The 288,358-nt window shown below is 42.8% G+C and overlaps 2 protein-coding genes and 1 pseudogene across 6 annotated transcripts; 1 reads left to right on the top strand and 2 right to left on the bottom strand.

The window, feature by feature from the left end:
• Nucleotides 1-16,395: 16,395 nt before the first annotated feature.
• On the bottom strand, nt 16,396-17,028 carry LOC147914519 (uncharacterized; annotated as a pseudogene).
• SOBP (sine oculis binding protein homolog) lies at nt 16,523-176,882 on the top strand. Of its 4 annotated transcripts, none has more exons than XM_087443958.1 (7): nt 16,523-17,150; nt 30,685-30,823; nt 32,646-32,831; nt 57,769-57,920; nt 109,307-109,402; nt 155,684-157,630; nt 175,233-176,882. In XM_087443958.1, exons 1-6 carry the CDS (start codon nt 17,055-17,057, stop codon nt 157,625-157,627), a joined length of 2,613 nt encoding a protein of 870 aa, XP_087300084.1. In that variant the 5' UTR covers nt 16,523-17,054; the 3' UTR covers nt 157,628-157,630; nt 175,233-176,882. The 4 variants fall into 4 exon arrangements, with proteins under 4 accessions (XP_087300084.1, XP_087300087.1, XP_087300086.1 ...); XM_087443962.1 differs by lacking the exon at nt 16,523-17,150 and adding an exon at nt 28,265-28,344; XM_087443961.1 differs by lacking the exon at nt 109,307-109,402.
• A 36,665-nt stretch (nt 176,883-213,547) lies between these two features.
• On the bottom strand, nt 213,548-277,586 carry SCML4 (Scm polycomb group protein like 4). Of its 2 annotated transcripts, XM_014781146.2 has the most exons (7): nt 277,378-277,586; nt 258,358-258,487; nt 256,053-256,253; nt 249,629-249,823; nt 229,635-229,925; nt 219,270-219,415; nt 213,548-216,707 (listed from the first exon to the last, which is right to left on the bottom strand). In XM_014781146.2, the coding sequence occupies exons 1-7, from the start codon at nt 277,531-277,533 to the stop codon at nt 216,582-216,584; spliced, it is 1,245 nt and encodes a 414-aa protein (XP_014636632.1). In that variant the 5' UTR covers nt 277,534-277,586; the 3' UTR covers nt 213,548-216,581. The 2 variants fall into 2 exon arrangements, with proteins under 2 accessions (XP_014636632.1, XP_014636631.2); XM_014781145.2 differs by lacking the exons at nt 249,629-249,823; nt 256,053-256,253; nt 258,358-258,487; nt 277,378-277,586 and adding an exon at nt 239,930-240,011.
• Nucleotides 277,587-288,358: the final 10,772 nt, after the last annotated feature.

Genomic DNA, 288,358 nt, shown 5'->3' on the forward strand with positions numbered 1-288,358 from the left:
ATTAGATTCTTTTGCTACTGTAAAAAGAGGAAAAATAATCCTTCTAAAATACTTGTGCTATAGGAAGCACTTGAAGTTCAAAAGCAGCCTGTCTGTGGGCATTCCAGGACAGTGAAGCTGCATGAACTGGTCAACATCTCAATCTTTGAAGTCCCTTGGGTATAGAACTCCCTCCTGCTACTCATCTATCCCAGACTCTCTCTTCTCTTCCTTAAAAATATTTAAGAGGACTTGTTTGTGACATTTGTACCTTGGTTCTCATATTTTACTATCATGCTTTGTTTTTTTTTTCTTTCTAGACAGGACTACTTGTATGCCTCTTTTTTTTTTGTATGCCTCTTAAGGCTTGAATCTAATGTTTTTATTGGACTTCACTGTTTTTAATATTGATTTAATATGACTGCCACTGAAGCCTCCAAGTGTTTCTACAAAGAGATACTTTATAATTACTTTATAGGTTACTCATAATTATCAGAATAAATGAGATTTCCCTTTCAAAGTAGATGGATAGGAAATAAGCAACAAAGGTAGTATTTAAACAGATAAAATGTTAACATATTTGTATGATGGGGGGAAATCTAAAAATAAGTGAACCCACATCCTTCTGTGGATTTCTACAATATAATCTCCTGCAGTTATGAAAGCTAATGAGAAAATCATCTTTATTGATTAGGATCTCAAAATAGTCAGTGTCTTCTATCTTGCTTACTTCTTTTCCCCTGGTCCCATTTATTATTGTAAAATTACCACAGCTCCTATATTTCCCTTTGTAATGCCTTCTGGAGTCTGGTTTGTTAAAACCATATAGAATGGTAGTTAAGACCCTAGGCTCTGGAATCAGACGGGCTGGATTCAAATATTGGCTTCATTATTTCCTAGCTGTATATCTTTGGGTAAGTCACTTAACCTTTCTGTGCTTTGGTTTATTAATCTGTAAAATGGGTATAAAATACCTACCTTATTATATAATATATTTGATTATAGTTCAGAAAATATTCACTCCCATCTCCCTTGGGATATTTTTCCTCCCTCTCAGTGTTGATCTTGGTCATGGAATGTGCGTAGAAGTGACAGTGTGCCAGTTCCAAGCCTGGTATCATGTGTTTTCACTTGCCCTCTTGCATTCCTACCATCACCATGAGAAAAACATGCCCCAGGTAGCTGTTCTTCCCACAGTGATGAGAAACACATGGAGCAGATCTGAACCCAGCACACACCCTGGAGCCAAGTCTCCTCTGTCCACAGCCTGAAGCAGAGCTATGCAGCAGAGCTCAGCCTAGATCACCTAAACCACAGCCGGTGTTCAGACTGATGAGAAAGGTAATAAATGCCTGTTGCTGTAAGTTACTGGCTTTTGGGGTAGCTTGTTACAAAGCATTATTGCAGCAATAGCTGACTAATACATAAGACTGTTATAAGGAGCAAATAATATCATTTATATAAATCATTTAACCTAATGCTAGGCATATAGTCAGTGCTCTGCTCAATTAATGTTTAATATTATTATTTTTATCATCATCACTATTACTATTTTTTTCTGGGTAAAAATATCCAAATTATATATTGTGATTAATTTATAACACAGTATTAGACCATATACAGTGAGCAATGCTCTGAGTTGGCTTCCACACTGCTCTTGGTATTGACAATAGGTAATCCCTCATCTGGCAGATGCTGACATCTCTCTAACTCAGCTTGTGGCTCTTGTGGTTCCAGCCCTTCCTTCCTTCAATCTATTCAGCCTCTTGTCTAGTTTGGAGGTGTTTGAAAAACTTGTTTCACAAGTGTGAATCCAACTATTTTGTCTTATGTTTGTGCCTGTGGCTACTGAACTCCATTTTTCTACCTTTGTTCTCTGGTTATCCCCAAAATAATAGACTAATATCTAGCTGGGCTAGATATTATATATTATATCTAGCTAGACTAATATCTAGCTGGATGATTATCTATCTAGTATGGGCTATAGAGGGAGACAGATAGAGAAGGAAGTCCTTTGGGATATGAATCAAGAAATTATATGAAGTAGTAGGAGAATGGGGACAGATGAGAGGTAATGAAAAGTCACAGCTTACCTTTTACTTAGGTTTGAACTTTGCTTGCTATATAAACTTTAGTTTCCATTACAGTTAATACTGATACATACAATATACTATAAAGAAAATGTGTTTATCAAGAAGACTTTCACTAAAAATATGAACTCCACATCCTCATGTATATAATACCAAGTCAACAAATATTTATTTGGCACCTGCTATATATCTTGTGCTGATATACGATTACATACATATTTTATTGATTTTAACACATGCATTTTAACATCTCTGAAATCAAGATGCAGCTTACAATTGGTGGCATATAGTAGTTTAATTATCATAGCTTTTGTTGTGATTATTGCTATCTCAGCAGCTTACAATAACACCTATTTCTTGTTCACATTATGGAGGGCTGTGGGTTGGCTATGGCTCCAATGGCCTTTGCTGTGGTTGGTTTGACTGGGCTTGGCTCAACTCTGCACAGCTACACACGTCGTTCTAGAATCCAGGTGGAAGGACTAGCCTCTATCTGGGACTATTCTACCACTATCTTGTGGTTGAGGGAAAGAGCAAAAGCTGAATCTAAGCTCACAAGCACATTTAGAGCTGTCTAGATTTGGCCTTTGTCACATCCACTCACATTCCATTGGCCAAAGCAGGTCACGCAGCCAATCTTGACAATGGAGTGAGGAAGCGTACTCCACCCACCATGAGGCTGGGAAGGGGCAGTGGGGACAGAAATTGGGAACAATAACACAATCTGCCACAGCAGCATTTTTCCTTTTTCATGGTACATAAAACAATGGTGTGTCTCGCAATAGTTGACATCTTAGAGTCAATAATCTAATTAGGACTTAAGAGGATCTGTTCTTTAGGCATAATGGTTTTATAAGCTTCTTTTAATTTTTTTCTAGTTGGGTTTTAAAGGCCAAAAGCAGAGATTCATTTACTATTTCCATGTTTCTTTTTCCTCATTAAATCAGAACACTTGATAATGGAGGTAAAAGAGACTCGACATTCTTTTGTTAAATCCTGAGTTGTCATTATCACTATCTAATTTATCCTAATTTCAGCAGGTAAAGGAGGCTGAATTATGAAAAGTGACCAAAGGCTGGGTTCTTGGTATCATTTATTATTAATTCATTTATTTATTCACACAACAGATACTTATAGAGCACCTACTGTGTGCAGGCACTTTCTTGGCACTGGAGATTCAGCAGGAAATAAGGCAGACAAGGTTCTTGATCTTATGGAGATTGTATTCCAGGGGAGAGTGACAGATGACAAACAAATAAATGAGAAAATTTCAGGTGCTGATGAGTGCCATGAAAAATAAAACTCATGATTATATAATAGAGAACAACTGAGGGGAGGGTATTTTGAATGGAACAGTGAAACCCAATAGCAAGGAGTCAGCCATGGGAGACTCCTAAGAGAAAAGCATTCCAAGCAGAGGGAATAGCAAGTGCAAAGACCTCAGGGTAACAGAAGAGAAGAAAGAAGATTAATGTGTCTACAACGTGGTGAACAAGGAGCTGAGTATCAATTAAGGTATAGGTTGGGCTGTTGTAACAAAGAGACCAAAAAATACAACAACTTAAATACAAGATACAGCCTTATGTCTTGCTCACATAAAAGACCAGACAGACAGTCCTGGCTTGATGGTATTGGGGATCTAGGCTTTTTCTATCTTGTTGCTTTGCCATGCTCACCATGCGACTTCCATCTTGTGGCTTGAGATGGCTAGTCCAGCTTCCACCCTTTTACCAGCATACTAGTATTCCAATCAGCAGGAATGAAGGGAAAGGAAACAGAAGGCATACCCCTACCATTTAAAGGCACAACTTGGAAGCTGCACACATTACTCTGCTCACATCCCATTGGCCAGAACTGGCCATATGACCATATCTACCTGTGAGGGAGGCTAAGAAATATGGTCATTAGCTTGAATTCATGTAACTGAATAAAATTTGGTGAAAAGACAAATAGTGTTAAGGGACAACCAATAGTCCTTTTCACAAAGTGATAGTAGATAAAGTTAGTAATATAGGCAGAATCCTGCTTATGTAGGGCATTGCTGGCCATGGCAAGGAGTTTGGATTATACTGGAAATATGTGTACTAGTTACCTATTGTTGCTTCACAGATTTTCTCCAAAATGTAGACACTTAAAATCAACATTTATTACCTCATAGTTTCTGTGGGTCAGGAATTTGGGAGCCCCATAGCTGGGTGATTCTCACTTAGGGTCTCTCAGGTAATTGGAGTCAAGACATTGATTAGGACTACAGTCATCTGAAGGTTTGACTGAGGCTGGAGGATCTGCTTCCAAGATGGCTCATTCACCTGACTACTGGCAGAAGGCCTCAGTTCCTTGCTGGCTTTTGGCAGGGGCTTCAGTTTCTTGCCATATGGATCTCTTCATAGGGCTGCTTGAATGTCGTCATGACATAGCAGCCGGCTTCCCCCAAGCAAGTGATCCAAGAAAAGAGAGCAAGAAGGAAACCACAATGCTTTTTATGTTCTAATCTTGGACATCATAGCCCATTACTTTTGCCACATTCTGTTTCTTAGAAGCAAGTCACTAAGTATAGCCCATAATCAAGGGAAGAGGAATCAGGCTTTATTTTTTCTAAAGGAGAAGCATCAAAGAATTTATGGACATATTTTAAAACCATCACAGTACGATAGGAAGTCATTGGAACATTTTAAGCAAGAGGGTGCAAGGTCTGTTTTACATTTTTAAAGAATTGGTTTGGTGGCTTTGTGGAGTATGGATTGCACAGGGGTAAGAGTGGAAGCGGGGAGCCCAGGTAGGTGGCGATTACTTAGTTTTGGCAATTGATAAACGGGCCTAAGATTAGGATGGGTGCAGTGGACTTAGAAAGAAGTGAGTTTCAGGACATGTTTCAGAGGTAGAGCAGACAGGGCATGATAAGATATTGCTGAATCTAATGTTATTGGGTATCACTTCCTTTTCATATCTTCAACTGCAGTGCTTTCCCAAACTGACTGATCGTCAGAATCCTTGGAGAGCTTTAAAAATATGGATTACTGGTCTTACTTCCAGACAATCTACTTCAATAGTCTAGGATGGAGAGACGACCAATCAAAATTAGAATCCACTGCTTCACGTATTCAATAAGCTAATTAGAAGTCTAATTATTACTGTTGTTGCTGTTTTTGCAAAAGAGATAGTTACTACGCAATGGGCTCTATTACCCAAATACTCATTTATTCACACAACCTCTCCTTCCCCCATTCAATCAGATAACAATTCCTATGGATTCTGTCTCTAAGGTAACTCGCACAGGGAAAGAATTCCTCCCAAACACTACTGCACTAGTCTAAGCAATCATTTATGACTTTTTGGACTATTGCAAACACCTCTTATGTAATTTCCTACCTCTGGTCTCTCCTTTTCCCTTTCACCTATTATCAGGGTGATCTTCCTATCCCACATTTATGATCTTATCACCTCTATATTAAAAAAGACTAGGTGGCTTCCTAGGACTCTTAGAAAGAAATTCACGCTCCCTTTGGTTGGTATTTGAAGCCACTGACAATTTGGTCCCATCCTACTTTGGAGTGTCCTCATAGCCCCCTTTAACACACTCATCCTAGGCATACTGAGTTATTCACCCTTCCCTTAACTCTCTGTACTTTCACATCTTGACACCTTGCTTCATGTTGTTCTTTCTGTCTAGGATGCTCTTCTTTCTCCCTCCCTCACCTGACAATATCCTACTCATCATCCTTCAAGGCCCATCTCAGATGGTCACCACTGCTATCTCCTTTACTCAGTATTAGTCATTCCCTTTTCTTAATTTCTGTCACATTTTAAAACACTTTTATCATTTATGTTTATCTTCACCGTGCCTAGTAGTGTGTTTGCCATTAGTGGGTTCCAAATAAAATTTTTGCATGGACAGAATTTATTTCCTTCTCTTTACCCAATTTTTATGCAACGGAGAAAACAAAAGGCAAACTCAGAAGTCTGGTTAATGAAATGTGCTTGGAACATATACCCTGCGATCTGTACACATTTAGCACAGTCTCCACCCAATGTACTTTACAAACTACACATGGTGGCATTAATAATTCTGAGATGTTGCAAAATCTTCACAATCCAAATATTTTATTAAGAATTCCAGTGACAAGATCTGAAATATAAACATTTGTGGGTCTTTTTAAAGGCTTAATCACATTCAGTTAGAAATTTAAGTTAACGAGAACATTCCATTCCCTAAACATTCTAATTAACTGATGTTCAGCATACGGGTTACCAAATTCGTCTTTTCAAAGTTTCCATTTAGAGATTGAAAATAAATCTATTAGGATGAATTTCTGGGTCAGTCAGGTTTTGATTTGCAATATTTAATGTTTGCACAATTCCACCTTTGCCTGACCTTTCAAAATTATTTTAACAGACCTACATTTACTTTCTTAATGGAATGATTTGCTACAGAGTGGCTACAGTGGGTAGTCTGGGAGGACATTGTACCCTTCCTTTGGCTGTCAAAATCCATTTGTCCTTAAGTGTGGGGGAATTCTTCGTTAAGTGTGATCTTGGGATATAGGACCTCGCCTTCCACTATGGAAGCAAAAGAGTTTGAATCTCACTCTTTCCACACCCTGGAATACGGAGCAGGAGCCCCAATACCTGGCAATGGACCATCCCAACCAGGCCTGTTCGCCTCGAGATGAAGGAAGAGCATCTGGGGCAGCTCATGGGAGCAGCATGATGTCCAGCTGTGGTTTCTAGAAGCAGAAGCAGCAGCAGAAGCAGAGATGGCGGCATCTTGAATAGAGTCTTCCTGTAGCCTGGCTTCCTGAAGCCCTGAGTTCCTGTCTATTGAACAAGCCTCTTTTTTCAGGCTCTTGGGCCCTATGAGCCCTCTTTCCTCCAATATTTTTTTCTTTAGACAGAGTTTGTTTTTGTTGCTTGCAAGCAAGAAGTCTCACCAATACCATTGGTACTACAGGGTGGCAGGGAGATTTCTAGACCCTGGAGTCAGACTGCTGGCTCATTTACTAGGCAAACGCTTAATCCCTTTAACCATCCATTTCCTCATCTGGAAAACAGGACCAAAACCAATAATTGTGTCAACTGTGTGAGGATTAAACAAAATAATTTCTGTAAAGTATTTAGCACGGTCCCTGGTGCATAAAGAGGCATTCAATAAATAGTAGCTTTTGTATTACTAAATTCTATGTAATTGTCCATGTGTTCAGGCCACAAAACTCTACTGCTCACCACATAAAAAGAGCACCCCAGTGCGTATTCTGTGTTCAATATTGTACTTCATTTTTTCCCATGCTGGGTTTTTGTTTTGTTTTGCTTTGTTTTCCAGCTTAAGACATCAGCGCCTTCCCATATTGTGTATCCTGAGACTTTCTCGGGAAGCTCAGCTTCCAGTCACTGTACCTGGATCTTCTCTCTTCTGTCTGTCCCTGCCAGCTCTCCCTCACCTCCAGGTCTTCAAAATAAGATCAGCTGCACTAAAGACCCACTGACTTCAGATGGAAAGGGCAAAACTGAGTTGAAGCAAGAGTCCTTCTTCAGCATCTGGTATACAGACTGAGTAGCTTTAATGGAATTTTTTTAAAAACAACAAATGCACAGTCTATATCCCAAGACTTATTATGGAATCCTTAATTTATCTACTTAGCTTTTGATGAATTTTTCTTTCTTCCACTGAAATGTATCATGTCCTTTCATAGTTAAACTGCAGAATCTTTTCCACTCAACTTCCTCCCTCTGGGATGTAATAAAGAGACAACTTATGGCCCAAAAGCACATTGGAGACAAATTTTCTGTGAAAGAAAAATGTTTTTTACTACATGTAATGTTTCTCAAAGGAGGTGGGTCAAAACACAGATATCAATCCTCCATAACCATTTACTGAATACCATATTTGGTTTGAGAATATTAAAATGGAGTATGTTATTTTTGAAAGATCATTTTGTTATGGCTGTTTTAATTTCCCTAACAGCCATGTGTAAATTAGAATACACAAGAAATTAAAATTATTTACCATATCTGCATGCTCTATTTTAACCAAAAAGGTGATAACAGAGCTGAGCAGAGAGTAGAGTGTAGTGTATGTGAAAGCATATCTCACTTGTTTGGGAGTCGGCAGACTGGGGACTTTTTTCCTGGATTGGCCACTTCCTCGTGTGACCCTGTGCTCATCCTCACTCTCCTAAGGTGTGAAATGAGAACAATTATACTCTCAGGCACGGTTGTGAGAAATAATGACATAATGTGTGCAAAATACTTGGCTCTCAGCAGGAATCCAATACATGATAGTTGATGATATTGCTCAACACAGGATTGTCAGAGGTCTAATGAATTTAATGGCATTTGATTATTTATTTAGAGGAAATATGATATATTATTATAAGTCTACATTAGTATCTATATAAATCAAATAAAGAAAAGAGTTCTGATTTTATCAATGGATATCATCAAAGAAGATGACAATTCAAGACAACTCAGACACTAAGTTTTATATTTACCAGAATTTTGACTAATTATTGAAAATATTCTATGTTTCAGTTGGTCTTATTATGATATTAAAGCCATAACCCCAAAGAAACTATTTTTGTTTGGGTAATACTATTTAGATATTTAATAATTAGGTAGATAATGCCCCAAATTTACTTTAGGAGTCAGAAAACTCCACTTTTTTAATTGCTTAAAAGCAAATTTGAGTTATAGGGTAAATATATGTGTGAGCTATAAGAATCAATGTAAAAACCTCAGGTATTTGCTACATGTAAACGTCTTTATTTCTTTAAAACTGAACTCAATCTTTGTTTCACAAGACTGCTATGCTAGGAGGTGGAAATGAAACCTCCAGATAATCTCAGTTGATTTGGTCTTCTCTTGAAGAAGACCCCCCTCACTTTTCTCACTGGGCTGGCATCTACATGGCAGGTGGGTGGGTGGGTGAGTGGGTGGCATTTACCCCTCAGCCACAATCTCCTTTCCAGCTGGCATCCTCTGAGATGGAAGTCTTCATGGAGTCTCTAATAAAATATTTTGGGTATAGAACTACTCCATTTCTGCAGCCTCTCAGAGCCACACCTGCTCCACCCTCAGCCACACATGAAACACACACGTTATGGTGAGTGGTGAGTATTTATGGCCACCCCAGGACCTTCTGCCCAGGCTCCACACCACTGCGCCTACCCCCACTGTGCCTACCTGCGCCATGTTGGGCTGGTTTGTTCTATAAGGCTTGCTGCTGTTACCAGGCTCCATCTTGTAAGGGGGGCACGAATCACCTCTGCCCTCTGCCCTCTCTGCTTTCAGATTCCCCCAAACCTAGCAAGAGTTCTAGTTGTTCCTCCCAGTTGCCAGGGAACTAGGACCTGGTTGAGAATCTACAGTAAGGCTCCAGCTAGAGAAAGCCATTGTCTAAGCTCCTTTGCTCCTTCTTTCTCCCAACCACATAGAATATGTGATCTCTTTCTGGATTGGGAAAACTTTTTTTTGGCTTACCATTTCTTTTTCTAAAGCTACTTTTTATGGCATAAACTTTTAATCTAAATCTTTCAAGTCATGGGGTCTTGATACTCAAAATCTAGACTTTTGAAACTCAAAGAAAAATATTTTCTCTTAAATATTTTTTCTGCCTTGAATTTCACAAGTCCATTTTAAATCTCAAAAGTCATGGATAACTCATATTTTTCTGTGAATTTCTTTTGTAACATCCTTACCCTCAAACAATGAATGCTAAAGTTTACTTTGAATGAATGAGTGCATGGGATAGAAAGGAATTAGCAAATATAAACAAAACAAGGCACTTCTTAATACATCAAAATATTATCTCCCCACAAATGGAAGCTGCCTTACACCTTGATCTAGTTTTTTCTTAGTTGTTTGGCTTAAATTATTTTCTAGTTAATGGCTTGAGAGACTGACTATACAAATGGACAATAGCCAGACCATATATGACAATAGAACTCTGACCCATAACCCCTGAAGCAACAAGCCTGAGAAGCCAAACCACCTTCTCTGCCACAGTCAGCCCAGAATGGTTAGAACTTGGTCAATGACTGCCAGCTTCCCAATTCCTCACTACCACCCCCTTCCAATTCAGGACCAGCTAGAGAAAGCCAAGTATGCTCCCCAAACTGCATAGGACGTCCTGCTTCTAGCTGGCCCACGTTCTGTTCTGGTTAGACCTCCTCCAGCTTCTCCATGCCAACAACCCCCAATCACAGCACACCTGGAGCTGTTTTTCTTTCCTACTCCAAAGCTTTTCCACTCCTATGCCTGCCTTTGAGTCTCTGCCAAATGCAAGTGATGGTGGCTGACTTCCTTGCTCTAAATAAATAGCCTTTGTTTGTTTTCATTTGGGTGGTCTTCATTTATTTCCAAAGGATTACTACACATAAAGCTGTTATATTCAGATATACACACATTGATAGTCGAGCTTAATATATTTTCTTTGAGCATAAAGATGCTTGGGGTACATAAATACTGGGCTTTGATTTCTACTCTGATGGATAAGAATTAAAAATTATAACTGAAGTTGACCTTTTCCTTGAATTTTATGTGTATTGGCATGCTTGCCTCAATGGGTACAGTTGAAATGTTCTCGAAAGCGTATGTGAAAATCTCATTTTTATAAATTAAAATTATTACATTCTAGCAAATCACTATTAAAAGGGAACCTAGTATACATTATTTCGAAAATGAAGAACATTTTTATTATGTAGGCGATTATTCCTCATGTGTCAGGTTTCGTTAAATTGGCGTATCTGTATTAGTCTGTACATCCAAACCTAAGGCTATTGTAAAACAATAGTGATGCTGAGAAGAGCAGATAATACAATTTGTATACAGAACTTTGTAGTTTTATTTTTATATCACTTTGGTAGACATTATGTGGTCATAACAACAACAGTCCAAAATATAACTTACTATACTCATTTCACAAACGAAGAAACAAAGACTGAGGTGAAATGACTTGCTCAAGGCCTCACTAAAGGATGAAGCCCCTTATTCCACTGCAAAGAACCCTGAGTCTGTTTGAAGCTACCAGCTGGGGAGCTTCTTATATCCTTGTGACTGAAGGGAGGCTCTCATTCTTCTGGGAAGGTCATGGTCTTCACCTTGACACCATGGTAAAGGCAGTGAGGCTATTCTTGGAACAGCAAGGAGGGAAGGGGATCCCCACTCAGGGATGTGCCCAGCTAGGTTCACCTGGCCACCAATGATGGCCAGATGACCCACAAATACATATAGTGGAGCCAGAATGAAACTTAGACCTTCTCATGCAAAAGAGAGTTTCTTTACACTGTACATTTGTCCACATTGGGCTTCAGTTAAAACCCTGATCCCTTATTATGGCCTACAGGCCCCATATAATCTGACCTCTGCATTCCTCTTTCACTACATGTCCTGCCATTCTCTTCCTCCTTCTCTACACTCCAGATACCTTTCAATTTCTCAAACACGCTGAGCTCATCCATTCTTCAGCTCCTTTAAAATTCTGACCAGAACATTTTTCTCTAGGATTCCAAGATCTCTGCACGGGCAGCTCCTTCTCATTTTTCTTGTTTCAGGTCAAATTTCTCCTCATAAAGGTCTTTCATGACCATTTTAGCTAAAGCAGACACTCGATCCCTACACCCACCCTACTCAAGTTTCTCTCTATCACACTATTCTTTTGTCAACTCTCTGTATCTAAAATTATCTTCTTTATTCCTTGTTTGCTTATTTATTGTCCCCTCTCCAGACTATAAGCTTTATGAGTCTGTCATGTCTGCTACTGGATCCCAAGCACCCAGAGCAGTGCCTGGAATAGAGTGGGCCCTCCATACATATTTGTTGAATAAATGAATGAATCATTCACAAATCCCAAGTGAGAATCTAATGACAGATATGTGCCCATTCCTCAGAAAAAATGCACTTAATGGTTTGTATACGATTTTAGGAGGTTTTGAAGCCCTGGAAGCTCATCTGTAGACCCTGGTTAAAACCCCTGCATTATAGTTATGCTGTTCCATAATGTTCTTTTTGAAACTGATTCTGAATTTTGTTCTTTGAAATTAAACATCAGCTTGGACTTTGAAAGTATGTTTTAAGATGGAATACAACAAATCACAGGCCAATCGCTGCTCATTGATTTTGAATAAAATAGATCCCTGATATGTACATTAACTGATCCTAATGACCATATTTCATTGAATGAAGATAGCTTTGTGGTATAAATGTAAAATGCTTACCTACACCCAGTTCTCCTCTCCTTTGAGGAACATGGGAGCTTCGCAGCTTTCCAGCAGTTGGGCAGAGCCATATGACTAATTCTAGCCAATGGATTGGAGGCAGAAGTGACATATGTCACTGCCAGGCTGGAGAATTTAATTGCTGGTGTGAGAGCCTCCATGGCTCCATCTTCTCCCACAGTAGTGACTGTGGAAGCACATGCTGTTATGGAGGTGTGACGCCAAACCATCACATGGAGCACAGTTGCTCTGGAGAGTCACACAGATCTTCAGCAGACTTTGTGTGAGCAAGAAGTATAAACCTTTGTTGTTTTAAGTCTCTGAGATTTTCTGATGATTTGCTATTACAGCATAACCTAACATAACCAAATACACTACTGATTGGAAAATATCCTATTATTTTATATACCACTGAGGGAGAAAGAAAGCTGTGATTTACCATTGTAAAAATTCATTGCAAAATACATCACAATCTCAGATATGTTAAAAGGTGGAAAATGTGGGCCTTAGATTAGATAAAATACAGATTGTTAAAAGGAATTCATTAAAGCAGATTAGCATAGTGTCAAGAACTCCAAACCTAGAGTTGGACAGAAAGTTATGGATTCAAATCCCAATATTCACTAGTTTGTGAGTTAATAACTTAGCTTGTGTAAGCCTTAGTTTCTTTATCTGTGAAATGGGGATAACAAAAGAAGCTGCATTACAGGATTTTGTGAATATTAAACGAGATAATTCTTATAATGTGTTCAGCATAGTCATTATTCCATGTATTTTACTCTCCATATTTGACTAAATCACAGAGCTTGTTCAAGGTGAGCACTAATTTCCAATAATACACAGGAAAATCTCTTTATAAGTTTGTTATTATGTCACACTAATCAATCAGCAAATATTTATTAATTCCTTACCAGGCATGAGGACTGGGCCTCTCAGTTAGGTGTTCATGGAGATAACAAAGAAGCCGATCTAGAGGTTAAGGGCCCAAGGCAGATTACCCTAGCTTCTTGCCATCCACTTTCTGATGTATTTTCTAGGTGAATCAGGCTAGAATGAATACTAAGAGCAGCCCTGAAGAGTAAAAGAAGTCACAAAAATATACCTGAGGAATGTATGAAAGGTCGTCTTGTACCCATTATGGTGACTGGCAGGGGTAGTAAAGGGAAAATTAAATACTTTTTCTATGTCCAGAGCCTTGGATATGTGTATGTGTGTGTGTGAGCTGGTGACTGGAGAGCATAAGGGTAAGTCATAGTAGCAAAAGAGTGACTCTTCTGAAATATGTATGAGATTGTTCCTATCCACATAGGATTATACTCTTACAGGTTGTATGAAGTCATCCAGAGAACATTACTAAACTCATGGTATGTCCAAATTCATAAAGCAGCAACTCTTGTATGTCTTCTTCTATCATAAATTTCAAGAAACTTACAGCTTGCCATTAATAAGGTATAACAATCATTAGTTCTGAAGTTCATTCTAGACTAAAAGTTCACTCACACACACTTTATGAACTTTCATTCTGTCACTGAAGATATGCATTGTGTATTCTAATACAATGTTCTCACCTCAGTTTTCTGGACGACCATATGCCAGTGAAGGAACAGGTGGCTGATTAATATTATTATTTTTATTAAACTCCTAAACCATTGCAGAGTAAGCAATTTTCTTTAAAGGAAGTATAGCTGCCTCTAAATATAACGCTGGGCTGCAGTTCACCTTTTCTGTTTATTTTATTCTTAACTTGTGAAACTGTATCTTAGGACTTGGGGTATATAACTTGTTATTTGATATCAGCTGAACAACAGTGAACCAATTGTAATGGTTCTAGCACCAAAGGAAACAGAGGGGACTTAAATATGTTTCCAGAAGACAAAAAGCTTCTCTTTGTGTACACTTTACAACATATGTTTCCACAGTTTTAGAATATTCAAAAATCCAAAAAAAGTTTTCTCACTCCTTCTCATTAAAGACCAAGAGGACAAAACAGAGAAAACAAACTAATTCCAACCCACATATTATTTATCAGATGTTTTGGATGAAATTCAGATTTAAAAACCAAAAAGACTCACTCTTCTTTTCTCCCTCCCGGCAACAGCATTAGAATACTATTCCTCACTGCGAAATACACCCACTCTCACACACTGGGGCATGCTGTGTCGCCGTTCCAAGAAGGGGGGAGGGTAGTGTTCGTGCAAACAGGTTTGGGCTCCTCTCGGCATCCTTGCTGCATGGGTCGCCATAGGTCCCCGCTGTGGGTTACTACTGGCTGTGAGACCTGGGCAGAGGACTTGGGCTCACAACCTGCGTATACCTGGGTACGCTCCCAGAGACTACTGGAAAAATCTTGATTAGGGGACGCCTGTATTCAGAGCGCTCCCTAAAACCTCATCAATCCTCCTCTCTTGACTTTTCTGCGTTCCGGATAACCGCTCCAGGATTTTTAACTTTTCCCCGGGGCGTTTCGCGCGGACCCTTGCAGGAGCGGAGCCTGGTTCGGCTCCGCTCACTCTGGCCTCGCTGGATCCCAGGCGAGCCACGAGGAGTGGGGTGCGGCTTCCCCTCGCTTCCTCCAGACCGGGAAGAGAAGAGGGGAGAGGAGGTGCTCAATTCTTTGGGTACACTCCCAAGTATTTGTAATTGGCGTTTACGAAACAAAATAATGCTAAAATGCATAACAGCCGACGTGGAGGTGCTCAGCCCTCCTGAGTACGCTCCCAAATATCTCTAATTTCACGTTTAAGAAACAAAACAATGCTAAAATGCAAATTAGGCAATGTAATACCCAGAATGAGCCTCGTTTGACAGGCCAAACTGAGATTTTAACGGAAAGCTTACTCATACCCCCACATCGAATTCATTCTATCTTTAAGATCTTAACAACAAATTGTGTAATTTTAAGTTCCACCACTGTCATAATGAACACTCCACAATAACAAGCAGTGGAACAATGGACACCCCCATATCGCATTGTGTCAGGTAATCACGAAGTATCGCGGCGCGGGAAAGCGAAGCCGGGAACGTCAGTGTGTCCCCCGCAGCGTGTACAAGCGTTCGGGGCTGCGTGTCTCACTGAAGCCTTATTAAACGGTTCACGCCAATGCCTCAACCCATCGAAGGACAAACGCAGTCCGAGCTCGGCCCCAGGCGTGGACCGAGAGGGCCAAAGAGGAGGCACGTGGGCGCAGAGGAGTGAGCAGCGCCCGGGGAGAGCAGATGCGCGCGGGGAAGTCGAGGGGAAGGAGGGCGGCCGGCCGGGCAGGGGTGGGGAGGGTCCCACCCGGGTGTGGCGAATGGAACCCTACGCGGGACCCTGCCCTCCCAGCAGTACCCAATCTTTTTGGGGTTAATTCTAGGGCACCGGGACAAGGGTGCGCGCGGGGTCACAGGGTAAAGCTGTTATTTTGTAGTGAGACACGTGTGTGTGTGTGTGTGTGTGAGTCTGAGAGAGAGAGAGAAAGAAGGAGAGCAAGAACTGGAGGGAAAAGAAACAACAGGGGGCTGAAGGCCGAGATGTCCTACTTCTAAGTGGTTCACTGAGAGGGCAAAAGCTTTCTTGCAAGCCCAATCGTAGACCGCGCAGCGTTGGGGACCGGCGGAGCAGGGCGCGGGACCCTCTTCAAGGGGCCTCCAGCCTCCATGCGCCCTGAGGTGGCCCCCGGAGGTGGACACTCTACCCTGGCAGCTGTGGGGAGGTCAGGACTGCGGTTTCCTTCCCCCCCGAGACCTCGGCGCTGCAATCCGAAGGCAGCGAGCTCAGTCTGCCTTCCCCGGGGGGAGCAAAGCGGCGCTCTCGCACCGCGACCTCGGGTCCCGGTTCCCTCCCACCGCCCAACCTCCTCGCCTCACCCCCATTCATTTTTCCTCAGCGGCTTCTAGCACCGGCTCAAAAACCAACTCCAAACCCACCCGAGCCCACATCACGGAGCTAAGGAGAACCGCTGGGGTCGGAGCGGCCCCGGGGGGCGTCGCGCAGAGGTGGCGGCCGCGAGGGGCGCCGCGTCCCGCCGGTGCCCGCTGCCGATGAGCAAGCGGCCGCGAGCAGCCCCCGGCGCCGCGCAGCATCCGCGTATACAGTGACGGTGGAAGCCACGCCCGCTCGGGAGCTGGGGGCTGTCCTAGCCCCCCCACCTTTCCCCCTCCCTCCCGCCCCCTCCCTGCCCCGGCTCCCTCCCGCCCCCTCCTCCCCGCGCCGGCCCCCAGCCCGCCCCCGGCTCGGCTCGCGGGAGGCGCTGGGCGCCGGGGCTGGCGCGCTCTCCCGGGCGCACACACACATCCACGCACGCACGCCCAGAGCAGCTCTCTCCGCGCCTGGCCCTCGTTCCCCTCGCCCATGCAGACGGACAGAGCGACGGAAGATGGCTGACGACTCCACGGGGCACCGAGGATGCAGCCCGGCGGCGGCGGCGGCGGCGGCGGCGGGAGCGGCAGAAGCAGCGGCGGCGGCAGGGGCAGCGGCGGCAGCGGCGGCGTTGGTGGCGGCGGCGGCGGCGGCAGCGGGAGCAGGAGCGGCGGCGGCGGCATCCCCGAGACTCCTTGAGCAACCTTTCCCTCTGACAGCCACTGACGTTCTCCGCCGCTAGAAGAGACCCCGCTTCTCCGGCGCCTGCCTTCCCTCCCCCCTCCCAGCCCCAGCCCCAGCCCCGGCCCCAGCCCCGCCAGCACCGCTACCTCCGCCAGCATTGCCACCATCAGCACCACCTCCACCACCACCACCACCACCGCCGCCGGCGGCGGCAGCAGCCATTTCATCTCCACAGAAACCAGACACAAAAACATGGCAGAAATGGAGAAAGAAGGGAGACCTCCGGAAAATAAAAGGAGCAGGAAACCGGCTCACCCAGTGAAAAGGGAGATCAATGAGGAAATGAAGGTATTTTTGGACTTCGGGGCTGGAGAGACGGAGCTCTTTCTTCCGCCCGCTCCCTTTGGGCCGCGGTATGGATTTGGGGGGTACAAGGGAGCGCTTGTCAGTTTCTGTAGGATGCCCAGAACGCCTCAGCTGCTCCTCCAGGTGCAAAACAGAGGCCAACTCGCGGGCTGCATCCCCGAGATTTGCCAACCTCCGATTTGATGGGGGTGAGGGGCGGCTGGGAAACCACATACTATTTAACCTTATAAACCCCAGGTTGGCACAGGCGCGTTTCAGGGGGAGGGGACCCGGGGCCCAAGTGGCGAGTGGGCATGGTGAACAGGCTTTCTTACTCGGTGGTATAGTTTTTCCCCCTTCTTCGGGAACCATCCCTCGGATCTTTCCAAAGTTAGGAGCTGCCCGGCCGAGGCACCCCGGGAGCGCTGGATTCCACCCCACTCCCCAGTTCATCTCCTCGTTCCTCGACCCCGCTTCCCCCCGAGTAGCCAACTGCGACGGTGTAAAGAGGCTGTCAGTGCCGGGGCGAGTTGCGGCCCGGGTCTGGGTACCGTTTTGACGGCCGGCTCGCTTTGCCCGCCCCTGCCCACTCCTCTCCCTTGGCTGCCTCCGCCTCCCGCTCGCCTTTGCATGCTTCACTTCCCAGTTAAGCAGACCGGGGCAAGCCCCGCTGAAAGATAGCTGTCTGAGGGGCGGCCTTCTCAGGGCGCCTGCCCATTGTTCGGAAAGGCCAGCCCGGAGTCCTCTCGGCGAGGCCGGGCTCCCCGCCAGGCCAGCGGTACTCCAGAGGTGGCGAGCGCAGCAGCCTGGCGCTCCAGCTGTTCGCGTTGGAGCGATTGCACAAGAGCACCGCTAAGCTCCTGGTCCCCCTTGTACCCCCGTATTTTCCATAAAGTTGCAGCTTTTGCCAGGCGAGCGGTTTATTCTGTGTTGATTTCACGAGGCCCTCTTGATTTTAAAAAAAATTTTATTTATATTTTTTCTTTCCGTCAGTTACAAACAAGTAGCAGATTTCGGGGGACTTTAGTTTTCCATTCGGCAGCCTTGGTGTTCCCCATCTTCTGCATAGAATCCTTAACACTGCCAGCTGACTTGGTCAGGTTGGTGAAGTTTGTATTTAAAAGACAAACTGGATGAAAATGGCATGCAACTAAGTGAAATTTGTTGCGTTTTGACGTTTTCTTGATTAGAACAAGCGCATTCTGTGAGAGTGCCTTGTATGAAGCCCATGTTTAGAAAGGGGCACACGGATAATACATCCTATATGTGTACCTAAGTGCATATGCTTAGCTTTCCTTTCCCCCAGGAAATGTCTGTAGCAATCTAAATTTTAGAGTTAGGGTTTTTATTTCTGGGTGAGGAACTTAGTGTCTGGAAGCTGGAGGTGCAGCATCAGTCCAAGGAGAGTTAAGGAAGATTTGCCTTGGAAATCAATGCCATTCCTTGTGATGGAAACCACTATTGATTCCAAAGGTAGTTTTTTAAAAAAGACACCGGTAGGAGTTGTTGCCTTCCGATGGGGGTGGAATCAAACAGTCTACAATAACCATTCTTCCTTATTTACCTTTCCCTCCTGTCCTGCATTTCCAGATCATTTTTCCTTTTCGTTTTAAATTGGGGGTGGAGGAGGAGGACAGAGGTGAAGCTACTAGGAAATCACGGTGTGCACTGGCCCTTTAAAACACTGCTTAATGTGATCTATATGGATGGCAGCTTTTAAGTTTCATAGGTTCTAGAATTACAAATTAGCTAATTTTAATCAAAACATGTGAAATGTTATCCCGGCTGGATATAAAGGCTGACTGTGCTCGATGCTTGGGGCTCGCGTTGTTGACTTTGGCTGCGGGCGCACTCCGTGGTTTGGGAGATAGTTGTCCTTCCACAGTATAACAGATGTTTGTCTGAACTGGTGAGGAAGAAACAAAAACAACATTGTGTGAAGGGGAAAAATTACACAATTTTTAGCCGATGCTACAGGACTAAGTATGGAATTAACCTTCGTGCACAGAATTTCCTCTTTTTAAAATGTTATTTTCCTTCCAAATCACCACCTACTATTTGAAGTTTTAATCCTTATCGTTTCAGTACAGTGTAGCATTAAATAAGAAGTTTTACGCAGCAACTAATTCAATTGCCTGTAGGATCGGTATTTTCTCTCTGGTTTGGAACAATGTACAGGAGACCTCTGGCCGAAATCTTCAGTCATGTCAACGCACACCATGCCAGTGAGTCATGAAATCCCAGTTCTAGTGGAATTGTTTAGTAGGCATTCCTCTAATATAATAACACCAAAAGTCCTCATTTAAAAAGTCATTTCTCAAAGTCAAAAGATGGAAGGGTTATTTTGAGCTCATTAATATTTTTCTGCTTTTAATATTCATAACCACATCAATAAAACCCCTCCCCAAACCTTATGGTATTATTACCCCTCCATTTCCCCAAACCTAAAGTGTAGAGTAATATAATAAGTTGGTTGCTCTATATAAAAATATGTGCAACAAAATGTCACCGAGAACACAATGTGGCCTTGTGCAGCTTCATATCGGTGCCGCTGGAGTTGCCTGGCTGTGTTTGCCTTCATCTGAACGGCTTTCATCTGGACCAGTGTAAACTAAGCCCTGGTAAGTAATCACTGCCCGGCAGAAAGAAAGGAATGTATACAGCTAGCACGGCCTAAGCTGTAAAAACGGAAACCTGAGCCCCCACTGCGGATCACATATCAAGGCTTGAAGGTAGGGGAAATGAAAGGGGGAAAGAGGAGAGAGCGAATGGAAAAGTCAGCCTGGGAAGTGGAGGATCAGGAGGAGGCCCCCCTTAGGGAGATTTGGCTCAGGGATTAGGGAATTTTATCGTGGTGTACAGTGACCTACTCAGGTTTCAACACTGGTTGGATCAAGTTGCTTCTCTGTGAGCTCAAAGAAAAAGGACTGGTGTGTATGTGATTTTTTTTCCCCTTCGGGTAATAGAAAGGACATTGGCACAAGTGTCTATTTTAAGTACAGCAAATGCAGGGCGCTGAGAATGAGCAACAAAATTGCCTCATCATAGAGACTTCCTTCAAGATTTCCTAATTGAGATAGTCACATATTTATTTAAAAATGGCTGGAGAAGACAAACTGGCTGAGGTTTAGCTGACTCCAGCAGTGGCATTGGAGATTGTCTTCACGTGGCTGGGAGCTAATGTTGGTTGCTGTTTCACTAGATCAGATATCGAGTTACATTTTCGTTATCACTGGTTTAATGTACATGACACTTGTAACAAATTTAAATTTGATACAATATAATTTTGTGTGTGAAAAGTACATGACTTGGCATAGCTTGCTTATAGTGTACTTTAGTGAAAATATCTGCAAATAGAAATGTTTGTCTCACTATGACCTTTACAATGTTTCTTTATCTTTCCTTTTCTCCTTCTTCCCTTCATCCTGTTTTTTCTTGATTAAAAAGACTTGTTACTTTGCTGTACTTACAATCAATATGCCTTATTTAATTGATGACGAACAGAGAGGATTTTAAAAAATCAGATGGCGATGCAATTTATATTTTGACATCTTTTGGTTTCTAAAGTGAATATTGTGATGGTATCTAATGTAATATGTCTTCAATATACTGTTAGCTCACAAGTATCATAATAAATGGATCTTAGGAGGGAATTCCAACATATGGAAAGGTTAATTCATTTCAGGAGTTCACCCAGAACATGGTAGATATAATATAAAAACGAGTTTGTACTGTTGGATGTGTAAATATAGTTGCACTTCAGAGTATGTATTTTGTGCACATAGATCTTAGCGAACATGACTAGTGACTCCCAAAGCGTAATACAACTCACAAAATCTAAACTATGAGTCGAGATAATGAGTCAGACTTTTATCTTTTAAAACTCTTTGACAAAACCAAGGTGATTAGGTGGAGCACTCTGCCCTGAAACTTTCCTAAACAAACTATAATTAATGCATTTACAATGTTTGGCTTCATTATCAATTGCTAAACTATAGGATAATCTGTGTTAAATGTCTTAGGGTCTCCTTTGCTGAAGAGTTTTCTGTCTATAAATATTTTCAGTAAGTAATTTGTACCTAAAATAGAGTTGGGCACATCTGTTAGAGTTTAAGCAGTAAACTGACCACAAGATTTTCTAGTTTGGTTTCTGATGGTCTCCATTTGGCATTAAAAATGACCTTTGTCTATTGCATAGACAATAAAGCAAGTGCAGAGCCGAGCTGGTGAGTGCAGTGAGATAAATAGCTTGGCTTTAAAAAATATGTATAGGGCCGGCCCCGTGGCTTGGTGGTTAAGTGAGCGCGCTCCACTGCTGGCGACCCGGGTTCGGATCCCGGGCTCACACCGACGCGCTGCTTCTCCGGCCATGCTGAGGCCGCGTCCCACATAGAGCAACTAGAAGGATGTGCAGCTATGACACACAACTATCTACTGGGGCTTTGGGGAGAAAAAATAAATAAATAAAATCTTTAAAAAATATGTATAGAGAGAAATCAGCACGTGGATTGGAAAAGTGAGTGTGTTTATGGTTGAAAGCTCATTACTAAAACAGGTATATTTTCAGTTTTGCTGCTGAAACACCATCCAGGTATCAGACATGGTAAGTCTCAGGGACCTAGAAAGTAGGCTCAGGAGTTCACAAATTATGTTAGACCTCCCCAGCTGAGCAGTGGCCTCAGGTGTGCCACATGGCAGGGCTGGGGACTAATGTTAGTTGGGACATGACCGTTGCTGCTTGGGAGCTAGTATAGGATGTTTCTGAGCCCACCAGCCTTATCCTCCACATTGTTCTCAGTTGTCCTGCTCAACGCTCCAGTCTAAACCCATAAAAGATAGTCCTGGGAGGGCACCGAGAGCTATGAATTCCACTCTGTTGAAACCAGGGGTTTTCTAAAAAGAGTCTCTTTCTCCATCTGTGAACCTGTGAGGATGATGTGCGGTAGAGCGAGATTCTCTAAGCCTGATACAACTCGCAGGTTCTAGAGACGAGGAAATGGAAAGGAACCACTCCACTTCCTCCCAAATCTGAAATAAACATTTGAACTAGAAGAAAATGAGTCTGACAGACTCATTCCCTTCTGCGTTTCCTGCCTCTGTGCTTGCCAAGCACTGCTCTGAGAAGCCAAGCCCTACTCTCCTTGTGTGAAAGACAGACTCACAGAGACCAAGAGGTAACCGAGTTTTTAAAGGAAAGTCAGAAACAGAGCCTCAAAAAAGGCAAATATCAGTAAGTACAAGTGACTGTCTGAAATAGGAGAGTTCCAGGGAAAAGTAGTGTCTTGTTAGGGTGACCAGACTTTTCATATCTTCTAAGGAAGTGTCCTTTTTATGGAATCTTTATACTTCTTTTTTTAAAAAAATGGTAGAAGTAATAGAAGGTGGATCATTTAAAAATCTCTGAAGTCTAAAACTTCCTCTGTGGAATGGGAAGTCAGCCACACTTGCACTCTCAAGCTAATAAGATTATTGAATATTTCCTAAAGGGTAGAATGAGAAAAAATAGAGTACTTTGTTTTTGATGGTGCCAATTGAAACATGTAAACAGACATGAAAGCATGTGGTGAGTGAGATTTGCTGAATGTATATTTAAGGATCTGTAGACTGATGGGTGTTAATATCTCTTCTGTAACCAAAGGGCTATAGAACTCTGTCCTGCCTTAAGGCCAGTGGCTTTGGCAAGGACAGGCAAACCATGTAACAAGTCTTGGTGATTTTTAGGGCAGTTCTGCAGCTGTGATAGGACACAGCTGCACACAGCTGCACACCTGCCATGCTTGCCACAATGTTAGCCTGAGGGCTGGTATCCACAATTTCACAGCATTTGTTTGACCTTTTTTAGGATACTTGATGTCCCGGCCACAGATTAAAATGTGGGGGACATAATTGTCTGTTCTGTGTCACAAGAAGACAATAAAACAACATCGATTTTAAATGTGGAAACACACAATTTTGGTTTCATATGCCAATTATATAGCTATCCAATTCAGAATACATCAATAAGACAAGACTTTCTTCTCAGGGCTGCTCCAGGCTGGAGCTGGATTTTAGTGTTATGATGTGTCCTCTGCCCTCAAAACTGCATTATAATCGTTGTGTTGGGGCTGAGAACAATGCTGCAAAATGAGCCAGATAGAGCTCAGTGATGAGCTTCTTAGGATTTCAAGCTAAAAAGCTGTAGTTCAGGTAAAAACAGCAGGGCTCGATGGTTAAAGTCTGCACCAAGAGTGTGAATCTGGCCACTCTTATTATTTCATGCATGTGGATGACCCTGTAATGGGTCATCTGTGGGGAGTGGCTCGTCTTTAGGATACCATCTGATCCAGCAGGATCGTGAATGTGGAAGGACTTTGTAATCTGTAAAGGACTCTTCCAATATTTCCTTTGCACTGTTTAAATTTTACCTCCCGACCTTCTTCTTGGCAGGTCCGTAAAATAAAACCAATCCACTGGGTCTGTGTTAAGAGAAATGACTTAGACTCAGCCCTAGGCCAGACCTGGGAATAGAGCTAGAAACTGGCTTCTAACCAAGTTCAATTCCTACTTCACTCTGGAACTTGGAACAGGACTCTGCCTCGCTTTTGCAGACCCCACCCCCATTTTTAAAATCTCAATTATCCAGTCCAATGATGCTGAATAGAACTCTACCTCAGAAGTCAGTCAGAACACATGGAGGTGAAAAGGGAGATAAAATATTTTCCAAAAATAACCGTTATTCTATTATTCATCACCTTAACTAGCAGAGATACTAGAATTTTTTTCCCGCCTTATAAATTGCTCAGAATTGGTGGTTTCCTTTTCTTTTGAAAGTATTTCTCATATGCTCTACTTTCTTGGATAATGAGTGTCAGAATGTTTTGAAGTTAAGTAATATAATGACAGATCCTTTTGATTGTTGTTACGACTGTGAATATGGCTTGCATGATTGTCTATGAGATGACTGTGTTAATTAATTTTTAGTTAAAACTATTTTTTATTTTTGCAAAAATAATACATGGACATGACAGAAATAGTAGAATAAGTAATACAAATAAGCAAAAAGGAAAACAAAGCCTATAATTTTCCCACCTAGACACAATTACTGTCAACATTTTGATGTATGTCTTTTCATGTTCTTTTCTATGTATGATATATAGTTTTTTTAAAAAACAAAAATGGTCTTATAGTGTACTAACCTTCCTTTTAAAATTTAATATATATTTTTTTTTAAAGATTTTATTTATTTATTTTTTTCCTCCGAAAGCCCCAGTAGAGAGTTGTATGTCATAGCTGCATATCCTTCTAGTTGCTGTATGTGGGGCGTGGCCTCAGCATGGTCGGAGAAGCGGTGCACTGATGCGCGCCCGGGATCCGAACCGGGGCTGCCAGCAGCGGAGCGCGTGCACTTAACCGCTAAGCCACGGGGCCGGCCCTAATATATTGTTAATGGCTTTTCATGGCAGTGAAAATTTATCTATGGCATATATTTTAGTGGGAAATAGTATTCCATTTTAGTCATTCCATGACTAAGCTATACTTTATTTAATCGGATTCCCATTGTTTGGCATATAGTTTGTTTCTAAGAAAACAGTAGTGAGATAAACTTTCCTGAACATGCATATTTTTGTACCTATTTCCTTAGAATAGTCTCTGCAATGCCTAGAAATAAAATTGCTGAATCAAACAGTATGTAAATTTTTAAGGCTTTTAATGCATAGAATCAAATTACTTTTTCTAAAAGTTGAATCAATTTAAATTCCTAATAGTATGGGAGTGCTCATTAACACTAGATATTATAATTTTTTTAAACTTTCTCATGTTTATTTTTAGAATCAGTTTTCCTGGATTTTGTTTGATGATTTTTCAGTATTTATACATTTAAAAAAATTATTTGTGAAGATATCCAAATGTATTAGCACATTTTTTGAGTACATTCTAAGTGCTAGGCATTGTGCTAGGTGAGGCATAAAATGAAACAAAAGGTTTCTGTCCTCAGGTAACTTACAGTGTGTTTGAGATGGATGATATATTTTACTAGAACTGTGGAGTGAACTAGGACTTAGAGTGAAAATGGGAATTATATTTGTGGGAGAGGAAGGACATGGCTTTTCTCACATTCAAATGAATGATTGGGAGCTCTTTGAAAACTTGCTGCTTTCTTGGGTAGGATACAAAATTGAAAGCACGTCAGTATTTAGTTATGCAAGGCCTGGAATGAAAGAAACCAGTGGTGCCTACCTATATTTGAAAATCTGTTTGGTACTTTCAAAATAAGATCATTAGTCCTTTTTGAAGACCTTGAAGTACTTGCATTTCAGAGGTATTTTGGGAATCTGTAATTACTGAGAGTTTCAAAGTGAAAGTCAATTTTTTATTATTTATCTGGTAAAATGTTCAATTAAAAATCATTTAGGGGCTGGCCCCATGGCCTAGTGGTTAAGTCCAGTGTGCTCCACTTTGGTGGCCTGGGTTTGGTTCCCGGGTGCAGACCTACACCACTCATTGGCTGCCATGCTGTGGTGGTGACCCACATACAAAATAGAGGAAGATTGGCACAGATGTTAGGTCACGGAGAATCTTCCTCAAGCAAGAAGAGGAAGATTGGCAACAGATGTTAGCTTAGGGCAAATCTTCCTCAGCAAAAAAAAAAAAAAAAAAAAAAAATCACTTAGGTTGAACTTTGACATTTGTATAGTACTTCCAGTTGAATAAAGAGAGTGTCTAATGAATGTCCTGGGAACTAAGTTCCAACAAAAATAAAATTTTCCAGTATAGAAAAAACTCAGGGGAGTGGGGAAATAGTAAAATTACCTGCCTTTCCACCATCTTTCTTTTTTTAAAAAAATTCTAGGAAGAGATCATGCTTTCAGACTAAATGTTAGGATTTTCTTCTTTCCTTAGGAGTACTGGAGGTGATAGATGGGAGTTGGAAAAGGGTGAGGAAGAAGTATGGGGGTAAAGTTTTAGAAGTGCAAAGCAATTAGAGTCTGATGTGATGTCAAAAAATTGTCAAAATAAGATTAAATTTTAATTGTGAATTTTGAGAATCTCCATTCCAACACTACAAATAGTTAAGGAGAGTAGAGGCCAGTGATCAAATCTGAAAGCAAGCAAAGTCTTGACATAGGTAGATATGACATAGGTAGGTAGATATGCCTTGGTTGGAAACCTCTTTATATGTGATATTGACATCCTATGGTATGTCAATATGTGATATTGACATCCTATGGTATTTTTTCGACTTTTTGATTGGTCCAAGGAGGTAGCTTCTTTGGAATTGCTGACACATTGGACTGTGCAGAATTTATAATAGAAAGAAGCCTGGTATATGAATCAGAAGATCTGTATTTTCGTTCTGACTGTGCTGGGTGATCTCTCATGCCTGTCATTCACCTTCTGGATGCTCTAATTTTCTGTTGTAAAATAAGAATGTCACATGGGTTCACCAAAAGTTTATTGTGGAAATCAAATACCTAACTCATAGGGTTATTGAAAGGAACAGGGAAGTTAAAGGATGTGGAAACAGTATAAAGTGCTATAAGAGTGTTAGACATTATCATTATAATTATAGTGACCTATTTTCCAAACCCAAATTGGACCACATGGTATGAGAGAGGATTTTTGTGCCACTTCCAAGGGCGAGAGGCAGTCTGCAAAATGTAATTCAGATGCCAGAATATTGAAATTTCTGGCACATTTTGATGGTTTATGGGAACAATGATAAAATATTTGAAATAGTGGCTGTTCAGTAAAATTTATGATGTATGATCACTATAATTATGATATTTCTTTGCAAAAGGTATGTTATTTCTTATATAAGTGGAAGTTCTTTGATTTCACAGGATCTTAGAGCTGGGAGGGGCTTGAAGAGACTCGACTTTGGTTTCCCGCCCCAAGTGTCCAGGACAGATGCTGGGTGAAGATTTGGGGGGAAGCAAATTTTACGACATCCCTGCTACAGTAGCTTGTCCTATTATTGGACATCCGTGCCTCAAAATCTCTACATTTTAGCTCTTACCACCTTAAGTTTTTCACCATTTTAATAAACATAACTTACTAAGAAACTTATGTAGGAAAGGAATAATTCTTCTAATAGAACACTTTTTTTTTTAAGGATAGTGATACAAAAAATGTTGAAAACATAGCTGTTGGAATTCTTTACCAGAAGGACTTGAAAATCCTTATAGGCCATAAACATTAATTCATTTCTCCTAGAATATGTTATATCTCTTAGATGGTAACTTCAAAAATCTATTTCATTTCCTTCGGTTTAGCACCATAACCAGCCTATATGATATCGACCATCAAATTCTACCCAGGAATTAAAAGTTTTAAATTATTTATTCCTTGGGGTTTTTTGATTTCTTAATACAATAGTGTATAAGACAGAGGTAGTAGTCTATTTCTTGTAGTTACATTATAAGAAACTCTGGTGTTTGTTTTCTCTTTCTTTCATCTTTTTCCTCTCATGAAAGTTTGAGATTTATGGCTTGAGGCTTTATAAACCTTTCGTTTTCTACTTTTGTGATCATATATCAAAACATTAAGGTGTTTATTTTTATTTTCAATGACAAGAAAGGGAATGCTTTCAGGTTTATTTTCGCTGACATTTATAGTAACTCGAAAATCATGGAATAGATCAAGTTCTTATTGATTGTCCCGTGAAGCCTCTGAATTTTCAGCACAAACCATAAACTAAGTGATGCAGTTAGGATGCCCAAATAATATGAATTTGGTGTTAGTAATCCAGTTGAGGTTTCAGTTTTTACCCAAATGTCTGAAACTTCTGGATCCCATCCCTGGGACTGGTTATGAAAGGCTGAATGGATTTGCAGCTGGACTAAAACAAACAAATCTATATCCTTGGCTGGGAGGTTTCTCCATGAACTATGCATCTGTAGCCTTTGTGTCACTTCAGAGGTTAGAAAGAACCGGAGAGAGAGGCGCCCAGACACAAACGGTCTAGAAAATTGGATATGGTGTCCAGGAGTTACTATGCAAAAGATTTTCCGTCTTCTTGGCACAGTTCTCTTAGAGATTGGGACAAACAGCACACAGACCAATAGGGTGGCTTGAACTTGGCTATTAACACTGTTGGGAATTGGTTTTTTGATGCAAGGTGTAATCCTTATCCTTGGAGATTTCTGCTGCCAGCCCACTGATGGAGGACCTCGATTTGTGTGCTCAGGGACTGTAATTCTCCAGTCCAGGCACTCAGGTCAGTGAAAGAAATTGGGTGTTAGGGGAGACTGACTCCTCATTAAAGGGATCTCTTTTGATTGAGTAGAGCAGCATTTAGCTGCGTCCTCCTCAGTGGTATTCCAGAAGTTGCTGAGCTTATTATGTATATCGATCATATCATCCTTGTGCATTCATGAAAAGAATGTCTATTTAATGTGGACATGACCAGCCATCAGAGAGAATAAATGCCTCACTAAAGCTTGATATGGCTGACTGTTGGCCTTGTGAATGGTAACACTGAATCAATCTGGTTGGATTTTTTTTTTTTAATTGCTTGTGCGCTATACCATCACAGATCGACCCAGTTGGAACTTTGAGCTTAAGTGGGTACTGAAACAAAAAAATTCTAGCATCCTGTGGGTGGTTTGAAATGCCAGGTTTGTTTTTGTGGAGTCACTAGAGTAATATCTTTTCTTTTTTATGCAACCCCTGCTGAAATCTAAAGTTGTGAAATTCAAGAGAACATGGAACTCACACGTCGAGGCTGTGCATACTCTGGTTTAGCCTCGGTGCTTTGTTTCATCTATATAAATTATACATCCCAGTGTAATTCAGAAATGACACCTTCTAGGGAGAATGAGAAAAGATTCTTTGAGTCACAGAGAAGGTTAGAAAATATAGTTGGCTTTTTTTTGGTGAGAAGGATTAGCCCTGAGGTAACATCCATTGCCAGTCCTCCTCTTTTTTTTGCTGAGGAAGATCAGCCCTGGGCTAACATCTGTGCCCGTCTTCCTCGACCTTATATGTGGGTCGCCTGCCACAGCGTGGCTTGATAAGCAGTGCTAGGTCCGAGCCTGGGATGCGGGCCTGTGAACCCCCTGGCCGCTGAAGCGGAGCACGTGAACTTAACCATTAAGCCACTGGGCCGGCCCCTAGAAAATATAGTTTTTCTAGCCCAGTCTAGGAGGTTCAGGCTGCCTTGCCAGATAGAGATGCTTTTTAAAAAACTCATTAAACAAACATTTATTAAGCCCTTACTCTGTAATATAGAGTCCTTTTTTTAATTAAAATTTTTTTCCAGCTTTATTGAGATATAGTTGACACATAACATTGTGTAAGTTTAAGGTGTACAATGTGTTGATTTGATACATTTACGTATTGCAAAATAGTTATCACCATAGTGTTAGCTACCACCTCCATCCCATCACACAGTTACCATTTCTTTTTTGTGGTAAGAACATTTAAGATCTACACTCTCAGCAACATTCAAGTATATGACACAGTATTATTAGCTATAATCACCATGTTGTACATTAGATCGCGAAAGTTGTTAATCTTATAACTGGAAGTATGTACCCTTTGACTAATATCTCCCAATTTCCCCCACCCTCCAACCCCTGGTAACCACCACTCTACTCTCTATTTCTCAGATAGAGGTTCTTTAAGGTGCATTAAGATCATTAACATACACAGTCACATCTTGTTTCAATATCTAGCAGTTGTTAAGTTCATAAAAAATAGTCACCTGATAGTAAAGCTTTAAATCTGTCCAACTACACCCATTATTTCCACAGTTTGATATCGATAATAACAACAATAATAATACTTTACGTTTATATATTGATTTATAGTTCATAATGTGTTTTCATGTTATCCACAATCGGGGCTGGCTGGTAACCTTAAAGATATTTGGTACTTCTGTGTTATTTGTCAGAAGATAATCATAGTGACCTCTGATTTCATGGAGAAAGAATCTGTTGCTAATGAAATTTGTAAGGCAAATTATGCTTTGATTTTTAAAGAATACTCTTGCAAAAGGGGAAATTAAAAAGGGAGACCCTTGAAGCCTATTCAGCTTTGTGTATGGTAGTGGTTGACAATTGAGAAATTATTTCCTTGCTGAATTTTTGCTTTATCTGTGATAAGAGTCATGTTAAGAAACAACACCTGAATCAGAAAGCAATTCTAATTTAAAAAATTAAGCTGAGCCACAAAAAAGTTAATTGTTTTCATTTTCAAAATATTTTCTTAGCTGTTTTTGTGCTTTCTCTTTCAATATTTTTCTGTTAGTGTGGTATAGAGACTTTGCAGAAGAATATGCTAATATATGACTTCCTATTCGTAAGCAAAACTGACAAATACCTTTTTTCTTATTATCTTTAAAATGCAAATGTCTGAAGGCCTGTCATAATTGAATGCGTCATCCTGAGATTTAAATGCATTACAATTTTTGAACATGATTTGAAAAATGAACACAACTCTAAGGGAGGTGGGGCAGGGCTGGCAGCAAATGGGTAGTGCAAACAGAATTTGTTTTATGCATTCTTTTCAAATAGTTATTGATTATATAAATAAGTAGCCTATGCTTCTTTTTCAGAACTTTGCAGAAAACACAATGAATGAACTCCTTGGCTGGTATGGCTATGATAAGGTTGAATTGAAAGATGGTGAAGATATTGAATTCAGGAGCTACCCTACAGATGGAGAGAGCCGGCAGCACATTTCTGTTCTCAAAGGTAATGACATTTAATGTCCCTTTGTTCATGCAAAGAAGGATTAACTATCTCAACCTGCCAGAATTAAGTTGCTTTGGGACTCATTTTGTTGATTATGCCAATGGTTGATTTAAATGTACATCCCCAGTAGTGCTTTCCCATAAGCAGAATGCCACAGAATGTAAAAGAGCAACATAAAACAAAAATAGATGCCGCTTAATCTCCTTCCAGCAGTGGGAGAGCTAGCTAGACAAGGACTAGGGATCTTAAGTGCTGTGGTCCTGCCCACAAATTTATAGACAGGGACAATGTTTGCTAACTTCTCCTAGTTTCCTGAGCCCTTTGATATATCAGTTGTTGGGGACTGGTGCTTTCTCTTAAGTGAAATGTAAGGTTTAGATTTTCAAACTGTAAGAGAGAATCATGGTTAGTTTGGTAATTGCTCCTCCCCTCCATTTTTGGTGAGAATTCTAAAGGAAAGCTCTATTTCTGGGTTGTGTTTAAAGTTTTCACCCTTCCTCCATCCCCACAGTGTTGGATAGGGTAAGAAGAGGAAGAGAGTAGTAGATGATTGGATCCTATATTATTCTATAAGAATTTTCATCAAATCCCAGCTAAAGAGTAGAGAATAGAGGCTTGGCAGAATTGAATTAACACTGATTTTACCAGTAGGTAGCTATGCCAGATATTTCATGAGGGAAGCCTAGAACTGTTGGTGGTTGTTGATACTGATACTGAATTTAACAACCTAAATTTGGAATGAGAGTTTGATTGTCAAAGAAAGAAAGAAGAGAATGTGAAGAAGCAACCGATTTGGGGAACTTTAATAAAATGTGGGTAAAACTAATTATGTATCATCATTGGTAATTTGATCAGCATTTGCATTGCATTAAAAATCTATTGGCATAAACTACCTGTTCATGCATTTTATTTCCAGTCTCTAAGATAGAGCTTTTCCTTCTCATATGCCAAGCAACGAAATGTAAATGAGCTGTCCTGCAGGCATGTGGAATTGAACGTACGTGACAAATTTTATGTTAAGCTTGCTATGAAATTGTGCACATCATGTTACGGCGATAGTATCATCAATTTCACTGTAAATGAAAAATGCAAGTCATGAGTTTCTATTCTATAAACTAATAGCTCGTATAATACTTGGTCTAGGTAATATTCTTTGCCTCTGGGGAACATGGAGAGAGTGCCAAGATATGCTACTAGAGGGAAGAAGTTGTTTTCCATGGTTGAGTTTTTTTTTTTTTTAATGATTCATATGCAAGGATAAAATTCATAAAGTTCATATCATGGCAAGTTTTCTTTATTTTCATTTTTGTTAATTTTTAATGGGTATTAATGGGTTAATTTGAAGAGTGTACCCTGTGAAACAACAGTTTTCTTCCTAATCATCTGCTTCTTTCTCATTGGTTCTTTTGATTATAGTCTGACCCAAGGTTATAATACAGTGGGACCTAGTTTCAGTGCTGGGGAGCACTTTTTAAGCTTTCCCACTGGTAGCCAGAGAGCGATGCCTGCTATATATCACCTTGTACATGGAAAAGGTTAATTGCCTCTCAATTTTCTATGGGCTTTTACAGTGCTAAAATTCATCACCACGATACAATTGGGATGTTAGCTATCATAGTGGAGCAAATTATAAAGGAGCCCATTGGAAATTTATGGTAACAAGACTGAAAAGGTCCAGGATGGTCTGTGGAGTTCTGGTAAAGTGTTTAAAGATTTGCAAGGAAAAACGTGTTTTATTACATAGCCATTTTACTTGAGAAAATGTGGTTTTAAGGAAAATAAGTGCTTTTGTCATATTGAATGTGATTTTTTTCTTTTACAGAAAATTCTTTGCCAAAACCAAAATTACCTGAGGACAGTGTTATTTCACCATACAATATAAGCACAGGCTATTCAGGGCTTGCCACAGGAAATGGACTCAGTGACTCACCTGCAGGGTCAAAGGATCATGGCAATGTGCCCATTATTGTACCTTTAATTCCGCCACCTTTCATAAAGCCACCAGCAGGTAAGTCGCTACTGGGGTTTCCAATGATAAGGATTCATAGAAAGTTGTTTTAACTATCTTATGAATAATTATTAAGTGCTCTGGTTAATTTTGGAAAAGACTATTTTAGGAATTTTGTAGATAAGAAATGTTAGTGCATGTATTATTTAAATAGTATTGCTATATTAAGTGAATTCCGCAACCTGCTGCTTAGTCTGTAAACTTTCAACTGACAATAAACTTTTCCTACCACAAGCTACAAAAAAGTTATTTTCCTTCTCTGAAATCATCTGTTTAAAATAAAAAAGGATGAACTAATTTAAAAAATTAGATACTGACTGGTTAGCAAGAAAAAAGTAACCATGGTTGAACTGGATGGTGGTGTTGTGACGGCCAGGTCTCCTCTGTGAGTTTTCTGGAGGAAAGGAAAGTTTTATAAAGGGTATGTGGCAGGCAGACTTGTTCCTCAATGTGACTTCTTCGAAATCCACTTAAGAAACAACCTAGATTACCCATCTGCACCACAGAGTTCTTTCTAATTCCTGGAAAGCTGTGTTTGAGAGCTTAAAAAAAATGGAAATCTGAATTTCACTTGCATGAAAATGCAATCAGTTCTTTTATATTTCCAGAAAATTAGATAGCAGTGTATTAAGCTACATGGCAGTGAGCTGAGCATGATGTGATATTGCAAACTATGTTACAGATATGTTCCACACAGAGAAAGAAGTTCAATAGTATTATATCTGGCTGCTTTAAAGTGTTAGAAGTATGCTAGAATGCTTCATTGCTACACGGGTTATTTTTCTGTATATTGAATTGAGTAATGATAAAGAGTGAGTTTTGATAGCAGTACTTACTGTAACTTAATAAAGGTAATGCTTGTATTTTTTTTAGAGAAGATAGATGTTTGATTATGTTTCCATAAACAGTGAAGATATTTATAGATATAAATTCCTAGTCTTATGTTATAGATATATTTACACTGTATTCTAAGTGTTACTAACATTTTGCTTCATGGTATGGGCATATTCTCTTGCTTGGCCTACTACATTTTAGCAATAAAAGTGTCATTTCATACTAAGGTTCTCAGCTATATCATTCAAATCCATTTCCCTGTCAAAATCACTTGGAATTGCGTTGTCTACTAATTACTAACGTAATTTGTGTATTATATAAAGTTTGCCTTTCAAATGCCACTATTCTCCTTGGTTGATTGTTTTGTGATGCAGAGGGGCCTAAATTTATCTCCCAAGGGCCAAAGACATATTTTGCATAGAGCGACTGGAGAGAAGAGGGATGACTAATTTTGTAAATGTGGGGTTCCCGTTTGAATGTATGTCCCATGGCTTAGGTGAGTGGTAAGGATGAGGGTGTCAATAAAGCAGTGTGACTAAGTGAAAAGAACATGGGCTTCAGATTCAGCCAGATTGGGTTTAAATCTAGGCTTTGTCACTTACCAGCTCTGTGCCTGTGGACTCGTTACATAAGCTCTCTTCTCCTCAGTTTCCCCATCTGTAAAATGGGGATCACAGTTCTACCTCATGGGATTGTTGCGGCCATGAGATGAGAAAATATATGTAAAGCACCTAGCATAGTACCTGCCACAGGGAAGCCATTCAGTAAACACTGGGCCTCTTTTTCTTTTTTTCAGTCCTTATCCTGCCCTAGAGTTATCATGCACATAATTTGTGCATAAAAAGGTGTGCATCCAAATGCAAATTTCCCTCTAAGATTTATTTGAGCAAAGCAAACAGCTTTAGAAATTAGCATAGCTGAGGCTAACATGAATTTTGCATGCCAAAAAACCTGCCCTGGAGTTTCCTGCCCAGCCAGCCACGTGGAATTCAAGCACACAGCTCCTATTTAACTCTAATTCCACATCAGATCAGGAAATAAATATGCAAAGGGAGACAGGCCAAAAATTGAGCCTTGGAAGTCTTAGACATAGGAACTCTGAGGAATCAGAAGCCAGAGTAACCAAATGCCAGTGGTTTTCTGCTGTCTTCCATGCAACTCCACAGCGCTCATCTGTTGAAAACAAAATGTAGGGAAGGACGTGTTCAGTTTTCTGCTCTAAACTTTGACTCACTCCTACTCTAGGGTTCTGAATGACAAGACAAAGATATGGAAAGGTTCTCTGCTTTCAAGGAGCTTACTCTATTAGTGCCTAAGCAGAAACTTGCAGGAGAGATGAACTTTGATTTAGTTATAGTATCTAATGCAGGGGTCAGTAAAGTTTTTCTAGAAAGGGCCAGATAATAGTTTAGGCTTTGGGGCTGTACTGTCTCTATCACAACTACTGAAATTTGCTGTGGTAGCAGGAAAGCAGCCATAGATAATACGTAGACAAATGGCTGTGGCTGTGTTCCAATAAAGCTGTACTGATAAAAAGGCAGTACCCAGGGTTTGGCCCAGGGACCGTAGCTTGCTGACCCTTGTACTAGGGTAAGATTGGCAAAAGTCTCATGATAGCAGGAAGGTGAATAGAGTGTCTAAGAGTCAGGCTGTGAGCTTTGCCAAGGTGCTCCGTGTAATACCATAAGGAAGGGACAGCGACAAGGGCAGGAAAATCATGGGGTATTCAGGATATGTGGTGAGCTCTGGCACATAATAGGTACTCCACCAATATTTGTTGAATAAATGAATGGATGACTGATATTCAAATTCCTACTGCACATACATAAGACAGGACAGGCTACTTTGTTGTTCACTGAGAAAATGCTGGTATCTTGTCTGGATTAGTCCCGATGTGTCTGACCTTGACCATAGTGATGTCAGTAATTATCCATGGATAAATAAAGTCCATGAATTATCCAAAAACTTCTGTCTAGTTAATCATTTCAATTCTTCCTTTTGTAAGAGTTGGAAGAGTTCTTCCTTTTTACCAGAGTTGTTATTCAAGGTAATCGAGTTGAAGGACACTCACTGTCAATTTTCAAGTCTTATGTAGGTGAACATAGCATTCCTGAGGGAAACTAATAAATGGTACAATGGCTAGAAACAAAAGGTCCCTCGATAATCAGCCCCTGAATAATTTAGAGTTGACTGTATCATGCAAGTGTCCACCTCTTGGGATAGGGAAGACAAGGATCATATGTATGCTTTGGATTCCTGGGAAGAAAATATTAGTGTTCAAATTATTCCTGTTGTACTGTAAACTGGCTTTGTGAAAATACTACTAATAATAATGCTTTATGTTTATATTAAATTCTTTACAGTTTATGAAACCCATTCACATTCATTATTTTATTTGATTTGATCTTTACAATGACCTTGAGAAATAGCGTGTTAGATACCATTAAATAAAGAACTGAAGCTCAAATGGGTTAAATGGCTTTCTCAAGGTCCTGTGGCTTCTAAGTACTTGAGCCAAGACTAGTACTAAAGTCTTCTGACTTCTCATCCCATATTCTTTTTAATATAGAGTTGCCTTTTCAGCATATTTGTACAAAATTTCCCTAGACTGTATCAGAATAAGAATCCTTATTAATCTGCTGCTTCAGATTCCCCAGTGACAGGGGGTACAACTTGTTCCCACAAAAGATTATTTTTTAAGGTCCACATCTTTTGGGAGACCTGATGAGTTCTCTGACCCTGGGCATCTGTGAACTAGGATGACCTAGGAGGAGTAAAACCCCAGCTTAGTTTTCAAGTGCTTGCCATCATGAGACAAGTTGTTTCTCCTCTGAGGTACTAGAGGGCTCCCATCTGCTCAGGCACTAGTTCCAGAGTGTTTCATGTGCTCGGGCGGGCTCACCCCTGGATCTCATCCATGTTTGGCAGCCAGTGGGCCCAGTGGAATACTTGTGATTGGGAACACGGTGATACCACACTTGCTTGGATTTCCACTTTCCTTTTGTGCAGCTGCATGCAGAAGTGTGGGTGTAGCTTACTTCTGGGCCCGGGGAACTGCTTTTCTGTTCCTGCCCCCCTTTTCTTCAGAGAAGGGGAGCTCCCTGTGCTTTGGTGATTACCATAAGCATTGACCTTGCTTTGGCTGCACATGTTTGTGTTCAATTTTGTCCGATTTCCGGGGCTAAGCTGCCCTTCCCCCCTCAGAGACAGAATCTGGCCCTTGGTGTAGGGTTTGTGACATCACAGTCGTTACTATGGTAATAGACTTGTTATAAACACAGGATAATAGCCCTGATTTTGCTTTTTTTTTTCCCTCCAAGCAGCGAAGGGAATCACCATGATCCTTAAATAAGAATCACAGACTTTTCTGCAGACTCTAGGAAGTGGACAGAATAAGGCTTTGCCATACAGAGCAGCCATTAAAAAAAACACAAATAACTGTTATAAGAATAATGTTAGAAAATAGTAGAAAGAATTGACCAACTCTTTATTTTTATGCAAATATTCCTTTATCTTTTTAGTTTGAATGAATATGAAAACCTCCTTCTTTGCTGATTTTAAAAATCACCGCAGGAGCATAGTCTGAAGAATATATATCAGCAAGAGTTTTGAAAGATAATTCGGGTTAATTATATTGTAACCTTGCTGTAATTCTTCTCATATTAGAGATTTTAATATGGATTCAGTCCTTTGGGACTTCATTCAAAGAGGATTGTGCCAGTGAAGGACTTTTCAGCATAGATTGTAAGAACTGTGCTATAGTGAGTCTCTATCAAGATATTACGCCTGCCCTGCTCCCTTGCGAGTTTCACTGTTGGAGTAAAGCCATTCGAAATGGATTTTAAACACAAATTTTTTACAAAGGCTTTACAAGTGTGATAGCACTCGGCTCCATTGACGGGAGGTCAGTCCTCTGTGGTGATTGGACAGATTTGGGTCTCCCCACCTTGTCTACTCCTGGTCAAAGTAACCAGTTGGGACTCGCCAGGGTTTTTATCTCCTAGTCTCAGACTTGCTTCATGACCACATTGTGCTCACAAGAATTAAAAAGAAAAATCAATAAAACCGTTCATGTAATTGTTTTTGTTCATGAGGAAAAGATGAAATGCAGCAACTTTTTCTAGTGAAAGTGTCACTGAGCCCTGCTGCAGAAAACACTATGTTTCTAGGAAACGACATTTTAGATCTGAATCTTGACAGGTTTTCCCAGAGGCTTACAACTTGCCTATTACAAGTTCAGAATCCCTCTAAGTCCCTGAATACTTTAAAATGAAATGAGGGCCGGCCCCGTGGCTTAGCGGTTAAGTGCGCGCGCTCCGCTGCTGGTGGCCCGGGGTTCGGATCCCGGGCGCGCACCGACGCACCGCTTCTCCAGCAATGCTGAGGCCGCGTCCCACATACAGCAACTAGAAGGATGTGCACTATGACATACAACTATCTATTGGGGCTTTGGGAGAAAAAATAAATAAATAAAAATTATAAAAAAAAAATGAAATGTGAAAAAAGGAGAAATATGCTTCTCTGGATGCATTTATGTAGCAGTTTTGAATAAAATATCTTTTACCTCAAATGGTAAGTGACCTTATTCGTATTCCCCACCATGTGTGAGGTGAAAGGTAGGATCTGTCCACATGGCACACGCAGGTTTGTGTGGAGAGGGGTGAGATCCAGTTCCTAAGACCAGCTTCATTTCCTGTGTGCATCGCCTTTCTTTGAAACAATGACCATTTCCTGTCTTCCAGGATGGTTTGCTTTCAATGAGCTTTCTAAATTTGTGTTCAGTCATAGTCATGGAAATGTGATATATTTTTTCAGGCAAATCTTGAAATTCTTAAGGGGTTATAAGAACTGGGCTCTAAGGAACCATTAGCTTAACTGAGAATATGGAAACATTCACGTGATCTGCTAAGCTCTATGTATATAGTTGAGTAACCCACAGTTAATAAGCATGTTACTTTTTGGCACTTATAATTCTTGCATGGAGTTGTACTTGTAGGGAAGTGGGAATCAGAATGTGGTTTGCATTATGATCATTATTTATTTTATCTGTTATTCAATCTTCTTGGGGCTTGCATATGAATGATGTATTCCAAATAGCCATTGAAAAAACGGGTTTTAATCAAAATTGCCTTGCCATTTATTTATTTGTCCAACTTTTAAAATATGATTATTAAATAAAATTACCTAGAGTTAATGGGATTTGGATGACTTACTATTTATGTAGCAGATACATTTCTCAAAAAATAAAAGAAGAGGTTCACTGGATCCTCAGATTTGGAGAGGTTTCCAAATCACTTAGGACAAGGACAGGAGAAATTATGGTGAAGGGCGGGAATAGGAGTAGTAGTTAGTAACGATATAATCTCATCATAGCTAATATTTTTTGAGCACTTTTTTTGGGCCAGGCATTGTACTGATAGATAATCTCATTTAATTTCTACAACATCTCGGTGTGGATGCTATTATTAACCTTGTTTACAGGTGAGGAAACTGAGACTCAGAAAAGCTAAGCAACTTGCCTAAGGTCACACAGGGGATAAGTGGCAGAGCTGATATTTGAACCCAGGCATGATGTCTCCTTAACTCAAATTCATAACCACTGGATTATCCAAAACATGGTGCCAGTCTTTCAGTCAATTATGTATTTACTGAATGTTTTTCACATTGTACTAGATAATACAAATATATGTATCATCATCCCTAACCTCCAAGAAATTACAGTGTAGTTGGCATATAATCAAAACATCATTCTAGTTTGACTTTGGAAAGTATGATATAATTTTAGCAGCATTTGGAGGGTATATGGCAAGAGTAGAAGGGCAGTTAAAGTGGGGTAGCAGAAAGTCTATAGGCAGATAATCAAGAACTGTTATACTTGTAAAGTTGAGGAGAAATGGCGCCTGAAACAAAATGTAGGCTAGAAGATAGTCATTTGAAATTCAAAGTGATTAATAAAAGACACAAAATGAAGCCTAAAAATGTTATCTACTATGATATGGATGCTGTTTTATCATTTTTTATGCAATTGAGGGGTCTTGAAAAGGTCTAAGTCAAATTTCAGTATGTTCAATCATTGTTAATGCCAAATGGAATGTGTAGTTTGAATGGTAACATGATGTGGTGGAAAGACTGCCAGAGGAAAACCCAGGAGACCTGGGTTGTCAATAGCCAGCTGTGTCATTTACTTACCATATAATCTTGGATAAGTCACTTAGCCTCTCTGACCCTCAGTTTCCTTATCTGCAAAATGATGTAGTCAGCTTAGGTGATCTGTAATTTCCCTACATTTATAAAATCCTGATTTTGTGACTTTTGATAGTGAATTGCCCACCTGATTTTATGACTTGAAAGGGTATATTTTAATATGCCTTAATATGCATTTGTTGACTGATTAAACATATTTAAATCAAACTCACCTAGATATGTAATTATGGCAGCTGAAAACTGGATGGAAGATTTTTGCTACTTGGGACAACTTTCAGTGGTTGTTAATTTTTACTCTGGAAAAGTGAGTGACTTGAAATAATAGATTTAATTTTTTTAAGATAAAAAGTACTAGAAAACTAGAATGATGTTTTGAGTAAGTAAAAAGACTCTATGTATCATCCATATGTTATTAGACCTAATCATTTTGATGTTATACATAAGTAGTGATCATTGCAAGTAATTCCCAGAATTTCTTTTTTTTTTTTTTGTGAGAAAAAGGTATATTTATGTAAAGCCAACAGTAAAAAATATACATAATTAAGTTCAAAATGGTTTGTTATAGTTATTAGATCTTTAGGAACTTATAGACAGGACTGATCCGTGAAGGCAGGAGCAACCTAAGGAAGCTTCGTGGGGAAGCTGAGATTAGAATTGGCCAGATATTGCTGTTGCTGTAGGACTGGAGGGGGTGGTGTTATAGGCTGAGAGAATAAAACGAACAAAAATGTGAAAGTTGGAATGAGCCTAAAAGATGGGTAAAATTAGCCAGATGGAGAAGGCTGGGTCATGGAGAAGGAGTGTCATGCAGAGGTCATAGCAAGAATGAAGCACAGTGAGAGAACTAGCCTGACTAGAAAGAACAGTAGGTCGTGTACTGTGGAGAGAAGTCATTTAGACTGGACGTGACAGGAAATAAGGAATCATTATAGGTTCCTAAGTGGGAGATGACTGTGGTAGATGGCTACCATTCCTCACTCCCACCAACCCACTCCTCCCAGCATCCATGCTTGTATACAGGGACTTGTATATACCTGTAGATAAGGAGTTTCTCCTCTCTCCCCCAACCTGGACCCTGAGCTTGGACACGTGACTTGCCTTGGCCAATAATTCCCAGAATTTCTGCAAAAGAAAAGTCACACTATGTCTAATTTAACTCACCAAAACAGGCACAAGAAGAAATAGAAAACCTGAGTAGTCTTACATCTTTAAAAAAAATTAAACAATTAAATCCTTTCTACAAAGAATATTCTAGCTTCAGTGGTAAATTTTATCAAACGTTTAAGGACAAATGAAACCAAACTTAGAGAAACTCTCTTAGAGAATAGAAAAAGAAGAAACACTCACTTGTTTTATGATCCCCACATGATCTTGCTCCCATTACATGACAAGGGCATTAGAAATAAGGAAAATGATAATTTAATGTAATCGGAGTACATTAAAATGGAAAACTTATGTTCCTCATGAGCACTGATTCAGAAATCCTAAACAAAATCATAGCAAACCAAAACCACTGACATATATAAAAGGATAATATATACATCATGACTAATTTGGATATTTTTCTAGGAGTGCAAGGTTGATTTAAATTTTAAAAATCAGGCCATATAATTAACCACATTAACAGCATAAAATGCAACCTCATACAATATTCTCAATAGATGCAGAAAAATAATTTGATAAAATTTAACACAATGAATCATAAAAACTCTTGGCAAAGTAAGAATAGAATAGAACTTCCTTAATATGACAAAAAATATGCGTAAAACCCTACGGCAAACATCATACTTAATGGTGAAATATTTAAAACTTTCCTCTTGAGATCAAGAATGAGAAAAAGATGACCACTATCACCACTTCTGTTTAATTTTGTGCTGAAATTCATAAACAATGTAATAAGGCAAGAAAAAATATAAGATCTGAAAGGTAGAAATGACATTTTGTTTAGAACCTGCCCCTCAATCTACAGGAAAACTATTATAATTAATGAGTGCATTTGTCAAGGTCTCTAAACACAGTCAATACCCCAAAATCCATTACATCTCTATATACCAGCCACAAAAAAAGTTAAAAAACAAAACTTAAAAATACCATTTAAAGTAGCGTCAAACCATCAAATACCCAGGAAAAAATCTAACAAAATGTGTGAAAGATTGTTACACAGAGAACTATAAACATTACTGAGAGAAATAAAAGGAGACCTAAATCAATCAAGGGCCACACTTGTTTATGGATTGGAGACTAAATATTCTAAAAAGGCAGATTCTTCCCAGATTAATCTATATGTTTAATTCAATTATGATAAAAATCCCAGCATAAAATTTTGTGGAAATTAGAAGGCTGATCCTAATATTTACATGGAGATGCAAAGGGGCAAGAATAGCCAAAACAATCTTTAAAAAAAAAAAATTCGAAAACTTATACTACCACATCTCAACATTTATTATAAGACTAGAATAATTAATACAATGAGATAATGATACAAGGATTTACGTATAAACCATTGCACTGGAGTCCAGAAACAAATCTAAACAGATATTGATTTATGACAAATATATTAGTCAGCTTGGGCTACCATAACAAAATACCACAGGCTGGATGGCTTAAACAACCAAAATTTATTTTCTCACAATTCTGGAGCCTGGAAGTCTAAGATCATGGTGCCATCAGAGTTGATGTCTAGTGAAGACTCTCTCTTTGGGTTGCAGACAGCAGCCTTTTCCCTGTATCCTCATGTGGCAGACAAAGCTGGGGGGAGAGAGAGAGCGATTTCTGGTGTCTCTTTTTATAAGGGCACTAATCCCATCAGACTAGGGCCTTACCCTCATGACCTCATCTAACCCTAATTAACTCTCAAAGACTCCATCTCCAAATACCATCACATTGGGAGTTAGGGCTTCAACATATGAATTTGGGAGGGACACAAACATTCAGTTTATAACAACAAAGATGTATATGGAGCAAAATGCAATATAGAGCATTAGCAGTGAGGAAAGTATAGACTTTCCCATAAATGTGCTTATGGAAAAAATGTACATTGATTCTTTACTTTGCACCATTCACAAAAATCAGTTCTAGATGGATTATGGATCTAAATATGACAGATAAAACAATAGAGCTTGTAGAAGAAAGCCCAGGAGAATATATTTATGATTTTGATTAGGCCAATATTTCTTAAACTATACGCTAAAAGCACTAACCATAAAGAAAAAGGTTGATTAAATAGACTTAAAATTAAGAATTTCTGTTGATTAAAAGACATCTTTCAAAAGAATGACAAGGCAAGTCACTGAGTGGGAGATTATATTTGTAATGCATATCCCACAAGACTCATATTCATAATGTATTAAGAGTTCCTATAAATAAAAAAGAAAAGAGCCCAAAAGAAGAATGGGCAAAAAATGTGAATAGGCATGTCACTAAAGAAAATATCCAAGTGGCCCATAAACATATTAAAAGTTATTCAACCTCATTAGTCATTAGGGAAATAAAATTAAAAATAATATAATGAGATACCAGTACACAAACATTAGAATGGCTAAAATGAAAAAGACCGACAAAACCAACTGTTGAGGATATGGCACAACTAGAACTCTCATGCCTTGCTGGTGAGAGTGTAATCAGTATAACCACTCTTGAAAGCTGATTGCCAATATCTATTAGTGTTGAACATACATATATCCTATTATCCAATAATTCTATCCTAGATATGTAATCAACATAAATGTGTGTATATGTGTGCCAAAGACATATAGAAGAACCTTCATAGTAGCATTTATTCCTAAGAGCTAAAGACTGGAAATAATCCAAATGTTCATCAACAGTAGTTAGCATAGTCTCCTAGGGGTTCCTTGGATGGGCTTAGGTGAGTGAGCGTGGGCTTGGAAGTTGAATGTGAAATTGTGAGTGTATGCATAATTCAGAGACAAAGATCCTTGTCTCAAAAATATTGAGTCCTTGACTTAGAGACTTAGATTTCAAAAAAGGTTTTTAACTCCTTCTCCTGATTTAAGCAACTAAGCCCTAGAATGTAATTTTAACATTTTAAATCTGTATCTAGTCTGTTCATAGCTTTCTCAAATCAAGTATTTAAAATGTCATCCTTCCTTATTCTTAAGGAATTATCATCTATTTAAATGAAATATACCATGGTGAAGCTTATAAATTAAGTGGTAAGCATAAGGCATAAATGTCCCTTACAGTGGTCCACTAGAGAGCTGCTTTTGATGTGGTGTAAAGTGGAGAGAAATGAAGGGCGCTGGGTGAGTGACAAAAGTAGGATATATAATACTCCATAACAGTGGTTCTTATCAGGGGTAACTTTGCCCTCCAGGGGACATTTGGCAATATCTGGAGATATGTTTGGTTGTCACAATTGGGAGAGGGGCTGCTACTGGCATATAGTGAGTAGAGGCCAGGGATGCTACTAAACATCTTACAATGCACAGGACAGCCCCACAACAAGATATTATCTGGCTGAAAATGTCAATAGTGCCATGGTTGGGAAACCAGGCTCTACAGTGATGACAGCTCTGTGTATGGGACACCTCTTGCACCACTTCAGATCCTCTTGGCCCCACTTCTTACTCCAGTGATTGCTGTAGTACTTTGAAAGGGCCTTGCCTCACGCCTGTGGCATATGTCTCTAGCTTCTTGCTCTGGGGCTTCTCTGATGTGGCAGCTTGAGCATCCTGTAAGTCCTTTCAGCACTCACTTACACATGCACAAACCAGAAGTGTGGGGAAATTAACACACTAGATTGATGGGGCATGAGAGTTGATGAATAAATTCTTCCTCCTTTTGTCCCCTGGGTGAATAGTTATAAAATGCATTTCATAAACTCCAAAAAATGTTCTTTATGATTGAACACCAGTCTCCCTTAGCAGTGGCCAACTCAGTAACACGTCGTTATGTTGGCTCTTCCTCCTCATCAAGTTTATCCCCTTGTCTATTACTCCTACTTCCTGGAATCACATGCCCAATAATCTAGCTGCATGCAAGTTGTCGCCTCAGATTCTGTTTTCTGGGAAACTCAGAATAAAATACCACGTGTGGAAGTCTGCAATGAAAGATCAGAAATTAATGGAAAAGAATGTAAAGTTAGAATTTTGTGAACATTAAAGTTTTTCCTGTTAAAGTCAAGCATAAATATATAACAAAGGAGTAAAAGAGGGTACCAGATTCTTGGTGGTGCAAATGTTGGAGAGCTCAGAAAGGACCACTTATATAATTGTCCTGTCAGCCAAAGATTTTCTAAACTTCTTGTGGTAAGGGTAAGGGACAACAGTGGTGGCTACACAGGAGAAAAAAGGGAAAAATTAAGTCAGGAGTTCAAGAAAAAGAGGAAAGGAAAAAGAATATCCTCTGCCAGCACTCCTTTAAGTGGATCTTGTTATTTTGAGAGATTTAGAATCCTAGAATTTTAGTTAGGAGGGACCAAGGAGATCATCTAGCTAAATGCCTTCTTTTACAGATGACGAAAATAAGGCCTGGAGAGGCTAAATGACCTTTTTCAAGGTCACTCAGTTGCATTAATGGCAGAATCAGGGCCAAAACTCACTTCTGAAGTGGGGACACCATCTAAACATGGATTCTTAAATCACGCACTCCTGTGATTCCTGAGGCAGCTGAGAACTTCTCTTGGCATTATGGAAACTCTTCTTGGGGGTATGACCTAGCTAGAATAATACTTTCAGAACACCCAGCCCCAGGTCATCAAGGAACTAAGATGCTAACAGGAAATAAGAGGAAATGTCAGCTTTCCCTTGCTTGTGGAGGATGGCTGTGTTTCTGGAATTAACCTAGACTTGACTGAACTGTTTGCTATTAATTATTTGAAGGTATAAATAAAGTTTGGTTAAGAGAGAGAAGTGGTGGTGGAGTTGGTAACTCTTGTTATTCTAGGGACATTCCCAATGCTGACTTCTCAAAGTTCCTGTTAAGTTGAGAAGACTTAGTTCGTGAACTTGGCCAAAGAGAGTGGAAATGATGATTGCATTCTGTTCTGGGGCTTTTCACTGGTGTTTCCCTCTAAGGCAACTTTGTTCTGAGCGATTACCAAAGATGGTGTCCTTGGCTCCCCCTGCTTTCCTGCCCTGCAGGGCGTCCAACCACCCAAGGTGCACCTAGTAAGGATTCTGCTTTTTCTTCTCCTTATGTTGAGCCCCAAAGTCAGACATTTCATTCTAGTAAACAAGACAGACATGGTCACTGTCTTAATTGGCTCACTGACTGGTGGAGGGGACAGACATTAAAAAGAAATTTCAGTCAGGTCTGATGATGATCAAGTCAGGAGTGCTGTGGGATCTGACCAGGTTTAGGGTCGGGAAAGGCCTCTCTAGGATGAGGTTTAAGATAAGATGTGAAGGAGCAGCAGGACTGAACCAGTCAAGGATTTTGAGGTTGTGGGTGAGGAAACAACACTTGGAAAGGCTCACAGTGGAGACAGAGCCTCAAGGAAAGTAAAAGAAGCCGGAGCCCCAAGAGTAGACATGCTGAGAGGCTAGCCTGGTCCTGGGAGCCAGGGAGGCCACGCTGAGGAGTTCCAACTTCTTCTTGAGGGCAGTGGATAACACTGAAGGGCTTTGAGCAGGTGAATGCAGTGATGAGATTTGTGTTGCAAAGAATTCCTCACATCCAGAGTGGAGGGAATGAACTGGATGAGAGTGAGATAGGGGCACCGTGTGGTATGGGCAAGAAGTGTTGGTGGTTTCACTGGAATGGACAGCAGTAAACTCCATGGGGACAGGGCACCTAGAACTGTGTCTGGTACATAAGTAGACTCAATAAATATTGAATGAATGAATGAATGAGGAGGTATGTTATGAAAATATTTCAGAAGACCTTGTGATTAATCAGAATGTGGGAGGGAAGGTGGTGGGAAGCAGCAGGAAAGATGCCAGATTTCTGCTAGCAGGTAACTGCATGGATGGTAGGGCCAGGAACTGAGATGCGAAACACAATAAAGGGGCAGATTACGGGGAGGGGTGTGTGGGCAGTGTTGGACACGATGAGTTTAGATGTCTGGGAGGCAATTGGAAATAATATGTCATGGGAGATAACTGTGTTGATTTGGAAATCTTCATCTTAAGGATGGTAACTGGAGTCACAGGAGTACGTGGATGATATGGCCCAAGGGGAATATGTACAAAGAGAGGACTCTGAAAGATTTCCAGTTGGTGTGCCCTCCACCTTTCCCATAGCTGGGCTGTGTTGGCATGTTATGTCTCATCACATTCCTGAGTAGGGATTGGCATGGGGCCCCTTCAGAGAGTCCTTCGACCATTAATTACTCTCATTCAAGAGATCTAAATAAATATTTCAAGATGGGAGGGATGAAGAAGGAAGTAAATTATGTTCCAGCAGGTTCACCTTGGTTCTTTTAATGAATTTATGAGTGAAGTTCTTCTTATTCTTCAATCTATTGAACTTGCAGTTCGGGGCGTGGAGGGAAGAAGAGGGCCCGAGGAGAAGAAAAGCAGCACTTCACGTGAATGCTTAACCCCTCCCATGTGTCCTTTTGACCCGAGTCTCTACCCTGTCAGCTCACCTCCCCCAGGATGGTAGCCCCAGCATGGTATGCTGCTTGGCAGGACTGCCCAGAATGCTGAGAGGTGTGTTGGGGCTGGTGGGCCTGCTGGTCAGTTGTGTTGGGGCTGTTTATGCCCTTCTCTGTGGTCACCGAGAACACCTGGCTCCTATGACCGCTGGTGGTGACAGAGCCCTGGGAACAGGCCTGGCTTTTCCATGATCCTTTTCTACTGCATGTTGGCATTTTACACTGAGGGCAGCCATAGAAAGCTCCTTGAGGACAGGAATCATGTCTGTCTTGTTTGCCAGTGTATTTCCAGCTCCTAGTATAGTGTTTGGCACAAAGTTGAATAAATAAATGAATCTTTTGTCTATAATCAAGGTTTCCCTTCTGGGGACATTTGTCAACCACTGAGGGGCCCATTAAGTGTAATTAATGGGACAACCAGATTTCAGAAGGGGAAATGAACCTTTCAGATAAATAGTAGGTGATAGGAATACTTTTCTTGCTCTGAGGTCCCATGAAAAGCAGCTTGACCCTTTAGTCATAATATGCTGCCATTTGTATTTCTTTGGACGTGATGCCCCTCTACACAGGACGGGCTTGGAATTGCTTTTCCAGCAGTGATGGGTTTGTTGGTGCATACTTTTTGACCTTGCTCTCTTGTCCTAATCACATGTACTCATTGGCTAGATGCTGGGGCTTAGTGAGGGAACTTCAGCCATGTAGGAGAGAGAGGTCCAGGGGAGAGCAAACCCATGATTGCAGCATCATTGTCCCAGGGCATCTTAGATTGGTCAGAGGGTCAGATCCAGGGTTCAGGGTGGGGCACAAGATTTTACTTGAACTCCTTGTCTATGGCAACTACCCAATGAACATGAATTATTCAGTCTGCTCAGAGCAGTATTATTACTGTCCCATTGCCTTATTGTTGATTTCTGCCATTTTCTCTGTAGGACTTGACAGGAAAAGTGTTGCCTTCTCTGTAGTTGATGCATGTAGCAGACACCACAGGATTTTGTGAACCATAGGTGTCTTTGTTCAGTCTGGTGGTGTTTATTGAGGACTAGTAGGTGTTGGTCAGCATGCCCAGCACTGGCCACAGGGCTGCAGGCCTTGTCTTTCTGCCTAGTGTGACAAAGGAGGCTCCTGGCAATGGAGGATCCAATTCTGGGCAAAAGAGGAGAAACCTTCCTGAGAATTAATGACCCACATGGAAGTGCTCATGCTTCACTGCTAATGTAGGGCAGTGGAGCAGCACATCCCAGGGAGACTTCCTCAGAAGCCCAGTCTTGTGGATTCTCTGTGAAAAGGTACGTCCATGGCCAAATTTGTGAAATACAGCGCATTCTATCTGCCTCTTGAAGATTCCTAATTATACATTGGTGGGACCAAAAAGTCTTACAGTAAAGAGCTTAACTTTGTTTAGCCCAGTGTTGTCCATACATATTTGACCAAAGAAGTCTTTTTGAAAATAATACCCATTTTAGTAACCCACGGAATTAGTGTTCTGTGGAACGTGTTTTGGGAAATGTCGCATAGAGGACTCTGGGTTTTCCTTACTCTTGAGTTCTGCCCTCTTCCTTCTTATTCCATTTCTCAGGGTGAGTATATAGGAAAGATAGACTCTCTATAGTGAGTACTGGGAAGTGGAGGTGAGGTTGTCGAGGAGACTTACAAGAAGAAGCCCGTTCACTGGCAAGTCAGTGAAATTATGGGGAGATATTCAAGTTAATGTCAAGTTAGCAGTGTCTTGTTAAAGAATCCAAGTTCAGTACGGTATTCAAGAGAGAATTACTGTTTTGTGACTTTATGGGATCTCTCCTTTTATTTTTCTTCTTTGTTTGAATGCTGGGAAAATAAGTGAGGAAGGGACACTGGAAGTAAAGCAAATTCACTTTGTCCGAACTTGGCTACAGAGTCAGTTTCCACAAAGGACTATTTGGACTTTTCCCTGGTCTGCTTTGACTAGACTCACAGGGAGATGAAGTCTCTGAAATTTGAATTATTTCTTGGTGAGTTACATGCCTGCATTTTGGTAATTGTTTTAGTCTCACTCTTAAAACTGTACTCTCCTTTTCATTTCCACTGTCACTCTCTAGGTTCAGAACCTCGTCTCCTTTCCTCTGCATCCATCCATCCATCCATCCATCCATCCATCCATCCATCCGTTTATTCATTCATTCAACGTGGGTTAAGCACTGCTGTGTGCTTAAGCACTGAACACACAAAGGTGATGAGACATGGACCTGCTCTCATGTTGCTTACTGAGGCTTCTAGATGTGGAACAAGATTCCAGTCTTTCCGAATTCTGATCCACCCTGCTGGAGTAACATTTCTCAGCACATCTCTGAGCCTATCATGTCCTACTGAGAAACATTCAGGAACTCCTTCTTACCTGTGGAATACAAATGAGCCCCTCCTGCCCCACAGCAAAAGGACAGTCAAGGGACTCCTTGTTCAGGCCCATCAGCCCCAGTTTAATCTCCTACTTTTCTCTTCATACAGTCTTGGTCAGCTGGGTGACTTCAGGACTCCTCCATCCGTGAGCCTGTCTGCCACATCCAGGCTACTGCTGTTCCTCTGTCATTTCTCTCCTCCTCTTGAACTTTCTTGCCCTCTAAATCCTTTAAGACCCAACTCAAATGCTGTGACTTCTGGGCTCTAACAGGTCTCTGAACCTCTCTCTTACCACATTCTGTCTGTCATATAATGAGTCACGCACATTTCTATCTGTTCTCTTTGGAGCAGAACCATGTCCTATTCAACTCAGCATTCTTGACCAGTTACCTAGTGCAGGGACCTACGTGTAAATGTTTAATTAGTTCTGGAGTCACATCTTATATATATATATATATCTCATACATATATAAATAATCAAAAATTGGCTAGAAATGTTCCACTAGAAAACTGAAAATTAATTTTAAATTCTACAATTTTTCTGTCATTTTGTGTTAATATGTGCTTACTCTTTTTACTTACTGGAACCAAATTTTAGTTTATGTATAGAGGTTTAGATTTTATTTTGGGGTTAAGTACTACCCTATTTAGAGAGATGTGAACTATTTAAATTCTTGAAACTACTTCAAATATTTGTATTTCCAAAACATAAATAGGGATAATTTTAGGTACTACAAAGAATCATAGTTGTATGGAAACTCTTATTTAACTACATCTGTCTTTTTAATGAGAAATAAATGCACTGAAATTTTATTAATTCAGACTCTATTACTTGGCAATTTTTGATAGTTCAGTTACCAAGATGGCAGACATTTTCAGTAGTTACTATGATACTTTTTAAAAGAGCAAACTTTTCAGGCACGTAGAAAGATCCACCCATGTGTGAATAGTTGATGTAATAATTACAAAGAATTCCCATTATTAATTACAGAATATCTGGCAGTACAGTGATATATTTGGCAACACTTTGTCAACTGTGAATTCAAGTTAAGTAATTTTTTTAAAGGAATAACTAAGTGAAGGTTTTATTAAATCTAATGGCTTTCCTCTTTTTTTTTTTTAAAACGTCATATTCTTTTTTTTAAAATTTTTATTTATTTATTTTTTCCCCCAAAGCCCCAGTAGATAGTTGTGTGTCATAGCTGCACATCCTTCTAGTCGCTGTATGTGGGACGCAGCCTCAGCATGGCCGGAGAATCAGTGCGTCGGTGCGCGCCCGGGATCCGAACCCGGGCCGCCAGCAGCGGAGCGTGTGCACTTAACTGCTAAGCCACAGGGCCGGCCCTGGTTTTCCTCTTAAATAGTCTGAGTTAGTGAAATTTAACCAGTTACTGGGTTGTTCTTTTTTTTTTTAATTTTTTGTTTATTGCAGTAACATTGGTTTATAACATTGTAAAAATTTCAGGTGTACATCGTTGTACTTCTATTTCTGCATAGATTACATCATGTTCACCACCAAAATACTAATTACAACCCATCACCACACACATGTACCGAATTATCCCTTTCACCCTCCTCCCTCCCCCCTTCCCCTCTGGTAACCACCAATCCAATCTCTGTCCCTATGTGTTTGTTTATTGTTGTTATTATCTACTACTTAATGAAGGAAATCATACGGTATTTGACCTTCTCCCTCTGACTTATTTCACTTTGCATTATACCCTCAATGTCCATCCACGTTGTCACAAATGGCTGGATTTCATCGTTTCTTATGGCTGAGTAGTATTCCATTGTGTATATATACCACAGCTTCTTTATCCATTCGTCCCTTGATGGGCACTTAGGTTGCTTCCAAGTCTTGGCTATTGTGAATAACGCTGCAGTGAACACAGGGGTGCATGTACCTTTGCAAATTGGTGTTTTCAAGTTCTTTGGATAAATGGAACACAGATCAATGGGTTGTTCTCTGTATTCAAAAATAGTGGTTCTACAGATATCATTCATGAGAAGGGATATGGTGGAAGAGACTGGTGCCTGGTCATCCGTCTCTCCAGATTGCATACAGCTAACACTTACCCTCTCCTTATGGCTCTAATTGCCAGTAGTAATTCTAAGGGAGGCTCATTTACATGTAGAATACGCCTACTTTCTCTCATTTGGTCCTCACCATGGCTATAGTTAGGGTCGGCATTACTGTCTCTTGAGTGACTTGGCCACGTTGCACAACTAGAAGAGGCAGTATTAGTATTTTCACCAACATCCTCTGGCTCCATCTCTCGGCACGCCACCACACTGTCTTTCAAATAGTAGTGACTTAGGTTTGCAAAGCAGTGTAATCTGTGACTTCATTTGCTTAAAAAGAAAGTCACCCACTTCAGATGGGAATAAGTGGATCTGCCTGTTGCTTTTCTTTTCTAGCAATCTCTAGCTATATGCCATTGCTCCCACCTCCTTCAGCGTCTTTATGTTCACATCTGAAGGGCACTCTGAAAATATTTGACACTGTGCTACAGTATGATCAGACAGTATCTTTTCTGTCCACTCTGCCTTTGCTTGTCTGCCCTCAGCTTGCTTTAGCTATATGCCCAAGGCTAAATGTTAGCAAAGCAGTGACCAGAGGCTTCTTGTGCCCTAGCCTCTCCCCTCTTTGCCTTCCACCTTTCTCATTGGAACCCTGTCCTCAGTCCTTCTTTCCACTCTCTGTGGAACTTGCTCTTCAGAAAGAATCACTCATTTTAAGGCATAGATCGTTATAGACAAATAATGTCTAGCCTTCTTGCTTTCAGGCAATTTGTGTTTTAATGGGATATAAGAAAATTTAGCCAAAGAAATGACTCTCTAATGGTAGAATTTAATCTTAGCAGTTGAGGGATAATTTTTGAAGCTAGGATATCTTATTGGTGCCTTTGAAATTACAGATTAAGTGGCCCCCCATTTCACCTCCATGGAAAGTCAATTTTATCCATGTCCTGCTGTGATCCCCCCTCTTACAAAAGAGAAAGCTGACAGGAGCATTGCTTGCCTGTGGGTAGATTGACTGCTTCTTGAGATCCAGGTACTATTGGTTCTGTCTCATCATTTAATGTTTAAGTAGCACTTGCTGGTGCAAGCTCAGACAGGATTTTTGCAGCAAATCTATGTCTTATAGTCATAAAAAAGTAAAGGCTTGCACTGCGGGCCTTGAACTTGTTTTTTGAAAAAATCAATCAAGAAATATCGATTGGGTAACACTTCAGCTGTCTCCTCAAAGACGTTTGGACCTTTTTGATTCTATTTTCTTTGTCTATTAGTGTGTCATGGAGCAGTGTGCTGTGTGAATAGCAGAATCTGTGACAGCTTTTAGTCCTTTTTGTGGCGGGAAGTCTGTGTGGATGGTGTGTGATTGCACATGCTTAGAAAGGCTGTGGTCTCTCAGGTGTAGCGGTTGAGAGCTTGGGCCCTGGAGTCAGCTGGCCTGGTCTTCATCCAGGCTTTGGTATCTACTGGCTGTGTGATTTGGAACAAATTACTTACCCTCTAAACCTCACTTTCTCCATCTGTACAATGGGGATAATGTTAATATCTACCTGGAGGCTGGTGGTTGTGATTAAGATTAAATGATGGATTTGGAGAACTTTGCCCTGTGCCTGGCACCTACTAAGTACTGAATAATGGCTAGTTATGATTATTTTCCATTTAGCTCGGTGGTCCAAATTTTCTGTGGGTTTCCTTGTGTGTTCACTTCTAGAACACAGGGAATTGTATAGAAGCTTCTGTAGCACTTTTACATTGGACTGCTTGAAAGTTTTTAGAATTAAGTATTCCAAGAAGGACTGCAAAGGAAGCAAACTTTAACCCTAGTTTCTTGCCTGGCTTCCAGGCCGCATCTTTATTCTGTTCTTAATATAGCTGCTCCAAGAGGTATAGATTGACACAGTTCTTTTTGTGCCATACTTTTGTCTCATGGCGTGGGGAATACAGAGGAGGCACTTCAGACTGCCTTGCAATTTATCTCAAATATAATTCAGGTCTCAAAATGATTATCTGGACGTGTGCATTCTAGGAATGGTTGGAGGAGAGAAATACCACCAGCAATACTTTCAGATTGTTTCCTCAGTCTTCAAGTCCCACGAAAGTTACAAAGGGGTGGTAAATATACAGTTTAATAGCTTGGGGTCCGTTAAGACCCTCCTGATTTTCTTTGGGCTCTGGTCAGATAAGTTAGTATGCATATTCATAGCCAGTTTAAATGTCCCTAGAAGATCACTGACCAATGGCCATCCTTATTTTTGACAGTCACCAGATAAGGCAATTTCTCAAACAGCTTCAGCAAGGCATTCCAGAAATGCTTGATCTCATACTTCTCTGCACTATGATAAATAAATACAATTTTGATTTCATCTCAGAGTAATTAACCTGAACTTCTCCTTCTGGGATATAAAGTAGAATAATATTCTATAGCTCTCTGAACATTGGATTGGAAAGAAAATGCCCTAAACATTTTGCTTAATTAAATCCTAAAGAGGTGGTACAAACTTTTCATGATTAATTGAAACATGCATATTTTTACTGATGCATATTTATACGATATTATCATATGAAAATTTTATCATGTTATACAAACTATTCGCTTTGGGAATGTGATTTAATGCTGTAAATATTTTGTGTTTCTTGTTGCATTGTTCATTATGAAAAATACACAGGCTAATGGCTGTAGGGAAAAATCTATTATGTGAATCTTTTTTGAGGTAATCTCAAGTCTCTAATGGCATAGACCGTTAGCATAAATATGATAGGAAATCAGATTTTCTGTAGCTTGAAGAAATATTTTTTTAAATAAAAAAATTTTTTAAAGCAGATCAGGTTAGAAAAACTAAAGTGCTGGGGCCTTCTATTTTGCCAATGTAAGGCACGCACATCATTCCTGGGTTTCAGGTAAAAAAAGATGTGGTTGTTGAAATGAACCAATCCCTTTGGTTTTAAGCACTTAAGAAAAGTTCACTTTTCTAGGGGTATGGTCAGACTGTTTAACACGGGGTATGATCTCATGTCTGGCGGCAGAATTTTGAGCTATGTTTTAGCTGACAAAGTTAATTTAGATAATTACATTTGTTTCTTAGTTTCTTAAATATAATATTAATATAAATAGCTTTATTAAGATGAGAATACCTGAGATATCGGAAAATATTTGCTTGAATTTTTGGAATAACCCACTTAGTCAGACTCTTCTTTGGATCATTAGCCATTGATAACAATTTGATGACAGAAAGGGAGAAATCTGGTGGAAGTTTTCCAAAGTGTTTGCCTTTATGAAATGGAATTCTATGAAAAACGATGGGAATACTGAATTATTTAACAAGACAGATGCTAACCACCATTCTAAGAGTTTTCCAACTGCCAGATACAAAACGAAAGTGCACAATGTCTTTTGTTTCATTTTCCCACCTTGTTACTTTGTAGTAAAAATGATTTATAAAAATAATCTGCTTTAAAATTCTACTTTTTGTTTATTTGTTAGGTCTGTTGTAAGAAAATATCCTTGCCTCCCCTTAAAAAAATGACACGTGGGTCTGTCTGGTGATGATGGAGTGAAGCACGAGAAAGACCTGTGAGCTGCCTTTTAGCCCCAACCGTCATTCCTCCAGGCCAGGCTGCAGCACCGGCTATGTGCCCGGCCTTGTTATAGCTTTGCTCTCTGCCCTTTGTCTTCTCAGTTTTAATCCATTATAGTTAAAGATCTAGGACTTAAAAATCTTATGTTTTGTTTCCCAAACTAGACTATTTAAAGGAAGAAACAATGAGGGGAACCTAATGCATGTTCTAAAATGGCTCCTTGGGAAGTGGGGTCTCCTCTTTGAACTGTGAGGCCAAGTAATTTCCCCCACAAAATGTTTTTCCTTACAGATTTCACCAGAATCAAGCTTATTGCCAACGGATCATTTGTGAGAATTCTGCTAATATCAACTTCTTTTTCAGGAATTTAAGATTTTAAAGCAACTAATCGATTGGGAAAAATAGAAACTATTAGTGCTAGTTTAGTAATGATTATTTTTAAAATATACTATTTCTAATCTAATTTTAAAAACTGCTTCATACTCTAAGGTAAATTATAGAGTTTTGTTAGTTTTTTCCTATCATGTAAAATGTCTATATATAGACAGATGCCATATTGGAAATCATATAAAATATAAGTAAAGCTTTCTTTGAATAGAACAAATTATTAAATGCAGTAATTGTGTGACATTTGAATTCATGTTATGACTCCATTTAAAGAAAGTTATGTTATCAAAAATGTTTGATTAACATGAAAGGTCATTTTTACACCATCTCATTTGATAATTAACCAATAAATCACAATATGTATTTTTGAAATCAAAATAGTCATGAAAATGACAATATTTATTCCATTAAGGTAAATAAAATGCTGCACATAGTTCTGAGTGATGACACTCAAGGGGGAAAAAAGCCATATCACTGGACTACAAATTAGTTTGCTTCTAATTTTGCAGGGTGATGACCGCACTGCCTCAAACCAAATCTTTTCCTTGGAAATGGAATGATTGCATGACAGACTCTATGAACCATGAATATGTCAACAACTCATGGACCAGGCCTTGCTTAGCAATTAGTCTTTGGGGGATTTTATTCAGAAATCAGACAACACTTTACCAGAGCTTGTTGGGGATTTTGTGATTACCATTCATGTCTGGAGCATGAGTCTGGGTTAGTACAAGAAAAAAATCCATAAAGGAAGAAGAGATGTGGCTAATAGTGGCAATCAGTCATACACACGCACATTTTCAATTGGGAGGACCGAGAAAGCTCAAGATACAGCAAAAGCCCTTAGGAGGCAGCAAGGAAATATTTCTTAGACTTCTACTGAAAGTCTCCTATTATTCCCCCGCAAAGAGGCCCATGTTTCCCAGACTTCAGTCATTTGAATATCACCATCACATTTTTGTCCTAAGTTCTTACCACCTGCACTATGATTTACTCAATATATTTTATTAACCACCTCACTTTAAAAGCCTTTGTTTTAAGGAGTAATATTTGTGATCTCGTGGCCTTGTTGTGCTAGTTAAACTTTTTTTCTCCTACAAAGGAAAAGAAAGACAGTATTTTAAATATTGAAAATATTTGCATACCACCTAACATCATTCTGAGCATGCCCATGACATGGGTGACAGGTCCTCCAGGAGCCGTGAGGACCACAAATCTGGCTGAGAATGATCTGGGCAGCCTTGTGACCTCAGGTCTCATGGCTGCACCCCCATTACCATCCCCCCATCCAGGGACCACAAACCATATCCCACGGAGGAGAATTTAAATCAGGCCTGTGCTTCCCTGAGGACACCCCGTCGTAGGAGACTGCTGAGTGCGTTAGGCTAGTGCCTTTCTGTCAGCAGAATCCGGCCACTCATGTCTTTCCTTTTTTGACTAACCATATCACTTGGGAATCATTATATTGCAAGAGTAGACAACACCCCATATCATGTAACAGTAATAGGGAACATGCTAAGATTGAGCCTGGCTCCTGACTGTCAAGTTCACGTTAGGGCATCACATTTGTAGGTTAGCACTGGATGTCCCACCCCTGCAGATCTTGTAGGCTTTCAGCAGTACCTCTGAAGACATGGGTCATTTTACAAGCTTCATTAGTACCGAGCCTGGTTTAACCAGGCAGAATAAGCATTTTTACCAGGCTAAGAAGCCCTGGGAACACTCGTGGCTCTGCAGTTGTGTTCTGGTTTTTAAGTAAATGATGTCTTTCAGAAACTTAGGAGCTAACCAAAAAAAAAAAAAAAGAAAGACAACGAAAAAAGGCACTGAGTCTTCTTACCAAGAGTTGGCCATCCTATGTGGTCAGAAAGTGGTGAGGTACAGAAATGAAAATCAGACCTCCAGTAGCTCTGTCAGGTTCAGGGTGTGTCTAAGTTTGAAGGGATGTTTGCCTCTGATATGAACATTTTTCTTATACTTTTGTTATAGAAGATGATGTGTCAAATGTACAAATAATGTGTGCCTGGTGCCAGAAAGTGGGAATCAAGCGCTATTCCCTGAGTATGGGAAGTGAGGTGAAAAGCTTCTGCAGCGAGAAGTGCTTTGCGGCCTGCCGACGAGCCTACTTCAAGAGAAATAAGGTAAGAGCCCGTAGAGAGAGGCGGCCCACACAGGCCTCACCAGGCCGCGTGCGCACGTGTGCCTCTTAGCTTCTTGCTGAAAACACTGCGCACCTTTTACTTTTATTCTTTCTGATTTGTCTCTTCTCTTTCTCTGTCATACTTAACCTTTTGGAATAAGGAATCCCCTTCTAATGTGTAACCTGTTCTTCAGTTTCTCTGGTCTTGGTGTTTGAATTCTGAGAGGGTGAATGAATCTGATGAGGACACAGTGATGGCAGCTGGTATCCTATGAGACAGTGTCTCTCCAGTAGTAGAGTGCATAGACTAGAGTCTATGAAAGATAAGTCATAGGGATTTCTTATAAAGGCTGAGAAACTAGCCACAGAAGCATGGCCAGAAAGCTTTAGTCCACTCAGTGTAATATTGGTTCCCAATGGGAATATTGCTCTGGCTCTTTCCAAAATCTGATCCACAAATTCTAATCAAGAAACAGGTCAAGTCTCTCTTGACACCTTATATTAAAGTTGATTGACATTGAGAAAAGGTGAAATAATGAATACCTGAATCAACATTGCTCATACAGCCAAGAGTATGTGAGAAGCATGGTGGGTAAACACAGGAACAGCCATAGTTATAGTTTTTTTTTTTGGTTTGTTTTTTTGTTTTAAGACATCTTAGGTCTAAAAATCTTCTTTTGGAATAGTATTAGCCACCACTGTTGGGAAATGGAATGCATGATGTTTTTACCATCACACACACACGTGTACATACACACACAGCTAATTTCTTAATCTTTAAAGGACCGCTATAGCATTTTGCCACCAATTACTGAAGTAAATTGCTAGTTCTTGATTATTTTCCATCGATCTGTAAAGCTTTCTTAGTTCATAAAATCGTCCACATTTTGCTAAATATTTCCATTTCCATAATACAAGATCAAAATCTGTCCTTTCTTGAAGCAAACAATTATTATTTTTTTTAAGTCTGATATTTGCAATCCTGAAATGCTAATCTTGGGCTCACTGCATTGCAAGAAGCACTGTTGCAGCAAATCATCTCCTGCAAATTTGGGTCACATCATTCTGCCAAAAAACATAATGCTGAAAGAATTAGGCTGCAGAATTCAGTGGGGTGGAATTTTAGTGGCAGTCTGTAAGAATTAGGCTCATAATCTTCACTGGAACGGAGAGGCAAGTAAGGAAATTGTTTGGAATTCTTTTGGGACAGTCACAAGTTGAGTTCAGTTTCCCTTGGGAGAGGCCAGTGAGGCTTCAGAGGGGGGAGTGGTTAGAGTAACACATGGGAGACACATTTTGTTTTAATATAGGAGGATTAAAATGATCTCTGAGACCCTGGGGCTCCCAGTTTGAATGCTGACCACTGGGGTAACAAATCACAGGAGTGGACCCAGCGCTTTTGTCTTCAAAGCCCTACTTACCACAACAAAATACTTTGCATTCCATCCCATAAGATGGCTGTAGAACAGGGATTTTCGTCTTTCTATGATTCAGAAGGATTATGGGTCTGAAGCTTGATGGACTGCCTGTAGTAAATAAAATCAAGCAAGATGGTTGTGTCACAATCCTGGTGATCCATGTTACACTTTGCAAAGCGATCTTACTTCAGTAAGCCTTTGAAGAAAGGCACCTGATTCAATGTGGAACAACAGCCCAGAATACTTTATAAAAGATAAAATGTAATATAAATAAAATATATATAATATTACATCATTATAAAGTTTAAGGTCAAACTTAATTTAAACTTCCGTAGTGTATAGTGTTGAAAAATGGAGAACTGGGAGCTAAGATAAGAATTAGCATTTGGAATAGTTATAGTAGGTAAAATCAGCAGGGGGAGGAGGTCCATTACCTTTCACATCCTGCAAGGAGTTATTGGGGTGGGTCTTTGAACAACCCCGCAAAACCTGGGAGTCGCAGTGGCTTGAAGTTTAGCCAGTGACTTTGACGGCTGATCCTAGCAGCCCATTAGTATACATACAATACCTGTCTTCTCTGCAATCTTCATGCTTATTTATGTATTTAAAGCTCTGCCACACTGTATGGTCTCATTTTTCAAATAGAGGAATAAATTGGTCACATGGCTTGCTGGATTCTTTTTTTTTTTTTTTCAATTTTAAGAGTGTTATCTCTGCAACAATATCCTATTGTATTACAATAAACATGTACAGCTGCTGCATTTCTGTTAACTGATAGGATTTTGTGGTCATTTCATTTAGGGCTTGGGTTTCCTAATGGATTGTATTAGATACCAGTCTTCATCCTGCCATTTCTAAGAACTGCTGTAATAAGCCCCAGGGTGTTCCCCATTGAAGACAACAGCGAATAGCTACTTCTCTTCGCATATCATTTCAGTCTTTAGTCCTCATTATTAAAATGGTGGACTTTCGTAATCTAAGAAAAAGGACAAAATTCTTCCCATTCCTACATAAAAGATTTTCAGGCTAAATTCTACACTTTTAAATATTGAGAAGTGGATGGAAAACAGGGTGAATAATGTGTGTGCAGAGCAGAATTTTGCCTTAGGTATAATGTAGATTTTAAAAAACATGTAAAATTAACTATGCTGTAAATTATGCTTTATAATGACAGCCCGCTTCTTGGTGGATAGCATGCTGGGATCTAAAAATGGTCTCTATGTTGAACCCAAATTGCATGCATAACTTTACGAAGAAAAATCCTAGTAGAAAAGGTAGCTAATTAGGAGCAGTATTCAGTTGACCTCTGTTTTGTGTCTGAGCAACACCTGCATTTGTGAATGTAAATTGGACAGCTGTGCCTGTGGTTCCTCTGCTATCCTTTTCACAAATGCTTGGGTATAGAGGCAGGAACTGATTTTCTGCTAAAAACAGGGACAAAAATAGCCCAACTCTGAAAATGAAGGCCCACTGAAAATTGGCTCTTTAAATTTCATTTGCTTCTTGAAGCTTCCTTTCTCTTTGGATCTCGTGTCTGTCTGATGGATTAGGTTAAGAATGTCACCTGCATATCTCAGAAACCCTGGCACTATGAAGTAAGGTGGGATGGACTGAAGCCAAGTTAACCTTTTATGGCCTGTAGGTTATATTTTTTAAACCGAATTTAAAATTTTATTTCAAGAGTTTGGATTGCTATAAGTATGTAGGCTTTCTTCAAAATGCTTCTGCTAGGAGAGGACTGTGAGTCACAGCTGTATTCATTTAAGTAACCTAACTACTAGCTTACACATTTTAGGATGTTGGCTCTAAGAAGTGTATAGTGTTAATTCATACTTATATTTTGTAGAATCCTTATCCACAACAGACTCAATCGCTGGCTCAAAAGGTTTTGAAACAGTGGATAAGACAAATACTTTTGTAGTCTATAGGCGTTAGCCAAACAATGGGATGTCAGTCTCATTACTTGATGCACTAGGGACTTTTCAGGGAACTAATAGCTCCCTCTTTTCCCAGCCCCTTTTTGAGCCACAAGTAGAGAAGGACTTGAGCACATTTCTAGCCAAGCGATTCACCTAGGACTTGGAAAGTTGCAGAGACTCCTTAGTGGTTTTGCAAGAAATGCTGAAGCGTTTAGTCTAACTAATCCCGGTTTTACTTTGCACAATAACAGACACTTAACAATATTCTTTCCTAAGGGAGTAATGCCTTGTAACCATTATCCCTTTAAAAATGAGTGTAACAAACAAGACCACAAATAGTAGTCATTTCCAAATATCCTGTATTTGATCTTTTTCCTTCTGCATAGGAAGTATCCTGTTTTCTAAACTAATGTCCACAAATCAAGCAGGAAATCAAAACTCAAGACAAATGGCCAATGCAGGCAATGTAAAGGATGATTGTTTTCTTTCATTGTTCAGATCTCAAATTTATAGTGTTCTTTGTGGATTAGTGGCATTGATACTTTAGTAATAGACACAAATTCCTGAGGGCACGAAAGTTTTGCTTCCTTATTCTACTTTTTCCATAATTTGAGACAAGAATAGATAGAAATACTTCTTCAATATCATAATGGTGCTGTTCCCCAACAGACCATAATGGGAAGAAACCTATGTGAATAAGAGATAAGAATAAGAATGAATTAAATATAAAAAGTTTCTATAGATAGAAACAACATTTGCAGATGATGTCCTTAAGATCTCCTAACAATCATGATAATAATAATAAATATTCAATGAGGGGAATATTGTAAAATAAGAATTTCTTTTACTTTCAAACTACACCCTGTATATACAGGGATATTAGATCTTAGAAGAGATCTCTTTTGGAAAAACCCATTGCTAATTAGCATGTCTATCATATTATTTGGAGTTACATTTTATTTAGACTGTTGGTCTTTTTATTAAACTTGAACATATCCTGGGAAAGATTCTCAGTTTCAGACTTAATTATAGAACCTAGTAGTGCAGAAGAAATGTGTAACAATTGCCCTGTTAATCCAGTGATTAACCTGTCTACTTTTTTTCCCTTTAAACACCTGCGAGATTTAATTTGCAAAATGGCTATCATTCATGAAGGTTTGGGGAAGGACATTAAGGAATTACTTGTAATTAACGTCCCCTGACTGCCTGAAGCTCAGGCCACAGACTCGCTTTTGCCAGGCGCTTGCAAATATTCTTGATTGACAAGTAAATGCGCCCAGGGAGCGCCCAAGTTCTTTCTGCGGCTTCACCTTGTTTTTATGGGGCACCAATGAGCCTTTTGGGTCTGTCTACCTGCACCCTGGCCTGCGGGATGATTGCTTCGGTTCTGCAGTGTCCACTGGAACTGTGCTGCAGGCCTGCCCGCTGCCTGCATGTAGAGTGACCTCCGCCTCCCAGGGCTGCAGTCTGCAGACCAGTGGCTGAAATCCCTGTCACAGCAAACAGGGGCGTCCTCAGGAAGCTCTGAGGAAAGAACAACAAACCCAACTGTTTTCTTGTTCTCTGGTATTTTGAAATATGGAATGGACTATTGATGAGCTGCTGCAAGTGAGAACTTAGGAAAAAGGCAATAGCAGAGGAAGCGGAGGTGCCACCCCTTTGAAACACATTGGGGGTGGGTTAGAGCAGGAAGGTTCTGGCCAGTGAAGTAAGATGCAGGTCAGGTTAAAGTGATGCCTAGGCTTTTGAAGAATGCCAGAAAAGTTTGCAGGGCAGAGGTACTGCAGGGTGGGACACAATGCCCTCGGAAGCCATCAGAAGCTTGGGGGAGAGGCGTGTGATCTTTATGTTTACCAGAACACTTGAACACCACTTGAGAAACACTGCTCTAAGGGATACCTGGAACACAGGGAGAATGGGGCCAGAGAGTTTGTACTGAAAGAAAGGAATAGCAACCATGTCTAGTTTTTAATGGGCTACGTCTGGGGAGGTTGTGGGGGAAACAGAGAAATAATTCTAACCTATTACTGAGAAGGGATGTCAACTTCTGAATAATATTAGGTATTTTAGATTAAATATGAAGAGATGATTAAAACTCCAAATAGCTTCAAGGCTCAATCTTTGTTCAACGTATCTTTTCAATGAGCAGAAGGAAGAGGGGGGATTTTTTCATAGATATGAATCTGGTTACCCAGAGGTCAATATACAGGGCTATTGACATATATGCTTGAATGTTAATTTTCGGACACAGTCAATCTCTGGCCATCCTTCTGGTGATAGCTAATGCTGTACACTTAAATCAGGTTTTTCTCCTGTGAACTGCCCGTAATTATCCAATCCATCTCAAAGGCACACTCTCTTTTAACATTAACCACAGTGTCAGATTGCATCAGCTACATTGTGTTCTGGTGACTGTGGCTGCAGAGTGATGAATGTGCATGCTTTGAGTTCAGAGTCTGGCTGTCTGTTTGGGCAGGGGCAGTTCAGTGAAACAAATGATCAGGAAGGGATCTGGTTATTTGGGATGTGCATTCTCCTTATCGAGCCAGTCACTTGCATTGCCACCTTTCTCACCCTGCTGCTAAGAGTGTTCAGGTTTATCTGAAGAATGAGCATTTAAAGAATTATCTAATGGGTTGTTTTGCTGTGCTTCTCTCATCATAAGCTGCATCCAGCACAGAGTTACTCATTGTGCCTGACTTTAAAAGGCAGGTGTGATGAGATCTTATTAATAAAGACCAGAGGAGGGAGAAGTTTCTAAGAGTACTTAGTGCACTGTCCAGAGAAACCAAGAGAGAATGATTGTGCATTTTCCTAGGATTGTAGTTATGCTCTGTTAGTTCAAATGCTTATTAAAAATGTTTAACTGTCTAAATAAGTGCATGCCTAAAACAGGCCAGGTGGCTTGCCTTGAGATATTTAAGGTAGTAGTTTGAGTCCAGAATTTCTTTCATACACTTTTGCAGTGTCTGGTCACAAAACTAGTATACTCAAAAGGGCCATACGCAGGAGATGCAAACTATAGGCATGCTTATGGTTATTTTTATTTCTCCCCCAACTCAATACCTCTGGATAGCTTTTGTACACACAAGCAAAAGGGTGAACTGGGCAAACCATGTGTAATTCTTTGTTCCTTGGGCTCTTTGCTCTTGGTTCATATTATCACAGATTAGGATGGAATAAAGAAAATCTTGTTGCAGATAGCTACTTACTTTCTGCCCGAGCAGTTCAGACTGAGAATGGGAAATTCCCTATGTTACAGTCCACTTTGAGTGTGGCTGTGCACACAGTGGAATCTAATGTCTACTGACAGACTGGCTTTGGAGGTTACAAACGTCAGTCTGCTGCATTCTCTGTAAACACAGGCTGTGGGCCAGAGCTGGGCACTACTACAAGCACTAGAAGGCAGATCAATGGTTTAATGACTCCATAAAAGATGCTTGAACTCTGCTGCAATTTACTGCACACTCTAGTTAAATGAAACTCCTGTAGTCTTTAACAAAGATAGAGATAAGCAATGGCTGGGGATGGAGGCCAATGTCCAGTAATCACAACCTCCCAGAATTGGTGGTGTTGTCTCATTGTGAGCAGAGCATTAGTCAGATCCAGGCTCTGAGCCTCACTACATCTATATTGATATTTTCTCAGTGTTTGAGCTGAATTTGGCCCAGAGATGACATAATCGTAGTGGTGTTGCTTCTGTGAGGACTATTTTTAAGAGCTATGGAATATTATTTAAATAATATTTCTTTAAAGCAACAAGAGTAAGCTCAAGAGTTATATTTATTCTAACATGTGGTGTCTTTGTATGGCATCCCCATGGTGAAACGTAAATAGGGCAATAAAATCCATTCATGATTAAGTCCTCAAAATGTCAAATTGCATAGTGTTGGAGAGCCCTGATTAATCCTTCCATGGTAAAATATTCCTCATTAGTTTGCTATGGCTAAGGGTTAACCACTCCTGTTATAAATTCAGACATTAATGCATTTTCCTCTTAATTCATCTTCTAATAGAGGAAAATATAGTTAGTAGATATGAATTTTTTACTTCCAAATGTGCTTTGGAAACATTATTCTGATTTATGAGAGAGCTTTGGCGGCATATAGGAGAATTCCTTCATAAATATGTTGAAATGTGTTTAAAAGTACTTCACTTTTGATTGTGAGAAAACTACTGCCTTGACTTGGAAATGATTATTTTTTTCTACAGAGATAGTAGAATTTATGACATAAATCAAAAATTTTGCATCCAATTTTGTCACACAAACTTAAACTTTCTTAGTGTTTCACTTTCTTGATTAGCTAATTAGCATTAAGATTCTTGGATCCTACTCTGATAAGTGTATTTTGGGGGTTCACTGGGTAATAGGAATTTTGAGATATGATGATTGCTAGTCTGCTTCACAGGCCTTTTGCCAAACATTCCATGATAAAGTGGTGATTTCTATATGGATCTGATAAATGATGTTATTCTGTAATCTGTTTCAATAGAATGATTTCATATCATTTAAAATATGGCGAGCAGTTCTAGGACTGCACATCCAAGTCTTTGTTATATGAAGAATCTTTGAAGGCCCTGACACTTTCTGGGATCATCTGTAGTATTGTATGTTTCATAAGTTGGAGTTATTTAAGTTGTTGGTGTCAAAGGATTTAGGAATACAGAGACCCAGAGTTAGGTGATAGGAGGCTGGGCGCATAGTTAAAGACGAGGAAGATTTGCCCAACAGGAGACAAGTGCCTATATTCTGCTTTCTTGTTTATTTTTAGCCAAGCTTAAAAAAACCCTGTTATTTATTCATTCATTTATTCTTAAAAAAAAATAAAATAAAAAGACATATTGAGCCTCCATAATGTGCTAGGCACTGTGTTAAGTTTGGTGGATCCCGAAAAGTCCCTGCCTTAACGGGACTCACATTCTCTAAGGGATATAGAGAATATACAAGTTAAAAATATGTACAGTCATGCGCTGCATAATGATGGACTGCATATACGATGGTGGTCTCATAAGATTAGTACCATAGTCTTGGTGTGTAGTAGGCTATCCCATCGAGGTTTTGTAAGTACGCTCCTTGATGTTCATACAACAACAAAATTACCTTTCTCAGGACATATCCCTGCCATTAAGTGATGCATGACTGGATATAGGTATCACAATATCAAGTAGTGATAAATACTATGAAGAAAAAGCAAGATGAGGGGATGGATAGTGATGGGGTACTGTTTTATATCTGACGGTCACAGAAGTTGTCTTTGAGGAGGCGACATGTGGGTAGGTACAAAATGAAGTGATGGAGCTTGTTGTTTGAAGAGCTTGTAGCAGAGAATTCCAGAGAGGAGGAGGAGCAAGTGAAAAGCAGAGGTCCTCGGGGGGGACAGGCTTGGCATTTTTGAACAAAGCAAGAAGGTCAGAGTGTCTGGAGTTGAATGATCAAGGTGGGTAGAGGCCAGATCGTATCAGCCGGAGAAGTAATAGTTTGGATTTTATTCTCAGTGTGTTGGCAGCTATTGGAAGGTGTTGAGTAGGGTGTATGACATGATCTGATTTTCATTGTTGATTGGATCTCTGTTAAAGAAGTAGTACGTTTAAGATCCTGGATGCAAAGGAGATTTGGAGAGTAAGAAAGGCAAGAGCATTCCCATCAAAGTTGGGTGTGTCAGGCAATAGAAAACTAAAAATATCATATTCACTGAATTATTCACTAGTAGTTATGAAACATTTTCCAGTAGCAAAAGTGTGTTGAACTAATTTAGGGTTTTGTTTTTTTTTGGGAAAGTGTGGGAGGAAATGAACCAAGGATGGACATTGTTGGTTAAATGTTCTGACACAGTGATTTTCATTCTAAAGGGGGGGTGGGGCTTGCCCCCAAACTAGTGGTGAGGTTAAGGCGTCCAGTTCAACACAGAACTCAGGTCTTGGGCTGAGAGACCTATAGCATCCACAGGCCTTCTGAAGCTCTAGCCCTAGAAGAAGTGTGATGAAAAGGAAACTGTAACTTTGAAGGGGCCGTCTATGGATGAAAGAATTATTCTGAAGTTTATTTTATTCTAAGAGTGGACTTAATTTGGTGGTTACGTATAGGATGTGTCAGGATTTTTAATGCAAGTAACAGAAGACCCAGCTCAAACTGGTTTAAACAATAAAAGGTATCTTTTATCTGATGGAACTGTCAAGTCCTGAGTTAGGGGATGCTTCAGGTAGGTTGATCTCGCCATGCGGTGGTCTTATCATGTTCTCATTTCTTCTCATCTCTATATTCTTCTGTATAGAGTGTTGGCTGTATTCCAAGGCAGGCTCCCCAGAGGTTATGGGATGGCTGCCAGCAGCAATCAGGGCTATATGCTTCCTTGTTCACATCCAATAGAAGACAGAGTGCCTGTGTCCTAGCCTTCCAAGCAAGAGTCTTGAAACTCACACTCATTGTCTATGCTTAGGTCACATGCACATGCCTGAGCTGGGGACTATGACCAGGGCAATGGATGTCCTGATTAGCCTGAGCCAATCAGGGCTTCTCACTGATTTTGGAGTTGGGCTCATTTCCCTCTAAAGCCCATGGGAGGCTGCATGGGTAAGGGTAGCTCCTAGGAGGAAAATCTGGAAACTATTAAAAGAGGGAAGAGGTCAGAGTGATGGCTGATGATAGGAGCCAACAGATGTCCACTAGAGAGAAGGAGAGGTGATTTCATGAGGTTATCTCCTGAGGTTGAATTCCTTACACAATGAATGTGTCATGCCTATCAACTCTTTTCATGTGGAAGAAGGAATCTGGAATCCAAGTGTGGATTGAAAGATAAAAATGTGGTTAAGTCATTATGGGGTGCTTAGATGAACTACTTCTTCTATCCACGACCAACTGCTTTGAAAACCTGATTATTAGAATGTTGGCTTTAGTACTTGGACCAAAGTGCTGACTTTTTTCTATTCTTTTTGGACTCTATGGAACATGAACTTGCACAGATGTAAGACTAAGGGATTGTGGTTACTGTTAGATATGCTCACTTGTGAAGAGGAACAATGGTGCAGTTAGAGTAGCAGATAGCCCAGGATATAGTTTCATCAGTTTAAGTGGCCTAGGAGATGTCCGCTAAGGACCATATTGGTATGGGGAGGCAGATGCCTGGGACTGGATGGGTGATAGGATGAGGTTGCTGTTACCCATTAAGAGTTAGCCCACCCGTCCACACATTTAAGTTACTTTTTCTGTGGCTGAAAACTGTGTCTGCTAAACAGAAGGGAAAGGGGAGTGTTCAAACAAATCGTGATTTAGTCTGAGGCTGAATGCACCAAGTTCAGGTGGCCGAAGGAGCAGAGACCTTGAAGACTGCAACTTGCACAGTTATTAATTAATCTATTTATTTATTCATTTAACAAGTATTTGTTGAGCAGCTACTATGTGCCAGGCACTGTGCTAGTCATTGGAGTTACAGTGGACAACAAAAACCTGGTTCCTGCCCTCATGAAGCTTATGGTCCAGTGGGAGACAGACATTTATTGAAATAATAATGCACATGTGTAATTGCCACTGTGGCAAGTGCTATGATGGTGGGGCACAGTGAGAGCCTCTAACAGAGAGATTTGACTAGTCAGGGGATCTGGAAGCTTCCCTGAGGAAGTAGTGCCTGAACTGAAATCTGAAAGGTGAAGAGTTAAGTAGGGGAAGAGGAGAAGGAAGAGTTTATTGGGCTGAGGTCACAGCAGCATGATTTCTGATCCTGGCCCTGATTTGCTCCTTCTTTGCTAATTTCAAGTTCTTTGTGAAGAAATGGAACTTTACCTACAAACAAGAAAACAATTAAACAAATAAATATTCCCTAGAACAATAATCTAATTTATCCATTTGTGTATTCATTCATTCATTCTTATCAACCCTTGGGGATTTGTTGCTTGCCTGCTGGCTTCTGCCTTCCCTGACTTTTCACTCAGCTTCATGGACTGTAGAGTTAGAACATTATTATTAACTCAATTCAGGGAGTATATTGACAGCTTGTAAGTCCTGAAGGTAGAAACATCTTATAAATAAATAATAATAATAAAAATAATGATAACTATAAGAGCCTAAGTGTTTTTAATTATCAAATGTATCAGAAAAGCAACAATAACAATAGAGAAAAGATTGGGTGAAAATACACTGAATTGAGAGAGGAAAATAGTGTAATTACTGTCTGACAAATATGGTTGGATGATGGAAAATAAATAGGCTAAGTCACTTTTTGATGGAAAGAGCCACAGAAAGGGCAGATTTCTCCCCATCTCCTCCACTCCTGCTGGGTGTGGGAAGAGATGTGGTTTTGTTATAGAGAAGGAAATATAGAGCTATGTTAACATTAATGCAAGGGCAGACAGAAATTTGGGCGATGATAAATTCCAGGATAGAGGAACGCTTATTGACACTTGGGTCCCCAGACTAGAATACTGTGATAAAATGAAAACAAAACAGCGTGTCTGCTGGCATGATAACAGAGGGCGATTCTCATGGCACAGTGGTGTGGCGGGAAGGAAAGAATTCTCCTCTCTTTCTTTGTATTCTTTGTTTCAGCCTGGTATCTCATTTAGTGCCTAGGATCATGATGACAACTCTGTAGAAATGTAGTGATAAATAAATAGGCAGGTAGGTAATTCAGATTTTATCTTCCTGGGTCTTAACTGGGTGATGTGTGGACATGGATATTCTAAATGAAGGTGTCTGCATCGCTCTTCAGGATGCCAAATAGAGGAGATGACCCTTATCAAGGCCAGCCATACCTGCATCTGCTTCAGGTGACTGTGAACAGCTGGAGTCAGTGGCCCCCTCTCCAGTTCCTGTAACTTCTGAAAACCACGTATAGTGACAGTCGTTTCCAAAAGAGGCTGATTTTAAAACTGTGATGAAAATGGCTAACAGCAGGCTGAAGGTTAAAGTAAAAAACTTAAAAACCATAAAATCTGCCTGGAGGCTATTTAAGCAAACTGTTTTAGAGGCACAGATGGTTCATATACCTCTGAGCCAAAAACAAAGAAGTAAAAAGGGGACAGTAAAGCTGGCGTGATTAAGCAGACAAGTATGAAAGTTTTATTAGTACTAAAAAAGCATCCTTTAGAAAAGTGAAAAATCTGTCTCAGGAAACTCAGAAGACATGTTAGATCAGAAATGGAGAGGGCAAACAGATGATGTTTCAGAAAGCAACCAAAGATAGTGGAAATACACAAGGTGCCTATGTACGTTGGGTATCAGAAGCTGTGCTCTAAAGAGACGAGAAAGCAGTGTAAGAGAAAGATGCAGCATGTAGAGAGTTGGGTGTGGCTTCTCTGTCCTGTATTTTTGATGTAGAGCAGTTTTTAATAGGGATTTGGTGCAACTAAAATGGTGATTTGAATCTCCAAAATCAGCTGGAGCAAATTTGAGAAGCTTAAGTGCCATAAATCAGAACGTCCAAAGCATAGGAAGGAAATAAGGTATGATGTTGCTGGTGGTGTTATTAAAAATTGCAAGCATACCTGAGAACTGGGAAATCCTTGGGGTCTCTTCCGAGGGTACCCCTCAGTGCTTATGGCTGCAGTCCTCCAAGTGTGTTCCTGTGCACGTGCAGGGGCACACACGTACACGTACACAGAAAGTCTCCAGATTTTAGATTGGTGAGTTTCCATTATCATAATTTGGAGAAAAGTCAGACTCTGAAGAATAACAGAGCAGTACAGAGTTTGCAGAGTTGCCATTTGAGAAGCCTCTGAGGAAAAAAAAAAGAAAAAGCAGTACTTGTGTCTTGAGTTAGCATTCAATATAAACCTAAATACAATGACCAAATATAGCCTTGCAAAAAGTAAGGTAAGTTGTTTGGATTTTCAAAAATCCAAGTAATTCACTTAGAGTTTGGCCGACTCCCTCCAAAGGGACCCTTGAGGAAAATAAATAACCGAAGGCAAGGAATAAAGCTTTGCCTTGGATTAAGAACCTGGGAAGGAGTGGATGATATTCCTCAGAGTACAGATAAATTAATAGCATACCATCCCAGGGGTTTATATTAGGAGGAGTGTCACTTAATGCACTTACGGCTTATTTGGAAGTAGATGACAGGCAGGAGGGAAAGCTTGCTACTTTCTCTAAGTTGCTTTCATTTGAAAAACCACAGAGGATTCCTCCTCCTCCTCTACCCCCCAGACCCCCCAAAAGCAAACCCTGCTCTACAAATATATAAATATAATGACGTAACCTGACATCAGATGCAGTTCCATTCACTGAGCTGTCAGCCAGCACAGGGAACAAAAAGTTTCAATCCTCATACTCCCTGATGTGGGCTGTCTCTCAGCATCCTCAGAGAGAGGAACTTCATCTGGTGTGAAGGGGGCTCAGTTGTGTTCCTTGCCTAGAGTAAAAGAAATAGCTTTTAAATGTTTGACTGCATTAAAGACAATTTTTTAAAGTGGGCAAAAGTGCATCAAATGATGGGCTGATCATCAAGCTATGTCCCATCTTCACAGGAAACGTGTAGTTCATTCTTCTTTAACCTGATTTTTATAAAAGGCTAATGGTGAACCTTAAAAGAGTTGACATAGAGGATTAAATATATTTTCATTAGACTCTAGGCTATACAAATATGGGACACAAGAGCCTGAAAAGGTATTCTGTGGAGGACAAAAGAACCAATAATAAAACTAAATAATTGGGGAAGATAAATGTAATGAAAGTGTGCCCTGCCTCTTAATACTCAGGGGTAAGCTTTGCAGTTGGCCACTGTGGAGAAAGACTGGGTCAGACTCTGTGGCAGATGGTTTAATACGTAGTGCATACATTAATCCACCAAGGCAGTGCTGGAAATGCAAGCAGGTTGTTAATGATTGTGTACAGCAGTTGTGAGCTGCTCCTGCTCCTGCAGTAAGGTATTCAGATGTCATGCTTCAGGGTCCAAGTTGATGAGTTTCTGGGTTGGGAAAACATTTCCCCCTTTGTATTGTGCTGCACAGCTGATGAGGCATGCTCCAGGGAAGGGGTGATTTAAACTACTTCAGGTGAGGGGAAGAGAGAAGGTGAACTTACATCCCAGGTCCATGATTTGGCTTGACAAGTTCTTCTGCTGAAAGTGGTACCATCGAGAGTACATCAAGTATGAGAAATTTGCGAACACCACTGCTGTAAATCTAATGGAACTTCAAACCTGATTATCAAGTCAATACTGATTGAAAAAAAAAGAATCCTCAATCATATGGTCTGTTGGCACCAGAGAAAGCCTTGTACCAATGATATAATTTTCATTTTTGTGTACTCTGAATTGTTTAATAAGTAGAAAAGAATATTGGCCTCCCAAATTCCAGAGCATTAAACTTGACTTAAAGAGTGAATTGAAAACAGATAAACCCCAGAGAATTAATGGTGAAGAGGCATAATTCCAATCCCTATACCAGGATTGGAGCTCATAGAACTTATTTGTATTTATTGAAGCTTAAGTCAAGACAACCAGAATTAAATAGAAATTCAGGAAGAGTTGGATGATAAGTTTAGATGCCTTATAGTGTTTCATTTAAGGCATTGTTTCATATTAAATGTGAAGAGAGGAGAAAATGAAAGTGCACTAGAGTAAACAGGTGAGCTTAAGTTAACATTTCCATTCGTCCACAAGCAGAACTCCCTTGTCATTCAAGCTCTTTTGCTCACTTCCTTTCTAGTTCTATTGCAGCTGTTGAGCGCTTAATAAATGTCCATTAAATTTAATTCTTTATGACCATGTAATTCAACTCTGGACAAGGAGATGTTTGACATCCCCAGGATCTAGATATTTGGGAACAGGAAGGAATTTGGTTGTTTCCATCTTGCTCTTGGGTCCTGAGGCTGAAATAACCCCTTCTGTCACCCAGCCCCTTCTCAGAGGCTGCAGCTAGCAGGGCCAGGACAGTTTGACCCACCACTCTTGGCTTGGGCCGGGATACTGGGATAGGTTGGGAAGGTGAAAGGCTAGAGAGAAGTGCAGGAATGAATATTTGGGTACAGGTTGGTGTCTGTGCAACCAGTGAATGAACCAGCAACTCAGTTGGGTCCTCAGAGACTGGGACCTGTCTCAGGGCTGGGTGCCATGGAACGCAGAAATCTGAGACGTGGTTTCTGCTCAGAAGAATGTCTGCCTGTGTGTGTGAGTTTTCCTGTGCTTGTGTGGAAATTGACCTCATGCTGCACGTTTATTCACTTACTCATTTATTCAGTGTCCACAGTGTGTTGGGCATTGTTCTGTGGCTGGGGATACAAAGATAAATAAGGAGAGGTCTCTGCCTCTAAGGCTCTCACAGTTGAATAAGGGAGACTAACAAGTAAACAAATGATATTGTGGGAGGCGTGCTGGAACAGATGTGGATAAGAAGAACAGGGGACCACAGAGTGACTTCCCCAGCCCAGGGGCCAGGCTCTATGCCTGAGTGAGCACATGCTAGGATGGAGACCAAAATGTAAATTTAGGAAATGGGATGGATAGGAAAAAAGCTAAGGACAGTGAGGCAGAAAAAAAGGATCTGAGTCAGGAATGAGAGCTCCACATGTCACACATTAAAAAACAAATGTATAACCCTTATTGTAATTCCCTCATTATGTTTTAACACTTTAAAATGTTACAAACTTTATGGGAATACTTAAAATCCTATTATATGACTTAAAAAATTGATTTTTGACATCCTTTTGTCTTTGGGTTGTGTTATGAAGAAGTCTACAAGAGATAAAAGAGGCAGAGAAGAAGAGAATATACAGACAGGGCTCATCACAGATGTGTGAGAGTTGAATGCCTATTTACACACTTGGACTGTTCAAACTGAAAGTGATGTTAGAAAGCTTCTCCAACATCCTCTTTTTATGGATGAGAAAACTATGGCCCCAAGAAGAGAAATGACTTGTGGGGGTCACACAGTTAGTGAGGGGCAGAAACCACAGATGCTGCGACTATGATGAGGTCTCTGAAGTCAACAAGAGGAGAATTGTAATGGCCATTGCATGAAGGGCAATAGAAACCACTCTTCTTTATGATTAGAATATCAATATTTAGTAAGTGTACATATAAACTTTATAAAAGGGCTTAGTATGCTATTTTTCAAACTTTTGTTTACCATGAACCTGTAGTAAGAAATACATTTTGCTTTGTAATTTAGTATACACACAACACACACACACACTCATACCCTATTTCATAGTATCTGTCACTTTGATGCTGTTATTTTCTTGATTTCAGCAGAAAGTGTCAGCAGAAGATTTTCACACAATTGTGTCACAACTGCAACCTAGCTGACAACAACTGTAAAATACATCATGATTTCAGAAGTATTAAAATGTGAAAACTGTTTAGGCTTTAGAATATGCAAAACAGGACTTATCTATTTAAAACTAAAAAGTTTCATGAAACAATACTATTTTTCTATGGGATGCATTCTGATGTTTTGTTTTGTTATATTCTATTCTATTTCATTAAAAAGTTGCTGATTGGGACTCATTCATGGGTTGAGAACCCAGCTTGAAAATATTAGATGAATAGATAGATTTGTATTAAGTATAATTATTGTGGCAGGATAGCGGGCCTTCAAGTTCTCACCATTGGATTCTCCTTGATCTTAACGCTGCAGTTTCACCAAGTTAAACTGAGATATCTCTATCAGTTATTGGAAACTTTCATTGTGGACTCTCTTAACGGAGTCATATTTATCTCTTAAAATGGCCAATGGCTGCCCCATTTTTTTTTGTTTTTAAATATAAGATAATTTGTTTTTGTCTTGATGGAGAACTGGGGGCAGTGGGTGTATTGATCAGATAGTAAAAAAGAATGCTCAAATATTAAAATGTGCTGTGCTAAGTTCTTGTATCAGGTGAAAATGAAGTAAAGGAAGGCAGAGGTGACTTGGTGGAGAAGGAGCAAGGGGGTAGAGGAAGACAGTGAGGAGGGGCCGGAGAAGTGAAGTGAAGCAGGAGCAGCCTCTCAAGCAGTTTCTCATTGTAATTCTGAGTCTTGGGCCAAAGGTGATGAGGAGTTAAATGGAGGGATAGACGGCCGCCATGTTTGGCCCGGTCTTCATGCCACAGTCAGTGAGATGCTGCCCAGGCCTGTTCCACAAAGCTGTGCGTGAGGCTCATGGCATAAGGCTCATCCTTCACAAGGAGTGGCCCACATAAGGGGAGTTGTTTGGGAGGACAACTTGGCTACCAAGGAGAAAGACTGATTGAATCTATTTTAAAGTAGGGTGATAAAGAAATGATAGTTAAGGCTTCCCCGTTTAAATAATTTGACACCCACAGCCAGATTAGAGGCAAGGCGAGTGTGGACTATAAACCTGCATGGAAAACTGTCTGGGGCAGCGGTTCTTAGCCTCTTGTTTACATCATGGTCTTTTTGGACAATCTGAAGAAAACTTCAGAGTGGACCTTTTTTCTGGGAAATAAACACACGCACAAGATTTGACAGATAATTTCATGGGTTCATAGACTTTCTGAAATTCTTTCATGGACCTCTTGAATCCGGGTTTAGAATCCTAACTAAGGGTTGTTGGATGTGGGAGCATTCAGCTCCCCGTCTGCTCTTCTAAAAACTAGAGTTCTTCCCTTAAGCCAGAAATAGAATATGGAAGGTTTTCGACCTATGCAGCCTGGAGTGGAGGTTTGGAACAGGTGGAGGTGAGCTGTAAAACTATCAGCATGAGGGACAGTACAGGCAGACTGGGGGTTGACTGGTATGGCTTGGTGTCCCCAGGCAGATTTTTAGAATTAGCGTCCAATAATAAACTAACAGTATTAGGAGGGCAGTTCTGCCTCAGTGCCAGAGATGATGCTCCTTTCAGGATGTAGGCCTTGAGAATCAAATGACACAGTTTTTCAACGATTTATCCAATACTTAGAACAGACAGATACTTCTCAAAATGGATGCCATTAAAGTCACAAAACTGGTGATATTCTGGACAGATTCTTCCATTTACATTACAGAGACATAACGATGTAGGGAAGCTCCCAGTCTTAGCAAGATGTTGGATTAAGTAACTCTTTCTGCCCGGATGTCCTGTCAGACACATTCTAACACTTAACAGAACTCCTTGCCACTTCTTAAAGGAATTTAAACCGTCAGCCCACTTAATGTGCATCTTTAACGTGAAATTTTTAGATGAAGCCAATTTAACTTAATTTACCAAGATGTTGCTTCATGTCTGGAGTTGGGGGGAGCAGGGCTGGAGTCCGTTGGAGCTTTCCTCCTGCAGAAGTCTGGAACACACAGGACACAGAACGGCTTCTGTGGGTCACTGTGGCATTTGTTAAGGAAAAGCAACCCTCCCTCCAACTGCCTCCCACTCCTGCTCTGAAAAAAAGTATTATTCATGTTGCCATTCCGATAGATATGGGAATGATCTCAGAAAGCAGCTTCTCTTGAGTTTCTAGAATGGTCCAAACATTGACTCTTCTTTCGTCTGGGTGGGAGTGGGGTGGGGAGAATCTATTGTTCTGAGGAGCTTGCCTGGGACTGCAGATGGAAGGGCTTGATCAAGTACAGCAACATCTTTGAGCTGCATTTAGTGGTTTTACTTTTTTTTAAAATCCCCTTCCGAGGGAAATCTGTGATTACACTTTTTTTCTCTGCACAGGTGCTAGAATGCATTGCGCAAATACAAACATATCCCTCTTCATGAGAAAATTTGGAAGTCATTTTCCTTCCATCTGTCTGAAGTAGACTGTGCTCTAAAACTGGCCATCCACCCACCCATTCTCCCACGCACCTTCTCGGTAACAAGGAGGAGATGGCATTGTAAGAGAATGAAAAAAAAAAAGATAAACCCTACAAGGCATTTAAAAGGATGGCTTATTAGTATCATTCGGACAGCTATGAATAACACATGATAGCTTGTGGGGCTGCATGTTATCCACAGAGGAGTAGCCTTAATTTTCTCTCTCTCCTCTTTCCTACTCCGATGTCCCTTTGTTACAGATACCTTTCTCCATCTAATTCCCAGATCCTTGCCGAATCTGAGTGTTCTTTGATCACAGATCATTTTCTGACGTCCACAGTGAGTTCTTGCCCACGTAGGTAGGTAAGCAATGTTCTTTTAGAAAAGGCAGCGCCTGCTTCCAGAGGACGCTGCAGCTGTAAGCGCTCTGCAGTCAGACAATCAGAGCCCCAGCAGGGCACCTTCCGAGCACAGCTGCACAGCTCTCCTCGCGAGCTCTCCAACGCACTGCGCCCTACGTGCAGATTCCAAGCTACATTTAACACAATTGCCCATCAGCACTTAGGAAGCAGTTACCACAGAAACCCAGCAGAGACCAATTAGTCACATGATTAAATTAATTAAAATAACCCAGGGCATCTGCCATCTTGCCTCTTTCTGCTACAGATAGTGCATGACCCAGACAGAACCGTAATTGGTTAGCAATACTGTTGTGTCTCCTAACCCTAGAATTGTCTTCTTACCATGGTAGGGAGTTCTCCTGATTTGCTTTTCTTTCCATAAGAACTCTCTTGGGTTCTTTTGGAAGATATTCCTCCTCTATAAGCCAGGCAGTATCAAATTTACAAAACATCAGATTTAATAAACAATGGGATTTGTTAGGTTGGGGATACGAGGATTTGGAAACATTTCCAATGGCACAGTTGAAAACATTGGAGGTTTTTTAATGAGGGCTTTAACAATACATGCCAGAGGGTGCTCTGTAATATGCATTTACACTTGACCTGAGAATTCTGTGGCAAGTTGGAAACCAGACCGCGGCTCTGCTTGTTAAAGTAATAGAGGTGTTATAACAGGGCACAGGTGTTGTAAGATGGTCCTGAGTCGAGGGTGGTATCTAACAATCCCACTCAGTGGCTTGTCTTTTGTAAAAGGCAGAAATGCACACTCTGAAGCTGACGCAGTGAATCAGTGCTTTGTCCTTGATATGCTGAATGACCTGATAATGGCCTCTCCAAAATCTCCATGTAGTCAAAGGTTTTCTATTATACCAGTGCCACACTTCTACACACACACACAAATCAGCTTACCTGAAATTTCATAGTGCTCACAGCAGCATGGTTTCCATCACTTCAGACACTGGAGACCCTTCTGATCCATCGCACCAGAGAGCAAATGACTGAACACAATTTGGAGATATCAAAGGAGGTAACGGTATGGTTTCCCAGTGCTCTTTCTTTGTGAATTGGCTTGACAAAATGGCCTGAATTAATTATATAGTTTGACTGCATTAATTTGTGCCTAACAAAGCAAGTGGCACAATCTCGTCTACAAACCTTGACTCTGAGCAGGAGAATCAAGGTTAGACATGAATAAGAGGTAGCATGTAAATCATTGGCTGGGACAGATCTTTCAGCAGCTGTAGGCACTGGGCTAGTTTGAACCTTGTTTCTTCCTTGGCTAATCAGAGTCTAGTCAGACTTTGGAACAGATGTGTCCATCTGGCAATTCCAAAAATCAGGTGACTATAAAAGAGAGCCACGTGGTAATTCAAAAAACTATGGCCTCATATATTATATAATGAGCTTCAAAGGAAATTAATTGATAGGATGTCATCAGTAGCAATAATAATATACATTTATATCACATTTTATAATTTATAAAGCATTCACATACCTCCAAACTTTGACTTAATCTCTCCTCTCTGATCTTTTCCAATTCTTTTATTTAATGTACATATATTGTCTGTGCACTTGGCACACTCATTTTGTTATTGGTGCAAGGAATATTTTGTGAATAAGATAAACACGGTATGAATGAAAAGCAGAGCTAAAACTAAAAAAATATAGTTCACATTTTAGAGGATTTTTTCCTTTGAAATCAACAGAAAAATGAAAATGTATCAAACTTTCTCTGCATAAGTAATTAATAAATACCTCTGGTAAAGGTGATTGGGAAAGTACAAAAATATATTTTTAACTTTTGTATTAGTAAATAAAATATTAATAAATATTTACTAAATAAAATAGTGCTTCTGTGAACTATAGGCTTGCTTTTACAAGCAGAAATGTTTCTGCTATCTCCATATAAAATTTTTCTCAAACTGTTAAAAATTATGGAAGATATAGTCACTTGAAAACTGTTCAAGGCTACTCTTTTGAGAATTGAACCTTTTTAGTGAAATGAACCACACATCAAAGTGTGTCTCACATCCTTTAGTTGAATATCAGGGTTGGTTAAAGTAAGTCCGACTTTTGGAAAGTTATTATAAAATATTTCGACAGATGGACACTGAGTGCCAAGTAGTGGATTTGAAACAGAGGTTTCACTTCATTTGCTCACATTGTGTGTAGACTACACTTGATTATCCATGAATTGAGTTTTCATAACAATGCAAGGGGTTGCCTGTCATCATCATTCTAAATTCTGACTGCTGACAGGACCTTTGAGGGGCCAAGATTAGTTATGGAGGGTGGTATTGGTTATGTGTGTTCCACTGCAATTGTTAGATGATCCTTTGTCTTGTGTCATTCAGACTGCCCCCATTCTACCAAGGAAGATCAGCAAAAGATGACTCTGTATAATTTATGAATAAATTGTCCCTTCATTCTGCCTCCACCCTCCTATGTCATATTCATATTCATTTATATCACTAGAATGCAACATTTGAACATTTTAGAGTTAGGATGCTGACTACAGGATCAATCCTGATATGCTTCTGAGACCGACACATTGTGGAAAAAAAATTACAAAGTTAAATTTCTATGAAAATTGTGATTATAAGAAGCCGTGGCTGCCTGTATTGATTTTTAGCCTTTTCATTTGATCTTCCTGGAAAATCTTGGTTCTGAGTGCTTACTGACATGCTTAAATTGTCAAGGAAATCAACTTCAGATGAGAGAAAATGAAGTACTTGGGAAATGAGTTTGTGTCTCTCCTACTTTCATAAAGATCTAGTTCTTTAATAACAAAGGGACGGGGGAATTTGTGCAACTGCGTAGTAACGCTACCATAAATCCTGTCAGGGATGAGGCAGAGTACAAGAAAATTGTAATTAGTAAGTAAAATTAATAAATAAAATTGAATTAGTAAGTAAAACTGCAGAATATCATAGTTACGTGTCTGTTCTAACATGCTAATTCATAGCACACTCGGGAGACGATAAGAAAAATTTACAAGTTGCCCTAGTGATATTAAAAATTGAGCACTTGTTATTTTATTCAACAAATATCTATTTAGCTCAGCAGCCCCCATTACTCTTTAACTTCTTACAACTGCTTTTGTTTCTGTAGCGTATAATACCACTGGATATCATATATTTTTTATAGGTGTTTGTCTATTGTCTGTACTTCCCATTATAATAAAACCCCACAAAGATAGTCATTTTCTCTGTCTTGTTTACTAGTGTATCTCCAGTGTTTAAAACCGTGTCAGCCATACGAAAGATTCTTGGTAAATATTCATTGAATGAATGAATAAATAGATCTGAACTAAATGATGAACTAAATAATCTAGGCCTGACTTTTTGAAATAAGGAGCATTGAAAGGAATGTTAACTTGCTTACCAAATTAAATTAATTAAATGTTAAAAAGAGCTAGTTTGTAGGCTAATAAATATCCTCATTTCTACCATCAAGTGTTGGGTGCATTTTTTTTGAACCTGTGAATCCATACGGAGGATGTGGAGGCTGTAGAAATAAAGGGTACACTAGTTGATTGTGCTATTTTTTTTCTTCTTTCAATATACAAATCCTTTAGCACAAAGAATCTAAATGGATTGGAGATGAAAAAATTCAGATGAAACTTATTTTAACTAAGACAACAATAGAAACAGGCATGAAATAAGAAAAAGAAGATATTGGAGAAAAACTGAGAACTACAATGTCTATGCATAATCCTGTCTGGGGTAAATGGACCCAGAGTCAGGGAGTCCTTAATCTCCTGATCACCCATCCACATAGCTTTGTCCCTGAGTCATTGGTTTGTATAAAACCTTTGCAGATTAACTAATCCATCTTCCCGGGTTTGTAGTAGTAGGAATAATTATCTTATTCTCAGCCATTCAGTGGTATCACCATATGAAATGTCTTATTTTGTATTGTGTGAGAGAATATGGATTTGTAGGAGGTTTGGGTGACACATAGATCTGATTATTTTCCCTTAATACCATCCACATATAGTTCGTACCTGGCAGCAAACACAGGCTCTTATAATCTAAAGTGGAAATCTCAGTCATCAGTCACTCACTGGGTTGTAATATACGTGTCAATTTCTTTCTCCTTTGAAAAGGAATTGTGTTCAATGCATTGCATAGAACCAACTTTTAACCTTATGGGGCGGCAGTGACTGGGGGGGGGGGCGTTCTGATGCCCCAGGAGAATGTAGAAAATAACTGATTCAAAATGACCATTTCAACAGTTGAAATAAGACTGTGTGCCCAACAAGAACCTTTCTTTTTTCCCTTCTTGTCTGTCTGGTGGTTTCTACTTTCTTAGCAGCTTCCTGCCTTCACTTTACCTACCAATCAGCTTGTAAAAAACAGGATTTCAGGAGCCTTGCCTAACTTTCCCCAACCCAAGAAATGTTCAGATAAGCTTCATGCAGCTCTCTCCAGGGTCTCCTGAGTAGATCCCCCTGGTAAGACTAGGACTAGCCCAGTAAGGATTTGAGGGTTTTCCTGGGGACCTGCCTGTAGGGCATGCAACACCCGGAGGGAGGTTAGCCGAGTGCAGGAACTCTGCCTGGTCTCCCTCCAGGTCTCATTTCTGCCCACCCCCCTAGGGGTCCCTTCCTCTCTGGTTCCTCTCCTTCAAGCACTTGGCTCCCCAGATCCCTTCTCTGTTTCCCCAAATCTTGGCCCCAAGAGCCTTCCTGACTGCCAAGAGTTAGTGTGTTAGCACCCTCTCCGTACACTTATGGATCCTCACAGTTCCTCCTATTTTTAAATTTCTCACAACATCAGACACTGGGCTTAGCACTTTATGTTGTTTAATCTTTACAACAACCTGATGAAAAAGGTATTATTGTCCCCATCGTATTGTCCTCTCTCCTGGGAGGCAACTGAGACTCAGAGAAGTTCAATAACTTACCCAGGTCGGATGGTCCGTAAGTGACCAGGTCTCTTTCCCTGACACACTGAGCTTTTGACTCTCCCCGCATCAGGCTGAAGGATGGTGCGCATGGCCAGTGGGTGCAGCAGTGCCACGTGCACAGTCCCTGCTCTGTTCTGCTCTTTATCTTGTCTCCTACTGACACAACCTAAATCCCTGGAAAAGCTCCACCACCTTTTCAGGCTTTTCTCTGAGGGACTCAGAAATGTGTGTCTGCTGCAGCGAGGCCACTGTCAATCAAATACTTGCTTTCAGTTTCGTAAACACTTCTGATGCCCTGTCTCTGTCTCTGGGGTTATCTGACCTATCAGGATGAGATGCCAATTAAATCCACGTGCAATCTAAGCATATCCAAATCAGGGCTGTGCCAAACCTATCAGCATAACGACTGTGGGCATCATCAGAGTCTTCCTTGGGAGTGTTCTAGCTAGGAGATGGAAGTTGGGGTGAATGCCGCCTCCTGCCTTTGAAACATTCCAGCTTAATTTGGCTGGAAGACATTATGAAAAGGAAAGCAAGGAGCATATACTTCATGAGGGTTTCTTTAAGTTAAAAGAAAAAAGAAAGAAATCCAAGCTAAAATTTCATTATTGTCTGGAGAGAAGTTGAACTTAGTGTTTTCAGCCAGATGTGTGGACAGTTTCTCCAATTGTAGCCTTTTAATGGGAATTACATTTTCCATAGCCTTTCATTTCCTTGAATATTCTGTGCTTGCATAGCATGGCTCCAAAAACCCTGCCCTGGCTGAGGAGGCCTCCTCCATGAAGTTGAGACAAATTACTGGGCTGGGCCATTCCTCTGGGAGGAGGCAATTTTTCTAACCTCGTCCTACGCATGTGCAGAGCTGCTGGTAGGGAGCTCTGAATATAATAAAGGAGCTTGGCTGGTCAGATTCCTTGTCAGGTTAAGAAGCCCTTTCTTTCTGTTTAGTTTTCTGAAACAAGACAAATTATGATATTTTCTGTTAATTTCTTTCCTTAATGAGTTTCATTAAAATCAAAGCTTCCGGAAGACTGAGCCTTGACAGCTGTCTAAGGGCTGTTTCATTTACAGGGGGCTGCTTAGACTGAATAATTATTACAGCTTGATAGTTTAAAAAGAAGTAAGAACAACAGAGAGAAATAGATCCCTTGGATGGTGTGTTGTACGTTTCTTTCTTTCCAGTGTCTGGGATTCTGTGGTGTTCAAAAGAGATCATTAAAATTATGTATACTTTGAACTAAAATATTACTAAATCATCACACGCCTGCTTCTTAATGCCTCCCTGGTTCTTAAATACTGAATTTCACTTAATGATGGTATATTAAAAGGAAGCCTTTTAGAGGTTAATAAAATAAAAAATTTAAAAAAGATTGTCTTTAGACTCTGGCAGGTCATTTGGTACACGGTACCATGATGTCTTGATGACAATATGAGCAGAAACTTATTTTATCTTATGGTTACTAAGTAGTATAGTTATGCACCTATACTTGTCTTCCTCAAACAATTTTTATATGACAATTTGACATAATAAGAGAGACTTTAAATTCATGGCCAGAATTTCATATTTCATGATGGAGTGTTCTTATTTGGGAAGCAAACCTTTTTTTCCCCTTCACCCACTACAAAGTAGAGACCAGTGAATGTGACGTGTTGAGATGCTTAGATCCTCTGAGTAGGGGACTGAAACTTTCTGAGGTCGTTTACCTGAGGGCCAAACCTGAAAAATCACAAAAAAGGAAAATAAAGTAATCTCAAAATTATGTAAAAACTGATAGAATGAAATGTATACTGCTGTATGTAGAGATGAAATGATTCAAGATTACTTTAAATACTTCTGCAAGGAAAAAATGAAAAGAAGGGGTGGATGACGTAAGTGGCGTACAAATTTGATAATTATTGAAGCCGAGAGATGGGAATTTAGGAATTCAATACTCTTTATTTTTGCGTATATTTAAGAATGCATAATAAAAATTTTAAAAGTGGTAATATGGTAATACAAGCAAGATATGTAAGAGATAGAAGAATAAGAATCATGGAAGGTAGGACTTTGGTCCAAAAGAATTTCACAAGAAAAGTTTTACATCATTTGAGGAAAAAATCTATATTATTGGGAAATTTGCATCACTGAGAAAAAAATTAATGAGACACAACTCTGCAGTCATTCAAGTTCTGATTTTTTCAGCAGATAAATTATCAACTTAGGAGAAATTAAACTGGGGAAATTCTCTGTATGTGGGGGAAGGATTTCTAGGAGCAGGTCTAAAATTTCACAAAGGAAGCACCATTAGTAAAGATGAGTTTAGTGGCTCGTGTGGACGAAAAGATAGTAGGATATAAATAGTGAGGAACAAACTACAGAAAAGAATAAGCATTTTCATTGTTCCTATTTTGTCCCTGGCTATTTAAAAAACTTGTAAGAGACAAAAGGGCATTACTCAAGAATTCATCAGTATGCCCGGAAAAGCAGAGGATCTTCTTCCCACAATGGTCTTTGGCTTATAGGCGATGGAGCCTCATAGCCACACTCCCCATGAATGTGGAGGTTCAGGAAAGCACAAGGAAGCCCCCACAACTTGAGATGGAGAGCAGGACTAGCACCAGCTCTTGGGAGTAATCAGTTCCATTGACCGTGGTAGCCTTTGATAACATCCCATAGGGTTTCATAGTCTCTCTGGAAAACTTCTGAAGGCAGGGAACTGGTTTCCATTTTTGTGCCATTCTCCTTAGTGCTGGAGTTGGGTGGGTAGTTGGACCAGAGAGTCTCTAAGTTTCCTTCAAATTCTGAGATTCTATGATTATATAAGACAGAAAGAAATGAAAACATACTCAGCAGTAACAGTTGGATACAAGAGAGGTATGTCTGTGTGAATGTGACTCTGCACAGTTCCCGGTAAAGGAATACGTATCCATATTGTGAGCTGTAGGCTGGCTGCCCACCAAGTAGCAGACTGAGTGTAATCTGGCCCTTCTATTTCTTAAAGCTTTTAAGACTAAGGAGCCTGGTCTCTCTCAAGAACTCCTCATTAAAGTATAAAACACTCTCCCGGAGTTTCGATGCTAGGAAGGCGCTGTCCTTCCATAAAGTCTATTGCTATCTTATGGAAATCTCTCCCCCAGGAGGTCACTGAGCCCAGAGCTGCAGCTGTGTTTTAATAAGGGCTGGATAATTTTATGACCAATAACATTTGTCGTTACACATGCTACAAGAAGGTTAATCAAATCTCAGCCTTCAGGGCATAATCTGGTTCCCACAGGAATTTTCCTGCAGAATTCTGTGTTTGGCTAGGGAAGCTTGCTTCCCTCCTCACGCGTTAGTTGTTGACCGTGGCTTCGTGATCCTGGACTTGTGCCGCGATCATTTCTCTTACTGTCACTAGGAAATTTCAGTATTAAAATTGTTTAGGGGCACAAACTTGAGTGACACGGCTCTAGAAGGCCGGCTTTTAGAGCTCTCTGCTTTCAGGTCAATGCTTTATTTTTCAACTTGAAACTTGAGGGAGACTGGAGTTTTCAATCTATCTGTTTCATTTGCCTCGGGAAGCCAGAGTTAAGGCAACTTTCAGACCTGAGATACCAAATATTTTTCCAGCATTTCTCTGTTGCTTAGGAAACTCATAAACTGGTTCAAACATCTCACTTGGGGAAATATTGAAGTGACATTTAACTCAGAAACAAACTGCCTTTGGTCTGCTAAAGAAAACAGCATCACTGCCTGAAAGGGCAGCAGATCAAAATAAAGAGGGCAACAGAGAAAGAAGAGATGGCTATGGAAAGCTGAAGTCTGGATGACTGCAACACGGATTTTGAGATCGTCCTTGTTTTCTCTGGTTTGGATTCTATGACTAGATCAACCTGTGGTATTTCAACTCTTGCTGTAACGAAGGAATGAAGTCCCCTTGTCATTTGAAGGGTCAAGAGACTCCAAGAAGTCGTCTTTTCGGGACACAGTGATATTTAATGAAGCAAAGGATGATCAGAAACAGATGATCAGAAAAAGGACCTAGCTGTCTATGGGTTCTGGAGTCTCTGTTAGGTTCCATTGAGCTCCTCTCTATCTTGATCTGCTGTAGAGTCTGTCTGCACAAGGCTGCCCTCGCCGGTTCAGTCTGATTGAGGCTAGGTTGCCTCAGAGTCTCCACCATAGTAGAGAGTACCGTCTTTCCCCACCCCTTCTCATGCTGGGTTCTCCGAATCCAGTATATGGCAGGTGCAAAGGGTCTTTCTCAGATTGAGTGATTACTGGAAGGTATGTGTGTGTGTGTGTGTGTGTGTGTGTGTGTGTGTCTGTGTGTCTGTGTGTGAGAGAGAGAGAGAGAGAAAGAGAGACAGAAAGAGAGAGAGGTCTAGAACTGACTCACTTTCCATATGGTCATCTGGGTAGGAGATGACTTGGGCCTCTTCCAGTTTCCCAGGGCTCCTAGGCTGAGAATGGAACCAGGCAGGTGTGGGGTTGCATGGATGAAGCCCAAGGAGAGGAGGCAAATTTCAGGGAGTGATTCTCCACTCCTTACTGGAGTGTATCTGGAATGAGTAAGTAATATTAACTGAGAAAACAAAAATAAAAAACAAAAATGAAGTTCTATTAAATTGTAGAATATACATCTCTAGGCATTAGTGCAGAGCCAGAGACTGCAACATCGAAGGTAACATAAAAGTGGACCTAATCTGAGTATTCAGGTTAATTGACCAGTCTCTGCTCCTTCCGAAACTGTAACCTGGAATATGTGAAATGGAAATAAAGCAGATTGGGGTGCAAAGGCATCCCAGCTCATCCCAGCCCTAGCGTACAGGGAAGGAAGTTGAAGCCATGTTCTCCGGTTGCTTCAAGCATAATCTTGTACTTTCCCCCAGTGCATTTCAGTTCAGTTTGTGTCAGTTTATGTGTACAAATAGATTTTTAAAAAATGTCCCCTGCTCAGGGAGCTGACATCTGCCACTCTCAGAAATTAGAAATGACAGATGCCCTGAAGGGTGAAAGGCCGTGGCTGATTTTCCATAAAAAATAGAATCCACTCAGACTCCACTACTCATCAAACGGACAGCATTGTCTAATCCACGCATTTAGTGGTGATTTTAGGTGATGAAGGAAAACGGGCAACCTGGTTCTGCTTGTTAACACTGCTATCTTCTCCCGCAAAACAAAACGAAGACCATTCTCACTTGTGCCTTCCTTTTCTAAGATTTAATGCAGTGCCCAGTCCTTCAGACACAGCAGGTGATGGAGGTTCGTGATGAGATACTTGGTGGTTTCAAAGTCCTCATGTTTGTTCACTCTTTGAGGCTCCTTTCATCGACAGTAGCCACTTCCCCTCTCCACCGTGGGAGAGAAAGAAAACAAGCATCAAGACTTTTGAAAGGGAAGAGAGTGGAGTTAAATTGAAGACGGAAGATGTTACAGTCTATTTTAGCCAGGCTCTTTAGGCAAGGGGGGCTGGAATTGGAACCAGAAAGAGTGAGAACTCAGGCAGCTTTAGGGCTTGGCTTCTCTCCACCTCTTCTCTCATGGTATCTCTGATTTTCTCTGGCTGTCTGCTCCATGTTTGTCTATCAACCAGATTTCTTTGCTTCCCCATAGTTCCTGGTCCTCATCACTTCAGCATGCATGACTCCATCTTGGCCTCTCCAGCTCCTCTCAGTGTCGTGACCTTTAGGTTCAACTGCCATCATTATCTGCTGCAGCCTCTTGGTTTATTCTAGTTCTTGTTCCTGAGAGAAGAAATCTGGTTGAATCAGTTCATCTTTTTGTAACAAGCCACATCATGGGTTACTGGACACCTTATCTAGTGGCTGCCCTTGGGTCATGTGCATATACTTGGTCCAGTCAGCGAAGGCTGGGTCATGTGGTACAAAACGTGGTACACAGTCCCTTAGAAGGGGATGTGCTGGGCAGACACTTTGATTGATATCTCAAGTCCATGCCCAACATTTATTGAGCATCACTTATGTCAAGCACTGTGTTAGGCATCAAGGGTGATCAAAAGTCTTTCATTCATTTCCTATTTATGTAGTAAAGAAGGAAGGAAACAATGACCACAACTAGAAGCAGATAAGAAATAGCAGGTAGCACATGGGAAGATGGTAGTAGTTTAGGGTTTAATAATCCATAACCAGATTTATAGTTCTAATCCAAAATCCAGAGCACACTTTCTTCTTCTTTAGTCTTGCTCCATGAAATTGGAAGATGGACAGGTCCTTAAAAATGACTACAACTCCTATTGAAAGCCTCCCTCCAGTGCTTGGCTAAAATCCCATCTCCTCCTGACCACTCCAACCCAAGAGGATGCCTCCCTCCCACCACCTTGCCTAGGGTACATGTTAAAACCAAACTCTGCCATTTTTTTCTCTCCCTTTAATGTATATATGTCTAATCTTCTTAACTAGACAGAAAACTCCTTGTGAGAAGGGATTAGATCTTACTTGTCTCTTTCTCATAATTCCCATAGTTGACATTCTGTGTGTTGAGGTAAAATGAATTCAGAATACTGGAAGAAGTTCCTCTGGGAGGAGCCTTGGTTAATGTTGAATATACTGTGTATTAAAATGCAATCCAATCCCAGAATTTGGTTAGTAAAATATGCAGGTATTTTGATGATACAAGACAAAATAGCAATACTTGAAATGCCCAAGAATATAGACTTTGTGGAGTTATTTCATGATCAAGTAAGGACAGGGTGTAGAAAGTGGTCACTCATGCAAGGGTGAGCTGTGATGTTGAAGGTGTATCTTTGCCCTGGGAGGCCTGGCACGCATGAGAGGTTTGAAAGGGAGAACTAGAAAAGAGACTTTGAAAGTAGCCCAGAGACTCTCCCCTGGTTCTGCCTTTTCTGGCTCTAGAGTGGGTGTGAGGAAGGAGGGGCAATTTTTAAACTCAACTGGCTGGTTATCTAATGAGAACCTTTTGTTAAAAGGTCCATCTTAAGAACATGGGGCTTTATTTATGTAATATTTCTTTCCCTTAAGTTTATATATACTGCTCAGAAATCTCCAGTTAAGAATTTCAGATGTATCAATAATAATTATCACACACTATGTTAATAGAGTTAAATGGCGAGAGGCATTCCCAATTATTGATTTTACTATATTTTCTGTATATTTCAACTCATTAAAAAAAAAAGGCAGCCATAAAAACAAAACAAAGAAGAATAGAGCTGGGCAAAGTGCTAAACAGTGGAAAGTGCGGCAAAGTTGCCTGTGGAGTTCTTATAAAACACAGTCTTTTAAATATGTATTTTATTGTTTCTAGCAACTCGACAAACTAAAACCATATTGAAAATGAACAACTGACTGAAATGAGGCAAAGCATGCCTCAGGCAACTCAAAGCTTCCACCAGTTTGGGGTTAACTTCCGTCACTCCTAACATTTGTGAGAGGATGATTCTAAATAACATGGAAACTAAATCACGGATTCTATGCACAGAATAAATTAGGGAAGGAGCAGCACACACTTCAGTGTAATATATTAGGCCTGCTGGTCCTTTACAACCTCTGATGTTGCACAGATGAAAGGGTTAGGAGGGGAGACGTGTGTCCTTGAATAAGAAGGAGCTGCCAGCAGACCGTGTGGACAATACTGGGCATCACCCTGAGTACCCTCTGCTCTTTTCCTTTTACACTTGAGGCAGTCAGTATCTTACCAAGAACCTCATATTATTCACAGTTCTTCTGTGCCTTCAGTTGGATCACCTGGTTACATCTCGGTTTCTTTGTTTTGAAGCAAGGAGACATTACCATTCTCAGCAGGTTGAAAAAGAGCCATAGAAACCTTAATGCACTGAACTCCTAAAAATTGTCTTCATTCATTAAAGAAATATGTACACTCTCACACTTTTATAATAGAAAAGAGAGGAAGATCTGTGATTTGAAGTGAGAAAGGACTTTTATATCAATCTCCTTAATTAGGGCCCAGTTGTTTTATTTTTTTTATTTTTTTTATTATTTTTTTTATATTAGCTGTGGGCTTTTCAAATATGGCCTTTGTTATGTTGAGGTAATTTCCTCCTATGCCTAGCTTGTTAAGAGTTTTTTTTTTTTTTTTAAATTTTTTGTTTATTGCAGTAACATTGGTTTGTAACATTGGTTTATAACATTGTAAAAATTTCAGGTGTACATCATTGTACTTCTATTTCTGCATAGATTACATCATGTTCACCACCAAAATACTAATTACAACCCATCACAACACACATGTACCCAATTATCCCTTTCACCCTCCTCCCTCCCCCCTTCCCCTCTGGTAACCACCAATCCAATCTCTGTCCCTATGTGTTTGTTTATTGTTGTTATTATCTACTACTTAATGAAGGAAATCATACGGTATTTGACCTTCTCGGGCCCAGTTGTTTTAAAAGAGTTATTTTAAAAAAAATTATTTGCGGGCCAGGTAAAGGAAGAGTAGGCAAGAAGGAAGGTCAGAACAATCCACCACCTTCCTCCTTTTGTATCTCAAATATACAGAGAGTTCTGAATCCTGAGCGGTATCAGATTTTGCTTTTAGAAACACTTAGGAAGTGAAAGCGACGCCAGCGTCTCGCTAAGGGCAGCGGCATCCCATTGCAGGATGGCAGGCTCAAGACCTCAGGATAAAACAGAGGACAAAAATAGCAATTTCATCACTATCCCCTACCAAGGTAAATCTGAGAAGTTTCACTGAAATTTTTTCCATATAAATTTCAAACGTTCCATAAAATAAAGCAGCAATGGATACGGTTCCCAGAGGGCATCATGTGTGTGGAAGGGAAGCCCATTCACTGGGCCTGAAACCCCAGGATGAAGGAGAATGAAATAAATGCTGGCTGTGAGTCCCCATCTTGCAGAGCTGCCTTTGTTGCAATGAGTGTGAAACACACGCCTTAACTTTTAGTTACTTTGGCTTTTTTGGCTAGTGTCGCATCTTAGAAGTCACAGTCTAGCTTCTCTTGTCCGTATTTTTACTGCACAGAAGGTTTCCCAATTTGCAAGCGTTTGCAGCACGGCTGGGCCCGGAGATAAAACAGAATGTGTATGTAGTACAGTATGCATTCAACTGATGCACAAGATTCTTTCCACCATATGTGCAAAGTAGTGTGCTTTTCACTCGAGGTGCCACTGCCAAAATTGCCAGGAGCACATGAATAAGTGGAGGAGAAAACCTCGTACGCATTGCAGCACCAGGCCTCGCCCCCTTGTTGGAAGGAGACCCTGATTTCAGCAGCCACCTGCATTTGTGTCCCCTCTTTAGCTCATTGGGCACACCGTTTTCCACTTACCTATTTTTACACAGCCCTAGCCTCATCCTTCTTCCTCAGCCTTGACCTACGATGCCAGCCATTGCTGAGGTCAGTGTGGAGTTCTGGGTGCCCTTCCAGTAGGAGAGGAGAGGGGTAATTAGCACTTAATGCTAATGAGGATAACAAGACTGCGGTTGAAAACTCATCAGTTACAGAGGAGTGACACAAGGGGAAAAACCAGCTCCTGCTTTTTTCTTCCCCTCAAATGTTTATTGTCTTCATCTCATGCAAAACGTAGCTTCCCAAGCCTTTTACAGGAAAGTAACGTGGGTCTGGTTTTTGTAGGTAAATCTTACCAGTGGAACATCTTTCATGATAGAAAAAAAAAAAAAGAAGACTGAGGGATATAAAAGAATTGTACTTTTCCCTGACCTTTTGAATCTGTCTTCAATCTCCTTGTATCCTTTAGCCTATATAAACCAATCCAGAGATTTTTCAGGGTTAACTGTTTTTTACTTTGATATTTGCTGCCTAAAATTTGAATCATTACCTCCTTTGGCTTTACTGAAAACTTTATATTCGTTTGAAAGCATACAATATTTCTGACCAGAAGATGTCAGTGGACACACAACTCAAACTCTTTTCTTGAGCTAAATGATCGGTGTAACATGGTGGTTACAGCCACTCTCGCATTTAACCGAATGTGGGTAACAAGTACTAACCTTGCTTCACGGGTGGGAAACCAAGACACAAGGCATTAACTTCCTTTCACCTGTCCTTCTGCTTCTTCAGCCACCAGTCTAGGAGGCAGGGCTCCTCCACCCACAGGCCCTGCAACAGGGCATGTCTGATAGACAGAAAGTGTTGGTCTACATTTGACGAAGGTCACCTAAGTGTAATAACAGTGTGACTATAATCAGTCTGTTGTAAATAAGTCATTATCTCAACTTTCTGCATTGACTTCTTTTGAGTTATTTGCAGGCTTTCTCTCTTGACATGTTATCAAATAACCTTTGGGCTAATAGAAAGTGTGATTTTTGTGCTTATGTTTTTCATGAGTGCTAAAGGATTCACTGCTCTTGATTATATCCACAACATAGAACAGTATAGGCTCCCTGCGTGCTACCCTACCTTTCCTGAGCAGTAGATCTGGGCAGTTCCTTGCCTGGTGAGGATATGCTTGGAATGGCAGGGCTCTTCTGTTTCAGCATTGTCCTTTGTCACTGTGGAGTCTGGTGGAAGGTGATGTACACCACAGGGGAAAGAATGGGCTGATGGCAGATACTCTTCACATGGAAATCTGAGTGGGCAGGGTGACATCTGTGCTAGTAGGTGCCCATTGAGAGGCAAGGGTGATGTTCTGGAAAGATCAAGGGCAGGAAATGGGGGACATTGAGTTACCAAGGAAATCTGACTATTCTTGGTGGCCCTGTTGGAATCTTCATTCCTAAGGGTAGGGGCCAGAGGAGAAATGTCGTGCATTTTGGTGAATTCATTGTAGAATAGGAAAGCCTTCTCAGCCTTGGAGAACATCCTGGGCTGGGGAGGAGCCCATCAGAGCCTCCCCTTCAAGCCCATGTTTAGGATGCACATTGTCACTTTGCAATGGTGGCGACAGTCACACTGGAGCTTGATTCTCATTCATTTGGTAATTGGTTATTTTTACACAAACTGTGACTAAGGAACATGATTACACACCTGTCAGCCATATGATGGGAAAGAGAGCTGTCTGTGAGCAGAAGAACAGGCTGTGTTTCTACCCGAGTCTCTGTGGAGTCTTCTCCATCAAAGATGTCATTTTTCATTTTTACCTGGAAACAAGACAGACATTATATCTACTGCCTTGTCGGTATCATTTATAGAAATTGCTGCCACAGATGCTAATCTAAACTAATACAATTTCGTTTTGATTATATCTTTATACACATCAGATCCTAGAGCACAGGAGGGCAGGTTGTAATATAAAGAAACAAATGAGCATAAACGTTATATGGAGAGCAGCTTCTTGTGACAGGACAAGGGGTAGGGAGGAATAGAAATGAAAATGTTTCATACAAGGAGGGCATTTTACTTTAAGATGAAATAAATCAGTAAAATAAAATAAAACTGTTTCTAATTGCATGGGTGACTAAGGGAGGGGGCTTCTTACTTATAGAGAAGAGATTGCCAGGTGATTCAGAGTCCTGTCTAAGGGTGGTGAAGGAGAGATGATGTGTCAGAAAAACGGAGTGAGCATCTCAAAAAAAATAAATCAACTGAAAGGCAACAATTTTGAACTGAATTCTGAAACAAATAAGGACTTAATAAATGCTACAGCATTTAGTTAAAAAAAGAAAAAAACCCCTAGGGCCAGCCCTGGTGGCCTCATGGTTAAGTTTGGCACGCTCTGCTTCAGTGGCCCCAGTTCAGTTCCTACATGCGGACCTACACCACTTGTCAATGGCCATGCTCTGGCGGCGGCCCACATACAAAGTAAAGGAAGATTGGCAACAGATGTTAGCTCAGGGTGACTCTTCCTCAGGAAAAAAAAATTCCTAGCCATTTGAATAAGAAAATAATATCCTTATTTGCACATTTTCTGAAAATGGTGAACCAAATATTAGATTGTTCAGAAATTCTCCCTCACCTTTATTTTGTCTGCTCCTCTCTGTCTGTGGTAAGGCCATTCAGCTTGGAAAGAGTGTGTGGGTTACAATGTATGTGTGCCCCACCCCTGCTGAACACTTAAATCAGGAAATGATACAGATGTACTCTATTACTGTTAGAAACAGAGTTGATATAGGGTGAAGTTAGTAGCTGGAAAATAAGGAATAAAGGGAGATGACGTGAATGGTAATGAAGGGGACCAACAATAACGCCTCAGTCAACTTCTTTGGCAGAAGTGTGGTGAGGGCATAGAATTCAACATATTGCAGTCTCCTTTTTATTTTTTTGTGGGGAAGATCAGTCCTGAGCTAACATCCATGCCAATCCTCCTCTTTTTTGCTGAGGAAGACTGGCCTTGAGCTAACATCCGTGCCCATCTTCCTCCACTTTATGTGGGATGCCACCACAGCATGGCCTGACAAGCGGTGCATTGGTGCACGCCCGGGATCCGAACCTAGGCCACCAGCAGCGGAGCGCGCACCCTTAACCGCTACGCCACGGGGCGGCCCCTATTGCAGTCTCCTCGAATCCAAGGATGTTTACGTGGATGGGAGCTGCTCAGCCAGTGTGGAAAGTTTCTTTTTCTTTTTCTTTTTTTTTTTTTTGTGAGGAAGATCGGCCCTGAGCTAACATCCATGCTAATCCTCCTCTTTTTGCTGAGGAAGACCGGCTCTGAGCTAACATCTATTGCCAATCCTCCTCCTTTTTTTCCCCAAAGCCCCGGTAGATAGTTGTATGTCCTAGTTGCACATCCTTCTAGTTGCTGTATTTTGGGATGCCACCTCAGCATGGCCGGAGAAGCGGTGTGTCGGTGCACACCCGGGATCCGAACCTGGGCCGCCAGTAACGGAGCGCACGCACTTAACCGCTAAGCCACGGGGTCGGCCCTGCAAAGTTTCTTGATGGAGATGAAACATAAGAGGAGATGAAGAGAGAAAAAGTAAACAAGACAATGCCTTATTTGCAGGGAGCAAGTTGGGTAGTCAGATGGCAGACGAGAGACAGAAGTGGTCATTAAGTATCGATGTGTCCAGATTTGTAGAGGGTTAGGATCCTGATTAGTGGGTGTGTTTATGCATTTCTGAAAGTCCTCACACTTTTGCCAGTGTCTTCTGATTGGCATTTGCCTTTGGCTGTTGAGCATGCTCCATAGTGACATGTAACTCAATTTTAATCAAGACTTTAACGATAAGAAAAGATAGTGAGTACCCATTGCCTTCCTGCCAGCTGAGTTTTTCTCTTCGGAAAAGAAAGCCTGTTTGTGGAATTTAAATATCTGTCATCTATTGAGCACTGACTCTGTGCTAGGCATTGTGTGGGACATGTGATGGATTATTTCATTTAATCCTTGAAATGGATTTCTGAGCTGGATGTTATGTCCCCCATTTTACTGGTGGCACCAGAAATCAAACTCAGCTCAGTATTGGCACCAAATGGCCCTCCTGGCCCCTTTGTGTACTAACATCCTCAACCAAACGGCACATGGGGCCCTTGGCCCTTAAGAATTTGCTCTCACTTCTTCTTGGTTTTTACTTCCCCAAAATTCTAGTCTGCTTACAAGAATATTTTCTACTTCTTGACTTTTGTGGTTTACATTTATTTATCTTTTAAAAATTATAATTACTTAAAAATTTAAATTTTAAATAGGATGTAAACGTATAATGTTTGACACTCTAAACTGTGCATGGTTAGACCTTGGCAAAGGATCATTTGCTTTATTGTTATCAATGAACTTGAAAAATTAAAATGTGTTGAACACGTGGGCTTAATGCCATTCAATTTTAGACGCTTAGTTGTTTGATTGCCTACAACTGCCGGGCACATGGTAGATGCTCAATAAATGATGAACGAATAAATGAAACCTAAGGAAAAAGTTATGTAAGTGAGCTTGTCATTGCTGTGTGCTTTCTATGGGGTCACAGTGCCACATACAGTGATCTGGTATAAATATAGAGTAGTGCAAACTACAGTTTATGGAATTGGACAAAACAATTTTATGATTCAAAAGCAAAAGTCTGTCATTTCTTAAGGCAAAGAAGTGAATGAAATGTCTTTATCACACCAGGACACGTGATTGCATGTAAACACTGCTTGTTTTTACTAATAAGGGAAAGCTAATATTAGTAATAATTATATCAAGTGTTAGTTCTTATTCCCCTTTTATTAGTTTCTACCTCAAACCATAACAGTTTTCTGTTCTGTGATTAGGCAAGAACCATCAGAAGAGTTTTATGAATTTAGAATCTTTTGCTCTTGAAAACGTGTCTCAGTATCTCTTGATACCCAGGGAAAGATTTGGGCTCTCACTTTCAAGTTGGAATCCCATAATTTGTAGGATTTCTAGGAAATGTAAATGAAACTGAAATATATGAGGGATTTCAAAGTAAGCAGGCCCCTAATGAGAAGTCTGTCATCTTCAAGAATGTGTCCTTCCCCATCTCCATCCAGCGTTTTTCCCGCTGACTTACAGGACTCCCTTGGCACACTCCCATTTCCACATGTACTCCCATCCTTCCCCTCCTCCCGTCCTTCCCTCTTCTCTGTCGTAGACCTCAAGTGAAGAATACTTGGCAAGGCCATTGCCTTCCATCCTGGTGGGCTTAGAGTTTGGATCTGCTCTGCATTTGGCCATGTTCTTGTTGCCTGTGTTGCCTTTGGCCTAGTAGACTGATCCTCAGGACCTTATGCAGTGCCACTCCCTTGACTACCTCCGTTTGAGCTGCGTTGGGTATCAACGCTTCACATGAAGGGAAGAGACCAGAAGGGAAGATTTCCCTCTCTCCTACAAGGACCCACAGGGGCGTTTGAGCCATGACTTCCCTGCCCTCTGGTAATATCTACAGCTTCAGTTGCTCGTAGTCAGCCCACCTTCCTCTGCTGACTGTGCTGCCTTGGAAGAGCCAGTATGGTGTGGGGGTTAAGGCCTATGCCTGGTGTTGCCACACCTGTGTTCAGAACCCAGCTTTGCCTTTATCAGCTCTATAGCCTTGGACAAATTACTTGACTTCTTTATACTTCAGATTCCTTGCTGGCAAAATGGAAGTGGTAATGGTAATATAGACCTCATAAGGGTTTGGGGAGCTTTAATGAGCTGGAGTCTGCAAAATTCTTAGCACGATATCTTGCACAGAACAAATGTTAAATCTTAATGTTACTGCCAAGTGACTTCTATATTGAGTTTTCTTCTGTTATGGTGACGGCTCCACGAAGCAGTCACTGAGTTGGAAGTTTCTGGAAGTGGTGGTGTTCTCTCCAGTGGGGTCCAGTCTGCGGTCTGGGAACCTCCTTCCAGTGGGGCTCCCAGTTATCTCATATCTAGAACCAGACTGGGCAGTTGAGATACCAGGGTACAGAGGAACTGGGATAATTTGGGAATTTTGGTAACCAGAAGTGTTGGGTGAGGGAGACCATGGAGAAAAAAGAGGGGGAGAGCGACTCACTGTGCAGGGGAAAACCACATCTTGTTCTCAGTTATACTGAAAAGAGAGAAGATGTGGAAACTCAGGTCTCTTTTTGTCTTTTGTCACCTGAGCTTTGATTCCAAAATATAACTCCTGAAGAAGTGATATAGTCGTGCACCCCATAGTGACATTTTGGTCAACAATGGACTGAATATATGACAGTGGTCTCATAAGAGACTATATGGCCTAGGTGTGTAGTAGGCTATACCGTCTAGGTTTGTGTAAGTACACTCTATGATGTTCGTACAATGAGGAAATCACCTAACGAGACATTTCTCAGAACATATCCCTGTCGTTAAGTGATGACACATGACAATAATAATAATAATAATAATGATAATCTTGGTGACAGAGCAGCAAGTGTTAACTGAAGTTGTCCTCCAAAAATAAACCTTAACCTGATTCTGAGCTGTTGACTTCAACAGGCCCTTCACTCAACGCCAGTCAAATTCTGCTCAAATGATTATCCACTATTTAAACATGCCACAATCCCACCTTTTATTACCTCCATTCATCATCTGCAAAATGGCTGGGACTTAAAATTAAGACTCCAGAGAGTGTCATTTGAGCAGAAGTCGTTATTTATGAAGCCCCTGTGCCGCCATCTCTGCATTTGGCTCCTCAGAGAGGCTGATTCGTCCTGGGTTTGGAAACAAGGTAATTTAGACATTGTTTCTTTAAGCCTGATGGTGCCTCTGTTAACAGGTCAAGTGGCACATGGGTTGTAATTGAAGCTGTCAGAAGGACCATCCTATTCAAAGTCCCATCCTAGCTTCACACTCTGAAAGACCCAGAGTGGGCAGAGCAAATAGATGTCTTTCTCCTTTGCCTGCCTCTGCTGGCGTAAACCACAGCGTCACTCTGTGCTGGGCAGAAAATTTGTGTGGACTGTGCCCAGTGACAGTCAGGATTTACTCCCAGTCCTGCTCTCTCTTCTTTGTGTTCAGGCTGGTGTTAGATCTTTACAACATTGCATCATTCTCGCTTGTGTTTCTTCCTAAAGATATCTTATCATTAAGATAAATTGTATTTGGGGCACCATTATAGGATGCTGTCTGTAAAACTGTCCCAGGCCAGAGCAGTGACCAGAGTGACCCTCCTGTGGCTGTCCAGAGTGGAGGACCAGAGTGGCTACATCCATAAGCGACTGTAAGCTCCAGCCAGGTCAAGTGCACAGATCAAAGGGGCCAAGGCAGGGCCAGAGTCAAGGGTGAGGGTCAAAAGCTGGGAGTGGTATGCAAGGGGGCTCCAAGCCAGAGATGGTAGGGAACTAGTGACAAGAGCGCAGGGTGATTACTGAGAACAGCTTTGGGGCATCTACAAGTCTGCTTTGCAGGTTGATGGGCACACAGGGCGTGGGGTGCACTGAGGCTTAGCATATGAACCTTCCAGAGAAGATGTAGGCAACCCCATTATATCTGGATCCTGATTATGGCATTTCTGTAGTTGCTGGTGGGAGAAAAGGAAGTCAAGTTGGTCTGCGAGCTGAACCTTTCTGACAGATAACAATTGTGACATCATAGTCTTTGACAAATATTGCTGTTAATTCAGAATTTATAGTCCTTGACCTCAGAGTTAGAAATGAATTCAAGGACACCATTTGTTTCAGTTTGTGACTCATAGCTATTCATGACCACCATCACCAGGGTATGCCCTTTGAGTTATTTCTCCCAGAAGTAGTGACAGATGTGCACTGATTTATCACATCCTCTGACATGTTTTCTGGTATCCGCCTCCCCTTTGGCAAGACCTATATGTGTGTGATGTGGCAGGTCACTATGAAGCGTGTGTTCTGTGACCAGGCACAGAGCAAGCTAACTCTCCCAGGACCATGACCCGAGCCTCTTGAATTGTCCTCCCACCAACTGAGCTAATTAGTCATGGACCTGATCAGGGCTGCGTTACTGTTGCTCTGCCTCAGTCATCCCTAGGAGTGGAGGGTGTTGTGGTATTGAGCAGAGGCCAGGGAACTGGCCTTTGGCTCTCCACCTTTGCAGAATCACCACGGTCCAGGCCGGTTTCTCAGCTAGGCAGGTCCAGGGACTCAATTTCCCCAGTTTGTCCAAGGGTCTCCATTGCTTTGATGAACTGACTCATGTTAACCAAAATTACAATCTGCATTTATATACCAGAGCACCAGGACTACATAAGATAAGACACACAAACATCCTTTATACTCTGTACAGCATCATCTACGGGATAAATAAAAAATAATATGATCCTGTTGATAATGCTTTTAGGAATTCACAAAGGAAATTGCTAAAGGATCTGAACAGGTCAGTGAACTCTCTAGGACATTCTTCTGGAATTGAGGGGCTTAGGTGTTGTAATCAACAATCCGAAGCTTGTTTAATAAGAATCAGGTTTAAAAAGTTGGTTTGTTTTAAGGTTTAATTTTATAAATTTAGAAGCACCGTCTCCCTCAGGCTGTTCCAGGGACCTACCGACTCGTGCTTGCTCTTGCCTCTCTTTTCCTAGGTTCTGTGCACACCACTCCACCCCCCTCAGTTATATTTGTCATTAAATACCCTCCATTCCTAATTTCCTTGGTGTGTTCAATCTTGAAATGCTAAAACTGAAGAATTGTGAAAACCTCCCATAATTAATAAATAATCTATATTTTTAATTTTAATTTTTTTTGTGTGTGAGGAAGATTGGCCCTGAGCTAACATCTGCAAATCCTCCTCTTTTTTGCTGAGGAAGACTGGCCCTGGGGTAACATCCATGCCCATCTTTCTCCATTTTATCTGGGACGCTGCCACAGCATGGCTTGACAAGCGGCACGTCGGTGCGTGCCCGGGATCCGAACCCGCAAACCCCGGGCCGCCGCGGGAGAGGACGTGCACTTAATTGCTTGTGCCACCGGGCGGGCCCCAATAATCTATGTTTTTAAATGAATGACATCAGTATTTTCAAGTTATTCCACACTGATTTTTTTTTTTTTTTTTTTTTTTTTACCACTAGCAGAGAGGTAGCAGATTGTCAGGGTGTGGAGTGGGGACTCTGGAGGCAGACTGCCTGGGTCTGAATCCTGGTTCTCCCACTTGTTAGCTGTGCGACTTTGTGCAAACTACGTAATCTCTCTGTGCTCCAATTTCCTCATATAAGAAATGGAGATAATGGTAGTACCTACCTCCTACGTTTTTGTTTTTGTTTTAGTTTATATATGTGTGTGTGTTAAAGGCGTTAATACATATAAAGCACTTAGAGCGGTGTCTGGTGCGTACACAGGAGCTGTAGGAAGGTTAGCTGTTACTGTTAATCCCTGATCTTATCCAGAGCAGTGTCTTCATCTGGTTCTAGTGTGTTTCCTAGTCCCATTTGAGGCTGGGTTATTTCGCAGAGACTTCCTGTGGGTAGTAAATCTTCGCCATCAAGCCTGAATCCTTTCCTCGCCTCACAGATGGGGTCCTGGAGCCCCCTTCCTGCCCTTGCCTGTTTCCCATTTTCTCTGATTTCTCAGGTCTCTCATCAGGTCTGTAGATAAAGCCCTGAGTCCAGCCCATTCTGCCTAGTGATTTCAGAGAGCAGGCATAAAAGGACCGCCTGAAATGCCTAGATTAGGCCAATTATTTAAGCATTTTATAGGCGCCAACCAGTAGGAAAGTGGAATTATCTGTGTTTCCCTGCCTTTTGTTTCTCCTCCTGGGTCCCTGGGTAATAGAGTGAAGAAGCCAAAAGGCAAGCGGTGGGCGGAGGCGGGAGGTGGGGGAAGGGGAGCAGTCAAGGAGCCTGGATAATCCACCATGGATTAGGCATCCTGGGATCATCCGTAGCTGCCTGGGATGTGATGGCCGTGTGGCTTTAACAGAGAATAGAAAAGAAAGGGGTCGCACGCCCCAGCTGCTGGGCTTTACCTGGGGACACTTTGAAAAGACAATTCATAACCCAAAGACACTCAGGTGACTGACAAAGAACAGTGTGAGATAAATCCAGAAGGGTCATTGTCCAATAAAGGAAAAATAGATTTAAAAAATAAAAAGCCAAAACAGACATTTTCAGAACCACTTAGCAACTGCTCTGGTTATTCCAGACACAGCTGTAATGTGCTGGGACGAGCACGATATATTTTAGCCCAAGTGGTAGCTGTATTTCAGGCTGATGTGGAATCTGTTGCCGTAACTGTCATGCAATCCATTAGGGCCCCTGAGTAAGGGCAGCCATTAATCAGGCACGAGGTCAGCCCCGTAGCCTCACACGCTTGCAGCTCCAAGTGGCTCTGACCTGACGTCGTTTAAGGAGATGCTCATGGAGGCCATAAACGTGATTCGATTCCCATTATCTTCGTGTTGCATATTTGTTACCGTTATTCTTTGAAGACTCCAAATTGGATATTAAAAATTTATGATATGTATAAAAGTTTGCATGGAGTGAAAAAATAGCTGTAGCAAATAAGTCTGTCTCATCCGTGAGAAACGTGTGAGCTGTCAGAGGAGCCTGAAGAGGTATGGAGAGAGCCGCTCTGCTTGCCAGTTGAGGAAGATGGAGAATTAGGAGGAACTTTGCTGGGGACACAGCTTCTTCTCCCTTGGCTTACATGCTAAATGGGAATTTAAATACATGTTTTTTGTTTTTTTGTTTTCTTTGGTGAGGAAGATTAGCCCTGAGCTAACATCTATTGCCAATCCTCCTCTTTTTGCTGAGGAAGAGTGGCCCTGGGCTAACATCTGTGCCCATCTTCCTCTACTTTATATGTGGGATGCCTGCCACAGCATGGCTTGATAAGCAGTGTGGTGGTCTGCACCCAGGATCCAAACCCACGAACTCCAGGCTGCCAAAGCGGAGCACTTGAACTTAACCACTACGCCACCAGGCCAGCACCTTAAATACATTTTTTAAAGGAACAGAGTAAAACAGCACTACTGCAGGAATCCCATAGTCAATCTTCGATGACGAGCTAATGAAAAGGAGGGCAAGGGATCCTGATGCAAAGATTAGTCGTAACGTGAATTGAGCAGATGCGTTAAGTCCAGACCTGATGTTTCTGGGGGCCTGGGGTATCTCCAGAGTGGGGAGCCCGATGCCAGGTGGGAGTTCTCTGTCCAGGAGAAAACTCTCTACCCAAGCTGCATGCACACACAATCCTGTCCACTAGCCATGCAATTCTCTGTGACTCATTCAGTGACTTGAATATTTGCATAGAAACAACTCATACTTAACGGGTCTCCATGTGTAGAGGTAGGCAGTTGAGAGTGGAGAAAAACAGAACACTGGTGGGCCTTGGCTTAAGGAGGAGCAAGGGTTAATGAATCTATTCAACATATATTTACAGGGTTATTTGTTGTACAAGATACTCTGCCGAGCTTGGGGGCTTCATACATAATGCATGATCTCTGCCCTCAAGGAGTTTTCAATCTGGTAGAGAAGCTAAGACATGAGTCATAACCAAGATGAGTTACACCAAGGAGTGCCAGCCTGACTTGGGGCACTCTGACCAGGTGAGATATCAGAAACAGGGAGCAAGGCGCCGGGTTGGTTAATCCAGGAGTGGACGTTTGGGGATGAGAATTTGTGAGGCAGAGACCAGAAGGCCATTCCAGGTGGGAGGTGGAGGAGAGAAACATGTGGGACAAAGGGATTATTGGCTGAAGTCCAAACTGAGTACAGATGGTCTCCAACTTACAATGGTTGGACTTAATGATTTTTCGACTTTATGATGGTATGAAAGCAGTACGCTTTCAGGAGAAACCATACTTTGAATTTTGACCTTTTCCTGGGCTAGTAGTATGCAGTACCATTCTCTGTCGTGATGCTGGGCAGCGGCTTCGAGCCGCAGCTCCCAGTCAGTCACTCGATCTCGAGGGTAAATAACCGAGACACTTACAACCGTTGCACCCATCCAACCATTCTGTTTTTCACTTTCAGTATAGTGTTCAATGAACTACATGAAATATTCAACACTTTATTATCAAATAGGCTTTGTGTTAGATGATTTTGCCCAGCTGTAGGCTAATATAAGTGTTCTGAGCGCGTTTAAGGTAGGCTAGGCTAAGCTGTGATGTTCGGTAGGTTAGGTATATTAAATACATTTTCAACTTACGATATTTTCAACTTATGATGGGATTATTAGGATGTAACCCAATCGTAAGTCGAGGAGGATCTGTACAAGAGCTGCAGTGAGGCTAAGACCCTAGCGTCCAACCAAGTGGGAGGGACAGGTGTTGGGCAGAAGTGCATGGAAGAGAGTGAGCTCCGGCAGAGGCCTGCTGAGACTCAGGTATGGAGAGAACTCCTGAGATTCAGGGGCAAAACACTCCCCTCAGGACTGGAGTGCAAGGCAGAATGTCTAATTGCTAGGGTTAAAGGATAGGAGCCCATTCATTCATTCACTCACTCACACCACTTATGGAGCCCTTATGATATGCCAGGCACCAGACGAGGCTCTAGAGATTTGCAGGTATATGGAACACAGTTTAGGCACTCAAGAACCTCAAAGATGAGTGGGGAAGGCAAACACATAAATGGTCATAATTCAATGCAGTAGACATATATACAGGAAGAGAGGGGCACAGGTCTCGAATGAGACCTCGAATGGCTTCCTAAAGGAGCTGCAGTCGGAACAAAGCCTTAAAGGATGCACAAGAATTTTCCAGAAAAAGTGGGGAGGAGAGACAAAATCTAGTTTTACCCTGAGAACATGGGGTAAAAGGCAGGAAGCCAGTAGAAGAGAACTGGACATTCAGTCATGAGGAGTTGGGCCCCGGAGATGGTCATAACTGGGCAATGACTCCAGTCCAGAGCCAGCACTGGCTGAACTCCACCGAGGGGCAAAGAAACTGGGCTGACCTTTATGTCCAGTTCACAAAGATGTTCACAGGACCCTGAAAGACAGCCTCTGACAGCTGTGTGAGCTTCCTCAAAGAATGTGTGTAGGCATTTGAGAAAGGAAGGATAGGCCAGAAATGGGATATCAGAAAGTGAAATTCCAGGAGCTTTCAGAAGTAGTGTTCCTGTCCTTTTAGCTTGAATTTCGAAAAAAAATTCTACTAGTTCTTGTTCAAAACATTAGTTATAAAATATAAAATTTTTTCTCTACAACTATTCATCACGAAACTTTTTCCCACAACTTTGAGATGCACTATTTTTGGTGTTCCCAAGTCTGGTAATGACACCACATGTGTGAGCTGACATGGCTACATCTGTTGCAGCTTCGGAAAGCTAAGTCTGGAAGCTCTTCAGCACTCTCCCCAGCTCTGATTCCAGGCACAACCTTTCCTTGTTTTCAAAAGAAATTCTGAAATCCCAATGACACGGAGGTGTAAACTCTCATTCATCACAGAAGGTATTAACTCCGAAGCCTCATTATCTTTCCACTTAAATGGCAACAGTGTTAACCTTTTGGATGAGTTGGAAACATCTCACTTTTCCAGGGTAGGCCGGTGGAGCTGTTTTTAGAATGTTCCACATTTTCTAAAGGAGCCCTCTAGAGGAGAAAGAATGCTAGTCTTGTTTGAATATGCACATGGCACCAAGGCTTTGCCCAAAGGAAGAAGTGAATTCTTTGAAAGAGAACTAAAGTTTGCTGGATGTAAGAATCCAAATAAAAAAGTGAATTAGTGGTCATTCACAGGGAAAAAGAGGTGAATATAAAGTTTAAGCCAGAGGTTTTGAAGCAGGGAGGCAATTAGTCTAAGTTTCTCACATAATCCAATATTTATTCAGATGCTAGGCATGACACCAAAACGGATGCATGACTGTCAGCAACATGGGGACATCCCCTTGCAGTTTAACTGAAGGATTTTTATTTTTATTTCTATTTTATGGCAAGAAGTGAAGTCTTCTTAGAATAGTAGATCAAAAATGTACCTTTGGTCTGATAATCACATTTGTAGTAAAATGCAAAAAATAGTTTCTTATTTGCTTTTCCCCGTCATTGGCAGAAATATCTAGTGTATTAGTCAGAATAAAGCTGTTGAAAATAAGACACATGGAGACAGTTAGTTCATCATAACGTCTTGACATTCCTTCTGTCAGAACTGGTCACTCCAGAACAAAGTCAGTCATCAACACAGGTCTTCTGGCCCCAGTGGAAACCAAGAGCCAGCGGTGGGGTCGTCTGCCCCAAGACGGGCAATTAGAGAAGCCATTGTCTGTAGAGAATTTAAAAGCAATAACAAAACCAGCTGAAAGTCAGTCTGCTTTATGTTATTACCATGAGCGGTGATTCTGAACATCTTCAGGGTTCACACACCCCTACTTCAGGGGTCGTTGGCTCCCTCTGTCCAACCCCCTTGATACGCCATTGTCTGCCACCCAAAATGGGGCAGATGCAGAATAAGGCATTGGCTTCAATATATAAGAGGGTATAAAATGTTCTAAAAGGATTCTACACATAGGGTAAGGAAGTTCCTCTGGATTTTGTCTAACATTGCCACCCAGTAGCTGTGGAATGATAATAGAGCTCATTCCTACGGAGCACTCCCCGTGCACCAGGCAGTGGCTAGGGCTGAAGACCCAATGGTGAGGAACCAGACACCATTGCTGCCCTTAGGATGCTTGCAGTCTAGTGGAGGAGACAAAAATCACACCAACCAGTGTAAGGTTGCACCTGTGTCAGGTCTAAGAGATGGCAGAGTGGAGATATTTGACTTGGTTAGAGAGGATCAGGGAGGCCTTTTTTAAGAAGTGGTATAGTAGTTCCTTCGAGATTATTTGTCACACAAGAAACTAAAAATAAATAAACAAAGAGAATTTTTTGCCTACAAGCAGCTGGTCATGTAATCTCTTGAATCTTTGGAATAAGACCCATCTCAGGGGCCACATCCTATATCATCCTAGTGTTACATAGTGATTCACTCCACTGGGCTTGGGACGTGGTTAGAGAACATTCTGCCAACTCTGCCTAGGGCCTCCTCTTGATTCTATAGGCACTCTCCTTAGATCAGTGGTTCTCAGCTCTTGCCTGTACATTACAGTGACCCATGTCCAGGCCCCACCCTCGACCAATGAAATCAGAATCTTGGAAAGTTGAGGGAGAGGGAGAGGTCAGGCACCAACAAGTTAAAAACCAACCCCTGGTGATTCTAATATGCAGCCAGAGTAGAGAACTACTGCCTTAGATGAATGCACTTAATTTCACTTAGTCTGGTAGTGATAATTTAAAATTTTATGTGAAAAAACCTCAGAATGCAAAGGGAATTACTTTGGTGAGCGTATGAGTGCTTGTGTGCACACACGTGAGGGTGATGGTGCTGGGTCTCCTGGCACGTCGTGTGCTTTCCATCTCTGCGGCATGTGGTGGAAACGCAGCAAATGGCTGGAGGGTGGAATTTCTTGGACTCTCGAATCTGATTGCTTGTCAGAGGCAGCCCATTCCCAGAGCCATGGAGTTTGATGCAGAGGCAAATAGCTCGATAAAGAAGCACATTCCTGGCTTTCTCTCTCCACTTCCAATCCTCTCACTTCCCCTCTCCTTTCTCTTCCATTGCTGCTTTATTTAACCTCATAAATTATGAGGCTTTATGTGAAATCTATAGTCCCTTTGAGGAAGCACATTCAAATCATAGATAATGGGATTTTTTTTTTTGCCCTTTAAAAACATAAAAAGCATTGTGAGCACCTTACATGTAAATGGAATGAATGTATTTTTTCCACTAATGTTGAAAATATCCCCAGGCATCTGGTGTGTATGAATGTGTATACATAGAACATGCATAATAAACATATTCCACCTTATGAATATTTATACACAAGATACATATATATTGAATATAGACATACATATGTAAATAGTAGCCCTTGTAAACTATGTGCAAAGTGTGTTTCCAAGCATATGTATCATAGTGCATCAGGAATATAATAAACCTCCCACCAAGTTTAGCATATTTTGAGGTGGCTTTTTCTACAGAGTTGTTTATGGTAGAGTCTAGTTACTATCCATGTATGGGTTTTTTTCATTACTTAAAAGTTTGTTAAGTACCAACTAGAAGTAAGGCACTGGGCATGGCAGAGGAAGAAAGATGAAATAGATGTGGTCCTGCCTTCAAGAGACCTATACCTCACAGAGTGGCTTACAATTCAGTTATGAACAATCTAACAGCATCGCTGCCCATTGGCATCTTACTGCTTTCTTACAGCTGCCTTTTATTTATACATTCCACTTTAAAATGGGTCCCATTAGGCTATATTAACTTAAATCCTGATGTAGCTGCAGAGTAGAACTGATGCAGAGAGAAGAAACATCACTGGTTTCAGTGCCTTGATAGCCATTGGACATGAACAATACTTACACTTTTTTCTGTCACATATAGTCCAAACCCATAACTGCATTTTTACTTTACTCTGATTTGGCAGGAAAAAGAGGTACAATAAAAAGGCACCAAATCCCAGAGATGTTCATAAATGTCAAAAGTGAAACTGAAACAGATAAATCTCTTCCCCCACGAACGTCTTGTAACCCAGATATCATTGCCCATGACATTCCACTTCCAAATTCCATCCAGTTCCCTCCCTGCATTAAGTAGCAGAAGCCTTTATTAAAAGACAAGCTATACATCCTAAACCGTACAAAATATGGATTCCATTCTAAAATGACAATCCCTAGTCTAGCCGAGGAGTTCTGAGTGACACTTGTCAGCAGGCAGATTTCACTCCATTGAAAGAGAAACAATACATAAGCGCTGTCATCGCTATGCCACAGACGTATGCTCATTGTTTTCTCCCCCTCAATCCATACATCACAACAGGTAGTTCTCAGCTGTTCCCTTGGTGCCAGACATACATTTTATCTAAAGAGACAGCAGACAGAACTACCTGCTGCTTCCTGTGCGGCTCTCCCTGTGTTTCTCTCCTTTTTCCTACTTCACTTGGGCTTTTTAAAATCAGCTGGCAGGGAGCCAGGAGCTCATCATTTTAATGCAGTGCAAAATGGAATATGCATAATTATATGCAAGCCATATGTGAGGGAGACAGCTCAGCTGTGAATTTCAGGAGGCCAGGAAAGAGAGAGCAGTTAGGGCTAAGAAGAGATGAGAGCAGAGCAGAGTGCAAGTGTCACCCAAATGAATGGTTTAATGAGTGTGCTAGAGACACGCTTCCTTTCACCTACCTCTCCCTTCTCTCCGACTCCAAACCAGAAACCGATGGAGATTAGAAAGAGAAAACTGTATGCAAGCGGTATTGCTAATGGGTTCTGTTAATGTCTCCATTTAAACTTCAGCTTTCTTAATTAACAGTGTAGATCAAAATAACCAGTAACTTGTAATGCAGCTTCTTAATTAAATCTATTTTTTTTTTACTGCATTTGATTGAAGAATCGTTGTTCTTACTAGATCATTGCTCCTTTCAGATCTTTATTTAAAAATTGAGGGGAATCAGTTTCTCTCTAATAGTATTACAGTGCAAAATATAACTATGCAAATTGCTTTTCTATGGCCTTGCTATTAGAATTTTTTAAAAGTGCATTATCTAGAGATTGCTTAAGCATGCCAAGAAGTTTAAACACGTATGTATGTCATATAATCTGAAATGTGCAACAAAAGCCACTGGAAGACTAAAGTGGTGGTCATTTCCAACAAAATTATTAGATTTTGGTTTGCTTCATATCATTTTAAATATTACACCACAATGAATTTGCATGTTCAAACTAAACTCTGCAAAGAAAAATAAATCCCAAATTTTGATATCTAAAAGGCGTACTGCGTATTTAAACAAACTTCTTAATGATGTTGTTATTTCTGGATTCCCGTTTGTTTAATGATCTGAGCTGTTATGCTTTTAGCTTTTTTTTTCTTCCATTATTTGTAAGTCCCTAAATAGGCCATTATATTTCCCTTCAGGCTAGAGATGAAGATGGACATGCTGAAAATTTCCCCCAGCAGCACTATGCTAAGGAAACTCCAAGGCTTGCCTTCAAGAATAACTGCGAACTACTTGTAAGAATAACATACTTACAACAAGTCTAGAATGTTACTTTAGCACAGTGAAAACAGTTTTTGAAAGGGTTTGTTCATTATTACATAATTTATGAAGTATTATAGTTTTTCTGTATAGAGTTCTAAATGCTAATTCTGATATCACTGAATATTAATTATACAATCTCAAATTGTTTGCATCTCTTTTATATCTGATTATAGAGCTTGGATGGCCCTGTCTTTATTAGCTTGGTTTGTATCGTAGTTTATAAGCATCCATTTGCAGAATGGCTAGTAAAGTTAAAAATATAGAGAAAGACAGTTGATATATGTAGCTTGGAAAGAAAACAATCTCACCCCCAGCCCTCCTCCTACTTCCTAATTGTACACTATTTTAGGAGGCAACATGGTAATATGTTGTTCTGCTAGGAAAGATAGCAGAGTTGACACGCAGTACTCCCTTTAGAATTCAAGTATTCCTACACTGTCTTGCCAAACTCAATCAGGCATTTTCATCTCTCCTCTGTAGAAGTCAAAGCAGCGACAAGATTCGAGGATGTTTACAAGTCGTGAGAGAGAGCATATCAGCTGTGACAGGGACTCTGTTCCAACGCAGGGTTAATTTGCTGTTCATTTTAGCATTTACAGCGAGACAAGCTGAAAAGCAAGCAGGAATGCCTATTATATTTCTATTAAATGAATCTGTTGGGACCTAATGTTCTTGATTAGCTTTTGAAAATGAGTGCTCTGCAATGCATTTTCTGTTTACCTAAAGTAAACAGAGAATGAATTGTCATTTATTTAGAGATTCAAACACTGCTTTTGAAAATGAAGCTTTATGAGGGATCTAGCGATGTTGTCCCTAAGTGTTCTTTTCTTTTCAATTGCATTAAAGCAAAACATTTGCTCCAACTCAGTGAAAACACTGAAAGAGAATGAGGATGCTCAGTTGTTACATTTTGAGGTAGTCTCATTTCTGTTTAGTTTTGGGCCAAATACAGTACAGCTCTGCCAGGTCTCTGTGTTAGGAAATCCCACATGTAACCGTCTTTGGACTTAGCTCTGATACCAACTGTTCATTAAAAACAAAGTGTCCAAAGAGCAGGAGAAGTGAGAAAAATACAGTTCTTACCCATTTTAGCCGCAGTAGCTAGATGTTGACAGCAAGAAACTCCTTTTCCCGCTCCACATTCTGCATGGTTACAATAGCTCTACTCATTCTGGGTGTAGTTCCTTGACCAGCCAATCCACAGGCACAATTCGCTACTTACAAATGCCATTTTTTTCTAAAAATTTAACTCACCTTATATTTTATCTTTGGGCTTTTAAACTTCCAGGCCTGCTAGCATTACCCATTTTAGGGAAACCCTTTCCATTCATTTCTGTTTTAATGCTTCACTCCATAACTATGGTTATCCAGAGGCCATTTAGGCTGTGTTTTGGTATCAAAATGCTTTTGGGAATAGCTCACTTCTTTTTAGAGAAATTGTTAAAAGTAATATGCCATATTTGATTTTTTTTTTTTATTTATTAGAAAAGTGAACACGGTTGAGTCCTCTTTGTGGTCAACTTATACTGGAGGAAGTAAAACAGATATTTGAACATCTTTTCCAGCTATCTTTAGAGAAAATATATGGTTAGTCATTGCTGTGCTTAAACACAATATTGTGTTGGCAGTAGTTTTGAGAGATTGGTACAATCTTCGTCCTTCTAGTCACTGTTAGAAATGCTTTATTTTGGTCAGCATACTTTCTTGTGATAAAAGAAAAAGGAGAATGAAGAGAAAAAATGAGGCAGCTTATTTCTCCAAAGAGAAATTTAATTTTTTTCAGCTGCAGGAGAAGCAATGCTGTTTGGCTGGTTATGAAGCCCTGAGAAGTTATGCTTCTATATCAAAGAGACTTGTTCATTGTTAAGTGAGAAATAGGAAGTCCTTGGAGTTTTCTTAGCGCAGCTTAGAGAAAATTTTAAAAGACTCCATGAAAGAATATTGCAAGCTCTGCTCCAAAGTGCTTTCTTAGCTTAAGGGTGGTTCTGCCATCTTGCGTGGTTTGCTGCAGCAGGAGCAGTGGTGCATTTAGAAAGTGTGGGAGCCTTGTGAAGGATGCCGATGGCTCTAGGCAGAAAGCATTGAGGGCACAGGTTACTTCTAGGCTCTCAGGTGATCAGGACACATGACTGGAAGGCTAACCCTCTGGGCCATAGGTGCTGACAGAATGTGCCCTGTCCAGGTAGACGAGACATTGCTTCTGACTTTATTATTGACTGTTGATTGTCTCTGCCCTCTCCCCGCACCCCCAGCCTCTGATTTTTGGAAGAGGGAGGAATATTAAGTAACCTAAACAAAAGCAAAGTAAAATTGATGCCTAGAATATACAAGTATGTGTAATCAGAAGGCACTGATGAAGAAAGCATTGGCTGATAGAAAAATTTGCTGTGCAACTGTAGATTTCCTGTAGGGTATTGATTTTTCCATTTAAATCCCAAACTGTGATCTGTGCCTTCACACTTATTGTACAACACAGATGACTAGATATTTAGCTTGGTGGCCAAGATTCTTTGGTTGGTGATTTTGCAGTGGTTTCCTTATGCTTTTTATTAATTTTGAAAATGCAAGGCTGTCAAGATGAGTGACATTAGATAAAACTTGAGTATTATTTGATATATCACAATTCAGGGTGGCCTTATCTACCTCTTCATAGATAGGTGTGTACACACACACACTCACACCCCCCCCCCAGGTATTTTGCTGGCATATCTAAATTTATGACCAAAGCAAATAACTTTCAATAGAAGAAAATGTAGGAAATACCCATCACATTAACACTCCAGCAGCATGGCTTATGAGAGCCCAGAAGAAGGAACATTTAGAGCTAGCCATGGGTAACTAGCCCTTGCCCCAAATTCCAACTCCATTGCCGGTCGCTTTACTGCTATTGCCTCATTCTTTTAGGACTAAAAGGCCTTCTCATTTCCTCTGTGAAAATATTCAATATCGATAGAGGGAGTTGGAGTAAGGGCTAGTGTGAGAGGAGGACCTTAGTCATATTGTGAGCTCACACCTGCTCATCAGCCAGTACTTTCTCAGTTCTTGAAAGCCAGCTGGGAGTAAGACATTGCAGAAATATAGCATAAGCTGGGTCCTTGGAGGGGGAAGACCTAAAGCTAGAAGAAGAGGAATGTTGAGAGGGTTTTGGGGAAAGAACTGAAGTCAATTGAGCCTACTCCCCAAGTGGTCTTACAGCCCATCCAGAGAACATCACTGTATTCAGGAAGAAAGTCACAATAGAGTCAAAGAATAGCAGCAACCGATGTAGCGTAATGTGGTTGGAAAGAAACCAGGTTTAGGAAGTTTGAAGGGGGAAATAAAAGAAAGGAAACTTGGGGGAGAATCAGCCTGTCTTCCTCAGTTCCAGAGTCCCGAATCATCATGTAGACAAAGTCTGACTCCCTTTGGCTTTTCTTCAGGCTGCTTGGGCTGGGGGTTTGCAGAGGGAGGGGGAGGGGGCCCACAGCTGGGAGGCTGAATAAAAATAGCGTTGGGGAAAAATTCTTTCTGGTCACTTACAATGCCAGTGTAGGGAGAAGATGAAAACTATTTTAGTGTTGTGGCCTCATGAACAGAGATGGTGTGGGGAGAGGTGCTTAAGCAGTTCTTCTGTGGGCTGATATGTCCATTTCATTTCCTTGTGGAGGCAGACAGGTAGATTATGCGAGTTGGACATAGGCCTTAGGCAGAATGGCTCTGTATTAGTGCAGTGTTCAATTAACAAGACATTATTGAGTATCTTCTACAAGGTATTGTACTGGACAGTGCTTGTCGGGGACACAAAATAGAAAAAGACATAGTCCTTTCCCTGAAGGGGCTCCTGTAGGAAGAACAGGCATATACAGTATTGTCGTCATCAGGGATGTGGGCTCTGAGGTCATCCTGAAGGTTAAAATGTTGCCCCAGCTGGACTTTAATTTATAGCATAACACTCTGGTGGTTTAGGTAAGGATCATAGGCACAAAGGCTTAAAATTTATGGTGACATATGTGGTATCACATCACATTGGATCCCTGTTTTACATCTAGGACCTCTCTGAGCTTCAGATCTTCATTTGTAAAATGTGATAATAAAAGGTAATAACCTCAGAAGATACTGTAAGGATTGAAAGTGCTGATATATTTAAAGTACCTGGTACATAGTAACATTCTGTACATATTAGCTGCTATTATTATTCTCATGATTGTTATCATTACACAGTGAGCTGTGCCCCAAGAGAGCACCAGCAAAGTTCTGGAGGACAAAGGAAGAAGAGATAATTTCCATATACTGTCATTAGAGACTTAACAAAGGAGTATATCTTTGATCTAGGCCTTACATGGGTTGGATTTTGATCGTCGGAGCTGGGGTGTAAGGGAAGGGGGCATTCCAAGCAGAGGGAAATAGCATGGGCAAAGGCAAGGAGGTGGGAAGGTACAGGCCAGGTGACCCACACCTCAGTTGGCATCTAAGTTGGCTGGAGCATAGAGTACCTGAAGGATACGGGGTGAGCTGGCAGGTGGCCCATTTGCAGAGGTCTTAATAACTGACACCATCCTATCAAGTCTGGCCTCTAGTAGTTCTACTTCATGGAAATTCCTAGTACTTCTATAGATTAAAAAAAATTATTATGGAAAATTTCTAACATATACAAAAGTAGTGAGAGTCATATAATGAGCCCCTATGTACTTATCACCCAGCTTCAACAATGATCAACTATTAATATTACTTCATCTACCCCTTTACCCTCTGCCCACCTCACCCTTTTATTCTGCTGGAGTATTGTGAAGCAAATGTGCTTTTGTTTGTTTGTTTGTGAAGACTTTAGCACCCCACTTCTCTGGCTAGCGAGCGTCCATTGACACTGATTAGATTGGGAATTGGAGCCTTGGAACTATGTATACATAAAACAAATGACTCTTGGTTACACAATGCACTCTTCCCTCCCTGCTCAGCATAGCCTTGTAAGGCTTGGACAGTCAGATACAGTTTAAAAAACCCTTAAGGTGAAAGACACACCACAATGCCAGTGATGACTTGAGTCTTCTCTGCTCTCCCCTGGTTCTCAATGTATTTACTTAAAAATAAGATTAGATCTCTTTGCAACCCAGCCCAGCTCACCAGTACATGTTGGCCTCATCATGGCAATGAGGGGAAATTCTGGATTGCTGTCAGATACTAACTCTTGCTACGATTTTCTTGCTGGATCATGGAGACCCCCCAAAAAGGTGATAGAAACTGCCACATTTCACTTGAAACTTGATAGGCTTTTCAAAATAGGTGTAATTGACCACAACTCCTCCTGTTAACTATTGGTTTAACAGAAATCTGGATTCATGCCCCAGCTCAACTTGAATTTACACAGTTTCTGTGATGTTACAGCCGAGCAGCAAGTCTCTGGGAATTAAAATTCATGGTGACACACTTGGACTGCCATCACATCAAATAAAATATCATATGACGTAGGTGTATATAGTACGCTGTGTACCAGTTTCCTGAAATACCAATTGTAAAAGCCCCAAAGGTATAAAATGTCCCAGAAAACCCCAGGGGCTGGTTGCTGTCTAGAGAGAGCTGGCCTATCCCACCATTTTTTCCACTCACTCTCCAGATCCCTTTAGTCTGGGGATATTCCTCTGCTCCTAAAGTTTTTTGAACTATGTTTTAGAAAAATAGAACTTGTTAGAAAGAAAAGGACCAATATTAGACTAAGCAAGGGGCAGTTTCAATAGAGGTGGCACAATTATGCTCTCCAGCAAAACCATCTAGACTTGAACACAGGCAGTAGGAATGGATTCTGCTTGAGCTGTCCTGTTTCACCTGCACATTCCTCTGTTTGCATCTGTGCCATTGTTTCACCTTGCTCTCCAGCTGGGTCTACTGCTTGGTCTGTGCTCTCTTTCTTGTCAGCTTCTTGGCTTCCATTGCTGCCATGGTCTTGTGGTTCAGAGCCTTCTTCTTCTCCTGTACAAAGACCCTCTGTACCACAGAAGACCATCTCCCTTCACCTCCTATCCAAGCAAACCCTATTTTAACTCTGTCTTTTTAGTTTCTTTATTTGGGGGAGAAGGCATCTGGGGGAGGGCTAGAGTTCCCAGCTTCTGCCCTGGTATAAGGACTTTTCCTGGGGTTAGAGACCATTGATTTGATTGGAGACTCTTGGTCCCCAGCAAGCTCCCTTTTCCAAGGCATGGAAGTCTTTGCCTTTCTAGTTTCAGGGCCTTGCACAAAAAGTTCAGAGGCATAATGGTTTGGTTTTCATGGTGGCTTCTCACACAGTACATCACAGTGGTTCTTGGAGCCAGAGAGAGGTATCGAGGACCATGTGTTCTCCAAGGGAGACACTGGTATGGTGGATAAGAGTGGATATTCCAATCCCTGCTTTGCAGACATGCCAGCTATGCAACCTGGGCAAGTTTCTCACTTGCCCTGAGCCTCAATAAAATGAGGATAAATACAGTATCTAATTCATAGGGTTGTTTTGCGGAGTAAAAAGGATCATGTACATAAAGCACTTAGTATGCTTGGCACACAGCAGAAGTTCAATAAGTGATAGCCTTATTACTATTAAAATGGAGCTAGTAGGTGGTGTTAGTTTAAACAAAATCTTAAGGCAGATACTGGGAGTACCTGCTTTTACTCTCTAACTAGAGTCCCTTCCAAATTGGTTTGGATAGAAGCCCATAAGTAATATTTTAAGTTAAGACAAAGAACTTCAGAGAAACCCTTGAGCATCCACCCACTTGACTATGCTGAGGGCACTAGAGATGCCTGTTGACTGCATAGCAGATGTTGCTGATTTGTGAGGTACTGCAATGTTGGAATACTTTTTCGAAGAATACAAAACTTCCGAAAAATAGTCTGGTGTGGTAGTGAAGAGCTTGGAATCCTGAGCCAGACTGTTTGATTCAGATTCAGGAATCTCTACCACTCCACCTACTGGCTGTGTGACCTTGGGCACCTCACTGAATCTCTCTGTGTCCATGTCCATGTCTGTAAAATGAGGACCATAGTATCTATTTAGTAGGATTGGTGTGAGGTCTAAAGGGATGAATACCTGTAAGGTGCTTAGAACAATATTTGGCAAACAGTTGGCACTTAATCAATGTTGTTGTGATTATGATTATGATTATTTCTTCCAATGTTGCTTACTTTCAAGCACATCATAGAATACCACTTGGCCAAATTTTCTAGCAATAGATTATTTGAAAGTCTTGAGCATGCACATTTGCATGCAAAAGCCACAAAATTTCCTTGGGAACAATGATGGTGACAAGACACATTATGCAGATAATTCTTAGAGCTAAGCTTTTTTTTTTTCTTTTTTTACATACAACTCTCAAGGAAGACTCTACATGATCCAAGACCCCTTCATCCTGCCCTACCATTTAATATAGTAAAATTGTTAATCTTAGAAATATGCAACTGAGAAAATAAATGCAAAGCAAAGGAAAAAATGTAATTTACACATGGAAATATCTGCAGTAGCAATTGGATGTGCCCCTGATAAGCCTGCTAAGGGAAGGAGACAAGAAACCATCCTTTGTGGAGTGCCTCCAGTGTGCCATCACTGTGCTTGGTCTTTACAGACCCTTTTTTAGACCCTTTATTCTCCATAACTTTGCTAACTAGAAATTCTTGTTTCCATTTTACAAATGGGGAAATTAAAATTCAGAGATGTTATGTTTTTTGCCCTGGGGGAGGGGAGGGGATCCAGTGAGCAGGTGCAGAGCCAAGGTTTGGCCACATCTCTCTGACTTGTGCTTAGGCCAAGACACGCTACGTGCGCCTTCTCAGGGTAGGGATCAGGTCCGATACATCCTTCCTTCTCAGGGCTAGAGAATGGATTCAATCTATGTTTGTGGGATGAAGGAATTAAGAAACTAATTCAGAATCACTCTTTCTAGCTAATTTATAGTATCAATTCTTTGGTAGAATTCTGAAGCCAGAAAAAACATTTATGGGAATATTAGGAAGTGGAATTTATTCAGAAAATCATGCCAATGTTTGAGAATTCCCAATGCATAATAAATTGTGGAGAAAGGAACCAAAGAATATGTTTTTTTAATTTGGTAGACTATAGAAAATATATTTTTCAATGTGATAGAAATATATTATTTTTTTAATCTGACAGCAATAGATTATGTATGATAAGTCTTAAGTCTTCTTTTGAAGATTTTGGTTCTTTTTATGATCAGTAAGGCCATTTTCAAAAGGCCGGACCTCTTTTGATTTGGTACGGTTGTATTCCTCGGAGTGAACTGATCTATTTCCTTCAAGACTTCTGGCCCTCAAGTAGCATGCTGGAGTCAGGTGTCAGTCATATTCTCCCTCGTTGTTTTAATTGCTAGAACTGAACAATTTACCTAAAATACCAAAAAGAATTCGCCTCTGATGGCTTCATGGAAACTCTAGGTCATATATCAAGCAAAACCAGAAAATCAGATAGGATATAAATTATCAATATAAAATTGCAGAAGTAACCAGCCAGAACTAATATTAATCATATTCAGTCATGTGCTTGCTTTATGGCTAGAAGAACAAGCTAACGAAAGTCTCTTGGGAGAAAAAGGGAAAGGGTATAAAAATATTTGGAGTTGAGAAGAAAGACATATGTGAGTAATAAAAAAGGCAAGAAATTGGAGATGGGGATGTGGGGGTGATGGGGGACTGGTGAGAAGGAATTGTAAAAGCGAAGAAGGAAGATAGAAGCCCAAAAGATTAAGCTGCAAATAGCAGGTTCAGGCAAACAAGTCTTTAAAAGAATGTATTTTCTCATTGCATTTGGCTTGAAGCATCTTTTGTTATCATGATTTTGTACACTTGCTACTCTTCTGGTTTGAGGTGTCAGCCTTTCCTGCAGGGCTCTCTTCCCAGCTGCTCCTCCCTACTGCATAGCCACGTACAACCAGGAGTTGAGACATCCTCGTCTAATTCCAGAGGAGGCTCCCTTCCGCTGAGCAGCAGGAGCTTTGTCTTGTTCCTTACTGGACCCCTGAGAACTATGGTTGGCCCACATCATATTTCATGGATCCTAAGATGCACTTTTCCCCCCTAACATTTTAACATCTCAGAAATGAGATTTTTTTATTTGGTGGTGTTTTTCTCTAGTGGTTTAAAATAATGGCATCTTAACAATCAATGGTGATGTGGATTCAATGAACTGTAGAGGTCGGTGCTCAGTAATTATTTGTCAAATGAATGCATGCAATACCATATCCCCCTAGTTCTAGCACAGGGAAAAATGAAATGCTCATGGTTGGTTCTGGATTGTGCATTGGCTGCTGATGGGGTAGAGTGAAGGGGCTGGCCTGTGGTTGTCTTGGCTGAGCATCTTACTGCTGTATACTTTCCCTCCACTGGAGCCGGTAGGTGGCTTTATTCATTCTTTCAAAGTGAAACGTTGAACCAGTTAAGACATACCCCAGATAAGTCAGGCTTAAAAGAATAAGCAGTACTTTTTCCTTAATTGTCCAGAAAATTGCTTAACGTTCTACTTTGGATTGCATATCCATCAATATTTCTCTTGAAAATTCAGGAAGATACGTTGGTAGTGGAGCAATGATTTCTTTCTCTCTCTTGATAGAATAGGCTATAGATTTTATTAGGATAAAGTATGTTTTTTATAAATTAGGATGCCCTAATCCATCATCATCACCATCGTCTCTTAGAGAGGTTCCCAACGTACGGAAAAGTATGCATCGATGCGTTTCTTACACTTCAGAATTTTATAATCCACATGCAGGATATCAACTTGTATAGGTAAAGCTACACCCTAAACTTAACTATGTGAGATACTCTGCGGTTCTATATTGTTCAGATTTCAATATAATTTGGTTTCCTTTGAATGGAAAATTTGAATCTGATTCTGATATTGCAGTAGGATCTGTTCTACACTTCTTTGTGTGAACAGGGAGGGGAAAACCACATAAACATTTTTAAGTCTCAAAGCCTGAGATGGGAGGGGAGGCAATATTTAAATGTGCTACGATAAGGCTTTCACGTGAAAAGTGTCCGGATTATTAAGATATGTGAAATACTTTGGGGGCCTCCATTATATAGCCATTTCCATCAGTGGTGCTTTTAACTTCCAAATTGTCTGATAAATGTGTAAGGACATTCCCAGGGAACTAAACACCATTTTTGGCTTAGAGAAATATTTATATATTTGTCAGATAGCTTGAATTTTGAAAATATGCAACATCATTGCACATATACACATATAAAATATAATATATGAAGGCAAATTTATATATCCTATGTGGAAATGTGGATACGTATATAAAGGAAAATGAAAATAAACTAGAGCATTACAAAAGTGCTTATGAGCCTATGGCATTTAACATATCTCAATGATTTATGCAGTATTTTTTTATAGCAATTTGATGTTTACCTATGAATACATAAGAATAAATAACATGGAAAAATAAAGTTGTAGTGAAATTTTTATTTTCATTTCTCCTTAGCATTTTGATTTTTAAACAATGTTCTGACTGTCATCAAATCAGCCAAGTTGAAAATTGAGCTGCATCAGTGAGGCAATTGGTCTTGATAATTCAAACCCAAAAGACCTTTTCTTGAGGGATATATTCTCTCTGGTTTATTTGGCCTGAAAAGTGTCTGATATCTCTAATTTATTCTTTGGTATACACTACATGAAGACAATGTCTATAATGCAGTGCAATGTCTATAAAGATTTAAAGCCTTTTAAAAAATCTGGGTATTTAGTGTCATGAACACATCTCAAAAAGTGGAATTAAGGTGCGAGTAGGTAGTTATGGGGTGTGTACGTGACCTGGAATTTAAAGATATTTGTCTTTTAACTGACGTGCATTGATTGAGTGCCTAGTGTCTTCCCAGTGCTGTGCTTAAAAGTCATGCGTTGCAGTATAAACAGTATAAAATGTGTATCCTTCTCATAAGGAATTTACAAAAAAACTGTGCTTCTATGAACAATGAACTTCCAGTGTATAGTAAGGTGCCAGATGGGGTGGTATGGTGATTAGAGAATAGAAATGTTAAAGTATTATGTATGCAAGAAGGAAGTAAAGGGTCATTTAATGGAGAAGAGATGATGGGCTGGAGTCATCAGGATTAGATCTTCAGAGGAAAGGGGGTCTGGGCTGGGCCTTGGAGCGTGGATGGGGAATGGAAGGGATCCCAGAGAAAGAGAAGACTGTGGGTGGAATGATGGTGAGGGAGGTGAGCAGCGAGCACATGGGAGACCAGTGGAGAGACTGCCTGGCCTGGCGTCATTTTGGGAGTGGTGGGAATAGAGGTAACTCTGTAGGTTGTGGTCAGATAATAAAAACAGTGAGAGCCAAGCAGCTAATTTTACATTTGGTGCTTTAGGCTCTGGAGATCTATATTAGGCACCTGACCAGAAAGTACTATTATGAAAGCAGTGCTTTCCCAGGTTGGAGGACGGGAGCAGGAGATGTCTAGAAGGCAGTTAGAACGGTCCAGGCACACCGTGATGAGGACAAAGGCTTCTCACAGCTGGGAAGGCAAGAAAGAGACTGCAAATGACTGTTCAAAAATATTGGTCATCAAGTTCTTATGACCATGTTAATATAAGTAACTGGCAAAGATTTCATCTCACGCCAGTTTTCTTGTAAATTTAGATGTTGGATAACAGTCTTAATTAAGTAGCTAGTTGTGTGCAATGGGAAAAGCAAGATCAAAGTAGGTGCAAGACACTGAAGTTTAAGATCTTTGTGATCCAGAATGATTCAGGGGTCAGTGTGATTTAAACTGTAAAAATACAAACTAGGAAAAAAGCTTCATAAATTGGGATTATTTAACAAGGGACAGAATCTCCATGAACAAGAATGCAATAACCCCTTCCCTCAGAAGACAGCACAGAGGCCGTGTAGGGTATGCGCCCTGGATTCACTGACTTGGTCCACTTCCCAGCTGTGTGGGTTACTCATTCTGTAGCCTTGGGAAGGTCAGTTTCTGCATCTGTAAAACAAGAATAATAGCTGGATACACCATTTAGGGTTGTTGTGAAAGCTAAACCAGATAATACATATAAAGTGCTTGGCCTATAATAAGCACTCAATAAAAGGTAACTAATAAAGGGAATAAAATCCCTCTTTTGTACTCAACTTTTAAGAGAAAGAAGGAAATGCCAATAAATAAAACACACACAAGTATTCAGAATCCTTGTTTTTTTGAAAATGAAGAGAAAAGTCTTACGATACATAGCTTTTGATCGCATGGATTTAGCTTATTCTTTACGCCTTATATGTGTAAGGACTCTAAAAGGAGAACTGGTATGAATCCAGTAATGACCCTAAAGATTTTCAAGATCTTCATCAAAGAAAAAACATCTTATTGAATTTACTGTGTTTACTAAGATAGAACATTAGACAAACATAAAATGATTTGGGGGGAAAAAAGTCTCACACAAAAACAGTTTGCTAGTTTATCTCTCAAATTAAATTTCTTATAATCCCACAGTCCCTGATTATTCTAATTACCTGACCATTTAAAATTCCACTTTTCTTTTGAAAGTAAACACCATCACCCACTTCTTTGGCCATCTTCTTTGTTCATATGCTGATCAGTTTCAGCATATATCAAATAGGCATTTCATTGTTGATCTGATAAATCAGTTTTCCTTTGGTCTGACTTAGCTGTCTGGAATACACTTGGGACTTGTTACAGTTGTAAAAATGTAAAACAAAGAAACAAACATCGAAAATAATGTGAGCAAAATGTCATTTAGTGATCATGAGAAAGCTGGAGAGCATCTCTCTTGGTTAGAACTCCTCTTTGAAATAGTTGGGCTGCCCCTACTCAGATTATCAAGGTCATGTTCAAGATTAAAATGAGCTGTGGGACGATAAACTGCCCATTACAGCAGAAAAATATACAAACAGAAAATGAGACCTAATGTCTTTCTGTATGCCCTGATTCTTTTTTCTTTCTGAGTCTAATGTACCTATTTAGTCTAATTTAGTTTTAGCTTTTGTGATGCTTTCTAAAATTACAGTGTGTGTGAGGATTGGAATTTTTTTCTTCCAACAAGAATTAGAGTATATGTAAACTGCCTTCCTCTCCTCCTTCAGGGAAGGGTAAGAATCTCGTATTTCCCTACTCGCTCTGTCTAGTCAGTCTTCATTGGGGCCGCCTCTCACGGGTGCATGGTGGGAATGGTACCTCCCGGAACCAGCAGCCCCAAAGCCTGGCATCTGGTAGACTGGCTCTCACGTCATCAAAATGTTGGCTCCAGCAAACAAGGAAAGTTTCTTTCATTTCTTTTTAGATTGTGAAACGAACCATACAAAGTTATATTTAGATTTAGAAGCACAAGTTAAAAAAAAAATGTGGTTGAATCTACTATTTAAAAAAAAATGACCACAATACATGGGTTTCCATTTTAAGTTTTCTATTGCAAGAAAGAAATGACAGAACTGTTAAGGATGCTGATGGTTGGAGCAGAAACCTGGGAAGAGATAAAGGTTCTGGAATCAGTTTTCCTTCACTCTCAGCTGCTACCATCACCATCTCTTTGGCTTATCCTGGTCAAGCCTTAACATTTCTTAACTGTTGCCATAAATTAAATAGAGAACTTTATGTGAGTGCCAAACACTGTCACACTTTCCTCAAAGCCCCTGTCATCAATTCCTTCCATCATTCAGTCAGCAAGCTTTTATTGAGTGCCTACTATGTGCAGGGCACAGGATCATCTTGGATGGGTACAAAATGGACTACATTTTTACAGAATTCTACCCCTAGTTTTTATACATTCTTTGTGCATTTACTTTATATTATATAGATACTATATATACTATGTAGATATAGACATAGATAAATATATATAAAATTATCTTAATAAAGGCTTGAATAGGTGCTGAAGAAATACTTCTGTATGAATGAATGAACAACTCACACTGGTGTGGCTCTCTATTGGCACTTTTCCACCGTGGCTCAGACTCCAAAGTCCCTCCTGTGTCTAGGAGTTGTCAGGAATGTCTGGAATGCGGCAGCATTGGCTGAGTTGAGTTCCTCTCTGACACGTTTCTGAGTTGTCCAGTTTCTCGGGCAGAATGAATAGTGGCAGAAGGTGTTGAAGCCACCCACGGGCTCTGAGAACTACATGTGGCCCCCTCCCTAGACTGTGGCAAACCTCATCCTCTCCCCCCACCCCACTAGCCCAGAGTTGTTTCCCAAGTGAGAGAATAGGGCCTGGAAAGAATTTTCTCCAAATTGCATTCAACTCCCCATTTCATGTTTATATTTGAGTTTAGTTACTAGAGCAGGTATCAAATGTAGTACTCAAGGCATTAGATTTAAAAATATGTATTTTTTTTCATTCTTTTTTAACTATTTAGATTAAGATTTTAAGTGAAAGAATTACTCTGGAAACACTGCTACATTCCTAGGTTTCAGACAGTCATTCTGGCTGGTCTAGGATGGCAAGTAGTGCTTCCAGAACATTCCCCGCCACCCCCCTCCCCGCCCTCCCATCTGCCTCTCTCTTTCAGGTGATTTTCATACAAAATGTCAGTGGGTCCAAGATGTAGTCTTCTCAGGAACTCTCATTCTGCTGAATTGGCCCCATAGAATTATCATACTTCTTTTTGAAATAGAACTATGCAAAGTCTTAAATTTTATTACAGAGTTTAATACCAATAATTACTTAAAATTTAATGAATTTCACTACTGACTTAATTGCTTTTGAGTAGTTCCACTTAACTTATTAAAGAGAAGCAAGGACATATTCATTTAATGAGCAGCCAAAGTCTTGCCCTCACATCTGCCTACATTCTCTTTTCAATTAATCAATTATAGTCCGATGGTGTGTAATTACACATTAAGAAAGTTATTGGCTCTCTCAGCATGCCTGTCTCGGGGGGCTCATGAATACACTAATATAACACACCTGTAGTGACCTGCGCTCAGATCTGCAAATTATACTCATTTCTCTCGCTCTTTGCTAAATTAAGATGAGAGCAATTACCATTAACTTGAGTCACATCTAGTCAATATGATATGGAGAGAGAAAGTGAAAGAAAAGTAAAAATGGAAGAAAAAGACCTTCTCTGCAAGTATAAGTAATCTGCCTTTTGAAATTAGCTTCCTGAGACCGGGTCCTGACTCGAGAGCTATTGCAGGGTTTCAGAGGAGCAGTGGCCATCCATGTGAACTGTGTCTATTGAATCATGCTAAATACTTGAGAAAATCAGGCGAGCTTTATTTGAACCCAAATAGTGACTTGCCTTTCAGCTTCCTTCAATCTCCTGATGAGAGAAATAGGAAAACAGGAAAACCTTTTGAAATCACATTCAGGCAAATTGCTTGACTTGTTTCAGATCAAACCAAAGTCTGGAACTGATCCCCACGCAGGAGCGCTAAGCCTCTGCATAGCAACTAAGCCACGTTAAAAAAAAAAAAAAAGGAAAGAAAGGAACAAGAACCCGCTAAAAATGCAACACAAAGAGCAAAGTTTACTACATTAATGGCCTCAAGGCTCTGGTTATGTGAAGGGGTCTATTCCACTATGGCCTTCTGATTTATGCTAAATCAGTAAAACTCAACGAGAACCTCTTAATCTAAATTATGTAGTCAGAGACATTATAAATCTCTAAACCAACCAAGTGATTTTAAGCAAAATGCCCTGTTAAAATAAGCTTTTGATGTCTGCACAACTCCAACTCAGGAAGCAATCTGTTGACATTTTCGGCAAATGCTATCTTAGTCTGAGACAGAGGCAGCGGTGACTTCTTCAGTGTATTCTTCAGAGTAAAGTGATTCTTCTCGCCTTTCCCCCCTCTGCCCTCACAAAAAAACCTGCTTCTATTGTCTGCTCATTGAGGTACTGACAAGGTCAAATCTGCTGTGATTAATGGCTGTCCATCAGAATAGAAAGAAGGATACATTGATACTGAGCTAGCAGATGCTCATGAACATGCAAATGAATGTGGTGAGCCTTCTTGGGAGGGAAGGATTTGCTTTGTTGATGTTTTTAACTCTACGGCCAATTTTGGGCATTTTGTGTGCTGTTTTCCCTCCTCGTAGCCACTGGCCATGCATACTCCACCATCACTTGGGCAAAGCCTGCCTCTCTGTGTGCCTCCTGGGGATGCCCAGGCCCCGCTGGCCCTGAACAGAGGATGTGTGTCAGCGGCAGAGGCACCCCGTGTACTTTCAGGGTGTGTCTTTTCCTGGCTCTCCTGTCCCGTGGGGACAAATGTCTCTGCCCAAGGGGCTGTCTTCCTGTGTGGGCTCCATTTGTGGCATCTCATGGGCCTCCATGGGGTTGAGTTGTAAATAGTGGCCGCCACATAAAACATGCCATCTGTACCCCTGTGGGTAGTAGGATGGAACACAAAAAAGATTTATTCCAGGAATATGAACTGATGTTTACAGACATGCCAGGGCTGGCTTTTAAAACACAGTGGAAAACTGTTTCAAAAGCAGTTTAAGTACCATGTAATAGAATCCTGAAAAAAGTGCTATAGGGGCATGAAGGAAACCTCTATGCCCAGAGAGATGCATCAAGCTATGTCCACACCAGTCCCCTTCGCCCACAGATGTGAGATACTGGGAGGGAAAGCAGGGCCGGAAGGCAGAGGGTGCCCGTGGCTCTCATGCTTTGGGGGCCTACTGTCCCCCCAACCCCTGTAATAATTCCTTAAAAACTGGAGGGTAAGGAGATAAGTTTGGATTGAGCAAATGGATTGTCATGGGAAAGTTTCCTTATTTGCTGGGCTGGGATTCAGGGCTGTATTGGGGGGCATTCTTTGTTGGGGGCATCATACCCACAGGCAGACACAGGCACCTTGGTTATCAGAGTGATGACCACATGGCCCAGGATTTGCACGACCTTCCCAATTTCACATATATTCTCTGTTTTCATAAATCCGTGGTCCTCAAATGAGCTCAGGTGCCCAGCATTTGGAAATAGTGTCAATATTTTGAGAACACCATGAATTATTGACCTATTTAATCCCCACTGGGTGAACTCAGAGTAATTTTTGCCATCTATAATACACATATGAAATATAAAGTCATAAACGGTTTCACAAATACGATCAGTGAGACTGACCGTTTCTGGTTTTTCATTAGCATTCCTTTGCTGCTTGCCTGTTGATTTTGTCATCTTTGAATGCTTGTTAGCAGATACAGCAGCCTCAGTCTGTGAGATAAGTCTTTTCCTACTGAATTTGGGTAATTCTTGTTATGCTGTAGTTACTGTCTTGTGATGTGAGTTCATTTCCCTGCTCATCCTGATCTGGAGACCTGGCCACTCCATTTATGAAAAGACTGGTGTCTCACCTGAAGGGAGTGGTGTCTCATATTTCTAAACTCAACCCTGCACCCCCACCTCACTCGTATTGCCACATCTCTCCCCTTCCCACCTTCTTCCCTTGAAAACCAAGAAGGGTGAGGGCAGGGGATAGGCAGGCTCTTTACTACAGTATGCCTGTGAGGGCACCCCCTAGTGATTTGTAGCGTAATAACACCCTCCAAGCTGGCCCTGAAGTTGGGTCCTGTGTCTGGACCCAGGCCTGCAAATTGTGCTAGCATTTGGGACCTGTAATTTCCATATTTTAGATCTCTGAGCCAGACTCTGGTATGTGTGCATGCAGCAACTTTTACTCAAGGTTCGAGTCAGCGAGGGCTTTTATATCAGTACTGTGAAAAGCTTAAATATGCCATTTCCGTTCATGAAAGTTCTTCGGCCACCTGCCCCCGGGAATTTCTCCTTGGCCACATTTCCCTGCAGGTTCCAGTCACCTGTCAGCCTGCTGTCTTCCCCTCTTCTACTTCCTTTTCCCACCTCTCTGCCTACTTATCCCCGTGCTCAAATTTCTCTTGACGTTGTTATGCTGAACAGACCAACCGTCACCCAGGCAGCCTTCGTGCTTCGTATATTCTCTGGGTACGTTTCCCTTTTGTTCTCACATATTACATACTACAATCTTTTGTGAAGTCGCAGTGGGAATAAAGCAAGTCAAAGAGGGCTGACGCTTGACCAGAGTATTGAAGACCAGGCAGCTGCCATCTACAGACCCATGTGGGGCCAGCAGGGCTGAAGTGGGGGACCCCAGAGGTGGTGAAGCTCAGGGGTCACTACCTCTTGCTCAGTTAGCTGCCCTCTCTTACCAGAGATTATCCTGCCATAGCTCAACCTTGAAGGCTTCTCATTAAAGCTGAGGAAAATACATAGGAGAAAAACATAAAATTGCAAAATCAGTGCCTTAACATTTCTCCCCAGTGGTCTGGGAGAAAATAAAAGTGGCTTGATTGCAGTAGCAGCTCCAGCTGGTCCAGCTTACAGGCACACACTGTGTCCCCAGGAGCTGAGTTTGAGAACCACTGCCCCCAGTCTCTGAAAATGTCCCAGAAAGTGCGAAGCTTCAGCATCCTGGTGTGGCTCCCAGACTGCCTCTGGCTCCAGGGAGCAAACTGAAATGTTTCCCCAGAGCGTAGGCCCTGGTTTGGGGTTCAGAAAATATGGTCTTCTTGACTGTGGGCTGATCCTCCAACCCCAGGTTGCCTGTCGCGCCTCACTACTCAAAATGTGGTCCACCTCCCAGCAGTGTGGACTCCACCCGGACCCCGGTAGGAATGCAGATTCTCAGGCCCCCACCCAGTGGTCCTGAATCAGAACCTACGTTTTCACAAGATCCTCTGGGGATTTGTGTGCACATTGACATTTGAGAAGCTCTGGGTGAGGGTATGATGATAGATTTTTATCCTGCAAATTTGAGTCTGCTTCCGTGGGCCCCTTATCTTTATAGGACACATGCCCACAACACATTCACACCCCATGCTTCTCCCCCCAACTGCCGGAATTTCTTTCACAGCCATTGAGAAACTTATCGTGTACAACAGATAGAATTCTTACCCACGGCTGAGAGAGTATCTTGCTGGGAGTCTCTACAAGGAGCAAGGTGGGGCGGGGGAAGGCGGGTGCGCAGTGGCGATGGGGAAACAGCCTTGAGAGAACGCAGCTCCTCGAGAGGTTCAGCCCTCTGCTTTACTGCCTCTGCGGATTTTGATAGCTGAGTCTTAGGGCTCCAATTTAGGAAGAAAAGATGAGGCAGCTAATAGGAAACTAAATCCCAACTGCTCCAGTGCCTGGAATTTGGGCTTCATTATTTAATCCCTGGAATGGAGAGAATGGTTCCTGCCTCGCAGCTCGCCTCAGGGGAGGTGGCCCAGCCAGGTGGGACGGGGGTGGGACCACAAGCTGGTCAAGGTGGAGGATGAGGGCTGCACGGCCTACGCCAGATCCACCCCCCTGCTGTCTGCCTACAGGACCAGGAGAGGCTGGCCTTGGCTGGTCTGCCTCTGCTCAGGCAGATGACCGTGAGCAGTGGGAAGGGTAGCCAGGGCAATTCCAGCCCCTGCCCCACAACTTCAGAGTAGCTGCCTACAGTGGTGCCCAACTTGGGGCTTATCACCACCCATCCCTCCCCTCTCCCTCCCACGTACTTTGAACAGGTGAGGGGGCTTAGCACGTGGCGGACTGGGAGGCCTTGGGTTTCTCATCCTCTGGGGACAGAGTCTGTTGTCCACACCAAGAAAGGGGACTGGGGAGAAGGTATGTGTGACAAGGGATTGGGGCTGGTAAGCATTTGACCTTACATCCAGTCCTGTGGACATGCTCTGGGTGATGTTATTGATATGGCTCTTGTCCCTTTTCCAGGACACCTGGTTTCAAATGTTCTGCCCGATGTCACTATAAATCTTCGAGATGACTTGGGGCCAGCTATACTTCCCACTCTGCCTTACGCACCCCACCCATGGCAGAACAAATATTGGTCAGATCATGTGTCCTGACTTTTTTTCCAGCAATTGGTGACAATTTATTGCACAACAGGATGTGGACAGTTAACTTAAAGGATCATGTCTGTGGCCACAGGGAATTTCTGTAAAAATATTCCGGCCTGTTATCATTAAGCTCCCGAGGAACACTGGTGCGCTTCCAGCTGGACCTTTGTTTTCTGCTGCTGATGTCAAATACTGGCATTGTTGCAGAAAAAATTAAGTTGATGAATGTAATTTTTTTCATTTAAGAGTTTCTCTTCTGGTTTTTCTTAAGCATGTGCTGTTACCTAGTGTAGCAAGCACATGCTAGCACTTGACAAACTGAATAAGCAATGGAAAAAAATCAGTACTCAAGAACTCGGAAAGAGCTGATCATGTGTAGTTCAACAGCCTTTGTGTGCATGTGGGCAGTACGTGGCTTGCTGTTGTGTTTTCTTAATCGTGTACATGCAGTATAGTTAACATAATCATATTTTCTGGGTTTAACATTGTTTTTAGTTTGAATGATAGAATTAACCATATCGGCATTTCCTGGGGTTCTATAGAGAGCTTTGCCCTCTGAGAAGGCATGAGGGACCATGTGTCAATCTAGAGTCCTAATGGCTGCTGGAGCTTTAGACCTCTTAAAAGGGCCACCTCTCTAGAGAGGTGGATTGGTTTGTAGCTGTGAATATACTGTGATTTGAAGAGCTACTTAAGTGGAAGGAATAGGCCACCCAGTTGCCTGAAGTTCTACCACTAGAGATTATTTTCTTTGGGTTTTGAATGCTATATAAAGTAAAAGCCTTATAAGGATTGACATTTTGAGTTTCACTTGCCTAGGATCAGGGCCTTGAAGGAAGGATAAGTAATGAAGAGGCAGAAAGGCTGATGAAGAATAAGGTGGGACAAATATCTGCCATTTTATATATCATAGTTTTGTTCAGAGCTGGGCTTGTCTCTACCTTGATCACCCAGAGGAACAAAACGCTGTCAGCGATTTGGTTGGAACGTTTGTGTTGTTGCTTCCCTTCACCTCAGAGGTTCCTGAATGGTGACCTGTGGATTGGGGCATGATGAATGAGAAAAATGAGGATGCTAATGTTTAGATACTTCATATGGAGGCATGAGGTCCCAGTCCTTTCCGGGAAGGACGATGTTTTCTTTCTGAGATTATGTCTTTCCAAGTTGTGTGGTATTAAAATGCCCCTTTTCTTTTCTTTTTTTAAAAAATTAAATGGCAGTGATAATAAATAGTAATTTTAAAAAGCCTTTAGGTAAGAATAATTCAGGGGACTGACATAGCATAAAAGCTGGTTTTGAGCTTTTGTTGACTATGGAATCCAAAGCTAGGGAAACACTGTCTGGCGCCCAGTGACCTCACTATAGACATGGTCATCTCTTTTAAAAGGAAAGCTTTGATTAGTTTCCAAGTGTTCTCCATCAGGTACGATATGCAAGATCTTCAGGAGATGAGTTAAGAAACAGACCCTGCCCTCAAGAAGCTGAGAGTCTAGGACAGTCACAGTAAGAACTCAAGTGACATGACAAATTACAGTGACCTGTGCTTTGAGCCAGGAGGGGTGCCAAGAAGGAACAGACCACGTCCGATCAGGGAGAGGGAATCAGGTGGTCTGTTAGATTTGGCATCAGAAAGCTCCTTAGGCTGACACAGACACATGGGGCATCCATCACTTTTGATTTGTTCTTCATCCCCCTCCCCAAAGAAAAACCTAAGGAGTATCATCAACCATGTGCCCCCCGCAGCTATTCACACCCTAATCGGCTACTTTCAGTGTTTCATGAAAAGTGAGGCCAGACATGCCACTTAGCCCTGTGATCTCGGCGGGTTTTTGATTACATACCCCACCAGTAAAAAACATTAGATATTCTCATATTTTCTTCCATGACTTCAGTGGATCATTTTTGCACCCTCTGGGGTACCCCACCTCATCTTAAAGATCACCTCTCTAGAGAGGTGTACAGAGGCTGTTGAAGGAAACTGGTTTTTGTAGTAATTTCTCTTATAGACAAGAAAAGCCCCAAGATGTATACTGTTAGGCTCCACATCCTATTCCTGAGAAAATCCCAGGAGTATGTTGGTGTCTATGGATGGTAGAGAGAAATTACAGAACAACCGTGGAGCACAATGCTGAGATTCTTTGTCGTAAGTCCACCTGTGTGTGCAGAGTTTGTGTTTAACACATACGTGGTTGATACATTTCCCAGGACCTCTCTGCTTGATCCTAAGGAGTTTTCAGGCTGGAGTAGTAGTGGTGTTAGCAGCCCTAGGGAGCCGGCTGATCCTGCCTCCCGTCTTCATTAGGATTTCCAGGTGGAAGGAGGAGAACAGAGGCTCTGGGAAGGCCTGGGGCGGGGGGGAAGCCCTGCACAACCCAGATCATCACTACCTCTGGGGACGACTAAACTGGGAGGGAAGCACTAAGTTAGGACTGGGCAGTGGGGTCGTGATCTTGGGGCCACAGAGGGCTCACTTCATAGGAATTCACTTACAGACACCTCTTCTTAGTCACATCTCCTCTCCCAGTTGGAGGCCACCTGTCCTGCCACCAGGTTCTGAGCTCTGGGGAGAACTCTGAGAAAGCACTCAACACTCAGCAGCCTCTTTCAGGCACCTAGCAAGTCCAGGCCCTTGGGAAGAGCTGGGAGTAGAAGGGGAATGAGGCGGATTCTTCCTTCCCACAGGGCTCATTTGGTCTGGAGCTGTATGAGGTCCCACAGAGCAAGACAGCTGGGCCAGGACTGCAGAGCTGGTCCATCTTCCTTTCTGGGGGAGAAGCCATAGTACCTCTCTGGACTGTCTCCTGTAAAATGTTTCACAGCCAGAATCCTTGCTAGCTCCTGAAGAGGAGGGCGTATCAGAGGTGACTGGCCCACAGAGGCGGCAGAGTGAGGAAGGGTGGTCTGGGGAAGAAAGACACAGCACATCTGAGCAGCCAAGGGACATGAGCCAATGCGTGGCCTTTCCTCAGGAGGCCCTGGCAGGTGCCATGTGGCTGCCATGCAAGCCCGCAGGGAGGCCCCACCCACTGCAGACCAGCTGAATCAGAATCCCAGAGAAAAAGCTCCTCAAGTGATTCTAAAGTGTTGTGAAGCACCTGGAGCGTCTAAAGGTGCTCAGGTCCTGTTCCAAAGAAGATCTGGCTGGTTCTGAAAACACCTAAAGCAACTTTGCCATCTGCTCCATCCCCCCTCCTCCTCATAGCATATCTCTCTTTCTTTCTCTCTCTCTCTCTCTCACACACACACACCACGGGCAGAAGAGAGGGAGAGAGAGGATAATAAAGGCAATTGAACACTCGCCTTGAGAGGAGCTGAACATTTGCTCAAAATGCAACATTACTGTAGTTACCATTTGCTAGGTGTGAATTTAATACCTGGAAAACAAAATTATGCCAGCACGCGGGAGGGCACAGGCTGTTGGCTTGGCCGGTGCAGGTGTGGCTGCGGAGTGGGTCTCAAACGTAGAAGCCTCACCCTCAGGTTTTGCCTCCCAACCTGCCCAGCCAATCCCATCTGGCTCCATCTTTTACTTCTGAAGGTCAAATGATTCTGCCCCTTGTAGCTGCCCCAGTTCCTTCTTCCCTAAAGAATTCAGAGGCGGAGGCCTAAGATAATAACTGAGGACCGATGTGAGCCCTTTGTGGGACTGTCTGAGCCTGGGGTGTTTATTATCGTTCTGAATGGCGTTCTCCCGGGGAGGGGAAAGAGGAGGGGGCCCTGGTGGAGCTAAAGAACAGTAATCTTCGGGAAAGAAAGAAAAGGGACAGCAACAGCAACAAAAACTTCCTGCAGATGTGGAATTTGAAGGAATCCAGAGAAAGCAAGCCTATTTTTAGCAGGAGTTAGAGTGCAAACCGTGATAGGCGCCACAGGCTGCTGTCACTAACATTTGGCTATAAGCAACATTTTCGTATTTGAACATGACAGCCTTGCAAATTGAAAAGAACCAATGCTCTATCTACTTGCTGGGGTAAAGCTGTCACCTTCCCTCAGCCCCGTGGGAGGACCTGCTCCATGTGACATCTGGCCTGGCCAGGCATTGGGTTCACCTGTGTTGCCATGGATATTTACATGGCAGCTGTTGATGGCAGGCTACTCAATGGTGGTGACCAGGATGCTGTTCTTTCCGGGTGGAGAAGCTGTGCAGTATTACTTCTGTAGGGAAAATATCCAGAGCACTTTGTTCAATTAAGCATGCATGTGTGGAAATACAACACTCAAATGAGCAGGAATAAAAATATATTAAATTTGAAGAAGTTAAATAATACCGTTGGGAAAACCAGTGAACTTGAGGTGAACCCAAGAATGTCAAAAAAGAGAATCGCAGAAACATGAGCTCTTCAGCAGTTTACCAGACCCCAAATGAGACATACGCATTACATCCTCTATGCCCCGAATGAATATCTTGCCCAGATCCATATCGGGAAGCCTGGCACGCAAGTTCTTTTGAAACTTTAAGCAGCAAGCACTTTTTAAAGTCCTGTTAGAAAATAATTCACTGTTAATGTGGTGAGTTTGGATTTGGGGGCAAGATTTCTGAGGACAAGGCCTGGAAGGTGACTTCAGTCACTCGCTGCCCATTCTGACTTGCACCTGTTTCTACCCTGCTGCAGTGGGAGTAATTATTGGCATTCCTACTGGTCAATGGCAGCTCAAAACTGAATGAGAAGAAAGAGAGGAAGAAAACCACAGGGCAGGACTGATATCTCAGGTTGGCCGGGATGCAGCTGTTTTTATTACGTATTTCCAGCGTATGTTGACATTGCTACAATACACAGAAGTTTGAGCTCTTCTAGATAATCAGCAAAGCAAAGCAAGATGAGAAGAGAGTCTGAAGGGTTTGCTTAGCCTCTCTGTGGGCTTAGAGCAGTGGTTTCAAAATATGGTCCCCAGATCAGCAGCATCAGCACCACCTGAGAACTTATTAGAAATGCACATTCTGGGGCCGGCCTGCTGGTGCAGCGGTTGAGTGAGTGCGCTCCGCTTCGGCGGCCCAGGGTTCACAGGTTCGGATCCCGAGCGTGCACCGACGCACCACTTGTCAAGCCATGCTGTGGTGGCATCTCATATAAAGCAGAGGAAGATGGGCACGGATGTTAGCCCAGGGCTGATCTTCCTCAGCAAATAGAGGATAATTGGCATCGGATGTTTAGCTCAGGGCTGGTCTTCCTCATAAAAAAAAAAGAGAGAGAAATGCAGATTCTCAGACTCCATCCCAGACCTACTGAATCAGAAACTCTGAGAGTGGAGCCCAGGAATCTGTGGGTTTAAAAGTATTTTTTTTATATTGTGGTAAAATATATATAAGAAAATGTTTGCCATTTTAACCATTTTAAGTGTGTAATTTAGTGGCATTCACAAAATTGTGCAACCATCACCACTATCTGTTTCCAAAACTTTTTCATCACCCCAAACAGAAACTTTAGAATCATTAAGCAATAACTCCTCACTCTCCTCTCCCCACTCCCCCGAGCCCCTGATAACCTCTAATCTACTTTCCCTCACTATGAATTTGCCTGTTCTAGACATTTCGTACAAGTGGAATCGTACAATATGTGACCTTTTGTGTCTGGCTTCTTTCGCTTAGCATAATGTTTTCAAGGTTGTAGCATGTATCAGAACTTCATTCCTTTCTATGGCTGCATAATATTCCATTGTATGTATACACAATATTTTTTTTGTGTGAGGGGATCAGCCCTGTGCTAACATCTGCCAATCCTCCTCTTTTTTTGCTGAGGAAGACTGGCCCAGGGCTAACATCCACGCCGATCTTCCTCCACTTTATATGGGATGCCACCACAGCATGGCTTGACAAGCAGTGCGTTGGCGCGCGCCCGGGATCCAAACAGGTGAATCCCAGGCCGCCGCAGCGGAGCTCGAGCACCCAACGGCTTGCGCCACCAGGCCAGCCCCTGTATACACAATATTTTGTTTGTCCATTCATCTGTTGAGGGGCATGGCCTATTTCCACCCTTTGGCTATTGTGAATAATGCCACTATGAACATTGGTGTACAAATATCAGGAATCTATGTTTTAACAAGCCCTCCAGATGACTGATGTACACTCAAGTTGGCAAAGCCCTGGCCCAGAGGCCCAGAGTTGTTTTCATGCAGGAACTCAGAACACTCAATGGAGGATGTGCGCTTTACTGCAGCTTCCTCCATCTCAGCCAGGGATTAGGGCTGTGGCCACTTACGTTTCATTTCTGCTGCAGAGAATCAATATTTAGAGTTTCTCAATGGTCCTTTGAAGCCTGGGCCCAAGAAAAAAGTACCTGTCCAGATTAGGGGTTCTCTGTGACCTTGTTTCAAGGATGGTGCCTCAAAATATTTTAAAGGGATGGCAGGAAAATATTTATTAGCAATGCATAACCATTTGACTGGTGTTGCTTGCACTTTCACTGAGAGGCTTTACGTCACTCCATGACTACCTCGATATGAGCTATAACAAGTACTGTTTCTCTCATCTATAGAAAGCAGGTCATTTTTCTGAGAATCATAAAGGTAGTAAGTGAGAAGAAAAGAAAGAGAGAAGGAAAAACGTGTTTGCTCTAAGTTCACACATACTTGGTGAATGTTTGATGATTATTGTCTTAAGAATTTACAGGCCCCGATACCTTCTTCTTAACTAACTCCTTCCTATTCAGAGAGGTGAGATACTTTGCTTGCACAGCATTTGGTTGCACAGCTAGGAAATAACACAGCCAGGATTAGAATCCAGATCTCAGTCCAAAGGTGCTGAATAAATCAATTCATATTGGCTGCTGGTGGCTTAAAATATTACCTCCTTTGGGGATATTTGAATTTTTGACAGAGGACTCCTGGATATGTAATATTTTAGCCTGAAGAAATAAATCTTCAAAGATAGAATGTCATACCTGAGGAAGAGGAGAGGGAGGCCTTTGCAACAACCATAAATCACACCACGTAGTCTCTTGCAAGCTCAACCCTAGCGGCCCCTGGAGGGCAGGTTCAGAAGGGTGTTGTGTTTCATCTTGGGTGTCGCATACTGAGAATGAAATGGAGGTGAGACGGAAGCAGCCTGGACTGTGATGGTCTGAAAGTCCTGATGCCTTAAGGACAGTGGAAGTGACTGAGGACGAAAAGGCCAAGGGAACACATGCCCGTGTGGCCAGGTGTTTGAAGGGCGGCCATGTAGAAGAGGATGCTGCCATGCCGAGTGGCTCTCAGAGAGAGGGCCTATGGGTATGGTTTGCAGGAAGGCAGAGCTCTTCTCAGTATCAGAAAGAGTTTGCTAACAGGAGTAGGAGTGGCACCCATGTTAGGTAATGAGTTCTCCATTGGCAGAGGCATCACAGTTGAGTTGGATGACCAGCCCAGCGTATTGTAGCAGAGCTCCCAGCCCCAACTGGAAGGTAGGATGGAATGACTTCCTGGTGCTAGTTCAACTCCAAGGCCTTATGACCCTGAGCTTCCACAAGTTGCTGAATTGTTATGTGCTGAATGCAAGACCAGTATTGAAAGGGACTTTGATATTGATCGATCATTTTCACTGTTTAAAGTATGTCCTTCCTTTAAAAAAAAATCACTCAGTATCATTGATGGAAATTTCTGAAATAATTAGAGTTAATTACTCTTTGGGGATTTTGTCTCCTTCTGTTTACAAATTCAGTGGGAGCATCAATTTGAATGTCTTCTGGTAACTGTGCACTGCTCTGACCCATTGGCATTTCCTTTTTTATGCTAATAATTAGAAAACTCAAAATGGAGCTGTTCCGTGCATAAGGATCTTGGGAGCTAACAAAACAGGAAAGATCCAGCACACACAGAGACTGTTTGTGTATCATTCTTTCTGTTGCTCTCAGATCACATTAGTGAGATCTGAGGATTTGGGTGGTTGGCATGATCAGACATCTGAAGGATGTAAACACTGAGGAAGGAAGGAATTTATTTAGCTCGAGACAAGGGGCATAATTAGGGGAGGAGTAATGGGATGAAATTAAGCAAAGAAAGATTCAGACTGAATATTAGTGGGGCACTTCCAAGCAATAGATTTATTAAGCTTTTAAATATTTTCTAGAGAATGCTGTTCTGTGTTTTCCAAGTTATTTGAAAATCAGGGAGACCAAGGCTGAGATAATCTTGAGGAAACCACAGCCTCTGGGGATCAGGCAAACAGAATGCTTAGCTCCGTTTTCTTCTGGTTTGTCTTATAAACATGAAAAGCTCAGTGGGCGATCCCCTTCTGAATCACTTCTACAGCAAGTGCCTGCTTTTCTTAAAACCAGGGATTATTCAAAGGATGGTGCGTTCTGAAAAGAAAAATCTGAATGTGAGAATTGGGAGAGTTCTGGAAAGAATCTGGGGTCGGGCAGGCGCCTGACTCCTCTGCCTGCTTGTTAGTCCTGCCTCTGGAGAGCAGGGAGAAGAGGCGAAATTCATCGGTTCCTGTGATTGGTGGGAAAGGGTCTTGAAACTCTGGGTTGAAAGGAGATGCCTGCTACAGGGAGAATTGAACACTGCTGGTTGAGGAAGATCAAGGCTCAGCCATTGCAGAGCCCTCGATAAGCCTGGAGCTTTTCTTTTCTTCTGGAGCATTTCCCCTACGTGCTAGGAATCTACTTGTCCTTTCCAACGTCTACTATGGACAACTCTTCCTAGGTGGTCCCAGCTTCCGGGGACCACCAGTTACTGTTGTAGGACTTGTGGCCTTCCTGGACCAGCCATGCTGGGCACCATGCATTGCCTGGAGGGTTCGTGGGACCCAGGCTCCCTTCTGAGATTAATTAGAGACATTCGCATTGAGGTGTTTAGCATAAGCCATTCAGTGGTGCTGACAGGTGAAACAATAGAAAGATATACTGACCTTTGGTAAAAATTTTTATGTTTAATCTCTTGGGAGTGTCACTACTTCTCGCTTCCTGGTCACAGAGGTGGGCAGCTGGGGGGCCTCTTTTTCTATTACAAGGGTAGCTCCCGTGTAACTTTCCACTTTGAATCCTACATCTTTCTTTTTTTTTTTTTTTTTAAAGATTTTATTTATTTTATTTTTTCCCCCCAAAGCCCCAGTGGATAGTTGTGTGTCGTAGCTGCACATCCTTCTAGTTGCTGCATGTGGGACTCGGCCCCAGGATGAACGGAGAAGTGGTGCCTCGATGCGCACCCGGGATCCGAACCCGGGCCGCCAGCATCGCAGCGCGCGCACTTAACCACCAAGCCACAGGGCCGGCCCCCTACATCTTTCTTTATTAAATAAAATGGTGTTTTACTCTTTAAAATAGACCATGACTGGTCTGCACTGCTACCTTTGTCTTAAAAGGGAATAAAACTCTTAAATTGAACTCAAATCAGATTGTTCTATGGCGCACTCTGCGAGGGGGCGAGCGCAGATGCAGGTCTGATGATTCCCTTGACTGCAGAAACAGTGGCGTCCACGATCTCTGCAGCAGTGGATGCTTGCTGCCTCGGTTCTCCCTGTCTTTGGATTTAGATGGCCCTTGATTGTCTAAATCAATCATTGATTGATGGCTTAGAATCCTGGATTACATTGAAGTCTGACCTCAGGCTGTCCTCTTGGGCGGCACCAGTTCACTCAGGCGTTTGGGAAGGCCCCGTCTCTGTCCTCAGGATGTTCTGTGTTTGAGCTGGGAGAGTTTGTTTGGCAGCAAAACCTGAGTCTGAGACCCCCAGCAGCAGAGAGGGGGCACCCGGGGCTGCTGACAGAGATGATGAAATGGGAGGAGGGACGGACATGAGCAAAAGCGGCAATGTTCACCCCGAAGGAGAGTGGCTTTCTGGCACCCGGGAGAAGTCCTGTGGGCACAAGGCCACAGTGTAAAGCAGGATTAGCCCTTTGTGAATTTTTTATGTGAGCTCCAGGTTTTGAATTTTTATGCTGCAGTCTCATCACAGTGTGGGGTAGTGTCTGAGGAAACCCTCACATGCCTTCCACATCCATTTTCTAACCCTGGTTCTGAAAAGGGCAGGGTGCCCCCGCCCCCAGAGACCTCGAGGGGCATTATAAACTCTCAAAAGAAGATTAATCTGGATTCTTCAGTAATTTTAAAAGTCAGTGTCATGACTCATCACGTGTCAACATGTGAGTGTGTTGAAAAACAGAACAAGCCACCATCTAAAAGGTGGGGTAATTACAGTACAGGATCGGGTTGAACAGAGTGTTTGTGTCGCATTTACTGTTATTGAACAACAAAGATGTTGTAAGCTAGGAACACAGTTGTCTATCTCAGTGCGACTCCTATTTACTGCGTGTCAAGCTGCAGGAAGTCCAGCTGATGTAAATGGATTAATATTTAAAAAGTAATACAGAAGAATGAGGTTCCAAACATGTAATGTTTAATTATTAAAAACCCATAATGGAATTCCAATCCAAACTCATGTCTCACGTCTTGCTGATGCTCAGCAAAAAGCTCAATTAGCCAGTGAGCCTTCTCACTCCACAGCTCATTTTGACTATCACAGGGCCATGCCTATGTTGTCATTTTTTTTTTTTTGGTGACGAAGGTTTTCCCTGAGCTGACACCTGTGCCAATCTTCCTCTACTTTGTATAGGGACGCTGCCACAGCATGGTTTGATGAGTGGTGTGTAGGTCCACGCCTGGGATCCAAACCCATGAACCCGGGGCCGCTGGAGCAGAGCGCATGAACTTAACCACTACGCCACTGGGCCAGCACCCCCCATGTTGTCTTAAAGTCTCTAGTAACATAGATATGGGCAGCTTAGGTAGTGTTATGCTTTCTTATTAGATAATTGTTGCAACCCTTTTTAATTAAATGGATGGGTAAAATGACTGTGCATTGTTAACAGGACTTAGAAAAGAATTTGAGTTACCTCCAACTGGTAGGACCTGGGAGAGTTAGGTTACCTGTTAGGAATCAGGGCATCCATGCTACCTTTGGGTGTATCAGGCCATGAAGGATGTGTTGCAGGATGCAGTGTCTGACTGGAAGAATTTACTTAGTCCAGGGATAGTTAATCACCCGTTTGCCTTTTGAGACCATAGTTGTTCTGGCCCTTTAGGACACATATGTCACTCACTGTTGATAAGAGGGAACTTGCTTGGAGTCCTGTGGCAGAGAATGGCCGAAGGAAGAGATAACTATGAGGGTTTATTTCAAATTTATTTCAAAATCAGCGTGCCAACAAGGCTGGTTGAGGTAGTTTTCTTGATTTTACATTTTTATTCAGCAGACAGATAAGGATGGTCCTTTGTGGATGAATATGAAAATACAGATAGGCCATCTGTTGTTCTGGTTGTGCTGTAAGAGTTTGCCCCCTCACTTGTGGTGACTCTTCTCTCAGGAGATGCTCATGAATTCATCTGTAATGCAGAAAATGCAGTGGTGTGACCTAAAATGCTCTCAGGTGGAGCTACAGGGTTTGGAAGGTCACACGCCAGGTAGTGATATTCATGACATCCTGTTGGGCTGGCGGGCTGTGTGGGGTAACTAGAACTGAGAGGACAGAAATTGAGTTTGTAGGGCCGGCCCCGTGGCTTAGCGGTTAAGTGCTCGCACTCGGCTACTGGCGGCCCAGGTTCGGATCCTGGGCGTGCACCGACGCACCGCTTCTCCTGCCATGCTGAGGCTGCGTCCCACATACAACAACTAGAAGGATGTGCAACTATGACATACAGCTATCTACTGGGGCTTTGGGGGAAAAATAAATAAATAAAATTATAAAAAAAAAAAAAAGAAATTAAGTTTGTAGTGACTGCAGAAGCTGAAACCACAAAGTGAAATGTAATCAGGCCTAGGCCTCGGTGAGCACAGGAAGCTGATGCGAGGTGAGAGGGGAGCTGTAGAGCCAGGAAAAGTGCTTCAAGGGGATGAGTAACCTTGATTCCGGCAGGACGGAGCCTGCTAATGTGCAGAGGGCACAGGCTGGGAATCACCTTCGCCTTCTCCCTACAATTCAGTTTATAACCAACAGTTGCATGTGGAACCCTTACCATGTGCGAGACAGCGCGCCGGGTGTAAAAGTTCTGTGAGACCAAGGAGGAAAGGTTTAGTCAAAGGAAAAATGGTAAGACCTAGGTTTCCTGGCTCTGCCTTATATGCATCCAAATCATTAAAGTAGCATTTTCCAAAGTGTTTTTCTACAGGATCCTACTAGAAAAAAAGAGTTCTATTTTTGGAAAGTTGAGGAAACTCGGGAATAATCAAGTTAAACATGTTTCTTTTCAGCAGAACTTCTCAGAGGCTTAAATTTGGCAATGCGCATTGAGAATCTCAAGAGGAGCAGAGGGTATGCAACATTTCCCAAACTCATTTGGCCATGGAATCCTTGTTCAGGGGCAGAACGTTGATGGGACGAGTATTTCTCAGAATACCCTGTAGGCAATAGAGAGTTGGGGTGGGAGTAGTCCATGAGAAGGGGGCAACTGCAGTGCGTTTAGGACTTGGCCTGATGTGGCAATCACGTTTCCTGTCTGCAGTGACCCTTGGAAATAGTGCTGGTGTAAAGAGGCATGTCCTGGTGTCAGCTTCCTTCTGCTCTGGGCTGAAGCTGCCCTGGGCACCCTACACCCATCACAGGGTACATGGTAGTAATGTGCCACACAAAGAAGGTCTTAACCACAGGAGGAGGTATTGTGGGATCAGGCAAGGATTTTGAAGTCACTGCCCCTTCCTAGATTTTCCTCATCTTTTAATAGAGAGTAATACCTAATAGAGAGTAAGGATTAAATCAGAGAGCGTATATAAAGCTGGGTTAGATTCTTGGTCTTCCTAAAGTTATGGAGGCTTGCTATAAAGAAGCCCAAGGAAATAAGCAAGATGGTAATAGCCACTACCCATCCTCATGGAGCCTGGGTGATTGTTCTGGCATTGAAGATGGTCCCACAGTGCTAGTAACTGGGCACTGGACCGTCTTCCTGCCCCCTAGGAGCAGGCATGGTTGCTTCCTGCTTTAGCCTGTGGCCTTTAAGCACTTGGCAACTCCCTGCCACTTGACTTCCACTCCTGCCACTTCCAGCCCCTTCTCCCCACTCTGCTTCATGACCTGTGCTGCCCCATGGCTTCTGCTTACCGCCTGTCCTCTGTGGTCCTCTGGCTTTATTCCCTTGACCACTATCCCCACCACTACTTAGTCTCTTGGGGTTATCTTGATTCCCATCTTCCCAAAGAAGAAAATCTGATTGGTTTGTTGAGTTACTCACTCCCTGTTCGGCTGAGTCATACCAAGGTCTTGAGGTGTCTTTGGGTCCAGTCAGCTGTGGCCAGGAGAGCAGCGGGGCTATGGCCATAGCAGGCACTCAGTGTCTAATGGGTTCTGTTCTGATACAAAGGCAGTTAGTACACAGTTCTTTCCCTCCTCCTCTTTCTTCCTTTTCCTCTTCCCCTCCACTTCTCTACATATCAGTCTGTACCAAGGGCATGCTATGATACAGCAGAATATACTAAGTAATGCCTTTTATTTCACTCTTAGATACTAAGCACTAGGAGAGAGGCCCAGCCTCACATATTTAGATTATCCCCCAAACATTGTGCAGGCTATTTGGATTAGGCTGCTCTGTCATACTCATTTCTCTTTTCACCCCGGAGCCAAGAGTCCAGTTGTACAACAGGTCAAATGGAAGTATTCTTCCTCATTTTGTTTCTTTCTTCAGAGACCAAAGAATGATCTACAGTCATGTGTTGCATTTTGACATTTTGGTCAATGACAGACCGCATATATGATGGTAGTCCCATAAGATTAGTACCATAGCCTAGGTGTGTTGTAGGCTACACCATCTAGATATGTGTAAGTACACTCTATGATGTTCAACGATGAAATTGCCTAACGTCGCATTTCTCGGAACGTATCCCCCTTGTTAAGCAATGCATGACTGTAGTTGGTTATACAAGGATCATGAGATGGGGGCTTTTACCCAAATAGTGACCACTAATATATAATTGCTGCTAGTCTTAATTTACTTATCTCTAAAATAAGGTATGTTATCTGGCTGATTGTCTCTTTACAGACTTCTGGTGAGTGATATTGTGATAGTGTCTATTGAGCCACTTGAATTCACTGGAAGAAAGGAGTTATATAAGTGACAGGTGTGTTTAAATATATACGAATACATATCTTTGTCCCATGTTGTCTTGCTTCACACCATTTGGTACTTTAGACATTCAACCTGGATGGGGAGATTGGGTTGGGCTAACCCAGGATTTGCTTACGAGGGTAGAGTTGTAAGAGGGATGCTCTGTGCAGAATCTAGCATTAGTAGAGTGTTGGCTTTCAACCAGGTAGTTATCACAGCAGGATGGCTACGTTCATGGAACAATGATGGAAAAGAACTAGGCAAACCAACAGTCCACAAACATCCAGGAAGCTTTTCAGGGACAAAGGAGCAAATGTGTAGATCCGAAATCAGAAGCAGTCTAGCACATCCCTCCCAGATACCTAAGAAACGGTCACTAAGCTGGTGCTCTCACACAAGTCTTAACTAAAAAGAAAGATAATAAGCACCTAAATTATTTCTTTTCCCCAAGTTTGTGAGCCCAGCACTTTGGGCCTTTTGAATTTGCAGCATTGTGCAGCAGATGCCATAAATGTCACATTTATGTGTGACTGAGCATAAGGGATTCCACCGGTATCTCTGGACCGGGCGGCTGGTGCTGGCCTGAAGCTGAGCCTAGGGCTAAAACATCCATAGTGAGCTTAAGACCACAACCTGGCCCTCAATCCTTCTCGTTATTGCGATTCCGTTACTGTCAAACACTCAGCAAGCCATTGGAAACAGTGGAGAATTTGGGGGTCAAGTGTTTCGTTGATTTGGGTTTCTGGGTTTTATTTTTGTGGTGTGCTTTTTACTTTGAAATACACATCATAGGAAAATTCATACTAGAGGATTTTCTCTTTGTTTTTTATAACTGAGATTTAGTAGAAGATAAATAATAGTGAATAGAGTGTAGGTAAACCAGTTGGCTCTATTTTAAACCTGTAAAGCTGGACACAATGAAGGCAGCAGGTATGACACAGGAAGAGACGGGATAGTGAAGAAGGGGCCAGTCCTTCTCAGGAGCAAAGTTATGCACAGGAATAAATAAATGGCTTCTGACAACACTCTACCAATGCAGAGAGTGGGAAGGACCAAGTTACCCGGGATTGTGGACACAGAAAAATAAAAACAATCTCAGAGATACCACTGAGACTTGGAGGGGAGTTTATGCCTAGACTAGAGCTGACATATAGAACTAAAATATAAAACAACATACCCCACCAACATATCTAATAGGTGGGTGAAATTCAGGAAAATATATCCTTATATGGCAATCCGTGCACTTGAAGGGAAATGCAAGATGGGAATTTTAGGAAAGTAAAAGGAAACATCAAAAGAAGTATTTGGGAGTATTGAGTACAAAATCTGAAGCAGATATTAAAAATAGATTAATTAGCAAAGAAGCAAGATATGGAACAGTTTACCTAGATATCTGCTAAGAATGTCATTCTCTTAAAACTGAGCAACTGGTCATTCTTCCCATGCCTTGTAGACAGCTCTGAGAAGGTAGAGGAGCAGTGAGAAGAATCTTCCTTGGACCACCATGCTGATTAATATAGGGGAAAGCTGCTTGGTATGTGGCTGGAGAGGGGAAGAGACCCAGCCATCTTGGAATGTGCAATGGCAGAGGGAGAGACTGCTGGATATGACCAGCTACATTCCCTAGAATTTAGAAAAGCAGATTTTTTGAAAGTTCCAAGGAGGGATGGGTTTAGTCCCACAGTCAGAGGCTCAGTGTAGTTTGTGGGGGTGGGGGAGCAACATGGTGGGTGGGAAATTCTGAAAAGGAATACTGCGTCAGGAAGGCTAGGGTACATGAGGGGCTGAACCCCTGGGGAACTGCCCAAGTTAATAAAAGGAGCTGTTAAAGCTGTGCTCATGGAAAGAGCAAGAAGTAGACCTGGATAGGTCAGTGTTTAGAGCAAATGGTGTAATATTTAACAAAAGAGAGTGAGAAGGCAGGGCTGGGCAACTTTTATTGGGTTTCTTTCCATTGTCTCCATAAAGAGGGTGTTCTCTTACCAGAAAGTGTGCGACAGATACCGTAAAGAAGGCTATGAATCCCAAGTTGGGGGCAAAGAAATAGGCAGAGAGCACCCACTACACTAACCAAATTTAGATCTCCCAGCTGCAATGAGGAAATTTGTAGATAATTTCATATCTAATTTTGGGTAATCTCTGTTCTATCACGATGAATGGGAGAGGTTTCAAAATGACAGAAATGGACAAGTGTTGACCAGGTTTTCAAAAGTGGGAAAGAGTTTCTGATTTCTGAAACTCTAGACCAGTAGGCTTGATGGCTTACCCTCAAAAGTCCTTGAATATATCATTAAATGAATGGTTGATAAGCACTTAGGAGAAAAAGGTTTTGGTTGACCAGAAACTCAGAGTGAAGTGAGCAGTGTGGTAGAATGAAAAGAGGATGAGTTGGAAGTTCCGGATCTGGATCCTGGCTCCACTGTTTGTAGGCTGTGAGAGCTTAGGGAAACCATATCATCTCTTTGAACCTGTGTTTTCTCATTTTTAAGTAAAGTGGGAAAAACAGTAACTCCTTTACAAGTTTGTTGTCAGAATTAAAGGAGATAACTTTAGTGAAAGCTTCAAGCTTGGTACAGAAGAGAGACTCAATAAATGTTTGTTTTTAAAAAGTAAAGGCTTAACAGCAGGATATAACTGCTTAAAAAGCACATGCATTTATGGGTCACATTAGTGGAGGTATAGTTCTACATGAGGGAGGGGAGAGTTCCCTGGCTTCTGTGCTGGGCAGTCTGCTGCATTCCATTCTGGGCTCCACCCGTTAAGAGAGGCATTACCAAGGTGAAGTATATGCCTGGGTAAGAGGCACAGGAGGACAGACAGGCTAGGAGGGCTCTGAGGAGTCGTCCCTGGGGAATGGGCACAGGAGCTGGGGATGTTTAAAAACAACAATCTGTGGGAAATGATGGCTCTTTTTAAGTATTTGAAAGGCTGATTTTTGGAAGAGGAGTTGACCTGTGCTGGGAGATCCTGGTGAACAGAACTACTTTCAGTGGGTGAAAGTGACAGGGACGTGGAGTGGTTAAACTTCCTAATAATCAAAGCTTTCTGGAAACAAAACAGGCTGCACAGGCTCTGCAATTATATCACAACCCTCTTTATAAAGAAAAGTCCATGCAAAGGAGAAAGTTCACGATGGTGGAATCACTCTTTGGCTGTGTGGATGGATCTGGATGGTCCTCCCTGTCACAGGAAGTATGTGCCACCTGGAAGACCACCTGTGTGTAGAAGGAAACCCAAGCTTCCTGGGGGAGATAGACTGGGTCTGACCTGTGAAGTTCCTTCGAGGTCTCTAGGTCTGTGATTCTAGAATTTCAGAACAAAGTTAGTATCAAATATTAGTCAACCATCTTAATCCTATAGCTTTAAAGGAAAAAGCAGAAAATCCTTGAGATATTGGGGCAATATGGGCTTTGAAGCCAGACAGATCTAAGTTAGAGTCTGGATCTGCTGTTATCTGCACAGGTAATCTTGGGCAAGGTCTTGAACCTACCTAAACCCCACTTACCTATATGATAAGGTACTTGTGGAGATTAAGTGAGGTAATCCATGTAGGATGCTTAGCATGGTTACTAGTGCTTAAATAATGCTAGCTATTGTTACTAGTATAATCTATTATTATTACATCAGATTGGGGCTTCCAGTAGGCACTATAATAAAAACCATGATTTTGATGGAGTGTCCTGGGGAGATTTGAAGACTGGGCAGAAACGGACAGCAGGGGCCGAACTGGGACAATACTGAGCATCCAAGTAGGAGCTGGTTCAGTGTGTGACTCAGGGAGCAGAGAAATGTGCAAGAGACTGTTAAAAGAGGATTGAATGAGGCATTGCAAGTCAAGCCCTTAGCCAGGCGCCTGGAAGATTCCAAGTAATAAGTCCATAGTTGGTAAGTGAATGAGAGGTCACCAGGAGCAGCTGTGAGCCTTCGAGAAGCAGCCAGAGAGCGAGCTGAGGTGCAGGATTGCCAGAGGGCCTGTTAATTCTGCCCAGCAGTGCCCTTGACCTGGACCACCTGTATACACACAGCCTTGGTCCTATGGCATTTCAGTGGTGCTGCTCATCACAGATGCCAAGACATAGCCCAGGCGGCTGAGGAGGAAGCTGGGAGGCAGATTCAAATAAAATCCCTAGGAAAAAAAGGCTGCTTCAGATATTGCAGATAATAACAGCAATCCTTCCCAAAAGTCCTGTCATGGCTGCATGATTAGCTGTGTTGTGGAACTAAAGCTACGTGTTTTGTGATACGATTTTTGCCATTTTCTAAAAAGTCTGCATGAAGGAAGAAATGAGGTGAATGACCTCAGATAGAAGCCAGGTAACTAGCAGACTTCACTTTTTCATATATCAGTTTGATGGGTCTCCCTTTTTACTCAAGAGCAACCCAGGGTCCCTCCCTGGAACTTTTTCAGGCAGAGAGGGGGGGCTCTTACAGTCACAAATAATAAAACTTCAAATACTCAAGTCTACGTTTAGAAAACAGAAAGAGTCATGATCGATGAGAATAAAGATACATTTGAAAAGAGATTCAAATATGTATCTTGAAAACAAGGAGTTACAAAAACCAAGGTAAATATACATCTGAAAAAAGATTCAGATATACGTTTGAAAAAAAGGGGAGTCCAGTGTTGGGTTAGAGGGACAAAGGGGAATTTGATATTGAGAGAGTAAAATATTAACTATTTTTTACTTAAAAACTGTTAGTTGGGCCGCCGGCCCGGTGGTGTAGTGGTTGGGTTCGTGCGCTCCGCTTTGATGGCCTGTGGTTCGCAGGTTCGGATCCCCAGTGTGGACCTACACACTGCTCATCAGGCCATGCTGTGGCAGCATCCCGTATACAAAGTAGAGGAATATGGGCACAGATATTTGCTGAGGGCCAACCTTCCTCAGCAAAAAAAAAAGAACGAGGAAGATTGGCAACGGATTTCAGCTCATGGCCAATCTCCCTCACCAAAAAAACTGTTAGTTGAATTTTAACCTTTAGAACAAAGGTTTATGGAGGGAGCAGAATATTTCTAGGGGGCAAAGGTGTGTGCAAATTTCTCCCATGACTGCTAATAGACAGAGTTTGAGCTCCTTGAAGACAAGTACTGGATCTTTCCCGTGCTGTTGCACTGTCTAGTGCCTTTTTGAGCACAGCTCAGTACTTATTTTTGAATAAATAAAAGCATTACTGATAGAATCTCAGTTTTTTCTTAAGCTTCAGTTTGTAGCAAGGATGGTTAAATAAAAACAGAACAGAGCCAGCCTTGATGGCCTAGCAATTAAAGTTCGGTGTGCTCGCTTTGGTGGCCGGGGTTCAGTTCCTGGGCGGGGAGCCACACCACTCGTCTGTCAGTAGCCGTGCTGTGGTGGCAGCTCACATAGAAGAACTAGAAGAACTTACAACTATACACAACTATGTACTGGGGCTTTGGGGGGGAACAAAAGGAAGATTGGCAATAGATGTTAGTGTAGGGTGACTCTTCCCCTGCAAAAAAATAAAATAAAAAAGATCCCACCAGGTTGGGGCTGCAGAGGGCCTCAAAAACCAACCTGTCGAACACCTTCCTTAAAAAACAAAGCAAAACAGAACAAAAATATGCAGGCCCCCTGTTTCCTGCAGTAGACTTTAAGCTGTATGAGGGCAAGGGAAGCATCTTACTTAACTCATATCCCGGTTCCTAGCACAGTGCCTGACACATGGTGGGCCCTCAATACATGCTCGCTTATGAATGGATTAGATTATGTGATGGCAAATTTTTCAGGGCAGGTCATAGTTACAATATCTGGAGTTGATAAAAAGAAGAGAAAACTGAGTCACAGAGCATGACAGTAGGATACGGTAGGACACCGCTCTCTGCTTTTACGTGGCACATTTTCCCTGTCTGCAATCACTCCATGGTTCTTCCTCCCTTGTTTTTGGGGGAGTGCCGTCTCCACTGATGATCTCATTTTACAGCTGAGCACCTGGGGCTCGGCGTGATTAAGCGCCTGGCCTCACCAGGAGCTGGAGGCTGGAAGAGAGGACTAGATGATCTTTGAGGTCCTTTCAGGACTAAATTTCATTGCTCTGAGATCTCTTGGGCTATTTCTGTGTCCTCTCAGGGCCAAATAACTGGGAAACAGAGAGACATACATTTGGCATCGGGTAGACCAGATTTTCTGATGTTTGAATTTTTCGGTTTCCATCTGGATGACCCTATGTTGGGAAGATGTAAGTTGCATTTATCCAGCTAATTTGAAGCAGAGTTTTGTGATGATATGCTAACGCTTGTAGGCAGCCTAAAACATAAGAACAAAGGGAAAAATCACCTTCTTCTGAATCATGTGTTTGGTTATGACGATAGACTCGCTGTCACTGAATCCTGGTCACTGCCAGGATTCCAGCTCTTGCTTTGGCTGTAGAAACAGAGACTTGGGTCAGTAATGGGCTGTTTGTCAACGCTCATTGAGATCCTGAAAACCAAGCCCATCTCTGCTCTCCCTTACAGAGCTCATGGCACATGTGAAAGAGAAGGATCTGCCTTGATGACCTGAGCCAAGATTTCTGAAATCTAGCTTAAAATTTATAAGATAAGTAGAATTTGAGTCATGGTATAAAGTTCCTACAGGGCAGTTTTCTAATGAGATTTTTAAGTCTAACAAAGATGCTTGTTAGCCTCTCCTTGAGTTCCAAATCCTATTTGAGGAGAGAGGCGAGAGGAAGAGAAATTGAGAGAGAGAGATTGAGAGAGACCAAACTATAAAGCAAAACAAAAAGCCAAATAAGACCCTTAAATAAAGAGAACTATGTAGCAAATATCATCATGTTGGAATCTAAACCTGCAGAAAGTTTATTTTGAAAATAAACTTCACCATGAATTTGCTTTCTTTTTTTATAATAGCCCTTGCTGGTTCTGAATCCGCCTCCTGATTTCTGTATGGCTTTGCATATCTATGGCTAGGCCATCTTTTTCCTTCCTTCACTCTCCAATCCAGCTTTGCAAGGAAACTTGGAATGGTGAGCTTGGTCCCTCCATGGGGGCTTTTCCTCACACGTATCCTGCCACCCACAGCTCCGTCATCCTGTCTTAGAGGCATCTGATACTGTGGCTTCTGGCCCTTCCTTTGGAAGATACTTCTGCCATGTAATGAGTCAAGCAGATCGTTCATCAGCTCTGTTTTTTAATAAAACATGAATAGCACAGTTTATGGCTTCCACTATTCAAACAGCAGTTGAGCCTAAGAGGAATTATTCATTTTAATGGTTCTAACACTCATTCCTAAGCAGCCTTGCTGCTTTATCAAGCTTTTGCCCGAAATGGAGAATGACTGGCCTTGGAAAACAAAGACTGCTCGGCAGGAGTTGAGTAGAGCCTTCTCAGGATGGAGGGCAGCTGGGACACGCATAGAACTGTCGCTCGGTTCCTTGTCACTGTGGACAGCCCCTGTGTTACCCCTGGGACAGTCTCCTATGAAGCAGGGTGGAGGGCTGGTGTCTGTGAGGTGCAGCAGGCATTTGCTCAGAGAGAAACATGCCCCATTCTATCTCAAAGACACACAGGCTCAAAGGAAAACTGTGGACGAAAATTTCCCTTTCTCTCCTCACACTGTCGTAGAAACATCCTTCCATTAAGTTAAAATGAACTGAAACATATGGGATGTTCCTGGGACATCAGCAACCATGAGGGAGGCAGGCTAGGGACTGAAAAACTACACTATGTCACAAGCTTAGTGATATGCCTGGCACACAAGTGTTGTTACTACTATTAGCTCCATTTCACAGATGAAGAAATTGAAACTGAGATTTCCATCAGGTTGCACTGCTAGTAAGTAATGGAGCCCAGATTCAAACCCACATCTTCTGATTCCAAATCCCACGTGATTTCTGCAGCATCTTTGCCACCCATGTGCACTGAACTAGGGCCCTGGTGGAGGCAGTGTCTAAACCCCAAGGAACAGCTGATGATGGGACCATGGGATTCCAGGGTTGGGCTGGAAGCAAGTGTTCAGATGGGGTCAGCCTGAGGCCCTCAACTCATGCTATGAGGTGACTGTCTACAGGTAGAGCAGACCCCAGACCCTTCAAAACACTGAACACCTCCACCCCTGTCTCTTCCTCGTCCTTTGCTTCACTCTTGGGTGAGCTCATGATTTTTTTGAGCTGGACTGGACTCACGATCAGTGGCTGGCAGGATCAATGCCACATTTAACAAGCCAAGGCCTAGAGAACCAGCCTCTTACGGCAAGCTACAATTTTGCCTAAGGAGCTATAACTTCTGAGCTGTTACCTTGGTGCTATATTCATGGAAAGTCAGGAGCACGTGAAGATTTTGTTTTGTTTTTCAAATTGTTGATGGCATTCAAGCGATTGAAAATATCCTTTTACTGTTCCATTGCTGCAAATGTCTTTGCCCAGATAAGAAAGATTTCAGCAAAAAGGTTTCTTAATTAAATATTGCCTGATGCCAGATTACCACTCAGAAGGCAGCGGTGGGTTCCATTAAAGGATGAACTTCACTCCCACAGCCGATAGCTGATTAATGTGTTAATTAGGAACCCCATCACCCCTACCCCCAGTGACCTGAATCTTCTCTTAAGCCCAGCAGAATGTATGTCTTGTGCCCATGTGGGTAACCTCATGGCATGCTTTGGCTTTGACTTTGGACATTTATATAAAAATAAAGGCTTAGTTATCAACATGAATAGCTTCCTTTCTTTCCAGGGGAAATACAAGATGGAAAGAGTTATAGGAACCAGAAGTCTTGCCTTTTGGTTTTCTTATATCAAGAGCAAGTGATATTTCTGCTGAGGCAGTATCTTTTGAGCAGTTCAGCGGTGTAGGTTGCCACACATTTATTTCACAGGAAAGGAGTGAATCCATCAGGCCACGGAGCTTATAAGTACTACTCTGGCAGTCAGCCACCAAAATATAAATACTCTAAATGGACTAAAGGAAATGTTCATTCTGTTGTTTAGAATTGGACACATCCCAGGAAGGTAAATTTAATCTTTTTGAGGACTGCTGTGAGAGGGTTGAATGGAACATGCATTTGTTTATCTCCTTTGTGATCTCTTTGTCTTCCTGGTGATACATTATGTATTTGTGATGCGAAGCATTTCAGCTGTCTCGCTCAATGGCATTGCATTAGCTGATTGTTCGGTCCCCAGATTGCCATCGTTAAACAGCTTCAGCCTCAGCCCTGTCCAATCTGGGACCTGTTAGGGAGGGAACTGGAACCAAAGAGGCCAGATTCCAACAGAAACAAAGCTGGGGTGGAATTAGGGGGAAATCGTTCCAGAGCCCAGTGAGTTGGGCTCTGCACTTCTTAATCTTTATCTTTTAAAATATCTGGAGGAATTTTGGTACTTCTTGGCATAATGAGGAAAAAATAAAGCCTCAAAAAGTAAAAAAAAAAAAAAAAAAAAAATTAAAGCCGTCTGTGGAAAGAGAAGATTACCCCATAACACCACAATTCAGAAAACCATAGTTTATGAGACACATGCTGTGTATTTCTTGGATATGCAAATGTTATTTTATTAAAGAGAGAGATCTACAGTATATATTTTCACCTAACTACCACATCTTAAGTAATCAGCTCAGGCTCTTATGATGAAATCTTTAATTACTAGAAGTGTGTTGTTAGTTAGCTGTAGAATGAATGATGGCACTGCGTTTTATTGTCTCACATGATATAGCCATTTGTGCCATAAATTCATTGACCTCATCTTCAATGATGTGTCCTGTAAGACAGACTTGATTCATTATTTCTTAAGTGACCATTTTTTTCTCTAATAATTTTTTGCTTCATCAGAGAGATTGCTTTTCTGTATTTTTACATCAGCGTTCTGAATTGAAATGTTAACAAGGCAAGGATACACACACATTCACACTCACGTTACCCAAAATGAGATAGTCATAAACAGTCACACTATTACCTAAACACTAGGATGTTGCAGAAAATCAAGTAGCTAACCATTAGGCCTTTGCTTTAACTGGAAAGTTTGATGAAATAGAATTTGCTTCAAACTTTGATGTCTGTAATTCTTTTTATGTGGAAATAGATAAAATATGGTGGGGAATTCTCATTTGATAATTGGGATAGATCTATGCGCATTCCTTATTCATCAATGAGTTATTGAAAGTGGAGGAAGTGAAGGGAGCACATTTAAGTTATATTTAGATTATTTTTTGTGATTTCACTTGAAAATATTTATTTAGCTTGAGGAAACAGAGGAATCCTCTGGAGGCAAATAATTCAATCTGGCAATTTAAAAACCAATTAAGGATTTCAGAAAACTCTTTCCCCTTATGGTTAAAAAATAAGATCCAAAAGAAATATGCCAGAAAGTTTGGTATATTATTTTAATTAGTTTAATTCATTGATAATGTGTTTTAGTTCATGATTAAAAAAAGCTCTATTTGATCCTTCACTTCAATCTTATAAATTTACATTTTAGTCTTTCTATGGATGTCTAATATTGAAACAGAATTAGGTGGCTTTATTTCATATTGGAATTTAAATGTCACATCATTATAAATTAACTTTATAAAAATGATCAGGTTTTAAAAATAATAACTTACATGCATCAAGCTTTCACTACCAGTTGATTTAATCTTTTTTAGATGAGAATTTTGAGGATCTGATGGATTCTGTGTCTCTTCTCATCAGAGGCAGTTCTGTACTTATCTGTAAACTGGACATCGCAACTATGATAAAAAACTGTGGTGAAACACAGGAAGATATTAGCATTGAAATTTTTTTTTTTTTTTGCAACAAGTATTTTGAAAGGGCAATTTGATATGAGACCAAACGAAAAACTAATGTGTGCCAGTTATTCAACTTCACACCATCAAGTATATTACCTGTGAATATCAGCAGGAAAAAAAAAGCAAGAAGGAAAAGAGTGGATTTACCCATACAGACCCATATCTGCCACGAGTGTGTGCACCCACAATCACATACCGGCATGCCACCACTGTTTACAGTCAAGGAAAGCTGAGAGTTAAATGAGATGAGTAATCAAATGCCCAGCATATGTTGTTTTTGCATTGTTTATGTGACCAATCGTTATTAAAATTTATCATCTTTTAATACTATCAGTGGTGTACCAAAGTTAAAACAACAACAACACACACCAACAACAGAACAACAGATACCCTCCTCAACAAAAACAGGATTCCATTTAGAGCAATACTGGAACCAGTGCTTTACTGAGGAGAGACTCGAATTCAATAAACTCACCATTGCATTGCATTTCAGAATTCCTCCTCTGCTGCTGTATGGGTTGAATGCTGAGGAAATGACCAAAAAAAAGAAAAAAAGAAAAAGAAAAAAAGATTGTGTGTGTAATGTTCAGTCAAAAAAGTAAGGCACTGAAAAAACTATTGAAAATTTTGACATCTGTTTATCTGTTTATAGCTATGGCAAGATTACTCATATTAATTCTTGTTTAAAATGCCATATGAAGGAAAGACATTTGTGCAAACAAGAGTCATATTTGAATTGTAGATCATGTCTTCACCATCTGTGAGAGCTGATGGTGTTGCAAAATTAATGTGTTAATGAAATCACAATAATTTCTCCAAAGTAATGGGTTCTGAAGCTGAGAATGACTATTTTTTGAACTTTGATGTCTAATGATTTCCAATTGGGAAAAGCTCTCAGCCTTTAATTAGTTCTGCAGCCCAACTTTAAAATAAATTTGGTGATGTCTTTCCTTTGCCAGGAGTAGATTTGAAGGGGGGAAAAAGCCATAACAACTTTTGGAAAACGTTCTCTAGTGTTTGAAAAGTTGTTAAATAAGACCGCCTGCCAAGAAATGTCACCAAAAATTCTGACTACTGAGAGAGAGTGGGCAAACAGCTCAAAAAATAATTCTAGCTTGCTGCAACATCACAGGTTGGGAATAGCTAAACCTCACACAGACTTCATGACTAATTCCAAGTTTCCCTTTGGAAGGCAGACATAATGATGTTCAGTGCTTCATGCTATTGGTTAACACAGCACACCCCTTTCCAACTGCATTATTGAACACAGTCAATAGTGTAAAGTGACTTTGCATGAGGAGAATTTTAAGGGGTTATATTTCAAAACCCATTGAACTTCCTGGAGAATCCTTCTCTCCAAAACTATTTAGATTTGCATTTACAATGAGCCTCTTTGACAAGTGAAAATGTGTGGGCAGGTATATATGTATTCCTTTTTGTCAGATCCACCTTAAAGTCATGCATAAAGGGGACAACAGAGTTCTTTCTTTTTTTTTTTTTTTTAATAGGCGATGGTGATAATTGCTATTCTGAAGAGTTAATATTTGTAAAGCAATTCTGGCTTCCCAGGAGAAATTATTTTACAAACACTTCAGAATTTTACCTTTGAGAAGGAAGCACTTCAGCCTGTTCGAAAAATTGTGATAAAGTTTGAAAGAACCTTTATGTGAAACCTGAAATGCCATCTACCAAAGGAAATTGCTTATCTTACTTTTTATTTATCTTTTTATTACTGTGTTGTAGGTATGTGACTGGTGTAAGCACATAAGACACACAAAAGAATACCTGGATTTTGGGGATGGGGAAAGAAGGCTTCAGTTCTGCAGTGCAAAATGTCTCAATCAATACAAAATGGACATTTTCTACAAAGAGACCCAGGCCAATCTTCCAGCTGGGCTGTGCAGCACATTACACCCTCCCATGGAAAATAAAGCAGAAGGCACCGGGGTGCAGCTGCTCACTCCAGACTCTTGGAATATCTCTCTAACAGACGCTCGGAGGAAGGCCCCCTCCCCAGTGGCTGCAGCTGGCCAAAGCCAGGGTCCTGGCCCATCGGCGTCCACCACCGTCTCTCCATCTGACACTGCCAACTGCTCTGTCACTAAAATCCCCACGCCAGTGCCCAAGTCCATGCCGATCAGCGAGACTCCAAACATCCCTCCTGTCTCCGTCCAGCCACCTGCTAGCATTGGGCCTCCCCTCGGAGTCCCGCCTCGCAGCCCCCCCATGGTGATGACCAACCGCGGCCCGGTCCCGCTGCCCATCTTCATGGAACAACAGATCATGCAACAGATCCGCCCGCCCTTCATTCGCGGGCCGCCACACCACGCCTCCAACCCCAACAGCCCTCTGTCCAACCCCATGCTCCCCGGCATCGGGCCCCCTCCGGGCGGCCCCAGGAACCTGGGCCCCGCTTCCAGTCCCATGCACCGGCCCATGCTCTCGCCCCACCTCCATCCCCCGAGCACCCCGACCATGCCTGGGAACCCCCCGGGCCTGCTGCCCCCGCCGCCTCCGGGCGCGCCTTTGCCGAGTCTCCCCTTCCCGCCCGTGAGCATGATGCCAAATGGCCCGATGCCCGTGCCCCAGATGATGAATTTCGGGCTGCCGTCGCTCGCCCCGCTGGTGCCGCCCCCTACCTTGCTCGTGCCATACCCGGTGATCGTGCCCCTGCCCGTGCCCATCCCCATCCCTATTCCCATCCCTCACGTCAATGATTCCAAGCCCCCCAACGGATTTTCCAGCAACGGGGAGAACTTCATTCCGAGCGCCCCCGGCGACTCCTCGGCGGCAGGAGGCAAGCCAGGCGGACACTCCCTGTCCCCCCGGGACTCCAAGCAGGGCTCGTCCAAGTCCGCGGACTCGCCACCCGGCTGCTCGGGCCAGGCCCTGAGCCTGGCGCCCGCGGAGCACGGCCGGAGCGAGGTAGTGGACCTGACGCGGCGCGCCGGCAGCCCCCCGGGCGCGGGCGGCCAGCTCGGCTTCCCGGGCGTGCTGCAGGGCCCGCAGGACGGCGTCATCGACCTGACCGTGGGCCACCGGGCCCGGCTACACAACGTGATCCACCGCGCTCTGCACGCGCACGTCAAGGCGGAGCGCGAGCCGGGCGCCGCGGAGCGCAGGACCTGCGGCGGCTGCAGGGACGGCCACTGCAGCCCGCCCGCCGCTGGCGACCCGGGCCCGGGCGCCCCCGCGGGCCCCGAGGCCGCCGCCGCCTGCAACGTCATCGTGAACGGCACACGCGGCGCCGCCGCCGAGGGCGCCAAGAGCGCGGAGCCGCCGCCCGAGCAGCCCCCGCCGCCGCCGCCGCCGCCGCCCGCGCCCCCCAAGAAGCTGCTGTCGCCCGAGGAGCCCGCGGTGAGCGAGCTGGAGTCCGTCAAGGAGAACAACTGTGCTTCCAACTGCCACCTGGACGGGGAGGCGGCCAAGAAGCTGATGGGGGAGGAGGCCCTGGCGGGGGGCGACAAGTCAGACCCGAACCTTAATAACCCCGCGGACGAGGACCACGCGTATGCTCTGCGCATGCTGCCCAAGACGGGCTGCGTGATCCAGCCTGTGCCAAAACCGGCGGAGAAGACTGCCATGGCGCCGTGCATCATCTCCTCGCCCATGCTCAGCGCCGGGCCGGAGGACCTGGAGCCTCCGCTCAAAAGGAGGTGCCTCCGAATTAGAAATCAGAATAAGTAAAAGGTTTGTATGTCCGCTGGGGCTCTCCTCCGCCCGAGCCAGTGCACCTCTCCGTACTTCTTACGAGGCAGAGGCGAGAGAGTCGTATTGATAATCATGGTTTTACCTTACGTGTTTTCCAGTACACCTTGTGTGGTCACACACTATCATCATTTTGATCCAACGTCATTCCCATTTTACAGCTGAGGAAACTGAGTCACAGCGTGTTCAGTGCCATGCCCGAGGTCACTTAATGGTAGAGCCCAGTCTTGAAACTGACTTGAAACACTACTTAATTACACTTTCATTAATATGCTTTTCTCTGTAATTCACCCTGTTGAAGAAGAGGAGGATGTGGGGAGGAGGGAGAGATTACTTGGGACCTTTAAATGTTCGGTCATGAGGTTACAAGGCTGTGGTAAAAGGTGAGCTGGGCCACTTCCTGGAGATGGTATTGGCAGAATGTCCCAACTCACTGAATTTCCGAGTAACCACGGGATTCCATTTGCAAGATGAGAATAAAATCTAACCTTCTTACATGCTTGTGCTGACTGAACCCAGGCCACTAAGCCCCATTTGCCTGGCAGGGTGTTGGAGCGGTGGCTCATAGCTCCGGTTCATGGGGTCTCCTCCTTCATTTTGTCACCAGCCAGCATTGCCTAGGGCAGGCCTGGACGTCGCTGTCCAGCTTTTCTTTCTTCCCATTTTCTGGCTCAGCAGCTCAGCTGGTGGGTAGACAGTGGGAGGCTTTCACAGGGAAGAGGGGCACGTTGCCAAAGTGGGTGAGGGTGCACATCTCTGACCTAATAGTAGGAATCCTGCTTAATGCCAAGTGAACCCTTGATAGTGAGTCCAGAATTTCAGTAAGGGAAAGGGGAAGTAGCACATGTGGCATGCCTGCGATAGCCAGGTGTGGCCTCATTTCATCCCCCGACAATCCTGGTGGAATAGGCATCGTCTGCATCTTACCAAGGAGGAAGATGAGGCTTGGAGACGTTTGCCCAAATCAGAGCTGGTAAGTGGGGGAACCAGTAGTCAACTCAGGCCTGCCGGACCCAGAGCCCGACCTCTCCCCTCTAATCAAGAGGACAGCAAACTGGCTAACATTCAGTTGAGGTTTATCAACTGTTTATGGAGAGGAAAGGAAGAGAAATGAACATCTGTTGAGCATCTGACTCGTGCACAGCTCCTTCTGGGTGCTGGGAGGTAGAAAGGTGACTATAATGCAGTGCTTGCCCTCAAGGCACTAACAGTCTGGGGGAGATGGAAAGAGGAGTGGGGGAGAGGCCTGGGCAGGAGGAGTGAACCTTATGGGAAGACCAGTTGCTCACATTTGTATGTGCAGGCCTCTTCTAAGTGTTTTTCAGTAGTAGTTATTCGGATCTGGATCCATACGACAATTACCATTGTCTTCATTTTACTGATGAGGAAGCTAAGACAAGTAACTTGCCCAAGGTTGCCAAGTTAGTAAGCAGAGTCAAGATTCAAATCCAGACTGTCTGACTCCAGAGCTGCATTTTCTTTAAACCTCCGTAGGAGAATAGGCTAATTGGTCCCTTTGTTACACTACTTGATAAAATTCTTTTATCTATCTCAGTAGTCTTGGGGGAAAGTTCCTAGAGAGAAAGCAAGCCTACCTCCCAACTTCTCTAAGTGTTCATTTCTTGTTTTTTCCAGCAACAAAAGTAGCAAACCTAGAATACCAACTGATTACTCCACAGTGGGAGATGTAGGTGTGGACCAGAACACTGGATGTGGCATGTCCAGACCATTGTCTCTAAGTCACCATATTTACATCGGCATCTGCCTAACCCATAGCCAGAAGTTTGCTTGGGAAGCACCAAGCGAGAGCAAGGGGGCTTGTTGGGAGGTGTGAGAGTGGTTTCTCAGCCACCATAGTTTGAGGTTTCCTTTACCACTAATGTCTTTGCTAGTAGGAGCAGAACATAAAAAATCAGTTCACCATTCCTTCTTGATTTTACATCTGCAAGTTCTGCTGTCCGAAGACACATGGCCTCAGTCTTCTCATAGTCACCTCAATTGAAAATGGCTCTGATTTCTGCACCAGGGTAATTTAATCTGGTTGACAAAGCAGTGAGTAATGGGAAGATGTGGGACAAAAAAATGATGGCCTTTAGAAAGCCAGAAAGCATTGGGAATTGTAACTTAAAACACATTCTAATATCACTCATTCAAACGACATTAAAGGAAGAATGGGGGGGAGGGTGAAAGATTTTACTGCCATTACTGGAGTGAGAAGTGACCAGGTCAAGAATAGCACCACGAATCCATAAGTAGCATGGGGCCAAAAGAACATAAAAGCATGAAATATATGATGGCTATTTGGATGATATATGTTTCTGCATAAAGAATCAGGCTAGGGTCTTGTATGTGGACCAGAGTCGTTACTAAAAATATTAACCTGGCTTCAGCCAATTTCAGAAGATGCAATGATGAAATTGCCCACATCCCCTTGAGATTGGAGAGTTCTTTTTACCATGGGTTCCCCAAGAAATTACAGCTTTTCTCTGAAGTCAGAGACGCTCAGGCTTTGCCAGCTACAGTGGGGTGACGAGGCAAGTGATTTAAGATGGGGAAGAACCGCCTCTCCTCCACTAAATCACATTTCCTCTTGGCCTCTGTGGTTCCATGTCACCTCACAGCGCAGTCTCCACCTGCCGTAATTCACTCACATTTTCTGACCCTTCCTGATTTTCTGTGCACACGTGGTGGCTGTTTTTCTTCTAGGCTTTCAGAAAACCAGCCCATTCGTATGGTTGCAGAAATTGGAAATGCATCCGTTAAATAAAGGCCTGCGTGGCTTTTATGGCCTGACAGTGACTGCTGTTTGGTGATGAGTTAAAGCCAAAGTGGGAAGCATTCGAAACCCCAAACAAACACAGGCGGAGTTGTAGTGGGTGAGGTGCAGGTGAGCAATTTCTCCACGGGCTTGCTGGTGACTCCTTATATTATTTCTCATAGGAAAGTCTGTCAGTAGCTTCAGTCAGCGTTCTTCATTCTTTTCACTATGCCCACCATTCTCGTACTTTATTACTATTTATTTTTTTTATCATTTTAAATAGATTCAAAGCAGACTGTGTCTTGAAATCAACAATCCAGGCAGCTACAGTTGTCTTCAAAGAAGTCATCATATTTGCTGGTTCTTGGCAAATTATAGTATTTTTTTTTTTCCATTTTGAAGTTATTCTGTTTCTGGTTACCTGACTTTATGCGTTTTTGTTTGTTGATATGATTACAAATGACTTCAATGGGCAGATATTTTCCTAGATGCAGAACTAATTAAGTTTAGTCGAAGATTTTGAAAAGGTTGTAAACTTCCTTTAATCTTCAACCTTTAAGATTCCAAATACCAGTTCTGCAGCTTCTGTAAGCTGGAAAAAAAATATCCCCCCCAATAATAAGGAAAACAATGTATAAACATTTCCCAAACTATTCTCTCCACAAAGAATTCCATTTATAAATGAAATACTCCCTTCTTTGTCTTTGCCTTGGAGCTTGGGGGATAGCTGTTTGTATTTGTACATTTTCTGAATTTCTGCAGTTTACACTTGTTTATGGTAGATTGGGGAGTTCAGAGTAACCATTTGCAAATGTTTGAATATATTCAAAAGAAAATATCCCCCCTCCTCGATTTTCCAGGGAAATGACATATTCTCTTTAAGTAAAATAATCAATGGAAAAAATGTGTACCGTGAGTAACCCATTCGCCCTCACTTTTTCCGTTCCCGAGGAGCAACAAGTCCATGCAACTTCCCACCTTTGTGGCTCCCAAATTTCTTACGTGTTTCTAAAACCAGAAAGAAAATATGAGACTCTTTTCCCTGGCCCCAGTTCCCTGGTGCTCTCCCAGCCTCTGCAGCAGGGGTTCCTTCCACTTTTTGTTTTCTCTAGGAGAGCTCGAGGAGACGGCTGTAGTTTTGGGTTTTTGGAGTTTAGAGTTTAATTATTAGTCTGGTCATGGAGCCACAATCTCAGAAAGGACTATTTCAAAGGGGGCAGGTGACTCGCCTCACTAGGAAAGCCAAAAGGGTGCAGGTGACCGGTAACTTTCTGCCAGTTTAGTTTCTCCTGCTGAGAAGTGTGAGAGAGTGGTCTTCCTGAGTTGTCTGCAATCCATCCATTGGAGATATTACAATGGGTGCCTACTTTTAAAGCAAGGAAAAGAAGAAAAATTGGGAATGAGAAGAGAAAATCAATACAAATGGGATGTGCTTGGATCCTAAGCCAGACTTAAGATTTTGAATGTTCTAGTACTTGACTATTGGAAATGTTAATTGGCGACATCATCCCTGCTGTTAAAGTTTTGCCTGTCTGTCAGGATGCAGATGGCCGTCCAGTTCTAGGTATAGATCATTCAAAGAGCCAGCAAGAAACACCAGGTCTGCATCATGCACACAATGAGTGGTGAGACCTGAAAGAGCGCTTGCTGTGGTCATTTCAGACTGTAGAGGAGAGTTTGCTGGGATGAACAGTGTCAAGATTGGCCTTAGACGCATTGCATTCAATGCTGCTGGGTCTATTTTAACCTAATGACAAGGGGATTGAAGGAGGGTTTTCATGTACAGGCCTCTGGCTTTTAGATATTATTTCAATCAGATTATGATGGAATAGGAAATGACATATGTGACTAGGTATGTATTTCTTTCAGATGTAGCCGTAACCCCCCATCTTCAGCAGGGCTGGGACTAGGGTGAGGCAAGAGAGGTGCTTAGTGTGCAAACTTTAAAGAGGAGCTCACTCTCAGAGTTATGCAAGTGCAGCACTAGTCCTGGCCCTGATCTCCAGACCTTCTGATCCGTGTGGCAGCTCCCTAAAGCTGGTCGGCTCCATGGACTAGTCCACGGATGGCCTTCAGCAAATCCCCCTGGAATGTCGTGGAAAGTTTTATGTGCCTATGCACAGAGGCATTTTCCTGGGAGGAGAGGTCCATAGATTTTGGCTTCACTGAAAGTATGCCTTATATCTTTGAAGGATTATCTTATATTATCACCATCTGAGTTGGAATTTTTCTTGTTACTCTGAGGAAGCTGAATTAATTGCAAGTTTCCCTTAAAACTTAGAATTTATTTTTAGCAACTTTTGCTGTGGACCTAATGTTGCAGAATCACTGTTGCAGCTACATAAGGTAGCACTTGCCTCAGTAAGATTGCCTTAGCGACAAAATGCAAAAGGTTGTAGACCTTTCTTCAAGTTACCATGTCCTAGGAGTGCCTATGGTGAAAGAAGAAAAGGCAAGCAAGAAAAGAAACAAGCTAGATACTTGCCCGGGACTTGGATGTTCAAAGTTTCTATGTTTCTACTGTGTAGGGAGATGCTGTCCTTCAGTGGAAAACTTTCTACCCTGCTGTTGAGGCCAAGGGAGTGGAATGGTGAGAGTCCGAGAAGTGGATGGCTCAGTAAACACCAGTGCATTGATGTGGCTCTGTCTGGGAGAGCTACCCATCCTCCCTAGCTCCCTAGCATGCTTCTTCACCTGGAGAGAGTGTGCTTGGAAAGGAGAAGGCATTCGACCAGCTATTAGCAAGCCATTGCCCAGAAGGGCACTGGAAATAAGCTCCCTGTCTGGTTTCCAATGAATCACTTCCTCACCGGCCTGAGTGGCTGCCTGGGCATCATAGTTCAATCATTTACACCTACCTTCATGCAGACAAGCATTGCGGAGGGGCAGAGGTGTTTGAGAACCAAAATACACTACAGCATGGAACACTTACGTCATGTACTGGAACACTTACCTCCACCCCCAACACTCTGCCTTTTCCAGACTCTCTTGTCAGTGAGATTGTGCCAAAGGGACAGAAGATGGCCATTCTATTTTCCTTCACCCTGTCCTGCGCCAAATTATTTTGTATTCTTCAGTTGCTGGTTTAAATGCATAACACTTTATATGTGGATGCAGGTTAAGGCAATGCATTCTGCATGTGTAAACTTTTTTTTAATGCCTCAAAAGCATAAAAGGAATCCATTTCAGAGAAACAAATAAATTAGCTTTAAAAGATAAACAATTTAGTGCTGGCATCGTTTCACAGGGTCCCATTCTCAAGGAAAAGGAGTAAATGTCATCTCAGATGCCGGCTCTAAATACTCCTCTTGTCGAGCTCTTCTTCAGATTTGTGGATTTCCATGGCATTCTGCTTGAGAAAAAAGTAGAGTGGGGTCAGGATTGAGAATGTGAGGCCCTCAACGAGGAGGGGAAACACGCACACACACACACACACACACACACACACACATTATTTCAAGGATTATTTAAAAGATTCTAGTGAAAACAACTGGAGCAAAAGCAAAGTATAGTAACTACAAAGACTTGGAATTAGTCTCTCATGCTTATATTAGCTCCTGAGTGTATGAAACATTCTTAAATTAGAAACCAGTCAAGTTGCCCCTGAGATCTCTTAATTCTATACTCCCAGGGCTGGGCTATGGTCATGAGCAATAACATGCTTGTGCATGTTGCCCAAACGCACAACTGAATAGGGAGAAGGGAACACGAGAGCAGAACTACCTTTCCACGCAGCAGTGGGGTCAGGACGGTGACAAACCAAAGCTGTCCAGGCTCCCCAGCCTCGTCTCATCTAGATATTTGTGCTGCCGGTTGTCTCATCATTTCCGCCTTTGAACCTCTGGTTTGTTGCCTTTCCTTGATAGCAAGCTGTGTTTTGTTTTGGGTAAAAGGGGAAGTAAGAATGTGACTGATGGCATTTAAAGAATAGGAGGGAGAAACACAGTTTATGGACTCATTTGATATGAAACACTGACCTAACATCCAAAAAATGCAATTAAAAAGTCTCTCTCTCCCTCATTTGCATGGCTTATTTCCCCAGACATGTTTTTGGTATAGAAAATGAACGGTATTCCCATACAACATGTGTCTCAATTTGTAATGATATCCTCCTTGCAGCTGGCTTAGTTCTCCAAGTGTTTCTAAAATGTTACTGTCTTAAATTTGAGCCAACCTACAATAACAAATTATCTAGAAGCAAAGTGGCTAGGCTGCATTTGGTGAGAGAAGGGGAAACCCTATATTTCATCCTTCGACTCTTGTTTTGGAAATTCAGGCTGTAATGTGATCTTTTTCTAAGGAAATCTACACACGCACACTTTAAAAATTGTGCAGATCGGGTGTTGTGGGAGCAGGAATGATCAGGTTCAAGTTTCTCTGCAAAGTTCTGCATCGCATCAACAAACGCTTTTGATATTTTAAACCCATATTTAGAGTAATTTCAAGATATTTGGAGCACATGTGTTTAAATGTAAAACTTTGTCATTATGATTTGTTAGATGCTTATACTTTAAATATTTATAAGCCATTTTTAGGGACTTTATCCAAAAGTTTTCTCCCACTAGAATACTATACTGGAGTGATATCTGAGCATCATTATATATAGAAGGTCTAGGGGGAAGTCATTGCAGTGTGCGTGCATGTTCTTCCTGCTTTTCTGGTTTTAATTCAAATGCTGTTTTTAGCAGATTTCAGCTTATTTTAAAAATGTATAAAAAGTCATAAACAGGGTCAATTGACTGTGATTAAAAAAAAGTTCCCCAGTCCCCCAAAAGTGAAATGTCTGACTTGAATGGTGATGAGTCCCACCTCTTTTTCGTATCCTAAGAGTAATTAGTAAAACTTTCCATCAGGGTGTTGGATTTGAATCTGTGTCCACGTAAACTTAAAGTGTCACATTGTTCCTCCGAAATGTCTTAGGGACAATTTATTGGTGGTTAGATTGAATTCTTTACTATTCCCCTTCAGCCATCTTGGAAACTAAGACATAGGAGCCCGGCTTTATCATAGGTAGTCTGTTTGTGCACTTAATATGAAAAAGAGGAGAGGAAAAAAAACCTTTTTCCAAATCCAGAATCCATTTAAGCTTCGGAGGTTATAAATTTCAAACTGACCACAGGCCTCTGGGGCTCACACTCTTTTATGGCTGGCAAAATACAACTTTCTGGTAAGAACAGGGGAAAAGAAGGCTTAAAAAGACTCATAAACTTGCCTGGACATCTAATCGCTTGTACCAAACAGCATTTTCATGAGTTAAGTGTAAATGAGTCAGAAACATATAGATTGAATTTCTCTTAAAATACACATGGGTTTAAAAATTAAGGCCACAGTGCTTGGCAAAATAAGTTTTCATTTTAGCCAAACCCCAAATGTTTGAAAAAATAGTTCTACAATTTGCCAAACCAAAAATACATCCAGGTCCCTCCATCCTCTCATTTAACAGAATGGCATCATAAACATGGGACTTAATGTCTATTTTCAAATCAAGATTTGAACAACGTGAATCCCAAATGCTAACTGAAAACCTATGAGAAAGTTTTTGTGGAAAAACATGAACGTGCAAATGAAGTTTCTGATTTTGGTTCAGGGTTCTGATTTTGACAGCACCCCTCACCGTCTGATCACGTGATCAACTTGTTCTCTGTCTCAGCTGTGTGTGTGTGGCCTAGGCACAGGAATAATAACTTTTAAAAAGTCCTGTATTTGGAGTTCTTAATTTATACTTAATTCATGTATCACAATCTGCAAAACTTAATAAACTCCTAATCATATCCAAACGGAGGGAGGCAGTCCCCTTTCACTTATTTATGGTTCAGAGATAGTCATTTATTTCTCTAGAGGGTAAAACATATCCATTTTTAACTAACAATATCTAACATTGACTTCATGCAGGGACACTGTTATTAGGAGATGTCAGAAAGGAAGGAAGGAAGGAAAGAAGGGAGGAAGGAAGGAAAGAAGGGAGGAAGGAAGGAAAGAAGGAAGGAGGAAGGAAGAAAAGAAGGAAGGACGGAGGAAAGAAGGGAGAGAGGAAGGAGGGGGGGAGGAAGGAAGGAGAGAAAAGAAAAAAAAGTGGGAGAGGGTGTGGCAGGGATCCTTGACTTGTTTTGAGGAGCTAATAACCTTCTGAGAGGGATACAAAATAACCGAGGTCACTTTTACAGGCAACATGTGGAACCTGCAAACTGATGTGATACAATAGATAGCAGGCTTCAGCCAGGGCAGGGAGTGGGGGCAATTCACCTGTTGTAACCGAGCCCCTAGCTCAGGGGCTGCCAGAATGAGCACACAAGTGTTTGTTGAGCGAATGAATGAGAAGAGTCTCAGGAAAGGACTAGCTAGCTAACGGAGTTACCCTGATACCGTTCCATAAAGCAGGTGAGTTTGGAGTTAGGTTCTACAGCGGGGGAGGGACATGGACTGGCATCCAGGAGAGGAGGAATAAGGGATACAATCGGATGTCAAAAGCCACAGATGCAGAGAAGAGCAAGCCACGTTAGGGATGACCTTGCCCTTCACTTGGCTGGAGCCGAGGGCTTGACTGCAGAGGGAGAGGAGCAGGAGGCTGAGGAGGGCAGGGAGCAGTGGAGCAGGAGATTGTGGAATTTGTACTCTGTACATTAGGCAGCGTCACCACGACCTCGAGCAGAGCAGTGACAGGATGAAATCTGTGTTTGCGGAAAATTACTTTAGCAGCTGTTCGTAGACTGAAAGGAAGCAAGACTGGCATCGCTAAAGCTGATCGCATCCTGATGACAGGCTAATTACCAGCGGTTGATTCTAAACATTGCAGAATGTTATCGCTACAGTGTGAGGGGCGGACACTGCCGTATCTATGTCTTAAGTATGTAAGCAGTGGGAGGAAGAACTCCTTTCTTTGTGCCTAGAGTAGGCCTAAGGAGGCCTCATAGCACACGGTAGAAGGAAACCTCACAAAGGCCAGTCAAGGAGGATGCTGGCCAGGCCCCAGACTGCCACAGAAACGGGCACCGCCCCTCTGACCAGCTGCTCTGAGCCTTAGGCCAGCGGGGCAGGGAGTGGTGTGGGCTGTCGGCTGTCGCCTAGTGGATGCACGGAGGCAGGCGGCGGCCCTCCTGGCAGAGGACTTCCCTGATGATGGACACGGAGACTGGACAGTGGCCACAGTGATGCCCAAATGCTCTGTCCTTGGCCTGAAGAGCAGCCATAAGGCTTGGGTGTCGTGCTCTACCTCAGACACCGAGACTTTCACAGAATCTGAATCAGATCCTTCCAGGGCCTGCAGGTCCTTTTAAGGGAGTTTGGCAACTTTTGGAGATGTTATTTATCTTTTTTAACTTCCCAGGCCATAGACCTTCTGAAGCTTCCATATGTGGCATCAGTGGGCTCCCAGGAGTGAAGGAAGGTGGCAGTGTGGTTTTGTGGATAAGAATATCTGCTCTGGAGTTGGGCTGGCCTGGGTTCAAATCCTGACAGAGCCATTTATTAGGTGAGGGAGGAAGTGACTCATCCTCTCTGAGTTATTATTTTCATGAGTAATAATAACAGTGCTGTGAGGGGTAGGTAAGAAAACATATGGAGAGTATGGCACATCATAGGTGCCGTAGAAATGGCAGTTACTGTCCTGTTAAAAGGCCATAATGCCTGGGAGAAGAGCACAGGACTGGAGTGAGGCCTGCTGTGATTTGAAAACCAGCTGTGTTGCTTACCAGCTGTGAGTTTGGACAAGTTTTATAACCTCTTGTGCCTGCATTTTCTCATTAAATAGTTGTAACAGCTAATATTTATTGAGCACTTCCTACGTGGAGGCAGTGTTCCAAATGCTACATGCCCACGAGAACCCTATGGGATACCCATTAAACCCATTTTACAGATGAAAAAAGTGAGGCACAGAGAGGTTAAGTCTCCCACCCAGAGTCTTTGGCCAGTAAATGGCAGCTCTAGGATTTGAGTGGCAGCCTGGCTCCAGAGTCTCCATGTAAAACTACTGAGCATGTCTTATATACAAAAAAAATGAATTATAGAGTTATCAGGCTCCAGTGTAAATAACGTAAGTTAAAATGTCCAGGAGGTACCTGGCACATAGTAGGTACTTACTGTAAGAATTGTTATGGTGGCCCCTGCAGCCCAGAGCTTCGTCACTCAGATGTGTCATGGAAGGTAATGAAACACTTCCATGCTGTCATTCCAGAAATTCTCGTAAGATGTCTGGTTCCACTTTTACAAGTCGAGACTGGGACAAACAGAGTGAATGCTCAGGGTCACAGAGTGGCACAGCTAGGATTAGAACCTGAGTCCTCATCTGCCTTTCCTCGCAGTGGGACATGGGATACGACAAAGCTGCTTGAGTTACACGCCCTGTGCCAAGCAGAGTCATATTTTTGCCACCCACAGCATCGCTTCCCCACGTTGGGCAGCTGATTTCAGAGAGGAAAGAGATTGTACCTGAACATCTGGGGTAGAAGGGTTGAAGGGTTGCAGAAAAGCAATTATTAACCACAATCCCCATATCCTGGGCTGTTTGTTGTGGTGGTGGGGGGATCGGTATGCTTGCTCTTACTTTTTACAGTGAAATTTCCATGAATATGAAGCCTCTCTCCTCCTTTTTCTCTCTGCTAATGGGCTGGTTGTAAAAAAATAAATAAAGTGTCAGAAAGACCTCTTTTCTGGATCTCACCTAAAAATCTTAAAATCTGTTGATCCATAGACTTACTTGCCACATAAAGCTGCTTTTTTTCTAGGTTCTTTTGTTTTTTTTTTTTTAATACCTAGAAGGCCTATGTTCAGATAATATAGAGAACTAACAAACTCAATCTTAATATAATAAATATCTACTTTTTTTTGTCCAAGGCAGAATTTTTGGAAGGCACGAACCAGCATCGGCTAGTTTGTATCCTAGATAGGATGTGAATGAAAATGCAATTATTATTTCTTATCAAATAACTTCTCAGAGTTCTTGTTTGCAAAGCAAAGGAGCTGGACTGTGTATGTCTCTAAGGCCCCTCACAGCTCTGACACTGTGACCCCCGCTTGTCAGAGTAAGGAAGGGAAGAGATGAAACCTGAACTGGGGTCAGCACTCCATGGATGGGCTGTGAACTTTGGGGTCATAGGAGCTGGACTTCAATTCAGCTTTGCCCCTTTCTAGCAGTGACCTTGAGCAAATAAGTTCCTTAACCTTCCTGGGAACGTTTCCTCATCTGTAAAATGGGGACAATAAGGAACACTTTAGTAGCATTGTTGTTTCAATGAAATAAGTGTATAAGTGAAATAAGTATATAAAATATACTTGTTTTCAAGTGAAATAACTATATAAAAAGTGCCTAAGGCAGTATTTGACATAAGGAAGGTGCTCAATAAAATTTGACTCCTTTCTTTGAAAACACTACAGCTTCCTCAAACCATAATGGGAAGTGCTTGGTCCTGAAAGCTGGGGGCATAGGACTCTAGGCTCTTCTTCAAAATTTCCTGCAGAATATTAGCTATATCATGTAATTCTTCTTTGTTCTCTTTTTCTCTTTTGTGAAAATGGGTGTAGCCACCTGCTCCAGCGCATTTGTACAAATGTGCACTGTGTGTCATGAATCCCTGTCTGCTTTTAGCAAAAGGCCAGAGACAGAGTCATTTGCTTTGCTTAAATTCCCAGCTTCCAGAAAGGACCAGAAGTAGTTAAAGAGGATCGGTTGTCCAGGGTGAAGCGCACAAGAGGAGGTTCCCTGGTTCAAGGTTCTTTGTCCCCCAGGAACTTTCAGAGGTCAGCAGGAGACAGCAGTGACTCCTTGTAAGACTACACAGGCCTCTTTATCCGTTTCACTCAGAGAACCAGCTAAGCAAAGAAAACCAAAATTTTAATTTGTAAAACAAAGAATTAAAGATGGAGTTATCTCAGTAGGGGGTCTTGTATGGTTGTGATTTTTATTGATTAAAGAGTAGAATAAGAGATATTGCTAAAGAAGAAAATTATATATATATATTTTAAAAAGCAAGATCTTATGTTTGGTTTAATTTTTTTCTTTTAAATATACATGAGCCTTAGCTTGTCAAACCCAAGGGGTGAGCAGCTCAGTGGTGATGAAGTTGCGATTCAGACCAGAGCCAGCCCTGAGCTAAGCTGATGCTCACCCTTGGCCCCCTACACCCCCCTCCTCACCACGAGTTATTTCCCATGACAATCACACTAAAAAGGAGAAGTGATGTTTTTTAATTACGTTCATCAATTAGTGAGCTATAAGAAAAGAGATGCCATCCACTTCATAAATGAAAACTGTTTCCATCTCAGTAAATGCCATTTCAAAGCTCTTCATGAAGCAATAGTTGACTGAGGAGAGAGGGAACCATTTTTTGGGCAAAACCTTGCCAAGCGTAGTCCTTTCTGGGATGGGCTTGGTGCGGAGACCACTATCTGGCATCACACCCGGCTTTATCAGCTGGCGCAGGTGGCTCTGTTCATTGACTGCAGGGCTGTACCCTTGTGAGTGTCCCAGAATAGCTGTGGCTACCTGAGAGCTGTCCAGTCCTCTGGGACATGTTATTGTCCCAGATAAACAGCGTGGCCGAAGCCAGCACGTAATGGCTGTATTTAAACGTGATAAGTGATGGGCCCACGTGCCCAAGTGAGTGGCATCATTAGTAGGACCTGGGTTATAGGACAAAGGCAAGTCAGTTTGGCAAAAGGCATTTCTTGCACATCATAGAGTTGACACCACAGGATTTTAGATTCCTGGGAATAACAACGACAGACACAGAGAGGTTGCCTTCTAACCAGGTAAGACAGGACAGACCCACAGGATTTTGATTATGCTAATGACAAAAGTAATTAAGGAAAGAAAGAGGAATGAAAGTTTGGAAAATGGATTAGATTAATCGAAGCAGGCTTTCTGGTAGAGGTGGACTCTTGCACCATGGAGGGACTAGCTTGGAAATGTTGGGATGTAGAATAAGACAGACATTTTCTCTGGACACACATTTTCTTTGAGGAATGATGCCTGGGAATTATAAAATTTCCTTTTAAATGCAATCAGCGTAAGTCTTAGTGTGTAAAGGCCAAGAAGAAAAGGTGAGACTGGCCATATTTTGACAGTATCAGCACTGAAAGAATTTATTAGTGCTCAGGCACATTTTTGTTCTCTATAATTCTCTGAAAATTCTTGCGTAATAAAGGAGAATGAGTAACTCAGTCACACTCTTAGCAATGCTTTTGTGATGAAAAGGAAAAGTGCCAGGTGGACGGAGGCTCTCTCAGTGCACTTGGTGTGCAGTTATGATTCCATGAGGAAGACACTTCATTCCTCTGGCCAAAGGGGGCAGGTGGGCTTGGAATTCTGAAGGTACCTGGCTGTCCATGCCTGCTGGAGACCGTGCGCTGTGGAGCTGGTCTTCATACACTGTACATACAGGTTATACAGGATGGGCTGTGTGCGTGTAATGTGCCATGTAACAGGGCTCTGGGTTGTCCTGCTTTCAGACAAACCGCAATTCAGAAGAAAACCCAAATGTGAGGCACAAGTAGAGCCACTTCCCCAGAACCCCCTGCATTAAGGGACACTCCAAAAATCTCTGCCAGTGGTGAGTTCGTGCGCGTGTGTGTGCACGTGTGTGTGATTAATAGAGAGAAGGAGACTCTTTCTGCAACTTTGGACTTCGGGGCCCAGAAATTAATAGTCTTCCTTATACTCTGAGAACAGATTAATATTCAGCTGCTCAAGTTTATAATCTACATACTTGATACTGGCTTTGGTCCAAAGATCCTACAATCACAGATTGTGAGAGATGGAAGATATAATAGACAATCTCACCCAGGCCCCCATTTCACAGGAAGGATCAAGGCTTGGGGAGGTTAAGGAATAGGTCCAAGGTCACACAGCTAGTTAGGGGTCACACTGGACTGTAACTTACATCTCTGTCTTACTTACCGTAGTAATTTCCCCTTTGCTCAGATTAAGAAATTTAGACAGACAGGGCGGATTTTCCATAAGATCCCTCTGCTTGTGAAGGGCAGAGTAGGAATGGGCTTCCGCTCTGGAACTTCCTGTCCTGATCACTTTCTAAAACTCAAGCTTGCTTCCTCCCCACTCTTGAGTTTCGTACCTCGCATACCAATAACTATCAGGAAAGTGAAGCCCAAGCTTGGGTCTGCGTTTTCATCGATTCCAGAGTCTATTCCTGTGTCACCAACAAGGGGGCTGCCAACAAGGGGGCTGCCCTGAGCTAGTCAGAGCCAGAAGAACAAATGAGGATGACTTCAGGACCACCCCCTCCTCAAATGTTATGGGGAGAAAGGGATTTGTACTGCCACCATCTGGCCTTTGTGGGTGTCCCAGACACGGCAAGTGTGTGGTGAGAGGGAAGGAAACAGCACAAATTGTCTACTTTGCCATTCTCTTAAAATAAGCTCGGTGTGAGGACGCTTTCAGAGCAGCAGGAGTGGGGCTGCAAAAAAGAGAGTGTGGTACAGCTGCATCCTTTAGAACTTTGGGGGAAAACACATATTATTTAGCAGACAATAATAGATACCAGTGAATAATAATGATTATTATAGTGTTTGGGATGGCAAACGCTGTAGTTAAGGTTCCAGAATGGCTCTCATTATAATCTCGTTTTCCTAGTCCCTTATGAAAAGCCTTGAAATTTTCTCCAAGTAGGTCGATGCTGTCCATTTTGGCCTTTGTCCAAAGGTGACTTGAACATAAAGAAATTTATTTGAGAAATATTCCACTTTTTGGGGTCATGATTACATGAAAGAAAAAAGCTACATCATGGAAAAAGCAGTTATAGCATTCTTAAGGAAGTAATTCAAAATGGTGGTGGTTCCCAGTCACTGGAGGAAAGTGTTAAGCACTTTTTTTTCCTTTTCCTTTTGAAAGAAAGAATTTACAGGCCCCCTCTGACTACAAGATTTGGTCACTCTTGATCCCAAGCCCAGAGGTGGGGACGGTTTCCCTTCCTCCACAGCAAGTTTCAGGCTGTGCTCGCTAAACGGAAAAGAATCGTCCCCGGAAGAAGCTACGCTGGTGTGTTTGGATCCATTTGTCATTTCCAAGGCTCCTTCTCAGTCCTTTGTGACCTCGCATTTTATGGTGGCTTTTTGTTTCTGCATCCCTCTCGCCATTGTCTCTCATTCTCAAAAAAAAATAAAACCAGAAAGAAAGGAAGGAAAGAAGGAAGGGAGGGAGGGAGGAAAGAAAAAAGAAAGAAAGAGAAAGAGAAAGAAAGAGAGAAAGAGAAAGAAAGAAGTTAAAGTGAGCTCTTTATTCAGAGACAAATATCCACATTTCCAAATCTGACCATGCCAAATGAAAAGGTTTCCATGGCCTTGTAATTCCACCCCCATTGCATATTTGTGGTGTTTTGCATTTTCACTTTGGTTATTTAATATACATATTAAATGCACACAGATCTGGTGATTTAATGTGATTTGGGGAACTCAGGCATTTCCTGTCATGCACATTCAGATTTTCAAACCTTGTTTTTGGCTGATCATGTTGGTTCCATTAACACGAGGATTTGGATAGCCGGGTTCAAAGCACAAGCTTGGACTTTGTCCTCCCCGTGGGCATTTTGACCTCCTCACCCTTGTACTAAATTCATGCTACAGACACTCTGAGCAAGTTTTCAGGTCTCTTTGTGGCCTCCATTTCTTCATCTATAAAATGAGGAAATTTGTAGTATATTATCCTGGGGTCCTTTCAAGTTCTGAATTCTATCACCTCTCTGAAATTATTTGTTCATTGTTCTAGGAATAATCGCAACCATTGTAAAGATGTTTATGAGTCCTTTGTCACCACCTCACATTAGCCAAATTTTACCCATTCACATTTCTGACATCCCCATTTATTGGCAGGAGAAAAAGGTACTATTTTGGGGCATGGGGAGCGAGAGCTGCAGGACCCTCATTCATTTGACAAATATGTGTCGAGCTGAACTAGGAGCTGGGTGTAGAGAGCAAAACAGACACAGCCCCAGACCTCAGGGACTTTACAGTTTGTTGGCAGACTTCTAAGTGGCTGCTTACTGGGAGTGACTGAGTGTCCTCAAGAGGTTATATTTCAAACCAAGGGACTAGCAGCAAATGAAATAAGCCAGTAGGGATGGAGAGGCAGAGCCTAATGTCAGTGGTGAAAGTTGGGGTGGGTATTCCCCAGAAACGAACTTTCCTGGTGAATAAGACCCTCTGCCCCAGGATCTCAAGGCCTGGTTGGTTTATTGTCTTCCAGTCCTGTGCTACTGTTTGATTAGGATATGAAGAGATGTGAATGGCTCACTTTTGTCAGGCAAGACCCTTAGAAAGGGGCATTTCTGCCAGCTTAGTTGCCTCCGTAGGAAACCATAGGAAGAGAGATCTATGTGTCCATGGTAATTTTTCCTGTGCTAAAAAGTGAATCTCTTGGCTTTCTTCCTTTGCAGCAAACACCAGAGCGTGGAATACAGGGGTGAGGTCTAGAACTCCAGGCTTGTCTGGCTTTGGGGTGACCTTGGGCAACTCAAAAGATCTCCTGCCAGTTAAGCATGCATAAATGTGGAGGGTGAAAATTGCCAGGTCGCAAAGGATGCTGTTGTGGTCTTTGGGTGAGGGCGTGGTGCGCCATGCTCATTATGGTATTCCAAAAAGCGACTCGAGTTTCATTTCCTTGCGCAGAGCTGGCAGGGCGTACCCTGAGCAGAACCGTGAATGAAAGTCATGTTGAAATCATGCTGTGCTGCCTTAGTTCTAGGGACTCATCTTAGGTCTGACCTGATGGCTGGAGAGTGTCTTGCTCTGACTCATGCCTGGGTTCTCCCCAGCTTGGGGGAGGGGGGGAGGTGGTTTGGTCCAGTAGATGCTCACAGGCCCCTTCTCATCTTTTTCCAGGAACGCTCACTCACAGGGTACCTTGCATGGAGAGAGGGCGCAGAGCAAACCATGTCCCGCCATCCAATGACACCAGCTGGTCAGCTCACCACCCCCTCTGGCTAAAACTCAAGAAAATAAAGCCGCTTCCTGTCATTAAGCATCTCAGAGGAAGCAGCTCTCCCTCGGTGGCCTCTAGCCCAGAGAAGCCAGCACATCTTGGACCCACCAAGCAGGCCCAGCCTTCCTGCTGCCACCATCTCTGCTTCTCCCCAGAGGAACTTAGGGATTTTGCCCTTGGTTTTAAAAGAACATAACACCAACAAGCCGCAAGGACCAATGTAGGTATTCTCCCCGCTCCATCTTCAAGGCTCAGAGGGTGAGGCTGGAAGATGATACGGATTTGGAAACAAAAATCTTTTTTTAATCTTTTTAAAAACTGCTGTGGTTTTGCTGCTACACTAAGAATTGTGATTTGCATTGTACGGTTTTGGACCTAGACTGTCCACGTTTTGACGGCGGAGAGGGATCGCACTGGAGTCCCAACACTTCAGGTTCATCTCTGTCCTGCCCAGGATGCACTTTTAAATGAAGAGTTAGAATATTTTATTGGCTAATATACTTTTCTTGTTATTTTTACAAAGGCCACCTTTATCCTTTTTAATGCCATATTTTCAGTGTTACACTTTTATGGCTTTTAATTTTCGATTTGACAGATGTAAGAAGCAGCATGAATAGTTTATACTGTGGTTTTTCAGAGACTGAACGCCAAGAGAACTCGGTAAATGTTTATTCTTCTCAGCTTTCTCTTTAAATTCCCCTAAATAGCGCCCCATTTGGGAACAGAGCAAGAGTGTTGAACTGAAGACCAAAATGCCCTCAAGGTGTAAAATAATCTGAGAGGGGATATTTGCTGGGCGTCACGAAAGACTTGGATGAAATTTCAACCCTGATGGTTTTCGGTGATCCAGGAAGTCAGTGAAGCAATCTCTCTATAGCAGAGCCCTTTCATGATAATTAGAATGGTATGGACAAACCAATGAAAACAAAAGGGAAAGTGAGAAAGATCACCCATGATTCTGTTTCACTGTTTGCTTTCTCCTGTCATGGTTAAGAGAAATGTGCAATTCGATCCTCAGTCAGTGGGTGGAGGATAACAGGGTAGATTTTCTTGTGTGCACTTGTACAGTTGTAGCTGCGAGTCCAGAAGTCCTCTAGAGCATGTGTACTGGCACTGAGTCGGTGAGACAGTCGTGGAGTATCCCATTCTGATGAGTACAGAAAAAAAAAGAGAAAAAATAAGAAAAAAATCAAAAAAAAGAAGAAAACTAAAAAAAAAATCAAATCACCTTGTGATTCAGTGTATCTGTTTACTAACTCAAATAAAGCAATTGTTCCCTCTGGAGGGGTCCAGGTGCCCCTGCCCACAGGGCTGCTGAGCCGGCAGCAGGGGTGGCGGGTGGTGGGCGGGCGAGGCTGGGACGGTGTCGCGCCGGCCTTGGAGCCCCATGGGGCCGTGGATGCGGTGTACATACTGTATTTCTATATTCTCCTTTGTACAGAGTCACTTAACAAGTCAAGCTACTGTTTTACAGGTGCTCCTTATTTATTAGAGCTGTGAGAGCTTGGGGGACACACCTGGCGAGCGAGCTCGCTTTTTAAAAATGAAATTGGGGGGCAGGGGAAGGGAGGTGGGAGGGAGGGGAAGCTCGCGAGCCCGGGGAGAGATTTATAAAAGTAAACAAAAGGAAAACTTCCAGCAACAAATTGAACCAACCAACCAACCAACCCACCCGAACGCCAAATCCCCCGCGCAGGAAGCAGCAGCCCCTCCTCTGGGGGCTCATTTCCTTGCGGGGCTCCTGACATCCTCCTCTCTCCCTGACCGGTGTCAGATTCATCAAACAAAAATAAATCTCTAAGAAAAAAAAATGCACTTACATGTGCTTATTTTGCTTTTCTCATTATTATGACTATTGTTATTTTTCCTTGTTACAGATGTTCCTTTCTTTCCTCCAGGGAAAAATTTTTAGAAATAAAGCTAGTACGTTTTAAAGGATGTTGAGATATAGGGGTGACGCGGGCCCTTCCCAACCTGCTGTGGATCGTGCTTCTCTGCAAACAAGAGCACATGCATGTGTTCCAGGGTCTGCTTCCCCACCACGTCCATTGTTGACAACACACACTGCGTGTAGAGTGAGTTATTGGGCATGTAGAGTGTGGTGTCCCTTCCCGAATGCTCTCCAGGTCCTGCTCTTTTTTGGCTCCGAGGGTTCGGATGTAAGGCTTAAGAAGCACCACGCAGTGGAGGCAAACCTCCGCCGTGGGTTCCCCTCCGATCAGTCCACCATCTCGTCCTGTAGGTGGGAGGTGCTTTGTGTGAATGGGAAGGGTCAATCTGGATTTTTTTGGTACCTGAATTAAACATCAGAAAGTTTCTAAGGTGGAAAGTACCTTAATACCTAGTTCTAGTCAATGTAAATCTAGTCTAGTCCTCTGGTTCTACGTATGAAAAAACTGAAGCCTAGAAAGGTGAATTGACTTGTCCACAATCCCACAATGAGTTGGTTTAGCTTGTCAAAAAAACAAATATTCATTAAAAGCTTAGGCACCATCAGCAGTTTTCTCTAAATAACCATCCTAGGAGTGGATTCTGGAGACCTGGTTTCTTTCTCTCATGGAGCCTGAGGGAATCTCGGAGGTTCCTGGTGTGGGGTTATGTTTATGACTCTGTGGGAACTCCTTGGGTCCAGCTGAGGACGTGCCAGGGCCTGAGCACCGAGTTGTGGCTGTCTGGTGCAAAGTCCCTGATAGCATTATTCATCTGGACTTGGCCATAGAGTCAATCATCCAGGATATTGATTTTGCTTTTGTCTGTAGTCCAAGATTGTCGAACAAACATTTTGACCCTTCTAGAAACAAAAGGTGCCTTTGTTCCAACATGAAGAGATTCCGTGGCATCTTATTAAACATCAGCACACCCTTTCCTTCTTCGCTTCCTTCTCTTAGTGTTCCCTGAATGCAAAATCCTCTTAGGCTATCAAAACTATACATAAAGAGAAATAAAAATAATAATGCACTTATTAGCAAGTGTTGAGCTTATGGACATTCACCTCATTTCATCTTCACAGTAACCCTATAAGGAAGGTCCTGTTATTTTCCCTTTATTACATATGAAGAACTAGAAGCTCAGCGAGTTTAGCAGGTGCCGAAGATCACATAGCAAGTGAGTTGCAGACTGGGATTCAAACCCGGGAGGTTTGGCACCAGAGCCCAGGCCCCACATCCAATCTGGAGAAAAACTGTTGACATCTTCATGAATTGTCATTTTGACTTCCTGTCAGTTTCTGGCAGTGATTCAATTTTGTTCTAAAGTGGCCCTCATTTTAAACCAAGCTAGAAAGCTGAGTGTTGATGGTTGCTGCTCACCATACCTTCCCGAGAGTGGGGAAGTGCTGAGGCCACTCTGCTTTCTGAGAAATGAGGCAGGCAGTGTCTTCCTTGTTGGTTATCAAAGCCCTACTGAACACAAGGTCCCATGTCTGATGCTGAGGGGAGGAGACTAGAAAAGAATAAAGCTCCCAGCCCTGCCCCAGGGCTTACATGGAGTGGGAGGATGGGGCTGTGGAAAAGATGGACCACTTCTTGGTCTCATGAGGGATCTCTCTGGATATTCTCCAGGGTTTCTATAATTGCCCATCTGGAGCCTCGATTCACAGCTTTGCAAAGCCGCTCTCTTACTGCAGGTGTTCCCTTGACACTGGAAGGGCAGCTTGAGCTGCAAGGAGGCCTACAGGTGTCAACTCACGCTGTCCACCTGGCACAGCAAAAGGCCAGGGCTGAGGCCCGGGTGCAAAGGCACTCAAGACTCACCCTGATTCCTTCTCCTCCTCTGCTCCTCCTCCACCCCAGGGGCCAGAGTCTTAGCTTCTTTGATCAGCTTCAACTGGACCCCACCCTGGGACATGTCACACCCTACTCACAGCTCTTTAGTGGTTCCCTGTGCCCTACAGCGGCAAAGCCAAGACCCCAGTGTGGCATGCAAAGACCTCCCGCTTTGGCCCCTGCTGCTGGCCTCTCCCTGCCCTCCAGCCCCACTTGCTCTCCACTGGGCTGAGTTAGGAGCTATTTCCTGACACTCCTGCTCTCTTTCCTCCTTCTATATCTTTGCACACGGAGCTGCCTCTGCCTTGCATGTCTTTCCCTGTCTTCCCTGGGCAATTTCTGCAGCCCATCGAGACTCAGCCAACCACTCAGGTGATGCTCTCCTGGGGAGCCTGCAGGCACCACTTCCTCCCCTCCCCTGCTGGGCAGGCACCCCTCCATGCTCTCCCCCATCCCAGAACACATCACACGCTGCTTGTCCAGCTGCTCACCTGTCCGTGCCCTTCGCTAGTCTACAAAGTCCTTGAGGTGGGGATCCTGTCTTATTTGCCTTGTAGCTCCTAGGCCCAGCACATGGAAAGCCCTCTTTATTATTATTATTATTATTAATACAGTTAATAAGCCATCCACTTCAAAGCTCAATTTACATGCCACCCCTCCGTGAAGCGAAGTCTGATTTTCCTGAGGTGCAGTTAATCGCTCCTCCCTCGGGCTCCCATGGCTCTTGTTTAAATGGACCGAGGCCACTTCTCACACTGCTCTTCCCACACCATCTGGGCTCCTCGAAGGTAGGCACTGTGGCCTTCCTAGCTGTGCATCCTTGAAGAGCCATTCTCCGCCCTTGGAATGGACAATGCTGGCTGAGTTGAACCTCTTTTATCTTACTATCCTAATGATAGAAGAGGACAGTAAAACCTGAACCCAGTTGTGCAGCAAGCACAGCAAGGTCGCAGAGTTTCATTTCGTTTCTGGTGCTCAAGGGAGGGAGGTGCCAGTGCCACCTCCAATTCAGCAGTCGGTCAGTGCATCTTTGGGCTTCTTTTGGATGCAAGGAGTGACACAGGGGATAAGACTCAGTCACTGCTCTTGGTTTCTGTGCTGTGCGGTGATTCCAGATCGCGAAACTATTACACTTTTTACCCAGAAGAGCCTTAGAGATTAGATAATTCCTTGACCCTTGGACACAGTTACAGATGGAAAGTTGGTCTTCAGTACTCAGAAAGGGCCTCTTATTCTATATTCTTGACTATGGATGGAATGAACAGTTATCACCAGTGTATGTGATTCTTCTAGTGAAAGGAGGGGCCTCAGCTCAGAAACGGAAAATAGCTCACATCTTTAGGTGCTTACTCTGTGCAGGGCCCCATCTTTGAGCTGTGCCCGCATTCGCTTATTTAATCCTCACAAAAGCCCTGTGGGGCAGGCGCTAGTATTATCTTCATCCCCATTTTATAGCCAAAGAAACGGAGACGTGAAGATGAAGGGGTTTTCTGTCCAAGCAGCCACAAAGAGGAAGAGGCAGAACCCAGCGGTGGGCTCCGGCACCCATGCTCCCCATCGCCATGCTGAGCCGCCTCACCAGGGCCCAGGACTCCTGGTGGTTCAGGTCGTAGGGCAGAGTTCAGGTCGTTTACTTGGTGCCTAAACCATGAGATTGAGACATCTTTGACCTTTGTATTGTGTTTGGAGAGAAAAAAAATCTACCATGGCTTCTCCTGACACCTGGTGTTGAACACCACCAAAACTACAACTGACAGTGTATCTGTCAGTTAAGTATGAGGGAGATGGGATGGAAGCCTGTGCCAGCAGCTCAGAGAAAGGAAGAGAAGAGAGAGAGGTGCTTGGCTCCCTTGTTAGATTTCCTGGGGCAGGGACAAAGGGGACATGTGGGCCAGGGGTTGTTTTCCCTTTCCCAGTGTTCTGACTTTTTGAGCTGCGGGCTGGGCTTTCTCCCATGGCCCTTGATTAGATGGGTAAAGGGATATCCAACAAGAGCAGTAGTGGACCTGCCAGGGCCACACGGGGCTGTGCCATTTTTCCCAGAGTGCGGGGGCCCAAATCCAAGTCACACGGTCACTTTTGCACGGGGTCACTGGATCCCTGGGCAACTAGCTGACTGAACAAATGGGTAGAAATGTTGAATGCGTCCACACGCTGGACACCACAGCAGGGGCGGTCACTCAGACTATCTCAGGCAAGTCTCACAAAACCACACGCTACAGCCTGTGTGATCATCATTTCTGCATGAAGATACAGTCTGGGAAGATTAAGTGATCTGCTCAGGTCACTTGGCCAGTAGGTAAGAGAGCCAAGATCTGAACCCTTGGCCCTGATGTGCAGTGCTCTTTTGATGGCACCACAGCTGCAGAAATACCAGTGTCAACTCAGGTCATAACTCCGTTCAAACCTGAATCAGTCAATGGGACACATGCCTGATGATGTCATTCCAGACCTGTGGGAACGGATAATGCTCTTTCCTCACCCATTCCTCACCTGCGGAGTTGGGCCAAACCAGCAGACAGGGAACCCCCCAAGAAGGACTGAACACCACTGCTAATTTTAATGGACGTTTATCCGATGCATACTAAATGCCATTTGGTTGCGTTATTTTCTTTATGCCTCATGACAACCGTGTGAGGTGGATACTGTTATTATTCCCATTTTACAGATAAGGAAACTGAGCACGTAGAAGCTACATAAGGGCAAAGCCTAGAATTGCATTTGGGCAGTCTGTTACCAGAGCCCATGCTTAACCAGCACACTCACATTTTCACCTCCCTCTTGTGGATGGATGGATGCCTGCATGCACGAGTAAAAGAGCATTTAATTGAGTATCTCTTATGTGGCCAAATTTTATACCAGTCACTGTCACATGTGTCATCTCATTGAGAATGACTACAGCATCAACCCTGGAAGTCATGTAGAGGAGCACAAAAGTGGTTCCTGTCCCTTGAGTTATAAAAAAAGTCAATTGCCAATGTTTTCTTTACCTAACCTCCAGTAAATTCCTGTCCTGAATGAGAACTCTTCTTTGCAGACACTGCCAGCCTCATAATCTGACAAATAGGAATGCTCAAGGGGATTCCCTCCACAGCTCTTCCCTGTACTTGTTTCCACTCATCTACTGTCCTCTGACAGCCTGGGGGCAAGGACCAGGGCTAATTCATCTTTGCATTCCCTATGTGCACCTAGCACGCAGCACTCACTCAGTGTTGGACTGAGTTGTCTGGTGCATAGATCCTGACCGATCTGCCTCCCGTGCACTGTGGGCCCAGGATTAGTCGAGTCCCTCAAATCTTCTCCACAACCTCTGTGTCTTCAAAACCCCCCTTCCCATTTCCTGCTCTGAGCTTCCCTCCAGAGCTTGTGCAGGTGAGGCTGTTGGGAAGCCCTGGTGTCTGAGCAGCAGGTGAGGGGCCACCACCCCCCGCAAGCTGTGTTGACAAGGCCAGCTCGGGAAGGGCACTGGAGGAGCAGCATATAGTCTCAGTCGGAAGCATGGGGTCTCGGGGTGACAAGGAACACCCCTAATCATTTCTCCTCTCCGACTCCTCATGCAGACACCTCACATTCCATTTAAATGTTCCATTCGAGATCATTTCTGTTATTAGAAATACTCGAGGGGCCGGCCCAGTGGCACAAGCGGTTAAGTGCACGCGCTCCGCTGCGGCGGCCCGGGGTCCACGGGTTCGGATCCTGGGCGCGCACCAACGCACTGCTTGGCAAGCCATTCTCTGGTGGCGTCCCATATAAAGTGGAGGAAGATAGGCACGGATGTTAGCCCAGGGCCAGTCTTCCTCAGCAAAAAAAGAGGAGGATTGGCAGATGTTAGCACAGGGCTGATCTCCTCACAAAAAAAAAAAAAGAAATACTCGAGAAAAGATTTGTTAAAGAAAGGCTGGCATGTGAGTGAGTGAGTTCTGGAAGGCGTGCCCTTTGACCTTGGTGAAGAAAGGAAAGGTGGATGCTGAAGGATATGTAGCCAGAACCTTTAGACTATGTGGTAATTTTTTTTCTTCTTTCTAGGTTGATTTAAACAAAAGGGAAAGATTATTACAAAATAAAAACAATGCAGACAATTATAGGTAGACAGAGAGAAGAGTTTTATGAAACAACAGCACCTAACAGAGGCCTTTTTTAATTTACACTCCCCAGCACCCCTGAACCCCTACCCTGCACAAGACCTCCCTCCCCAGTCTCTGCCATTTGGCTCAAAGTGTCTGCTTCACATACAGTAGCTGGATTAGGGCTCAGGACCAAAGGCCAGGAATGCAATAAGGTACTTTTATACTTATTGATCCTGTAAAAAAGAGTTTGTTTTCATGAGACTTTAATTCTTTTTTTTTTTTTTTTTTTAGCTTTTTAGCCTAACTGCTACACATTTTATCCCTGTTCTTTGTGAAATGCTAATCCAGCCTGGGGTTTTCGTTTTCCGGGTGTAACTTTTCAGAAATTGTATATCTGCCTAGCAACCCAGCGAGGGCTCCCTATGTCACGGTATCACATGTCAGAAAGATGAAAAGGACTCCAAATCTAAGCTCTCCACAAACTTGGCCCTCCAATCCTGGGGCAGAGAGCTCCTTGGCCTTCATATAAATGGCAGGAGAGCCATTTCAGGGCCAGAGAGGTGCAAACTTTTATCTTGTTGATGACAGAAAATGACACAGGACCTCAGCTGGGCTCAGTGGGGACGATCAAACCAGAAACAAAGGCTGTATTTTTCTCTGCTCTCGTCCCTGCTGTCAGCTTCCAAGTGCAACCTGAGCCTGGATTCCGAACCCAGTGTCCAGATTAGAGATTGTTGACTCAGATTTAGTGGTGAAATGTGAGCCCGGGTCTGTTGATGGCAGGCCTTTAAGGAGCAAGTTTACTTAAGCCAAGAGAGAGATTATATGTCAGACGAGAGCCTGGCTTCTCTTTATCACAAACTTCCTGATCTGCCTCTGTTTTAATAGTTTCCACCACCGCCACCACCAAAAGAGAGACAGTCAGAGAGAGACAGAGAGAGAGTGAGTGAGAGACAGAGACAGAGATGGAGACAGAGACAGGAAACACTGCTCTCGGTTCCATCTCCTCGGTGTCATAAATCATGAAATTAACAAGTGTGTAACTGGCCTTTGCCACAGTCAAAGACAATGAGCTTTTTGTGTTTCTTACCGGTGGCCAGCGCTTAACGTAATCAATGGAGAGCTCCACACAGAAAGGATAAAAAATGGGGGCTTGATCTAGCCATTTAAAGTATATTTCCTAATACTCAGGCACATGGCTTTTATGAGGCTCACATATGGCTTAGAAACTTGCCTTTTGGGTCTGAAGGCAGGTCATTAAGAGAAATCATTACATCGCTTTCCCTGTCTCTGTCTCTCTCTCTCCATTTTTACTTTGGCACCCTCCCGGCTTTTCCTTGGCTTCTGATTTCATCCCTCTTTTAGATTCTCTGTGCCTTCAGTAATTTATGTGCAAGATATTTTCCCAACCTCCAAATGTTTTTCCATTTGGCAAACCATGTCCCGAAGCTTCCACACAATGTAACTGTAGAGTTCATTTATACTAGAAAACATAAGCTTGGTTAATGGAAAAGCCTAACAAGCCAATGTCGGTGACCCCGTGTGCCTGGGCGTCGTCACAGATGGATCCTCCAGGCTTCCCCTGGGGATGCAGTGGGGGTGGGTGTTGGGGAGGAGTCTTTTCCAGGTTGCCACAGATGCTTGGCTTCAACCTTCCTTGTCTCTGAAAAGGAAAGAATTTCTTCCAAGCCCCTTTCTCATATAGTTTTTGGAAGCTTCAGGGCACCATATGGAGAATCATTTCATGATTCTCCTGAGGGCTTTTACGTGAGCAGCTATAAATGGGATGGTTTCCTTCAGGTCTGATATCCCTGTGGTACCTGCTATGGATTGTTGAGAATAGTCACTGAATATGTTAGTCCTGTGCTGGTCTTGATAGGAGCAAAAACCCAGACCCCCTCATGGTAGGGGACAGTGACTTTGGGAAATGCAAATTGGGGAGGGGGTGGGACCTGTCACAAAAGCCTTTCCAATGAGTCGCTAGGGTACTTTGTCCCATGACTTTTTCCTTCCAAAATCATGGATTTAGGACTGAGGCAGAAGTTGAGGCTAATGCCTCTTCCCCCAGTACAATGCTTGTTAGCTTCTCCCCAGGGCTCTTAGGAAGCCAGGCTGGGCTGGGCCTCTTGGTGAGATACACTCGAGGCTAATGGGCTGGATTTATATCCAGTTACTCACAGGGCATCTCTATGCAACATTTTGGCTTCTGAAATATGAGCTCTATTCATTGAATAACTGGCACTTTTCTTTCTAAACAGTTGCAATGCTACAAACTCCCTACATTTTACTTTTTTTTTTTTTTTGTAGGGAAGATCAGCCCTGAGCTAACATCTGCCAATCCTCCTTTTTTTTTTTGCCGAGGAAGACTGGCCCTGGGCTAACATCCATGCCCATCTTCCTCTACTTTATATGGGACGCCGCCACAGCATGGCTTGACAAGCAGTGCGTCAGTGCATCGGTGTGCGCCCGGGATCCGAACCGGCGAACCCCGGGCTGCCGCAGTGGAGCGCACGCACTTAACCGCTTGCACCACCGGGCCGGCCCCCATTTTACTTTTTTAAAAGGTGGCTTGTGAAGTGCTCTCTCAACTCTTGACCCAACACTGTGTTGATTTAATAAGCAAATCAAAGGCAGAATCATTCTAATAGGGATAAGACTTGTAGGCAAGTCTTCTTAGGGTGTTTGTTTTGCTTGGAGAGCATTTCCTTAATTCATTGAATTTCTTTGGCCCTACGGTTGAGTGCCAGGAGGGCAGAAGTTGGTTAATATATTCTAGTGAACCACCAGTGAATGAGGAATCAAGCCCTTACATCATTTCCCAAGCACGTCTGTTAAAAAATCATAAAAATGATAGTACTGAAGATTGATTGGCTCTGGGAACTCAATTACTCAGATGTATTTTTAGGCTTTTGTTTATCTTTCTTGATTGATAAAGTAATTATCAAACTTCGTTAGAAAATAATAGCCAACTGGTGAGAAAAGGAACAGTTGGAGGAAGCAAAGCAATGGAGGAAAAGCATCCACAGACTCTACTTCAGGCTTTCCAAACAAAATTCCATGAAAATGCGCCCTCTCTTCTGCTTTCCCTTCTTTGGGGGGCTGATCAGGGCTCTGGCTTGATAAAGCTTCCTCCATGACACACTATCTGATTAACCCCCCAGAAAGGCTGCTCTGGCTCTCCCTTCCCCCCAGTTCCCCTCTCCCCTTCTTCTCCTTTTCTCCATCCCTCTGCACTCTGAAGTCTTCCACAGGCCAACCAGAACCCCAGCAGATGTTTGTGTTTTATGAGCCAAATGGGAGCCTGAAGGATCAACCAAATACCAGCCCCATTGAGAGGTGGAACCAGGCCATCTGACATCAGAAACTCAGAGCGCTGGCCCGTCCACAGGGCCGGGCTTCCAGGGAGCAGAAGGAGGGCTAGATAATTAGCTGGCACAGCCTACATGTTGGCCCATTGCTCTGCTTTCTGAAGAGCGCACAGAGGCCTTTCATGGAGGCTCAGGGAGGTTGGGCGAGACCCTCCATGAGTCCACCTCCCTGGCTGGCAGTCCTGGCCCACGATGGCCTCCCCTCGTGCCAGAGCACCATGTGGTGCCCTGCCTGTGGCTCCTGGCACAGGAACGAGCAGGAGGTTAAGGATCACTACTGTCGGTAGCTTGGAAGTGCCATGTGGCTCAGTAGTCATCCCTGCCCCCCACACCACTGGAGGACCAAATAAGGAACATGGACAGAGTGTGGTGTACAGATGGGAGATGGACATTTCTGTCACAGCTCCACCATTTGCTACCATGTGCTGTTGGCTGTGTTGGTTTTAATGTCTCCGAGGCTTGGTTTCTCCATCAGTGATATGGAGATTATAATACCTACTCTTGGGGTTACTTCCAGGATTAAATGCTAGTATGTATGCTAGCTCTGGGCCCATTTTCCCTCAGACTAATTCCTTCCCTTTTCCTGCTCTGCCCTGTATGGCACGGGACCTGACCCTGGCTGAGTTCAGCCAACGGGAACTTGGGAGAAGGTATTTCTTTCTCTCTCTCTCTGCCTCAGGCAGCTTCTCTAGCAACATTTTCCTCTCCACCATGTCTCCAGTCCCCTCTGGAAAGCCCTTAGTATTGCAGCTCCCACAGTGGCCTCCTCCCTTTGTCGCTTCAGCCTCAGGGTTACCTCACTGTCCCCGTCCAGTTTCTCGGCTCACCATCACCTGCGTAGCCAGACCCTTCATTGGATTCCCTTGTATATAAATGTCTGAGGTGCTTTCTGTTTTCCTGCTGATAGAGTATGTGAGCATGTAAATGTGTGGCACACCTAGATGGAAACAGACCTCCTGAAGATCACATTCCACAAAGTGCAAGGGAGCAGGCTGCTCACTTGGTTCTTCTCACCCTAAGCATCAGATCCTGGACATGAACCACAACGTCAGGATCTTCCTGAGCCAGTTGTCAATCTGAAACAATTTCCAGAGAGGTTCTTCAACTTGGGATTTTATAAAGACAGAAGAATGAGACAGGAACTATATATGATTTTATCATGTATTAGTTTAAAAATATGCTATAATGAAATATACCCAGGGGATATATATACTCCTTGTGCTCCATTTCAGTGAGGGAGCAGTAAGCCTTGTCTCATCACTGCACTACTAAGGAAGGTTTCTCCATCAACCTCCTGCTCTGTCCCTTCCCAGGTTTTGCTCTGCCCTCTGTGCTGTTTCTCTCTGCCTGCTTTCTGTCTTCTGGTTCTGCTGTGCTGTGGGGAAGGCTGTACTCCACTCCTTTTGGCAGGAAGAGTAACTTCCTCATTGAGGTCAGAATTGAAAATGGATTTCCCCATTGGGCAGAAAGAGGGAGGCCCACACTTCCTGTGCAGTGTTATTAATCGGAGCCCCTCCCCTGCCTGTGGCTGCCCAGGCTCAGGACCGACCCTGCTTAACCATTTCCTGCCCAACATTGTGAAGGCCACAAAGGAACTGTGTGAGCTGTAAGGTGCTTTCTATTTAATCATTATATTTTATGGGCCATCACTCATTGGATGTGGAGCTACCTACTTTGTGGGGACAGCCCAGTGCCCAGGATGTCCCATAGGAGCAGGAAAGCTGAGTCCAGAGGGAGAAGGGCAGGGGCTGAGGAAGTTAGGACAACAGAGCCCTTGCCCAAGGAGCACATTTAGCACATCTTTCTCACTCCCATCCCCACCGGCAGAATTATATTTCATCTCAAACTGACAGGGCTTGAAAGATATTCTTTATAGGCAAGTCTTCTCTCCTCTCCTTTGCCTGGATTTCATTCATTCCTACTGAAAGCATAGTAACCAAACAACATGGGAGCATTTTAAACACATCCGTGACCTCACAGATGACATTGTGCACTGAAGTGTGGCGTTAGGAGTCCTTAGGTTGGTGTGTTTGCACTACCAAAACCTGCTGGACTCCATTCCTGAAACTTTGGAATCATCCCTTTCTCATATATTCAAAACTCATAAAGTGTAGAGCTGGAATGGACTTTACTGTTCATACTGTTCCATGCACCCATTTCTCTGCATGGAGGAGTGAGACACAGAGAAAGGCTGAGGGACTTGGCCAATGGCAGATAGCTAGCAGGTGTCAATATCAAGACGATAACCTGGGTCTTCACGGGCTCTCAGTCTAGTGCTCCTTCCAGTGGCCACCATGTCAATTAAAACCAACTGAAGCTTTTGCTACAGGGCTATGAGTTGCGGTCCACAGATGTACAGTTCAGAGAAAATTAATGGTGCACCGGCACATGCCTAACTATGGGCTCTCTGGGGAAAAAAAATGTGTGCATATCCAAGTTTGTTGTAAATTTTGCTGATATTAAGGATGTGTAGCACACAATTTACAAATAATAATAAAATATACAACACGCTTTGTTATAAATTCCATAAAGCAAATAGATTCTCACAGAATACTTTTGTTGATTTTTGCTGGATTCTTGTACCTGCACCTGACTGCAATTGCTGAATGAGAGTTCAATGATGTTTTCTTGTATGTTAACATATGAGACAAAATGAAACCACGAAGACAGAAGGCAGAACTTTGTTCATCCATTAATGACATGAGCAGCTTCTTTTCTAAATCAGATATCAGTTTTAAAATACTGGGAGGATATTTCTGCAAATTTTTATGCTATTCACAATGTAACAGCCATAGATACTGCACATTTTTAAGTTTAATCCTCATTGTTGACATTTTCCATCACTTTCTTAAGTCTAGACAATCAATGAAACAATAAATCAAGCCCTGATTTCTAGCATACACTGATTTCCATGGTAAATATCTTCACCGTGATCAATTTCAAGCTAACAACACGATGTCATTAAACCTGGAGTAGGCAAGACTCATGGTAGCAGCACCTCATTATACAGTATTTCCACTGTTCAAATATAATGGACGTAAATAACCTCAAGAGCATAGATAATAGTATAATTTGATCAAATAATTGGGGAATGATGAGTTTTGAGTGTCTATTACCTTTGTTTTTAACATAACTTATTTAATCATAATCTATATAATTTAATTTTCAATAATGTCTGTATTTAACGACTAGCTCGCAAAATTCCTGAAAATTTAGAATGGGCTCTTGTGAGCTGAGGGGAGCAGCCTCCAGCACACCACTAGCAGGAGAGGGAAGGGATGGTGCTCTGCTTCCTTTCAGAGTCTGCCCAAGGCCACTGGGCCGAGGAGACCAGGACGGTGGTCATCTGAGTAAGAAGGTAAGAAGGCCTGGGCAGGACTCATGCTGAGGGTTAGAGAGTAGATGTAAGAACATGGATAAGATTCCATGTAGTAAGTAACTAAAGGCATTTTTTTGGTATATCTTTCCAAAAGTGACAGAAAGTAAACATATTCAAAATATTAGATAGTTAAAGAAATTGAAAGGATAAAAGGGGAAAAGGGGAAAGAGAAATAAGAAGGAGAAAAAGAACTATTACTTAAAATGTCCTTTATTAAGAAAGCAATTTGCTGACATGAAAGCCTAGGCCTGCTTTTGTGGACGCTCCCACAGGCCTCCCACATGCGAGCTGCGATGGACACAGCACGGAGCCCCGCCCTGGGCACTCCCTCCGTGAGGACCTGACCTCTCGCTGCTTTGGAAGGAAAGGATGGGATTACCAGAGCTTCGGATCCATTTTTGGATCAAATGAAAACGGCAGGCTAATCCTGAGTATGTTCCTCTCCTCTTACAGATGCTGGCTTCCATGCAGGGGTGGGGCTTCAGATCCCTGACAGTACCAGCCCTAGGATGGTGGCGGAAAGTCACATGCTGCTCACGAGGCCTGTGGTCCCCCTCCTGACCTCTGAAAGCAGCACTCGTGGTGCACCTGGTGAACCCATCTTTCCAGACAACTCCAGCATCACTTCACCTCGGAGGCCTTCAGGGACGAAGCCCCCAGGGAGTCACTCCCTCCCTCCTCCTTTCTCCCACAGCATTTGCTAGTCATTTATTACACCTTTTATTCTCTTGTCTACGTTCTCAATAGGACTGTGGGCTCTTTGAGGGAAAGGATCGTCTCTTGTTGGTGCTGGGTGCACAATAGGTCTCAATATATCTTAGGCCCCACATCACCTTGTTTAGTGATTCTCAAACATGTGTGCATAAGAATCACCTGAAGAATGGATTAAAATGCAGATTCCCAGACTCTAGACCAGTAGCTTTGAAATCTGGGTCTTTAATAAGACCATGTGATTCTGATGCACATATGTTCACAAACCACACTTTAAGAAATACAGATTGTTCAAACTTTTCATTTTACAGGTGGGGACACAGAGGGCTGGAGAAGAAACGTCCTGCTTCAAGACCCTTGGCTGCTTAGTGTAATGGGACATCATGGTGCCTTGAGATAGAACTGCCTTAACTTCTTATTAAGTAAATTAAGCAAATCACAGCCGCACTGATGATTACTGTTAGGAATATTAAAAAATACCTTGAGCTAAAATCATTGCACACCACATCTTAGAGCAATGACAAGACTCTCCATATTTAGATGCCTCTACTAAAAGGGTGCGCATAAAGATATCGGAAGTTACCCTTTCCTATTACTAGTAGTGTCTCCTTAGCATTTGAAGTGTTTTCTCACTGACGTCAGAACAAGTCCTTCCACGATTTCTGCCTCTAAATTGTAATTTGCCTCAACGGCTGTCGCAAGAACCATTTGCCACAAGCTCTATTTCCAGCACGGTGTCCTCTGCCTGCCTCCTGATGCTCACAGTTTGCGGCAGCAGACACGAGGACCCAAATCAGAGCCAGTGTTCAGGTGTCTGGTTCATGCCTATTTTTATGAGCAAATCCGTGCTTCATCTGTCAGTTGTTTGGTGAGTGCCATGAGTGCTGGTTACTGCCTTGGGCAGAGGTGCCACCTAGAGGGCCCTGTGACCGCCACAGTGGCTCAGCCACCATGTCTCAGCTACTGAGGAAGCCCTGCAGCCACCCACTGAGGGTTGCATCAGCCCCTAAGCAGCCTGGCACTGCGGGTTCAGAGGAGAGGGTGGTCAGGGGAACCCGGGAAGGACAGAAGAAGATCTGGCTGGTTCCTAGCGTTCAGCTTCCTCTCTTAGTGTGATCCTGATAGGAAATGGGCAGGAACTCTGTTTCTCGGCCACAAGGTGTCAGCAGTGGGCTGGCCAGGTGCTGCCTCTGTGTGCAGCCCTAGGAGGAACGCCCCAGCACGCAGAGGAGGTGTTGCCGGTTGCCCTTTGGAGAAATTGCCTTTCTTATTAGTGGGGGCACGATGATTAAGTAACCAAAAGACCACCCGCCTCGGTCTTGCCTGTGGATGAACCACATGCCTCTATCTGCCTTCAGATGAGTAAAACTGCCGCTGCAGGGCATCGCGACCAAGCCTGAACCGGGACATGAAGGGGTCAACGCAGTGGGGATTGGGGGTAATGCCGCAGAAAGCCATGATGGACGGAGTATGGAGACGGAAGAGTGCAGGACAGTTATTTTTTTAAAAATCTGAACATGAGTTCTGGCTTGTTTGCTTACTAGCTGTGAATTTGAAGTCTGGGTTTCCTTCCCCATCTGTAAAATGCCATAGTCCCCATTTTTCAAACGGCAATAGTCACAGGGTCATTATGTGGATCAAATGAGACAAAATGATTTGTCTATATACACATGGGTGCGGTTGTTGGGGTTCATCTTTTGACGTGAGCTGTGTCACAGAGCTTCCTTCAGACGGCAGGCACAGACACTGCAGCAGGAGAAGGGCCAACTCTTCCCCCAGTGAGTCACTAGAGTCTCCTGCGTGAGCTGCCAGCCATAACCTCCTGATCTGGCCTGATAGAGTCATCTTCCAACGAGTTTCTTCCTGGATGCCTTTCCATGGCTTCTTTCCAAGCGGAAAGCTGGCAGTGGCTATTCACTCTTCCTTCTTCACTGAGCCTGATTTTCCATATTGGAAGAAGATGAAATGCACATTTCAGATTGTAAGTTTTTCCTGCAGGACACTATCCCCTATGGTAGAGTGATGGAGAAAAATATGAGATGAAGTCAGGGGATAACTGAGTAACACAGTGATTTATAAACTCATGGAATGAAATGAAGGCATTTTTTCCACTGCCGGGGTCATTTGTTATGTCCTAGCTGGCCAGATCCGAGGGTTGAAGAGGTCTTGGTTCCTGAGCAATAGAAATAGCAGGAACCAATTTTCTCCACTGCTCCTCTTTCAAAAACACAGAATTCAGCTGATGTTGAAATACAGCCCAGTCGTAGGCCCGACTCAAGACTCCCCTGCTCGTCAACTTTTTGGGGTGAATGGGGACTGAGGCCTAGACCCCATCACGCTGAGTTGATGGCAAAGAAGAGTTGAGGCTGTCACACTGGTCATTGCTCTGTGGAGCTTTTTCTGTGGCCCATCTCTCAGTGGAAATGAACTACCCTGAAAATATCCCATGAAAGACTCTGATGGGATTTTGATTATAATTTTACTAAGTCATATATTAATCTGTGGAAAAGTGACATCTTTATGATATAGAATTTTTCCTTCCATGAACATGGTGTATCTTTCCATTTATTCCATTTCTCTTTTATATCTTTCAATAAAAATTTTTGTTTCCTTATAAAGACCTTGCACATCTTATGTGAGATTCATCCCTAGATAAATTACAGCTTTTTATTGCTATTGTAATGATATCTCTAAGAATATCTACACTTTCTAATTGTTGCTGATATGTAGGCAAATATTTGCGTGTGTGTGTGTATTGATAGCAATTGACTGAAGCCCTGTTAGTTCTAACAGTTTGTCTATTGTTTTGGATTTTTTGTGTAAACAAGCCTATCAAATAATGCCAGTTTTAGTTTTTCCTTTTTGATCCCGATATGTTCCATTTCTATTTCTATTTCTTACAGTGTTGATTAGCATTCTGAGGTCATCCTACTACTCACCCTGACTTTAAGGGAAGTAGTCTTTTTGCATAAATGTTTTATTTTGGAATAATTTTAGATTTACAAGACAGTTGCAAAGATAGTACACAAAGTTCTTGTGTACTCCTCACTCAGTTTCTCCCATTGTTAACATCTTACATAACCATGGTACCTATGTCAAAACTGAGAAACCAACACTGGTGCATCAGTATTAATTAAATTCCAAACTTTATTCAGATTTCAATAGTTCTTCTGCTAATGTCCTTTTTCTGTCCCGGGATCCAATCCAGGAGACTACATTGTGTTTGCTCATTGTGTCTCCTTAGTCTTCTGTGGTCTATGGCTGTTTCTCCTTCTTTCTTTCTTTTTCATGACATTGACAGTTTTGGGGAATTCTGGTTAGGTGTTTTGTAGCATGTCCCTCAACTTTGGGTTTGCCGATGTTTTTCTCATGATTGGACTGGGGTTGTGTTTCATAACACCAGAGAGGTGAAGTGCCCTACTCATCACATCATAGCAGAGGTCCATTCTGACAACACAACTGATCACTGGTGACGTTAACCTTGTCACTGACCAAGGTGGTGTTTGCCAGATTTTTCAATAGGACAGTTACTGCCCCAACCCACCCCCACCCCGGCCCCTGGCTTTCCATTCTCTAGTCTTTAGAAGTAAGTCACTAAATCCATCCTATACCCAAGGAGGGAGAATTAAGTTTTACCTCCTAGAGGACAGAATATTTACATATATTATTTGGAATTCTTCAGTAAGGAAGACTTGTCTTTTCTATTTATTTAATTATTGTTTGTTTATTTAAACATGTATTTATATCAGTATGGACTTGTGTATTTATTTTATACTGTGGGATATACTATGTTATTTATTTTGTTGCTCAAATTGTTCCAGCTTTGGCCATCAGGAGCTCTTTCAGTTTGGCTCCTGTGTCCCTTCCACATGTCCCATCCTTTTGTTTTTTGGCACTTCCTTTCTTTCTGGTAATATAAGATGCTCCAGACCCATCTTGTATTTTCCCTGCCTGACACTAGAGTCAGCCGTCTCTCTAAGGAGCCCTGGTTCCTTTTATTGGAGAAGGGAATTTAGAAACCAAGATCTGGGTGATGGGTGTGCTCATTACAACTAGAGTGTCACTGTCTCTAGGCCTAGACAGAGCTAAAGAAACATACGTATGTATACTAACCAATGTATACACACAGGTGTATAATTGTGTCTGTAGCTACCCATTTTCATCTTTATTAGGTTAAACATGAGTTCATACTGATGTCTCAGCTTCTAGTCCAACAGCACATGGTTTATTCTAGCCTTCCCCCTTCTTATCTGTAACTTCCCTCTCCCACTGTGAGAAATCTGGCTCCCACAGCCACCATCCGTTTACTTATAAAGGGAGTAGTTTTAATGTTACACCGTTAAGTTTGCTGAAATTTTTTGCTAGCTATCCTTCATCAGGTTAAGAATATTTCCTTCTACTCCTAGTGATTTTTTAAAATTTAAATCATGAATTTTTAAGTCATATATTTTAAGTCAATCATCTATTGAGATGGTAATATGAAACGTTAAACTTTGTTTATATTTCTGAATCAAACCCAGCTTGGTCATAGAATTTTTTACAATTAATTTGAAGTATAAGAAATTGCTGTTTTTATAGGTCAAAAATGGTTGAATACCAGCAACTCAATACATTGCTGGATTTTGTTTGCTAACCATTTGTTTATGATTTTTTAGTTCATAAGTGAGATTAGCTTACAATTTTACTTTCACTCACCATTCTCTGCCCCTGAAATACAAGGGCTTGCTCCTAAGAAGCCAGGAATACCTTTTAATTATCACTAGGGAAGGTTACAAACAGGAAGGTTATTGCCTTTAGAAAGAAAAGAGATGCATAGAGAATAGAGATACAAGGCGAGGGGTCGGTGACTATGCTGGAGAGAAGAGGAGGAGTTTGGGCTCATTCAAGGCAAATCCCCCAGCCTACCAAACAGCTGCAAGAACTTCTATTGTTTTACTATTGGGGTCCTCCCCACACCTCAAATACTATCCCAACACATCCCTTAGAATGAGGGAGGGGGGACAAACTTCATGGGAAGGTGCCCCCATGCTATTTAAGAGACCTGGTTGCAGAATAAGAGCTCTGTATCCTATGTACATTGGGATTTTATTTCCCAGGCTTCCTTCCTCCCTTCTCAGATGATAGCACACTTTCTTCCTTTAGAGAATTGCCCCTCCATGCCTATGTCATTGGTTCTGATGAGGCCCCCAGTGCCTATACTCTGCCTCATGCCCCACTACAAACATAGGCATGTGGCCCAAGCTTGTCCTACTCTCTGGCCAGGCATGTGGCCCAAGCTTGTCCTACTCTCTGGCCCTCATGATTGGTCCATATGGTGGACAGGAGCCTCAAGTTGGTCTCATTAGAATCCTTCCATGAGATTAAAGGTGCTGATGGTGTTAATGAATCTCCCTTTCTCTCTTCTTGGATCCTGAGCTGGAAGGATGTAAGTCTGGAATTGCCTACTGTCAGTTTCCCTTTTGTGTGTCCTACCCACCAGAGGGAGTTTCTTGAAGAAAGACTGAATGAGATCGACACAAAGAGAGGAGCTGAGATTGCAAACTGAGAAATGGTCCTGCAGATGTATTTTGAGTCCCTGGATCCACTCTTGTCCACTTCAATTAGATAAGCTGATAAGTAACTCTCTTTTTGCTTAAGCTGCTTTGAGTTGCATCTCCTGACTCATTTGTGGAGAAATCAGCTGAATGAGGTCAGGACTGAGGGTATTTGTCCTGCCTCTGTGTTCTCAGTGTACAAATCTCACTTACAGGCAGTGCAGCTTGTGACAGTTGGTAGTGATGGTTCAAACAAGCTGTCATCATTCCCTGGTGGGCAGAAGTGGGTGGAGCCCCTTGATAGAGACCCCAGCCCGGTTATTATGAAGAAACCCGGAGTCCTGTGCCATGAGAGTGAGGAACACGTCAAATGATGAAAAGTGGCATTATCAAGTCAGCACACATGTGCAGTGGTGTGTATGCTTGGGTGTCCTTTTGTTCATTGCCTGTTGTGCTTAAAGAGGCTGATATCTTAAAAGGGGTCCTCCCTCAGATAGGCCGTTGTCACTGAGAGTTATTTAATAAAGGAGTAGGGTGGGGGATCCACTTTACAGTGAAGGAGGGCCTTTTCTGCCACATAATGTCCCTGCCTCCCCACCCACCATAAGTCCAAGCAGGCTGATGTACAGCTGGATTTACTGTCCAATTGTCCACGCCATGTGCAGAAGAGTGATGTGAAATAACAAAGGCCAGACAGATGTTTGATGGACAAAATGGTGATTTCGGATTGTTTTTTCTTGTGATGCATATAGTGGCTTTGAAGTTGAATGATTTATCTAAGGCCAAAGAACAAAGTTTTTTGAAAGTATATTAATATTTTTTGATAATAAAAATACAAAAAATACTAAAACATGCAATAAAATTTAAGGAAATAAAGATAACCTAAAATCCCATCGCCCAGAGATAAGCACCACTTACATTTTGGTGTGTATCTCCCAGACTTATTTCTACCAAACAGCAAGCTTAGAAGCTGAATCCAGACCAGAATTGAGGTCTCTTGCTGTCTTTTAAGAATATTTGTTTTCATTTATCATGACATATTTCAAGTACATGAAAAGTGTAGAAAATAATGGTCCAAAAATCCATGAACCTAGGCCCACATATTACGAAAGTTAGCATTTTTATATTTATTTCAGATACCTTTTGTTCTAATAAACACAATGTTGCTGATTTTTGACACCCCTGCCCCCCAAATCCTTTCCTCTCTCCTGGAGATAACCACTTTCCTGAAGTTGAGAATATCTCTCCCATATCTGTTTTTATATTTTTCTATGTATGTTTGCATACTTAACGTAAGGTATCGTTTTTGTGCTTTTTAGGATTTGCACAAATTATATCAATATGTATGTCTCCTTCAACTTTATTTTTTGCATTCACCATCATATTTCTGGCATTTATTCATGTTAATACACATATATCATTTTTTTTTTTGGTGAGGAAGATCAGCCCTGAGCTAACATCTGTTGCCAATCCTCCTCTTTTGGCTGAGAAAGACTGGCCCTGGGCTAACATCGTGCCCATCGTCCGCTACTTTATATGTGGGACACCTGCCACAGCATGGCTTGATAAGCGGTGAGTAGGTCCGCGCCCGGGATCTGAACCTGCGAACCCCAGGCTGCCGAAGCAGAGCACGTGAACCTAACCACTATGCCACCGGGCCAGCCCCCTACACCTATATCATTTTTACTGTATAGTATTCTGTTGAATGAATATATCAGAGTTCAGTTACCTAGTCCCTTGTTGATAGACTTTTAGGTTGTTCCAATGTTTTTCTATTTCAAACAATGTTACCATGGAGGACAAATATATCCTTACCTCCTTGTGAACAACTGTGAGAATTTCTAGAAGTGGAATTTTGATGTTGTTGTACAGGTGCATCTTCAACTTTACTAGATATTGCCATGTTGCTCTCTAAAATAGTTGTATACTCTGAACTGGATTCAGGGACTAGCTACCCAGAACCACACATTCTCCTTGGATTTTGGCTGGGATGGCTCTACCTACAGCTTGTGCTGTTCCGTCTGTCTTGGAGCCAGGTGGCTGCTGCTGCCTCCACCATTGCCATGGACAAGGGGCCTGCTTTCAGGCATAGAGTGACAATGCTCAAGGTAGGTTGTTTGTACAGAGAGCTGCAATGGTCTCTCCCATTGCAGTGCACATGCCCACTCTGTGTGTCTCTCTTGCTCCTCTCATCAAGAGGCCAATTTCCTCTTCTTAGAATCTAGGCTGGCCTTGTGACTTCTTTGATCAAATAGAATGTCTAGGAATGACCTTGTGTGACTCCTGAGCCTCAGCCTCAAGACACCTTGCAGTCTCTTGTCTCCCCCTTTTATGGAACATGATGCTGCCATGTCAGGAAGCCCAGGATCTCTCACGTGAAGAGAGAGGCCCTGCCATCGGCAAGCAGCCACTACCCGACATGTGAGTGTGTCCGTCTCACACCATTCAGCCCCAGGAAGCCCCAGTTAAGTCACAGATGACTCCAGTTATGTGAGTAACCCCTGGCAAAACCAGCAGAAGAACTACTCCACTGAACCCAGCCCAAATTGCTTACCCATAGTATTGTGAGCAAAGGTAATGGTTGTTGTTTTAAGTCATTAAGTTTTAGGATGGTCTGTCCCACAGCAATAGACAACTGATGCAATGCCTCTCCTCACGTGCCATGCCACACATCTCCTGCCTCTTATTTTCTGGGACTTTCCTTTTACTATTGAGATGCAAGATACTATGGGACCCACTTGGTACCCGTATATACACCGTTCAGAAATGGCAACTGGCAAACCAGGACCAATGGAAGATGCGAGTTGAGGATAAATCCTTCTCCCCTCTTCCCCTGGGAAGGACTGTTTGAGGACAGATGGTGTCATACGGTCTCTCTGGATACGTCCTGCAGGACTGAGAAATCAGTTTCTCGTGGAGCTGTAGCCAGCTTGGTAATGCACCTCCTTATATTTTCTCTCTCTGTTTCTCTCTTTCTCTCTTATCTTCACTTCTGCTTCTCTGGAATTCCATTCCCCAATAAAGTCTTAACATATAAGCTTTTGCTTGACCTCTGTTTTCTAGGGAATCTGGGAAGAGATAGTCCCAAGAGTGGTCCTAGAAAGCAGACCCTCAGGATGGGATTTTGGAGTTGAATTGCCCACTGGTCTGAAGGCACAGGGCCCCCACTGCTAGCGGTAATTGGACTGGTAACAACCCCTGATGTTAGTGGAATCACTAAAGTTTTCACTTGTGGTTAATTGCGATGAAGTAGTGGTAGAAGATGAGGTACTGGGATATGCCAGTAGTTTCCAAACTGCTGCACATTAAAATCATGTGGGGAGCTTTAAAATAACCCCATGCTTAGATCCCACCCCATCCCAAGTAAATTAAACTGTCTCTAGGTGGAAGCCAGGTATCAGTACTTTTTAAAGATCACCAGGTGATTCTAACATGCAGCAAAAATTGGGAAGCACTGGGCTATCCATTGGCCATGGCTCTTGATTGGTAGAATGGGGTAATTATAAGGATTGTGGTAGGTGCCAGCTGCTTTTGATGGCATTGCAACACTTGATAAAAAAACATTCAGGACAGCTTACTGCTAGCTTAGAGCATGCTGGAAAAGCCAGAGGGCCTCTATGGCAGCCCTTAACTCTTATGTCCTGCATCCATGGGACAAACTATGCTGAAAATCAGCCCCAAGATCTGATAATAATAATAATAGAACTGCAAAGGACACTGAATGTGCAGCCTTAGGTCTCCTATGTCAAATTCATGGCCCTAAAAGTGAAAGAGTGGGACTGTGAGACTTGGGATAGGGACATTGGTTAGAAGCATCTAAGAGTCTTCAGCCACCAATTGTTGAGGCCAGCAGAAGCAGGCCTCGCTTATTCGACATAAGAAAGCAACTTCCCTTTGCCTGGAAATAATGTAAAGACTTCCACTGGAGCCTCACAAGATGGTACAAGTACTCTTCAAAATCTGGCCCCTGACCTCCACCCAACCCCTTGTTGCCAATAGCCATGGTCAGGTCTCAGCATAGCTAAATGAGGGAATACAGTCCCTGCTTCAGGAGGAAAGTGCTCACACACCAGGGTGTGGCAGAACCTGGCTGACATCTGCTGGCAGAAACAACACATGTGAAAGTGAATCTTGAGAAGCTGGACTGAGGAGAGTGGACTATAGCTGAATAAGGAAGACTTGAGTGACATGGGTCACTCGTCTGTGCCTTGGGATTCAGTATTCTGGCAAGGATGTTGATCCTAACAGTTTGCTTGAAAGTTAGAGGTGTACAGGGTATAGAGTAAAGGATGGGGCCAATCTGCCGCTAGTGCTGTGTGTGTGCGTGTGTGTGTGCGCGCGTGCGCGCGCCTGCTGAGAAGCTGATTTATCCTTCGCTTCCTTCAGGTGGGCTAGGTGGCAAAAAATAAAATCTCTGGCCATTTTTGTGCTTGGCTTCTCAGTAGTTTTTTAGAGGCTTGTGTCCTAAGTCCCTGAAAGAAGTAAAAATGATCCACATAGACTGAAGACTGAGCCCAGGAGAGTTGCTTCTTGCCTGGGACAGAGGCCTAACCACAAGACCAGATCACCCCGCCCTTCCGTCCTCATGGAGGCTCCAAAGACCTTACGGAGAGTCAGGGGCTCCTGCCAGCCTCTCCGGTGTCCTGGTTTGCCTCAGTAACGTGCCTGAGCCTGCCCTCCATGTGCTCACCTTGCCCTTGGGTGCACTCAGAGCTGGGGCACTTGAGGAATCAGTGAGACGTTTGTTGTGCGGGAAGCACCCAGAGCCGAGCCTGGCTCAGACGAGGAACAAGTTTGGTGCCTGCTTTCAGTCAGACAACCTCTTTCCCAGGCCCTGAGTCTCCTCGGGCCCTGCCCAGGAGTTTCCCCCAAGCTCTGGTTGCACTCTGCTGGTCCAGTTAAAACCCCCAGCTGGGAACTGGCTCATGTCGCGAAAGCTGCCTTTCAGAGGGGACGCTGCCCAGCTGCATAATCAAACATTAGGAGCCCAAATGAGAAATCGCAGCTTGGAATTATGTCCAGAGCCTCGACCAGCTTCTCAAGTCATAAATCATATTCTGTTCTCTGAGAACAGCGGGTCATGATGACCTCAGGCATCTCACACACGAGTTGTTTCAAGCAGCAGTGTGAGCAGTGGGTAGGACGCGAAGCAACAACCCATCAGGCTCAAAACTGCCCTGTCCAGGGGAGGGATTGTGTGTCAGAAGAGGGAGATGGAACCCCAGAATGCTTCATCCTAGCCTTTCCTAAGCCCACGCCTCCTTCTGGCCCCCTCACTAGCTCCACACAGACAGAGGCTCACTGGGGATTCTCAGAGCTTTTACTGAATGCCTCTTTAAAGTGTCTAATTTTAATGAAGAAATCTTTCATCTGCCATCCTGTTTCCAGAAGACAAGTTTGGAAGGATTTTTCACAAGTCACTAAGGCCCTTGGAAGTGTGTTTGCTGGTGGAAAATGCAAGGCTGTGAGACATGCACAGAGATGTTCTCACTGGGGGTGGGGATGGAGGAGGCAAGACAAGGAAATAAAACACCAAGAAAAAATGCTTCAAGAGCCAAGTGGAGGAAGGATGCAGTGGTGCAACCAAGAGGGGAAAGTGGCTGACTGGAAATGTATAAAGAATAATTCAGCCAGAAAACACAAAGTCTCTCCCAGGGGAAATCATATGCAGCTCTAAGAAATGCTACGGACCAGAGAATGGGTGGGAAGGGGTGGGTGAGAGGGGTGGGTGGGGGGAGACAGAAAGTGTGGGAGGGAAAATGTTATCAACAACTGGAATGAGGTAGAGACTCAGTACGTACACACAACACACATACACCAGAAAAATCCTCAAATTCATCCCCCCTGGAGGTTTTTTGAGCCAAAAGGAAAACAAATAAACAAAACGAAACAGCTGAACTGGAAAGAGGAGTGCTATGGGGATTAGCAGGTCAGCTGGGTCTACGTCTGTGAGCACAGGGGCCGGTGCTCAGACAGGGGATGCGGGAGAGCAAGTCCCCACTGCATATTCTCCTGGCTCACAGACACCTTTCCCCCAAGCACCTCCTGTTCTGTCTTTTGCATAGAGGGAGCAGCTTCTCTTGCCCCCATCTCTGAGGGGCTCCCACAGCACCTCCCATCAGCTGCATGACACCCTCACCATTATACCACCTTCCCTTCCACATGGGACATGACGCCATCTTGGCAGGAGGTCAAGGCTAACGCCAATGAGTTTAGCACCACCTGGGCCTTCTCTGAGGTTCTTGGGCCCCACCGGGAAAGGGACAGGTGAATGTGAATGAACTCACACAGCAGAATTTTGACAGAGGAGGCTATGGGATTTAAAGACCAGCAAGAGCCAAGGCGAGGGGTGGGGACAGATGAGATGGCGGGAGGCACGGTTGGTTACTCTGAGAACTCTGTGATGAGATGTGAAGTGAGAGTCATAGGGGTTAATGGAGGTGGTTTAGTTGAAAAACAAGACTCTCGTGGATCACTGAATCACTGGCGGACTAAATCCTTCAAGGCTGACGAGCAGAGGGACCTGGGATTGGGGTACTTAGTGAGGCTCTTACAAGTCTATGAATTTACTCTTGGAGGACATGAGAGTGTGACTTCTGCAGCTGGTGATGAACAAAGGAGCGTTTTCCCACCTCTTTCTGATTCGCAGTCCACACCAGCACCGAACAATGGTGGAGAAGGGAAGCAGCGGGCTCACGGGACTGTAAAATTTTGGATAAAAACAGCCTGAATTACACACAAATGGCATTTTCAATGTGCTTCTGTTTACCCAGTTTCCGCTAACGAGATACCACTTGTAGATGCAAAATTTTAAGGATGTTATCTTCAGCCTGGAGAAAAAGAAACTGTAATTTGCAGCTTTTGCTAAGAGTGATAACCTTATTAAGTAATGGGATTCACTGATTAACTGCTGCTAACAAAACATCACTGCCAAACCTGTTAGTCTGAAACCGGCAACAGAGCTACCATCAGATCCACTTCTCCTCCACCTCCCCATCCTAGGGGATTTTACAGAAATATTTCTCATCTAAATTGCTTTTGCCTTTCAATGTTTTTTATTGCTTCCACTAAATAGGTTAACAGTAAGTTAGGAGCCACTCCTAGACAGATAGCGAATCAACCTTGGTGAAGAGTTTAAGGAGAAAAGCAATTCTGCTTAAAAAATGGTTTTTTTATGAAAGGGATAATGGGAAAAGATGCAAGTTCATTGAGCACTAAAATGAATGGAAGTTCTTGGAGATCAGAAGGCAAGATCTATCTGTGCTCAACGCGTGTGATGGCGCTTTGAATTCCTACAATGGAGCAGTATCTCTTTCACAGTGATTCACAGTATATGGAAAATTCTCTTTTCTGGTAACTTGCCTGAGAAAATCAACTCCACATTGTTCTTAAGAACTACTTGCCCTCATAGATTCTTAGGAGACAGACCCCTCAGGTAGGTTGTCATCTTGGTCAGCTCTATAAGCCCTTCTCTTCCCTGCAGGTCCCCAGTGGGTCCTACCAGCTCAGGACTCTCAAGATCATGAAAACAGAGTCTAGTCACGAATGGCCTGTTCTGCTGATAAGCTGTAGACTGTGGGCCATTGGAGCAGGCCACGGTGGGGATGGGGGAACGTGGACCTTGGCTATTCCAACTCCCTGGGGTCTGGACAGATGAAGCGACTTGCCCAATGCCCTCAGCTTGTCAGTGGGAGAGCCAGGACTAAAACCCAGGTTTGTGGCTTCTGGTCCAGTCTATCTTCTGGGTCTTAAGAAACAGGGAATGAGGCAGGGGTAGAGCATGTACATATGCGTATTCACGTGTGTACCTCAGCTTCAACCTCACCATGCACGCTAGCTGTGCTGTCCCTGCCCTTCAGTGGTGTCTGTTGCACACCACACAATTGTTCAGTCCAGGGCAAGATGCCTCCCTTCATCACGGCGTTCCTCTTTTACCTTCATCACAGAGTTCCTTCTTCCTTTCTAGGCCTGCAATTGTTCAGGAGGCCAAATCTATGTTAAGATTTGACAGAAAAAGGACAGAAAAACATATAACATTTACTTTGGGATTTCTTCCCCACTTGGACCTTTTATAATTAGGATACTAGAGTTGGTACAACCACAGCTAAAACTCATAATAGAAGAAAATAGAGAAAAAACTAGTAATAGAAGCTGGGTTTTCAGACCTTGCATCTAACTGTCAGAGGAGAGCAGGCTCAGAGAAGGATCCTTGGGACCTGGGTGTGTGAGGGCACCTGTGGTTGGGTTTTCTTGGGGTGGCTTAGGGACTTCGTAGACATATGAGAAAGGCCACCTAGTTTGGACCTGTGCTGGAGGAGAGAGGGGAGAGATTAGCTTGGAAATAGTTTATTAAGTTTTAAGCAAACCAAGGGCAGATAGTGAGAGAAGACTTGGAGGTCTGCACCCCCAACTCTCCCCAAGAGCTGTCCCCAGGCCTTTCTCGCTGGCCTTACCCAGCTGCAGAGAATGCTGGCACGAGAGGATTCCCCTGAACCCCCCCACCCACTGAATTGTTTCATTGAGAACCATCTTGCCTTTGTCAAGGATCATTGCAAAGCTCTAGGGACAGAATGGAGGCCTCTGAGCCAGGAATTGGCAGGTCAGGGTGAGGGCTGGATCAAAAAACAAGAGCGATCATGAACCCCAAACAGTTTGGGTCACAACCAATAGGAGTAAATGGCCTGGAATAGGTTTCTAGATTCAACAGACACGATTTGAGGGGCTTTTACAAGCACTGTAATTTAATTTAGTCCTTCAACGACCACAGGAGGTTGTCCACATCCCTCATGGCTGACCAGGAAGGAGATCCTAGAGGAGAGACTGGTCCACGATGACCCTGGGCAGACATTCACTCAGGGGCTTTGATCAAATCTCACATTCCTTCTCTGCCCTGGACTGCCCCCGTTGTGGTCACAGGCTGGAATAGGAAGGTCAGGGAGACAGGAAGTACAGTTGATAGGGAATCCTGGAGCCAATAGGGTTCCTCCAACAAGTCACTCCTGAGCCAGCATGGTGCGTGGGCTGGGAGATGCTGCTGCTGGGGGCTGGTGGGAGGGGCCTCTGCGGCAGCTGTGAACCAGGCCTTTTTGGCCTTGGCTGTCAAGGACCCTCTTTGAAACGCTTTTCCTTTCTATCTACTTATGGGAACTAGTCCTGATGAAATAATAATGAACATAAAGAAGTTGATCAGATAACATATACATACGCTCATATAAATTCCATTCTTTATTAAAAAATATAGAAATACTTTTCATAGCATGAACAGAAAATACTGCATTGTCTTGGAATCTTAAGATTTAGAAATTTTATTGAATCACTCGAGGCCCATGATACACTATACTAGAAAAAAATACTGCATCAAAAATGAAAAAAGCACCCCAAAATATTAAATCATTAAGGCCAGTAGTGTTTATTTAATGAAACTGTACCTATCTGATTATCGTGTACCTACCAGTCACTGTTTAAGAGACTACATTAAAAACAGACCTCTAAATAATGAAACAATTGGCCCAAAGGAAAAAGTTACAAACAATAACAAGAAGGCTTTGAAAAATTAAAAGCACATTTTGATATGGTGTTTTATATAGAGTAGTCTATTTGTTAAAATACCGTACATTGTAGAAAATGAGCACATCAGCTCACTCCCAAAGACTGTGCTTTGCGCTGGGAGCCTGCTTATTACAAATGACAGATTTGTAAATATACACAGTTAAGAATACGTGTATGGGGGCTGGCCCCGTGGCTTAGCGGTTAAGTGTGTGCGCTCCGCTACTGGCGGCCCGGGTTCGGATCCAGGGTGAGCACCGAAGCACCGCTTCTCGGCCATGCTGAGGCCGCGTCCCACGTACAGCAACTAGCAGGATGTGCAGCTATGACGTACTGGGGCTCTGGGGTGAAAAAAAAAAAGAATACGTGTATGTTCATACACAGATGATGTATCTGTATGAACAGTATGTGAGGAAATTAAATGAGAGGATAAATAACTTTAATAAACTCTACGTTTTGAGGCACAAGAGGAATAAAATTCATGTTGTTTCTAAGTTATGCACACAGCATCTTTTCTCCCCCCTGTTTTTCATACCTTAGTGTAATGCCTATTTGCATTTAACCTGGTCATCTTATGTTTACATGCTTTGTAAACTGAATTACAGAGCCAAATTGCCTGTTACAATTTCCCCTTATGTGACACAATTACAGAGGAGCACTTTGAGGTGAGAGGATTGTCCCAATATTAGAAAATGCTGATTGCAGCATGCTTTCAAAGGGCAAAAATTAAGGAGAGGCTCTTTCCCCAGGCGACAGGGTTTACTGCTCTTTCTCTCCCATGTAAATGCTGTTTCCCATTACAATGAGTTCTATGCACTGATTTCTGGTCTGCAAAATTAGATCCGTTGGTATTAAAAAAAAAGAAAAAAAGCTAGGCCCTAAAACCACACCATTTCCTAAGCTCGAAGCTCCACAATCCCTAAACACTTCTAAATAAAGCATGGAGTTGAAGTAATGTTTCAGAATTACATTATGTCCATAAAAAGTAAAAGCACGATGAATTTTCAAGTCATTAGAGCATCTGCAGTTCATCCACTGGGTCCTTCTTGCACACGTGCCTCGGCATAAGCAAAGGATGCACAAACTTTCTCTGGATGACCTTTGTCTCAAATTCTCAAACCCAGCCATAAATACACACATGAATATGCACACACGCACGCACACACATCCTTTAAAAATCTTTAATCAGAAGGGAGGGAAGCCCATCTAGGTAGAGAAAAGGGAATGTAGACAACCCCGTTTTTCTCTTCCTGAGATGAAGAGATGACCTCTTTGGACGCTTGGTTAAAGACAGAAGCTTTACCTAGGAAAGGAACAGCTGCCACTGTCCCAGATGGAGAGAGATCAGAAAGCCTCCTGCGTGGGCACATCGGAGTGGAGAAGCAGAATAAAGAGGTGGAAACATGAGATTAACTAAAGCAGAGTTGAAAAAAAGAATCTGAAAATAAACCCCTCAACTTACAAAACAAAAGACATAACATTTCAATCATCATTATTCAACCTCGCAAGCTTAGAGAACGTGGATTTCCACTTACACAGATGCCCTCATTATTTAGCAAGAAACTTGTCAGATAATTACAGCCTAGCATAGCTGGTAAAACACAAACCTTTTGCCCTGGTGATGCTTTGTGATGTTACAATGGCACTTAATTAACAAAAAGTTTTCACTGTTAGTGGAAAGAAAAAATAGCAACAGAAGACAATTATGATGAAATGATTTGATTTCATCCATTTATTTTGTTTTCTTGTGTGTGTATAGAATAAAAAGTAAATTTATCTACAAATATACTTAATGTAGAAAATCTTTGTATTAATAAAATTACTTCTAGGTATATACAAGAGAGAAACAATCTAATCAACAAATGTGTACAAAATGGAAATATTTGCTATATAAAGCAAGTGATATTTCAACATTTCTGGAGGATGAGATGGAGGAGCTCATTTTTTTTAATCCTTAAATGATCAAAGATATAGCTAGAAGATGACAGCCAATTAAATATTGTGGCTTAGAACACAATAGATAATAAAATAAATCAAAGTCCTCCAAACTCTCCCACACTCGGGCAGAAACACTTTCAGTTCCTATGGAGGAAACAAGTTTGACTTCTAGAAAGACCTTGAGGGTATGTGATTGTGTTGGATAAAGGCCAGGAATAGAGCATCTCCTTTCCAGAATTTTGCTGCCTTTCTCCCTTCTCTAAACCACATTTTCCTTTGGGAAATATATCATCATCTTTCTCTACTCAGACCCAAGCCACTTAATATTGCACATGTCTCAGCAGACTTGTAAATGTCTAAAAACAAAACCTCACCCCAGAAATGTTTCTGCCGTAGGTCATTGTACCGCGTCTTTGATCCCAGCTGACCCTCCTCATTAAACTTAGGCACTGGCCTGGCTTTGGTCACTAGGAGGTGCAGTCAGTGCTAAGTGGGTCTGGACCAAACTACACGTTCTGTAAAGAACTGTGGAATGATTGGCATTGCTACTGGATGTCAGAGTGACTCCATGAAGATTACAGGAGGCAGCATGGCTGGGAGAAACAACTCATGCTTCTCAAGAGGTATGTCAGATTGGCTCCAGATCACTTGGCTCTTGACCTTCAGGGCTAAATAAGGAGAGACACCTAGTGGGATGGGCATTTGGGCCTGTGCTTAAGGAAGGTTGATAAGGCGTATTAGTGAGACGTCAGGGTGAGTCACCACCAGAATGAAGCATTCAAAAGGGATAGGACTCTTGTTCCAAAACTAAGGGACAGACTGAGAGGGCTAGACCTTGAGAAATGGAAAGAACAAGTCGAGATTGGGCCGGAAGTAAGACAGAGCCAAGGAATGCTGTGGGCGGGTGATGGCGGGACAGTGGAAGGCAGGCAAGGGTCGGGACGGCTGGGCCAGGGAGGGAAAAGGATACCTGTTAATTCTTTATTTCTCTCTCCACCCCCCCTTCTTCCCAAAAGGCATTTGAGCTAGTGAAATGGAGAAAAACAGAAAAGGGAAAACAAAGAAACACAGAGACAGGAAGAAAGAAATGGAAAGTAAAAATTAATGAGAAAGGATAGCAAAGTAATGCCCATGTGGTTTTAAGGGGAGTTATGGGCCCATGAGAGAAGAGGATCTAGATGAGGTCAGACAGGAGAGGCAGAATATAGAAGTGGTAAAACAGAAGAGCGAGGAACAAATAGCCCCACTGGCCTCTGCTGAAGTAACTGGGCTGTAAATGCCTTTACAGGTCATCGAGATGCCCCCCTCCTTTTCCAGATGAGGAGATGGCATATGGGGGGCAGTAACTCTGACAGCTTGTTTCTTTGGAACTGCACCATAATTTGCCCCCACCGGGTGCTGTGGAACCAGTGGGAGATGGTATAGAGAAGGTTCTACACTGGAGGTGAGTGGTCCAGATGTCTCCTAAGTCTTCTTCCTCCCAATCCCTCTGGGATTCTAGGGTTCTAGGCGTGAGGGCAGTCTCTGTGTATTTGCAAACACTAACAATATCCTCAGCTTATGATGCCTGAAGATACAGCAACAAGATTACTTTAAAATGAACATGGTGAATGTTATACATCCACATGATGTTGCCCTTCAAAGTAGTCTATACATTGCAGCTCCTTTTACTGATATCTGCCTAATATATCAAGTTAACAAGTGAATTGTGGCTGTTATTGCTCAAACCATTTGTATCAAGTAAGGAAACACACAAGGAAAAGACAAACAAATGAGTATGGGGACACATCATTTTACGTCTCAAATGGATTGCTTGTGCTGTTCACCAGACACAACCCCAGTGGCTTTAACTTGCTCCAAAAAGAGAAAAAATCCACCCTCCGGGGATGACTTCCAACAACACTTTGAAAAGAATGTGTCCTAGCTTCTAAAGATGACCCCAAAAGAGATGTACTAAAAAACATCTGAGCAATGAAAACATCCTTGGAACATGTGCCCAGGCTTTTGAGGTGGTTTCTTTGGAAATGAAACACTTAAAGTTTTGATGTTGTTATGAAAAAAAATTTGGTCACGTGATTCTATTCTCAACGCTCCTATGGAACTATTTGGGAAAAGAGAGAAGCCTCTGCTATTTCCGAATCTGCTCTCAAGGGTGAAGATGGGTAAAGAGTGGAAAAGAATAGAAGAAGGTTCTCGTCTACCCATCTCCTGTGGGCCGTGTGTTCTCAAAGTCTTGCTACTATCAGCACGTGTGACAGAGAGTGGCTTGTGGGGACGGCCCAGCTCTGCTGACCTGCCCCCCAAGGTGAGCAAGGTATTGGGAGTGCTGGGTTCATGGAAAGAGCTCTCTGCCCTTCCCAGAGTGACACTTACCCTCCTTGTGCAGTTAAGCCAATGGAAACCCTACTCATTGCTGAGAGGCATCATGGATTGAGAAGGAAAAGGAAAAGATGTTTTAAAAGTAAAGCTGTAAAAAGTTCTTACTGTCTAATGCTTGCAATAGAGCACTAGGCCGATCAGAATGTGAGAGCTTAAGACAAAAAGACATGAGTGAAATGCAAATCAGTGACTGTGGAGGTTGACCTGGAGTGTGTGGAGAGCCAGAGGAAATGAAAGGTCTCATGAGCTTCTTTTGGTTTGTCCATTTGGCAATTCTCCTTTCAGTAAAGATAATGGGGTTCAAAAAGAAATTTGCGGCTTTTCGAAGAAAGTATGAAAACTGCTCAAGCACTCATTCAGTCAGTCTGCCAATAAATATTAATGAGGTGCCTTTTATATGCCGGGTACTATCCAAGGTGCTAAATAGTATCTACTTTTTCCGAGTACCCAGATTTAAGTATTTTCGTAGAGAATCTGCTCCATAATCCAGAATTTTATGTAAGCTACACAAAATACGTGTTATGTGCACTTTTGGGTCTGTTTTCTAAATCATTGCTAGATAGTTCTTCTGAATAGGATAGAATGCTCTAGAAAGCAAAATCTCCCTTTGCAATCCCATCTCAAGCCTTCCCCAGTCCTCACTTGTTGCATTAACTCACAAATACATGCTCACTCATGCATGCACACACAGACACGAAATCTAACTTGGGCTTGGGGTCAAAAACTGTATTACTCTTCCATAAGTTCACAACGGACCATGTTTACTTTTCTATCATCAATTATAACTTGTTTTTGTCTAAACCGTTAGTTCATTATATCACCAGAGAGTACAATTAAAAGTTAGGGCCTCAGTGTCTCATAGCATCTTTTTCACAGTTAATGAGGCACGTGGCCTTATAGATTCATGCCTGCAAGCTTATATAACTCACATGCTTATGTGACCATAGCCAGATTTACAACTACACTGAAGATTCTCCCAGGACACCCTTTTTGTGTGTGTGGGAGGCCGCAAGAATTTTGCTAGTTTTTCATGACAGGGCTGATGAATCTGATGGCCATGACCTATCTGAGTTCTACGTTTATATAAAGCGTCTGCGCCTTTATCCTAATGTAGTGGCGCTGGGATCTACTTGCCAATGTCAATTTGCATTATAGGTGTGGTTACTGCCTGGACAAGCTCTGTGAAAAAGAGAAAGATTGCAGAGTTGGCTTCATCTCAAATGTCTGTGTCTGATTCACAGACATCTGTGTCTCCCTGAGAAATAACTTTTTCACAGAGCTGTCCAACAGAGGAATAAACCACTTCCTATGGGATTGAACCGCCCCCCCCCATGGGAAGTGGTCAGGCAGAGCCATTTGTCAGGGCTGTGGGGAAGGTGTTCCAGCACTGGATGGGGAGGTAGAGCCTTCCTGAGATTTGAGGACATCCCATTTATGATGGAGGTAACCTCCGGTCACACATGCTTACTGTAAAATGACTCCCAGAGAGGGTCTGCCATTTCACAGTGAGCCGTTTGGAGAAGCCAAGCTTTGGGTGTGTTCCAAAGTAGGATCCAATGGAAGACGTTTGTGTTGGCCTTTGCAACAAGCACTTAGTGCATGAAACCAACTCTAAGTCTCAGGTCACGTGGTGGAGCTACAGAGCAGAGCATGGTGGGCTGGCAGCCTAGAGCAAGTCTGAGTGGTATATTTACACTTTTTGGACAGAAAGCTGCTGCTATCCCCACACTGTCTGACATCATTATTTAATCGACTACTGAGCCAGCTCTTGGCTCTCAGATGTGTCTCCACTCCTCTGGTGCCCCCGTCCTCTCAATATCAACTCCGGGTACAGCTCACTGACCTGGAGGAAAGTGGCATTCTTAAGCTCTGCTTGCTGTCTTTTCCTCTGGAGGAAGTCAAACTCAGTGCTAAGCGTGAGCAGAACACCCAAGCTATTTATGTAGGATTTTGAAAAGCACAGGTCTGGGGCCTTGCTTGGGAAAGCAGAGAATGAAGAAAAGCAAATCCTCCTCTAAAAATGTGCTTTTGCCCAGAACTGCTTCTAAGTTAGGGAAGTTTCCTGAAGTCTGGGAGAGCTGGAGTGAGTGTTCTTCTCAAGTACAGCGTTTGGTGAAGTCCATGTGTGATAATACCACTGTAACCACAAAGGAATTTACCACAGGAAGTGTCCCAGCTGTTGCTGATTAGCATTAGAACGAATTACACAAAGCAAATTGTTAGCAGACATGTTTCCATAATATTTAACCGGTGGCCATAAATAGGAGCGATTCTCTTTCAAGTAAATGCTAGATTTCCAAAAATCCAGCTTCTAATTGTCCGTGAAGGAATTGTCTTCGATTAGGATAACGATTGGAGAGAAGGACGCCCTAGATGCTGAGGTTCCCAGGGCTGGAAGCTCAGGTGCTGTATGTGAGTGTAGCAGGGCATTGCTGCTGGGGTGACATTGCAAGATGGAAACAGGAATGTTTGTACCTCTAGATGTCTGACCATCTGCTGGATTCACCTCTGGGTTCTCAGCATGGTCTTCTCATGCCACAGGGAATATGGTCGTGGCAACAGCAGCAGAGCTGGGCAGCCACTCAGCTCTTGGAGTGTTTATGACAAAAATAAACCACACCCACAGACAGGTTTTCACTCCTCTCCTTAACAAGATATTCAGTTTTTAAAAAATCATCTACTCCTTCACAATCCCATGTCTTGTTATCCGAGGTTTAAAAAAAAATGTGAGTCAAAGCTCCTCGTGCTCTAACCCCGCTGGAGAAGAGTTGTAAAGTGCCCAGTCAGAGCAAACATCGGACAGCATGCACCTTCTCACACGTATGAAAACCTGGCTATTTCTTTAGAAAGAAAGCAGAATGTTTCCATTTTTCAAGACCTTCTGACAGTGACTAAATTTGAGTCCCTGATCACCTCTTGATATTTCCAGTTATCTCAGAGATATGATAAAATTCTCCTAAAACAATCAAAAAATAATTTAAAAAATAATTTTAATTAAAAAAAATAAGAAATATTCCATACAGCACATAAATACAAAAATAGGTTATTGCAGCTTTAAGGGTTGGGACTATTAGAAGAGGTGCTGTTCTGTTGTTTTCCTAAGAAATCTATAGTTTTGTCTTCCCTCCCTCACTAGTTTCCTTCTCAAGCAAATCAACCTTAGCTCAGTATTCCTTCCCAATGTATTTTAATATTATATTTGATTCTCCTGAGAGCTCTTCACTCTTTTTTTCTGCTGAAAGGAAATAAACTTGTCAGCCCTGGGAGCCCCGTGTATGCACTAAGAAGGCTGTTCCCTGCCCAGTGGGCTCCCTGGCTAGGCCTCTCCCCTCAGCCACACGTTAGCTTGGGACATCCAGTCAGCACCTGAGGGGGGCAGGCCCAGAACCCCAGAGCCGTCCCCCAGCTGCCACCAGGGTGCACCTTGCTGACATTAGCCAGATACCTAGTAGCAACAGCCTACAGCAGGTTTGGCCTCTGTGTTACAAAGCTGGGGAGGTATTTTTAACCAAGCAAATGTAATCGTTGATATACTCCCAGCCACTTCCTAAGCCTCTTCCAACTACACTGTCAGGAAATACACACACACACACACACACACACACACACACACAAAACCCACATCTTCTACCTGAAGTCTTCACAAAGGGAATAATGTGCCTCATGAAATATTTAAAATGCCTTAGGCAATAGAATTGTCTGTAGATTTTTTAAAAAGTCTTTAACAGACAGGCACAATTGGAAATGTTTAGAACATGAACACACACACACTCACACTCTAATTTGTAATTATGCAAAACTATATCATTATTCGCCACAACCTGAAGCAAAGCTACTGCAATGGAATACCAACTACAGTATCTGCCCTAGTGTGAGGCCCCCAGATAAGCTCGCATTTGCACGAGAGGGACACACGTGGCCTGACTCTTTAAGGCCCGTTTAGAGGAAATGGCCTGGCATGTTTCACATTTGCTAAGCTAGTTAGCCTCCTGCTTTGACAAGATTTTTCAAAGGGGTGAAAATTAATTATAATTGCAGTGCTGCTACAATAATTTGGTCGGCTGATTGCATTTCAGTGCAAAAACAGGCAGGGAAGAATTTCCTCCCTGCGTTAGTCTCTGATATGGCAGCATTCATTTTAAGGGTAATGAGATTTTTAAAAAGTCGAACCTCAAATATCATGGCTTCAGCAATCTGTCCTGCTTAAAGTTTAATGCAAAATGAGATAGCACCTCCGTGAGACAGTGAACACGTGAACACTGATCCAGTTTTCTCCTAGACTTGAGATGGGAAAGTCTCTCTCCCCTAAAAACTCCTCAAAATATCTTTGACACTTTTTGGGGAAGATTTTAATTTAGGGGCACCAAAGTTCATGTTTTTGCAGTGAGATAGGCACTAGTGAGAGTGGGTAGGAAGATTTGAAAGACTCTAAACGAGGTACATGTTGGCGGAATAGGCACTACAAGTTTTAGGATTGAGCAAAAATAGTGGACTGAGAAACCTGGGTTGTCGTGGAGTTTTCTGGATCTACTGTTTTCACACTGGCAGTTCTGAATACATAAACTCTCCATGGCTTTTTGAGGGAGATTATCTAACTCTCGACCAGCAGTGAACACTATAACAAACTTTGAGGGACAGAGTCAATATATCACTTCAAAATCTTTTAGACTCTTTCCCAAGACCTGATTCAGGGGAGTTTGGTGAGGTGCCAAAACCAGCAGACATTAAGCTGTTCCAACCTGATGACTCAAGCTCAAGTCAGGGGGAAGTTTAAGACTTTCTCCTCCTTCCCTTCTCTGTCATGCTTTAAGTCCAGCCGCTATTTGTGTGTCTAAAAAGGCTTTTGCTAAGATGTGCTTTCTCAAATATCACTCATCAACGTGGATCTAACAGCAGGGCGTGGAATGTTTCTTATCGTCTTCATTTAAATTCTAACTGATTTACAGAGGGTCAATATGCAAATCTACCCAGGGCTGCCCACAAGTTTGTACAGGTCATGTCCTGCACAAGGGTACCTGGTTGAGGGGTGATGGGGCTAAAGTCCCACCCTGCTCCACTCACCCGAGAGACCCCTGCTGAGGCTGCATCTGGGAGGAAGGTGTGCATTTTCTAATTTGCATTTGGGCCAAGGGAGGCTCTGAGTTTTCTTTGATCCTCATCCTCCCAGACATCGCAAAGTCTAGTATTCATTTCCTCACCTCCAACACAATGGATGTTTTTTAAGTAAGAGGATATGCCCATGGCAAAGGTGAATTCATTTTGAAGATATGTTTCCTAATCAGTGAGAGAGAAGGAAAAAAGGAGAGAGGGAAAGAGAGAAAAGAAAAGGATAAAAAGAAGAATGGAGACAAGATTGCCCTTCTGCCTAGTGAATTGTAGATTCATCGTCCTTCCCTGGACATAGCTGCAGAGGGGTAGAAAATCAATTTTTTTCTATTACTCCGCAGTGAGGAAGGAAAACCTATTTGTAAATTGAATTAAACCCAATAATAGCATGTCTGTGTATTTGTTCAGGACTAGAAAAAGTAGCCACAGATACAACTACATAATCCAGCAATGTAACTAGAAATCAACACTCTCCCATTTCAAAGATTAGTGGAGACATTTTTCTTCTTCTTTTTTAAAGAAACACTCATGGCTAAATGTCACTAAGACTCTTCGGCGTGCCAACACATCAACACCTCAGTAAGGACTCTGGAAGGGAAGGAACTCCAAAGCCCCATCTGGGAAGAACATACTTCCAAATTCTTGCCTTCGCTGCTTGTGCATCTCAGTCATCAATAATGATTGGATACGAACTAGAACCTTCTAGAAGACAGTTTCTTCTCAAGTTACAATCTGTGGTGCTGACTGTGGAATAAATTCCCTATGTCTGTGTAAGCTAGATCTCATTCACAGAAACCCTAACCCATCTACTGAGTACCGAATTACCAGGCTACTGCAGTGAGGGTCCTGAAATTTCATTAGCAGTCTGCCCTCTAGTGGGGCAACACAGTACTTCAGATAACTAAGACTAGAAAAGATTTTTTTTCCTCTCTTTCAGAGAGCAAAAGAATTCAAGTTTTCCAGATAGTGCAAGGTGAGGCGTTTATCCTCAGAAGACAGCTTCCAGAGCTGAATCAAACAAGGCTCACAATGACAGGTCGCCGGGTCAGAGTTAAAGACAGGTTGTGCTGTGGTGGGTGTCCCTGCAGAGCCTGCAGAGACAAAAGTCCTTCTCATATCTTTTGAGATCCTTCTCCTTGAGCGATGGCATCCGGTTCCCCATTCTCTCATTATAAAAACAGGACCCACTCTAAGAGCAACCAACCTATCAAGAATGTTAAAAACAATAGGCTTTTTTGCAATTTTTTGGCAAATCATTAATACAGAGGAGCCTTTCAAAAGGGCCATGTTGAATTTTTTAAAAAGCAAAGATGCACAAGTTTTATAAAAAGACCAAGTCTTTGTGGCTGTTATTTTTAAGAAGAGAATCTATTCTGTGATGGTGGCTGGATGTTGGTAAGGCAGAAGATGATCTTGAGATCTCTTATCTGGATTTTGCTTCTATCTTCTCAAAACCTTCAGAACTTGGCTTGCTTCAGCTTATCAATATGGTAGCAGAGTTTCAGCGCAGGTCCCAGCTTCAGGCCCAAGTATTTCATGATCATGTCACTCTTCAGCAACAAGAGAGCATTGCCGTCAATCTCCTGGTGGAAGAAGATCAGAAGAAAGAAAACCCAGAAGATGGTCAGAGCAGTCAAAGTGTGGCTGTGGTTAAAGTGTGGTCAGGGGATGAGATAAGGAAATATAGATTTACCATACATATTCTCTTAGTCCCAAGGCAAGATCTTCTTGAAAAAATAAATTAAAGCAAACAATGCTATGTATTCCTCTTCCCATCATCTCCCTGGGGTCATTTGATACACTGGATCTTTCATATTCCTGCTCTCTCCTGATAGAAGGGCCCAAACATAACCCCAGCCATGTTCCCAATATCGCACATATGATTTTATCTCCTTATCCAATCTAGAGCTAACGGAGCAAGATGTGTGCAAGGGACTGAATGTTTGTGTCTCCCCCTCACATTCATATGTCGAAATCCCAACCCCCAATGTGATGGTATTTGGAGGTGAGACCTTTGGGAGGTCATTAGGTCATGAGGGTAGAGCCCTCGGTGAGTGGGATTAGTGTCCTTATACAATGAGAAGATGACAGTCTGCAACCCAGAAGCGGGTTCTCACCAGAAGCAGAACATGCTGGCACCCTGATCTCGGAATTCCAGCCTCCAAAACTGAGAAATAAATTGCTGTTGTTCATAAGCCAGCCAGTCTATGGCACTTTGTTACAGCAGCCTGAACTGACTAAGACAAAGTGTCATCCATCAGACCCTGAAACTAGTGGTTACCTTTCCGTTCCAGGTGCTGGTCTAAGGCCCTGACTTCCATCCATCACTCTAATCTCTTGTTTCTTTTCTTGGTAAGCCTACCTACCTTTAGCTGATTATCAAATTGCTAATTACACTCTATGAGGGATTTCAGGTGTCTTTTGGCCCTGTCAATAATACTAGGTGGCATAAAACTAAATAGTGCACCTGCTTCTATCCTAGGGTTTAGCACAAAGAGCTACGAAGGGAATGCCAATGCCTTGAGGTCCTGGTATTGTTCCCTTTTGTGTCTGAAAATGGTAACCCTCCAGAATGCAGGTGGAATTCATGAACCTAGGAAGGCTAGGTTTCCTTGTTCATCTGTGGTGCTATTTTCAGGTCACTGGGGACAAAGGTAGAAATTTGGAGTGCTCAGATAGGGAGAAGAGGCACAGTTACAAGACTCATATAACTGTGCAAGGGTCACCAGCCCTTCTTACTCATCTATCCAGCCAGCCAGCATTGATGAAGCACCTGCTCTGTGTCACGCACTCTCCACGACCTTGGCAAAACGGCAGAGTGGGCGAATCTCACTCGTGGGCCCTTCCAGGGGCCTCATTGCCTAACGTTCTCACTTCACCCCACCTCCTGGACTTCCTGGACTTCCACCACCTCCTGCCACTCTGGAAGAGAGCCAGACTCCTCCACCCAGATCTGTCTTAGCATAACCCACACTGTGGTCCTTGCTCTCAAGGCCCCACTGTTAGGTGAGGTCAAATATATCTCTAATAAAATGTGAGTGTCGGGTTAGATGAGGATCCTCCCTAGATCTGAGACTATGATTTCCATGACAGAATCACCAAATAAAATAAGAGCCAGGAAGGAAAAAACAATGGTAACCGTGGTAGGCAGAATAATGTTCCCCCCAAGATGTCTATGTCCTAATCCCCAAAACCTGTGAACATGTTAGGTTACCTGGCAAAGGGGAACTAAGGTTGTAGATAGAATTAAGGCTGCTAATCAGCTGACTTTAAAACAGGGAGAGTATCCTGGATTATTGGGGGGAAGGGTCCATGTAATCGCAGGGTCCTTAAAAGTGTAAGAAGAATCAGAAGAACCAAAGAGCTCACAGCCTGGGAAGGACTCTGCCCGATGTTATTCGCTTTAAGGATGGGGTATACGAGCCAAGAAATGAGAGCGGATCAAGATGCCGGAAAAGGCCAGGAAATGAACTCTTCCCTAGAGACTCCAGAAGGAAGTCAGCCCTGCCGACACCTTGATCTCAGCCCAGTGAGACCCTGGTCAGATTCTGACCCAATGACCTGTAAGATAATAAATTTGTGTTGTTTTAAGCTATGTTTGTGGTAATTGGTTATAGCAGCCATAGAAAACTGACATGGTAAGCTTGGCAGGTAAGGTATTAATTCTTACCTTTTTTTTTTTCATTTACCATCCTTATATATTGCAGAATCTCCTAAATAATTATAAGAATACCTGCTAACTGAAGGCTATCTATGGGCCAGGCCCCGAGCCAAACACTTCATACGCATTTTCTCATTTAAGCTTCAAAGTGGCTTAGAAACAGGCACTATTACAGTCTGTCAGGCATATTGTGCGTGTGCTGTAAATGTTTGTCGAATGCACAGACAGACGGACAGATGGCCAGGAAAACAGGCACTCCTGATAAAGGCCAAAATGAGGGAACTGATGGGACAAATATCCCTTAAAAACAAAACTAAGTGGTTGTTCTGCTCTGAGAAGCCTGTGGTTCCGTCTGGCCTCCCTCGAGTGTGCCCCCAGGGCTTAGTTCAGACCCCCACCCCACCTCTGCAGCCTGCAGCTCCCTCCTTCCATACCTCCCCCTACGTGCTTCTCCCCTCCCGGGCCAAGCCCACCATGCGCATACATGCTTTCTGAAGAGCTCCACATGAGGCCCCAGAGCCTGCGGGTCGGCGTCTTTCACGAACCAGACCACGTCCTCCACGGTCCAGGTGGAGGGGTTCCTGCTCCTCGGCCGCCTGGCGTCCTGCCCGTCTGGAGAAGGGCTTGAGGCTGGACGGGTGGGCATAGAGAAGGAGACCATTAGACACCAGGACGAGGACCTCAGCGCCTACCTGGGGCTGCCTGCTCCCCCCTGGCCCTCGAGTCCAAGGCAGTGGCCTGAGTGACCTCCTGTGACAGAGAAAGCCTGTGAGTGGCTGCTCTCGTCAGGAGCCTGGAGCACGGGGAGGCCACTCCTGGAGGCAGACCCTCTCCATGTATGCAAAAGTTCTCTGCTCTCCCAGGGAAAAGAACATTAGGAAATCGATTTCCTTCAACAGCTGAAATTCTGATTCACGCTAGAGTTTTAAAGGCCCCTCCTGCTCAGTTCTATCTGAATGGGCCATGGGCCTCCGGTAACTGGGTACTTGGTGACCAGAGAAAGCTTGCTGAGGTGAATGTCCAAATGGGCCTCTGTAGTGCTGTGAGGCCAAAATGACTTCAGGTCCTCCACTGGCATTACACTGAGACAATAAAGACGCAGCAGAATTGAGGTGCATTTTGGTCCTCGTTCTGAGTCTCTGATGCCTCATCCTCAGAACCCCAGTCTGTGAGGCGTCCATCCCCTGCTCCTCATGTGCGGAAAGAAGACCTTGTCTCACTCAGCACCTGAGGTACATACTGAGTGCCTCCATGGCCGCCTGGTCTGTCAGAGTATGTACTCCAATCCGCCCCACTAGACTGGGAAATCCTGGAGAGCAGAGGGCCTAATCCTGTGCCTGATCCATAGCTGATCCTTGATAAATGATTGGTGCACGAGTTGCAGTGTTGCATAAATGCATTTCCCACAGGGCAGATTGAAACAGGACAAGTGAAGGAGGAAGAGAGTAATGAATCAGATGCCCAGCAATATTTAGGGGTTGACTGTTTTGTATGTCCCAAACGAACTCATCCTCTTTCCCCAGAATCAGCTTCTCCTCTTATCTCTCATGTTTCTGAAACCTCCGTAATATCTCTACCTCCTGCCCCTCATTTGCTCCCCACATTTAATTATTCTGACTCTCTTGGACGGATGCCTCTCACACTGGTCTCCTCCCTTCCAGCCCTGCTGCTCCAATCCGAGAACCTTTTACTCAAACCCCTGCAATGGTTTTCTAATGAGTATCTCTGCCTGGGCTCTTTTCCTTCTAGAGCAAAACTGCCACTGCCTCATGCTCTCCCTGGACCCAGCTCTGTCCGTGCCACTTGTGGATGCCCCCTGCCTATGCACTGAGTCCATAGCTCAATGTCAAGGGCTCTCTTTGGTCTCAATAATATCTTTCCTTCCCAGGTGGAGGCGAAGAGCTTCGGTGTCAGAGAGAAGTAGGGGCAAATCCTAGGGCTGCCCTTTGCTAGTGATTTGACCACGACTCGCCCCATGAGCTGTAAAATGGCAATGCTCTCTGCCTGGAAGGCAGGCGCGAGGACAGAAACGGGCCTGGCCCTATGGCTGACCTGCATCAGGTGCTCCACAGAGGGAAGGAGGCGCCCGGTGCCCTGTCTGCCTCCCCTGCCCTCTTGCACACCCCCATCTGGGCACACTGGTTGTGACCTGGATGTTTCCCAGTGTCCCTTCTTCACCTTTAGTGCCATCGAGTCCATTCCAACTCCTAGTGACCCTATGCACAGCAGAGCAGAACCCCGACCCGGTCTTTCTGCACCAGTCTCGCACCTTCCAGTGCTATGTCAGCAATGCTCCGCTGCTATTCATGGGATTTCACAGCCCATTTTTTGGAAGCGGGTGGCCAGGTCTTTCTTCCTAGTCTGTCTTAGTCTGGAAGCTCTGCTGAAACCTGTCCACCGTGGGTGACCCTCCTGGTATTTGAAATACCAGCGGCATAGCTTTCAGCATCACAGCAACAAGCAGCCTCCACAGTATGACAACCAACAGACGGTGATGTGGTTCCTTGACCGGGAAATGAACCCGGGCCATGGTGATGAGAGCACCAAATCTTAACCCATGGACTGCCAGGGCTGGCTCTCCACCTTTAGCTGCTTCTCTCTAGAAGGCGTTTACCCTCCCTCCTTTCCACAGAAGTTCCACCAGCCATCAAAGCCCAGGTAGACTCCTTCCCAGGCAGCATTTCTGTGTCCTGCAATCTGGATGTCACCTTCCTCTACCTTTAACCCCCAAATCTTTGTTTGTTCTTCTCTTAAGATGCTTTCCACATTCTGCCTTGTGTTACAATTGTGCGTGTACTTGTCTGCAACCTCCAGTTAGATTTTAATTTCTTGAGGATTTTATAAATAGCAGTGGAGCAGTGTCTGATATGCCAGGAAGGTGAGAAGATGGTGCAAAAATACCGGGTCAGGGTTCCGCTCTGCTGTACACAGGGCCGCCGGGAGTCAGACAGGACCCACGATGATCTTTTTCGTCTTCCCCCCATCCATTCCATAAACATCTAGTGAGCATCTCTTTGTACAGGGTCCTGGGCAAAGTGTTTGGTGAAAAATGGGATCCTCTCATTACAAGGTTTATAATCATGGGCTCCTCCATGGCTCTAAGTAAATATATTTATAAATATGGGTTTGACAAAGGTTAAATGAATCAATATACTTTGCAGAAACAGTATGAATAAGTTATGTGTGGGTAATCCTTAATCCTATTTTCGGGCCAGAAAAAGTCAAGGCTCTGAACAATGAAGCAGCTTCCTGTAGAATAATTCTGAATTAGAAGTTGAGAAGCCGTCACTTCCATTTCCCTTCTTTAATCTCAGGGTGCAGCGGTTTTCTGCTGTCTCTGTTTTCTTCTTTTTAATGTGCTTGAGAAGTGCACAGTTCTCCATTAGTGCTGAGAAAAGCACAGCATCACGTTTCCGAGTCTGTCCTAAATACAGAATGGTTTGGTTGAGAATCAGATTTACTTTGCGATTTTCCCTGCCTTTTCCTCATTGGACCTGGAGGGGTCCCCTGAGGTGGTTTGGCACAGGGCATTTTGCCGGGAAACCGTTAATTCACCCCAGGGCCATCTGAATGCTGATGCACGCTTATTAGAGGTGATTTCACTGCATTTGAAGACATCTGCTCTCGACATGGGGACGAGGAATCACGGCAATCAGGTTCGCCTTTGGATTCCGCCCCATCGGAGCTTCGGCGTTAATCAAGGTGATAATAGATGCTCTCATTCCAAAGGCTGAAAGTCTTTGGTGCCAGGAACGATTTTGGAGTGATCAGAGCAGAGGTCACATCTAATTTCCTGTATTTGATGGGAAGGAAAACTACCAGGCCGATTCACAGCACCATCCACGAGAGCCTAAGTTCCTTCCAGCAAGGTCAAGGAAGTACTTTCCCATCGGCCGCAACGTTGGGTTGAGCAAGGGGGCTGGCATGTCTTTATGGAGGAGGCTCTCCAGGTGATGGCTGTGGAGGGAGACAGCCCAGCCGGGAAAGCGGCCTCGCTCCTGACACCTGGTGCTTGCCGGGGGCATTTTTCACTTTCCCAGGATGGAACTACAGCAGCCAGGCCCGGCTCAGGAGCCTCTCCGAGGGGACCTTTTAGTCATACAAGACAGAGAGCAGCAGGAAGCCTGCCACACCTCCGTAGTTGCTCAAGATCCAAAGCACATAAACTCTCTCTAGAAATGGAACTTTCCAGCGGCAGGTTTGTAAAGCTTTTGCAGTGGTCTGTGCTCACAAAGATAATAAATACACTAGCCCCGCCCACCTGCTGTGAAGGTGTCAGGAAGACAGATGGGTCCCCCCTGACACTGCCAGGCCAGCAGATGTGATTGGACAGCGGTAAGACATGATGGATGTGAAAAAATCTTGCTCCTGAAGGAACAGAGCATGCAAAGCGCTGGCCAAATGCCTTTGTGGGAAGGCAACATTCTCCAGCACAGAGAACTTTGTGTATGGTTGTGTCTGTTCACTGTGGCTGCTGGAGACTTGTGAAAAGTGAAACCCAGCTGTGAATGTATCTGTAATTAAAGAAAGTTCTTGTTGTTTCTAAAGCTGAACTCACGTTCACCAAGAATAGTATGACTATGAATCCGTGTTTAAGGCAGTCCAGGACATTTTCACAGCACTTGTACTGCTGTCTGTGAGTCTCTCCCTCTCTCTCTCTCACACATACCCACAAGCACATAGATAACTTCCTTTGCTCATTCATAAATCAGAGAAAACTTTTTAGCTAACAGTAGAGTCATGTAGAAGAATAGATGAGCAATGATCTGGGAGTCAGAAATCTCTACCACCCACCAGCTATGTGAGCATCCCTGTACTTCTCAGGTGTGATATAAGGGAGTTGGGAAGGGTCTCTGGTAGCTGGAGCTCTAAGGTCCCTCCCTCCTATGATGGTGTATAGTCCCTTCATACCACAGGCTGTCCCATCATCGCTGTGTCCATGTGCAAAGCACACTGAATGAAGAGCCAATGGCCAGGCTTCTAGCCCCTTCCTGGCCCTGATCATTCTCTTTGGGCCTCAGTTTCTTCATCTTGTTTCTCAAGAGTATTGCAAGATTCAAGTGAATATGTGGCTTTGGGCTGGAGGCTGATAAGAATGGAAGCCCATCAGTCTCCAAAAGTGACCCCTTGGTGTCCTTCCTCAGGCTGACTATAGGTCCCCTTGCCCTCTCAGCCTCTCTGGTAGCTGGAGCTGGGTTGGGAGGGGAGGGGCGTGAAGGCAAGGGGAGTGTAGATCTGTTCTCAACTCCTTCTAGTGACCTGGTCCTCACAGAATGTATCCTTCCTAGAAACAAGGCCATGCAGAATGTATGAGGTCCCCAGGCTAGCCCACAATCTGGGCAACATCAGGTAGTTTGAAACAGTGTGTTTTCCATTATTTCTATTACAAGAATTTTCAAGACACTAGGAGGTGAGAGAGATGGGAGATAGAAAAGAACCTGACCAATCCTTAGATTTTAATCAGGTTTTTCTTTTATTCCTTCAAGACTGGCTGACATGCTTGTATCAGAAGAAAGGATGCCTCTAGAGACAAGGAGAGACCACAGGCTTGAATTGAAGCCAAGCTGCACTGGATTCCTTCTCTGCCACCACAGACACTGTGACCTCTGGACAAGCAATTTGACCTCTGCCAGGAAGCCTCCAGCCACCCATGCTCCCCACTGCCCCTGCCCGGCCCACTCCTGCTGCCCCTTCCAGCCAGCTCCACTGTCACTTCTCTGGGAAGCCTTTCCTGAACTCCCCAGAGTAGGCTCAGTGACTCCCTCCCTGTCTGATTCTCTCACAGCATCCATTCTTTTCCTTTATAGTGACAGTCACAGTTGTAACTAAGTTTGTGCAATATTGTTAATGTTTGTCTCTCTGGAATTGCACACTATCAGAGAATAGTGTCCACATCTGTCTTGTTCACAGCTCCATCCTTAGACCTGAGAAGAGCCCCTGCCATATTGTGCTCAATAGGTATCTGCTGGCAAGGACTGACCAACATCTCTCTGAGTCTTAGTTGCCTCACCTGTCAAACACCTACCATGTTGTGAGGATTAAATGGGATAATGTGAAACATTAAACAGTAAGAATTAATCAAAAGTAGTTGCTATTCTTCTTATTATTCTATGGCATTCCATAACGGCCAATAGATTCATCTTCCTAAATCTTGTGGCCATCAACTCCCTTCTCTGTTTGGAAATGTCTGGTTTCCAAAGCCCAATCTGCTTGACATGGACCCCAAATCTCCCAGTGTGATTTCCCTCAGTGTCCCTGCACAAACTATTTTCTTAGAATAAATAAACCCTTACCACACCTTCGGTCATTCCACGCCCCCGCCACATAGAGCGCCGTCCCCATTTTTCCTTTTCTGGCTAAATTGTCTCTATCCATCACCCAATACCATATCCTATGGAAGCAAAGTCCAACCCATGGGAAGCATTTGGGTGGTAATCACAACGTCAGATTTACTTTGTTTTTTGATTCTGAAGCTTGGACCTAGTTGTGGTTTGGAATTCTACAGCACGTCCTATTAAATGCAAAAATCAGGAAAGTTTGTTATCCAAAACCTATTTATAACTCTTGGTGATTATATCTTGAATGAGAGACAGGGAAGAGCTCTCAAATTTTCACCTGAGTATCAGCAAAAAACAGAGAAATGTGTCCTGTGAATACATCCCTTCAGAGTGCACTGGCGGAGGTGATAGATACGATATATCAAGACAGCAGGAGGCCAGGGTAAGTATTCACACGAGAGAGAAGGCTGAGAAGTTTGCCGTGTCACCGACACCTACCCTCCTGCCTGCAGCCTCATGCAGCTTTCTGGCTTCTGTGGTTTTAAACCATTTTGATTAGCACCATGGGGGAAAATCCATCTCTATGTCCCTTCCAGGGTTTATGACTTGGGGGAAACCCTCTTAAAGAGGAATGGTTTCTTAATATCAACTGCTTTCACTTGGGATGCAATTTCAGAGCAATACCAAGCAGTTCTTTGGGCAGAGGGAAAACTTAATAGCCCTCCAGATGGCCCATAGCAGGCACTCTGACTGGCAGCCTGGTGACAAATGGCTAAGGAGGCCAGTGATTTTCTCTCCTACTTTAATATACTGCCACTCAATCCAGCATGGTTTATCTCCATGATTTCCAAATGCATTCAACTGTGCAAACTTTGTTCAATAAAGCATACCAAGAACCCCAACTTAAAAATGTGAAGAGGCCCTGGTTAAAGAGAGCAGGGTGTTGGAGTCCTGTCTGCTCCCATCCCCTCTTCCTCGTCCCCTAGAACTTCAGAGGGACCTCCCCCAAGCCCAATGAGCATAGTTTGAAAATCCCTGGGGCAGTTTTGAAAGACACACACTTTGGAGCCAATTGAAGTCAAATCCTGGACCAACACTTGACTGACCTTCTCTTGATCTTCACTTTCTTTATCTGTAAATTGGATATAATAATACCTACTATAATAATAAATTATAAAGCATAACTTATAATAAGTCATAAATAATGTATGGAAAGTTCCTGGCCCATAGTAGGTGCTTAATAAGTAGCTATTTAGTATATGCCTCAAACAAACAAGCCCCTTTTCTGGGGCTGGGGAGGATTCAAACATGAGCGAGAGATCTCACAAAGCTGAGAGTGTGGTTCCTACCCTGGGACAGGGAGAGAAAGTACTAGAAATGAGGAAACAAAGTGCCACAGGAGGAAACAGGAGGGAACGAACATTTCTAATCCGGAGAGGTGGCTGAGACTGCCAGAGGCGTACCCAGTATCTTTTGTCCACTTCTTCCTTTGTAACAGAATTCCTGATTTCCAGCTGGGATCATGGACACTTAGAATTGAAACCACAATTCCCAGCTTCCCTTGCAGCTAGTGGCCATGTGACTAAATTCTTGCCAATGAGATGTAAGCAGAAGTGGAAATCTCTTTTAGAGATGCTGGCACTGCCCTCTGTTCCCCTTATTCTCCCCACCCCCTTTCCCCATCTTGATGCTGAGAATATGCATGGCTGGCTAGCTCTTTCTGGTATCTGTGGTTCCACTGAGCACCCTGAAGAAGGCACTGGTTAAAAGGAATATTTGGGGCATTAAAGATGCAATGTACACCTGAAATTTACACAATGTTACAAGCCAATATCACCTAAATAAAAAAAAAGAGTTAATGTACCTATGAAGGGTGAATAACTTCATTTTTCTTCAGTGTATCACAAAGGCTCAACAATGAGCTTCAACTGTTACATCCTGCAGCAACCTTACTCCAAGGAGGCTGAGTGGCTGTGTGATTTTGAACATCCCACAGCCCTGTGGCGTCCTGCTGATTGTGAATAACTCAGGGTATCAAGCAAAGTTCTCACTAATATTTCTAATTTGTAAAGACATAATCAATATTCAGGATACAGTTAGTGGTTTGCTTGAAGTGGAAGGCAGCAGGCACTGGTGGGCTCCATTTCTCTGATCTCACCTGAGATCCTGAGAGGCAGAAGTCCTCAGCTAGTGAGGCTCTTCTGGGGTGCAACCAGGGCTCTGACAGAGAGGGCTTTCTCGGAGCTGGTTCCCAGTGAGGGTCTGGGCTTCCCCTCGGGCAGATTACTCAGACAGCTGATCAGGGTCTAATTCTAGGAGAACAAAGGGCTGGGGTGGAGATGAAAATGAAGGAGAGGAGGGTTGCTGAATCTAGGATGGGAGAACATCTCAGGGTTCCACTGGAAGGAGGCAGGAAGGGACTGGGGGAGGAGAGCGACCTTGAGACTCCTTTGAAGGTCCTGGATTCCCCTCATCCAGGGGCACCAGATGGCATGGAATGGGACAGACAGTTCTTCAGTGAGTGATAGAAGTTCTTTCCATCCAAATTGTGCCTTTCTCTTACTGTTTGAAACCTTACACTTAAGACACAGGACCTGAGATTTCACCAACTGGAATGGGAGAGTGAGTAAATGTCTCCTTTTTAAAAAGTAGCAACACTGTTAGGATTATGAGTCAATTCCATCAGTGTGGTGTCCTGTGAGCACCACTGTGAGCAAATGGGAATTGGGTCAAGAAGAAGAGGTGGCAAGAAAGAGACATGTAAAGGGAAGAGGGAGACCAGGATGAGGGTTTTGACAACCAGGGGCAACATGAGGACATTGGGCACTGTGGGGGGTGCAGAGATAACGAATGTTTATTGAACACCTACTGTATGCCAGAAATTACACTAACTCTGGGGATAAACCTAGGAAATAAATGCTGCCTCTCATTCACTTTAAGATGCTGGCTTGCGCCAGATCTTGTTCCCTTCTCTTGTTCTTAGAAATCAGATGGAACAATGTGTCTCCTCTCTGGAAAATGGGCTCTGCCCACTCAAATATTCTGCCTGGCCGACGGCTCTGTGTGACAGTGTTGGGAGTGGTCTGAGGGCACCTCTACACTTGGCAGTAGCCCCCACGGCTGAGGGAATCTGTACCCTACCCCTCAGAACTGCCTGCCCCTCAAGGAGCCCCCGCTCGCCTCTCCATTCTCGGCCAGCAGAGGCTCGTCTGGGATGGGTGAGGCTCTTTGAGGGGAGCCTGTGCAGGATCTTGGATCATACATACTAGCTCATCACTGCAGCTTGTCAGGGCTACTGGTGGAGAGATCTGAGGCTCAGAACAGACACGTGGCTTGCCAAAGAAGACAGCCAGCCCACTGGCAGGCTCTAGAGGGGCAGGATGCAGACTCTCTGACTCCTTGGCCTGGGCCCTCCTTTCTTCAGCAGCTTTTGAGTGCAGAGTTGATGGACTGTGATCTGTTGAGGGGTGTGTTCATGCGACCTGTGACTACTAACACTAATGAGCTCTTACTGTGTCCTAGGCCTTGTACTAAATACACATACAAACTTATCTAATCATCCCAACAAACCTACGAGATCGATGCTATTGTTATTACTCCAATTTTACAGGTGAGGAAACTGAGACACAGAGAAGTTCAGGTTTTCAAAAGGTCACACAGTCAGGAAGTGGCAGATCCAGGATCCCAGCCCAGGCAATCTGGTTCCACGTCCGTGTGATTATCCTCCATGCTCTACAGCCTCTATTAACGAAATATTGAAGCTTGAAAATGATTTTTTGAAAAAACATAAATCAGAATGGATGCCAAGCCATCCCTAGAATGACATCACTTTCACACATTGCATCCCACAAGCAATCTTTAATGGGTGAGACAGAAGTAGCATTACAAGCAGCATTGTGGGAATTTTGCTTAACTCTGGTGCCGCCTATGTATTCGAATCCTGCGAGTGTCACCCCCTCTGCAAAAGAAAACTCTTCACCAACATCTGGTTCTTCTTTTGCCTGGCACAGAGCTGGTCTACACCTCTCAGATTCCCCCAGAGTTAAGTATGGCAAACTGGCCAGCTCTTGCCGATGAAATGGGAGTGGATGTGGTGGGCATCACTTGCAGCTGTAGGGCAGTGCACATGCCTTCTCCACTTGCTCTCTCCCTTTCCACCCACTAGATGAGTGGGGCATGGAGGCTGTAGGGGATAGCAGAGCCACAAAATGGACAGAGCCTGGGTCCCTGAATTGGGACTCACCTACCAACTAGGAACACCCACCTTGACTCTTGAACAAAAAATAAACTCCTGTTGTATTTGAGCCACTGTACGTTTTGGAGTCTACTTATTCCTGCAGCCTAGCCTACTCTAATTCACCATTTCCTTTGCTTATGGTCAAAAGTTGAAGTCAGCTGCCTTCAAGAACAACAAAAATCCATGAAGGGACTTGTGGAAACTTCTAATTTCCCCGTGTTCCCATGTTTTAACAGCCACAGCCCCCCCACTCCACCACCACCACATGCGGTGGTCCCAGGGCAAGGGCAGGGGAGGTTAAGTCATGGGGAAGTCAGCACATGAATTACATTACCACATCGGTTTCCTTCTAGAGAGGTCCCGTTTCTCTTAGGGCTGGAGACTGGGGGCCTCAGCCCAGGTGCTGAGGGGCCTCCAGAGGACATGGGGCTGGTGCGGGGACCACTGGTGTTGGTGGCCAGGCCTCCCCCAAGGTGGCCGTCTCCAGAGTTCTGCCTCTTGCAGTACAGCGAGGAGGAGGTGGGCAACGAGCCTCTGTGGCTAAAGGCGGAGGTGGAGGGGTCCACACTGTAGCGGTTCATGCTCACAGGGTTCACCAGGCACTCGTCAGTGGTGACTGCTTTTGCTAAGCAAGAAGGCAGGGCAGAGAAGCAGAGATCAGAGAACAGTTCAAGAGGCCACCTTGGTGCTCAGTCTTGGCAAACGTTTCCCCAGCAGCACAGGTGCCACTATCTGAGATAATGAGGAGGAATGGACCCCACGGAATAATCCCAAATAGCTCGCTTCTCAGCAGATTGAGACACCTGCCCCACCGACGAAGAATATTATAGTAGGGATTGGGAGATGAGCTCCTCTGTGTTCAGAGGAAAAGTGATTGTCTTGGTTATTGATGACTTGGAAACAAAATTCAAGCAAAGGTCTTTCTCCCTCCATGGCTGTGCCCCTCCGGCAGTCTCTGCCAGCTTGTCTGAATCTCCCTGCTCTCTCTTCTCTTGCCCACCACCACTGCCTCTCTCACCTGGCCCGGGATTCCTGGGAGAGATCCAGCAGGAGTCCCAATGGCCCAGAGTTAGGAGAAACAACTTTGACCCGGGTTGGTGACACAGGTGTGATGGTGCTTCCTCCCCACACTTTTAGTCTCAATACCCATGAGGACACTAACCCTCCAGCAAAGCTAACAAACTGGGGACACAAATGCTGATTGGGACAGTCCCAGGATCCTCCCCAAACCCTGCAGGTGAGAGAGAAAGAGCCAATCTAAACTGTAGGGGGAATAGAAGACATATAGAGTCAGCCAACCTCATCATCAGCTCCCTCCTCCAACCCCCACAAGTAAATCAGGCCTTTATACACTTTTAAAGCTCAATCCTACAGCCTATTGAACTCTGCCTGTAAGCTATACCTGTGGCCAAATGGTATGGGGTGTTTGTTTTGTTTTATTTTTAAAGACAAAGTCTAGAGGAATTATGGGGATAGAAAGAAGAGGGAGGGCCGGCTCTGTGGCTTAGCGGTTAAGTGCGCGCGCTCTGATGCTGGCGGCCTGGGTTCAGATCCCGGGCGCACCCCAAGGCACCACTTCTCCGTCCAGCGTGAGGCCGAGTCCCACGTACAGCAACTAGAAGGATGTGAACCTATGACATACAACTATCTGCTGGGGCTTTGGGGGGAAAAAAATGAATAAATAAAATCTTTAAAAAAAAAAAAAAAAAAAAAGAAAGAAGAGGGAAAATATTCTAGTAATTCCTTGTCTTCAGTCCCTCCCACTCCAGACAAGATCATATCTGCCTACCCTCATCAATAATCATCTATATACTAGACATGATCAAAACAGATCTTGACATCCCCAAAGAAGACGTACTAGAGTAACGAAAACCAATAGATCCTCCATGGTTGGCAATAGGAAAACACATTTGGGGCCACAAGATCCAGATATTTTCTTTATGTATGGATTCCTCCCATAATATAGATACTGAAAGATTAAGATTTGATTTTCTTAGAGGAGCTAGCAGGTCTTCTCACAGACGGGGATGCATATGGAGCTTGCCTGGAAATAAAAACCATCGCAAATGGGATATAGCTAAGGCAGTGCTTAGAACAAAATTTATAGCTATAAATACTTACATTTAAAAAGAAGAAAGATCTCAAATTAATAACCTAATCTTGCACTTTAAGACACGGGGGTGAAAAGAGCAAACTAAACTTAAAGCAAGCAAAAGAAAGGAAATACTAAGGGTTAGAGCAGAAATTAATTAAATGGGGACTAAAAAAAAAAAATAGAGAAAATCAGTGAAACCAAAAGCTGGTTCTTTGAAAAGATCAACAAAATTGACAAACTTTTAGCTAGATTGGCCAAGAAAAAAAAGAGACGACTCAAATTATCAGGAAAAAAAAAATAGGATTACTAATGAATACTATGAACAATTATATGCCAATAAATTAGGCAACTTAGAGGAAATGTACAAACTACCAAAACTGACTCAGAAAGAAACAGACAATCTGAGTAGACTTATAACAAGTAAAGAAAATGAATTAATAATCAAAAAAACTACTCAAAAAGAAATCCCAGGGCCAGATTGCTTCATGAGTGAATTCTACCAAGCATTTAAAGAAAAATTAAAATCAATTCTTCAAATTCTTCCAAAAAATAGAAGAGAAGTATTATGGACTGAATTGTGTCCCCCAGAATTCATATGTTGAAGCCCTAACCACCAGTGTGACTATATTTGGAGATACGGTCTATAAAGAGGTAATAGGGCCGGCCTCGTGGCTTAGCGGTTAAGTGCGCGCACTCCGCTACTGGCGGGCTGGGTTCGGATCCTGGGTGCGCACCGACACACCACTTCTCCGGCCATGCTGAGGTGGCGTCCCACATACAGCAACTAGAAGGATGTCCAACTATGACATACAACTATCTACTGGGGCTTTGGGGGGAAAAAAAAAAGGAGGAGGATTGACAATAGATTTTAGCTCAGAGCCGGTCTTCTTCAGCAAAAAGACGAGGATTAGCATGGATGTTAGCTCAGGGCTGATCTTCCTCACAAAAAAAAAAAAAAAAAGAGGTAACAAATGTTAAATGAGGGTAGGAAGGTAACCTGATAGGACTTGTTACGAAGATAGTACTGACAAGAAGAGGAAGAGACACAAGAGAGGTTTTGCTCTCTCCACACATACATGCGCAGAGAAGAGGCCATGTGGCTGTCCATAAGCCAGGAAGAGAGGTCTCACCAGAAACCAACCCTGATAGCACCTTGATCTTATACTTCTAGCCTCCAGAACTGTGAGAAAAATTTCTGTTGTTTAAGCCACCTGGCCTGTGGTATTCTGTTATGGTAGCCAAGCAGCCTGATACAAGGAGGAAATACTTCCCAACTCATTCTATGAGGCCACTAGACAAAAACATTGCAAGAATAGAAAACTATACATTAATATCTCTTATGCATATGGATGCAAAAATACTCAACAAAATACTAGCAAACTGAATCCAATAACATATAACATGACTTATACACCATGACCAAGTAGGATTTATCCCAGGAATGCAACTTTGGTTTAATGTTACAAAATCAATTAACGTAATACACCATATTGATAGAATAAAAAACAAAGATGGTGGGGCCGGCCTGGTGGCATAGTAATTAAGTTCACGCGCTCCTCTTCGGCAGCCCAGAGTTCTCAGGTTTGGATCCCAGGCGTGGACCTACACACCGCTTATCAAGCCATGCTGTGGCAGGCACCCCACATGTGAAGTAGAGGAAGATGGGCACGGATATTAGCCCAGGGACAATCTTTCTCAGCAAAAAGAGGAGGATTGGCAACAGATGTTAGCTCAGGGCTAATCTTCCTCACAAAAAACAAAAACAAAAAAACAAAGATGGCACAATTATCTCAATGGATGAAGAAAAAGCATTGACAAAATCCAACATCTTTTCCTGAAAAAAACACTCAACGCACTAGGAATAGAAGGGAAGTTCCTCAACCTGAGAAAGGGCATCTATGAAACACCTACAGCTAACCTCCTAGTTAGTGGTGCAAGACTGGATGCTTTTCCTCCTAAGATCAGAAGCAAGACAAAGATGGCTTATTCTCACCACTGCTATTAGACATTTTACTGGAAGTTCCAGCCAGGCAAGAAAAAGAAAGAAAAGGCATCTAGATTGGGAAGGAATAAGTAAAATTATCTCTTGTATATAGAAAATCCTAAAGAATCCACTAAGATACTATTGGAACTAATAAATGAGCAGCAAGGTTGCAGGATACAAGATCAATATGCAAATGTTAACTGTATTTCAGATTAAACAATGTGAAAATGAAATTAAGAAAACAATACCATTTACAACAACATTAAAAAGAATAAAATACTGAGGAATAAATTTAACAAAAGAAGTATAAAACTTATATTCTAAAAACTACAAGACATTTTTGAAAGAAATTAAAGATCTAAATAAATGGAAAAAGATCCCATGTTCATAGATCAGAAGACTTAATATTGTTAAGATGGCAATACTCCATAAATTGATCTACAGATTCAAGGTAATTCTTGTCAGAATCTCAGCGGACTTTTTTGTAGAAATCGACAAGCTGATTCTAAAACTCATTCAAGGGACCAAGAATAGCCAAAACAATCATGAAAAAGAAGAACAAAGTAGAGTGTTCACACTTCCCAATTTCAAAGTACTGGCATAAGGGTAGACATATAGATCAATGGAATAGAATTGAGAGTCCAGAGACAAGCCTATGTTTCTATGTTCAACTGACTTTCAACATGGATTCCAAGATCATTCAATGGGGAAGCAATAGTCTTTTCAGGGAGTGGTGCTAGAAAAACTGGATATCCACATGCAAAACAATGAAGTTGGATCTTACCTCACACCATATACAAAAAAAATTAACTCAAAATGGATCAAAGATCTAAATGTAAGAGCAAAAACTTATAAAACTCTTAGAAGGAAACTTAGGGGTAAATCTTCACAACCTTGGGTTTCCCAAGATATTCTTAGATTTGACACCAAAATCACGAGCAACAAAAGAAAAAATAGACAAATTGGACTTTATCAAAATTTAAAACTTTTGTGCTTTGAAAAATACCATCAAGAAAGTGAAAAGATAATCCACAGAATGGGATTTCAAATCATATATCTAATAAAGGACCTGTATCCAGAGTAACTCAACAACAAAAAGTAAACCCAATTTAAAAATGGGCAAAAGACTTAGACCTTCCTCCAAAGAAGATATACAAATGGCCAATAAGCACATGAAAATATGTTCCACATCATTAATCACTGTGAAATGCAAATCAAAACCACCATGAGGTACCACTTCACACTCACTAGGATGGTTATAATCAAAAGGTCAGATAATAACAAGTGTTGGTGATGCTATAGAGAAATTGGAACCCTTATACACTGCTGGTGGGAATGTAAAATGGTGCGACCTCTTTGGACAACAGTCTGGTTCTTCCTCAAATGCTTAAAAGTAGAGTTACCATATGACCCAGCAATTCTACTCCTAGGTATATACCCAAGAGAAATGAAAACATATGTCCACACAAATATTTGTACATGAATGTTTACAGAAGCATTATTCATAGTAGCCAAAATGTGGAAATGACCCAAATGGCTATCAACTGATGAACGGATAAAGAAAATGTGGTATATCCATACGATGGATATTATTCAGGCGTGAAAAGAAATGAAGTGCTGAATGCTACAGCATGAATGAGCCTTGAAATAATGGGCTAAGTGAAAGAAGCCAGCCACAAAAGACCACATATTAAGTGATTCCATTTATATGAAATGTCCAGGATAGGCAAATCTATAGAGATACAAAGTAGATTAGTGGTTGTTTAGGGCATGGGAATTGGGGAGATAGAGGGTGTTAGCTAAAGAGTACGTGGTTTTTGAGGTGTTGAAAATGTTCCACAACTGTGGTGATGGTTGCACATATCTGTGAATATACTAAAAGCCATTGAATTGTACACTTTAAATGAGTAAATTGTATGATACGTGAATGATATCTGAATAAGGCTGTTAAAAAAGAAGTCATTGAAGAAGCCCAGTGTTAGGTGGGCACACATTCTCGAGAGCGTTCTCCAGTCAAGTCCGACAATTCCTGCCTTGGCCGGTAGGACACAATCTGAGCAGCCTGAGGGTCTACAGTGCGCTGTGCTCATGCTTTGTGGCTAATGGAGTGCTGCAAGCTGTCTTCAAGCGCCTGGAACTCCGCACCTTCTCTCTGACGGCCTCTATTGCATTTCTTCCCTCTGGGTCAAACGACATCAGGAGGAAGATTCTAAAGAGGACCAGACTACGGAGCTATATACTAGGCTGCTTCCTGAATGGAGGAAGAGGAAAACTAACATTTTTTGAGCACCTACTATGGGCTGGCACCATTCTAAGCCAGTAAGCAGTAAGGCTGTCACTACATTCCCTCTACTAGAAAGTTGTCATAGTCTGGTATACTAATAATTTTTGTGTTGCTAGTGGCAGGTGCTTTGGTATATATGAGGAAGCTACTAACAGTATCTGGCATACAAAAGACATTCAATAAATATCTATTGAGTAGACATTTGGGCCAGTGTCAGCAATGAGGCAGCCGTTACACAGAATATGCGTTAAAATCATTAAAATTCAAATTATAAAGGACTAAATATAAATTCTTCATGTAGAGGCATGATAAAAAATGAAAAGATTTAACTAAAACATTTATTCCATTTATTAAATATTTTAAATCCAAATTAAATATATCTATGTAATTCTGACAGTCTAAGGTAGAAAATGCAGGTAATTCACCAATCTGCACTATAGTTGGAAAATACAGATGCAGATGGAAGATCGTTCTCCTATGACAACACGTGGATATGCGGGAACCAGGGAACATGGACTTTATCGGTTTAAAAACTGCTGATGACTGTGGGTGAGATCAAAGGTAATAAAAGCCAGCTTCTGGGCTACGATCCAAATGAATTCATCAGAAAGTGAAACCGACTTGAGAGAGCATCAAGCAACAGCCATGTACTCAGCAAAAGATGCTCCTGTGATTCCCAAGTCTCTGGGTGGACAGCTACGGAGACAGACCACCAAGCGCGAGCTGTGGCTCTGCACAGCCTGTAGCTCTTGGAAGCCTGGGAGTGAACAGTACTTTCAGGTCCACACACCAGGGTGCTGTTCAGAATTGATGAGATGCCTCTGCTCAAACCCGATTAAAACAGCCTCTTCTCACCTTTATAAATAGCGGTGCTGACACACATCATCTGAGTGTAAAAATGATATAATTAAGGCCATCATCATGCAACCACAGGATTGAAAAGGACCTTCCCAGAGCACCCAGCCCAGCATTTCCCCAAGTGCTACATGTGTCCCACTGATAGGACAGGGGATGAGTTTAGGTGGTACTTTGGTGTATTCATTTCCTAAGGCTGTAGAAATTACCACAAACTTGGTGGCTTAAAACAACAGAAATGTATTCTTTCATGGTTCTGGAGGCTAGAAGTCTGAAATCAAGGTGTCGGCAGGGCCGTGCTCTCTCTGAAGGCTCCAGGGGAAGATCCTTCCTCACCTCGTCCTAGCTTCTGGTGGTAGCCGACAGTCTTTGGTGTTCCTTCGCTATAGACACATCACTCCAATCTCTGCCTCCATTGTCACATGGTGTTCTCCCTGTGTGTCTGGGTCTGTGCCCAAATTTCCCTTTTCTTAGAAGGACACCGGTCATTGGATTAGGACCCATAATCTAGTATGACCACACTTAACTTGATTACATCTGCAAAGACCTTTTTTCCAAAGAAGGTCCTATTCACAGGTACCAGAAGTTAGGACTTTTTAGAAGACGCAACAGGTGAACATTATGATTTTATAGTCTTATATTTTAGTCTACATCAAAAAATATTATTAGCCCATCAAACTATGATTTCATTGATATGGTATCATTGCTTAAGAAGACTAATGGCTAAAGTTAAAAGAAATGAATCCATTTAAAGGAAGATCTTGAGTAAACACTTCTGTAGGTGTTACTCAGACATAGCAAAAATTGTGAAGGTCGTGTATTAATACTGGGATGCATTGAGCTGGCCCCAACCCCCTCTTCAGGCAGGATGGTATCTAGAGAGGAAAATAAAGTGGATAACTGAGCCTCTTATTTAAAAGCTTCCCCAAAGAGGTTTTACAGTCTCCCTCACCGTTAGGTCATTGTGCTACAAATCTCATTGCCTGAAAGTTCTTCTACACATCTAACCCCAATTCCTCTTATTTCAGTTAAAAAAATGAGTGCTGGATATATACCCCTTATACTATTCAAAACCCTTGAGTCATCCAATACAGAGGTAGATGAATTGTAGGTATGCAGAACTTCCTGTAGCTTAAGAATTTAATAAAGTGTGACACAGATTGTTTGTTACCTAAAACCACTATTTAAAATTAGTAAAAAGAAGGACCAAATCTGTACTTGGAGAGACAATTACGCTTTTCAAGTGGTTTTGTGGCTGACTGGTGAGTGAACACCAGATGGGGCCAGCAGACCCGGGATGGTCCAGCACAAGTGCCCTGCAGGACCCAACTCCTGCACAGAGGCTCGCAGTGAACCACAGGGCTGACTGGTTAAGACATTCATGGTCCTTTTCTCCTGGATTCTTAGAAAATCCCTTTTCATCTGAAATGAGCTGTCTTGTTACCCTGGCACCTCTCACTAAACAGGATGATCCAGCCCAGCCTCTACTTACGGCCATTTAATTGCTGTGGGGTCACCTGCTCAGCAAAGCGGGGTAAACGAGAAACATCTTATGCACTTCCTTTCTCTAACCCCCTGTCTCTGTCCAAGAGACCAAGGATTCCACTTGTGAATCATTAAATCTTTCCTTCAGAAAAAGGAATAATCTGCTTTTGTAGATTATTGATCTACAATCAATAATTGTAGATTATTGTGTGATCTATGATCACACAAGCGTGCTTAAACAGAAGGACAAGTGTACAAATGGTACGTTCAAAGCAACCTGCCACGTTTTCAGGGTTTCATGCCTTGGGAACCTTCAGGAGAACCTGATGTTCCTTTTTCCCCATTGCTAATCTCTTTGTGGTCTACAGTTTTCCCCAGCCACTGTGTATAAAGCCTGCTCATTAGTGAGGTCAAAGAACACTCTAGAAGAGTTTAAACCCACTCAAGCCTCAAAGGATACCTGTTTGCTTCTGAATCTGACTCGTGTCTAAGCCTCCCTGTTTGGGGAACAAACCCCAGGGTCAGAAGCCCATGGACTGCTCCCTCCCCCCTCATCCCTGCGCAGGGCTCTGCAGAGGCTTCCAGAAGGCCCCGTGCAACCCGTTCCTGCTGCAGCTCTGGAGGATCAGACCTGAGCACCTGGAATGCAGAGAACCTCCAAAGAGAAGCAGGAAGAGACTGAGGGACAGGAAGAAGAAAGCCAAGAGCCAGAGAGAGAAAGAGAAAGTCCCAAAGCAGCCAGAGCGGCCGAGAAGAGAAAGGAGCCCCCGTGTATTAAACTGCAGACACTCCTGACGGAGTTTTAGGTCAGGCTGGTATGGACCCCATGTCATCTAGGACACAAGACCTGACTGCTCACAGTTAAGTGAACTTGGACTATTTATTTTATTAAGAAAATTCAACCGGCACTTTACTTGGCTTCTCTAACCAAATGAAGTCCTGAAAAGCAACAATACCACCATCTGCAAAATTATTCTCAAATAATACCTATTCATGCAAGAATAACCCCAGAATTCCAGTCTTAGACACTATTCTTTCCTAGTACTAAACAGTTCTCGCTCCCTCTCCCTCTCGCACACACACACACACACACACTCACTTCACACTCACACACGGTCTCACTCACACACACTCACACATACTCTTTCACACTCTCTCACACACATTCTCATACTCACTCACACTCACACACTACCAGTCTCACACACACTCACTCCCGTACTTCACACTCACAGTCTCACTCACACACTCTCACACACACATACTCACATACTCTCTCACATACACACACACTTTCACACGCATTCTCACACTCACTCTCACACACTTCACACTCACTCTCACACTCACACTCACACACACGCTCTCACCCTCCACTCCCACCTTATTTCCCCACATCACTCATAACTGCCCAGCAGAAGGAGCAGCCACACAGAGTGATCCTGTCTACAATTGTCACCGCCACCTTCCCCCAGGCTGGGAGCCATTGCCTTTCTGGGGATGGATTGCCAACTGGTCTGCCCGGCCCAGCAGGCCACACAACCCTGCCCAGGCTGGCAAGAAGGTCAAACAACTGGAGCAGTGTCCAGAGGGCTCCATGTGTGAACGGCTTGGCTCGGCTGCTTAAAGAGACAGCAGCACCACCGACCCCTAGCCCTGAAACCCAGATTAGAGAAGGAGGTCATGTAGTCAGCCGATAACACTGCCACTCGAATAGCTGTGGAATAACTATTACCCGATGCTTCCCCAGGTGCCCCCACCTAAGAGCACAGCCAGTAACCTCTGGAATGCAGAGAAAGAGACCTGCAAGGAGAGAAGCAGAAAGAGGAAGAGGGGAGGGAGAAGGCCCCAGGAAACAATAGCAGGTCCCCGGTGAGCTGCACCTCCCCTGCTCAGAGCCAGGGACGCAGGGGCATTGTTTCCTACCTTGGGTGCCTGTGTCTCTGCCACCAGGCAGCCTCACGCTCACTCCCCTTCGGCACCCCCGCACGTGCTCAGTGCTGTGGGAGGCAGACAGGACCTCTAAGGGACTCCTTAGTGGCAGAAACCAGGAGATTTCCTCTCTGCCCTCTTGCAGCCTCTCACTGCAGCTCTCGTGGAGGTTTACAGATTTTCTTTTCACAGGCAGTCCCGCCCCTTGTTCTTGCTCAGATAAGCTCATGGTGTTTTCCCTTAGGGCCCTCTGTGGCCTCCTGTCCCAGCCTTCCTGGTTCAAAGGGCACCAGGCCACACCACCTATGAGGCTTAGCATTTCATTCGCTTCAATTAAATTTTCCATTAACTTGGTCCCTGGCCAGTATAGATTTTCTCTTTAAGCGTGTCTCTAAGTTCAGATCACTCAGCCCTCAGAGTCAACCTTATGACTCCCCTCTGGTCCATTTAAGACATTTCTATTTTTTCTCCCCTAATGAGATGAACAGAAACCAACCATAATTTTAATGCCTGACACCTGAACTTCCTTAGTCCTGCCGGATGTTTCTGGTTTACCTAAGACTTTGTTCTAAGTCTATGGGTTGATTTCCTCCTCTGGAAATTTTGCCCAAAGGCAATTTTGCCCAAAGCCAGCAGTTTGGAATAATGAATGCCCTTTCAGTCTCAAGAGGAGAGCACGTTCCATAGCCACCCTCTGGATGGTCTTGCAGTGTTGCCAAGCTTCCACCTCAAGGCTTACGGGAACTCACAAGGGAGAGGAAAGGGAGAAAGTGGGGGGAACCTTCCAAAGTCATGCTCTGTTTCCTCAACAGCTCCTACACCTTTTGGTCTTTCATAGAACTTTGGGGAAATTAAAAGTGGTCCTTGATCAGGAAAATGTTGGATTCCTTGGCATAGAGGATGCCTTATCAGTTTTGGCTCTGAAGGGACATCCTGACTTTTAAGAAGCCTCACAGTCCTTGCCAGTATTCCTTACCCTAGTGAAGCAGGCTGCCATCTTGGGAGATGCTCTGTGGAGAGGCCTATATGGCAAGGAACCAACAGCTCATGGGAAACTGAATCTTGCCAACAACTGAGCTAGGAAGTGGATCCTTCCCTAGTTGAGTTTTGAGATGCTCCCAGCCTTGTGAGAGACTCGGAGCCAGAGGACCCAGTTAAGTTACACCTGAACTCCTGGCTGAGAAACTGTGAGATAACAAATGTTGTTTTAAGCCACTAAGTTTTGGGGTAATTTGTCACCCAGCAATAGATAGCTAATACAGATGGGAAAAGGGGATTTGTTTCATTCCACTTGACTCTGCATATCCAGACTGGAAGTTGTAATTATCAGTTCAGTAGCAGCTAGGATGTACCTGCTATAGAATATCTGTCCAGTTCTCTGCCAGGAAGGTTATGGGATGTTTTTCAGCAAAGGGTTTCCTGCTTGTGTGTGAGACCCAGAAACTACCCACCAATAGGAGAGAGTTCACGAAGTTTATCTTCGAATCCTATTGGTTTCCTAAGTTGCTCCAGTTCCTCTTGGCATGGTTTGCCATTTTAACCCTAGTTCTAATGCCTGGTCAGCAGATACTGGTGTGGATAATCTGCAGATATTACCTGAGGGCCCACCCCAGGGGCTCAGGGTATCTGTCCAGGGGAACAGGACAAAGGGGTGGATAGAGTCTCCAATTACAGCTACTGTGGGCACTGGTGGTTTCGGAATGGCTGCATCTCACATATTCAGTCTTTTGTTTCCCTCGGCCCTGTGCTTTCTGTGTTCTGATGTATAAATCAGAGAACTTGGTCATCATCTCCTTGGATCTCCTTAGAAGCCTGGCTCATCCCCTACATCTACTCTTCCATCACAGGCAGGAACCTCTTTGGACAGGCCTGCTAGAGACACAGAAGACCTTCTGCAGCTGACCCAGGAGTCCCCAGCATCATCTGGCCAGTTGGAGAGTGGCTCACGGGGGACTGATGGGTGGGGGTGTCACATAAAGGACAATTAGCCTCATGAAACAAAGGAGCAGATTTCCAGTAGATTTTTTATTTGAAGAGAGGGCATAGGGCATTGGTAGGGGTGTTTTTCAGAGAATTCCTGAGACCAGCCTGGAAGGAAGAAAGAGTCTGTATGGCCTCTCTTTTTACAGGCTCTTTTTCTCCTCCACACTCCCTCATAGAAGGAGCGCTCCTCAACAGTAGAAAGCTTCCTGGGGATTTACCATCATCATCATTCTGCTCCTCAAGCCTTGGGCGTTGACATCTTTAACCCACAAAATGATTTTATTTGTGATCTTGGACAAGAAGAGTGTTATCGTAATTTCTTTTTGTTTCATTTTAATATAGACACTTTCTATTAAAATAATATCAAACTGGTCAACATGATTCAATAATATGCTCTTTATCCCATATTTAAAGTACCTTGGGAGGTTCCAACAACTTAATTGGAACATTCATTCATTCATTCATTCAACCAATAATTACTAAATACCTATCTTGTGCTTCCTCAATATATATAGCACTGGAAAGAGAACCTAAGCTTTACAATGCAAAGGGATCCAATAAATTACTGAATATTGTAAAAATCTATTTTAAATTCTCCAAAACCTAGGGATTTCGCTAGAGGTTATATTTTTCCCTTTTACCTCAATGTTTTAAAATATGTGCAGATATAATATTTTAATGAATGATATAATTGAAAATAATAGCTTTTCCTAAATGAACTCATATTGGCACATGCGCAGAACTAAGATTAGGAATCCTACACTGACAAATGCTCCGTGTTCCATGCTGTAAGAGGTCTCGCTGGGCTTCTCCTGGACCTATCTGTCTGGAGATATATAAAGGCCTTTGTATTCGCTGCAGAACTTGTGAACACTTCTTTTAACCTTTCCATCAAAACTTTCTGTGAGGATTCTTAAGAATTGAGCTTGACACTGACACTTTATTCTCCTTCCAAATAACCCCATTTCCAACACTTGGCTTGAGAACCAGACAGCTCATTGTGTTCACATGTGACAGGAGGAACATAGTTCTGGGATATTCCAATCATTGGCCTGCACTGGGAGACCAGCAGCTGCAAGGGAATCTGCAGGAACACGCCTTCCTTCATTTCTTTTTTTTCTTCCATCATTTTCAAATATTATTTAAAATACTGGGTCAAACTAAGCCTAATGTCCTGGAGTAGGCCACTTTGTGTGGGTTTTATAGAGGAGAAAGTTCTCCTGGTGTCTAGAATGACAGGCTCTGCCTGCCCTGTGGATGTCATCCAGCAACGGTGTAGCCGGAGCACAAGGATAAGGAAAAAACACTCCTTGGGGCCAAGAGAGGAGACCCAGAAGGAGAACGAGAGTCGATCTACTTAGAGTGTGGTTACCTCCTCGATTTTGCTAGAAGGGGGGTGGGGTTTGTTTTGTTCTTTTACGTCTTTGCTAGAAGTGACACAAGTGTACCACAAGCCACTTTTGAACATCCATTTTGTGCAGTCAGGCTTCTGAGCTGGGAAACAGGACGCACACCCCACCCAGCAAGTGTGGGGTAACAGGGCCCTACCGACAGACTGGCTTGGGAGGAAAAGCAAAGGGCCAGGGAGGAGAAGACCTGGCCTCAGTTCCCTCCCCTCTGCAGCTTTTCTGTGTGGCTCTGTGGGCCTTAGTGCATCACAAATAGGGGGAGCTCAATAAATGTTTGCTGACTGACTAAATGATGTTTCTATATAATGGAACTCATGCCACTTGATAAACTATTTCCTTTTAGAAATAAACTATCTTTTGGAACGGTAGATACTCTCTGTATAGTCATCCTCTGTAGAGCTATTATATTAGACGATTTTGTAGTTCGACAAGGAAGCAGATTTGATTTCTAAATGCTGGGTGTATAGGTTCAACCATAATGGAACATACTGTGAGTGTCTGTTACTCCAATCGTTTTCTGGTGTCTGGACAAAAGACCACCAGCTAAGAAAGAAAACAAACCTCAAGAATAAATGTCCTTCCTCATCTCCCACCCCCTACCATCTGTGAATCAAAAAAGCTACTCATCAAAAAGTAAACAATTTGTTCCCATCATGTTAAACCTTCAAAAGGCAGGAAACCAATCACCAAATTAGATCTTGCAGAAGAGTTCAGCTATCACATTTGTGGTTTCCAAAGACGATCTCCCCTACGCTTGGTGAGCAGACAACTTTGTTCTGTTGTGTTGTGTAGAATCAAGTCAGTAAATACTTACCGCAGACTTGTTATGTCTCAGGCTTTGCTGGGGCCTGCATGGCCCTGCCCCCAACTCAATCTAGCAGGGAGATGCGATCTGGACCCAGATTCTTGCAATAGAAGGCCGAATTGATTGCCATTGATGATGTGTAAACAGGGGTCTGGGATAACAGGTGGACATTCTAGGGATGCAGAGAAGCTTAAAGGGCAACCAAGACCCTGCTGCAGGTCGTCGCTGGGCCACACCGAGAAATTTGTCCATCCTCAGTCTTTCCTTTCTTTCACCCTCCTCTTCAGCACTGCAAACCTCCTTTTTCTCACCTGGATTTGCACACGTGCCACCTTGCCTGACCACTCTGTCCCCTCACGTCCCTCTCTTCTTCTCCAGCCCATGGACACCTCCCCGGGACATTGAATCATCTTCAGTGGCAATGCTTGTACAGGAGAGGCATTGTCCTATCACAGAGGACTTAACCTCCTGAAAACCTAAAACAAATTATGGGAGCAGAACTCTGCCACTCCACGCATTTTCGCTCCAAGTGTGGTCCTCAGACCAGCAGTGTCCATATCACCTGGGTGCCCTATTAGTAATGCAGAGTTGCAGGCCCCACCCTAGTCCTACTGAGCCAGAATCTGCACTTTTACAAGATACCCAGGTCGTTCCTGAGCACATTAAAGTTTGAGAAGCACTGGCTAAAGCTTCTTTATAATCAAGACTTTTTTTTCAATATTCAAAGGTAAGGTAAAATTTTCCCCATGATCATCTCATGACTTTTGACAGAACCACCAATGTTATCAAATCCATGTTTATGCCTCCATTCTCCTGAAGCACCCAGAGAGCTGCTCTGCTTCCTAAGACAAAAACCACATTTGGCTGTCAGTTAATAGAGTTGAAGGAACATGACTAAAGTTCCTGATCCCAAGCCAAGAACTCTACCTTCCAGGCTGAATTCAGGCAGCAACTAGGTCTGAAACCTGGTTTTCCCTGGACACAGGAGAAAGATCATTTGGTGTGTTTATATTTCAAAGGTCTGAGGAAGAGATTTGGAAGAAGCCCTCTCTCTGCTCTGACGAGAGCCCCTCTGTCTTGGTATCCTCACCTTCACCACTAGGGGGCCCCTTGCTGGGGCTCCTGGGGCTCTCTGACCTCCTGCTGTCCAGGGCTGTCCTCTGCCACCTCCAGCCGCGACTCTCAGCCTGGAAGGGACCAGAGAAGACATCTTGCTCCTACTTGCTCCAACTACTCTTGGTTGTCAGAGTTCCTCCAATGGCCCTGACAAGTGGACACCCAATGACGGGGAGATCACTACCACCCAAGCAGCCCCTTCTGCTTCTGAAAGGCTTTGACTTTTCAAAGTTCTTTACAGTATCAATGCCACCTGACTCCTGAGGGAGCTATCTTCTGAGAGTTCCACCTGGCTATTCAGCTTCTCTACCTGGGAAAGTATTCCTTAAATCCATGCTCCTCAAACTTTAATGTGTCTTCCAAACACCTGGATCCATTAAAGAGTGTGAGAGGGCCACTGAGCTTTTGCCTTTCTCAGGTGAGGACAATGCTCCTGACCAGAGTTTGAGTGGCAAGACCTTAGGTTTCATCAGATCTACCTTCAGGACCACAGAGAACAAACCCACAGGGTCTGCTGTCATACACTGGAACAAAAAATCATGTCTTCCCAAAATCATCCATTTTTCGACCACAAACATCATAGTTTCTTTGATAGTTCCTTACATGCCATGGCTTTGCATTTTCTTATTGTCTGATGAGCTGTCTTCTGGAAATGCTCTAATGAGTAGTGACAAACCCTCTAACTGTGGGGCACCAGGCCTGGAACACTCTAGCTTTGACTGAACAACTTTGCGGCAGAGCAAGACCTGGTTCAAATGAGCTCAAGACCATAAAATCTTGTCTAGCTACGACGAGGTCCTACGGATGCATATGAGGCGTAAAATCAACAAAGACCTCCACTCCTTCTCTTATAAATACATGTGCCTTTTCTTGTCACAGTGGTGGGAAAGCAGGTGGTAAACTAACTCCTCACCAAAGGATTCATAATTTGATGTGTTACCCTTTAAGGGAACTTTGACAAGGCAGTGTCTTACTCTAAAGGCAAACTTCCTAACGTCATTTTAGGTCTCATGGTAGACTGGTGGGAAAGACATGTGGCAAGGGGGCCACTCAGAGCATACATGCCATAGCTGCTTCCTCCACCCTCCCTGAGGATCCTCGGACACATGAAACACACAGCACTCGGTTCTGCCACACCCAGGGCATGAGGAATGATTTCCACACAGTTGGTTGGTTTGGAGCAATTCGTTTTTTTAAAGCAGCCATGGGCGAGGGAAGAGCTCATGAAGACAATTGGAGTCATCACTTCCAAAGCCAAGCCAACTAAGAAGGAAACCAGCTTTCAGGTAGAAATACCTGCCTCAGTCAAGGGAAGAAGTGAGGCAACTACTCCAAGGAAAAGACTAGAACTTCATTCAGCATGGTGAGCTTGGAAGGGGAGAGAAGAAGGTGGAAACTAAGGCAAGAGTTTGCTCAGTGATCACTTAAGGAAAGCTGAAGGGGGCTCAGGACAGGATGTTAAAATGCAACTATTTCAGTTTCAGTTTTGGCTGAGGCTGCAAGACAATAGACACCCCATAGCAGAGTGAAGTGTGCAGATCTTGCAAAAAGAGATGGTGGAAAGCTGGTTTTACACCTATAGATGACCACCCACGTCCAGCCTGCAAAACAACATGTAGAGGTTGAGAAACAGGTTGACTAGAATACGAATTATGGAGAGAACTGTCTAGTGTGTTCCCAAGGGCTTCCATGTGGCCATGTGAATATCTTGATATCTGTCCCTGGAGCTTGAGAGACACAATGGATTATTGTTTGCTTCCCATGAGAAATCTAAAAGTCTGGCTGCTGTGATGGCAGAACGAAGGAGAGGTGCCTCCAGGGATTGGCTTCTGTGCCCAGAGTTTTTGAGCAAAGGATGTGTGAGTGTTTCTCAGGGACCAGATGTGGGCTATCAGAAGAGAGAGCTGAGGAGAGATAATCTTAAATCCTTTCCACAGGACCATCTAGAGGCACAATGGGGGCTCAGCAGAAAGAAGCTAGAGATTTACCCAAAGATGCCTTGAGAATGTGAAAGGAATCGTAAGTGACCAGCCAGCGAAGAGTTACACTTGTCCATGTCAAGGCAAGTGCAGGGGAGAGATGGTCGATCACCAAAGGACCTGTGTAAGAGCCACAGGACGAAGAATCAGCTTTAAACACCTGCCAGAACCAAGGGGCATGATGCCAATTCACGGTGGGATTAGTCAAATAAAAATTCTCCTACCTCTGGCCTCTCCTCCTTCCCCTACTCTGATCCTGAAGGATTCAAAACCATTCTTAGCCAGGTATGGGAGGGGGCAAAAACACAAGATTGGGCAGAGGGTGGAGGGAAGCCAATCATGCCTTCCTTTACTGCTTCAGGGACTGGCCTGAAGCAAGTCGGAGCTGGGAATGGGGAGAGTTACATCTTTGAATGAAATTTAAAGTTTGGTTATCACACCGACCTGGACATATTAATTATTGACTAGAGAATATTTTGTTACCTGAAAGGAGCCAGAAAAGTCACAAGATTTGTCCTAAATTTCATCCATGAACAGGGAAGAAGTGGTCCCTCAGGATACATTTAAAAGAGAATGGGAGACATGAATTATGTGGCTTTGTGATTATGTCCCATGGGTCATTGCTTGTTCAACAGAACAATGATTCAAGAGTTTGCAAAGTGAAATCAGACCATTCTGCTATTCTCATTGCAAGGTTCACTAGAAGATACATTAGCTTTAGAACATGTCTATGAGTCAACTAAGGTTTACAAGAGAGGCCAGATTCATAGACTGTCAGACCAGAAGGAACATTATATATGAGCAACTCCAACCCCTTGTTTAGGAAACGGACATCTGGAGAGATGAGAAGACTTTTCCAAGCTCACATATATAGAGAAATCAACAAAAAAGCATAGAGATGTACAGCATCTGCTCACCCAGACCATATTTAAATAGGCACCTGTCTTTGTAAAGTCCAAATTTCTTCCTGTTTCCCAGGTCTCAGAGAGATTAAAGTAAAATTGTAGACAAGATTATTGACAGTATCTGAGAAAATCTATGCTAAGAATCTAAGTTTATCCTTCCCTGCTATCCTCCTAGGCTTAAGATAGAGCCACTCTGATTATAAGTATCCTTTTGTTGAATGCTCTAAGCCTGTCTGTGAGCACACACCTGCAAATGTATCAGTTTTTCATTATTCATAATGGTCACGCAATACCTCAAAAACTTTCCTAAGCTCATGTGTTTGTCTTATCCCAAGATAGGATCTCATACGGTGCTTGGAACAGAAGAGGGCTCAGCCAATGTTTGCAGAATCACATAACGACTAGATTCTAATTTCATTGTCTGTGCGCTTTTTTTTTTAATAATTTTCTTTCTTTATTTTTTCCCCCAAAGCCCTGGTAGATAGTTGTATGTCATAGTTGCACATCCTTCTAATTGCTGTATGTGGGATGCGGCCTCAGCATGGCGGGAGAAGCGGTGCATCGGTGCGTGCCCGGGATCCGAACCTGGGCCGCCAGCAGCGGAGCGTGCGTACTTAACCACTAAGCCACGGGGCCGGCCCCTATATGTTCTTTATATATCAACAACACTGCTTCCAGAGAAAGAAAAAAGGCAACATTTCTGCTCATCCTTGAGAATCTGGAATCCAGAACCTGGAGTCATGTTCAACTCTTTGCAAATCCATAACTCAGGGCTGCCAAATGGGGAAGTAGCGCCTACTGTCGGCATCTAGCCCCCTGGGCCCACAACGCTGTGGCAGGTTTGTCCACGTGGCCTTGCTGCCTTTCCCACTGGCCACTTTCCTATGCGGAGCTGTTCTGGGGCTGTTGGGACAAAAGGCATTCAGCCCCTGGGTCACCTTCCAAGCTGTGATGAGAGAGAAACACTAAGTCTTACTGGAAGACATATCTGATTTATGGCCTGGTCAAATTCCTGCAGTAATAGACACCTTTGATTGACATGGGTAAGAATCTGAGGCCTCCAGGCAGGACCAATGTAATTGGTTCCTTAGCCCTAGTTTCCTTAGGATTTCTTAGTTCCTTAGTTTCATAGTCTTTCAACTACTCAACAATGATGAATAAGTGCCTAAGAGTCCTAATCAGAGGAGGGTGAAGAAAATCACTCACCATACGCAATGTGGTCTCATTGTCTAAATTCTAATAACACAGGGCTCAAACTAGAATGTCGGCTCTCAGTAGCTGGAGCGATCTCTTCCCACTGCAGCCTGGGTGGGAACAGTCTAGGTATCCTTGGTCCTGGTCAGCCCTGACTGCTTCCCGGGTGCCCAGAGAGGCAGCTGTGGGCCTCCAGCAGGAGACCTGCCAAGAGCTGTGGCCACCCCTGCAGCAGCAGTCTCACCCGCCCCCAGGAGGCAGGGCCACCTGCAGGCACAGGAAGACAGACGGACAAAGCCTACCTGACTCCATCCTGCCCTCCTGTTTCTCCTGGGCTTCCTCACAGGCACTGGAGCCCCTGGGGAAGGGCTGGTGGCTGAAGAGGTCGTCACACAGGAGGCTTCGGCACAGTTTGGTGAGGAATCGGAGGACATACCCAATGCTGTTCACCACGGGCAGACTCCGCAGGTGCTGTTTCCCATCAAAGGATGCCGAGACTGGAAAACCACAGAGACAGCAACTCAGAGCAGGGCACTGGAGAAAACCATAGTTCATCGGCCTCAGGGAGGAGGTTTCTGTTTGTTCAGTCTTGTTTTGTTTTTAACTGGGCTTTATTTGGATGTCATCTGTTTTTTCACTAATGTCCTGTTTCTCTTCCAGGATCTTATCCAGGAGACCACGTTGGGTTTAATTGTCACGTCTCCTTAAGTCTCTTCTGGGTTGTGAGTGTTTCTTAGTCTTTCCTTGTTTTTCATGACCTTGACAGTTTTGAAGAGTATGGCTCAGCTATTTTGTAAAATGTCCCTCAATTTGGGTTTGTCTGATCTTTTTCTCATGATTTGACTGGGGTTAAGGGTTTTTTGGGAGGCAGACCACAGAGGTGAAGTGCCCTTCTCATCGCATCAGATTAGGGGTATGTGATATCCACATGACACCACTGGGATATGGACCTTCATCACCTGGCCAAGATAGTGTTTGCCACATTTCCACTGCATTCTCCATATCCTATTCCCTGGAAATAAGTCACAAGGTCCTGCCCACACCCAAGGCAGTGGAAGGATTAAGCTCTACCTCCTGGAGAGGGGAGAGTTTCTGTATCATTTAGAATTCTTCTAAGGAAGGATTGTCTCTTCTCCTCCATTTAATTATTTATTTATTCAATCATTTACTAATATCAGTACAGATCCAACATATGCATTTTGTGCCGTGGGGTATCCAATACTGTGTTATTTATTTTGTTGCTCAAATTGCTCCAGCTTGTGTCGTTGGGAGCTTTCAGGTTGACTCCTGTGTCCCTGTGACATGCCCCAATTTTTGTTTTTTTAGCAACTCTTTGGTTACTGACACTTCAATATGCTCCAGGTTCATCTTGTATTTTCCTTGACCCAGCCCTAAAATCAGCCATTTCCCCCCACAGCCCTGGTTCCTTTTATTGAAAAGCGATATTTAGAAACCAAGATTTGGGCACCGGATGTGCTCATTGCTACTGGGATATCAGTAGTTCGAGGCCCTTTCAGTGCAGAGAGCTAAGAAATGTATGTATGTATACTATCTCATTATAATTATTTCTCTGTCTAGATCAATCTATCTAGATTTAAATAGATTAGATAGATAGATGATAGATAGATAGATGATAGATAGATAGATCTAGATCAATAGATAGATCTAGATCAGTAGATAGATCTAGATTCAGATAGATAAGTCAAGATCTAGATATATAGGTGTATTCAAGTAAACCTGAGTTCATACTTAGGTCTCCATCTCTAATCCAGCATCACAGAGTTCAGGGTTCACGCTATCCTTTTGGGGAGGAGTCTATAAAAGAACAATAATCTCTACAAAGTGATGCTAACAAACTCGATTTCTGTAGGGTTACCAGAATTTAGAAGAGACACAAGTTTCCTCCAGCATGCTTCTTTCTGTAACTCTCCTCACAGCCCTCTCTCACCCCATGAAGCTTGCACATCTGCTCCAGTGTGAGAACACACAAGGAGATCCCAAACAGGACACTCTGTTCCCACCTAGGCCTCTGCCACTCAGTGTCAACACCCAGAGGGCAGCGTGGTTTTTTACATTGTATCTCCCAAAGGCTGGCACACGGCAGGGGCTGGGGCAGGGGCCACCAGAGCTAGATTTGATTTAAAAACTAAACAAAAAGCAACACCCAGGGCCAGCCCGGTGGCGTAGTGGTTGAGTTCATGTGTTCAGTTTTGGCAGCCTGGGGTTTGCCAGTTTGAATCCTGAGCACAGACCTACACATTGCTCATCAAGCCATGCTGTGGAGGCATCCCACATACAAAATAGAGGAGGACTGGCATGGATGTTAGCTCAGGGCCAGTCTTCCTTACCAAAAAAAAAAAAAAAGCAACACCCATTTTAATTAGGAATTGAAAGAATCCATTTCTTTTTTGTAGCTTTTTATAGCTTGACAAGAGCTTTCACACCCATGACCTCATTTGAGCCTTCTGACCATGCTATGAGGACAGTGGACAGAAAGGTCCTTACCCCGTATTACAGATGAGGAATCTGAGAAGAGGGCCTGCAGTGGTTTTTCCAGCTCATGTGGCCTCTACTTGGCACTGCCTGTCATTTTAATACTCCACGTGACTCTGATTGGGAGAGCCAGCGAAGACAGGCCAAGATGCTCACTAAGGGGGTCATCCTGGCCACTTGGACACTCTGGAAATTCCTTCTTAGTATGGGCACTGCTGTTTGACTCTGATACCTTAAAAGACTAGGTGTGATGGAGACTGAACCCACAGCAGGAGGGTCTGGGGCATCAGGCCTGTCCCACAAATCATTGTGCATACAGTCCCAGAGGTGCCTGGAAGATCACATAAGTGGGAAAGTTCCACCTCCCGGATGCAGACATGGAATTTGTGAGATCGTAAAGTGTACCCCTCTGGGAGAGTGTGGCTAAGGCCGAGCATCTCAACAGGTATGCTGGGAGTGGGTTCTAGGGTACTGCGAGACTGTTCCCCTCAGCCCTTGGGGTGGCCCACGGCCCAGCCATAGCAGTTTGGCTCCTTTAGCCCATGGTGCCAGCACCAATGTCACCATTTTCTGTGTGTTGTGCCTTGGGAATGTTTGGAAAGCTGTGCTCTAGGGATCAGGTTCCAGGTGGAGAGTGGGAATCTGACTGTTTCTCCTTGAGTCCCTCCCCAAACCACCTTGGTGCCATCAGAGCCTTGCTGAGCTTCCATACGACCATCAGTAACATGAAAGCCACCTTGCCACTTCGTGACCTCAAGGAGAAGGCACGAGGAGCCCCCTCAGGGCTACTGCATTCTCCAAGACGCTGAGGCCAAGTGCTCAGCTCTGGCCTTCCTGGGAATTCCTCAGCCAAGGGAAATTTGGCAGGGCTCTGCCCACTCTTGTGTTGGTGCCAGGCACTGCAGAACCTCCTCCCCAGTGCCAAGGCCCCTGAGCCCACAGAAGGGCTGAGCAAGAGAGCAGGGAAAACGGGGTCAGCTCCTCCGGCTTAAGGGGCAGGGCCATAAAGAACTTGGTTAGATGGGATTCCCTCAAGAGGGTGGGCACACAGCGCAGGAGGAGCTTTCTCTAGCACCAGGTCTGTGTCTTGAGCCCTGCTATTCATCAAGGAAAAGGACAAGGCCTTCTACCTCAGAGGGCAGCCCAGGACCGAGAACCTGGCTCCCAGACAGAAACCAGGAGAAGAACGGCCAAGGGGCTCTCAGAGGGGCTGAAACAGGACTCTCCTCCTGGCCTCTCTTGGTGCAGTCCTTCCTCCTCTCGTCTCTGCTTGCATCTGCTAAAGTCTCTTAAAAGCCACCCTGGGTCAGACACATGCACCCGGACCTTGCCAAATTCTATTTTAATCAATCACCAGCAAGTCAGACCCAGCTTCCTGCTCAGAGGGAGCTCCAGAAGGTGGGCTGGATCAGTCAGAGCTGGGGAAGCTGTGTTGGACAACCTCCCCACCACCACGCCCTGGGGATCTGGAGTTAAATAAAATGCCTGCTTTGGTTCTTCAGGACGCAGCTGTGTTAGAGGCCCCTCTCCCCTGACCTTCTCTTAGCCAGCCAGCAGGGTAGCCTATACCGCCCCATTGCTGGGGAATCTTCTCCGTTTTCCCTGGTGATGCGGAGGCTGTGTCCATGATGCTGAGCCAGAGAAGACACTAGGTTGTGCCCTTGGATGAAGACATCTTGCAAAGGCCTGGTGCTCCAGGGCTTAAGGGCAGGTGGTGACAACCACTGTGTAGAGAGCTGGGGTAACACAGACAGAGCCTCTGCGGGCCAATATTTGAAAAAGGAAGAGCTCCCAACTCTGCCTCTCACTCGGGGTGACAACTTCCACTCCCTCTGGAAGCTGTTGGGTCAGGGCTGAAACTGGGGGAGGGCAGTGACAAGGGGAGAAGAGATTGACCCTGAAGCCTCTTGTGAGATAGGGTTGAGACCATAAGCTTTCCCCACTGCCCTGTGTGGTGATGAGTGTTATGAAAAAGAAATGGAGCAGAGTGAGGGAGAATAGATAGTGACCAGGCTGACATTTAGACAGCATGGTCAGGAAAGGGCTCTTCCATAGGTGGCATTTGAGTAGAAACCTGAAGGAAGTCCAAGAGCTGGGGAAGAGCATTCCAGAAAGAGAGAATAGCAGGTGCAAAGACCCTGAGGCAGGAGCAGGGTTGGAGGATACAGGAAGAACAGCAAGGAGGCCACTGTGGCCGGAGCAGAGTGGGGAACTCCAGAGAAGTGACCAGGAGATCAAAGAGGTAGCCAGGACCAGGTCATATAGGGCCTGTGGGCCCTTATAAAAATGTGGGCTTTCAGAAATAAAACCACACATATACAGACAGCTAATTTTCGACAAAGGAGCTAAGAACATACAATGGAGAAAGGAAAGTCTCTTCAATAAACGGTGTCGGGAAAACTGGACAGCCACACGCAAAAGAATGAAAGTGGACCATCTGCTATCGCCATTCACAGAAATTAACTCAAAATGGACCAAAGAGCTGAAGGTGAGACCTGAAACTATAAAACTCATAGAAGAAAATATAGGCAACACACTATTTGACATTGGTCATAAAGCAATGTTTTCAGATGCTATGCCTACTCAGACTAGGGAAACTAAAGAAAAAATAAGCAAGTGAGACTTTATCAGATTAAAGAGCTTCTACAAGATAAATGAAACCAGAATCAAAATGAGTAGACAGCCCACCAGCTGGGAGAAAATATTTGCAAAACATATTTCTGACAAGGGGTTAATCTTCACAATGTATAAAGAACTCACACAACTAAACAACAAAAAAACAAACAACCCAGTCAAAAAATGGGCAGAGAAAATGAACACTTCTCCAAAGAAGATATACAGATGGCCAATAGGCATATGAAAAGATGTTCAACATCAATAATCATCAGGGAAATGCAAATCAAAACAACACTAAGATATCACCTCATACACGTTAGAATGGCTACAATCACCAAGAGAAAAAACAACAAATGTTGGAGAGGACGTGGAGAAACGGGAACCCTCATACACAGCTGGTGGGAATGCAAACTGGTGCAGCCTCTATGGAAAACGGTATGGAGATTCCTCAAAAAATTAAAAATAGAAATACCCTATGATCCAACTATCCCACTACTGGGAATCTATCCAACAAACCTGAAATCAACAATCCAAAGAGGCTTATGCACCCCTGTGTTCATTGCAGCATTATTCACCACAGCCAAGAAGTAGAAGCTACACAAGTGTCCCGAGACTGATGACTGGATCAAGAAGATGTGGTATATATATACAATGGAATACTACTCAGCCATAAAAAAGACAAAATCATCCCATTTGCAACAACATGGATGGACCTGGAGGGTATTACTTTAAGTGAAATAAGCTAGAAAGAGAAAGACAAACACCATATGATCTCACTCGTATGTGGAATATAAACCAACACATGGACAGAGAAAACTGTATTGTGGTTACCAGGGGCAAGGGGGGTGTGGGGTGGGCACAAGGGGTGGAGGGATGCATTTATATGGTGATCGATAAACAAAAATGTATGGGCCGGCCCCGTGGCTTAGCGGTTAAGTGTGTGCGCTCCGCTGCTGGTGGCCCAGGTTCGGATCCCGGGCGCGCACTGATGCACTGCTTCTCTGGCCATGCTGAGGCCAAGTCCCACATACAGCATCTAGAAGGATGTGCAACTATGACATACAACTGTCTACTGGTGTTTTGGGGGGAAAAATAAATAAATAAAGTTAAAAAAAATAAATTTATAAACAAAAATGTACAACCAGAATTTCACAATGTTATAAACTATTAAGACATCAATAAAAAAAAAAAGTGGGCTTTTTCTCAGAGTGATATGGGAACCACTGAGAGTTTAGGGAAGAGGAGGGGCGTAATCTGACTTAGATTTTTAAAAAACCAGAGTGGTTGCTGCGGGTAATGAAAGGTAGCTGGATTCTGGATGTATTTTGAAGTTAGAGCAGTAGGATTTACTGAAGGGTTGGAAGTGGGGGTGGGAGAAAAAGAAGAGTTAACGGTGAGGATTCGGATGTCCAGTCTTCCTGTCCAGGTCTGGAATAATCTTCTCCTCAAGTCCTGTGAGAGGCCTTCAGCACACTGGCTCATCTAAGGCTCCTGGAACCCAGCAGATAGAAGACAGACCCTGGCCACAACCACTGTCTCCCAAGCCCAATAATGGCTGCTTTCCCCTTCAGAGAGACGCCCACAGCCCTCCACATACAACCTGCCCCAGGGCCTTACCTGACACCATCTCGCCACCATAGCCCTGCTTGACCAGGGAGAAGACCAGCTTCTGCTGGTGGGCACAGTCGATGCACGCTTGCACGGCCTGCTGCAGGACCGCCGAGGGCCGCTCAGGCCCAAAGTGCTCGGGGAGCTGCTGCACCTTCCTCCTCTCCAGGTATGGCCCTGCGTTGGCTTGCTTGTTGATGTAGAGGCAGACTGTGGAAACAGAAACCCACAGAGCCCTCAGCATCGGACACACATCAGGCCAGGAGGCTGCTCCTGTGTGCATGGTGGGTGCCTCAGCCATGCCCCTTGGCCTTGGCCTTGGGAAAGCTAAGAAAGGCCAAAAGTGGGACTGATTCTTCCCAATTTAAGAAGTAAAAGAGGCAAAAGAGCCAATCACCCCCAACTGCTAGGGCTTGCTCTCAAAAGAGCCTCCTGGTTGGGAACAAACAGACAGATGGGTCCCCTCTGATGTATAATCTGAATTGTAGACAATTGTGGAGGCCCATGTGGACCATGTGTATAAATGTATTTCCATGCTGTGCGTGTACACACACAAAATCTTCCCTTCTCCTCCAAAGGAGCTGTCAAGCTACACATAATGTTTGCCATGTTTTTTGTTAACCTTTGGTGAATAAAAAAATTAAGATGATGCTGATTACTCCAAAGACTATACATTCAATGAAACTCTAAACAGAGTGCTATTTACAATCTCAGAAAATAAACACTCAGGTGCCCATTTAGATGAGCCCAACCAATTTTCCCCACACTTTCAAAGTAATATACCCCATTGGGAAAAAATTTTTGAGCACACGCCCCAAAATGTGTTTATTTATTTATAGGTTATACACGTTCATCACTGTATTAATGTATTGCATACATTTTAAAACATAACCAAGAGACAGAAAGTTTTATACAATGAGATAAAAATATTTCCTTCTGTACGTTAATGGCTCCTCTTATGTATCCCTCTACCCCCACCCCAGGGAATGAGCATCTTGCCTTGGGGGGGTCCTCATTCAACAGGATGAGGGTTGAAGAGGGTCTGTAAGAGGAGACTAATAGCCTTTTGGAAGGATTAAACAGTGACAACAAAGGTGAAGAAAATTAGTTTTTATTGAGCACCTACTCTATTCTACTTTATATATTTTATCTTGTTTGATTCTCAAGACAAGCCTGGGAATTATTACTTCCTTTACTAGTGAAGAAAATGAGGCTTAAAGTGGTTGGATGGCTGCTCATGAAGACTGTAATTAGTGGTGCAACAGGAATTTGGACTCAAGTCTTTCTGATGTCAAGGTCTGTGCTCTTTCCACTCATCCCAGATGATTGAGGAAAATCTAACTAATAAGGGACCTTCATGCCAGGTACTGTGCCAGCCCTACAGTGAAAATGGTGAACCGAATCTACATGGTCCTTGGCTTCACAGAACTTAGGGGAGGGGAGGCAGACACACTCAAAGAATCATAGGAAGTGACGTGGGACCATGGCTGCGAGAAACACTGGGGAGGTGCTAGGAGAGCCCATCCTGGGGACCCTGGCAGGAAAGCTTTCTGGAGGGAGGGAGGCCTGAGCTGAGATGCATGGAAGGAATAGGGTGACCAGAGGGAAGATCATTCCAGATGGAGGGAAGAGAATATGCTAAGAATCCTGTGGGGAGCCCTAGGGACTGACAGGAGAGCAGTGAGCTGCAGGGCCTTGTCGGGCATATTAACAAGTTTGGTCTTTACCTAAGAGCAACGAGAGGGGACTGAAGGGTTTTAAGTGGGATGGGAGTGGGTGGCGGTTTGTGATGAGGGTGACCGTGTGTGTGTGTGTGTGTGTGTGTGTGTGTGTGTGTATGAGAGAGAGAGAGAGACACCATCCGATTGCTGTTACTCTTATGATAGAACCGTTGGTTGGTGGACGTCCCATGAGAGAGACTGAGCTGAGCTCTACTCTGACTGGATTGGAGGGCACCAGGTGGGATTAAGGGAGATTAGGATCCTTAGGAGATCTGGAAGTACAAACACAGGGATGGAAACACTTCAAGGTGAGCAGGCTCGCTATTGGTAAAAAGTAAACCTGGCTCTGAAAAGAAAGAACTGGGCCACCAACCACTCTTTCTAGTTCTACCCCAAGGCAACCGGCTGAACTCAAGGGCACTGAAAAACAAGTTTCAAATAATCCAAGCTGTGAGACACAAACTCATGTTCTCAGAGAAATTTGGTCATCCTATCCACTATCTAGTTAACACACTAAGTCCTTCTAGTTCACAGAGTGACCAATAGATGATGGGCAGGCCATCACAGCCCTGGAGTTAATTCATGTGACCCACCTGTGAGAGCTTGAGGGGCCCCCAAGCTGGGGACGGTGGCCGCATCCTGAGGGACAGAGCTGAGGTCGGGCTCCGGCGTACTCCGAGGAGGTGAGAGGGCTAAAGGAGTCATGAGAACACGAGACTTGAGCTGCAAGAGAGAGCCCACTTGGTCAATGAAAATCTGGAAATGCTCTCTACACCTCCCCAGAAACTTTCCTGAGGTCAGTCAGCCATTGCCACTCTATCATGCTTCCACATCTTTCTATTGTGCAGCTTTGGGGGCTGAACTTCAGATTCAAGTTCATGATCAAGGCTCATGTTTGGGTTCACACTCAGAGGTCAGGTCTGAACCCCACCCTTACAGTGGAGCCACCCAGGAAATGACTTGTCAGGCAGTGGGTGTGGGAGCACATAGAGGTCTGAATAGTTGAAGCCTATAAGCCCTCTGGGTCAGGATGCAGGATAGGGGATGGTTCCCAGCCTGAGCCCCTGTGCTTGCTAGAATCTTGTGGACAGGGCCTTCCCCACAGCCACCCAGAGACCGACCCTGAAGCCCTCCTCATTCTCTGAGCTTTCTGCTCACAAAGCTCACTGGATCCTGCTGGAAAAGAGAGCAGGAGCCATTCCTCCAAGGGGCTGACATACTGCTCAGCGTTTATTTCCTACTGTGCAGAATGTCAAAGGCAGTCTGAGTGTGGACATGAGTGCATTCTGTAAGAAACAGCCACCTTGAAGGTCTCACTTGAAATCATAAATGAGGAGCTGAAATTTGCTGTGATGGAATAAGGTGAAGATGACTGGTTGATCATGTCTCTATACCAAGGTTTGATGGACAAGTCTCTAATCTTAACTCTCCAGCCCAAAATAATGAATAAGTTAGTCACTTTACCTCTTCACCACTGACCCATGTCTGGACCCCACTTCAGACCAAATAAGTCAATCTCTGGGAATGAGACCAAGGCATCAGTTTTTAAAGATACTCAGATGATTCCAATACACAGTTAAAGTCGAGGACCACTGCTCAACAACAGTGCTTTTCAACTTTAAGTTGCAATCAATCACCTGGGGGAAGTCTCATTAAAATGCAGATTCTGATTCAGGAGGTCTGGGGTGGGGCCTGAGATTCTGCATTTCTAACAAGCTCCCAGGTGGTACTGATGCTGCTGGTCCATGGACCACACTTTGAGGAGCAAGGGTGTACATTTTGTTGTTAATGTACATGCAGCCCCCGTCCATATCCTAACTTGCTTTCTAGATTTTTAGGATAGAATAATAATAATAGTCATGGAGAAATAGTATTGCTACTGCTAGTTATCCAACCATTCTACATTCATTCGTTCAACAAATATGTACTGAGTGCCTATTGCAGGGCAGACACTCTTCTAGCTGCTGGGATACAATAGAGAACAAAGCAGACAAACATCTTTGCCCTCATGGAACTGGCATTCTATTGGGTGGAAACAGAAAATAAACAGAATAAATAAGTAAATGATACGGTATGTTAGAAGGTGATAAGAGCTGAGGGCGAGCCATGCTGTGGTGGCATCCCATATAAAGTAGAGGAAGATGGGCACGGATGTTAGCCCAGGGCCAGTCTTCCTCAGCAAAAAGAGGAGGATTGGCAGATGTTAGCTCAGGGCTGATCTTCCTCACAAAAAAAAAAGAAAGAAAGAAAGAAAGAAAATAGAGAGGGAAGGGGCAAGGGAAGTGCAATTGAGGAATTGTACTTTAGGTTGAAATTTTAAAATAGGGTGGTTAGGGCATTTCTTGGGTGATATTGCACCAAGATTAGAAGGAAGTGAGAGAGCAAGTCATACCAGTGTCTGTGGGAAGAATATTCCAGTGAGTGAGAATACCAAGCGCAAAGGCCCTGAGGCAGAAGCATGCCTGGAGTGTTTGTGCGATTGTAGGGAGGCCAGAGTGACGCTGGGGAGGTAATAAAGCCACAGGGCTTTGCAGGACACTGTAAGTTCTTTGGCTTTTACTCTTGGCAGAGAAATTACAGGATCTAAACTGACATTTTAACACTCTTTCTGAGTGTTGTGTTGAGAAGAGATGAAAGGGGCAAAAGTGGGAGAACCACCAATGTAGAGTAGATGAGAGATGATGGTAGGTTGGATCAGGGTGAGAGCAGAGGAGGTGATGAGAAGCAGACAGATTCTGGATAGATTTTGAAGGTGAAACCAGCAGGACTTACTGACACTGGATGTGGTGGGCGAGAGAAAGAAAGAAGTCAAAGATGACTCCAAGGGTTTGGGCTAGGAAGGCTGCAGGCAGAGTAAGGCTTTTCTTGGGTGGGTGGGAGGGAGTGAAGAGGGGTAGGAAAGATGTTGAGAAGGCAGGTACAGGGACCGGGCCCGTAGCTTAGCGGGTAAGTGCGCGTGCTCCGCTACTGGCAGCCCAGGTTCGGATCCCTGGCGCACACCGACGCACCACTTCTCCCGCCATGCTGAGGCGCATCCCACACACAGCAACTAGAAGGATGTGCAACTATGACATACAACTATCTACTGGGGTTCTGGGGAGAAAAAGGGGAAAAAAAAGAGGAGGATTGGCAATAGATGTTAGCTTAGGGCCAGTCATCCTCAGCAAAAAGAGGAGGATTGGCATGGATGTTAGCTCAGGGCTGATCTTCCTCACAAAAAAAAAAAAAAGAAGGCAGGTGCACATAGTGGAGTATAGAGTTCTGGGGGAAAGTCTAAATGGAGACATAAATTTAACAATCATCAATATAGAGTTGATATTTAAGACCACGATAATGGATGAAATTATCAGAATTGAGTGTAGATGGAAAAGGAAAGGATTCAAAGATTAAGCTTTGCAAGACTCCAACGCAAAGAGATTGGAAAGATGAGGAGGAACCAGCAAAAGAAACCAGGAAAGAACATCCAATGAGGTAGAAACAAAGCTGGAAGAGTGTGGTGTCATGGGAGCCAAATGGAGAAAGTGTTTCAAGGAGAGAGTGATCAACCATGTCAAATGCTGTGATCAGACAAATGAGACTAGAAGTGGCCATTAGATTTAGCCTCTTTTCAACAAGAGAGGTTGTGGTGCAGTGGGTAGGGTAAGAATCTGATTGGAATAAGCTTAAGAAACAGTGAGAAGAGAGGCATTGGGATCAGGAGTTAAAGTCAACTCTTTCAGGGAGTCTTGCCATAAAGGGGAGCAGAGAATTAGCCATAGCAAGAAGCAAAAGCAGGATCAAAAGATTTTTGCCCCATAATGAGATATCACCTCACACCCATTAGGATGGCTACTATCAAAAAAATCAAAAAGAAAGAAAGAAAATAACAAGTGTTGAGGAGAATGTGGAGAAATTGGAACACTTGTACACTGCTGGTGGGAATAGAAAATGGTGCAGCCATTATGGAAAACATTATGGACGTTCCTCAAAATACTAAAAATAGAATTATCCAGCAATTCCACTTCTGGGTATATATCCAAAAGAATTGAGAGCAGGGTCTCCAAGAGATATTTGTACACTCATGTTCACAGCAGCGTTATTCATAACAGTCATTGTGGAAGCAACCACAAATGTCCATCAACAGATGAATAGATAAACAAAATGTCGTGTATACATACAAGAAAATATTATTCATCCTTAAAATAAGGAAGGAAATTCTGACACATGATACAACATGGATGAAACTTAAGGACATTATGCTAAGTGAAATAAACCAGTCACAGGTAGACGAACACTGTACAATTCCACTTATATGAGGTACCTAGAGTAGCCAAATTCATAGAAACAGTAGAATGGTGGTTGCCAGGGGTTGTGGGTAGGGGAGAATGGATAGTTATAATTCAACGAGTATAGAGTTGCGGTTTTGCAAGGTGAAAAAGTACAGGAGATCGAAGCACAATAAGGTGAATATATTTAACACTACTGAACGGTACACTTAGAAATGGTTGATGGTAAATTTTATGTTATGTATTTTTCACCACAATTAAAAAAAATTTTTAGGATTTTTTCCGTTTTTTTTTTTTTTTTGAGATGGGAGAAATAACGGCATTTTAATGCTGATGGAAATAATCTAGTAGAGGCAAAAACTGGTGATACAAGGCAGTGAGTGGAGAACTGCTGTCCTCAGGACTTTGAGTAGGTAAGAGGGGATGAGATTTAGTGAATAAAGGAGGCTAGTGCCTTAGAGAGAAATGCAGACCTTTCATCTACTGCATTAGGAAGGAAGGCGGACTATAAGAGTCTGGATGCTGGGGTGGGTGGATGTGGGGGTGGCAGCTTACAGGTCTCTTCTGATGATGTCTACTTTCTCAGTGATGCAGGAAGCTGAGTGTGTGGATGGAGGAGGAGGGCGTGTTAATGAACTGTGAGGGTGGGAGAAGTGGGGGAATGGAGTGTGGCTGCTGAGCCACATTGAGAGCACAGTGAGATGTGTGGAAATGAATTTAAAATGAGACGAGTCGAAAGTGAGCACATTGGCTGCACAGGGCTATATGGGTGCAGAATCTGGGGCTCTTGAGAGAGATCCTGTATTAATTAATCAGAAGCTACAATTAACAATAGAGATTTCACCTTATTCTGAGTTTAGCATTTGAAAAATTAAAGAGCCCATCACGTAGCAATACACTGCTAAATATTATAAAAATAATTTAAAGGAAATCTTAGTGGTGAGGAGTAGATCAGAAACATGCTGTGACTGTCACCATGACTTTGGTATGGTTCCCTCATCTGCCAAGTGTGACGAGGGCAGTGTCCTGCCCTGTTCTCCCAGATCATGCACAAGGGTCCCCCTGATGGTCTTTCTAGGAATGATATGCTGCTCTGCACAGCTTGTGATGGAGAGGCTGGTAGTCACCATCCCTCAGGACTCTGGGCATCAGGCTGTGAGAGAGCCTTGGCTGAATCCTCCTTTACAGGTTTAAAGCCCTCTGACTCCCAACATACAGACAACAACGTTGGTGGGGAAAAAAAACAGAATTGGCAAGTTGTCATTTTTTCCCCTGTGGTCTTTAAGTAAATCACACAAAGATCCTTGTGATCCTTCCCTCAAAGATGATGATGATGATGATGATGATGATGATGATGATGATGACGACGACGACGATGATGATGGCAGCTAAGACTTAGATACTCAGGCACTGTTGCTGTTCATGTAAACCTCATAATGATGCTGACATCTAACACTTGCTCACTATTTTAATACTTATTAGAGAGGGATCTGTCCCTTAAGCCCACCTCAAATGAAATAATGTAATTGTCTGTTACTTCTGCCTATCATTTCTGCCTTGGTGAAGCATTTAAAGGGATTAGAATAAGTCAGCTGGCTGCAGGGAAAACCTTCTGCATCCATCCAACCTCTAAAACTACTGGGACTTTTGAACAAAGAAGAAATCTCATGCAGCTATGGGTGGTATATGACTTTTAAAAAATATTCTTTTGGTAAGAGAATAAATCGTCAGTAGAAATACCCTTTGACTTAGCATTCTGAAATTTCTATCTCGTTGCTTAATATAAAGAATAAAAATAACCTAGCCTAGAAAAGGGAGTCACCCACGATTTTAGAAAGGTCCTAAAATAGATATGAGCCCAATGGCTGGGAATGTCCCTTTGGTGTGATGTGGGGCCCAGTCTGTCAGTGCCTCTCCCATGTGTGGATGAGGAGCTCCCTGTGTGCCCCAACCTATCTGAGCTGTTCTCTGGCAGGGCATTTGACTTTTTTGTTGCTGTTTTTTTTTTTTAATTGTTTGTTTTGTTTTGTTTTTTAAATGGACAAAATAAAACAGAATGCTCCTATCTTGCTTTCTAACACTATTCTCCGATAAAAGGAAGCAATGGTCCTTGGAGAAATGGCTAATTCGAGGACTAGGCAAGGAAATATTAAGATGAGCTTGGAGCATCTTGTTGTGCCAGAAAGTGAGAAAGTACTAACTAAACACACACACACACACACAATTGTGGGGGTAGGTCATAGGGACACAGGAGCCAATTGAAAGAGCTTCCAATGGCCAAATCTGGGGCAATATGAGCAACAAATGAAGAATCTAGTAATGGATATACAATAAATATCCACGGCTCTGTACTGACACAAAATGAGTGATTGACTAAGTAAATACATGGACTAAAACAGACAAATCTCCTATGCATAAAAATTCCAAATAATTTATTTTGGAGCATAACTCTCCATTCCTTAAGTATGGGCTGCACAGAATGACTTCCTTCCAAAGAGGGCAGTATGGAAACAGGTAAAGAAGTAACCTTACATTGGAGAAACTTGACAAACAGCACCCCAGCCACGTGATCAAGGTCACCATCCACAGTGACAAGCCACATCAACAGTACATGACCTTGATATGATGTAATGGGGATGGCACCTTACCTCTGGGATCTTCTTCCTAAATACCCATAACCCTAGTCTAATCATGAGAAAAACATCAGACAGACCCAAATTGCAGCAAATTTTACAAAATACTTGACAAATACTCCTCAAAACTACCGATGTCGTCAAAACCAAGAAAAGTCTAAGAAAATTTCACAGCCCAGAGGAGCCTAAGGAGACATGACAACTAAATGTAATGTGGTTTCCTGGATGGATCCTGGAACAGAATACAGAAAAACTAATGAACCTGAATAAAATATGGACATTATTTAATCATAATGTATTACTATTGGTTCACTAGTTGTGCAACGTACCATAGTAGTAGGGGAAATTAGGTGCTGGGTCTGTGAGAACTCTCTGTTCTACCTTTGCAACTCTTCTGCAAATCTAAAACTATTCTAAAATATAGTTTATTTTTAAAATATTGAAAACAGGACCAGGCAGAATAAGCTGGGTAAAATGGAGAAGGAGGGAGGAGAGGCCTCTTTCTTGGCAGCATAAGACTGGAAGAACATTTGCTGCCCGGGATGCCTTGCTCGACATACAGGAGCTAATCCTTGGCCTTCAAAGCCAATGACTTTGTACGGATGCTGGCAAAGTTGGCACCTTTACCTGAAATTCAAAACCTCAATCAAGTGGGCGTGGCGACTCCTCTTCCAGGGCATGGTTGCCAACGGTGGCTGGAGGGGCTGTGCTTTGCCTTGTTAAAGTACCATGGAGGGATGAAGCAGAAGAGCAAAGAAATGGTCCCTGCCAGCTGGAGTCTCAACCAAAGGGGGCTGGGGAATCTGGGATCAGCTCATCTTTTTTTCCGTTTACAGATCCAAAATGAGGGCCTGGAGAGTTTCTTGCTCCAGCTGTCTTTCAGGGGAAATGTCTTCTCTAAGACATTTGCTAGAGAATCACTGAAAAGAGTTGTTTGCAAACTGAGATGTGTGGCCAGTGGACACTAAAGGAGTAGGGGTCAGTTGATGTAAAATTCAAATATTTTCTAGAAATATGAAAGTGTGTCAGAAACAGAAGTACTAACTAAACAGTGTTTGATAGATTGACAGCAAGAGGTTGGTAATGGGAGGTAGAGAATGTGGTTGGGGGAGCATGAAGATGTGTGGAGGCTGCCTGCACATTAGCAGAGGATGAACCAACAAAGCAAAATTTAAAAATAAGTTTGGGGTGGCAGTGGGCACATTCAACGGAACACTAACTTTTGGATCTGTGTTCAAAGTCCAGCTCAGCCACTCACTAACTCTGTCCTAAGTCTCATCACTTATGAACCCACCTTTCCTCATCTGTAAGGTAAGGCTAAAAATACCTCCTCACAGGGATGTGGAAAGAATTAAGCGTAAACATTTGGTATAGGGCTAACGCACAGTGAGAAGTCAATAAATGTTTATTATCATTATCGCTGTTAGTACTATTACTGTTATTATTAGAAATTCCAGAAATGCAAATGAGTTCCAAGTTTCTTGTTCATTTTGCCGTGGCTGGAGGGGGAAATTGCCCATCTTTTCTAGGACCCATCTGCATTTTCTCCACTTATCACTTGGGATCACATCTTCACAAATCTTTGCAAACCTACCCTCCTAATTCCTACCTCGCAGATGATCCCCTCTGAGAAACATGCTCCCAGTGCATCTTGCAATGGCCGCTAGGTGTTGCTTAAGCAGGAGCTGCCTTTGCCAAGTTGAATCATTTAAGCTAAGTCTAAAAAGGAAAAAAATCATTCATTCCATCAGGTGGTCATTTATTCAACAAATATTTACTGAGTACCTACTGTGTGCCAGGAACTGTTCTAGGTGCTGAAGATGCAGCTGTGAATGGGCGAGATAAGGTCTGTTCGCAGTGAGCTAATATTGTAGTAGAAGCAGACAAATAACGCACAACAAAAATGTCAAATTGTGATAAGTACTACTCCCAAAAGTAAAATATGGTGATATGATGAAAATGGACCATGTCACCAGGGTAGGCCTATAAGGAGGTGATGTTTATATCAAGATCTGAATGGCAAGAGGGAGTCTGTGGTGACTGGGAAAAGAACTTTCCAGGCAGACAGAGTGGCCAGTGTAAACCTTCTAAAGCTTGGCTTCTTCAAGGAACCAGGAAGTCATGGTGGCTGGAATTGTGGGCCAGAGGTAAAATGAGGCAAGATGAGGTTAGCTAGGTGGTCAGGGCCTGATCATGTTTTGTAGATTGAATTGTGCCCCCCCCACCAAAAGATATGTTCAAGTCCTAACCCTGGGTACCTGGGAACGCGAGTTCATTTGGAATTAGGGTCTTTCAGACGTAATCAAGTTAAGATGAAGCTGTACTGGATTAGGGTGGGCCCTAAAGCCAATGGCGGGTGTCCTTATAAGAGGGAAATTTGACACAGACACAGACAAACAGGGAGAACACCATGTGACAATGGAGGCAGAGATTGGAGTGCTGTGTCTACAGCCAAGGAACACCAAGGATTGTCGGCAACCACCAGAAGCTAGGTAGAGTCAAGGAAGGATCCTCCCCTAGAGGCTTCAGGGAGAGCATGACCATGCCAACACCTTGATTCCAGACTTCTATCCTCCAGAATTGTTGTTTTAAGCCACCCAATTTGTGGTACTTTGTTACAGCCATCCTAGTAAACAAGTACTGTTAGGTTACAAGTTTGGATTTTATTCTAAGAGTTATGGAAATAATTAGAGGATTTTAAGCAAGGGAAGATACAACCCAGTTTTTGTTTTATAAAGATAAATATGGCTGCTGTGGAGAGAAAGGATGAGGGGAAGCAAAGTGGAGAAAAGAACGCTAGTAAGGAGGTTATCAATGGTCCCGGGAGAGACACTAGTGGCTGAACTAGGCTGGAAAGAATGAGGCAGAAAGAACTGGTTGGATTCAGGATGTACTTTGGATAAGGAATTAAGGTGATGGGTGAGAGAAAGTGCAAAATCAAGGATAGCTTCTAGATTTATTCAAATAAACTTTGTTTTGATAGTATATTTTTACTACATTAGTTTTAAAATATTCGCATTTTGTTTGTTACTGGTTTAGTTAACTTTGGGGGAGCAATAACACTGGCTCTGTCTCTAAGTTTCAAAACATTCCTCTTCTAATACTCAGGCCATAAACCTTCAGAACGGGACAGGTAAATTTCTGTGCAGAACTTGTGGGAGAGGACATGAGGAGAAGGAAAGCATCAACATTTCCTCCTCCGGGAAATGGATGCTGAGAACTGGCATGATTTCAGTCGTCAACTACACATTGCTCGACACACTGCAGGGGAGTGGCAAGAACACTGGGCTCAGAGACAAGACTAGGGTTTTAATCCTGGTTCTGCCACCAACACACATGGGACTCTGAGCAACTCACTCAATGCTTCTGAGCTTCATCTTCCAAAGCCATTAAATGGGGTAGAGTTGTGGTTTCTAAGTTCTCTTCCAACTCATGATTGTGTATGTATCTTGCATTAGACTACCATTCATGAAAACATCAAAGAATTTGAGACAAAACCAGCCTGAGTACCATATTTTAAATGTTGGTTAGAAGAAATGTGGCATCTACATATGTATGGTGACAGATAAAAATTAGACTATTGGTGGTGAGCATGATGCAGTCTATACAGAAACTGATAATAATGTACACCTGAAATTTTAAAAAAGAAGAAGAAGAGATGTGGCATCTTAAATTTTTTGGAGCTCTGTTTCTGGGAATATAGAAAACTAGGTTATTTGGATCAATGGAAAACAACAATGAATAATGGATAAAATGTAAGATTAGGTAAAGTCCAGAGTAGCTGACAATGTATAAAGAATAATCAGGTCAAAATATAGGTGAAATCTAGACCTTGGGAATTGCTATGGAGCCCAGGGCTCACCCAAAGGGCTAAAACCTCAGAGTAAGTGTGAACCAGCTGTAAATTTGTTCTGCCCCACCCCCACCCACATCTGACTATAAGGAAAGTTGCCTTGACACGGGAGGGCTGGGGAGGCGGGGGCAGAGTGAAGAATCCCTGAGAAGATGTTGCTACAAACCAGACCTCACACAGATTAGCAACCCAAATTCACAGAACTTGGGTGATCAAGAAAACTTCAGGCTGTGAATTTAGTTTAAAAATTACCCAATCTGGCAGTCCCCCCAGATGCCTGGAAAAGCAAACACAAATCATCCATGGAGAAAGGTCTCAAAGAAGTCCCATAATAATTTTTCAAAGTCAATGAATAACACAGCCCAAAATACCCAAACACACAAAGAAGCAAGGAACCAAAGCAAGAATGAGCAATAAAAACACACAGCAATAAAACCCCACAAATACTCAAGATAATGCAATCTTCAACACACAGACAACTGTGATACTACATATAAAGATATAAAAGACAAACTTGAAAATATCTCTGGAGAACAGAAAACTATAAAAAATAGCATAGCAAATTTGAAAAAAACCAAATTTAACTTCTATAGAGGAAAAATACAGTAACAAATTAAAAATTAAATGGACAGATTTAACAATGTATTAAATATAGCTAAAGAGAGAATTAGTGAGCTGGAAGAGATGTCAGAAGAAATTATCCAAAAAGTAGCATAGAAACAAGTAGATGAAAACTATGGAGGAGAGGTTAAAAGACATAGTGAATATGATAAGTTCTAACAGTAGAGTTCCAGAAGGAAATGTTATAGAGAATGGAACAGAGGCTATATTTGAAAGGATAATGGCTGAGAATTTTCCAGAGCTGATGAAAGATTCTGATCCACAGATTCAGGAAGCCCAATAAATTTGAAATAGGATGAATAAAAAAGAAATCCCCAGGTAGACATAGCAGAGTAAAATTGTAGAACACCAAAGACAAAGACAAAAGTCTTAAAATTAGTTTAAAAATGCAAAGCCTTCCAGGGTCACTCAAATAAGCTAGATAGACAGCTGAGTTCTTTACAATAATGGACACGAGAAGACAAATGGAAGAATATCTTCAATGTGCTGCAAGGAAATAACTGACAACCTAGAATTCTGCACTGAGAAAAAAATTTTTTTTTCCAAAAATGAGGGTAATATAAAGATAATTCCAGAAAACAAAAGGTAAGAGAATAGGGGACCTATATTAAAGAAACTTCTAAAAGATGTACTTCGGGAAACTGGAAAGTGACCCCGGGTGGAAGGTCTGATATGCAAAAAGCAATGAAGAATAAAGTGCTAAACAAGCAGGTGAATCTAAATGCAAATGACTCTATAAAACAATAGTAATTATGTCTTGAGGGATTAAAAAAGCAAAAAAGAATTAAAATGTGTGACAAAAATATTATACAGGTGGAGAGATAAATGGAGTTAAAATGTCCCAAGGTCCTGTATCACCTAGGAAGAAGTAAAGGTGAGGTTGACTTTAGAAACCTAGTAGGTAAGCATGCCGTAATTTCCAGAACAATCAGTAATACAATAGAAAACAGAGTGCTTAACTTTTAATGATCAGAAAAGAAAAAATTAAATAATGAAAAATAATCCAAAAGAAGGCAGGAAAGACAGGTAGGAAAAACCTAGAATGAGTGGGACAAACAGAACACACAAGATAAGATAGACTTAAACCCAAGTAATTTCTTTAAACATAAATGGACTAAACGCCTCTTTAAAAGACAAAGATTATTGTACTGGATGCTGTGGATTGAAATGTGTCCCCCCAAAAGATGTTGAAGTCCTAACCCCTAGTACTTGTGAGTGTGACCTCATGTGGAAATAGGGTCTTTGCAGATGACCAAGTTAGGATGAGGTCATTAGGATGGGACCTAATCCAATATGACTGTGTCCATAAAAAAGGGGAAATTTGGACACAGAAACAGACACTACAGAGGAAAGACAATGTGAAGACACAAGGAGAATGCCATCTACAAGCCAAGAAACTCCTGAGGCCACCAGAAGCTAGGAGAGAGGCCTGGAACCCATCCTCCCTCACAACCCTCAGAAGGAACCAGTCCAGCCAAGAATTTGATCTCAGATTTCTAGCCTCCAGAACCGTGAGACAATAAATTCCTACTGTTTGAGGCACTCAGTTTGTTGTATTTTGTTACAGCAGCCCTAGGAAACTAATATACTAGATTTTTTTTTTTTTTTTTGGAATCATGTTCTCCCTCCCTTCCTTCCTGCCCCCCCGTATTTGAGAAGGATCACTTTGTCCATAGCTTTCCTTGGGGGCACATTCCTCCTTTAGACTAGCACTCTTTCTTCATACAAAACTCCTTCAGGTTCTGAGGAGATGCTGTGGGGAGCAGAGTTACAGGAAATTGAATACCTCACCGTGTTTAACCCCGGACTTTAGTCTAAAAACTTGCCTGTTGGAAATGCAAATCAGCTCCGACAACAAGTTTGTAGCCAATGACCTAATTCCATTCCTAGGAGTCAGGCTGTTTCTGGATCTACCCATACCCTTTTCTCCCTGCACTTGCAGGAGAGATTAAACACCCAAGGGATGGAGGGGCCAGTATCCTTTGGCCTTGAGGCCTGCTTCAGCAACATGCTCCTCAGTCAAATCTGGGATCCTAGTTAAACCACCTTTGCACTAAAAGTTCCCTAGGAAAACAAAATTACCCTAATACAATATACTGCCTGCATCACAATGAAGACAGAAGCGGGTGCTTGGAGGTGGGAGGGGAATGGTCCAGCTCTCTTGTGCCTTTCAGAGTTGCAAATGGGGTGGGAATTTCTCCCACCAACTCTGTGTTGGGTTCAGATTCTCCTCTGGGCCCAGAAAGGCACTGAAACTGGTGAAGTGCAGCCAGGGAGGAATAGGGGGCTGCTTTGCCAGGGGTGAGGAAGAATGGCTTAATTTCCTCCCGATGGAGGGAAGCCAAGAGAGGAGAAAATGAAGCCAGTATTCCACGGGTACCAGGAGGGAGAAGGAAGAAAAAGGAAAACAAAAACGTCATCACTGGATAAAGTGGAATTCAGAAAAACAGATCTGGCCCTGAGAATTATTTAATGGAATGCTGTCCACTATGCCCTCTGACCCCAATAATCTTTAGGAGAGACCACACATTTCAAGGAATGCTTGGTGTGGTTGGATCTCTTACAGAACCTGGTGAGGGGGCCAAGTTCTGTGCATCAGCAGGCATGGGGTCAGCCCTGCAGATGAGAGAGGGGACATGGGACAACCGATTACAGGCATCCTGTGCATCGCAGAACTCAGAGAAGTGGGGAGCTGGAACTGACTGATATTGGTCCACAAGGGATGATTGTTAAATTTTCAGGAATATTGCAAGTTGTTTGTTAAACAGAATGATTATTAAAAATTAAAGTATGTACACTTACAGAGTATTAATTAAATAAAATACGTGTAAAACAAAGGTAACAGATACTCAAAACTCATCACTTTCTAGTTATTTTGCTATTGCATCTGTGCGGAAATACAGACGCAAGAACGTGCTGCTGCACATTTTGTCCCAACTCCATGTTCGGGGCATCACATTGGTGAAATTGACCATGTTGGGAATATTTACACCTTGAAAATTGGCAAATGCTACAAGTTAGGGCTGGATTTACTATTTTGTTGATCTATAGATTTAAGAAAGTGATGGGGAAAAATGTTAAAAACACAAATTAAACTTAAAAGTTTGTCTTGTCTGTAGCCCTTACACGGTGAATAGCATAAAAAGTGGAAATATTTTTTTGTTTTCACAAAATATTATCCAATTCAGCAAAGAAGTCAATCACATCCTTGACAAATGAGCAAAGGTCTAACATACAACTTCACTGTTTACATTTCCCTTACTTCTTAACACAAGCAAAAATATCAACTAACATTCATGCCGGAGTTATACGCAGAATGCTGTTGGGAAACATTTACCAGCATACCACTGCCCCAGACCCGCTGCTGAGCCTCAACCTTGACCCCTGCTCCAGCCCTGAGGTGGGGGTGGGGCAACAGAGGACTGCAAGAGAGACAGTCCCTACCCTACGTGCCACACATTGTTCAGCCCGAGGGAATGGCCCCTGCCTTGTGCCTGTGTAATCAATTTCCCCCACGGGGCACAGGTGGCTCTCCATACCTACCAATAGTAAGGGGGGGCCTTGAAAATGGCACAGGAAGGGTTATTAGATGCCCATTCTTCCCTCACATACTATTAAGCTTCATTTGGTGTTTATAAATCTGACTCGAAGGCAATACAAGATCTAGATAATCAAAGACGCATTGAAGCCAATTCAACAGTTCTAATGAAAACATATTTTAGAAAGAGGTTTTAAACAAATGTTGAAACAAACAAACAAAATCCTTTCTACTTAAGTTTGAACATTCTCTTCATTGAGATTTTTGTGAACTTGACTTCCTTATTACACAATGCCAAGAACATACACTTTTTGGGGGGAAGGAAAGGATGACAGTAAGAAAGAGGGAACAAAATAAAATGTTTCATTTACCCCAGTTTATTAGAGAATTACTTTCTTTATAAAGTGAATTTTCCAGTTAACAGAAGACTGTCCTTTAAGTACTTAGCAGAGACTGTTGGTTGTTCTGAAATATCCACGCTCCCTTCTTCCTTTGTTAGTGGAATCCCTGAATTTTAACTGATTACCTGGTTACTCAACACTACATTTTCCTGCCTCCCTTGGAGTTAAGTGTGGCCAAGTGACCAAGTTCCAGCCAGTGAGATGCAAGAGAAAGGGGTGTGTGCAACTTTAAGGGTTGGGTCCTTAAAGGGAAAGATGTGCCTTCCACTATCTCTGTCCCCAATCTGCTGGCTGGACTAGTGGGATAGTGGAAACTGGAGGAGCCATTTTAGAGCATGAGGTACAGACTTTGTGTTAAGATAGCAGAGCAACAATATAGACGGAGCCTGGGTCCCCAACACCATGGAGCCATTGTGTCAGCCCCAGATGGGCTTCTCAGACTTTAATACGAGAGAGAAATTAGTTTCTATCTTCTTTAAGCCACTGTTACTTGGCCTTTGTTACAGCAGCTGAATTTGTATCCTGAATGATACAATGACTAACATTTTAGAACATTTTAACCACTTGTTTTTAATATTTCAGGGATGATACTCTTTCTAGAATATGTTACACTTTTCTTAGCTCATTAAATGGAGCAGACAGAACATAATTTACTCTTTTTTGAATCAAGAAGCAGAACTACTACTCTGAACAATAATACAAAGAGATTGCCAGGGTGTAGAGTGCTGCTGGCCCAAAACTAAGTGGCTTCAGGCTCTGGGGCTTGGTCAATTCATGCCTAATTCCTGCAATTTTCTTGACTGCCTTCACTATCAAACTATCAAGGATCAGATAAGAAAATATATATAAAGTGCTTAGGCCTGGGCCCATTTATTGAGAAATGCTCAATAAATGTTATGTATGACTATTATTGCTGTTAGCATTGATTATTATTATTATGTATTGGGGACAAATGACTATTTTAAAAATCCAGCACTTTTTTCTTCCTGCTTAAATAAAGACATGGAAACTGGAAATCCCACTATTTGAAGACATTATAATCAGCTGAGTCTGTAGAATGGAAGCTAGGGTTTCTCTTCGGTGCAGACCCTCTCTCTTTATCTCTTTAAACAGGCCTCAGTGGTCTTTTTAGTCATGAAATGTAAGGAAAATCCATCTGTTGACCTCTGAACAAGGACCTAAACCAATAGCAGATGCTTCAAACTGAGACATACGTGTTCTGTTTGATAATGAAGAAGGCTGTTTTCATGGCAGAGTATGGCTCTTCAGAGAAAATATGATGTTAAGAGGTTTTGCTTCGTTTGACTGGGGCGAGAAGGGGGCAGCAGGCCATAAAATGATGCTCTCACAGCAGTGAGCACGCCCCAGCAATGTGGCTGCAGGCCAGGGCCGAGAGAGAGATGGCCAGACGGGCCCTGGAAGGAGGCGTGACCTGTGACGCTGGAGCACTGACATCTAACTGACTCTTTTCTGCTTGTAATTCACTCTGTTATTCTCAAGACTCAGAGAAGGGGTCAAATGTCACAGCCTATGTTAGCTGTGCTTGGGTCTTTAAGGGAGAGGCTTGTGCCCATACTTGGACCAGAGGGAGCTTCCACATGCACAGGGGTGATTGACAGAGCAGCTTGGGACGGCACCAGGTAAGAAGCGACAAATGTCAACCAGCATAGACCTGTGATACAGTCGGCACAGCCAGGGGACCTCAGAATCTCCTGGGAAAGAGCCTGCCAAAGGCTCAAACGTCTATCATTTTATTATGATAATACTGTTAGTACAAATATATCATAATAACATCATTATTGACATAACAAAATTATGTCATTTATTATTTTATAATATTGATATTACTGTATATTTTATTATTGTATATTATTAATATAATGTCATATAATTATAACAATAATTATTGTTATCCTCTCGGTGTCCAGCCGTGTGTGCAGTCTTCTCTCCCATAATATCTTCCCCTTCAAATCTAAGGCTTTTAACAGCTATAATCAAGCTTGTAAGAAATGCGTCTGCAATAAAGGTAAATAGACTCTGAGGGAGGGCTTGGAAGCATTTGCTTAGTAATAAAATACAAGATCATTGAGAGTAGACCAAGTAATATCTTATTTCGCTTGCTCAGGATTTTTTTTTAACAACTTCTGTCTCCCCAACTGTGTCCTAGATAGTTAAAACTGCCAAATTAGTGACCATTTGGTAAATGGAATGAAACTGTACAGTTTCCTTGCCGGCTTCTCCACCATTAAAACCCTTTCATTAATGGTAAAATGGGGCTTCAGGGTCTAAGAAATTGTCAAAATAAAACTGGAGAGACTTAATAGGTTGCCAACTTTGTTTTGGCAAGTAAGAACATTTTTTTAAATTACCAAATCCTGACCATATACAACATTTAAGAAAATAAAATAAACTTTCACACCAAAATAGTAGGAAGCAGATATTTCCAAGTAAATGATGATCTTTTAAGTGGAATCATTTTAGCTCTATGAAGACTGTTCTTATTTTTCTCATGTCATCGTGAGTGGGTGGGAATTTCATGCAGACTGGCACCTGGCTTGGAGCCGTTCTTCTGGAATGCTAAGCCCATGATTGGGGAGCTGTCTGGGAGCTGCTGGCCTGAAACAATTCCCACACATTTCCCAAAATATATGGGAAGTGGACTCAAGGAAGAGCTGTGTTGTCCCCAGAAAAGAAACCCTGTGAGCCATGGGCGTAAGACCAGCCTGCTTTGCGCAGAGCCTGTGTTGTCAACTAACCACCCTGAAGCTTTCTTCCTGCCTGAGGTGTCTCTGGGTGTTAGGAGCACTGAAACCGCCCTTTTTAGGAGACAGGAAAATTGCAATGTCGGGTTCAGTCCATGCAGTGAATTTCCATTTTTCCTGGCCCCAGAAATGCTATGTCTGTTGGTAATTTTCATTCTTGGGTCACAGCTCCCTGGGGAGCAGGAGAAAGCCAAATAGGAGAGGGCAGTTTTCAGCCTGTTTCTTCAGATCCTGGATTTGCTCCCTGGCTCTATAAACAGAAGGGCTGCCCTGCTCCAGCCTTCCAGATTCAACTCCCAGACTCCGGCAACTGCACAGGTAGCTGAGCCGGGAGACCTGCCCTGTGCCAGCTTCAGAGACACAATTCTGAGGCTGCTGTGCCCATGAGAAAAAGGAGGCTCTCTTTGTTAGAAAAATAACCTGTGACAGAGGACTTAACCTCCGGAGATGGCTGAGTAAAAGGTTCTTTTACCAAAACCAATGACCCCCAAATAACTTTGAGTCACCTTCCTCCAACCTACCATTTTTATTTTCCAGCCGTTGGAAGAATTATGGAAAACCAAAGGGATAAAGGTTGAATTCATTACCAATTTTTCTGGAAGCTTTGTCTTTCTGCTGACCTGAAATAATTTCCATACGTTTTCCTAAATATATGGGAGTTAATTGCCAATTTGCATTTTGGTTTGAGTATTCAGATCTCAAGATGGAAACATAAGCTCTTTATTTCCAGAAAAATAAGTGAAAGAAAACTTCTGTAGCTCATTTTCTAATGCTCGAAAGGCTTGTGGAAAACAAGGTCAATATTCTTTCTTCTCTAGTAGCCTCTTCAAAACCATCTGAGAGGAGAAGCTCTCCCTTGGGTTTGGGTTGCTTTATATGTTTGCAGTTACTTCAGAGAATTTATTATCCACCCCTCAGCCTCTCCAAATCATTAATTCTTAAAAGAGTCACAGGATTTAAATTTTGCCTGATATGCCTCCTTGTAGCCAAACTTGACGTCAGCATCTTTTATGAGCAGGAAACTATGAATTAACACCCTGAATTTTCATGAGTCCCCTTGTTAAGGTTTTGTTTGGGAAAACTTTAACACCAGCCTGCTCGCATTATTAATTTAAATGTCTCAGGAACATCATCTGCTTCTACCGAAATAAAAGACTTATGAGTTCTGGAAAGTGGCTTTGAGAGCCGCCCTAGTAGGCACAGTCAGGGGAAAGCTCAATGTCTGAAACACTAATTTAGATGCGAGGCTTAATAATGTGTGTTTAGCTATGACCTTAAAATCTGCTCGCCTTACAACTTTCCCCATCTGGTGTAATTTGCTTTCTCCACTTGTAAAAACGCACACGACCGAGACAGCATGCATTGTGTGCCATGTTGCAACAATGAGGCCTCGTCCGTCACATGCTCCATTGAGAGAAACTTATTCATCCTGTCTTTACCCAGCTCCCAACCTTTCATCACATTGTGCAGTGGAGTTCTGCCCAAACACCCATGCCCCAGCCCAACACCACTTTGGAGAAACGAGATGATGGAGCCGTACCTTGTACCCGGGTTTCCGCCCTCTTTTCTTTGGGATCTTCACTGCTGGTAAAGAACCAGCTGAAGCAGAATAAAGGTTATGAACTGCCATCTTCATAGGTGTTGAGTGAAGTGGGGGTCGGCCTCGCTTCCTCCCCGGGATCCTCTGAGACTGCATGTCTGCTGGTGCCAGTCTTACAGAAGGAAGTGACAAATCGCTCACAGGCAGAAGAGGTGCTAAGAATTAGTCCAGACACAAAGCAAAACAAAAACAGAAGTGTTTGTTTGGTTTGCAAGGCAAACATGGATCTGGTTTGGTGATTTTGGCCATACCGACCCCTTATTGAAGAAGACCAAATATGAGCGAGCCAGGCACCACTAGGAGCTTTTATGCTGCTGTTGGCCTCCTGGTATAATTTCAAGGATAATGAATTTCTATGAGGCTATGGTGAAAGTGGGGAAGATACTGGCTACGTGGACAGGACACTAGATCCCCAGCTCCACACACAACAGATAGTGTCACCAGCAACAAGACAACTTTATCTATCTGTGTCCCAGTTAGTTCAACTTTGAACTAATATAATAATAACATTTAACACAACCATTCATATTCACTCCTATCCCTTTGGTTGGGTTATAAATTGTTATGACCTTTTTATTTTCCCCTTGAAAGAAATTTAACAGTACAAATAAATTGTATTAAAGTTGATTATGTCCCTCCGTCAAAATGTGGACAGAGATTTGCATACAGAGATGTTCATTTAACGTGGTTCAAAATTGCAAAAATAAAATGGATACAGCCCAAATAACAAGCAATAGGAGAATAGTTAATATATCTGCAGAATAAAACAATCAACTGGTTAAAAGCCCTTAACAATACTCTTTTAATAACATGAGAATAAGTGAAAAAGCATCACACAAATTGCACATGAAAATTATCTCAACTATGCAAAAATTTGTAGGGTGAAAAAGTAGAAGGAAACGTGCTAAAATGCCACCAATGGCAAAGGTGGTGGGACGCTGGGTAATTGTTCACCATGTATAAATCCTTTCCCCCAAGCAAAAACTATATTATTCCCCACATACTATAATATCTTAGCATTATAAATACTAATAATAAGGTTCTCAGGTGGAGCTGCCTAAATCTTGCAGCAAGAGGTCATTGATCAGCCCCAAACCAGAGAACATAGCAGTACCATGAGCTCAGGGGTCAGATTTCCTGGAATGTTCACGAATGTGACAAGTGGGCAGAACTTTAGACTTTAATTCGGGGTGATGTTAGGTGATAAAATTCGTTTCTGAGGATTAGCGGTACCTAACAGTGGAAATGAGAGGCTCTTGCTCGAAAGGCTGCAGAAAGAGTTGGGAAAGACAACAGAAGCAGTCCCTCCACCCTGGTCTGGGAAGCACTGCAGGGACTAGATTGCTTTGCTCAGGAAGGAAAATATCAAATAGTATAAATTCTTAAAAACATGACAGGGGAAATTTTGGGCATCCTCTATAGATGTAAGATCACTTGGTTAATTTTCTGAATATTAACAGTACTCTATCAATAATCTTGATTGTTCTTGGAAATATCATACCTAGTAAATAGAATTTTAAAGCATAAATTTATTTACTGACTGAATTGTTAAATATCTCAGATATATGGACAAGCTGTTGAGGATATCAATTTTCCCTGTTTTTGCCAGTTTGAGAAAAATACTATATCTCACTGATTCTAAGATGCATATTCTTTCACACATGAACATCTCTGAAATCAGGATGCACGCTACAGCACTGTAAACATGTCAGAATTCCATAGGGACCATTTTTCCTTTATTAGTGGTACATGAAATAATGGTGTGTGATATAATCAAAGACATCTCAGAGTCAAGGAATTATGATCAACGAAGATAAACCCATCAACTTGTAAACAAAGAACATCATCCTATCTCTAGACTTAGTGTCTGTACTCCACAGTGCCGACAAATATTCAAAATATTCATTTTCAAAAAAGAGGCTTCCAAAAACATTGAAAAACCACAAAAATTTATTCAATAGCATTTTTTTGCTATGTGAAACTTGGTCTGAGTCCCATTTTGAACTATCATGATCAAGTTTCTGCTTCTTCTTTATTAGTTATTCTTTAGAGACTTGGAAACAGGAATTTTTCCTAGTCTAGAACATGTTTCTCTGTCTTTCTACTTTGCCTCTGCTGAGGAGGTCAGTAACATATCCGCTAATACTAAGATCAAAAGTCAACAAGAGAAAACCCATGATCAGAGAAGGCATTGAATCTCTTTTCTCTCATGGCAATGGGGATCCTCTTGGAGGGTCAATTGGCTGCATTCCTTTGCTGGTTGGTTGGGATACTCTGCTAACTGAGATACTCCTTCACAAAACTCTTCTTGTTGAATAGGTTTTCAACAGGGAAGAGTTGAAAAGTTGTAAAGGGAAGGTAATAAATTAATTAGCACATTATCTGAAGGATTCATATCACTCAAAATTACACTTAAATATCCCAAAATTTCTCAATATACAAGAAAAAAATTTCCTGGGGGAAAAAAGTCATCTTTTAAAGTGGTTTCTTCTGTTGTTCTAATTTCCTCTCCCTACTGGTAGGAAAAACCAAGACTTGTGCTACCTTCCACTTCCTTCTGTAGAAGCACATCCATCTAGGAGTATGTGGCCTCTTTCCAGATAAATAAATCTGATCAATGAATTTCATGCTAATGGAGCAACAATGACATGTTTTTGGAGAAATACTAGGTACCACAGCAGTTGGGGAGGTACTTAGATAGGAAGTCTTCCCACTGTCCCCTCAATTCACCACACCTGAGTGATTACATATTTCATCTATTAATCTGGAAGGTTTTGTTCCCCAACCCCTTGCCACAAATAATTACAATTTTAATACACAAATAAACACAATTTTTAGTAATGAGATGGAATACTTTTAAAAACTGAAGAGGTTATTTTAACCATGGGGGAGCCTCAAAATGTCTTCTTTTCTTTTCTTTTTTTTGGGGGGAGTGAGGAAGATTAACCCTGAGCTAACATTCGATGCCAATCCTCCTCTTTTTATGCTGAGGAAGATTGGCCCTGGGCTAACATCCATGCCCATCTTCTTCTACTTTATATGGGACGCCGCCACAGCATGGCTTGACAAGTGGTGTGTCAGTGAGCGTGGGGGATCCAAACCTGCAAACCTCGGGCCGCCAAATTGGAGCATGCACACTTAACCACTATGCCATCTGGCTGGCCCCTCAAAATGTCTTCTTGAAATAATTTTAAAGAGTTGGGGAAAAGGACTTACAAAATGGTTCTTTCAAGAACAGATCCAGACACTGTGGAAAAGATAGTGGCAAAAGTACAGAGTCCCCAAAATCTCCCTTTCCAAAACTAAGACACGAACAAAAAAATAAAAATAGCAACACTGAAAATAAGGAAGGGTCTCAATCTCGGAAGGCAAAACAAAAGAGATGGAATATTTTTAGGGAGAATATAACTATGAAGATAGACAATGACAATTTATCAAATGTTTAAAGAAAAGGTCAAAACTAATAGAAAAGGAAAATACTCAAAGATATATTAAGAAGCTGTGATCAAGAATTAAGAGACTCTGTGTCTTAAGAAAATTTCTTTAAGAATGAACAACAACAAATTCTAATGAAAATAATACACTCAAAGGCAAAGGGAAAAAACTTATAAGAATTTAGGCAGAACAAATAGATCATTTACAATAGGAAAAATAAACAAGCTAGTTCTCTTCAGCACCATTAGCCAGAAGATAATGAAATCACCATAGTGGCCTTCTTTTTCAGGTATTTATAGTTGCCACACTTCCTCCCACCACAGGGCCTTTGCACATGTGGTTCCCTTTGCCTGGAATGCTCTTTCTCCCCGCTCTGGTTTATTCCTCTCATTCTTCATCAGTTAGCTCAAGGAAGCTTGCCTTGACCTTTCAGAGTTTCCTAAGCTCAGAGTTCCTCAGCTATGCTACTGCATGTGCAGCCTCCACCATGGAACGCGGACAAGAAAAGCAGATGGGAACATGAAGACTATACCACCTGCTGGCCTCTGACATAGGAGTCATCTCTCTTCTGCCAGCATCCATGACATTGTGGCAGGCTAACTTACTTGCTTGTAGAGGATAAAATCTCAGACCCTTCTCTACTCTTTATATAGATTTAATAAGAAGTGGAAGGACTCCTTTGAAGAAAATAACAGTTTTAAAAATTCTATTTATGCACTAATAAAAGACTCAAATAAAAGATTATTATTGGACAGATGGATATTTTAAAAATATAATCTTCACCTAAATTCTTCCACAAATTAAATGCAATCACATTAAAAATCAAAACTGACTTTAAGAAAGGATAGACAGAACAAAGGCCAATGGAGGAGACTTGCTCTCCAGGTCCCCAAAATGTATTATAAAACTGTAGCAATGGCAGAACTGTGGTACAGGAACAAGCAACCAGATCAATGGAAAAGCTAGTCCATAAATTAACACATATTGTTTTCATGTGTTTGAAGTTTAGGGTTATTTCATATTAATGCAGAAAGCTCAATAAATGATTTGTGGACAACTGGCAATTAGAAATAAACAAAATTTTAGCTATATTTCAGTAAAATAAATTCTAGAGATATCTAAGACTAAAATATAAAAAAAATAAAAGAAACATAAGAAGTACTGAAGGCAATAGAGTTCAACATTTTAATACTCTTGGGATGTATGATAGAAAACTCAGGAAGCAGAAGTGGAAAGACTGACAGAATGACTACATAGAACTCAAGCTTTCATATATCAAAAGTAAAATCATAAAAACAGTTGAAAATAAATGAAAATATGAGGAGACTATTTGGGATATGGGACCAACAAAAGATTAATACAAAGAATTCCTTCAAATTATTAAAATAAAAATGAAGACTCCAATAGAAAAACAGGCAAAGGATGCAGACTATTCACAAAAGAAAGAGAGAGAGAGAGAGACAGAAAGGAAGGAAGAAGAAGAAGCAAGGAAAGAAGGGAGAAAGGGAAATGGTCAGTTATCACAAGAAAAGATTCTAAACTTTACTGGTAACCCCCCAAAAAAGTAAATTGAGATTTCATTTGTTGCTTACCAGATTGATAAATGTGAATAAACCTGACAACATTCCATGTTGGTGAGGGGTGGAGGAACGGGCATTCCCATTTGCTCTTGGTAGGGGTGGAAAGTGGCTAACCTTTCTGGAGGGCAATTTGAAATCACGTAAAACTTTACACATGCACACTTCCTAATCCGCTGTCACTGCTAAGGATAAACCCTAAGAAGATAATCTGGGGAGAACACAAAAATATAGGGCCAAGTGTATTCTTTGCACAGTTTATAATAGTGAAATGCTGAAAGCAATCAAAATGTCCTCAAAATAGCCTTAGTTTAGTAAATTATTTCACATTCATAAAATGGAATACTTTGTAATTTTAAGCACGTGTGTGTGTATACATACATACATACATATATGTATATATAAAGATTGCAAAATAGTTTATATAGTATGATTCTATTCATATGTTTTTTACATATATAGCTATAGATAAATCTGCATGTGTTTAGGCATAGAAAGAAGTCTGGGGAAGATAATCATCAGAAGGCTGATGGTGGTTGTCTCTGGGCAGAAAGACATTGAAAGATGTTTTTCCTTTCTTCTTTGTGCTATTTTGCATTGTGTGAATTTTTTAAACCATAGGTAGAAAGAATATAAAGAGAAAAACAAATGAGTGAATAATTCTCATTCTCTGGAAGTATCTATTGGAAATTTGTGCTTCCTTAGATGGCCTTTTGTTTTCTTGTTTTCTAATGGTTTTGGCTCCTGAGGTACAGAGCTTCACTGGCCGCTGCTTTAACATCGAAAACAAATTGTAACAAAAAAAGCAAAAAGGACTTTATCACCAAAAAAATCAAAGAAGGTTGTGTCAGAACTAAGAAGAATGTCCATAAACAGAGAGTGGACAGCAGTGCTTCGCTGGATCCTCTTGAGAACCAGCTCACCTCCCTCACCCTTGATACTACCTCCCTCCAGGCCCTTCCACCGAGAGATGAGGTAGCAGCTGGGTTACCACCCTTTCCCCAAATATTTTCCCCTGTCTCCAAAGACCTTCAAAGACGTCAAATGCTGTCCGGAGACATCCTAGCCATAGATACATAATTTTTTTTTTTTTTTTTGTGAGGAGGTCAGCCCTGTGCTAACATCTGCCAATCCTCCTCTTTTTTTTTTTTTTTTTTTTTGCTGAGGAAGACGGCCCTGGGCTAATATCTGTGCCCATCTTCCTCCACTTTATATGGGACGCCGCCACAGCATGGCTTGCCAAGCAGTGCGTCGGTGCGCGCCCGGGATCCGAACCAGCAAACCCTGGGCCGCCGCAGCGGAGCGCGCGCACTTAACCGCTTGCGCCACCGGGCCGGCCCCCATAGATACATAATTTGATACAACCAAATATATAAATCATTTGAGAACTGTCAAAATCCTGAGGTGTACATAATACTTCTGAATTTCTCTGCTATCAATTGCAAACTGCAGTGAATAAAGACTGCCTCAGTTCAGGTCAGATTTGGAAACTATCTTGGAGCAAAAAGCTTTAGTAAACATTAAAAGATTCTCTAGAATCCTTAGAACAGCCTAATCATAAAGTCTCTAAATCTCCAAGTTATAACCTTTAAGTGGTTGTCAAATCCTGGCTTGACATATTAAATCAAGTGATTTGCTGCTGCTTTCCTCAGTCTCCCTCTTCTTATCAGAACAAGGCTTGGCTGGAAATATTACGACTGAAACCAAGAGAAACTAAGATCTGGTCTATGAATTTGGGGATAACATTTTACCTGCTAGCCTTGCAAATCTAATGCATATAAACCAAGGTCCTGGCTAATAGTGCTTCATCGAAGTAAAGAGCAAGGAATTGCCAAATCCAAAAGCATACACCAATTCCATAGGGCCATTGAGTCACCTAATTCAATCCTGGGGCATGTATTCATTTATCCACTCATTCATTCACTCATTCATTTATTAATTCCTCCAACAAATATCTGTTGAATATGCAGTGAGTGTCAAACACTGTGCTCAGCCTCTTGGATTACAGATGAGAATAAGAAATTCTCTAACAATGAAGAAGCAGACAAATAAAGAGGCAATAATAATACGTGAGATCGATGGTGTAACAGGTTTCATGTGAAACGCTATGAGAACACGAAGGAAAGAAATCAGTTCTTTTAACTGGGTTGCAAAGCATGGGGACAGGAAAAGCACAAGAAGGTGACATCAGACGTAGGATTTTCCCAGGCAGAGCAGAGCTAAATGCATAGAGCTGGCAATATAGCGGGTACGTAGCAATGTTTGGTGGTGCATGGAGAAGGCGTGGGCCGGCCAGAATGAAAACAGGATCAATGGTTTTCTGCTGTTTCTAAAAGCATTGAGAGGAGGTAGTTACAAGGATCTCTAGACTCATAATGGACTCTAAATTATTTCCTTCTATTAACTGCATGGAATGGGTTCCTGGCCTTGGTGTTATGTCCTTTCTCACTGTTGTTTCAAAAGTACAACTGGAATCCTATTTTCTCTCCAGGGCACCATGTTGAATTCAACATAAGCCAGAGTCTCCAGTGTCTTTCTTTTGCCGGCAGCCTCATACACACCCAAATACCCACAGCTCTACAGGCTGCTTAGATCTGTATGTCAGGTTGTTTCCAGTGATAAGGATGCGCCTTGGCATCTATCTAAAATTCAACCATTCTCCAAGGTGGCCCATGCCCTACAGCTACGGAGACCTTTCCTTTTCCACATACTGATCTCCCGCTTCTCTCAACTCTCTCACTGCCTATTGCCTGCACCACCAGTCTTGGCAGGCATTGATTAAATCATGGTTTACATAGATTTCTCATTGTTTCATGCACATGATTTCTGTACATTCTTGGAGCCTAGGGGCCATATTTCATATGTCACTCTGCTCTTCACAGCACCTGGTGCGATATTGCACCTACAGAGTGCACCAGTCACCATGGAGTCCACCATCTCACCTAGATTACTAGCCCATAGCTGGGGTCAGAGGTGTGCCTTCATATTTTTAAATTTTGGATAGAACTGTATCAATACAATAGAAGACTTTGATGGTCAATGAAACTTTCATACCACAAGAGGAGGGACAGCAATATAATCTGTTAAAGGGAGAAAGGGCATTCCCTTAGTATGCATTTTTCCCAAGTCTGACACTAAAATTGATCCAACAGAAGCCAAAGCCAACACTCACGTATACTCCCTCCTAGTTCTCACATTTTGCCTCTGATACTTTTCTCCACTCTCAATAAAACCAGGACTCCTTAGAGAAAGTTGATTCCATATCTTGGGGGCACAGAAAGGTCAGGATTAGCTTGGAATGTCTTATTATTACCAGAACAAGGATGATTTTAAGAATTTCAGGGGTAGTACTACAAGGACAAAGAAGCAAGTTGCAAAAATTATGAATCAACAATAATAACAACAACAATAATAATATATAGTGAGTTGAATTCATTGTGAAATATAGTGTAATTGAAATCATTGTGATATAGTGAATTGAATATAGTGAATTGAATATAGTGAATTGAAATCATTGTGAAAGGCTCTGAGTTCCTTATGACACTCAGAAGACGAAGCTAAGGTGCACCAAATTCTAGTTGTAATCATTTTAATACAATAGAAAGGTGGATAGAATAAAACATAATTCATTTTTCTTGATTTTGATAAGTATGAAAGAGCTTATCTACAGGTATTTTGTTCCACTAATTACGTACTGATAGGCCCTTTTCTCTACCTAAACAGACAAGGGTGAGTGTAAAGAAATTGTAAATAAGCCAACTTGTCCTGGAAATACAGAAATTGACTCAGAAACAAAAAGGACTGGTTAACCCCAGTTGTCCCATGTAATAACCAGGTAGAAAGCAGGTTCAACAGAATGTTCAAAGGTGATGAACTGGCCAAATGTCTTTAGAGGAGTTTTAATGTGCAGACTTGTTCCCTCAACCCCCAGACATGAAGCTTCTAGATGTGCCTAGTAAGTATATGGAGACCTCAAGACACAGGCGCCTCCTTCTCCACAGGTAGAACTCTCAACTCTGTTGTTGGATAGGGTGCGGGGGGCTTCCTGCCCCCTTATAACGGGCCATCTGTGATGAGGGCAGACTCTAAAATCCTGTCAAATCAGTTCCACCCTTGGCTGAATTTATAAAAGCCCCTCACCCCCAATACTGGGACCTTCCCTGCACCCAGTAAGGGTGCAGAAGCCAGGGTGATAGAGAGCCAAGATTCATATATTTAGGGAGAAGGAGGAAAGATACATAAAGCAAGAGCAGAGAATATGCACATTCAAGTGGGGAAAAACCATCCCAATCTGCAGGATTTGGAAAAACTTTAGAACATTTGAAAGCATGAGAGATAGGCACACCACAGAGCTATGAATAATTCATTGGCTGGGCAGCTGCTCAGCTGTATCCTAAATCTACCTGTTTTCTGGGACTCACCAGTCCCCTCAGCTGGTACAAGAAGAAGAGAGAAGCTGCTTCTAACTCCAGCATTGCCATCTGTGCCTGCTGTCCTGGAGTTGCCCCTCAGAAGGTAAACCTCAGAGAGCAAAGGAAAGCAGGTGCCAGGCTCAAGAGGAACTGGCTGCCACCTCCTTGTTTCAAGTGTCCATCCCTTTTTGTAAAATCAAGTCGCCCACGCCAACAGACCTTACCTTCAGATGACGTCCTTACAGAAGACAGCCCTCTGGAGATTCTGTGGGCTGGCCTTGGGCCTGTCTTCCTCAGCTCCTTCCTTCACCCCGCCCCTGCAATTCTCTGTATGAAAGGGGGCTGACCCCCAAAGCTGTTTCCCAAGGTTGCTGTGACAGCTGCCTGCGGGCTGGGTTTGCCCAATGGGAGGTGCCGGTCTATTTGGAGGATGGGAGTTGGCGTGAGTGAAACCAAGGACCCATCACATTCTCTCTTTGCTTTGCTAGGTCTCTGCCAGGAACTGCTTCTCTTCTGTGGCTCCAGCTCCTGCTGGACAGGCCCACCTGGTCCCACGCTCTGCTGGGTGATCTGGCCCTGGCTTCTGTTACACCAACGCTGCCCCTCTAGCCTAGGGGTGGGTGCAACTGCAGGGACTGTGGCTAATTGTCCAGTCTTCTGTTTGGGTTCTTTCATCTCTGTGTGACCATTTCCCTGCATTAAATACCCAGCGCCTTAAATACTAAAGAGATCTCCTAGTTAGACCCCGACAGACATACATGGAAAAGGATAGCATCTGTCTGCCCTTTAGGCAAGTCAGTTAATGACCAGGCAGAATAGGAACTTTGTAAGAAATCCGCCTTTAGGAATTTCCCATCATTCCTGCCATCTCAAAGGATGGAGTGTGCGTATCTGTGGCCACACTTTAAGAGGTACCTACATACAAACTCATTGGTTGTAAGAAGGAACCTGGGGGAGGGAGGAGATAGGATGCTCTCTGCCATTGGTGTGGTCAGCAGAATCATGGCTAAGAAAAATGGGACCTAATGATCTTTAAGATAAATGTTGAAGTTTACATAGTAGCATGCATAGTGTGCTATCATATGGCGGGTGAGGAAGACACATATACAAATATACACACACATATGCAGGCATATATGCTTATATGTGCATAAAACATCTCTGGAAGTGTTTAACAATGGTATCAATTGTCTGTCGAAGGTGGGGTGGCTGGGGTTCTAGAAACCGGGGAGGGAAAGGTACTGTTCTCTGTATCCTATTTTCTACCTTTGGAATTTTGCATGTATTTAAAAAATATATAAACAAACACGTAAATAAACTCAATCTCTTACTCTAGAGAAGAATGGGTGAGTGGCTCTGCATCTGCAGCTGTTGCTCGGCCAGGGCCAGCTGCACTAGTGTGTGGGAGTTGGGATGGGCCAGGAGCTCTGGACCCTGAAAAGACTGCAAATCACAAGCCAGTACTTGGGTGCTACACTCATCATGTCCCGTGGTCGT

Source organism: Ceratotherium simum, chromosome 19 (genome assembly GCF_057802395.1).
Source record: "Ceratotherium simum simum isolate JZ-2026a chromosome 19, ASM5780239v1, whole genome shotgun sequence".
Taxonomy (NCBI): Eukaryota; Metazoa; Chordata; class Mammalia; order Perissodactyla; family Rhinocerotidae; genus Ceratotherium; species Ceratotherium simum.

What these genes read in the sequence shown, in the direction of transcription:
- SOBP (XM_087443958.1), top strand. Translation starts at nt 17,055, where the DNA reads ATGGCAGAAATGGAGAAAGAAGGGAGACCTCCGGAAAATAAAAGGAGC. An exon ending in CCTACTTCAAGAGAAATAAG is followed by an intron (nt 57,921 to 109,306) that starts GTAAGAGCCCGT and finishes ATTTCCCTTCAG; the next exon opens with GCTAGAGATGAAGATGGACA. An exon ending in AGAATAACTGCGAACTACTT is followed by an intron (nt 109,403 to 155,683) that starts GTAAGAATAACA and finishes ACTGTGTTGTAG; the next exon opens with GTATGTGACTGGTGTAAGCA.
- SCML4 (XM_014781146.2), bottom strand. Translation starts at nt 277,533, where the DNA reads ATGCAGTCTCAGAGGATCCCGGGGAGGAAGCGAGGCCGACCCCCACTT. An exon ending in GGCCCCTCAAGCTCTCACAG is followed by an intron (nt 256,254 to 258,357) that starts GTGGGTCACATG and finishes CTGTTTCCACAG; the next exon opens with TCTGCCTCTACATCAACAAG. An exon ending in GGAGGGCAGGATGGAGTCAG is followed by an intron (nt 229,926 to 249,628) that starts GTAGGCTTTGTC and finishes CTTCTTGCTTAG; the next exon opens with CAAAAGCAGTCACCACTGAC.